The sequence below is a fragment of the Loxodonta africana genome, chromosome 1 (assembly GCF_030014295.1).
Source record: "Loxodonta africana isolate mLoxAfr1 chromosome 1, mLoxAfr1.hap2, whole genome shotgun sequence".
Classification (NCBI taxonomy): domain Eukaryota; kingdom Metazoa; phylum Chordata; class Mammalia; order Proboscidea; family Elephantidae; genus Loxodonta; species Loxodonta africana.
Window position 1 is genome coordinate 233,707,653 of NC_087342.1, and position 288,358 is coordinate 233,996,010.

Consider the following 288,358-nt stretch of genomic DNA (forward strand, 5'->3'; position numbering starts at 1 on the left):
CGGGCGCGGCACGACCAGCGGCGGCGGCGGCTCCCGGCGGCCGAGCGCCCGCGCCCCAGGGCCGACCCCGCCCGCCGGCCTCGCGAGGGGCGCGCCGAGTCCGAGGCGGCGGCGGCGCCGGGACCCGCTGCGAGCGGCCGGGGAAGTGCCCGCGGGAGCGAGCGCCGGCGGCGGCCCCTGCGGCGGCTCGCGGAGGGCGGCCCCGGCCCCGGCCCCGAGCGGCGGCGCCCGCGCTCCCGCCGGCCCTGCTCCTCCTCCCCGGCGGCGGCGGCGGCGGCGGCGGCGGCGAGTGAGCGGCGCAGCCTGGAATATGGTCGGGGAAATGGAAACGAAGGAGAAGCCGAAGCCCACCCCGGATTACCTGATGCAGCTGATGAACGACAAGAAGCTCATGAGCAGCCTGCCCAACTTCTGCGGGATCTTCAACCACCTGGAGCGGCTGCTGGACGAAGGTAACGCGGCGCCGGCCGCTCGGCGCGCGGGTCCGCGGGCGGGGGCGCGGGGGCGGGCGGGTCCCGGCGGGGTCCCGGCGGGGCGCGGGCTCCGGGGCCCGAGTTGGCTGCGCTGCCGGGGCTGCGGGGCCGCCTCTCCGGCCGCCGGGCGCGGGGCGCGCAGAGGCCGGGCCCGGGTACGGGCACGACGGCACCCTTCCTCCCGAGCGCGGACGGCCCGGCGCCCCGCCCGGAGGCCGCGGAGGCCCGGAGCGCCAAGGGCGGGCGGGCGGGCGTGGGGGGAGTCGGCGCCGCGTGCCGCCCGGGGCGGGAGTCCGCGCGGGCTGGCGACCTGGGGACGTTCCGCCGAGCCCCAAAGTGCGGCCGCGGGCGGCGGCGACAGCGCCGGGCGCCCCTTTGTTTGGGGAAGCGAGACCTGCGGCGGAGTTGGACTTCACTTCGGGGGGCGCCGAGGCCGCGGCGGCGCGTCGGGCCGGCGGGCGGGACGCCAGGTCGGACGCCCGGGGCCGCGGGCCCGGGAGCCACGGGAAGACGGACTGGCGGCGCTGGAGTTTGTTGCCCAAGTTGTGGCGGCGGCGACCCGGAGCTCCGATCTCTGGTCGCTGGGGCTTTCTGGGGACACAAGTGCGACCCGCAGAAAGTACGTTTGGAAAACCGGGTGGCGAGGAGTTGCCTTGTTTTTCTAATTGAGAAGCACCACGGGAGGAATGTTGAAAGCAAGCCGAAAAGACTAAATGTTACGGAGACGAACAGTGGATTTTAGGTGGGTCGCAAGCATTTCGAGGTTTTAAAAATAGATCTGGGGAAAAGGAGTCTGCAGCTTAGAGTTGGAATGTCACCAAAGAACAAAAGACCGGAAACGTCTCCGTGACAAGAGATGGTTAAAGAAGGATCCCCGGAGCTTTTGTTGTCATGAACGTCACTACACAGAAGCAGCTCTAAAAGTGCAAGATGGGTATTACTGCTTCCTCGTTGTTTTGCTGATATACGTTGAAACTAGAATGAGCCTAAGTGGAAATGGGCGTTTTGCAGTGAAAGAGCTGGGTGTGAATTTCACATTGCTCCAGAAAAAACTTCAGCTGTCCCTTTAAGGGGTTCTGCTTTTCCTATTTGTGTTGGCATTTGAAAAATGGTGGAGGCAGAAAACTTTCTGGAATGTCAAAAAAAAAAAAAAAATGCTGGAACTCTTGAATTGAGTACATTTCCAAATGTGAGCGCTAAGGGGCGCCAGTTATTTTTTTTTAAACATGAGAAACGTTTGGCGCAAAATGTGCAATAAGTTAATAATCTGATCTGTACGAAATTTAGTGGAAATTTAAATCTTAGTAGATCACTTCAACTGCCATTATTTGTCCATATATGTAAGTATTTACAAACACTGAAAGCGTTTTATTTAAAATTTTTGGAACAATTTTACCGCGTTTCGGAAGTCATAAGCTGTTATTTTTTACTGGGTATGTTTTTCTGAATTTAAGGTTTTAGTATCAGTAAGAATTTCCGCTGAAAGTTTTATTTTCTTAAATGCAGTTGCTTAGAAGGCATCACATAGATATTAGAAATGAAAATAGGTTTTACCAATATTTAGGGTAAACTAAATTTTTTAATAAATTGCAGTCTTTGAACTAAAATGTTTAATTTTATCAAATGGCGTAGGAGGTTATTAAAACAAATTCAGAAGTACTTGTCACTTTACGGGAAAGAACTTCTTATTGAAAAAATTAAATATGAGTTCTTTGATTAGTTTTAAAATGCTTCTCCGTTGTGCTTTTGTGTTGATCTGAAATCTCATTGATAATTTGCAGTTCTGTTAAACGGTTTCTAATCTTTGGATTGAATAATATCTGATCTTCTAAATCTAGAAACTGCAATTATGTCTTAATCTTTAATGAAGGTTTATTTCTCTCTGGTTGGAAATAGTCACCATTTGAGTTTCAGAGGTTGCAGACCACTATTTCAGGGTGGTATATTCTTAACACTTGTTTTCCTTTTTAATATGGTTAGTTTACTCTGTTTCTTTTCTTAGTCTATTTTGAATTTTAGCCTTTTCAATTCAGCCTAGCAGTTGCTTGTGTATGGTAGCAAGGATGTTTAAAATTGACAACATAATGACTAGGGAGTTTGATTTTTCTTTTATCAGACCGGTACAAACACGCAGGAAAAGGGACTATTCCTTAGTGTGGAATGAGCTGCTTCCTGTAATTGTTAGCCATGTTATAAACTGAATTTGACTCAGATATATTGGTTTCTGAAGTGCATCTCTTTTTTTTTTTTTTTTGAGAAATAGTTTTATTCTGAAATTTGGAAAGTTGTGTTACTGCTTTGTGGCCTATCATTGTCCAAAACAAATTAATGACGACTTCTGTTTGTGGTTAGGAATTACATTGTCCTTTGTACATAATGCTTGGTTGAATTTTTCTTTGAAATTTAGGTAAAACTATAAACTTTACTTAAGTGATTATGATTAGCTTAATGACATTAAGATATTATACCTAGTTGCAGTAGGTATAAGGAGCCCTGGTGGCAGTGGTTAAGCCCTCAGCTGCTAACCAAAGGTCAAGGATTCGAAATCACCAGCTGCTCAGCGAGAGAAAGATGTGGCAGTCAGCCTCCTTAAAGATTGTTGTTGTTCTGTGCTGTTCAATTGATTCCAACTCCTAGTGACCGAATAGGACAGAGTAGAATTGCCACATAGGGTTTCCTAGGCTGAAATTTTTACAGGAGCGGATTGCCAGGTCTTTTCTTATGAGGGGCCTGCTGGTGGGTTTCACCTGTTACCTGTTAGTTAGCAGCTGAGCTCTTTAACCGTTGCACCACCAGGGCTCCTTTATGTTCACACGTTGTTACTGTTGTTGGGTGCTGTTGAGTCAGTTTTCGACTAGCACATTTTAATTAGTTAATTGGTGCCATCCTTTCACAAGACTGAGCTCTTTGAGGATATGGAGTGCAAACCCTATGGGGCATTTCTACCCTGTCTTGTAGGGTTGCTATGAGTTGAAATTGACTTGATGGCAGTGGGTTTGGTTTAGTTCTGGCAGTAGATATATTTTCTAATACAGATTTTGAATGAGGCTATGTAACAATATTCAAAAAACTTTTAAACTTTTGTAAAAATTTGTCAGTTTGAGAGTTTCTGTTGAGCTAGTTACAAAACTGGAAATCAGGTGTGCTAAGCTTTCCTAGTTGGTTAATATTTGAATGCTGTAGAATGAGAGTGTTGACTCTGTGCCAAGTTAACCTTTCGCTTGTATCTTGACTACGGACTATCCTCCACCTCTTTTTTTTTTTTGGACTGTCAGTCTTTCCTCTAAGAGTATGAATCTTCGACAGGCCTGCTTTTAAATCGTGAATGCATTATAGGTTGGACCAGTTAAAAAGGAAGTAATTTAAGGTGATAATTTCAGGGCTTTTATTTTTTTTTAAATCTTTTAAGATAAAAATGATTACAGGATTACAGATATAATTTCGATTTTGAAATTTTATCTGTAATCCTGTAATTTTAGAAGGAACTTTTAACTGAACCATGGGACCATCTATGGGAAAAAGCAGTTACCGCAAAAAAGTTTTTTAAAACACTTTTCTTTGTCACGAAAATCTTAAAAAGCAAACAATTGTATTTGAATGTAAATTATGTTTTTAGAAAGCATTGAAATTGCATAAAATCAGTTTGACTTAAAAGCCCAGAACAGGGGAAATGGAGAGGTAGGTATTTTAAAATTGGATGTTTTTATTTTTTAGGTGGGAGGGAGGGTAAAGCTGGAAATAAAAAGTATGAGATAGGGTTTATGAGAAAGGACAACCTAAACCTTTGTGTTGCCTGAAAAATGAGCACGTGGTTCAGAAAGTAAGCAGAACACGTTTGTTTGAATAGATTCTGCATCACTGATTTAAAAAACACATTTTCGTTTCCTGATAGCATTTTTTGGGTAAATTTTCTTTTTGAGCTGAATTTAGATTCTCATTCTCTCAAAATGTAGGCGATTTTTAAAAAATTAAAATTCGCTTTACTGCTAAACATTTTTCCACGTTAATGTTTATTTCCGCTTACATATTCCACTGAACGTATCATACCTTCAGTTTTCTTACACTTTAACATGCGCATGCACACGTATAATTTTTTTTTTTAGAAACTGCCGTTTTAAAAAGTTTCGGTTTAAAAATTATGTGGCTATTTGTTGGTATTGAGAGGACTTACTATTTAGGTTTTTTATGGTTTTAGACGTTCGTTTTGTCTGGAGACGAAATCATAGCTGACAGTAATCAATATCTGTGACAAACAGATCTACTTAAGTTGAGGTAATTAATCTGTTCCTTAGGAGCTAAGATTCTGCTTTTGTACACAAGCCCTTTGAAGTAGTAGTAATAAGAAGGAAGCCAATATTTATAATTGATTTTTCTTTCCATTACCCTTTTTTCTTCTCACCCAGGCGGTGTCACCAGCTATATAAGGTAATAATGAAAACGATAATTCCTATGACATTTTAGGTCATTTATTCAGCATTCGTTGTGTACTTCTGAAATTTCTCTGAAGGCAGACTGTGTATTCAGAATGCACGTGCATGCTGTAAGCCAGAAGGTGATTCCTTTTTCTTACTTCATCCAATTTACGTATATTGTAGTAAAGGTTGTACTCCCAAGGATGTAGCGCAGTTGAGCTAACAGAAACAGGCCTCTTTGCTAATCCCATTTCTAAGTGTGTTTGGTATGAATACCTTTTCTTAAATGGCTTTGACAATATCATATTAAAACAAATTAATTTGACTTTTTCAGTGCTTTATGCGCATTCTGTTTCTCTTGTGGTCACCTCACTAGTACTGTCCTGAGAGTGATTGAAGTGCATCAGTTTTCCATGAGAACAGATGATTTTTGGTTTACTTTTTAAGGATCATAGATTCCTGTGGCAATAATAAAATGTTTAAAAGAAAAAAAAAAAATACTTCAACCTTGCCTCTTCTACAGCATTATTCAGATGTACTTTTTTTTTGAGGTCCGTGTATATGGACAGGTAAAGTTTAAAAAATTCCTATTCATTTGGCACTAAGCTAGGTACAGCTTTCTATAAGCTGATGGAAGTGCAGGCAGTATACTTGAGAAACTCAAGGCAGCTAATACAACTTACGGTGGCCCAGTTACAAGCAAAACTTGCCTTTCTGTGGGAGATGAAAAATGCTGTATGACATTGTTGGGTTTTGTTGGTTGAAAACTTGAAGAGCACTTAATCTCAGATAGAGCCCACAGAGCAGCTCGCTGCCATCGGTATGTCAGCTGCCTTGAGAATACGCTAGAATCTAATTCAGGGTGAGGGACGGGGTGGTGAGGATAGTGAGTGGGCCCACGTCGGGAAGTCAGGATTGTGTACCAGTGTTCCATCCATGTGAGCGACAGGCCTTCATTATGTTCTCCTGACCCCTCCTTTATCTGATATTAGGGTGGTTTCAGTGTGGTTTGTAAGTTTAATAAGATTTTTCCCTTCATAAGAACCTTTAGGGAATGCTTTTATTCCTTTTAAAAATCAGCATTTCAGTATTGGAGCCCAAAATAGCTGGATTATTTGATGTCCAAGTGAGATTTTTACAGTTCTATTTTCCTGTAACAGAAAAGCAAAATTAGTGTTAAACTTTTCACTGTGAGTACCGCTTGTTTTAATAAATTTGACTATATATGACCCCAGTCTGGGTTAGGTACTAGTCTCTGTATATCTGTCAGTATGCTTAACATATTGTAATAATCGCTTTCTGTGCCTGTCTGCCCTGTTAGAATTAGTTCTTTGAAGGTGCCCACCTCAGAGCCTGGCACGTGTATATTCTCCAATGTTTGTTGAATTAATATTCTATTCTAACTTTTAGTTTTTCTAAAATATGTGCTGTGTACATGAATTTTTTTAGTGAAAATACATAAATGATATTAGAAGAATTGTTTTAATACCTTCAGACAATTGTATAAACAATTGTGGAATTGTTTGGTGATAGCTTTTGACAGCTTGAGTAAAAGGTACATGTATTTTTTTCTTTAAAATGACAATTTTTAGAAATCTCATATTTGCAGTACTTGCCCTCAAGGAGCTTAATCTTAGTTTTACTTTCTGCCATTGTTGTCCCATGAGTTAGAATGTACTCAGTAGCAACTAACAACAGCAGCCGTTGTGAATGAGAACTAGAAAGATAATTTTTTTTTACTTTAAGCAGTATAGTTTCTAGCCAGGCCTTACACTAAAGCGTATCAGTTCACAAGTAGAGAAAAGCTGTCAGTGTGCATCTCAGCTCTTGGGAGTTTTGGCATTTGTGGAATTATATAAACTTTTCCCCTTGTCAATTACCTATAAAGGTTAATATTCAATGATTATAGGTAGGTCTTGTAGTAAATAGGAAAGATTTCTTATCCTGAAGTGCTGCTTTGGTGTGTTTAGCATAAACAAGGGCTGTTTGAATGTTTTGAGTTTAGAAGAAAGTAGAGTGTAATCATACGTGGCAGCTGTTGTAATTTAACACAATGTCAATTTTTTAAGCACAGATATCTTTAAACTAATTAGAAACAATGCCATCAGTTAACCGAAATTTAACTTTCATTTTTAAAGGGAGTCTACTTCACTGCTTAAATATTGACAATGTTTTAAAATAAACCTCCGATGAATTTTTCTGAGAGTACCTTGCAGAAGATAAGCTGTTTATTTAGAATTCTTGTCTGTAAGCATATGATTGTACTCAGTGTTTTCCCACATTCCTCAATTTCATGAAATAGAAACCCTAGTTTGAAAATCTATCAATTAATTGATTAATTTTGCCATACTGTCAAGTCTTTAGCAAAGCAAATAGAAATTTTGTTTTTGTCTGTAATGTTGCTTCATGTATTGGTTTCAGCCTATATCTTTATTGAACTAAAATTTGAGGCTTGGTGAAAATCAACAAACTGTAGCTTTTATCGGGCATTATTTATGATAAAGCAGAATTTGTCAGGTTGGGTCATCTTAGATCTTTCTTAAAGGTATTAAAGTGTCAGAAAATTGTCAAAATAATGCAGTTAAATCTGTAAAGTGGTTCCATGTTGTGGCCTTGGTATAAGGAAAACGTGTGTGTGCATGCTTGCACACGTGTGCTTTGTGTTAAATGTGTGGGTGTGTAAAGGAAGGCATTTAGTAGAAATGCGCTGGCCCTGAAGTTCTTCAGAGTAGGTGTTCGGAATGGTGAAGTTCCAGGACAAGGAAGGTTTTGAGGTAATGAAATACCTGGTTGGCCCCAGGAGTGAAAAGATTGTATGCTAACAGTGGACACCAGATCAGGTGTTAACCCCTTGCTTTTAGCTTCAGTGCAGGACAAGTCATCTTAAAGACCATGATCAGCTGCTCAGTTGAAAATTATTGGAGAACTTGTAGACTTTTACGCTAACTTCACAGTTTAAAATACATGGGGGAAATTAAATAACAAAAGATACGCATGTGTATTTATTACATTTTAAGAGTAGAACTAGGACATCATTAAAAAAACTTTATGCAATTTTTATTTGAAATCTTTTTTCTGCATAAATTCCACTTTTATGGGATCTCAATTGTTTTACAAAGAGTTCGAAGAGAGGTGGATATTAAAAAAACAACTAGAAATGCAAAACATTTCCTCTTGAACTTGGTTGAGTATAGGGAAAATTAATACCAGAGACTCATAGAATTTTGTAGCTGGAAGGGACCTGATAGTAAAAGTGTGACATCTTCATAGGTGAGGAAACAGGTGTACAGGGCTTGTGATGATCTGTTTTGTCAGTGTGCCAACCTGTAAGTGTAACCGAAGGAGAAAAATCAAGAGTATTTGCATATGCACTTTATCGTGAACACGAAGAAGGAAAAGCAGGTGGATTTTCTGCTAATTCTGTATGTTAGGCTTGGACAAATGTGGCTCATCAGATTCTTGGAGCCAGAATTGTTATAATTTTTTTTAAAGCGGTAAGTCTTTATCATAGTTAAGAGGTTAAATGTGAGAAAACAAAGGCGTTTTTAGAGGATTTAAACTCATTCACTTAAACTTCTTAGTAAGCAAAGAGTAGGGCCTCAGCTATCTAAATAATGTAGTACAAGTAAATCCGCTATGTATTCTGTAGTGTTATTTTTAATAATTATTCAAGAGAAAACAACATTTCTGACTGGAAGGTTGAATATAGCGGTTTAATATTGCTAAGCAATTCAAGACAGGAACATACACTTGGATCAGTTTTAGATGAGCATAGGATGAACAGCCCAGTACTTTATCAGCTGGGCAGCTCTGAAAAGTGACAGCCAGGAGGTGGATGGTGGTGGATTGAATGGAGATGGCTGCTGCGCTAGGTAGCCTCTACATCGCATTCCTAATGCCAGGATCTCGAGGATTGACTGCTTATTCAAGTATATTCCCTCTAATGACGTATAAACCATTGGTCTTTGCTTGCCAGTGTTAGAGTAATTGTATCCCTCTGATAAAACTTTTGGTGTTATGTGGCAGACAGATAAAAAGTTTTTGTGAAAAAAAAATTTTTAAACCAAGGCCAATATAAATGGCTTTGAAATTAATGTTCTGTTTTGCGTGGAATCACCATGAGTGGGGGCTGGCCCACAGCAGCAGATCCTTTGCTATTTGTTGCTGTTTCCGTCATTGTTGCAGTAATATTTCTTGTTTTTAATTTTTATTGTGCCTTAAGTGAAAGTTTACAAATCAAGTCAGTCTCATACAAAAACTTACAAACACCCTGCTTTGCATTCCTAATTGCTCGCCCCCCAATGAGACAGTATACTCCCTCTCTCCAGCCTCTCTCCTTGTGTCCATTTGGCCAGCTTCTGGCCCCCTCCGCCCTCTCATCTCCCCTCCAGGTAGGAGATGCCAACATAGTCTCATGTGTCTACTTGATCCAAGAAGGTCACTCCTCACCAGTATCATTTTCCACCCCACAGTCCATTCCCATCCCTGTCTGAAGAGTTGGCCTTGGGAATGGTTACTGTCTTGGGCTAACAGAAGGTCTGGGGACCATGACCTCCAGGGTCCTTCTAGTCTCAGTCAGACCATTAAGTCTGGTCTTTTTCCGAGAATTTCGGCTCTGCATCCCACTGCTCTCGTGCTCCCTCAGGTTCTCTGTTGTGTTTCCTGTCAGGGCAGTCAGTGGTTGTGGCTGGGCACCATCTAGTTCTTCTGGTCTCAGGCTGATGTAGTCTCTGGTTTATGTGGTCCTGTCTCTTGGCCTCAAAATTACCTTATGTCTTTGGTGGTCTTCATTTTTCCTTGCTCCAGGTGGTTTGATACCAATTGATGCATCTTAGATGGCCACTTTCTAGCATTTAAGACCCCAGATGCCACTCCCCGAAGTGGGATTGTTGCAGTAATATTTCCATTGTTATAACAAGTATTCAACTCTGTGTGTTCACATATGCACAGGCATGAGCCAGCATAAAAATAAAAATTAGTCCGTTTCTCTGCATATGTTAATGAGACCATATTGTGAAGTGATAAGAGTTCTTGACTGGTAGACCTGGCATCTAATCATGACTGCAGCTAACTAATTAGTTTTGTGATCTTGGATAAGACATCTAACCTCTGAACCTCACCTTCTTCATCTGTAGTGGGAATTACCAACTGCCCTGCCAACCTCAGATACTCTGCGGCTAAAGATTATTATATGCAGACAAGGTTCTCAGGCTACCAGGTGGCATCATCTAATTTCTGTCAGTGTATTTAGGTGGTTTATGATGAGAATGGACAATCAGATATGAGTACAGCTGCTTGTAGAGAATGAGAGATGAAAGGAAAAGGAAAGAAAAATTATTTATCCGTTGTTCTTGTTAGGTGCCGTCGAGTCAGTTCCGACTCATAGTGACCCTGTGCACAACAGAATGAAACACTGCGTGTTCCTGCACCATCCTCACAATTGTTGTTATGCTTGAGCCCATTGTTTTAGCCACTGTGTCAGTCCACCTCGTTGAGGGTCTTCCTCTTTTCCGCTGACCCTGTACTCTGCCGAGCATGATGTCCTTCTCCAGGGACTGATCCCTCTTCACAACATGTCCAAAGTATGTAAGCCACAGTCTCACCATCCTTGCTTCTAGGGAGCATCCTGGCTGTAATTCTTCAAGACAGACTTGTTCGTTCTTTTGGCAGTCCATGGTATGTATATTCATTATTCTTTGCCAACACCACAATTCAAAGGCCTTAGTTCTTCTTTGGTCTTTCTTATTCATTGTCCAGCTTTCATATGCATATGATGCGATCAAAAATACCATGGCTTTGGGTCAGGCGCACCTTAGTCTTCAAGGTGACATCTTTGCGCGTCAACACTTTAAAGAGGTCCTTTGCAGCAGACTTACCCAATGCAACGCGTCTTTTGATTTCTTGACTCCTGCTTCCATGGCTGTTGATTGTGGATCCAAGTCAAATGAAATCCTTGACAACTTAAGTCTTTTCTCCGTTTATCATGATGTTGCTCATTGGTCCACTTGTGAGGATTTTTGTTTTCTTTATGTTGAGGTGCAGTCCATACTGAAGGCTGTGGTCTTTGATCTTCATTAGTGCTTCAAGTCCTCTTCACTTTCAGCAAGCAAGGTTGTGTCATCTGCATAACGCAGGTTGTTAATGAGTCTTCCTCCAATCCTGATGCCCCGCTCTTCATATAGTCCAGCTTCTCGGATTATTTGCTCAGTGTACAGATTGAATAGGTATGGTGAAAGAATATAACCCTGATGCACACCTTTCCTGACTTTAAACCAATCGGTACCCCATTGTTCTGTCTGAACAACTGCCTTTTGATCTATGTGAAGGTTTCTCATGAGCACAGTTAAGGGTTCTGGAATTCCCACTCTTCGCAGTGTTATCCATAATTTCTTATGATCCACATGGTCGAATGCCTTTGCATAGTCAATAAAACACAGGTAAACATCCTTCTGGTATTCTCTGCTTTCAGCTAGGATCCATCAGACATCAGCAATGATATCCCTGGTTCCACGTCCTCTTCTGAAAGCTGGCCTGAATTTCTGGCAGTTCTCTGTTGATACACTGCTGCAGCCGCTTTTGAATGATCTTCAGCAAAATTTTTTGCGTGTGATACTAATGATATTGTTCTATAATTTCCACAGTCGATTGGATCACCTTTCTTGGGAATAGGCATAAAGATGGATCTCTTCCAGTCAGTTGGCCAGGAATGTATGGAATTTATCCATATCGCTGTTAAAAAAAAAAAAAAAAAAAAGGAAAAAACCCATTGTCATGGAGTTGATTCAGACTCTAGTGACCCTGTAGGACAGAGTACAACTGCCCCACAGAGTTTCCAAGGAGCGCCTGGTGTGTTCAAACTGCTGACCTTTCGGTTAGCAGCTGTAGTAGCTGTTAACCACTTCGCCACCAGGGTTTCCACAGGGCTGTTAGCTAGTATTTATGTGCATATGAATCACTCAATTAAGAATCACTCAATACTAGCACTCTGATAGTTCAGGAAAAAAGTCACTTTGAGCTGAAGTATCTCAGAAAGGTTTTTTTGAGAAGTGGGACCTGAGTTGGTATTAAGTCTGGGTAGGATTTAATTAGAGTAATGGGAGAGTGGAGTGTGGAGGGTGTTCTAGGAGAAGGGAAAGTACAGTAACCATCAGAATGGTGGTGATGGCAGACTGCACAGCTTGTTCAGGAAATGGCGTGTGGGTGAAGTTAGCTGAAATGGCACATGCCCATAGAGAAGTTGTGGGAATAAAGACTAGAGAAAGCCAGGTTAGGGATGCGTTGTGGTGGGCCTTGAATGCCAGAATACATATTCTCAAGGTTATAAGGAGCCATCGAGGATTTTGATTGTTTGGGGGTACCATAATGAACTCTGGGGATAAGCTAATAAGAGTATATAGAATAGATAAGTTTAAGGGAGTAGAAGTTGGATGCAGTATGAAGAGTTAAGTTAGCATGCTGTTTGCCTATTAGGCAAATTTTTTAATCGTTTTCATTTTCTCAAAATAGTATTTAATAAAAATATTTTATTTTTATTTTCAGTTTTTTTTTTGTTTGTTTGTTTTAGATTTAAACTCCTTAGAGATTTTTAAATACGTTTTAACCAAAAATATCCTTTTTTTTTTTTCCTTATCTGTTTTCCTTATCCCTTGTTTCAAAGTATTGAGAACATGTAGGGCTCCTTTGTTTAGCTGTGAGCTCAGTTTTTGATTACCGAAGGAGAAGTAGTGGGTTTAAGGAGAAGTGAAGGACCCCTGGTTGGCCAAGGGTTAAAGCTCTCGGCTGCTAACCGAAAGGTTGGTGGTTTGAACTCAGCAGCTGCTCCATAGGAGAAAGATGTGGCAGTCTGCTTCCGTAAAGATTTTAGAGCCCTGGAAAGTATGAGGTAGTTCTACTCCGTCCTATAGGGTCTCTCTGAGTTGGAATCAACTAGATGGCTATGGGTTTGGTGAAAGAGAAGTGAGCTTTCATCCCTGTGTAACTTAAAGAGAATTGAAGGAACTCTTGGTTTGCTAAGCTTTGGGAGGGATTTAGGAATTCTTGAATTAGTTTCATTTAGAGAAAATTTCGTCCCAAGCTGACTGATCTGTTCTTAAATCTGTAAGTGTTACCAAGTACAGTGAAGATTTTCTGAGAACATTAAATTAGTACACTCAAATTTTCGTTTTTACTTACCTATGTTTTTATGTTGATTATTTTAAGTAAATTAGAGATCCTGATCTTCCATTCCTAAATACTTACGTATCTCTTAAAAATTAATGTTTCTGTCTTAGCCAGACTGACATTACACTGAACGGCGTGGATTAATCCTAGACGTAATGAGGTACCCAGTCCATATTCAGAAGCCCCTTCCTGAAGTGTTCTGCCGACTTGTCCGGATCAGAACCTGACTCAGTGTCACTCACTGAACTTGGTTATTATGACTTCAAGTCGTCTTAAATCTAGAATGGTTGGTCTCTCTTTTTTTTAGTGACGTTGAGTTGACCTCCTCGTCCTTGGGCTTGCTCCTTTATCCTGTGTATCCAATACATTGGAGGTTCCAACTAAAGGATGAAGTAGGTTCAGGCATAACGTTTTTGGTTAGGTTACATCACAGGTGATATGGTGTGCTTCATGTTGCATCACGTCAGGAGACACGGTATCTGGTTCCATTGTTAAGGAAGCTAAGACTGTTATCTGCAATAGGTGCGAATAGGCTGATCCTGCCAGTGTAAAGTTTTAGATACTTTTCTCATGGAACCAGAAGTTAAACCCTATAGAATTAGATTTCTGCATCAGCCATTCACCGAATGGTTTTAACCAATTGTGAATCTTTGCCTGAATCAGTAATTTCATGAGAACTTGCACCATGATGATTTTCTAATTCTACCATCTTTTCTGCAACTGTTAGTTGCATTTCTTTGAAAAGCAGAGCTTTCCTTCATCAACTGTTCTGCTATTCTGAAATAAATTTCTAATGAAAAAGCCAGATAGGTTCTTATTCTCATTAATTATTGGTTGGCTCTCAAAGTGTTAAGTTCTGGCTGATTGACTGCCTCAAATGGTGACCAATGGATTTTTTTTTCCTTTCTCTTTCGTAATCATCATTTATGGGCCCATGGATTTTCATAGATTCGGTGTATTTAATTCAACTATAATATTATTTGTGGTGGTCATACTGCCAGAACTTTGGCCAGTGCTACTGCATACTGGCTCCTGTGTCTTTTGAAATCTTTCTTTCTGGGACAATAAGATGTCCCAAGGACACCTTGTACCTTCCATGTTCAAGAACTAGAGTCAGCCATTTCTCTAATGATCCTTTTAGTGGAAATGGTATTAGAGACTTGAATTTAGGATCTCAATGTGTTCGTTGCTGTTGGGATAAGATTACTTCCAGAGCATTGTCTGGGAATATAGACAGGCAAGGTCTGTTTTAAAAAATAATTCACGTTTGTATTTTCATGAGTTCATGTTTGTATGTTCAATTAAATTTTAACATTAAATTTAATATTAAAAATTTTAATTTTATATCTTTGTTGCCGCCAACACCAAAGTAACGTGGTTGCTGACAGCGATGTAATTATTTGCTGTATTTTACAATGTAAAGAAATACTTTACTACTACTAATAAAACTACTGATCGTACTTAAAGGTTTTCATCCGTTTCAGACATGACAAGTTATAGATGCAGCCAGTTGGCTTTTCTTCACGTGGACTGCAATTTTCTTCATTCTTTTTTTGGTGTGGTTGTAGATTTACTAAGTTTTCATTTTTTTAACCAACTCTTGTTTTTGACTCTTGATGCTGTCATTTACTAGCCTTTTGTTGTTGTACTATTTCTCTTAGCTCTTAGCCCACGCCCAGCAGAAATTAGAGGAAAATATGCATGTATCTTAAAAATAAAGTCAGGGGCGTGTGTGTGTGTGTGTTTATTGTATGTGTTTTATGGAGTCAGGACCCAGAAAGAGAGGTAACATATAGGAGACGGTTGCTGTGTTCAGTGCTTCGTATCTTAAACATGAAATGTAGGGAAAGAAAATACAGCTAGTGCTGTGTTTTAATTTAGTGAATTCTTTAGGGAACAGAATGAGTTCCTTAAACTTTTAAAGTTCTATGAGGTAGAGAAAAATCCCTAGGTAGAAAATTAAGTATTACAGTTTCATTTCTAAAATAGTTGCAAGATTTCCGCTGAAAACTTCTTGGCCTTAAGAACTTTGTGTGGTAAGAAACTTATGTTCCAGCAGATGGGGGTATTCGTACACAAAAGACAGCTTTTAGTGATTAAAATGTGTTGGGAAATAACTCTTTTGCCAGAATAGGAAATTAGGATTTTTTTTCTTTTAAATTGTGAGAGAAAAATTGGTGAGGAATAAGACTAATAGCAGTTAGTGAGTTTAATATTTAGGGTGGCACATAAACAAGTATAATATTTCGTTGACTATATTAAATATAACTGGTTTAGGACATCTGATTGACTTAGCGATTTTCTGAGATACAGCTTCTGCCTTCACAGCTTAGTTTGAAGGATTTTTGTTTGACAGGGAGTGGAGGCTGAGTCACACATATTGAGAGGTATTCTGTTTGTAAATTATCTTGGCAGTTATTTAATATGTATATGGTATGTATAGTTTCGCTATAAGTCGGCATAGACTTGACAGCAACAGGGTTTGGTTTGGTATATGGTATGAAGGAAAGATGAGATTTGTCATCTGCAGCTCTGAGTTCTCATCTTTTTGTTAATTAGCTATTTGGCTCTTGGTAAGCTGGTCAGCAGTAAAATGAGGACTGTCTGACTAGATGACTTAAGGACTTTTCTACCTAGTTGTTTTTTTTTTTTTTTTCTATTTAAATGAAAGCATCACGTTTTTTAGCAAAGCTAATTTTAAAGTGAAATGAGTTATTTTGTATATATTGTTACTTCAATATCTGTTTGCACTGGTTAAAGATGGGGGAAAACTGCTATTTTTTCCTAATTTTTGGTTATAATTTTAAAGCCTTTAACCAAGTGATTGATTTCTTTTTATTGAAGTAAGTCCCAAAAATGTGTGTCAGTTTGCTGTTACATGTTACTTGAAGGGGGAGTTCTTTCGAAGGATATAGTTTTATGGTAGTAATAAAAATTATCAGCAGTAAAAAGTAATCTTATCTCACTTTATTACCCTAGTTTATAGCATTTCTTATCAGTTGTTTGAGTTTGGCAAATATATACTTTGCTTTAAATTATATCTTGGAATTGATTTGGAAGTATGTGTTTTTGTTAAATAATTAGTGCATTTAAATTGTATCTTTCTAATTGAGTTACGGAAGCTCCGGCGGTGTAGTGGTTAAGTGCTACGGCAGCTAACCAAAAGGTCTGCAGTTCGAATTCACCAGGAGCTCCTTAGAAACTTATGTGGCAGTTCTACCCTGTTCCTGTAGGGTCACTGTGAGTTGGAATCGACTTGATGGTGATGGATTTGGTTTTGGTAATTGAGTTATTGAGCTTATTTTTAATTGCCAAGTCAATTGTAAAATACCTTTTTTTCCTTCAGTCACTTGGATTTGAACTCAGACATGAGAGAAGTGTATGTCTGCTTGTAGAAGACTAGAGATCTCTTGTGGTAGCTTGTAGAATTGATGGTAACTTGTGTTTTACGCTTTTCCTGTAGACTTTTTTTTCTGTTATTCCTAAGATGTAGAGAATTGAAGAATTAAACATTTTAAATTCATCTTTGGCAGTGGCATGACTTGTAGTCTCTTTGAATCCTGAGAGAGACCACCTGAAGTGGTGGTAAGAGTAGGGAGGTTTCACAGCAGAGTATCTTTGAGCCTGAATGTGAGTTCTTATTTTGCAGGGAAAGTTAGGAATGACCAACTTTGAATATATACTTTTATAATGATTTCTTACAGTTTAGAGGATTTATGAGAAGCTTGAGTTTCTTCTTTCCAGTAATCATTAAAAAATATGATGACTTACGCACATGTATTTCATTGTTATAACAAATATTCTTTATTTTATGGAAAAAACTAAAATGTATCAATTAAAAAATAAAATCACTGATAATTCAGTGATACTCTTTTAACATTTTAGTGAATTTTCTTCTAGTCTCTCCTTCCCTTCATTTATTGATATAACAAAATTGGAATCCTAGTGTAATAAATACTACCCTTGTGGTTTTTAAAAAAATATATAAATTACACCCTGAGCATTTTCCTGTGCCATTTCATATTCTTTGAAAATGTATTCGTATGGTGACATATTTCATCTTATAGGTATATTATGATTTACTTCACTGTTCTTACGGGAGGTGTCATTTTGCTTTCACGAAGTGTGTGTGAGATGATAATATCAAAGGTTTCAGAAGTTTCTTACTTATTGTTTAGAAATCATTGTCATATAACTGGTACCTATGAGTTCCAAGGTATTTTATTTTCCGAGTGAAGTTAATCTGAAATCAACACTATATTCTGCATTGTATTTCAAAGTGGTGGCTATAAAGTGATGTTTAAATTTTTAGTAATATCAGAGTTGCAAATTTCACACATTCTTTTTAATGATTTAGCATTGTGAATCGAAACTTCTTATTCTGTCAGCAAATACTTGAGTTGTGCTCCCTGTAGGATGGTATGAGGGGTACACCAGAGTTTAGAATTCATTCCTTTAAGTTCCCTGAGTGGTTGAGTAGATAATATGAAAAGAAAAGTAGTAAACATTCCAAGAGTGGACTAAAGACTGATGCTAAGGAATTCACTTTAGACCGGGGTGGTTATGGAGTGTTTCAGGAGAAGAGTGAACATTTCACCTGGCCTTTGAAGGATAGACAGGATTTAAATGGAAAAAAGGTGAGGGAGCAGTGCTCTAGAGACAGAGAACACTATCCTTGAATGTAGAGCATGCTCAGTAAAAAGGCTTTAAATGCCTGGTGTATAGAGTCTGTTCTGTTGATAACGGGAGACCCATTTAGGATTTTTTTCTTTCAGTGTTTTTTTTTTTTTCCTTTTCTCTGTCTCCATATTTCTGTTCTTAGTTCAGGTTTTGTAGTCTCTGTAGTCTGTACAGACATTAAATTGTAGCATGGTGTGTTAATGTGAGAGATTGCTGTGCTTGCTGCAGTCTTTCTCTTCCTTTGTTTTTAGATTTTCTTGACGCCCCCCCCACCTTGTTTTTTAAATTTCACAAACAAGTAATAATGGTTTCGTAAATAAGTCATGGTGACTAGCTTTAATGCCATTATTTGGGTAATACTTATTTCCTTTCTGACTTTTGTTTTTTTTTTTACTCTGACATTTATATTGTGGCTTACTAAGAAAGGTAAAGCTGGGTAGAGGCGTTATGTAAACACATATTCATAGTTACCCTTGACCATTGGAGATGATAAAAGTTAAACTATCAAGCAAATCATAATTTTTTAAGAAACAATAAAGGATGGATACTAATTATCCCAGACCTAAAAATTACTTTGTCTTTTTATTGAAATTTGGGAATACTTGGTGTATTTCTCAGAATTTAGTTTCTGTGTGTTACACAATTGTTAAAGGTTTTCCCTGTGAGTGATGGGCCACTCCATCAGGTTGAAGAAGCTAATGTCTGAGTGGATGTGGTCATTGCCTTCGAATGATTTTGCCGTTAGCAGTGAAAAATGTTTTCCTTATAGTTCTTGTGCAGCAGGCTGTGGAGTAAAGCACATTTTTATAATAAAGGTGATGAATTTAATCGCAAACTGGCAGCCAAATGGAAATTGCAGACCTTGATACTGGGAGAAAATTGCCTATGAAGCAACTCTTGAGAGAACAGGCTTTAAATTTATCCACCCCTTTCGACATTGAGGAGAACGAAGGAATCAGGATATTTTGCTTGGCCTGCTTAGTTCAGATGATTGACACTGGAGTGTTCTACTTAAAAGCTAGGGAGATGGTTGGTTTAAAGGTGCTTCAGCTCTATAGATACAGTCTAGCACACACGTATTTTACTGATTATCTAGAATATTGCTGCCTTTTTATATTTTAGTACGTGTTATGTGTAATGAATTGAAATCCGTTTACTTGTGGTCATGTTATGCACTTCCTGTTCCTGCCATTTGTATGAGGGACCAGAGTTTTAAAGGATGCAGAATTCCTTGGCTTTGTATATAATATTCTGTTGATAGAATGTCATATAAACAATCAGTCTTTACCAATTCCATTTATATTATAAAATCTAAACACAGGATGGTAGAATTTCTATTATAAGAAATCTGGACATTGTCATTTTTTATTCTGAGTGACTAATGCTTGTCATTTCTTAGGGATAACGTAACCTCTTGTCCAACATACAGTCTTTAGAGTCTTTAACCCTGAATCCAGGTCAGTTACTTATATTTTGACGTGCACTTTCTCCCCATGGTGCACATACTTGTTACCAGATACCTGTGTCTGTCTAGTTCAGAGAATCATTTGTGGCTGTTAGGAAGTGAGACCTATCTAAGGACAGTAAGTGTTTAAAGTGTAAAAGTGATTGTATTCCTACTGGTATTCATTATACTTATTGAAACTACTTATTAATCAGGATGTAGTGAAGTAAAGCTTTGTTAAGTATAGCATTATAGAATTGCTTAGTTTTAAAGTAAGTGGAGGAGTTTACTATTTCATGGTTGGGAAAACAAGCATAGAATGTAGGAAAAAGTCACGCAAATGTTCTGTATGCAGGAAACAGTTCAGTTTATTGAGGTTGTGGACACGAGACCTAAGGTATGAGAAGCAAGAAGAAATATGAGTAGTACTTTTTCTTGTTAAAATAAGGACGGCTCATTGTGTCTTTATCAATGAAAGTTAGGTGTGTTTAAATTATTCTAAGTTGTAGACGTTTCACAGGTTGTGTTAAAGAGCTTAGCATGCAATGTTGACTACGTGTTTGAGTTTTTAGCTGTCTCTGGAATTTGGATGGAGAGCAAAGTTGAAGATGCCTCAGTCCTTTGTTCCCTGCTTAGTGATAGAGCTGTTCGGGCTCGTGGCTGGTGGAAGTCAGCTCTGGCAAGTTTGTAATTCGGAGACAGCCTAAAGCTTGGTATTTACGCTAAGCCTTTGTGAGAGGACGTAAAGTATAATTAACTCTAATACTCCTGATCCAAGAAATCAATATGTTTGAAAGCCTTCTTTTCACTTTCAGAAAAAATACAATTTTATGCAGTTTGACATATAAGATGAAGCTACTTAGAGTAAGATATATGCAGTGTGTGTAGGTGCACACATGTATACACACATTTGTATGTAATTTTAGTGAAATAGGTCCTATTTGTGCATGTGTGCATAATACTTTATTAAAATTTTACTATCCTGTAGCAGGTTGCAAATTTTTAGTATACTGCTTATCAAAGTATAATTGGCTGAGTATAGTTAATCAGCTGATGCTAAATACAGTTCCCAGAGATACTGGTGGTGGTTTATTTTTTACCAAGGATTTTCTTTGTGATACGCTTCAGTCCACACCTAAAGCACAAAAACCGTTGTGATAAATGTAGCCACAGTTCAGTTCAAAATTGTTTATGCTGGAGTCTGAAACACCTGCAGTGTGTCTGAGAGTTGTTTGGAAGGGATGACATGACTGAGTTATTCAGGATTACCGAATTGTCAGTGTGGTGTGAGGTAAGGAGGATGAATGTAGAAATGTAGCAGTTTTAAGTTGATAGGATGAGGTGGGATGCCTTTCAGTCATCTTGGGTTAGATAACTCTTTTAGTGTTGAGTTACAGTTATGGAGATAAACGTTACAAAGTTATACAAATATGTTAAAAACAAGCCAGAATGATCCTGGAGCAACAAGTTCTGACTTTTTTTTTTTTTTTTGTATGACTATGGGGGCAAAGAGTATGTTGTGGGAAAAGTGCCATCAAGACTATATTTATCTCAAGGACATGAGGATCATTTTTAATAAGCTGAATGTACTGTGGGGTTTGCATTGAGTAGTTCGTAAAGTTTTCTGGATTACATGGTGGACAATTTGAGGAGATGAGTAAAAATGGGTTGGAAAAGTCAGACTTACTTTCTACCTTCATTTTGCTGTTTATGATGAATCTTCATTTGAGAAGTCATTTGCAAATAGCATGCCTTTTTAAAGTGTCTTTTATACCTGTAGAGTGTGGGGAAAAAAGATGAATTACAGATTTGTGGTAATAAACACCATCAGGTCAACAGATACTGCCTTTCAGACCTATCATTTAGGATATATGTAATCTTCATCACAGTCATCACTGATGAAGATGACGATACTGTTGATGACCTGCTGTGAACATACTGTGGGTTTGTGTCAGGCACTTCACACACACACGTGCACACATCTCATTTCATCTTCACAGCAGTCCTGTGAGGTGGGAATAAACTCCATTTACGGATTGAGAAAATGGAGGCACATTGAGACATAACAGTAGTTTTTTTTTAGATTGTACTTTTAGCAGTTTATTCATTTTTCATCACTGATAATTTACAGTAGTGCTATCAGCTATTTTGTAGATTTTATCTAACTCATAAACTGATAGTTTAGTTCTGGATGTAAACCTGGACAGTTTTTGTCTTGGTTGTCCTTGATAAGCATATTGCATTAAATTCTTTAGCTATTGGAACTGAAGCTCTGAGGAAGGGGTGCTCTCCTGACTGTGTAAACACCTTGCTTGACTTGAAGGTGTCATTCTTTTCACAAGAGAAAAACCAGCACACCATATTCAGAATGGAGGAAGTATATTAACATGTTTCTATGAACCTCATTCCATGTACTGCTGACCTTCTTAAAGTAGGTTCACTTTTTGGAAATTTTGGTACTCTGATCACCCCTTACTGCTGGTTACTAATAATGCCATATAGCCAGGTGGCCCCAGGCTCCTGTGGATAGCCTGCTTATGAGAGGTTCTGTGGCCTCTTCCACTTCCTGCTTAAAAAAGAAAATAGTGTATTGGGGGTTCCTCGCATACTCCCTAATCCTTCTGTTGGCTGTGAAATTATCCACCTCAGGATGGTCGTAGCTGTTAGTTGCTGCCCCGCTCTGACTCCTGGCAACCTTGTGTATAACAGAAGGAAACGTTGCCCAGTTGTGACTGTCTTCATGATGGTGGATCTTACTAGACTTGGTCTTCCGAGGAGCGTTTGTTAGGGAGACGTGCATATCTCCAGTGACTGCGTTTCACTGTTTCAGTGTGGTGTGTTGGTGGTAGAGTGCTGTTTGCATTTTTGTCTTTTTAGATCTCCGTTCATGTCAGTGATTTTCCACTTGTGCTTAGCACGGCAGGCGTTGGTGCAGGCAGATCTTTGGTCTTAGGAGTTATGTTCATTATGAATTTTTCTCTGGGAAAAATATGCATCAGCTTCCAGGGACAATTACGTAATATGAATGATAACTTGCATGTCTTTAAACCTCAGTGTGTCTGCTGCTCTGAAATGTGTAACTTCAGTGGTTTCTATCTTTGAGAAGTTTTAGAAGAAATGAAAAAGTACCTTGAGCAAGGGGAAAAAAAAAAAAAGAACCACTTGCTTGGATAATCGTAGACACATAATCTGTCAGTCACCTCTAACCTCTAATCTGTTTGCATAGAAGCCAGTTGTTATTACTGTAAGAATTGTGATGATGGGCTGTGTGCTTCCCAATGAGTTCCCAGCTCCTAGGACAGTTCTGGATACCGTGGGAAGATGGAAGTATTCAGTCAATAATAGCAGCTTCTTGAGCACTTACTATGTGCCAGACGCTCTAAAAATATATGTCGCTCAAATGAAAGAATTCATGCTGACAAAGTCATGTTCATATTTGGAAGTAACCTTAGATCCCTCATACTTGAGTTAATGCCGACTGTGAAAAGGTTAAATGACTTGTTGAAGGACCATCAGCTAGTCCTTGGCAGGGAGCTTGAGTGGGCTTTGCATCTTCTGACTTCTGTTCCAGTTTAATTTGGATGTGTACCATATTTTCTCTACGTCATGGTTACTGTAGTGTCTCCACTTTTCCCTCTTTATCCAGTTTAATTTGGATGTGTACCATATTTTCTCTACGTCATGGTTATTGTAGTGTCTCCACTTTTCCCTCTTTATCCAGTTTCATTTGGATGTGTACCATATTTTCTCTCCTTCTGGTTGCTGTAGTGTCTCCACTTTTCCCTCTTTATCCAGTTTAATTTGGATGTGTACCATATTTTCTCTACGTCATGGTTACTGTAGTGTCTCCACTTTTCCCTCTTTATCCAGTTTAATTTGGATGTGTACCATATTTTCTCTACTTTGTGGTTACTGTATGTCTCCACTTTTACCTCTTTATCCGTATCTCCTATTTCATTTCCCTTCCCCATTGTTTGCCTCTTCTCTATCTGGCTCTTATCATCTTTCATCACTTTTTTTACTGCTAGCAAGACCCCTTGTTCTAGCAGCAGCCAAATTTGATTTTGGAGATAGAGCAGTGTGGCGTAAGTAAAAGAACACTGCTTTTGGAGGCAGACCTGCCTTGAATCCTGATTTCACTTAGGAGTTATGTGATCTTGGGTCAAAGAACTCAGTTTTCTAACTAGAAAAGGGAGTTGAAAATAGTATTTATTTGTAAGGATATCCATCTGTCTGATCACAGCACGATATTAAGGGCAGACTTTGAAGGAGGCTCTCCACGTGGAGAGAAATGACACTGCAGTCCTTTAAGTCCTGGAGTTTGCGAGAGGGCCCTCCTCCTCACTAATTGTGTACTGCCATCACCTTTCAGCTGTTTCATTCCTATGACACCATGCCGTAACACTTAAATAAGCCTCTAGGAATGGCCTGGAAAACAGTGGAAATAGAGATAACAATCATGTTTAGCTGGATAGTCTTGTTTACAAAAAGGAATCCATTTAAAACTGAATCTTCTGTACAGATGCCTCCTTGTGTAGCGTCTCATCCCCTTTCTTTCCCTGGGGCATGGTCAGACATGTTGTCACAAGCAGGAATGTGAAGTTGTCCAGAGGAAGAGGGAGTTGTGTATGAATCTGATCTCTGAGTTCTGGTTTCCAGTCTGAGGATTCGGCTTTTCCCTGGATAATTAATCCTAAGAATGCCTATCTCCTAGCCAGCTGAGCCCAAAACTATGTTTGCTATTTCCCTAAGAGATGGATGTATGGTACAGGGATGTAACTTCCTTGCATAATGTTATAGATTATTATATGTGAGGAATAGAAATTCAATAAGTTAAAATTATCGTGACTTTGCATTCTGAAACATGTTGAGAGATGCTTCAAGAGGCCATACCTGGGTATTCTACTTCAGCTATTATTCTGGCTCACTTAGTTTCTGATAGAGCGGGGGCCATGTCTGTTTTTGTACACTACTCTGTCCCCAGGGCTCTGGCCAGTGCATAATAGGTATGCAGTCCCTATTTATTGAATGCTTAATGTGAAAACCTGTTGTTACTCTATCATTGATTACTAAAGCAGGTTTTTTTTTTTTTTTAACTGAGATTATACTTTATTCAGGTCATTTCCATTTTATTAATAGTTTCTGCTTTGAGGAAGTGGTTTCTGGTTATGACAAAGCTTTTATTATCTCATTAAAATTTTTGCCAACTATGCTTTGAGTAGAGTTGACCAGACCTCTGGGGACTATAAAGATAGATGTTGTGAAACCTTCAAGAGAAATGAGCCATCACACCCCTTTAAGTGTGATGGGACAGCCTTTTCTTTATGCACTAGGGCTTTGTTGTTAGCTGTTGCTTTTAAAGCTGAGACCAATTATATGTTTAGATGGCTGTGCAGCTTAACTTCTCATCTACCTAAGATAGACTTGAGAACTTTAACTGTGATGTGACTCATGTCTGTCATTAGCTAAGTGTTCTAAACCTCACAAATGCAGGGTAAAGAGGACTAGCCCTTTGAGAAGAGCTGTGCCTGTTAAGCGAAGAGGAGTAAGCTAGGGACTGGTCAGGTGATGCTGCAGTGAGTTGTTAGGAATGTTTGTAGCTTTGTATGGGTTTGTATTGATAGCCTTAAGGTTAGTTAATTTGCCCTCATGCACCTTATATTCTAATGTGAGAGACAGGCAACAATTAAGTACTTTATATAGTATGCTAGGCAATATGAGTTACAGGAAACTCCTGAGGCCAGAACCAGCAATTTCTGTATGACTCTGGCTGTGAACGAGGGGAAGCTTGTTAGGAGAGAAGACCAGAAACTGAACGGGGTGAGGTCCAGGGATGTCGTAGGCCCTTGTGGATCTTTGTGGGGACTTGAGGTTTTTCACTAATCGGGGTGGGAAATCACTAGAGCAGTGGTTCTCAGACATGCTCAGGGGACCCTCTGAGGGTGTCTGTGAGGTCAGAATGATCTCAGGATAGTATTGGTGCCTTTTTCATCGTCATTCTTGCATGAGCGTACAATGGAGTTTTTCCGGAGGCTGTGTCCTGTGTGATATTGCAGCAGATTGAATGGAGAAGAAGACGGAGAATCCAGCTCTATTAAGAAAAACATTAGAGAGGTTTACACAAATGGAGATCAGTGCCTCTTATCACTAACATTTTCTTAGTTTTTGGCAACTATTATTTTCCATAATATGTGTTATTCGTGTTAACATGTAATGGGTTTACTGTTATTTTAAAATGAATTAAATATTTTCAGTTTTGATTTCTAGTAATAATTACTGATAGATACAACCCTCATGAACAAAAAAGCTCTTTGTTTTCCTCAAAATATATTTTCAAGCATGGGGCCCTGAGACTGGCAGGCTCCAGAGCAGCTCCAGGAGATGATTTTGAGCAGAGCAGTGAAGTCTCACGTGGGCTTTAATAGGCTCACTCCCTAGTATAGAGAAGAGACTGATTGGAAGCAGGGAGGAAAGGAGGAAGTGGTTGAGGTGGTGAAGAAATGGGGCTCTAGATATTTTGAAAGTTGAGTGAGTATAAGAGCATTTGTCGGTGGATTGGATATGATGAGGAGAGAATAAATTTGCTATTTTCTGAGATTGGAAGAAGCAAATTTTGAATGTGTCAAGGTTCAGGCTTACTAGACAGTCGAGTAGAAGTGTTGAGCAGGCAGTTGAATATAGGAGTTTGGATTTCAACGGAGAGGGTCAGGCTGGAATGTCTTCTACCAGTGTGTGTGTTGGATTGTTCTAATTAAAAAAAAAAAGTGATAGCATTTAGCGTCTATTCCAATAAATTTAACTTTTATGATCTCAAAAAGAGTGCTGTATTCTTCATTTTATAAAATCATTAAAACTGCCTTCCAAGAATGTTATGTGATTGAGAATGTACACTTCAAGCGACAGTAAAAATGTAAATCTCATTCTGCCCGTAGCAGAACAATATCTACAAGTTTTTAAAATCTAGTTCTTTGTAAAGGAAACCAACTTTGGTTTAATTAACGAGGTTCATGTTGCTTACCGTATTAAAAGAATGTTTTCAGTATCAATTACTTTGACATCTGAGGGTCTCTGTAATACGTTGCTCTTACTACAGAATTGGTACTAAGATGTTTTTGCTGAAGTTTTATTTTCCTTTCTAACTCAGTCCTGATGCTTGCAGTAAAGGACCTTTTAGAATGTTGCGTGGACTGTTTACTGTGACTTAAAAGAAAGCCTTCTGAGCTTTTTTGTAGTATGAGGGCTTTTATAAACAGACTGCTGTAACTCCTGTGAATGTCATCTGCCTTTGTTTATAGAATTAAGGTGATGCTCAGGTAAACCTGTGGTGCATATAGGTTCCTGAGGGGTTTCTTCCATCGAACTTGTTGGAATTTGGAATACAGTTGAAAAGCATAATTAAAAATTGAAGAAATTAGTACCCAGGGAAAGGTATTCATTCTTCCCCCAACACAGGCATAAATCCTTCCAAGTTGTCGGGAGGAGTGGTGTGGCCTGTTTTAGTTCTACATTGGTTTACTAAGTTCCTTTTAAAGCCCTGAGGGATTTGGTACTTGAAGAGGATAAAGTACCTAGAGACAGACCACGCTCCCTCTTCCCAAATACAGATGCCTAGGAGCGTGGTTATATGAGGAGTCCAGGCTTCATGAAAATATGATTTAAAGTAAATCTGGTGCCCAATCGAAACAAAAAAACCTATTGCTGTCAAGTAGATTGTGACTCGTAGTGACTCTATGGGACAGAGTAGAACTGCCCCTTAGAGTTTCCAGGGAGTGCCTGGTGGATCTGAACTGCCGACCTCTTGGTTAGCAGCCAAACTCTCAACCACTACGCCACCAGGGTTTCCAGTAGCTTAAGACATTTTGGAATGTTTAATTCCAATAGGGGTAGTTTGTCCCTTCTGTGGTCTCTCTCATTTGGTCACTACACACAGCCCTTTTCTATGGGAATAGAGAGGGGCACAGAATGTGGGTCTCTGCGAGGGGGCAGGAAGATGCCTGGGCTCCTCGTTGGTGGACGTGGCTCTGGAAGGAACCTTGTTCTAACTTGCTCATCTTTAGAAGAGGAAACTGAGACCCAGAGGGTTAAGGCAAATCCTCACAGCTTAATCAGACCAGATATTTTTTTATTTTCGAGAACAGTAACTGATTTAGTAAGCTCTTATGTTCAACACAAAAAGCATATATGTTTTGGAAGATTGATAATGAGTGCTTATTTTAAGAAAAGAGATACATATAATTTAAATTTTCAATTCTGTTTAAACTGTAAATGAGATTATTTTGAATGATTTTGAGGTCTTCCATTTTATTAGTAAGCAGACATTTTTATTTTTTATAGACTAGAAAAATAAGGCATTTTCGTGGCTTTCATTCTCTTCACAACTATCATCCCCTGTTCTCACCCCAGTAAGAATAAATAACTACAAAGGTGAAAGCAAAAACTTCAAATTTTTAATTCTAAATAAATTTACACTTAAAGTAGAAAATAGTACAGAGATTAATATTAATAATTTAAAGACTACAATTTATAGTCCAATAATCAGGCTAGGAGATTAACACTGATGCGGTACTGTTGACTCACGTACAGATTTTACTCAGATTTCACCAGTTTTCCTGCTGATGTCTTCTGTGGTTCAGGCTCCAATCCAGGAGCCCACGTTGCACTTGGTAGTGATGGTTCTTTACTTTCCTCCAGTCTGTGGCGGCTTCTCATTCTTTCATAACCTTGACATTTTGGAAGCATACTGGTCAGTTATTTTGTAGAATATTCTTCAGTTTGAGTTTGTCTCATGTTTTTTCGTGATTTTACTGAGGTTACTCACTTTTAGCAGGAACATCGGGGAAGTGATGGGCTCTTCTCGGTGCATCATACTGTACAGGACCTGTGTCGTCTTATTGGTAGCAGTAACTTTGATTATGTGGTTAAGGTGGTGTTGGCAGAATTTCTCTACTATATAATCTCTTTTTTCCCTTGTTAATTAATAGTCTTATGAGGAGATAGCCTTGATAGTATACCCTGCTTCTCATCCTACTTTTGCCCACTAATTTTAGCATCCATTGGGTGGTTCTTAACCTGCAGTGGCTGTTAGTGTGGTGTTTTCCTTATGGTGATTTTCTAAAAGTCTCCATCTTCCCTTGTACATTCATGAGTTGGCATTCTCCTGTAAGGAAGAGCTGCCTCTTCTCCCCCGTGTGTTATTTATGCAGTTATTTATGTTGGTATGGTCTCACAGGTTGTCATCCATTACAGTATAAATGAGAAAGGTCGCCTACCTCAATTAGATAATTGGTTTTTACTCACTCTATAAAAAACGCTTTTTCCGTCTGCTTTCCTAATGGCCTATTTTAGCTTCTTTGTAAACCAGCAGTGACCGTTTATTCATTCAGGATTGTCATTTTGCTAGGAGTCCAGGCCTAGAGTTTACCCACAGAACTGCCTCCGTCAGCATGGAGTGAAAGAGCTGTGCGAAGACTTTCTCGTAGTCACTGTTAAAATTGGGAGTATTTTGGGCTGCAGTTATAACATGGCCAGCAGTGACGCAAAAGCTGGTTTGTTCCATTTTCTTATTTTCCATCCTCTGATAACCACCTTTTCGAATGGATTTTAAGTGCTTCTGATTCTAGGAAGTGCTTATGAAACCTTAAATAAAGCTGGCAGCACTGTTCTTTAATCTCCTAGCATCAATTTCCACTTTGTAAATTGGACATTATAGTCTATCCTCCTTCAGATTCTGAGGAGGGTAAGAAGATGTTTTGAAGTATGTTAGCATGATGTTCATATGTTAAAAAAATTATGTAGTTTTTGTGGCTTTATTTTTAAAGAGTTGGGAGTCAGTGACTTCATGCTTACTATAATACTGTTTTTATATAGGGAACTCAATATGATTGATATTGCATTTTGTATTAAAGTACGTTCTCCCCTTCTAGTGAGAATATCTTATCTTTTGATAAGTATTTATTGTAGAACAAAATTCTTATCGTGATGAAAGCTTAACAGTCCCTGTAAATCCTTCTGCCAGAGGTGACTACTGTTGATAGCTGTTTTATCTTTTCTGACTTCTAGGTGTCTATATAAAAATACAAACACTGTATAGCTTGTTACATAACCTGTGAAAGAACCGTTCCAGGAAGATACAGCTTACTATTAAATACCTTCCGTGATAGAAAACTGCCGAGGAGAACGATCATGGAAGGGTAGTTAAAATTTTTACAAGGTCTTTGCCATTTCATATTATTAATGTGAAATCTAGCAACAGTTTTCCACAATTGTTCATTTTGGCAATTTAAAAGAAGGTTATAATGTTGACTTCAATTTTGTAGTTTTTCTTTTTTGTACTTACAGTTCTGAAGTACAAAATGCAATTTACTCAGAAATAAGGTCCATCTAGAGAATTACTGAGAGTTAGCTTGATTTTTTTTTTTTTCTTGCCGGTTAAAAGCAGTTGCCTTGAATTAAATCAGATTTAATTTATTCTGTTGTTAGAGTAAGCAAAACATATTCCACTAAATAGTGCATGCTCTCTAGTAACCTTTGAAGTTTATTTGCTTTCTGTACTTTGTAGAGCTGGCTCTTAAAATGAGCACAGTGAAGTTATATTATTCCCTGGGTTTTGCTCCGCACGGAGTACCTAAAACTTTTCTCCTGTGTTTAGTAATCCTGAATTAGAGGCTTTTTTTTTTTTTACAGAGCAGATCTTGGATAACCTAAGTACATGAGGGCACAGAACAGCCACCTCTTTGTACAGTGGCAGTTGTCCTTCAGTTACAGGTAAAACCGAACCAGCTGCGATGGAGTCGGTTCCAACTCAAGGCATCCCCGTATGTGTCAGAGTGGAACTGTACTCTCTAGGGTTTTCAGTGGCTGATTTTTCAGAAGCAGATCTCCAGGACTTTCTTTCAAACCTCCAGGCGTTCTTTCGCAGCTGAGCGCATTAAGCATTTGCATCACCCGGGGACTTCTAATGTACAGATGGTTGTTGTTAGGAGCCGTCTAGCCAGTACCGACTCAGAGTGACCGTGTACAACAGAATGAAACGCTGCCTGGTCCCGTGCCGTCCCTCATGAACGTTGTTATACTTAGGCCCATTGTTGCGGTCACCGTGTCAGTCCAGCTCCTTGAGGGCCTTCCTCTCTTTCCCTGACTCTCTGTTCTACCAAGCATGATGTCTTTTTCCAGGGACTGGAGATAAACACATCCATAGTATATGAGATGAAGTCTCACCGTCCTTGCTTCTAAGGAGCATTCTGGCTGTACTCCCGAGACAGATTTGTTCATTCTTTATTGTTTTAGATTTAATGAGAATTATGTAAATTATTGCTGTTGTGTGCCCAGGAGTTGATGCCAACTCATAGTGGCCCAATATGACAGAGTAGAACTGTCCCATAGGGTTTCCTAGGTTGTGATGCAGTGGTTAAGTGCTCAGCAGCTAACCGAAAGGTCAGTGGTACAAACCTACCAGCTGCTCCCTGGGAGAAAGATGGAGCAGTCTCCTTTCCTAAAGATCACAGCTTGGAAACCCTGTGAGGCAGTTCTGGTCTGTCCTCACAGGGTTATTATGAGTTGGAATTGACTCCACAGGAACTTGTTCATCTTTACAGGAATAGACCACCAGGTCTTTCCTCCCATGGAGCCACTGAGTGGGTTGCAATATATATGCCGTATTATTTATGAAGCATTCTTATGCTTCATAAATGAACACCTGTCAACCCACCACTTAGGAAAGAGCATTGCCCATACCCCGTTGCGTGTTTCTATAATATTGTGGCTATAATTACATCAACTTGGTAGGGTAACATTAACAAAAGCTCTGATGGCTAGGACTTAGGAATAGAAAAGTTTTGGACACAAACTTTTTAAAACATGTGGGAAAATAATGAGGTTCTTGCGTACTAAGGTTGAGTCATTCAATAAACAGCTGTAATTATGTGAGGCACAGGCACAGAGAGGGACAGTTAACTTCTAGAATTGGAATCAGACCTGTTCTGACTTGCCAGTTAAATAAGACATGAGGAAGTGCTAGTGGTTTCCTGGTTAGAAAGGGTTAGTACTCAGCTGGTTAACTCAACAAATGAATGAGAATAAATTCCTTGAAGAGCCTTCTTAGTTGTCTTTTCATTATCATTAGTACTGTCTTGTATATAATGTGTGTTGTGTTATTAAACTGAGTGGTATGTCTTAGAGGCAGTGGAAGAATTATGGTAGGATGACTTACTTTAATTTTAAGAAAAGAAGAATTTATAGTCATATTGTTGGTTCTTTTACCTCACGCATTCCTCCCTGTCATTAGAAAAAAGCTTAAAGTTTCCCTCCTCCATGACTTTTCTTGATGCAGTGCAGGCACCACGGTGGATGAAACCTGCTTTTGTGCAACCACTGTATAATCCATGCCTCTTCTGTTGCCCTCATACCCGGAGTACCTTATTTGTTTCTGTATCTTCCATATTAGACGTAGTTCCTTGAGAGCTGGAATCACAGCTTGTTTAATTTTAATGCCCTAGCACCTAGCTCATTCCTTCCTCCAGTCATCCACCCATTGTCCCTCCAGTTCACCAAGTATTTTATTGAGGACCTACTATGTTCCTAACCAAAGGGTCAGCAGTTCAAATCTGCCAGGCACTCTTTGGAAACTATGGGGCAGTTCTACTCTGTCCTGTAGGGTCGCTATGACTCAGAATCGACTCTATGGCACTGGTTTTTTTTTTCCCCCCCCCCACTGGTACTATGTTCTAGGCACTGTTGTAGGAGCTGAGGATACAATGGGTGATAGAATCTCATGGAACCTTTCATCTGGGTGAGATAAAGATACTAACCAAAGAGTCACAGAACTACTAATAGAAGTACATCTTAAGTGGTAAATATATCTTTTCTTCCATTTTTACCATCTAACTGTATGTATGGAGGTTATTGGTTTCTGTATATTTATATATTTTTAAATCTAGTCATTTTACCTGAATTTTCTTACCATTTATAATTGATTCTTTTGGTTTTTTGAAGTTTGATAAGTTTGTTAACCTGGTAAATCATGGTCTCCCTCCCCCCTTGATCTATTGTATTAGTATGGCTACTTATAATAATAATAAAAAAAATAGATTTTTTAAATATTGAACTAGTCTTGTGTTGTGGTATAAATTCCACTTTGTCTTGGTGTATTTTTCTTTTAATGTGCTGGTGGATTTTATTTATTTAGGATGCTCACATCTATATTTTTAAGCAAATTTTATCTGTAGTTTTTTTTAAGCTGTTGTTAGGTTTTGATGTGTGTTATGCTAACTTTATAACAGGAATCAGGCAATTCCTAAAGAGAAATTTTAAATGATAATAAATTAATACTGAAAGTGCTTTTACATAGAGACCTGGACTAAAAGTGTATGTATCATTTTTCGATAGACTTTATTTTTAGGGCATTTTGAGATTTACAGAAAAATGACGCAGAAAGTACAGAGTTTTGATCTGCTGCCTCTCCCCACGCACAGTTTCTCCTATTATTAACATTTTTCATTCCTGTGGTACATTTGTAACGGTTGACGAACTAACATTCATGTATTATTATTAAGTAAAGTCCACATTTTAGATTAAAACCTGTTGCTGTCGAGTTGCTGTCAAGTCAGTTGGGACTCATGGCGACCGTATAGGGCAGAGTAGAACTGCCCTATAGGGTTTCCAAGGAGCGCCTGGTGGATTCCAACTGCTGACCTTTTGGTTAGCAGCCAAACTCTTAACCACCATGCCACCAGAGCTCCATATTTTATATTAGGGTTCACTTTTTCTATTGTACAGTCCCAGGAGTTTTGACAAGCATCATACAGAATAGTCTCGGTGCCCTAAAAATGCTCTTTGTCTGTTTATCCCTTACAGGTATAGTTTTAATTTTCTAATACCCTGTGGTGAATTACTTGCTGTAATCATGTCAATTATGTAAACAGTGATTTATTTTTAAATTATGACATGGCAGTTGGAAACTTGCTGCCATATGCTAACTTAAGATAAACATTAATTTCATACTGGATATATTAGAAAAGATTTTATTATAAAACTAGAAGTATAAAAAAAGAACTTTAAGAAAGAATGAAGTCTGGCTCCTATAATGTGGTCAAATCTAAGTTACCTTCTTTTGATTTTTGTTGATTTCATTTGCTATTCAGAGATTAGCATTTAGTAAGCTTTGACAAGCAAATTGTTACTTAAGAGAGAAAATTTGTCATAACATGAATATTGTCATCCCTGAAGTAGAAAATGTACTATAGTGCAGTATTTTCGCTGACTAAAACTTCTAACTGGGTAAGAACACCTTTGATAATATGCCTCTTTGCTGTGTTGGATTTCATTTAACTGAAACTGATTTGAATAACTAGTTAGAGTGTGCATTCACATTAAATAATTCTTTAATATCAATAGATTGGAATTTCACATTGGAAGATGTGCAGAACACATTTAAAGAATGAAAGGACACCAGCTGTCCCTCAAGCAGGGTATAATCTCCAGGACGGACGGACGGTTACACAGGCGTTCAGCTGATTTTAATAACAACAACCCTTGTTAGACGTTGTGTTCCAGTGGGCAGGAGTCTTTTCTCTAGCACATAGTAAAAGGATAATAAATAATTCTTGAAAGATTTAATCCATCTCCTTGTATAGAACTTAGTTAACTAAAATAGAATTCCCTGTGTTTCATATCAGAAGTTCATTTATATCGGGCACTGTACCGGAGTTTTGCGTGTGTATGTGTTTAACAGGTACTAACGTTAGGTATCTCTACTTTGTGATAGTTCATTCACTAGCCCTTAGAGTTTTAATCTCTGTTCTTCTCTTTCCCTTGAAACCTCTCTGGTCACCAGTAGCTTAGTGGTCAAATCCAAAGTGCCCTCTTTTGATCTTTCCCTTCCTTTTGTGTAGTGTATGACACTGCTCTCGTCACCTTGTCTTTGGAACTGTCATTTCCTAGTTTCTATTACACCTCTCTTCCCTGGTTTTCCTACCTACCTCCGTTTCTTCTTAGCTGGGGTCGTCTTTTCCTGCTAGGTATCACTTTTCCTAGGATGTATTCAGTCCTCCCTCTTCACCATGTCCTCTCTAAGACCTCTTTTCTGTTCACATAGCTTTAGCCACTAAATTTATGTATCAGACTCAGATTTCTGCTAAACTTGCCGTCTGTCTATTGGCCATCTCTTTTTGGGTATTCCAAAGGCACCTAAAATATAACAAAGTGGTTCAGTTTCAACTCATTCAGACAGACAAATTCTTAGGAGAGTTATTTTACTGAAGCTGTCATTTTGAATGACTGGCTTCATTTAGGCATGGAAAAATTAGGTAAAACAACAGGCCTGTATCGTGGTGGTTAAAAGTGCAGGTAACGAAGTTAGTTGTGATAAGGTATGTTGCTTGATTGGCATATGTTTGATTTCTAGTAGAAATTATTTAAGGCTACTAAAAAAAAAATCCTGTTAAATCTGGGCTTAATCCAGTGAAAGACAGGTCAACGATTTTTTATTGACCTATTTAAAATTAATGATTTTATTTTAGTTTTAACACTTTATTATTGAAATCTTCCCTACCCTCTTTTTTAATATATAATCTTTCCTGGACTAGCAAGAATATTTTTTTGTCTAACACATTTAAAATTTTTACTTTTAACAGAAATTAGCAGAGTACGGAAAGACATGTACAATGACACATTAAATGGCAGTACAGAGAAAAGGAGCGCAGAATTGCCTGACGCGGTGGGACCTATTGTTCAGTTACAAGAGAAACTTTATGTGCCTGTAAAAGAATACCCAGATGTAAGTATATTCTGTTGTTTTATTCAATTTTCTTCTGCTTTACATACTTTGGAAAGAGGTGTATCTGGTGGTAAATACTTAAACGTTGTCAGTTGTTTGTTTTTTTTTTTTTTTTTTTTAATTTCATGGGAGGGGCTGAGGGTGTGACTAATGGCATGGTTAATTAAAAAAAATTCTTTCTAAATGTTCCCATTTGAATGCTGCTGTGTCATTTCTGGACGTGTCCGTGGTGAAGAGTGTTCAGGATTTCACACACTGGGGTTGAGAGTTGTGGGAAGAGCTTTGGCCTAAATGTCCCAGAACATCAAGTACGACGCCTTGCTCTGTCCTTATTCTGACCTCTGAGGAGCCACAGCATCCTTGTGTGTGACGGGAGGGGGTTGGACTGTCTAACAGCCAAGGTTCCTTCCAGCTCTAAACTTTCTATGAGAACCACTGTTTGTGATCTCTAATTTTTTTTTTCTTAGTCCACTGTCCAGCTATTCCCTATAATCATTGTGTTGGGAACAGTCTCCTTACTGTATGCCAGTTAATTTCTAAGTAAACCCAGACTCTGCCCTTTGTTACAAAGCCCTGCATGACATGGCTCGTTTCTGTCGCTCTGACTGCACCTTCAGTGATTTCCCTCTTCCTTGCTACTCTGTGGTCGCGTTGGCCTTCTTTTAGAATGAGTCAAGTCTGTTCTCCGTCTTAGGACCTTTAATGTTAGCTGTGTGCCCCGGTCTCTACTGGTTGGCTGCTTCTTGTCATTACAATTTTAGCTTAAATGTCACTTCAGAGAGGACTCCCCTATTTTATCTAAAAGCCATCTAGTTATACTCATTGTTTCGCATAATTTTTAATTCTCTGCCGTAGCACTTATTATCTGGTGTTCTTATTGTTTATTTGCTTACTTTTCTATTCTAACAAAATGTAAGGTACTTAACAGCAAGAGCCTTGTCTTTGTTATTCATTGCTGTATGCCTCTGTGTGTGTGATACTGGCATGTGATGGGCATTCAGTATTTAATTATTGAATAAATAAAGAGAAAGCGGTAACTGTTTCAAAGGACTCTTCTGAAAGCAAACAGCTGTCATACGTGTCAAAGGTATGATACGTGCTCTAAGATTCATGGATTGTCTGGGCAGTAAACAGTCTAGAGATGGGAAATAAATGTCTTAATGGCTGAGAGCTTTACTATTTCACAAGCTGTATTTTGGGTGAAAGTAAGCACAGCAAAACAGGCTTCCATCCAACACTTTGTGCACGTAACGTTCAGTGACTTCGGCTGCGTTCTCAGGATTTCCGTTTCGGTCACTCCACTCTCGTTAGTTTATCTCCCTGCCCCCCAAACTTCTCATCTGTGCTTTAGAGTAACTGTTGTCCATTGGTCTCATATGGATAATTTCTTTAAAAAGCACAGTTCGCAGGGGTGAAATTCTTTACTTGTTGAGCTAACCTACTCTTTAGTTCAGAGGTGCTTTCAGGAGACAGTTTCTGTTCATGGTTTAAGTAATATCTCAGGGCCGTAGTCTCAGGGATTCATCCTAGTCTTAGTGAGTCCAGTAGTTCTGGATTCTTTGAGAATTTGAGGTTATGTTCTACATTTTTTCCCCTACTTTCTATCAGGTTCCATCCATTGTGACCCTGTGGTAGCCAGGTACTATCTAGCTCTTCTGGTCTCAAGGTAGAGGATGTCATGGTTCATGGAGACAAATAGCTCTATCTGATGTTTTTTGTAAAGAACTGATATATTTATAAATATTTTTGGTTGTAAATATACAAACAGTTCTGAATAATGTAGGCAAAAAAGGGAGTGAGTTGGATGATTGCAGAGTAGTACAGAGGGTTACAGGAATAGCTAGAGAATAGAGACCTTAGGTAAGACAGGAACCAGGGCATCTCTGTGAGCCTCAGCAGCAGGCATTTGTAGAACTTCTCCGTAGAGTGCGTTGCTCATAACATAACGTGACATCAGTGGTTTCCAGGCTTTATCTTCAAATTTCAGATTCTTAGGAGAGAGAATGTGCTTTGGGCCAGTCTGGTGTGCCTGGTTACCAAACATAACATTGACATGACCACTATGGGCCTTTCTTGGTTGTAGGATGAGTCCCAGAGATGGGATATTATTGTGATTTGGGCAGTTGTCCCAATTGGTGACTTCTATTATTTGGTGCAGAAACCCTGGTGGGGTAGTGGTAAAGTGCTATGGCTGCTAACCAAAGGGTCGGCAGTTCGAATCTGCCAGGCGCTCCTTGGAAACTGTGGGGCATTTCTACTCTGTCCTATAAGGTCACTATGAGTCAGAATCGACTCAGCGGCGCTGGGTTTGGTTTTTGGTTTTGGTACTGTTTGGTGTTTGAGTATCCCTTTAAGGGTATGAACCTTCTCAGCTGCCTGATTAAACCCTAAAGGTTCAGCAGTAGTCATTAATGTAGAATATTTAAAACTTTAAGACCTCATTAGAGAATGTAACCTTGATCTGTCTGGTCTCCATCTCTTAAAAAAATTTTAATCCAGGGAAGGGATATTTATACTGCATAATTTATAAGGCATGTGTTTCACACAGTCTTCTAAATGAGAGGGAAGGCCTTTTCCAGCCAGGATCCAGGCGTGCCTTTTCCCTGGATCGCCTTTCTTCTTGTACCAGTTGTGACTCATTGCCGTGATGGGCCATTGTTGCTAATGGATGTGTGGGCGTAGCGCTGTCGAGATTGATGTTCTCCAGATGTGGTCCCTGGACCAGCAGTATCCACACCTCCTGAGAAGCTAACTGGAAATAAGCCCCAACCCAGACTTAGCGAAGTGGAGATTCTGGGGTGAGGCCCAGCAACCTACCTTCCAACAATCCCTTCAGGTGATGTTGATGCATGCCGAAGTCTGAGGATCACTGCCCGTGGTGGGTTTGGTTTTTATCCTCAGAACAAACAGGTGAATAAGTGATCACATACAGGGTTACTGTGCCATTGTCGTAGAGCCCGATAGAGTGGTGAGCTAAACAGTGTCTTTGCTCTCATGGAGTTGGCCTCCAGTGCAGAGACGTACACAGACACATGAGTGTATACTTTGAGGTGGCAGTCGGTGCTATGAAGAACAGTAATGTGGGGTAAGCAGATAAGTGGTGACCTGTGTGGGTGAGAGAGAGCACGCAATCAGGGAAAGACTCTCTTCTGAGAGGATGGGAATGCACAGCCATGATGAGAAGTGGCAAGGAGAGAGGCACAGAAACTGTGGGGAGGGCGTCCAGACAGAGTGAAGGCCAAGTGCAGTGATGAGGCAGCATGTGCTTGGGAACAGGGGGATGCTGGCATGTGTGTGGTGAGGTGTGACGTTAGAGGGTTGCCAGAGGGGCCCTCCCATGGAGGGCCTGCAGACACCTTCAGCATTTTGGATATGATTCTGACTGAAATGGGAAGCGGCTCTGGTGTTTTGAGCAGAGGAGTGACCCGAGGGCTGCTGCGGAGTATAGGCTGTGGGCAGTGTGGAGCAGGGAGCCCTCTAAGGAGGCAGCACTTGGTGACCTGAATAAGGGTTGGAGTCATGGGGGAGTTAAGAAATGATTGCATCCTGTATAGATTTTGAAGTGAGAGCTAATAGGATCCACTGATAGCTTGGATATGGGGTGTGAGAGAAAGCCAAGGGTGGTCCAAGGTGTCTGAGCAGTTGAAATAGTGGAATTGCTCTTTACTGAGAGAGAAGAGACTGAGGGAGGGGAGGAGTAGGTTTTGGGGAGGGGAACTCAGCACATCTGGTTTAGAGGTGCTGAGTCTGAAATACCTGTCAAACATCCAGATGTGGAGATGTGAAGTAGCGGTTGGAAATAGAGTTTTGGATACCTCTTTTGGTGGCCAAAAGGTTATAATTCAGAGGAGGAGAGAAGTAGGTAGAAAACAATTTTGGCCCTCCAGATAATTTAATACCTTGATTTTAAATGTCTTTTAAAAGAATTTGTAAAGCAGAATTGGGATCTGTACATAGTTTTTGAGTTTTTTTGTTTTTTCCTTTTGGGCTATTGATACATATCAGGTGACTCCTGGCTGGCTCTGTTACTTGTTCTGTGACTCTGGCCAAATGGCCATTTCTGGTCCTCAGTTGCTTCATCTCTGCAATGGGGATATCATATCTCTCACAGACCCGGGAAGAGCAAATGAGTTAATATGTGTAAAGCACTTGGAAAAATGTCTTTATGCTGCCTAAGTGTTACTAAGGTATAGCTCCGTGAGGGAAGGGGCTTTTGTCCATTTGGTGCAGTGCTGTATTCCTGGTGTCTACAATTTGTTGTTGTTGTTGTTGTGGTCAAGTCCATTCTTACAGAAACCCCAAGTTACAGAGTAGAACTGCTTCCTAGGGTTTTCTTGGCTGTGATCTGAACAGAAGCAGATTGCCAGGCCTTTCTTCTGCCAACCTGCAGGTTAGCAGTCTAGCACAAACTGTTCGCACCACCCCAGGACTAGTGTCTCCTAAATTGTAGATGTGCAGTCAGTATTCGTTGAGCATATTTATTGGAAAGCCTCACTCTTTCAAATATTGCTAATTTTTTTTAAAAACCTGTTGTCTCTTGTATTTGCAGATAGTTTCTTTTTAGAAGTTATTGTTGAGTTGTAGGCCAAGGTTTGGATTCGGCCTGTCTAGCTGTGGGACTGATGGGAGAAAAGGCCCAAGATTCAGTGTTTGAAACATGGTAGTGCTGTACTGTGACTTCAGACTGTTTTTGAACCATTTGCTTTAATGATGGGGGGTAAAAGATAGTAGGGGCAGCCTGGTTAGGTACAGTGGTTAAGAGCTCGATGGCTGACCAAAAGATTGGCAGTTCAGATGCACCAGCCGCTCCTTGGAAACCCTATGGGGCAGTTCTACTGTGTCCTGTGAGTCAGAATCGACTGACTAGCAACTTTTTTTTTTCTTTGGCTTAGGAGCAGCCTATTGAAAAATTTTACAAAATTCTTACTAATACTTACCTTTCAATAAAACAAACTTTTATTGCATATCCTAGAGGTGGAAATATAAATTTAGTTGAGAAAACTATTTGATACAGTCAAGATAGTGGGTTTTTGAGCCAGATAGGCCTGGGTTTTGAATTCTGGCTTCCCCTCTGACTGGCTGTATTTGTCAACAGTTGCCCCGGTAATGCTCCATAATAAGCCACCCTAAAGCACAGCAGTTTAAAACAATAAGCATTTATTTCAGTGCTCATGGATCTGTATGATATCTGAGCTTCTGCTGATGGAGACTGAGCCTAGGCTGCTCTCCTGGCTTCGTGTGGAGTCCAGATCTCTGTCTGCGTCCTTTCTGGGGCCCAGGCTGAAGCGGCAGCAGCAGCTTGGAGCATGCTCTTCTCATGGCAGATAACTGGAGTGCTGGAGCCCCATCGCATAAGCACGTGTCAGGCGTCAGCTGACATTCCATTAGCCCAGCCCTTCTCAACAGAGGGCGATTTTGCCCACCTGGGATGTTTGGCAATGTCTGGGAATATTTTTGTTTGTCAAAACTGGGGTAGGGGGTTGAGTACTATTGGCATTTAGTATGCAGAGGCCAGGGGTGCTGCTAAATGTCCTATGGTACACAGGACAGCGCCCTCCAAAAAAAAGAATTATCTAGCCCAAAATGTCAGTAGTGCCCATGTTGAGAAACCCTGCCTTTAGCCATATCAAGTTGCACGTCCTTAGTGAGAAAGGAACTGGAATAACTATTTGCCGAAAAGTGATTGAGACTATCACGTTGTTTTGAGCAGATGCTAACTTTCTAGGATCTGTTTCTTCAACTATGAAATTATAATGTCCACCTCATACAGTCGTTGGGAGGAATAAAGATAAATGGGTGGTGCCTGAGGTAGGAGACGCGCAGTAAATGGTAGCTGATGATTCTTGTTATCATGAAGGGGGGAAGAAACCTGTTCTTAAGGGAGCCCACAGCCTTGTATGAAAAATAAAAGATATTGCATTAAATCATTTAGAACTATTTGTCATGTTTTCACAAAATAATAGACATGAATAAGGAGTAAACTTATTTTAGGCCATCAAATGAGTAACATGGCTGGCTTCGTTATTAGAACTTACTTGAATCCTTTGAGATCTTATAAATGGTGTCTGAATGGAGTTGACTCGGGTACAGTTGAAGATGTAATGTTTCACATGTAGTTGTTAGGTGCCATCCAGTCGGTTCCGACTCATAGCATAGCGACCCTACGCACAACAGAACGAAACACTGCCCGGTCCTGCGCCATCCTTACGGTCATTGTTATGCTTGAGCTCATTTTTGCAGCCACTGTGTCAATCCACCTCGTTGAGGGTCTTCCTCTTTTCCGCTGACCCTGTACTCTGCCAAGCATGATGTCCTTCTCCAGGGACTGATCCCTCCTCACAACATGTCCAAAGTATGTAAGACGCAGTCTTGCCATCCTTGCCTCTGAGGAGCATTCTGGTTTTTCTTCTCCCAAGACAGTTCTACGTGAGTCAGTAGTAATTTTGTCATTAATTTTCTCTATTTTACAATTTGGGGGTTGAGAAACTTGCATAGATCTGCCATACTGGTAGGTGGCAGCTCCAGTATTGACAAGGCCTAGCTGTTAGGGACGTCAGTTGTCCTGCGTGTACACGAACAGGTTAGAGTGTTAAACCGTCTGCTCTGGACACGGCGCGATGAGGAAACTGGAGTGAGGCTTTTCAGAGACTTCATATGACCGTAACTCTGACTTTATAATATTTTTAAAATGGGTTTTAATTTTGAATAACAACCTTGAAAGGTATCTGTTGGGTCCAGGCCATCGTAATGACACATTTTGTCAGAGATTTGTAAGATGGAAGAATGCCTCTTGAAGTTTTTTCCCAGCTGGTCGGGTCCCACGCTGGTGACTATAATTAATAGCATAGGTTTATGATGCTCTCCACAGTGCAGTCTTTGGTGTCTCAGGCTGACCTGTATTAACAGTGGAGTGTGAGCTGTAAGTTCTCTTTGTGAGTTTAATTTTCCTGAGTTTGCAGATAAAAGTGAGCTAGTCATAGTTTCAGAATTACAGGATCGTTGGGTGATTTTCTTCTGTTTTTCAAGGTTGTCATTGCAGATCGGCTGCTGAGCTGGTGTTTGTCCCGGGTGGGTTACGAGAAGACAGTGTCAGTCCAGTCAGTTAACCTTCCCTCAGGCCTTTGTTTATTTGACTGGTGTGGCTTTCTTACTACGTTGAAGGAATAAATAAAGCGTCTTCAAGTGTCTTCACGTAAACTACTTTCAGTTTTGTTGTTCTGAATGACAAATGGACCGTAAATCAAAATTTAATGATCTACAAAGTCTCCTTTTTCAATGCCCAGGTTAAGCCATGGGTTCTGCCTGCGCACGAACTCAATTATGGCTGAAAATACAATGTTTTGGGGATGAGATCTGTGTAACTCTCTTTGATCATTAATACAGGAAGTTAATTAGAGATAAGTTAATTTTAGTAAGTGTGAGTATGTATGTGTGTGTATGTATATATATAAGGTGGAATTGTGAAATGTGTCAAGTTACATATTTACAAGTGAAGAGTGTTTCATTTAGCAGTATGATTTGATAGTGTTTAATTCATCTTTATAAGTGGGGGAATTGTTACTGTTGATGTAGAAGTACACACAGCCAAATCAATTTAGTCACAGTCAGTTTCTTGGCTTTCGTTTTTTTTGTTCTTGGTTTTGAAATTTCCTTTTTCTTTACTCTGCAAGGATATATGAGGGCTTGCAGTTTACCAAATATTTAATAGGCTTCATATGGTTTGGATACACTGAATTCCTTAGGATGTTAATAGATATTAATCCAAAAAAAGGTTCCAGGACGGTTTGAAAGCAATACATTTTGTCTAACTCAGGTTTTTTCAGGGTTTAACAACTTTTTAAAATAATAAGACTTCTCAGAGTCTGAAAGATGTGAATGCTTTCTGTGTAAGTAATATATTTTAATATTTAAAAGGAACTAGTGTTCAGAATCAACTCGACGGCACTGGGTTAGTGTTCAGAAGATCAAAGATGGAGTTTTTTTTTGAGAGAAGAATTATTTCTTACAAGCAAATGTTGCCCAGGCTCAATTGAGATAGAAAGTTTTCTCAGTGGTTTATCTTACTCATAAAGAGTTTGTTAGGATCTGCTCTGTTAAAATTGTTGTTATGAAGGACTTATGGATCAGTTGGATATTGAATCACAGATGTCCCACCTCTGTACCTCTGAGATTCTCTGAAATAGACAAAGGAATAGAATATAAAAATTTGGGCTTTAACCTGCTTTTCTAAGGAAAAAACATCTATTTGCCATTGAATTGATTCTTACTCGGAGACCCCACGTGTGTCAGAGTAGAACTGTGTTCCACAGAGTTTTCAATAGCTGATTTTTCAGAAGTAGGTCAACAGACCTTTCTCCTGAGGCACATCTGTGTGGACTTGAACTTCTAACCTTTCGGTTAGGAGCCAGGCTCATAACTGTTCGCACCACCCAGGGGCATCTTTTCTAGGAAAAGCTGCTGTCCATATTCCAGGAACATTAAGATGTTTCTGGTAGACATTAAAAGAAAGCACGAGGTGCTGATCTGCTGTCGGCCTGTCTGAGAGAGTGGCATCTCTTGGCACTGGTTGAAGCAGTCAGTAACACAATCTTCGTATCCTAACCATCTTCCTGCCCCCCATCCCCATTGGCAGATGGAATGGCTGTGAAGCAGTAGTCAAAATTTGTACCGCGTGAACTTAACTTCCCACCTTAGTGACCTAAGTTTGTTTTGTGAGTGAATGGACTCATTTATGCCTTTTCATTTGATTTTGTCTGAGCAGAGAACCCCCTTAGTTTTTAACAAAATGTGACTTAACTGTACCATAAGAACGTTGAAATTGACATAGCTTTTCAACAGGTAGCCTTTGCACTAAATTTTGGGAAAGCATGTTCTGTGTATGAATAAGCCCAGCCCCTTGAAACAGAATGGTTCATAAATTGGGGACTTGCTGGAATCTAGTTTTGACTATCATAGAAAACTGCTTTTCCCAAGTCGAAGATCATCTTTATCAATAACATCCTACCTGTCATGAACTTAGTTATCTCCATGCTTCATATTAGTAGGGTGCTTCTTTGTTTATTATTTGGTAATGGATCCATTAAGCTCAAGATTGTATGTTGTATTCTTTGGGGTTATAGGACAGTGATTGTTTTGATGAGTTTCTTGCCTTTTTATTTATAAGTTTGCCATTTTAAAGACAGTAAAACAAAAGTAAAAGCAAAATTTGAAAAGTAATTAGAAACATGAAGGCTAAAACAAAAATCTGAATACAAAACAGCAGAATTTTTATATCATTTATTTAAAAAATGTGTGTGGCCTGTGCTAGGCAACTGGGCATGGTAGCTGGACGTAGGAATATGAAAAGACAGTCCTTGCTCTCATGGTACTAGTTAAAGAAATAACCCTGGGATGCAACAATGAGGGCCTGCTGAACTAAGATAATGGCAGTTGAAATGAAGAGACAGATTAAAGAAATACTTAAATAATGAATGCCATTAAGATTTCTTGGTCTATTATATGTGTGGGCTAAGAATGCATGTAGGTGAATGGTGGTACCATTTGTTGGGAAGAGAACACACAGAAGTAGGAGAAGATTTTATAATTCAATATTGTAGAAGAACCAAGAGTAAGAGATGGTAAACGTACTGTCTTTTTTAACAGGATGTAATTAATTACTAAAAGCCAGTGTAAGCCGAAGTATTCCTAGTAATATACGAACATTACACCAGGCAGTATAAAGAACAGTTTTCAGAAGATCAAATATGGCTAGAATTTGTGCCAAAAAAGGCAAGTCATTTTCAAGATCCGAATGAATACTTTTGGAACAGTTTATGAGGCTTATTATATTTATACAGCAAAACTTAAGAAATCAGCTCAGTCACCTTAGAAGAGCCCTAGACAGCATTGTGGTCAGAAGTACACATTTTAGCTCCCAGGTGATTCTGGTCAGCACAGTCTTGATTCAAATAATCCTGTTCTTTTCTTTCTCACTTTCTTAAAGTTGCACATATTTGCTCTTGAGAATTATGCTGATGAAGTAATATCACATAATTGTTTTCATTCTTAGGAAAGGTTCAATTAAGGTAAAAGGATGCATGTGATGGTCGTTAAGCAATGATCCTGTCATTAAAAGACAGATGAAAATACTGAGAAGGCAAGATGTGGTTCTCCAAAAAGTGCTATAGTAATGATAGGTCTTGAAATGTAGGTGAGAAAGAAATTATAAAAATACATTTGGATCCATTCTGAAAGTAAACTTAAATGTGAAGAGAGTTTTATGAACTTTATATATACTGAACATTTTGAATGATTAAGAGAATTGAGAAAACTAAACATTTGTTTCCAGTGTGACCAGGCTGTGTCTGAGGCTTGAGAAGAGAGGCAGCATACTGTGTTGGCGAGTGCCTGAGCTCTCCCCTTAACCCGAGCGTTCTAGGATTTGGTCACGTTATGTAACCTCTCACTTACTAAACGCAGGTGAAAATGGTAAGCCTTAACTTACAGTGTTGTTGTGGCAGTTAAGTGATGCATGTATGTGAAGTGCCTAGCACAGAAGCCGGCTCAGACTTGAACACCTAACAAGATGTACTTTAGCATACTTAACACCGCAGAAAGTAACAGCTTTGCACTCGTGATATTTTCACATTGGATGGAAGGTGAAACCAATAATTGCTTTCTGTTTGTGGCATCATTGAGTTGACCATTTGGAAGTTACCCACGAGATCAGTCAGGCTGGCTTACCTTTTGAGAAGTTTCGAATTGTATGAGACTTCCTGTGCTGTGTTGTGCTGAGGAAAAACTTAGTACTTAGTGATTGAACTTTTCACTGTGACAGAGAAAAAACCACCATAGGATTTCCGTGAACGCTTCTAAGCAGTGTTATCCAGCAGTGTGAACAAACACTGGGTTTTCTGTGTGCTGTATAAGATCAGGAGCTGGTTCCTGCCTTCAGGAGATGGCAAGAGATATGCAGCTCCTTGCAGACGTGGTGCTGAGAGCTCTAAGAGGTACGCTCAGAGCCTAGCTGTGAGGAGAAAGCCCCTGTCTCCAGGATCCAGAGACACAGGACTCGCAGACCAGGGGACGGTGGGCGGGGCCCTGTACTGGGATGAGGAGGAATTCGACATGTCTGCTGGGAAGGTGTCACAGGGGAGAAAAACTAAAAGTACATGCCGTCTTTACCCCACTGCACCCCATTGCCGGCGAATGGATTCTGACTCATAGGGACCCTGTAGGACAGAGTAGAACTGCCCCATAGGGTTTCCAAGGATGCCGTCTTTAGGCAGCAGCAAATCGCTTATGTGGCTGGAACACATAAGAGTAAGCTAGAGTAATAGCAAACGTAAAGGCTTCAAAAGCAAGTTAAGTTTTTTTAAAGGGCCTTGTGTGTAAGGGTTTGGACTCTGCGCTATCGTGAATATTGTCATCTGCTTGTGTCATAAAACCCTTGTTGGCTTTCATGTTGTTGTGGTTTTAATTGCTTAAAAATTTATTTTTCTATTTGTTATTTGGAGCCCTGATAGTGTAGTGGTTATTAAAGTGCTCGGTTACTGACCAAAAGATTTTCGGTTCAAACCCAGCAGCTGTGCTTTGTGGAAGATGTGGTAGTCTGCTTCCGTAAAGACTACAGCCTTGGAAACCCAGTGAGGCAGTTCTGCTCTGTCTTACAGGGGTCTCTGAGAGTCGGAATCGACTCGATGGCCGTGGGTTTTAGTTTTCGGTTTTTAGTTGTTATTTAGCTTCTGGCAGTACAGTCATCAATCCTGGTCACCTGAGTTTGTTCTAAATAGTTTCAGTTATATCTACAGAGAGTGGGGATTCGCCATAAGTAGTAGTTGTTGGGCACTGTTGGGCTGATACGGTATGCAAGTTCACATGCCACAGAATTCTTACTTTGGTTATAATTGATAACTAATTTTTCTCCTAGCTGCTTGTGTTAATGCCTTTTGTTACATAATCTTGATGCTATGGCACCAACAAAAGATGTTTATAACGGCTAATCCGTGAAGGCTTTGCCAGATGGTTCCTATGATTGCTATGCAGTGTAAACCAGCTCTTTCTCCAGGAGACTTCTTGGCCACTTATCTAGAATTAACATGAAGGTAGAAGAAGGGATAAGACATTTGCCTCCTCAGACAGCACAAGACATTTTGGTATGCTCATTTTACTTTTTCAATTAAGAAACCTAGTTGTACTGATAAGTAGTCATGCCTCTTCTCTCACGTTACACACTTGCATGAGATAGGCTCTCTGGTGTCCAGGTGGTCCATTGTTTGTCTCCTGCTTAGTGAAGGACTTAATTGACAAGTACACATATACGTAAGGGTGTGTTTTGTACCTACTCTGTGGCAGTTCTGCACTGTCCTGAAAGGTCCTTAAAGAGTTGGAATCAACTTGGTGGCAATGTGTTTGTTTTTGTTTTTGTTTTTTTTTGGTTATGTAATTTAGCATAATTTAGTGGTATAATGTAAAGTTTGTAAGGTATCTAATGAAAACCACCTTAGAAATTCTATATACAGCATTTAAGAACAAATTATCATATCAGCCTTTTGTGTAAACAGCAATCCAAAGAAGTATGTATTCTTTTTAAAATTGTCTTTCCAAAATTTTAAGCAGAGACTGCTCTTTAATACTTTTTAGAAGTGTTTCAGTGGAATGTTTTTGGAAATACAATTTTTTTTATTAGTTATCAGTTTTGATAGTGTGTCACAAGAGGTTTTATATCCAATTATAGAATTCTTAAAAGATTGAAGAAAGGTTTGCCATATTATTTTACATTTGTCATTGGGAGAAATCTATCATTTCTGTTTAAAATGAAGTGAGCATCAACAGATATCATTAGACATGGGTTATTGTTAAACCTCTTCCTTAGAAATTAACATGCCACTTCGCGGAATTATAATTGATTGAGCTGCAGAGAACGTCTGTACTTAACTGTAGGGTTAATGAATTTTTTTTCCCCTTTTTTCTTTTTCTTTTCCTTTCTTTTGGCCTTTAGGGTTGTACTTAGCCCAGGCTATTTGAAATGATTTTCTTTGAAAGTGTCGTGACATTGTTTTAATTGAAGGAGGCTGAAGAACTGGCGTGATAAATCAACACAGAATGAATTTTAATGTAAGGCAAACGATATTAACTTGGAAATTGGTTGCAGTAGACAAAGCAGCTGCCATGATTGATTTTTTTTTCATTCTCCGCTCACAACGTTTTGAGAAGGATGACCTTGACAGTTCCGATTGGGTTGGAACCCCAGCGGTGTGCACTTTAACTTCTTGAGCTGTTGTTTGTGGGTGCTTAGTGTAGTGGAGATTAGTTCATTTTTAAGGTCAGAAAATTGTATGTCAGAGGCCTAATGTTTTTTGCTTTTGACTGGTTTAAAAACTTTATTTAGTAACAATAATTGTGAGGATTAATTAGCTGTAGTGGAAGCCTTTTTGTATATAATCTTGATGCTGTGGCTCCAGCTAAGGAGTTGTAACATGTGGAAAGGATTAAAAAAAAAAAAAAAAGCACTAAAAACCAGTTGCTTTTGGGTCAGTTCTGACTTACAGCAACCTCATGTGTCAAAGTAGACCTGTGCTTCACTGGGTTTTCAGTGGTTGTTTTTTTGGGAAGTAGATTGCCAGGCCTTTATTCCAAGACACTTCTGGGTGGACTCGAACCTCCAGCCTTTCAGTTAGCAGCTGAATGCACTGTTTGTACCACCTAGGGACTCTGTGAAAAGGACAGAATGTACCTGTCCTAGTCACCTAGTGCTGCTATAAGAGAAATACACAAGTTGATGGTTTTAACAAAGAGAAATTTATTTCCTCACGGTAAAGTAGGCTGAAAGTCCCGATTCAGGGCGTCAGCTCCAGGGGAAGGCTTTCTGTGTGGTTCTGGAGGAAGGTCCTTGTCATCAGTCTTCCCCTGGACTAGGAGCATCTCCATGCATGAACCCCAGGTCCAAAAGATGTGCTTTGTTTCTGGCATTCCTTTTTTGGTGGTAAGAGTCCCCCAGTCTCTCTGCTTGCTTCTCTCTTTTACATGCCAAAAGACACAATCCAATTTTATAGATTTGAGTTCTGCCTCATCAACATAACTGCCGCCTAGCCCCCCTCATTAACATCACAAGCAGGATTTACAACACATAGGAAAATCCCATCAGATGACAGAATGGTGGACAGTCACACAGCACTGGGAATCAAGGCCCAGCCAAGTTGATACACGCATCTTTGAGGGACACAGTTCAATCCATGACAGTGCCAGAAAGAGTGTCTTGTGTGTCATGAAGTGTTTGCTAGCCAGCTTTAAAAAGGATGCAGATCAAAAACAGTTTAACCTGTTACTTAATTGAAGTGCTAAAGTTCCTTCATTCTTGACAAAACTTTTTCTAGACATTCTTTTTCATATTTGCAATCTATAACCTATCTCCAGTATGTGAGTTGCTTTGGAAAAGGATTTGTATAGCACACAACTATCACCATGATACAGCTGGGAAGGCTGCTTATTTTAGAAAGTAGACAAGGTGACAGATAAAGGCATTCTCATAGACTTTTTAAGAGCTGGAAGAATTTCGTCTTCTTTTTTTTTTTTAATCCCTAGCATCTCTCTTACCGAAAAATGCCAAGCTAAACAAAATTGGTGAAGAATGAGATGGTGCAATCCTTGTCTCTATTCAGGTGTGTTTTGGGGGGAAATAAAGGACCTTTTATATCATAAATGACTAAATAGGGTAAGTTAGGAATTGGCAGAAAAGTGGGAAGAGCTAGCTGAAAGTAGGGCTAGGCAGGTTGATAGACTTCCAGTGATATTTTTTCTGTTTCCTTTTTTCCCTTCCTTAGACCCATATTCCAATATATTTTTACTTTATAATCTCTGAAATTATTAGTTATAGATGGATATAAGGAAGTCATGTGGCATAAGTGGGCTAAGGGTTCCAATTAAAATGCAAAGATGGCCAGATGGATAGAGAAACAAAACTCATTATTGGATGCTGTTCACAGGATCCCCAATTAAAATATAAGGAAAACAAAAGGCTGGAAGTAATAGGATTAAAAAAGATAAAAAACAAAAGAAGTCGATATATGTGTATTGATATCAGCATAGACTTAATGGTGGCAAAAGGCATTAATAGAGATAAAGAGGAGTACTTTATAATGAGAGAAGGGTATATTTTTAAATTTGTAGACAGCAAAAACACACCTTCTAAACCTACAGAGCAAAAATATATAGAACTAAAAGGAGAAATAGACAAAACTTTATCACAACAGAATATGCATTCTTTTCAACCACACGGGATATTTACGGAAATTGACCAGGCTAGGCTGGAAAGCAAGTCTACACAAGTATCACAAGACTGAAATTATGCATAGTACTTTTTCTGATTACAATGCTGGGAAGTTAGAAATAAGTAACAAAGATCACTTATATGTTTGTAATTAGAAAAGCACATTTAAATATCCAGTAGCTATCAAATTGTTTTGACCTGCCTGATAATGAAAATAACTGCATATCAAAACTGTGGGATACATTGAAAGCCAGTTAGTGGAATACTTAGAACTTTAAATGTATTTATTAGAAAAGAAGAGTGTGATGACCTACACATTCATTTCAGAAACTTGGAAAAAGGTAAATTAAACCCACAGGAAGTAGAAGGAAAGAAAAAAATGAACTTAAGAGTAGAAAATCACTGAAAGAGAAAACAGGAATTGGAGAGAATCTGTGTATGGGCTAGCTATTGCTACATAGTAAACATCCCACAAACTTAGCTTAAAGCAGCCACCATTTATTTAGCTCCTGCTTTTTTTTTTTTTTTTTCTGTAGGCTGGCCCTTCAGGCTGGGGTCAGCAGGGCAGTTCTTCTGTCTGCATCTGCAGTCAGTTTAAGATTAGCCAGGTGGCTCTGCTTTTGGAAGTTGCTTGGTTGTCAGCTGGGGCAGTGATGGTGACTGGGTCACATGGCTTTCATTCCCCAACAGGTTAGTTTGAGCTTGTTTACATGGGAATAATAAGGCTCTACAGGAGCCCTGGTACTGCAGTGGTTAAGTGCTTGGCTGCTAACCAGAGGTTGGCGGGTTTGAACCTGCCAGCTGCTCCAGAGGAGAAAAGACCTGACAATCTCCTTCCTTAAATATTACAGCCTTGGAAACCTTATGGTGCACTTCTGCTCTGTCCTGTAGGGTCCCTCTGAGTCAGAATTGACCCGATGGCACGCAGCAACAACAGTAGGGCCCTAAGAGAGCAGAAGCATGTATGAGACTCTTGAGGCCTAGGCTTTTTTCTTTAAACCATTCTTTCCACCACCGCATTGGCCAGAGCAAATACCAGCGCTATCCCAGATTCAGGAGATTGGAGGAGCTGCAGAATTTACATCATAAATGGCATGGATACTGGGAGGGGTGCGAATTGTGGCCATTTTGGAAAATTAGTCTGCCCCAGTCAAAAAAAATCAAAAGTGGGTTCTTTGAAAAGACTGGAAGACTGAACAAGGAAAAAAAGAAGCTAGATAGATACAGCTGAAAAGGAATGCAAAAGGGAACCTCACTGCAGTTGACAGGCATTAGAAAGAAAATTAGACACAGTTATACAACATTATATCAACACATTTAAAGATTTCAACAACATGAACACATTTCTAGATAAACAGAGCTTATCAAAATTCACATAAGAAGGGAAAGAAGATCTGAGGAGTACCATAAAGAAATGGAACCCATAACTTGAAACCTTCCACAGAGAAAATTCTAGGCTCAGGTGGCTGCACTAATGAATTCTATACTATTTAAGGAAGAGCACACACCAGTCTTAACTTCATTCAGAGAGAAGAAAAAAGAGACAGTGCATCCCAATTCATTTTGAGGCCAGAATAACCTTGATGCCATATCCTGACAAAGATACTATAAGAAAGGAAAATTATAGGCCAGTTCCATTCATGAATGTAAATTGAGAAAAGAAAAATTCTCAACAAAATGTTAGCAAACTTAATCCAGCAGTTTATACAGAGGGTATTCATCACGATCAAGTTGAGTTTATCTTAGGAATGTAAGGTTGGGTTAACATTTGACAACTAGTATAATTTATTATGTTAACAGAATAAAGGAGAAATACTGTGGTTGTCTCAATAGATGCTGAAAAATGTGATGACACATGCATTCATGATAAAAACTTAGGAAATCAGGGATTGAAAGAAATTTTGTTAATTCGGTAAAATACGTCTACAGCTTACTTCATACTTAATCGGGAACTGTTGAAATGTTTATTCTTGAAATCTGGAACAAGTCAGGGATGGTAAACATTTATTTGACTTTGAACTCAAGATGGTAACTGGTGCATTAAAAATGGCAAGAAAAAGAAAAAAACATTAAGAATAGAAAGGGGAAAAATAGATTATTTGCAGGTGATATGATTGCTTACTTAAAGAACCAAAAGGACCTATAGAAAGGTTATGAGAATTGACAATGAAGAAACAAGATTGTTGGGTAAATGATATAAAACAATTATGGGTTCATGTATCAGAACAGAATGCGAAATAAAAAATACCATATGCAATAGCAGAATATATCTAGGAGTAAATCTAACAAAAGATTAGTAAAGGCGCAATAAAAAAAAGCTTTACGTTCTTGAAAGAAAGCAAAGAAGACCTTTATCATATGAAGAACTTATACCATGTTCATGGCTTTGGAAATTCTGTATTATAATATGATCTCAATGAAAATTCCTGAAAGTGTTACTTTAGAAATTGACCATCTGATTGTACAATAATGTGAAAATGCAGAGGGCCTCAACTAGCTAAGGCACTCTTAAAGAAGAACAAAGTCACACTTGGTATACTAGATATCAAGCATTTATTATAAAGTTACAGCAATTAATATAGTGTGATATTGAAGCAAGGATAAACTAGATTAACGGAGTAGAATAGAGAGCCCGGAAATAGACCCACATGTATATAGGTACTTGATTTATGACAATGATGGCCCTGCAGAGTAGTTGGAAAAGGATGGTCTTTTCAATAAAATGCGCCGGGACAATTGGATGGATACCCGTTTGAGAGAAAAAAAGTTGACCGTATACAGACATCAATTTTAAGCACACTGGAGATGTAAATGTGAAAGGTGTAAAACAACAAAGCTTCTGAAAGATACTCAAAAAATACTACAGGAGAATATTGTAGTGATTTTGGGAGTGCGGAAAGAATTCTTTAAAAAACAACACTGACCATGAAGAGAAAATCGATAACCTGAATTACATTAAAATTAAAAAAATTCCCAGTAATCATGTTGTTGTTAGGGGCTTTTGAATTGGTTCCAACTCAGAGTGACCCTGTGTACAACAAAATGAGACACTGCCCGGTCTTGCCACATCCTCACAGTTGTTACGTTCGAGACCGCTGTGCCAGTCTGTCTTGTTGAAGGTCCTCCTCTTCTTGCTGACACCTCTACTTTACCGAGCATGTTCTTCTCCAGGGACCGATCCCTCCTGATAACATGTCCAGAGTACTGAGATGAAGTCTCCCCATCCTCGCTTCTGAGAAACATTCTGGAAGTACTTCTTCCAAGACAGATTTTTTTGTTATTCTTCTGGTAGTCCGTAGTATTTTCAGTATTCTGTGCCAACACCGTAATTCAGATACATGCGTTCTTCTCGGATCTTCCGTGTTCCCTGCCCGGCTGTCACGTGCGTATGAGGAGATTGAAGACACCATGGCTTGGGCCAGGTGCACCTTAGTTTTCAGAATGACATCTTTACTTTTTAACACTTTAAAGAGGCCTTTTGCAGCAGATTTGGCACAAGGCAATACGTCTTTTTATTTCTTCTGCTTCCACGAGTGTTGATTGTGGATCCAAGTAAAATATATGTGGACTTCAATGTCTCGACAACTTCAAAATTTTCTCCTTTTATCATGATGTTGCTTATTGGTTCAGTTGTGAGGATATTTGTTTTCTTTGTTTTGAGGTGTAATCCATATTGAAGGCTGTGGTCTTTGATCTTCATCGGTAAGTGCTTTAAATCCTCCTTGCTTTCACCAAACAAGGTTATGTCATCAGCATATTGCAGGTTGTTAATGAGTCTTCCTCCAGTCTTGATGCCGTGTTCTTCATAGAGTCCAGCTTCTTGGATTATTTGTTCAGCATACAGATTGAATAAGGATGGTGAAAGAATACAACCCTGATGCACACCTTTCCTGATTTTAAACCACATGGTATCCCCTTGTTCTGTTCAAATGACTGTTTTTTGGTCTAAGTATAGGCTCCGCATGAGCACGATTAAATGTTCTGGAATTCCCATCCTTCACAATGTTACTAGGACATCATTAAAAGATGAGAAGGCAGGCCTCTGTATGGGCAAAGATATTTGTTACACATGTAACCACAAAGTAGGAATCAATTAAAAAAAGATACACAGCACAGTGGAAAAAGTCAGGAAACTTGAAATGTGCTTCAAAAAAATATATCCAGATGTCCAATAAACACACTAAAAAGTGTTCAGCTTCATTAGTTGTTGGGGAAATGCCAATCAGAACAGGTTCAGATACTCTAACAAACATGCAGCAGCATGACTAGGAAACAATCATCACAAAACTGGCACCGCCAAATTTTGGAGATGATGTGGGTCAAAACAAATTCGTATACTCTGCTGTTGTGTATTCTTTGGGGCAGCAGTGAGTGCTGGTTTAGTGGTAGAATTCTTACCTTCCATGTAGAAGACCCAGGTTTGATTCCCAGCTAAGGGACCTTGTGTGCAGCCACCACTTGTCTGTCATTGAGGGTTTGCTTGTTGCTGTGTTGCTGAACGGGTTTCAGTAGTGCTTCCAGACTAAGATGGACTAGGTAGATAGGCTGCTCGACCTACTTCTGAAAATCAGCCAGTGAGATCCCTGTGGATCACAATGGTCTGATCATGGGAACGGTGGAAAACTAGGCAACATTTCTTTCTTTCGTGCATGGGGTTGCCATGAGTAGGGGCCGACACAGCAGCTAACAGCATCCACCACCACCACAGAAGTAAATGTGTACTACTGTTTTAGAATATAGCTTCACACTGTCTACTAAAGATACTCTTTTTGGACGTTTTCTTCCTTATCCAGTGTGATCTCTCTTGCATCTCTTTCGTGTTAGGGCCTTCCTGCTAGTGTTTGGGGAACCTAGTTTGTCTATTCATATCTAAGTATGAAGTGCTGAAAATTTGAATTAGGAGCTTGTGTTTATAAACAGGGCTTGTCCGCTGGCTGGCTTCAATTTGAGATGATAACGTAAAGCTCTGACCCTTGCAGTGGGATCCCAGTGCTGGAACGGGGAAATCTTTTCTCTAGGGTGTTTCAGTTCTAGAGAGGAAACTCCAGCCTATTGCCTGAAAGTGAGATGCCCAGCTGTTGGTATTTGGCGGGTAAAGATGGGTGAGTTGTTTCCCCTTCTGTGAACATTTTAGGCTTGAATGTATGTATTGGTGAGTATGAGTGAGGGTCTGACATTTCCCGAAATGAATTTGTAGTGGTGGGCTGTTAATGTCTAACGTGTGCCAGACCTTGTATTGGACATTTTATATATGTATTGTGCTGTGTGTGTGTGCACACACACACACCGTGTACCACACTAAACTCTTCTAGGTGGTTAATATTATCCTCATTGTATAATTGAGGCTTATTTGGTGTGACTTTCAAATTCCTAGTTACTATTTGGCGTTGAAACTAGGATACCTGCCAGGATCTGTGTGCTTTCAGAGTTTGAACACTTCACTATTGTATACTAATAACAGGCATGTGCTGTGTAACATCAGTGGGGCAGCATCCGATGGCATATAAATCCGTGGCCCCATAAGGTTCTAACATGTTAGTTCAGAAATCCCGACTGGAGAAAAGACTAGCGGATGTAACTGGACATAGTGTATGCAACAGATCCCCGCATGCAACGCATGTATCGCGTGTCTCCTGTATGTAGGCAGTCCTCGGGTTATGGACGAGATCTGTGCCCAAGTCTGTCTTAAGTCAAATTTGTATGTAAGATGGAACAGGTACATACGATTCCTTTTTAGCATTAGTTAGCCAGATGTTTGTCTTAGTATACAGTGTGTATTTCACCTGTCTATGCATATAAAACACTTAAGAAACACTTCCAAAACGCACAATGTTTTCATGAGCGTCACAAAGTAGCATGTGCGTTTGTTATTACGAACCATTGTATTTAATTAAAAATTTTAATATAATAGGCTTTACAGTAAGTCTGTTCTTAAGTACAAAACATAAGTTGGACTTCCATAACCCCAGGACTGCCCGTAATACGGTGTCCAAATCATATAACATCCTGTGTTAACAGAACGTATCATGGACGTTGAGCAGTGCATGACTGTAGTTCATTCAGATTGGAAATGTGGGAAGATCAAGTTGACTGGGCATTCTGGGAATCTAGGAAGTTGAGTTCATTGCTAAGACGGATGACAGTGGAATTTTAGGGTGGGTAAAGATGTCAGTAAAGTTCTATCTGCAGAGAGCTGGACAAGTGCGAGGGGCTCTATTTGAATACAAAGAGGTGATGGGTCGGCAGATTTCAGATGGACCTAGATCAAGTGTTTACAGGATCAAAGGCTGTCGGTTTTCCACTTGGGGTGGAAGAAGGTGCGTGAGAACCACAGGGCGAGGTGGTTTCTTCAGCCTATATGCGTGTCCTATCCACGTTTGGTTGGAGAACCCCTTGTCTGAGATGTGGCATGCTGGTGAGTAGCTTAGGGAGACAAAGTGAGACGCCCCTGGAGTGCAGAAGGCAGAAGTGGTGCCCTGGCTCCTTGAGCCCTGACAGCAGTGAATTCGGGTATATTTGGGACCAAGTGCAAGGAAAAAGTAGGGAGCAGTATACGTAAGAGGAAGTGCCAATTTGATTGAATAAATAAGTGAAAATCACTCATGGGGTTTTGTGGAAATGATGGTAAACACTCATGTTTTTTATACAGATAAATTGTGAATGAGGAAAAGTTTTCAGTAGTCTGTTTTTCCCATTGGCCTTTTTTTTTTTTTAATTACCTTTTATATATGGATATTAGAAGTTTCTTTTGAGAGGTGGAATTATTTACATTACTGTCATAGTCATGAAAAGATTTAAAGCATAAGCTAAAGGTAGAAGCAAAAGGAAAATAAGGGTATAGGAATGTGGTTAAAAAAAAAAAAAAGTATACTCCGAAGACTTAACATAGACGTTTAACCTAGGGTAAAACCCAGATTTGGCTGTCTGTGTTCCTTCCGCCATCCCTAGATTGTCAGTTTTTGCACAGTTCTTTTGGATTAGTTGCTTTGGACAAAGTATAACATTTCTTGTTCAATAAATAAGATAAATTTTTCTTAGGAATTGCCATAAAAAGGGCAATCACTATTAAACGTAATGAACAGTTCCCTCAACTCTGTCCTTAAAAGGACAATCAGGAATTTTTTAGAAGGGATTTGTATTTTTTGGTGGCATCTAAGATTTTGTCAAACAACTCTTTATAATACTCTGGTTAGATTTACATGTTGATGGATGGTTCCATGCAGTACCTATTTCAGCTAGATGGCTGTTTGTTGTTTCTAACTCATAATTTGTATTAATACTCACGGAAATTTCATGCCGAGCAATGAGTTACTGACCCCTAAACTGGGTGGGAAATTCATAAAGTCTCCAAGATGTTACTTTAACTTAGTGTAAAAAATATTTAAGTTCCAAAAGTAAATATAGTTTTTAAAAATAATTTTAAGCTGTAAATTTAAGCAGGTGAATAATGTGTGGTGATTTTTTTCCTTCCCCAGTTCAATTTTGTTGGGAGAATCCTCGGACCTAGAGGACTTACAGCTAAACAGCTTGAAGCAGAAACAGGATGCAAAATAATGGTCCGAGGCAAAGGCTCAATGAGGGATAAAAAGAAGGTAAGTCTTGAAAGCGGGGCAAGTCTTTGTGTAGATGATTTATGTGTACTTTTGCATCCTAATAATCCAGATCTTTTGATATTTGATCTTTTCTGCATAAATGTCTATATTTCATGTAAGAAGTCTAACAAAATACATGTTGGGAATGACCTCCTGAAATTGAAATTGTGTGCGTGTGTGTCCTCATGGTTTCCCCTTGTTAAGTATCAGTAACAGGGTATCACTCTGTACATCATATTAGCATACTTTGGTTTTTGGATTTGAGAAGCCGACAATTTGGAATTAGTCAAAGTATAACATATTAGATATAAAAATACCTACCTAAATATTTGAAAAATCTAAAGTATTTCTTTTGATGAGAATTAAGTTAAGTAGACAGAGATCCAGTGAGTAACTTTGGATGTGTGTAGATCGTTGGGAGAGTTGGCTAGGCCGTGATTCCCAGTATTGTGTGGTTGTCCACCATTTTGTGATCTGTCGAAACCTCTTAAAAGAGAAGGCTTTTAAGTAACCATAAGAGTCATTTGGGTTTCACCAACATTTTGTGTTGCTAAAGTTTTCTAGACATTGTATTTTGAAGTACGTTGTTTGTGTTTTCCGGGTTTTTTTCCCCCCCTTTTTTCCTGCCATTTCTTGTCTTGCTAGTTTAACCAGCAAATACCTTACTGTCTCTGTTAAGTGTTGTTGTTAGAAAGGATTCGTTTGCCCAGTGTCCTTTTTCAGTGGTACTGTGAGGGCAGGATACTTTCTGAATTTAGTGTAAAAATGTTTTTTTAAATACCTAGATTTTACTTTCCAAAGATTAAAATTATTGTTAGGAAGGGTGATTTATTTTTTTAATATAGTGCCTTGAAAGGGGCTGTCAAGTGATAGGCCTGGTTTCTCCTTGTGTTGGAGCTTGTGCTGGGAACTGCTTCGTGAAGCTTCTGGAACAAGCATCCCACTTACAGGCTTTCACTTCATTTTGATGTGCTTATATATTCTAGCTTTTCACCTAACTTCAGTGAAGTCCTCCGTAAGCTAACTGGGTCTCAGTCATTTTTGCCGCCCTCAGCCAAATGACTGGATAGCTAAGGAGTTGGGAGGGAGGGGGCGCGATAATACTGATTGTATTTAAACCTTATTTAACCTCTTCTTGTCAGCTGAGGTTTAAAAATATTTCTAGGAGAGTTATGTGAGTTTTTTTTTTTTTGAACACTTTTAGTTTCTTTTGTTTTGATTAGAATCTTTAAAAAACCTGAAGCCTATTGTGAGTGACAGCCTTGTCAGGTGAATATTGCCATCCAGTTTTGGTGCCCGTGTTTGCCCTTAGCATTGCACTGGCACAAAGTAGTACTAGCTTAATTGCCAAGGGATAATGAGATGAAGTCCCGACAACTGAGGGACAAATAAATCTTCATGAGAAGGTTAGTTTCTCCGTCTGTTTAAACAAGGAGACGTGTCAGCTAACAGCATCGGTTTTCCTCTCAGCCTCTGCTGATGCTGTAGCGAGGGCACTGACTCATTCCCCTCATTCCCCCACTACCAGGACATAGGCTCTGCGCTGGGCATCGTGGATTCTGTTTTCTGTTGGGGTCCAGTTTGTATCATAAAGAAAATGTTCTACTGTCTTTGGCTTACTACTAAGAGGTAGAAGAGTGTAGTGGTTGAGAGCGTGAGTTGTTTGACCAGATTGCTTAGGTCTGAATTTTGCTTCTGCCACATACTGCCTTTGTGACCTTGGACGAATTACTGAATCCCTTTGTGCCATGTGAAATGGGGGTAGTCTTAGCACTTATCACTTATGGTAGTTGTGAGGATTAAGTAGGTTGTGTTATGGATTGAATTGTGTCCCCCCAAAATGTGTGTCAACTTGGCTAGGCCGTGATTCCCAGTATTGTGTGGTTGTCCACCATTTTGTGATCTGTCGTGATTTTCCTGTGTGTTGTAAATCTTATCTCTGTGATGCCAATCAGGCAGGATTAGCATTAGTTATGTTAATGAGGCCCAGGACTCAGTTTACAGAATTAGGTTGTGTCTTGAGTCAGTCTCTTTTGAGATATAAAAGAGAGAATCAAGCAGAGAGGGGAGGGACCTCATACCACCAAGAAAGAAGTACCGGAAGTGGAGTGCATCCTTTGGATCTGGGATCCCTATGCTGAGAAACTCCTAGACCAGGAGAAGATTGATGATGAGGACCTTCCCCCAGAGCTGACAGAGAGAGAAAAAGCCCTGGAGCTGGTGCCCTGAATTCAGACTTCCAGCTTCCTAGATTGTTAGAAAATAAATTTCTCTTAATTAAAGCCATCTACTTGTGGTATGTGTGTTAAAGCAGCAGGAAGATAGCTAAGACAGGCTATAAAGCACTTAGGTGTATGGCACAAAGTAAGTGATCAATTAATGTTAATACCAAAAAACCAAACCCAGTGCCGTCGAGTCGATTCCAACTCATAGCGACCCTGTAGGAGAGAGTAGAACTGCCCCATAGAGTTTCCAAGGAGCGCCTGGTGGATTTGAACTGCCAACCCTTTGGTTAACAGCCGTAGCACTTAACCACTATGCCACCAGGGTTTCCATTAATGTTAATGGTTGTTCATAATGAATTTTAACACTGTTGGTTAGTTGTCAACATTTTATTTTTATATGCTGTATCAGTACTACAATTTTTTAAGTTTTGGAGATGATAATACTTTGTTGTTTTGTAACCTTTGAAAATCCCGTACTCTTATGGCTTTCTATTTTTGTCTAGTGGTTACTGTCTTGCCACTTTGCTCTTAACCACAAATAGAAGCAGTTCACACATTTTATTTAATTTGTACTGTTGTCTACTGAAGAAAAAGTTTACAGATTATACTACATAGTTAAAATATATAAAAACATCAAAAAATGAAAAGCTATAGATTATATTTTCAGTTTTTTTTTTTAATATCAGATGAACTTGCTTTAGGTGTACCAAGTTAATTTGAATGGCTTACTGTATGTTTGATATTATGATATTTGTATTTTGTATAGAATTTATCAATTTGTAACACCTGGATTGTCTTCTGTAATCTGAATTTAAATCTGTGGCACGTGAAAAGTTGTTAATAAAATCCTCTTGAGTTAGGCTGTAGTTACTCTAGTCATTGAACTCTTAAAAATTGTTAATAATGTGAGTGAAGTCAAAATAGAAGTATCGATATATGTAATAAGGCTGAGTAAAGAGCATTTCAGGAGTTGTTACAAAGGCAAAGCCAGTTGGCTTTAAGTTTTCCTGCTGAGTTGTTAATTTATGTAACAGCTAAGAAAGCTAGATAATAAATCTTAATTTATTGGTTGGCCAGTTAACTTTTAACAAAAATGTTATGATGGAAATGCTCCTTACTGGGCTGACCCTGTCCTGGCCTGCTCAGCTCTGAGGACAGACTGCATCCACTTTGTGTAGCACTTCCCTGCTGTCTGGTGGCTTACCTGGCCAGAGTAGGCCCTGGAGAATGCACCTGAAAGGAGTGACTGTTGAGTTCAGCTAATAAATGAGTGGAAAGCATGGATAACACCCACCCCACAAAGAAAACCTAATAAATGAGTGGAAAGCATGGATAACACCCACCCCACAAAGAAAACCTAATAAATGAGTGGAAAGCATGGATAACACCCACCCCACAAAGAAAACCTAATAAATGAGTGGAAAGCATGGATAACACCCACCCCACAAAGAAAACCTAATAAATGAGTGGAAAGCATGGATAACACCCACCCCACAAAGAAAACCTAATAAATGAATGGAAAGCATGGATAACACCCACCCCACAAAGAAGACTGGGGCAGCAGGGAGAGTTATGAGTTAGATTCGCTTGTAAGCCTGTGAGGAGTTAGTGCTGTGCACCTCTGGGCTGTGGTTTCAAGCCAGTGAATGTGCCACTTTCATTTTCATTCTCTTGGATCAGAATTGCTTCAGCATTACGGATGGGCTCGGCAGCATTGGTTTTGTACATAAAGTAACGGAATAACACTGGGTGACCTCCTGGAACTCGAGAGCCAGAACCACAGTTAGACTTGGTGAGAGAATGTAGTCGGTCGGGGCTTGGAAAGCTATCAGGAACTCCTCGTCTGTTCATGCAAGGAAGGCAGCTCTGATCTGTAGTGGGCAGACCGTACCCTGTCTCTGTGAAATTAGGTATATGGTGACAGGGCACTGTTAGAATGCATCTTGTAAGTGGAGGTCAGTTTTAATGAGTAGTTCTTCAGGTTTGTAGGTGTGTGCTTTGTATTAAGCATTGTTCTAAGTATTTTGTGTATATTTAATTTATCCAGGTCCTATTGTCCCCACTTTGTAAACGAGGAAACTGAGACTCAGGGCAGTTGAGTAATTTGCCAAAGGTCACACACCAAAAAGTGGCAGTCAGATTTGCACCCAAGTCTGTGCTTTCTGTTCTGTGGTACACTACGTTCTAATTATAAACCATTTCTAAGTGCGATATCAACTGTAGGATATTAGAACATCTTGAATATTCATGCAGATGTATTTTATAGAACACCTGTAAGCTTTTGTTTTTCCCACAGTAATATATTCAAGTTTTGTTTCTGTGTATCATTTCCTTCATCTTCAAGGATTAAATCCTGTTTCCTGACAGATAACTAAATACTTGTGCATATTACATATGATAGAGTAGAAATGTTAGTAAAAGAAACTAATTATAGTTTTTCAACTGAGGTAGCAGAGGGCTGCAGAGGCCACATGGAGGGCTGTGGGGAAAAATCATCATGTTAGAATACAAAGGTGGCAGTCAGCTGGCTCCCAGGGCAACAGGTGAAAAACATGAAGTCATGAAAACATGAAGCAGTGTTTCATATATATTTAGATACCTGGTAAATTATTGAGCAGTGGCACTTATTATTAAAGTAGTAAACCAAGTCTGCCTTTTAGGGCATCTATTTGAATGGTGGAGCCCCGGTGACACAGTGGTTAAGAACTCAGCTGCTAACCAAAAGGTTGGCAGTTCGAGTGCATCAGCCACTCCTTCAAACCCTGTGGGGCAGCTTTACTTTGTCCTGTAGGGTGAACCCACTCAGTGACCACAGGTTTGGGTTTTTTGGGTTTTTTTTCATATGAATGGTCTTTGTAGGGGACACCATTTGAGGAGTTTTCTCATCAGTCCACAATCTCTCAGCCCTTCTCTGAGAACTCCCCTGTCATAAAGGGGTGGGGACTAAGTAGGTCTGCTGTGTGATTCTGCTTTACAGGTAACCCACAAGAGCAAGCCTGCTTCCAGCCAGCCTGCTATCTTGTGGAATACTTAGCTCCCTGACAACCTTTAGTATAGATACAGTTTATTTAAGACAAAACAAAAAAAGAAATTTTCATCATGAAAATTCTAGACAGTTGAAAGATAACTAGTGTAATGAATCTCCTTTCTTGTATACTCCCCCTCGTTCCGCATCCCGCCCCACCCTGCCTTCTCAGCTCCCTGCCAGATTATTTGGGAAGCAAATTCCAGACATAGAATTCCATCTGTAAATATTTTATTAGGTATCTCTAAAATAGAAAGACTCTTTAATGATACTATGTTTGCTTTTTTAACCACCAAAAAGAATTCTTTGTCATCAAATAAAATAACTAGTCAGTGTTTGAGTTCTCCTTTTGACTCGTGAATGTGCTTTCAAAAAGTTAGTTTGAAGGAGCAGCCACGCGAGGGCCATGTCATTGCAGCTGACTGGTTGGTATCTTTCTTAAGCCACCCTCTTCCTCACCTCCAGTTATTTATTCCTCTTACAGTTTATTTGTAAAGAAACTGCCCTGAAGAATTTCCTATGGATTTTGCTAGCTGCATTCTTAGGTACTGCTTAACATTTATCTCTCTCCCCTGTATTTTTTGTAAATTGGTAGTTGGAAAGGTTTAATGAGATTGACCCTCGTACCCACTTCCTTTTGAAAGAACACTTTGTAAGCCATGTCGTATCCTTCCATCGGGTGGTGTACAAAGTCTGGTTTCCTAGCGCTGTAATGTTAGCAGTTGCTGTCGATTGTCGTCTAGATCCTTCATTTCAGTAGGACTTGCAGAATGGCTGTATCCTGTTTCATCATTAATATTAACTAGGTACAGTTTTTATACGACAGGCTGGGTAAATGCTTGACTATTTACTAGTTTTACAGATAGTTGTTCCCACGCATTTTTCGAAGATGGAGAGTGAGCTTTTTGTTTCGTTTTGTATATTACTATAAATACATTTAAATAGTTTTGCTGTGTTTCAGTTCATGGCGGTTAATCTTTTTAACTGATACTCAAATTGTTTGGCCTATTGGGGCCTCTTCACATTGTTTTTTAAGGCCTTTTGACACAGTCCTTAGTAGTCGGTTATAATTACATTGCTTTCTGCTGTGATATGATAGTCCAGGCTCATCTTGTAAAATTTCCTGCCCTGTTTTGGAATTGGCTGTTTCTTTAAGGAATCCTGGTTTCTTTTGATGTGAAATGGTGTTGAGAGACTGCACTCCGGGCTGTAGTAGTACTCATTGTTTGCAGACAGAATGAAGGGGAAAATTTATTTGTGTGTGTTGTGTGTATGTGTATGTGTTTATGTATAATGTCAAGTATTATATATTTGAATATATGAACTTATATATATAAGTACACACGTGTGTGTATGTGTATATATATGTGTGTGTATGTATATATATAGTGTGTGTATGTATATATATGTGTGTGTGTATGTATATATGTGTGTGTGTGTGTGTATCCTTACAAGTTCATTCTCGTTCAGATCCAGGACTACAGTGTGTTTATGTAATCTCATTGATTTTATATCAGTGGCTACTTCTCTTTCCCACCAAAAACCCTAGTTCCTAATAACTCAAAACAATTTTCTTTACCCTAAAATACACAAAGCAGTTTCAGAATAACAATATAAAAACAACTACCAACAATATCATTAGTGGGAACAATTTTTCCTCCAGTTCATATTGTTTTTAGCAAATATGCCACTAGAGATACAAATTAGTATCTTTTAAAAACATTCCAAATAGCTTTTCCAAGTTAACAGTTGTGCCATCATGTGGGTTCCACAGTGAAGTTCACTGGTTTAGTTTTATTTGGTTTTCTAATTTTAGGAATTGCTTAAATTATTTCTCTACTTTGTTGTTAGGTGCCATTGAGTTGGTTCCGACTCGTAGCGATACTGCGTACAACAGAACGAAACGCAGCCTGGTCCTGTGCCATCCTCACAGTGGTTGTTAGGCTTGAGCCCATTGTTGCAGCCACTGTGTCAGTCCATCTCATTGAAGGTCTTCCTCTTTTTCACTCACCCTCTACTTAACAAAGCGTAATGTCTTTCTGCAGGAACTGATGCCTCCTGACAGCGTGTCCAAAATACGTGAGACCGTAGTCTTCCCGTCCTTGTTTCTAAGGAGCGTTCTGGTTGTACTTCTTCCAAGGCAGACTTGTTCCTTCTTTGGCCGTCCGTGATATAGTCAGTATACTTCTCCAGCACACAGTTCAGAGCCATCAGCTCTTGTTCAGTCTTCCCTATTCATCGTCCAGCTTTCACATGCACAGGAGGCGATGGAAGATACCATGGCTTGGGTCAGGCGCACCTTAGTCCTCAGGGTGACATCTTTGCTTTTGAACACTTTGAAGAGATTTCTTGCAGCTAATTTGCCCAGTGCAATGCATCTTTTGACTTTTTGACTGCTGCTTCCATGGGTGTTGATTGTGGATCCAAATAAATTGAAATTCTTGCCAACTTCAGCCTTTTCTCTGTTTATCATGATGGTGTTCATTGGTCCAGTTGTGAGGATTTTTGTTGTATGTTGAGGTGCAATCCACACTGAAGGCTTTGGTCCTCTTTACTTTCAGCAAGCAAGGTTGTGACATCTGCGTAACACAGGTTGTTAGTAAGTCTTCCTCCAATCTTGATGTCCCATTCTTCTTCATATAGTCCAGCTTCTTGGATTATTTGCTCAGCATACAGATTAAATAGGCATGGTGAAAGGATGCAGTCCTGATGCACACCTTTCTTGACTTTAAACCATGCAGTATCCCCTTGTTCTGTTTGGACAACTGCCTCTTGAGCTATGTATAGGTTCCTCATGAGCACAATTAAGTGTTCCAGAATTGCCATTCTTCACAGTGTTACGTATAATTTCTGATCCACACATTTCTTCTCTTCACTTTAGCTACTTGATGTTCAAGAGCAAGTTTCAGAGTCTCTTGTGACACATCAATTTTGGTCTTTTCTGTCTTTTTAATGACCTCTTGTTTTCTTCATATATGAAGTCCTTGATGTCATTCCACAACTTGTCTGGTCTTTGGTCATTAGCGTTCAACACATCAAAAAAAAAATATATACATATATATGTAAATTTTTACTGTGCTTTAAGTGAAACTTCACAAATGAAGTCAGACTCTCATACAAAAATTTATAAATACCTTGCTATATACTCCTAATTGCTCTCCCCCTAATGAGACAGCACACTCCTTCCCTCCGTTCTCTCTTTTTGTGTCCATTGGGCCAGCTGCTGACCCTCTACCCTTTCATCTCCCCTTCAGATAGGAGATGCCAACATAGTCTCATGTGTCTGCTTGATCCAAGAAGCTCATTCTTCACCCAGTATCATTTTCTATCCCATAGTCCAGTCCAATCCCTGTCTGAAGAGTTGGCTTTGGGAATGGTTCCTGTCTTGGGCTAACAGAAGGTCTGGGGACCATGACCTCCAGGGTCCTGCTAGGGTTAGTCAGACCATTAAGTCTGGTCTTTTTCTGAGAATTTGGGGTCTGCATCCCACTGTTCTCCTGCTCCCTCAGGGGTTCTCTGTTTTGTTCCCTGTCAGGGCAGTCATCAGTTATAGCCAGGCACCACCTAGTTCTTCTGGTCTCAGGCTAATGTAATCTCTGGTTTATTTGGCCCCTTCTGCCTCTTGGGCTCATAATTACCTTGTGTCTTTGGTGTTTTTTATTCTCCTTTGCATCAGGTGGGTTGAGACCAATTGATGCATCTTAGATGGCCGCTTGCTACGACTGAGACCAGAAGCCACTCTCCAAAGTGGAATGCAGAATGTTTTCTTAATAGTCAAATCTATTCTTGAGGCAGTTTCTAAATTCAGGTGGGATGTACTCAAGGTTGTACTTTGGCTCTCATTGACTTGTTCTAATTTTCTTCAGTTTTGCTTGAACTTGCTTAAGAGCAATTGATGGTTTCTTCCTCAGTCAGCCCCTGGCCTTGTTCTGACTGATGACATTGAGCTTTTCCATCGTCTCTTCACACAGATGTAGTCGATTTGATTCCTGTCTGTTCCGTCTGTGAGCTCCACGCGTATATAGTTGCCGTTTATGTGGATGAAAAAAGGTATTTGCAGTGAAGAAGTCATTGGTCTTTACTTTATACTTGTGAAATATTTACATGATTCCTAAGTCACATTTACAAAACAGAGCATATTCAGAGAAGTCTGGTTTTCATCCCCGTTCACTCTACCAATTCCCTCCTTGCCATTTATTTGGGTAGACTTATTACTTCAGTTTTTGGTTTATGCTTTCATTTCTGTTTTTTTAGTATAAGTATCGTATGCATGTGTGTATATGTATGTCATTTCTCACTCCCTTCATAGATGGTTGTATACTGTACACTCTTTCCTACACTTTCCTATTTTTTTTCCCCAAACTGAACAGCGTATGGTTGAGATCAGTTAATGGGAGTACATGAAGACAGTTTCATTCTTTTTAATAACTTTATCATATTTCATTTTTGTGTGAATGTACCATAAATTTTTCAAAGTCCCCTGTTAATGAACATTTAGATTGCTTATTTTTTGCTGTTACAAATAGGGATACTGCTATGTTGAATAGCTTTTATATAAAAAGTCTTTACGTGTACTTGCTAGTTTATCTTTGGGGTAGAATTCTGGAAGTGGTATTGTGTCTTTGGTAGCTAATGCAAAGTTTTTCTGGGAATTTTTCTTATTTTGCATTACCACCAGCAACATATGAAAGTGCCAGTTTCCTCGGCTTCATCCACAGAGTTAAAATTTTGTATTTTAAACAAGAGAGTGAGCTTCTGTTAAAAGTGCACATACACACACTTAATATGTGTGTATATATGTATGTGTGTGTTTAAAAGATCACTGCTCTTTTGAGCAATGTAACCATGTCCAGTTTTCCAGTAAGTAATTTGCTTGTAATATGTTTCTTGTTTTCCTAAGAAGCAGTTTATAAATAATGGTTAGACATAGTTGAAATAGTGCATTCTAGCTGGTCTTATGATAGACTTCTGACTGGGCCTAAGGTACCAATGACTATTTAAAATGTCTTCAAGAGGAAATGTGCTGTGATTTTCTGTTAGCTCTACACAGCCTTTCTCAGCCAGCATTCCTCATCTGAACCAGAACGTAGAAATGATGCAGTTTTACCAAGGATGGTTCATGAGGAGGACCATTATTGGACCAATATTGACTAGACTCATTTCTTTTTCCATTTCTGGTCGCATGTTCATTATTCAGATGACTTAGCTTTGTTCTAAGGTGCAAGAGAATAAAGCAGTGCAATAAAAATTAAATGCTTCTTTCAGATTGGATAATATTTCAGTACACTGTAGAGTTGCGGCTTTGGCCGCATTGTTAGGCAAGATTGGGAGGATATGAAATAAAAAATTTTATTTATTGGAAGGCACAATTATTAAAGTTTGTCAGGCACTTTTTGAGAGGTAAAAAGGTGGATCCAATGAGAATAAAGCTTTGTATTCATTAGTAAAGTAACACTTCAAGTAACCTGTAAAACTTAAGCTAATTACTCTGCCATAGATCTAATACTGGGATGAGGTAATTGTCCGTGTCTAATGAGACGAGACATGAGTTTCAGTGAAAAGGGAGAGTCCATTTGATCACTAGATGCTGTTAATGAGCCTTTTAAAATTAAGTCTTGATTGAATTGCAGTCAATTTACTTAAGGAATATTGGAGCACCTTATAGTTGTGTTGTATATAACAAATTTTCTTTTTAAAAGATTCAGTCGTCTGTTGACAGAATTAGTGGGATGCTGCTTATGTGTATATCATTATGCAGCATCAGTTGATTTTCTTTTTCAAAATCCTTTAACAAGGAACTTTGATTGGAAAATGTTTTTTCAGTTAGATTGACGAATCATTTTAGGCAGTTCCAGGAGCCTAGTGGGCCATCCTGTTCTACCTACTAGTTTTCTTTTTCTGTTTACCAATCAGTTAGGAAAGACCACTCTTAGAAGAAAATGTATTGTTGCCTTTTTTTTTTTTTTTTTTAAAGCATACTGTATAATCAAAATGGTTAATTTCTTAAGCATAGGTTGTCATCAGGGCCAGGATGATATTACAGCCTATGAGTCCAAAAAAGAAATTATAACTGAAAATCACGGAGAAATGGCATTTAATGGGATTAAAGTTGGTGGTTGGAACTCACCCAGCAGCTCCACGGGAGAAAGACCTAACGGTGTGCTCCCGTAAAAACTACAGCCTAGGAAACCCTGTAGCCAGCTCTGCTCTGTCACATGGGGTCACTGTGAGTCAGATTTGACTGGATGGCACCTAACAACAGCATTCTGTATTCAGATTTCTTCAGTTACCCGTTTGTTATAAATTCTTTCTGACCCAGTGCGTTGCAGGTCACACATTGCATTTAGTCGCCTGACCCAGTGCATTGCAGGTCACGCATTGCATTTAGTCGCCTGGCCCAGTGCGTTCCATGTCACACAGTGCATTTAGTCGCCTGGCCCAGTGCGTTCCAGGTCACGCAGTGCATTTAGTCGCCTGACCCGGTGCGCTCCAGGTCACGCGTTGCGTTTAGTCGCCTGACCCGGTGCGCTCCAGGTCACGCGTTGCGTTTAGCCACCATGTCTCCTCGGTTTCTCATCTGGAACAGTTCTCAGGCTTTCATTCTCTCAGAATTTAGGTTTGTCTTACCGTTTTCTCAAGATCAGACTCGGTTGTGCATTTTTTGGCGAGAATGCTTTAAAAAAGCCACGTGTGTCCTTCTCAGTGTATTACATTGGGAGTAAAATGATGTTAGTTTATCCCCTTTTTGATGAAGTTTATTTGAATCATTTTGTTAAAGTGATGTCAGCCTGTTTTCTGTCTCTTTCACTGTAGAGATGCTTTATTTCCCTTTTAAATTAATAACTCACCTAAGGGGAAATGTTTCAAAGTACTGTAATACCTTAATCCCAAGAAGCTTGTGTCCAGTGGCTTTAGCATCAGTTAATGATTGTTGGTCCCTTGATTGGTTAATGATCCTTGCCCAAATCAGCTGTTGCTTTAATATCATGTTTGCAAAATTGTTGCCTTTTTAACTCTTATCATTGCCTTTAGCTTTATTAGTTGACACTCAATTGTAATGAAGATACTGCCTGTCATTTCTGGTAGGCTAAGATCTCTTTCCTTATTACATACATTTCCATCCCTTGTCGATTTGAGAAGTTTTGTCTACAGACAGGATCCCTCCCCTGAATTCCAGACTGCTTACTTAATCAAGTAGAAAAAAAAAAAAAAAGGTTAAATGGCGGTGGTGCTGGTGATGGTTTGATGTTGTTCAGGTCTGCAGTGCTCCGGTGCCTTTTGAGCACCTGTGATGATTTCGGCACTACTTCAGCCGCTCCTTGGAAACCTTAGGGGGCAGTTCTACTCTGTCCCGTAGGGTCACTGTGAGTCGGAATCAGCTTGATCACAGCAGGTTTGGTTTTGGTAACCACGCTAATCGTTTACTTAAAAATTTTTTTATTTGACTATGTAAACTTTATAGGTAATTTATGTAGTTTCATCTATCAGCTTTTAGACTTCCAATTTTATTTGTTGATATACGACAGCCTAAAATTTTTACATCAAACCTTTCTTAACCATTTGTTCAAACCTTCTCATCATAACTTAAAACCTCAGTAGGAACTTGTGGCTGTTTAGATTCATCTCATATCACATTGCTTTAGAACTTAAGGATTTTTATTAAATGTTTTTATTGCAGGTTATAATTACCAACAGGAAATGCCTGGTGAAGTCACTGGAGAACAGTAAATGAATTTGTGTTTACAGTGTTAATACGTATATAGAGCCAATGGAGGAGTTTTTAGATAAAAAATGTTTTATATATTTGGCATGATGGCAGAAATCTTTTGGCCAGAAATAATATTGGTTGTTATGTTGTCTAAATCACATCTCTCTGATAGAGATTTTTTCAAAGTGGAGTATTCTGTTGTCATAGCTTAAAAAACCCAGTGCCGTCAAGTCAGTTCTGACTCAAGTCATAGCTTAGGTGCATGTAAAAAAAAAAAAAGTTGCTGTGGAGTTGATTCTGACTCCTGGCAGCCCCATATATGTCAGGGTAGAACTGTGCTCAGCAGGGGTTTCAGTGGCTCATTTTGTGGAAGTAGATGGCCAGGCCTTTCTTCTGAGGAGCCTCTGGGTGAACTAGAATCTCCAGCCGGTTTGTTAGCAGCCAGCGCATTAACCATTTACACCACCCAGAGACTCCCTCACCCTTTGCTGTCGAGTAGATTCTGACTCATAAGGACCCTGTAGGACAGGGTAGAGCCGCCTCATAGGGTTTCCAAGGAGTGGCTAGTGGATTCGAACTGCTGACCGTTTGGTTAGCAGCCTGAACTTTTAACCGCTGCACCACCAAAGCAGAAAAACCAAACCCATTGCCATCAAGTTGATTCCAACTCGTAGTGATCCTATAGGACAGAGTAGAACTACCTTATAGGGTTTTCAAGGAGCAGCTGGTGGGTTCAAACTGCTGATCTTTTGATTAGCACCTGTAGCTCTTAACCACTGTGCCATCCGGACTCCCCAGATGATCTCTTGTGTCCTTTGTCACCATCGTGAGAAGATAGGGGAATCCCTGTGATTCAGGCCAGGACATTTGCCACCTGTAGCCTCCCTTACCCCCACTGGACCCCTGAATGTTGAGCCCAGGGTTTAGTTTGAGGGTGCTGTAAGGAAGACACCGTCCTGGAAGGGCGTTATCATTTGACGTTAAACCAGCCTTCAGCTGGGTGTTACTTGTGCTAGTAAAGTGCCTAGACCTGCACAGCATGCTAAGAGTAGCTGCAAGCCAGATGTGGCCATTTAAATTAAAATTGGGTAAAATTAAATTAATTCCTCAGTTGCACGCACAGCCACATTGGAAGTACTCAGTAGTGATGTGTGGTTAGTGGCTACCCGTTTAGACAGCATAGATACAGACCATTCTCATTGTTGGAATGAGACAGTGCTGGCAGGCGGAGCAAATTCATATAGAAAATGTGGAGAAACGGAAGTTTGGGAACTGATAATTACTGGTTTTAACATTGTATTTTGAAATATTTTTAAACTTATAGGAGAATTATAAGAATAGTACAGAGAATTCCCATATACCTTTAACCCCGATTCACCAATGAGTAACATCTACAACGTTAGACATATTCGAAGCTCCATTTCTGCCCACTCTCTCCCCTCCCTCTTTCATTTGGAATACTTCTCCAGCCTTTCCTTGTCTTTCCTGACATTGATTGATTTGAAGGATATTAGGCTAGTTGTTTTAGAAGAATTTTTTATGATTAAAAAACTACTAATTCTGAATATTTGACAGGTTTATACGTTTAGCTACTATAAGAATATAAAGCAGATTCTAAAGGTGCTCATTTTAGGTCTTTCTTGCCATTGCCATTGATATAATACGTGTTCAGTATATATTCAGTCAGAATCACTAGTTTTCCCTCTTTTTCTCTTGTAACAAAACTCTAAATTCATTTAAGAAGTACTAAAAAATAATCCAGGAATTGTGCTGATGATTGAGCTCTTACTGTAGATGAAGAAGCAAGGCACTTGATCAACCTGGCCTGAAAGCCCAGGGTCCCTGGGACCTGAAGTGGAAGGCTCGGTGAATTGTCTGTGAAGCAGTGATAGTGGCATCACTCTGCTCAGATACGGAGAGTCTAGTTGACACCAGTGTCACCAACAATGTGCATGTAACAGTGTAGCCCATTCCCTGTCTCCTTGCACAGAGTTGTTTTCTAGTATCTTGTGTGTTGTGAACCACATCTTCTTACCTTCTAAAAAATAAGCCATTCTTATTCCTCTCTTTATGCTTTTCTTATGTGCATTTTTCCACCTAAAATATACATTCTTCTACCTTGTAAAATCTATCAAATAAATATTTCTTAGTATTTCTCGATTTCCTACTTTGGGCCACACACAAAACTGGTAGATTCTTACCCTCATGGAGTGTAACTTAAAGAGGAAGACAGAAAACAGACTACTAAATAAATCAGTGAGTAAGGTGATTTCATAAATGATAAGTGCCATGAAAAGAATAACAAAAGGGCTTACGTGTGACCACAGTGGGGTGATTTCACTGAGGTGGTGAGCGAAGCTCTCTGAGGAGGTGCCATCTAAACTGAGATTGAGATGACATGGAGGCCGACATGGGGAAGATCTCAGGCTGCGTGTTTCAGAGTGATCTGAGAGCAAGTGCGAGGGTACCCAGGTGGGACTGAGATTGAACTGTGTAAGGACTAGCAAGGTCAGTGTGGGTGGAAACGGGGGAGGAGGTGAAGTTCATAGTGCCTCCGTCCAGATGCGTGCTTGTAGGTACGGTAAGGAGCTTGAATTTTATCGGAAGAACTGTGGGAAGTCAGTTGAGGACTTTAAGAAGAGAGATGGAAGGGTCTGATTAACATAATGCTCTTTGATAGAGTGAGGTGGTTTTGGTTTTTCCTTTTGCTGAAATTTCTAACATGGGCTGCATTTTCCTTATAGGCTGGGAGGATAGAGAATCAAACTGGCAGTTTGGTCCCCTGCTAACCTTTGTTGATCAATGTAAATATGGCCAGGAGAACTCTGACCTGAATTGGATTCACACATCATGTGAAAGAAGTACTTTTCAATCCGTTTTGTTTGTTTGGGTTTCTCTGTATTACTTTAATCTTATGCAGGTTATTAAAAATGTTAAAATAGCAAGACATTTAATATACTGCGTGCTTGACACAAGATACTAATTTTTACTTGCATGTGTTCACATGAAATTTAATGTCTTCTGGTGCTCACGTTGACAGTGTAGCTTTGGCTCATGTCTTGAAACTGTGGTGTAATGAAGCTCCTGTTCAGAGGCTCTCTGGCACTGTCTAGTAATCAGCCCTGTAGATGGGGTTCAGGATAACCCTGCCTTACATGCAGTTTCTCACTCAAAGAGAGCTGTATGGAGTAAGACTACAGAGTATTTTAAGCTATAATAATAGTAGGTTTTCAAGGATGGGGGCTTATTTTAAAAGTCTTTGGAATGTCCTGGTATAGGATAGACCACTCATCCCACGAAAGGACCTAGGGCTTAGAAATGAGACGGATGTGAGTTGAAGTTACCTCAGTGAGAAAAGTAGAGGTCCTTGCTGTTTAGACACTTTGATAGTGCTGGAAAGAGGCATGGGCCTGCAGTGTTCATGAAGGAGAAGAATGCAGAGGAAGGCGTTCTCACAAAGTAGAGCTGGATTACAAGTTTTAAGAAGAGAAGAATGCCGCAAATTATTGCAACCAAAAGCTGCAATTAGATGTAATTTATAGTGACATAAAAACAGTTACCCATTTTTAGCAGAGACCAGCTGTAAGAAATCCTGCGTGAAGCCCAAAGCAGCCTTGATGCTTTGTGGTGCATTCTAATTGTCTTTTTTATTTTTAAGTTGGAATTGTATTTTTTGTATGTGTGTGTGTGACCAGTATATGGATGACAAGACGTTTGCTATTTCAGCATTTTTTACATATATAGTTCAGTCACATTAATTACGTTCATCAGCTGTCACCCCTGTCTGTTTACACCTTTTTCCATCACCCATAACAGAAACTCAGCGCCCTCTAAGCAGTGACTCCTCCCCCTCCTGCCCACTGCCAAACTGTGGTGTCTGTACCTTCGCCTGTTAGTGGGATGATACAATATTTGTTCTTTTGTGACTGACATTTCACTCAGCATAATTTTTACAAAGTTCATCCGTTTTATAGCATGTATTGGGACTTGATTTTTCTTTATGGCTGAGTAATATTCCATCGTGTGGGGTATTACATTTTGTTTATCCATTCCTCTGTTGATGGACATTTGGGTTGCTTCCACCTTGTGGCTGTTGTGAACATTGGTGTATCTGTTTGTGTTCTTGCTTTCAGTTCTTTGAATATACACCTAGGAGTAGAGTTGCTGGATCATATGGTAATTCCATGTATACAGTTTTTAGAAACTGTCAAACTGAATGATGCTTTTAGAAAGCGTTCTCTGGAAGCAATTGGAGAAAGGATTGTGAACAGTTGCGTGTAGGGAGGGAGCTGAAGAAGATTGAAGCAAGGGCAGCCATTAGGTGGCTGTTGACATTATTGAGGTGAGAAATTGGGGTGACTTGACTAAGAAGGAATTCAAGATTCATTGTATTGCAACACTGTTGGAGCACTTCAGCCATCGCTAATCTGCCTTTGATAAATTTTCAAAGCACCTGTTCTCCAAATACACAATTTTAATATTAATCATTTGCTCTTGTTTCCTTACCTAACTGTATTCTCCAAGAGTAGTAACTTACATTTCTTATTCCTTCAGCGCAATGCAAACGCAGTTGGTGCCCATTAAAAAATAACAATAGTGTTGTCCTTACCACAGAGTTCTAGTTGGCTAATTCTTCATTTTCTGAAGTTGTTAGGAGTATCGAATAGGCAACACAGGTGCAACAATGCCTAAAAAATTTACTTGGCTGTAAACAACTGACACATGACTGAAACTGACGTGTCATAGTACAAAAAAGAACACGAGAAGTAAAGGGAGAGTGAACAAGCGCTTTATAAGACTTGAGGTTAAGAAACAAAGTTGAAATTTAAAATCTAAAAGTAAAATTAATTGCTAAGCTATAGACAACAAGTGAGAATGTTTTGCAAAGAGCATTGGGGCCTGTGTTAGTTTTTCAAGTCACATTGACACATGGAAATGACAATTTTTGATTTTTGTGAAGTACAGATTTAACGTTTTTACTCCGTCCCGTCAAAACGTGCATATGATTTAAGTCCTGTGTTATTTGTTTATATCAGTAAGTTTTTAAGTGTTTGATCTGCATTACCAATTTGATGTACGCTTATCAGTTTACTTATAAAGCTATAAAGTCAGGTGAAAATGATTTCCAGTCAGATGTTTATTTTTTGGTAATATTTTTTGTTAATCTTGTTGTTCGATGCTGTCATTTAATAGAAACTATTTTTAATTGTATATTAAAAAGAATTTTTTTAAAGCAAACTTTGTGGCCATTCTTGAAGACCCTAAATATGTGAATCAGGGTGTCCTTTCCCATGGTCACTTCCCATGCCCCTCCCGCCATGCATGGGCACACTAACCAGCTGCCAAGAGATTTGTCAAAGATATGTTTTGAAGTTTTTGACATAAAAAAAAAAAAAGATAAAGGGGTTTGAGGCAGAGATTTCTTTAGACAATAGTTGTTTAATGAACTGCTTGTATATACAAGAGAAGAGAATGGGTCTGATTGCTCACAATCTGACGTTTGAAAGTCTTTTTCCGGATCTTAGGCATTTGCATATCTAATTGCTGTGTAATCAAAACTAAGTGAACTGTAGCTACTTGAAACTATAAAATGAAAGGCAATCATCTGTACGGAGAGGAGGGAGAGCCTTCTTTACATGTCAGCCAGCCTGAATATTAGCATTATCTTCTTCTTGTGTTTAATTATAGGTGCCTGACTGAACAGTAAATTTATGCTCGTGTAATAAAGAAGTGAATGTGACCCTGAAACATCAGCTCAGCTTCGCTGTAGCAGAGCATTGGCTTTGAGAGAAGTTAGCATTCCTTGTGTACTTTGGTGATAAGGGACTGTGCCAGGATGGCTGCTAATTACCCGCTTTGTTTGCTATGGAAAGCAGTGGGTCTACACTTTTCTTCCCACCAGTGACAGAACTCAATTAAAACTTGTATTAAACAACTATAATGCCCTCGTTTGTCTCTTGGGAAGATGAGAGGTGAAGAAAATGAAGTTTTTTTCCATCTGTTTGTAGGCAGCTTTGTTTTTGGTAAATCCAGGGATAGTAAAAAATTGTTTACAGTAACGTGTCTTTTTCAGTCTTTATACACTTTATTTTGTTATTTCTTGCTGCTTCACAAAAGGGCTGGTAAGAGCAGTATTATTAATATTCTTAAATGGCATTTAGAATTTTTGTAGCCACTGGTTACCAGCTAATGTCAGACTAATTAAAGCTCTGAGCTCTTAACATATTTGAACTTCTAAATCTCACACAAATTTAAAACTCTGTTTTTAGTTCCATTGTTTGCAAATCAGTAAGTTCTCAATTTACTTCCGTAAGTTAGTTCCTTTTATTTAAAACATGCATAGTAAGATAATTTTAACTGCATTTAATTAAAACTTTAGAGAAAGTTCTGCTTGTTTTATTAAGTGTGGAAACCCAAAGAAAAAATTCGGGTTCTGAATAAAATAGGTCTTAATCTCTCCCCAGACCTCTCTAAAACAAATGAAGTTCTCCTAATCAAAAGAAAAGTTTGGGAAGCTTTTTTTTTTTCCTTTTAAGAAAAATATTTTGAAAGAAAAGAATATGCCTTAGAATTGAATCAGATGGTTACAGAACTGGAAGGTATCCAATCAGACCCTCTTGGTTTACAAATGAAGCAAGTAGGTTTAGAGAAACAAAAGATGTGGTAGGAAGGCTTGGGCCTTCCACTGAGATCTAGGTTTAGCCTCTAGATTTCAGCAGCTACGGCATGTACTATTTAGCCTAAGCAAGCCCCTTCACTTCTGTTAGCTTCAGCTTATTAATCTGTGACATTTGGATAATTCATAACCACTAAAGGCTGCTGCGGAGCCCTGGTGGTGCAGTGGTTAAGAGCCCAGCTGCTAACCAAAAGGTTGGCAGTTCGAGTCCACTAACCACTTCTTGGAAACCTAATGGGGCAGTTCTACTCTGTCCTGTAGGGTCACTGTGAGTTGGAATTGCCTCTGCAGCAAACGGTTTTAAAGCCTACTGTAGAGGAATTACGGATAATGTATGTGAAGGGTGTAAAAGCATACTCACCCCCATATACACACCCATTCAGTTCAGTGCTTGATGCTTCTCTACTTGATGCCAGTTCTTTTAATACTGTTTGTCTCTGAAATTTAAAAAAATATATATAAATATAATAAACTGCCAGCATACACTCAGCATTCCTGTGCTCTGAGTGCCATCTTATCTCAGCTAATGAGTGGTAGTACGGAGGAGCTCCCTTCTCTCTCTGAGCATTTGTGCACCACGTCCATGTCGCAGTACCCCCAGCCAGTTGACTGTGTCTGTGTTGTGTGTGGTTGACTCTGCTCTTGTCTCTCGCCATTTGTTTTTTGTTCTTAGAATTAGGTTTTTTTTTTTTTGATGTGTGTTTTAGATGAAGGTTTACAGAGCACATTGGTTTCTCATTAAACAACTCGTACACATACTGTTTTGTGACATTGGTTGCCAGCCCCACGACGTGTCAACACTCTCCTCTTCTCAACCTTGGATTCCCCTTTACCAGCTTTCTTGTCCCCTCCTGCCTTCTTGTCCTTGTCCCTGGGCTGGTATGCCCGTTTAGTTTCATTTTGTTTCGTGGGCCTGTCTAATCTTTGGCTGAAGGATGAACCTCAGGGGTGACTTCAGTACCGAGTTATAAGGTGTCTGGGGCCATGTTCTTGGAATTTTCACTTATAATGGCTGATAAAAGATCTGTAGGTTATAGAGCTGGATACTATGCTAGGTGATGACATGAGTGTTTGAAGGAGAGTTCTGGGTATTTCCAGGAACAAAAGGTAACAGAGGTTGAGGATCAGCAGGGATAAAGTCTGGCCTTAGGAGGATTGACCCAGGACAGCTGGGAGAAACATGGGGTATTTGAAAACTGCTAAGTCATTCTATTAATTACAGTGAAGGAGACAGAAAAAAATAATTTCAATGTTTCTAATAAATGCAATGAATAAATTAAATTTAAAAGCAACATACTTTGCTACCCCCATTAACCTAGATAAAATTTAGGAATCATAGAAGCTCTATTGTATAACAAATTTGAACATCTTAAGTTCTTAAAATTTTGAAGAGAAAAAAACAGTTTTCACTGTCCCTCCCAAAACGTTTGTTAGTTACTGTCAAGATATGAAAGTCGGTGAGATATTTATTATTGGTATATAGCAATTTCTTCTTAAGTTTGATTTTTGAAATACAGGGTAGGTTACCCAAAACCAAACCCCTTGTTGTTGATTCCGACTCATAGCAACCCTAGAGGACAGAGTAGAGCTGCCCTTTAGGGTTTCCAAGGAGCGACTGGTGAAACTCAACTGCCAAACTGCTGACCTTTCAGTTAACAGTCAAGCTGTTCCCCAGCCCACCACCAGGGCTCCACAAGGAGGTTAAGTCAGGCTTAGTCTATGGAATGTTGTATATATATAGTCGTCTTGAAGCTTTAGAAGCATTTGGAAAATGGTTTTGAAACTTACTGAGTTGAGATATGTAAATCTAAAGTTGATAATTTGAACTTTGAGGAGAGAGAGCCAATTCAGGCTGGGACCAAAGCTAAAGTAAAGGATTCAGGGTTGGACAATACAAAATATTAAGCCCTCAAGTGAAACTTTAACTATGATTTCTTAAGAACACCTGAAATTCTTGCACTCCTAAAGTGTATGAAGAAGAATGTATCATCATAATTGGAAGAAGACTCATTAACAACCATAATACGCAGATGACACAACCTTGCTTGCTGAGAGGGAAGAGGACTTGTAGCACTTACTAATGAAGATCAAAGACCACAGCCTTCAGTATGGATTACACCTTGACATAAAGGAAACAACTCAATAAGCAGCATCATGATAAATGGAGAAAAGACTGAAGTTGTCAAGGATTTCATTTTACTTAGTAAGATCCACAATCAACACCCAGAAGCAGCAGACAAGAAGTCAAATGACGTGTATTGTATTGGTTATGTCTGCTGCAAAAAAAACCCTTAAAAGTGATTAAGAAGCAAAGATGTCACTTTGAGAACTAAGGTGCACCTGACCCAAGCCGTGGTTATTTTTAGTCACCTCACAACGCATGCAAAAGCAGGACAGTGAATGAGGAAGACCAGATAAGAATTGATGCCTTTGAATTTTATGGTATTGGTGAAGAATATACCACGCACTGCCAAAAGAAGGAACAAATCTGTCTTGCAAGAAGTACAGGCAGGATGTTCCTTAGAAGCAAGACTTTGTCTTACATACTTCGGACAGGAAGGACCATCCCTGGAGAGAAGGACATCATGCTTGGTAGATGGAGGGTGAGTGAAAAAGAGGAAGATTCTGAAGGAGATGGATCAACACAGTGGCTGCACCAGTGGGCTCAAGCGTAACAGCAATTGTGTAAGGATGGTGTAGGACCGGGCAGTGTTTCCTTCTTTGTACATAGGGTTGCTGTGAGTCGGAACCGACTGGACAGCGCCTAACAACCACCACCAAGTTTTTGCACTTAAAAAACTCTACTGTAGGTTTAATCTAAGAGAAAACTAATGAGTGATTATTCTGTTCAGGGAAAACTTGAAATTGGTGTTCTTTTTGTCGTTTTGAACTTATTTAATAAATATATTCACTAATTATCCCCCCCCTTTTTTTTTAAGTTTATTACTTTTGGATCCAAACACTTACTATTAGGCTTTATTTAAAAAACACTGCTCATTTTTCTTGGCCTTCTGGGAATTCTGTTTCCTAGTACTATTTTGAGAGAAAAGGAGTTTTATATTTTAATGTTTCATTTACTGAAGTAAGTAACTAGAGACATTAAAGTATGTAATTGTGGGATCAGTCGGTAAAATCTGAGTCTGTGGGCGTCTGAGCAGGGCATCTTTTAAGTTTCATTGTACAGATGAGGGAGAATGCCCCTTTACGTCACATGGTTTGTGATCTCTGCAAAGTTTCCATTGCCTATTCTGTTTTCTGAGTCCTACTTAGATTTTTTAAATCCTTTTATAAGTCTTAGTATTTGCCAACAAAGTCAGTTGTTGCCTCTGTTGGTGCCATAACATGTCTAAACCTCCAGCAAAGGATCAGTGTGTGTTCTGTGGTGGAATATAGTGTGTACTTTATGGAAAAGGCACTGTGAACCTTTAAAAGACAAGCCACAGCATGGGAATATACGTGCAGCATATATGATAAAGCATTTGTATTCAGAATATCTAAATAATTCATTCAAAAACAGTAAGAAAAAGGCCATCGATCCAATGAAAAAAGTGGGCAAAATATGCAGACAGGCAATTTTCAGACTAAGAAACCTGAATGAGCAATAAACACGTGAAAAGATGCTTTATCTTATTAATGCTTGGAAGAATGAAAACTATAACGAGTGACATACTATTTGATACCGACTGAGTTGTCAAAATTAACACCTTGGGTCTAGGTTGTGGGAAACATGAGCTCTTATGCAGTGAGATCAGGTGGGTAAGCAGTTAGAGCCACTTTTGGAAGCGACTTGTCCAGTAAACAAAAGGTTGAACCCACCCGATGGTGACACAGAAGAAAGGCCTGGCAATCTCCTTCTGTAAAGATTACAACCAAGAAAGCCCTGTCAAGCAGTTCTACTGTGTAATTGACGGGGTCCCTGTGAGTTGGAATTTACTTGACAGCAAGGGTTTGATTTTGGGTTTTGATGTTAATAGTGAAATTAGGTCCTGTCTCTGGAAGTTTCCCTATTTTTGGATTCCTTATGAGACTGCTGCACGTGAATTCTGGGTGTTTATTATTATTATTCTAAGTATTCTGTTTAGCATCACAAATATATCGGTGTGTTCTTTATGCATAAATCAATTTGAAAAGGAAACCTTAACACATGGTGATATAGTGATGGGCATTCTGTATGTGAGGTCACATTCTAAGAAATTTTATTTCTTATTTATTAGGATTATTAAAAGGCTTTAAATATTGAATACTTGATTTTTTTTTTGCATAGGTACTGTTTTGTCTTAAAAGTAAACAATAACTCCAGCATTTGATAGTTATTAAGCTATCAAAGCTTTTCGCCTTTCTTTTTATCTTTCAAACCTGTCCCCTCATTGCAGTATAATCTAATAGTTTATGTAGGGAATTATTTTCAAAGACTGTGCCCTCTCATGTTGGAATAGTAAGAAACTAAATGCAGCTGTATTCTGGGATGTTCAGGCAAAGTGGGGTTAGCATCTTTTCTTGGGTCCTTTTTATTTAATTTTTTTTATTTATTGTGCTTTAAGTGAAAGTTTACCAAACAAGTCAGTCTCTCATACGGAAGGCTACACACACCTTGCTGTGTACTCCCAGCTGCTCTCCCCCTAATGAAACAGCACACCCCTCCTCTCCATCCTGTGTTCCCCATGTCCATTCAGCCAGCTCCCGTCCCCCCGCTTCTCATCTTGCCCCCAGACGGGAGCTGCCCACATAGCCTCCTGTGTCTACTTGAGCCAAGAAGCTCACTCCTCACCAGCATCTTTTTCTGTCCTATCGTCCAGTCCAATCCCTGTCTGAAGAGTTGGCTGCAGGAATTGTTCCAGTCTTGGGCTAACAAAGGACCTGGAGACCCTGTACCTCTGGGGTCCCTCTATTCTCAGTCAGACCGTTAAGTCTGGTCTTTTTATGGGCATTTGAGGTCTACATCCCATGGTTCTCTGGCTCCATCAGGGATTCTCTGTGGTTTTCCCTGTCAGGGCAGTCTTCTGTAGTAGCTGGGTACCATCTAGTTCTTCCAGTCTCAGGCTGATGTAGTCTCTGGTTTGTGTGGCCCTTTCTGTCTCTTGGGCTCATCTTTACCTTATGTCTTTGGTGTTCTTCATTCTACTTTGTTGTTCCAGGTGGGTTGAGCCATGGGTCCTTTTTTAATGGCTTTTCTTAAGGGAGCAAGCTATTTGTAGAAAGGTAAAATTATGTATGCACATATACAGCACGCACACATACCTATACATTCTACACAGTGCCTTGCCTGTTTGGATAAAGTGCAGTTTTTAAAATTCATCTTAGTTATTGTAACTAGTTAAATTTGTGTCTTTTCAAGTATGGTCTTTTCAGTATGCCTTTAATGCCTTAATTCAAGAATATTTTTCGTTTTCCCTGTCTTAACTGATACCATGTTTATTGAACAAAGATTAATCAAATATTTTTATTGAAGAAGTAATTTTTCACACCAAAATGCGTGTGTGTTACTTTCTTAGCAATGTGAATTTGGTCCAAATTGTCATTCTGTAATTTTGTTTGGAATATTCCTAAACATAATTTGACTGTTTTGAGACGCTATCAATTATAGTTCATGTCTTGTGTTCATGCGGTGATTTCAGTGGTTTAGTGGGATACTTTTCATTTTATTTTAGAATTTTAATGAGGGTGAAACTTGGACCACGAAGTATACACGCACAGGTTTGTGCATGCTGGTGTATTTGAAAGACTTGACTTAGACAGTTGTGAGTGCTGGCTAGCCCAAAGCCCACAGAGCAGCAGGCAGTCGGGAAGGGAAGGTGACGAGCTGGCTGGAACTCTGCAGGTGTGGGCATGGGTGAAGCTTGTGGTCCGCAGGCAGGCAGGGGGGAAGATCTAGAGGGAAGGGAGAAGCAAATGCAGACCCAGTTGCTCTTTGAGGTCTCTGAGCTTAGAGCAGGTGTAAGGCTGCTTTTAAAGGCTTCCAACTGATCATCAGGCCTGCCCAAGTCATCTCCCTTTTAATAAATTTAGAATGAACTGGTTAATGACTTTAATCTCACCTGCAAAATCCCTTCACCGCACCAGCTAGATTCATGCTCGATTAAAAACTCTGAGAAGGTGTGTGTGTGCTACAAAGTGACCCTGCCTCCCTTCTGGCCTCTGTCTTCTGGGAAATAACCTGTAACCCACCGTAACTGGAAACGTACTAGAAACGGAATTCTCGCAACTGCATCTCAGCTTAGTTGGCCCATCAAAAGCCATCATGCCAGGCTACTGACTTTACTTCCTAAATAGTGTTGTTAGCTGCCATCTTGTTGGCTCCAGCTCACAGCGACTTATGTATAATAACGAAACATCGCCATCTCCCTGATCGTTGGTACGTTTGAGCCCATTGTTGAAGCTACTATATCAGTTTATCTCGTGGAAGCTTTTCTTCATTTTCACGGACCCTCTATCAAGCATGACTGACTACTTAAATAGTACCCAGATACATAGTTTCCTATATTTTGGTTATTAAAAGATAATTGTATTGATGAGCAAGAGATGTAAATTTAGGTGTAATTAAAAGATCTGCAGCTATTTCTAGAAGATTAAGATCAGTCACGGGTCACCTGGTTCTTTTGGGGGTTATATTTAGTTTTATGTTTAATAGGTGGTTTTACCTGCCACAGCCTAATTTATCCTTTGTTTCCCTCCTAATTTTATGTGTTTAATGTGAAAACTCCTTTTAATATTTAATGCAAAGGAAAGTGGTAATTCAGAAGATTTTATCCAGGCAAGATTCCAGTTTAGTAGAATTCAAGTGATCTAGAGAGATGTCTTGTTCTTAACTTAGATGGAGAAGAAGCTGGCTGGGGAATTCCTTTTCTCCAGGAACACAAGCCACATCACTTGAAGATTGATCAGTCCGTTTCTTGATCCTTCATTCAGCTGACATTTAAAGCATTTCCTTTGTGGTAGGCTCATGCAAAGTGCTAAAGATACAGTCAGATGTAAAATATGGTGTCTGCCCTTTTGTAGGCAAGATGGACAAGTATAGATTTTAATTAGAAGGGGCTCTGATAAGCAGGGTTGGAAAATAATATGTTCTACATAGAAGTAATTTTTTATTGGTCACGTGTTCTCAGTATTTTTTCCAGTATTGGGCACGACTGGGGAGAGTCACAGGCTCGTTTCTAGAGCAGTTGTCGAGGTTTTCTGGATATATTTTTCAAAATGATGACAAACCATTGGAATATTTTAAGGAAGAGGGTGTTCTGCATCTTATTGGGATAGAAACTTTTATTTTGGTTATTGATATTAAGGGATTCATTAAGGAGCAAGGAATATAGATTTAGATGTTATTAACATTAAGGTTAAATTTCTACATGTAGACAAATGGTGATTTATGAACTGCAAACTTTGAGGTTTGGGCTTCCATTTATTGTCTAGTAGTTTCTAGTAAATACTTGAGGTAAACGTGGGATAATTAGAGCAAAACGCTGTATATTTTTCAACGGAAGCCACATTTGTTCAATATATAAATTCATTTTTCTGAATAAAATGTCAGTGTTCTGTTCTGACCACGATACCTAGTAAGGTAGATAGGCATAGGAAGACACTTAACAGTTCTACCGTTCCCGCTTCTTCCTAGGATTAAATGGATGTTTTAAGAGGTTTGCATCTTTTATCGCTGTGTGAACTTATTTATTAAAAATGATAATATTTATTATTAATGACAAAAGTAGCCATTGGAATTTTCGTTCACTGCTTGTTCTGCTCTACTGGTAAAATTGGAGACTTGAATGTAAGTATAAATTCATGTTCAGTGGACATGGCGTTTTTCTCCCCCATTTCCCAGCCACATTCTTTTCATGCCACTAGATAACTGTGTCTGAAGAATAGTCTGAGAAGTGCCAGATGGGAATCTGAACCTTAAGTAGCCCACAGTAGACATGAAACGATAAGCTAAGTAGACATCTGCAGTTGCCTTAGGAAAGTGTGTCTTTAATAAGAATCAGATGACTAGGACTGCTAGAGAAAGTGTGGACGAAAACTCTCAGGACAGCTTGACTTCAAAGATAATGCCGAGTTTCACGTGGGCCTTAAACAGAGTGGGCCGGCCAGTATGACAGGATGGAGAGAAGAGGGCACGAGAGGAGCTGTGAAACCTGGGGTCACGTCCTGAGGCCCTTGCTTGTTGGTTGGATGGCTTCAAGACAAGTCACCCTTCTCTAAGTGTAAATTTCCTCATCTGTAAAATAAGGTTGGTAATACCTACCATTCGGTGTTGCTGAAGATTCCTTGTTTAGTAGTTGGCACTGTTTAAGTGATACTTTCTATTATGGTTACCTAGGAAGGAGCAGACACTGTTTTAGAATACATGCAGTTAGCAGTTAATAAGTATTTAGATACCTTATGGTCCTGTTCAACGATTACTACCGTTATATAAATTGGACATTGTTCTCAAAATTAACCATGCTAATTGTTAACGGTAATTTAATTCATAAGCATTACAAAGATTTCATATGGCTGTTACAATACCTCAAAAAATGTTTTGCATTATGTTCATATTTCAGTTACATGGTGAATGAAAAAAAACAGAACCCACGGCTGACCAGTGGATTCTTACTCATAGAAACCCTATAGGACAGAGTAGAACAGCCCCATAGGGTCTCCAAGGAGCGACTGGTGGATTTGAACTGCTGACCTTTTGGTTAGCAGCCAGGCTCTTAACCAATGTGATGGTGAACAGCATGTGGTTAATCTGTTCCTTAATTAAGAGGAAGGGGAACAAAGATATTCTCAAAAGAGTGGACTTCTGTGTTCCTGTCCAAGCAAGCCTTTTTGTCTTCGGTCAGATAGGTTATTAACTGTTAGTGGACAAGCAATGCTGCACCCTTTCTTGGTCACTTAAAATATTTGAACATCTGATGGCAAATATTTTAAAGATACTATCAAGACTTTGAAGCAAATAACTTTTTGATTATACAATTAACATGGATGTCAGTTGATAATAGGGAGAAGAATTTAAGAATTTTGCTTTAATTCCATATCGCTGAAGTGTGAACATACTTGAAATGGCTTCTAATAAAGAAAAAAAAAGACAAAATGAAACCTGGATTCTCTGAACCGTTATTGTTTATTCTGCTTAGAGATTCCTTCCTTAGCTGATTTGGTTAGATTCTCATGTAATTACAGTAAAGTATAAAAATGGTGATAAAATGGCTGCCATTTAACTTAAGAATTAATCATTATAACATTGGATAACCTTGAGAATATATAGTGACATTTCGTAGGAATAAAAAGTCCTGATGAAAGAGGCCAGGTTTTAGTTAAAAATAGTTCAGTAATTTTTAAGAAACAGTTTTCAGGAAAAAAAAAAATGTTGGATGCGTAATTGTAGTTCGTGAAGGAAGAAGTTCATAAAGCCTTTTTTTTTTTTTTTTAACCTATTACAACATCACAGAATGAAAAAGAAAAACTATTCTAAATACTCCCTGTCTTAGCTTGACCGTGTGCTCTCAGATCCCAGCCTTTAGAGTGCTGCTGTTACATTGTGTGCCTGCTTGTATCTGGACACTGTTGAAGCTTATTCGTGTCATGCCAACAGTGTCATTGAACAGTAATGTTTAATGCTTTAATTTATCAACATGTTTGAATGTATGTATCAGTCTTACTCTGAGTAGGTTATGTTTCAAAATTATGCATCTGAAAATAATTCAGGATCTTCAAGAGAAAGGGAAAATTACATTACTTGGTATATATTGCTACATTAATTATATCACTCTTTATGGTTATATTTTGTTAGCCAAATTTTAAAAAGAAGCAGAAGGAAAGTCTTGGATTTTTACATAGGTTTTGGACCATAAAGGCAGTGTATGTAGGAGAAAAACAAGCGTAGAGAAATCTAGTCACCTCGTTTTTCCAGTTAAGTATGTTGTCATTGCGTTTTATCCACTGAGAAGTATGGCTGTGTGCAGTGTATGTTAACATGCTGAAATTACAAGGGGAAAAGATTCAGCTCATATTACACTAGCCATTTGGACAATCAGGTATTATATTTTTGATCATCAGACATTGTGTCGTCCAAATTCTTAGCCACGAAGTATGAAAAAAAAAAAAAAAAAACTTGCCATCGAGTTGACCCCAACTTAGAGTAGAACTGCCCCATACAGTTTCCAAGGAGCACCTGGTGAATTTGAATGGCTGACTTTTTGGTTGGCAGCCATAGCTCTTAATCACTGCACCACCAGGGTTCCCGTCAGGAAGTATAGAGGCAGGCTGTTCACAGTGATTATACCTGCTGCTGCCTCGTTGTGCAGTAAAAACAGCTCTGTAGACTTACCCTGTGGTGATCTCTGGGGTGTGTTGCAGGTACCTATATGTGTTTTTTGTTTTCAATTAAAATCAGAAGGATAACTTTACTAGATGCTTTAATACGCCAGATAATCTTAAATACTGCGAGTATTTTAGATAATAAGCACACATAGACTGTTAACCATGGGTTTGATTTGCTTTCTCATCCTTATCTTAATTCTGAAACTATTAACAAGGTGGAAAATCACCACCAAGAAAGGAGCTGTGACGTTCTAGGTAATTTGGGGTGGTGGTTTGTATTTTTTCATCCAAGGGATTCATTGACTAGCCCCCCCGCCCCCTGTGATAACAGTTTTGAGGCTGGGACTTTCCTGACACTTGTTAACATAACGACAGCAAGTCTGACAGTGGAATTAATAGAACTCCCTGTTAGCTGGAAAGTTACCTTTTAAGAAAGACTAGAAGGCAGTGGTAGTTCAGTGGAGGAGATCTCACCTTCTGTCCGGGTCATCTAGTGCTGCTGTAACAGAAACACCACAGGTGGATGGCTTTAACAAAGACGTTTGTTCCCTCACAGCCCAGTAGGCTAAACGTCCGAATTCAGGGCATCAGCTCCAGGGGAAGGCTTTCTCTTTCTGTAGGCTCTGAAGGAAGGTCCTTGGTCTGGGAGCATCTCAGTGCGGGAACCTCAGGTCCAAAGGACGAATTGTGCTCAGGAAGCTGGCTTTCTGGGTGGTCTGAGGTCCCCGTTCTCTCCTTGCTTCCCTTTCCTTTTATCTCTTGAGAGAGAAAAGGTGGTACAGGCCACACCCCAGGGAAACTCCCTTTGCAGTGGATCAGGGATGTGACCTGGGTAAAGGTCCTGTTCCAATCCCACCCTAATCCTCTTTAACATAAAATTACGATCACAAAATGGAGGACGACCACTCACTACTGGAAATTGTGGCCTAACTAAGTTGACACATATTTTGGGGGGGACACAGTTCAATCCATGTCACCTTCCATGAGGAAGACCTGGGTTTGATTCCCGGCCAGTGCATCTCAGGTACAGGCACCGCTTGTCCCTCAGTTGCTGTGATGCTGAACAGGTTTCAGTGGAGCTTCCAGAATAAGACTAGGAAGAAAGGCCTGGTGATCTGTTTCCAAAAATCAGCCCATGAAAACCCTGTGGATCACAATGGTCTGATCCTTTTGTGCATGGGATGACCCTGTGGCAGCTAACAACAACAGGAAAGGGAACAGGGATAAGTGATACATAGTAAAAGTATTAGGTACTAGGGACTAAGCACTGTTTTAAACTTTCTTTCATTTAAGCCTTACAACCCTATAACTTTTTCAAAGAGGAAATAAGATTTCAAGAGGTAGTTATTTTGTCATACATCCCTCAAGACTCTCTACCCTGCTGTGCGCTTTTTTAGCACAGTGATCTTTGGTATCTCTCATCTCAATTGCGAGTACTTTGTGATTGCTTCTGTAATGTTGGTCTTCCTCACTAGCCTGTAAGCTCCCCAAGGGCTTGTCCGTCTTTCTAGTTAACTATCTAAATCTTACCCACTAGCAAAGTGTCTTCTGTGTAATAGAAAGTGAATAAATGGTTATGAAATAGATAAATGAATGAGTTGCTTGAAGTTACAGAGGGGTTGAAATAAGGCTGGTGTTTAAGTCTGTGTTCTGTGCAGTTTATTATGCCCCCTGTCCACTCATTTTGGGGAGGGGTGTGGGGAGAGACCTTGTGAGTTTCTTCCTACTTAATCAGTGCTCTCTATTTTACTACAACAAATGATAATTCAGCATTTGGAGCAAACTTAATAATACTCCAGTTATCAGTCAGTAAATGTGAATACTTGATAGGTGCTTAGCGCTGTGCAAGGCCCCGTGAAATACAAAACAATGATAAATTACTGCCTTTTTCCTGCCAGGTAGCTCAGTCATGACAGTTGTGGGCATGCACGCACACATGTGAACACATTCCTAAATGAACATTCATAATCTGGAATCATTTTTCCACACAGTTGTGTTTCTGATGCTGTCTCTCTCGTGGTAGAGTTCAGGGTTCCGTGAAGGCAGCTGTGAATGAACATGTGGGCAGCATCTACACTGTAGATATCCGCCACAGTGGCTTTTTAGGTTGAACAGGATACTTCAGAGTAAGGATGCAAATAGTGGAGCTTCTCCTTATCTTCTATCTCACAGTTCCCAAGGAAGAGCTGCCCTTTATAGCATAACGAACCCTGTGATGTTGCTGTCTTAAAAGTTTCAGAAACACTAACAATAGAACATTGGAAACCCTGGTGGCTTAGTAGTTAAGAGCTACGGCTGCTAACCAAGAGGTCAGAGGTTCAAATCCACCAGGCAATCCTTGGAAACCGTACGGGGCGGTTCTCCCCTGTCCTGTAGGGTTGCTATGAGTCGGGGATCGACTTGATGACAACAGGTTTTTTCTTAATACTAGAACATTAGGCGAAGAGCTTTTGCTGGAAGAGGAAGTAAGGCAGGCTCCGCGTGGGTCCTGGCAGAGAAGGCCTTACCTTGCTTGTGGTTGCAGGTCAGCGCACTCTGGTTCGTCATCTCTTTATTTTGCATATGTTTTGTATTTTTTAGTTTCACAGAAGGCAGGTAAAACACTCTGTTTTAATACTGGCTGATTGATGTTTCCTTTATAGATCTTGAGTTGAATTCTTCGGTTATTTATTCATTTCCCTTAATCCCACATAGAAAAGTACACATGTAAAACACACAAGAAAACATCATATGGCTTAGAGACTTAGTACTTAACCAGTATATTTTACAACTTGATGGCACCTAACAACAGCAGCAACTTGCTATTTTCAGATTATATTATCATAGAAATTTAATTCTAGATGTTTCTCATGTACTTACTATATGTAAAACATTTTGCTGGCTGTTTTAGAGAAGTAGTTTCTAATGTATACAGACAGTAGCTTGATGTGTCGAGTAGAGAAAATGCAATAATGATAAGAAAACTGAATTCAGCAATGCTTTCTAAATGAGTTTGTATTGATATCATGCACATATGTTGAAAACTAGCAATCGTTTGTATGTGGTTTATTATTTATTGGATATAGAACTCAAAATACAGTGAAACCTGTGAGAGCCAGAACTTGATGGGACTGCCCTATATTTCCAGATCTTGCAAGTTTTCTGCCTTTGACAGAGGGCATTCTTACACTTTTCTGTCGCTAGGTTTAGTGGAAAATATTTGAACTTTCCTTCTCTGACAGGTTTCAGCTTTTGCTGGTTTTACCATAATACGTGATATGGTACAATAACAATCAAAAAACCCATTCCCACGGGTTGATTATGACTCATAGTGACGTTATAGGACAGAGTAGAACTGCCTCAGTTTCCAAGGAGGGGCTGGTGGATTTGAACTCGTGACTTTTTAAGCAGCTGCACCACCAGAGCTCCATAATAATATAATACAGATAGACAAATAAATACCATTCAGAAAAAAATTGATGAAAATATCATAAAAGAAGTGCAGGCCCAGAGCTGCAAGGGCAAAGAGAAGAGAACCATTGGTTATGCACTAGTCTCTTGGTTCCAGAACCCAACCCGTCTCTTGGTTAGGCATCTGTAAATGCCCTGTGAGTAATACAGAAATGGAAGAAACTTTGGGTTCTCCAGAGGCTTACTGCTCTGTATGAGAGATGCAGAAGACTACAGTGTCATGTATCATCATGGATCCATAAAATTCTATAGGGTAGGGTGGGGAGTGAGTGCTGATAGGGTGGGGTCACTCGGGAAGACATGGAAGAGTTGTTATCTGAGCGCATCCCTCAGTTTCAGTCAGCTTTTATGATTTCCATTTATAAAAAAGTTTTAGTGCGTTTTATGTGAGTTTGTGAAATAATCACAGTTTTATTCCTCTTTCCAGAAAACTGTAGCCGTGCTGTCCCTTTCCTTTCAACCCTTCATGTGGAGGGCAGTCAGGTGCTTTTGTCACCCAAGCTCCCCTTAAGCCAGAAACCCCAAACATCCCAGTCAGTGGTGGCCCTAAGTTATCTTTATAAATTTTATTATTCCCATTAATTTTATATGTATAAACATGAAATGATTTTGTTTTTACTTAATACGTTAAATAGTGCTTTTTATGGACCTGAGTTAACTGGAAAAAAAAAAAATAGATCATCTTAAACTAGTATCTTTCATCCACACAGTGCATTTCCAGGTGCATTTGTTTCACTTATCACCTGTAGTCATGTTGGGTTATTTGTTGGTGTTCAGCCCTTGCCTTCCCCTGCTTATGTCGTTTCCTACAGTCATCTGTACCTCTTTGCTTTTAGCTTGCAGCCTATCCAAACCCTGATTGCACAGTTGCACAGCTCTTGTGAGACCCTGGAGACTCTTGTGTGCTGTGCAGACATTAACACCTGCGCAGCTCCTACCTGTCCCTTGATGAAAGTGCTATACTCAGCTGTTTTCCACATGGGGACACTGAGGCACAGAAAGATTCAAACACTTTGCCCAAGACTAAACAGCTAGTAAGTGTAGTATTGTAAATTCTTTAGGATACCAACAAATAGATATTCGAAATTCAATTTTCAAAATCATATTCTAAAACAAATACTGATTTTGTTTTGAATTTTTGTGGAATTTACTGTTTGAGTGGAAGGCTCCTGGAAAAAGTATCTTTGTAACAGTAAACTATGTGCTGCAACTCTGTCTCCTTAAAACTCTGATTACATAAACCTGCTAACCGTCTTTTGCTTGAGGGAGTACAAGGCTACATGTGGGTTATTCAAAATAATCGTCTGTTTCTTGTTAATTGTTTTCAGTGAAACATTTGTAATCTTTTTTGATTATTTTGGTTTTTGAATATGTATATTTTTTAATTTCAGTGTCAAAGAAACTAGTATCATGACTCAGTTTTGGTAACATGAACTCTGTGTTTTTACTGTTTAACCTTCCTTTTTAGAGTTTCCCAACTTAGTAGTTGTACGACCTTCAAGGCAGATGCATTTAGTCTGAAGTCAGCTTCTGGCAGAGTGGCGTTAAGTCAGTCAGGTTTCTGCCTATCACTGTGTCTGCCTTTAAAATGGGAGAGAGGTGATGATGATGATACCTGTCTCCAGGGTTGTCGAAAGGATTGAATGACTGTAGGCACAAAGTGCTGAGTGCACAGGCACATCTGTATGTCTTAATACCACCAACTGTGGCTTCCAGTCAGTATCTGGTGCTGCGCTCTGGTAAATAGCAGTTACTGGGCACTTCTGTGGTCGGTGCTGAGGGGCGTGGAGACGAGTCTGAGTCCAGACTTCTCGGCTCTTTTTAGATACTAGTACGAGTCACACCAACACTGTCAGAAGAACAAAGGCTGGGCATACAGGGAACATTCTGTCTGGGAGGACTTGGTGGGGGGGCGGTAAGATTTCATTGAAAGATGGTTTTTTGAAATATGGCTTTTGATGTTTTGGGGAAGAAAATGAGTGAGGATAGAAAAGTTATTCTTTTACTTTTTTGGTAATCTTTCCTTGGTCAACCCTGGTGGCATAGTGGTTAAGAACTACAGCTGGTAACCAAAAGGTCGGCAGTTCAAGTCCACCAGGTGCTCCTTGGAAACTGTGGGGCAGTCCTGCTTTGTCCTATAGAGTCGTTATGAGTCGGAATCGACTCAACGGCAGTAGGTTTGGTTTGGTTTTTTCCTTGGTCAAGCCTTAGTGTGTTATCATGAATTTCTTAGAATATCAGCAAGTGAGTATTCTAATTGAGTATTTTAAAACATCGCATTCTAAAACAAAATATTGCTTTGTTTTTCTAGTCCTTTAATAACCTTTTCTTGTGTCCCCTAGGTGGTGAAGAGAATAAGAGCCAATATACAAAATTTCACATAAAAATCAATGAAAGGATTCTATTCGTGCTTCCGTGGGCAGTGACTACCTTTGTATAGATGATTGTTGGCAACAGAAACTCAGCCCAGTGTTTCCGAAAGGATTTCCTGCTAGTTATTTCTATCCTCACTCTCTTTTTGTTAAACATTCTTCATCCATCAGTCTTTAAACTTGCTGGGTAATAATTAAAAACCACTTGATCATTGTTGTCTTTTTATGGGAAACACCTTTCACCTCTTTAGTTCAGTCTTCTTAGCCTGAATGATGGCATCATCACCATCATACTCAGCTTCCCAAATGGTGTCATTCAAATTTGTTTTTGCATAGTAGAGGCAGCTCAGACCTAGACAAGTGTTACTAACAGGTCATCATTGGAGCAGATCAGTATTATTTGGCCTAGACTAGGATTACATAATTTTAGTTTACTTGCAGTTAGTGGGATTAATATTTGCAAACTGGAAAGAGGACATCCCTGGCAGTCTTAGTATTGTGTCGGTAGGAAATAGATACTCTTATGAAGGAAGAGCATTGGGAATAGCTGTAGCTAAAGGTTTCTTTTGTTTTTAACTTGGAAAATATTTGGCATAAGATACTGAATTTAGCAAATTGTTTCATTGTGCTAATAAGCCTTTGTTGAATGCCACATACCTAAGACTTTCCTAGGTGATAGTTTCAACAACTGGATACGCAATTATTGTAATCTTCATATATTATTAGAAAATAATTAGCTCTAAAAACATGATTGTTGTTGGGACTGAGGTTCAAGTTAAAAAAGTGTTCTCAAGGTCAGCTTTTTAGCTGGAGTCAGAGATTATATGAAATCTGCTTTGTGCCAGTTTTTCAGCGAGCATTTCTTAAACTAATTTGAGATTGGGTGTACAGCTGGAGATAGTTATATGACTAAGCTTTGTCACTTGGCTTAAGTGTGTTGTTGGAACCGTGGTTTGCTTAAATATGTAATAATCTCGAATTTCTTTCTTGTGGAGGTTCTAGCATGTGAACTGTCACATTTAGAGCGCAGTAGGACCAGGAGTCTTGGACTCCTTTGCCTGACTACAAATGCTTAATTAAAAGAGGCTCTCAGCAGGGGCGGGACAGTCAGTGTGTTCCCATGCTTCATGTTATAGAACTGTAATTAGAGCATAATTTTAAGGCTAGTGCAGTGACTTGAGTTTATCAAAAACCAATCTAAAACAAAAATAGTGTCTCAAATGTTGAGACTTTTTTCTCTTAGTATTTTTATGTCATCTGTATACAGTAGCTTTAAAAATGAAATGGATACTTTTTATTGAAAAGAGATAGTGATTTAAATTAGCCCTAACTTAGTAATATTGTTGAAAATAGCATGGTGTATGAAGGGCAAATTCTAGTTTTCAGGCTTCACACCTAATGAAAATTTTAAAGACTGTGAGAAGAATTTTGTGTGTTAAATAGTCACGGGTTTATACCTTCTGTATATTTGTGTTATTAAAATTTGATGGGTGATTTTCACATTTAGGAAAAAAGCATTCTATTTTCATAGGTACGGGAGTTCTGTTTTACTACGTGCCTCTCTCCCAGTTTTTTGTATTGATCTTCATGTGACTTATTCAGGAATTTATTTATGGGGAAAGAGCACTTGGAATTAGTAGAGAGGACCAATTTAAAAAAACCCACCAAATCTACTACATAATCTCAATTAATCGGTATATGTGCATCTAAAGTCTTTTGAGGACTGGAGATGCATGGAATTCCATGTAAAATTGTTTAAAGGTAAAATGGCAAACTGGAAAGAATTGTAAAGGTTCAGGAAATCTGTTTTTGACTCCTTCCCTGGTTTATGATGTTAGAGTGGCAGCTTGCTTAATTGTAGGAATCCCTTAATTGTAGGTAATACCTTCTGGTAGAAGTTAATTGTTGAGAGCACGAGTCCATAGGGTGATTCTGCGTTGGTGCAGTATCTTGGCTCTGCAGCCCTCACTGTCTGTACTGCTGAGGCAAGTCATGTTTGCCTCCACTTGCTCTTTAAAATGATGGTAATAGTAATGTTGTTGTTAGGTGCCACTGAGTTGGTTCTAACTCGTAGCGACCCTCTGTACAACAGAAGGAAACACTGCCTGGTCCTGCGCCGTGCTCGCCATTGTGGTTATGCTTGAGCCCATTGTTGGAGCCACTGTGAAAAACCATCTTGTAGAGGTCTTTGTCTTTTTCACCGACCCTTCACTTTACCAAGCATGATGTCCTTCTCCAGGGACTAATCCCTCCCAGTAACATGTCCAAAGAATATGAGACAAAGTCTCACCATCCTGCTTCCAAGCAGCATTCTGGCTGTGCTTCTACCAAGATAGACTTGTTCATTCTTCTGGCCGTCCACAGTATATTCAATATTCTTCGCCGGCACCACAATTCAAAGGCATCAAATAGTACTTCATTAACTTGGGCATTATGAGGATTAAATGAGATGACGTATTTATATTGCTTAGCATAGTACTTGGCAAGCACTGTGTGTTTATTAATAAAAGCTTAGTTGCTGTCATCATCGTTACCATCATCATCATCATCTTCACTTCTGAATTTCTTTATCATCACCTGAGAGGATAACAGTTATTTGAAATGTGTTACATCTCTATAATATTGCTGTTAATTATGTAAACCTTAATACAGGGTGGCGATGAGTTGGAATCGACTCGATGGCACACAACAAAAAGTATTGTTGGTAATTTTTTCTGTCTGCGCTATGATCAGGTAGGGATGGTATTATGAAGTTGTCTAATATGATAGCCTCAATTTACTGTACAAATAAAACTATTTCCCATTTTCATATCTTTTCTTGTCACTTCACTGTCCCATGAAAGATTCAAGGTCAGTGGTTTTGAGCTTTGGATGTATTTTATGCACATAGTAATCATTTATATGTAATTTATGTTCGCCGTCACTTCGTTAATGAGATACATCTTTAGTGTTGCAGTTTTGAACCAGCTTTTGACCCTTAGCGTGCCTCATTCTTCTGGTGCCTTGAGGCAAGGCCATATTGAGGTGTTAACATAAAGGGAAAAGCTCTCTTTGGTGGGATATCCAAATCAGACGTTGTGAACGTTAGAAAACGTGAGAGGATTGACTAGCAGAGAAGAAATAAGAGAACAAGAATAAAAAGATCGGGTGAAGATCATCAGAAGTTACTGGCAACTTAAATAAGTCAAAAAGAAGCATCCCAGAGGCCAGGATACATGAGCAAGGGGAAGAGATGGGTGACTGTGTGGAAAGACAGAGAGTGACAGTGCAGCAGTGATCTCCTCACTGATGAAAGTTTAATCATTCAATTCATTTAAATGTTTGTCTATGGCCAGATGGGTGTAAAATCAGTGTATTATATATTTCCAAGAGTATAAAGATCAGGCATGATTCTGGCTTTCACCTGGGGAGCAAACTTCTAATGGCTAAAACAACATGATGCACAGATAGCTGAGTGGGCCCTTCTGATTGGACTTAGAGCAACAGAGAAGTAAAAGTCCATATTAAGGAAGATGAGGCATTGTGGGCCTAGGTGGTGACTTGTATACAGTTACGGGTATTAGGATCCGGGTTTGAGGAACAGGCTAATTTATTTGCAGCATGGAGTAAATTTAAATGGATCATGCATGAGACAATGACCAAGTATTGGACCTGAAGTTAGTGTGGATTGAAGTGAATGGATGAAAGTACAGTAACCTGTCTTTATCAAGGCACAAATATGCTTATGAGTACATTTTGGAGATTTTTCTACAAAACCAATTAGTTCTTGTCCTCCAGTGTTAAAAACCCTCTTATTCACAGAAACTCTTGAGGAACATAATAGCTGAGACGTCATTGTGGATGGGTTTGGAGAAGGGAGATAATGAGCTCCGGTTGGGACGTCTTTTAGAGACACTGCTTTGCAGACGTCGAAGTGCGGGTGTGAAGCTGGCAGGTAGATTTGGAGGTCTAGAAATCAGAGGGGAAGATATTGGAAGAGGAAATTCAGGAACACATAGATGCAGAAAAGCCGTTCTTTTGCATTAACAAATTTGATGGCACATGTCTTCCTTGGTCGTCTAGTACTGCTACAACAGAAATACCACAAGTAGATGGCTTTAACAAAGAGAAATTTATTTCTTCACGGTAAAGTAGGCTAAAAGTTCAAATTCAGGGCGTCAGCTCCAGGGGAAGGCTTTCTTTCTCTGTCGGCCTTCTTGTCAGTGTTCCCTGGACTAGGAGCTTCTCTGCACAGGGATCCCAGGTCCAAAGGATGCTCTCTGGTCCCAGCACTGCTTTCTTGGTGGTTTGAGGTCCCCTGTCTCTCTGCTGGCTTCTCTCTCTTATACCTTAAGAGATTGCCTCAGGACACAATCCAGTCTTGTAGGTTGAGTCCTGCCTCACTAACACAACTGCGACCCATCCTCTCTCATTAACATCATAGAGGCAGAATTTACCGGGAATCCGGGGCCCAGTCCAATTGATAAACACATTTTTTGGCGGGACGTAATTCAATCCATGACAGCACATAACATGAGATGACATTGCTTCAGGTGACTATAAAATAGGCATTATAATATTTAGTAATAATGAGCTTTTTTCCCATACCCAGAAAATATTATTTACCCCAGAAATATTATTTAAAAGATAACCATAAGAAGAAATCAGTGACTCATGGACAGCAGTTTCTCACAGGTACACCAGTTTGCCATTCCTCCTCTCTGTTTTATTGCAACCTGTTCTTTGACTCAGATTATTTATAGAAATGAGAAATTTGAAGAATTGATTTCTTAGTGTGGCTATTTTTGAGTTTAGAAGTAAACATTCTATAATCCTGTTTTCTGTTTATTTACTTAAGACTAAGAGAGAACCCTTATGGAAAAGTTTTATTGACTTGTGTATAGTAAATCTGCCAGTCCCACATTATTTTCTGTTTAAGAAGCCAAAAGAAAACATAGGGAGAAATTACATTTGCATTGTAACTTTTTTCTTGGGTTAGAATGGACAAAAGGATAAATGTGATTTCTGGGTAGAATGACCTCTCTCTCTCTCTCTCTCTATATATATGTATTTAAATATAGAATTAGGTATGCACATAGATAAAAGATACTTAATTCTCTGGGGCTTGTTTGGGAAACATGGGTCCCTCTTTCCTCCCTCTTTGCTGTTCCCACCCCACCCCCACCCCCTCAGTCACTTCCAGCTCATTAAGGGATTATATTTGGTTTACTTTCTGTTGACAAGGTGTGCACAGTTGTCCAAGGTTCCCGTGGATACCAAAATTGGCAGATGCTTAAGCCCCTTCTATGAAGTGGTGTAGTGTTTTGCATATCATCTACGCACATCCTCCCGTCTGCTTTAAACCATCTCTAGATGACTTATAATACCCAATACAGTGTAAATGCTCTGTAAATAGTTGTGACACTGTATCACTTAGGGAATAATGACAAAAACATCTGTACATGTTTAGTACAGACCCAACCACCGTAGACCTAACTGCATAGTACCTGTCAGCAACTACATAACTTTTTCCTCCCCGATACTTGATATTTTCCATCCACAGTTGGTTGATGTGGAACCCGCACGTGAGGAGGGCAACTGACTGTATACTTACATTGCTATGACTTGATTTTTTTTTTTTTTTTTAAAGTTTTCATTGCATTCATTCACAGTAGTGAGTACTCAGTGGTACCTTTCCATATGGAAACTCATATCCTTTGGTTTTGTTTAATAAGCATTATGTTGATTTTTCTGCCTTCTGTTTCTCTTTCTTGCTGGAGTGTTGTACTCGGCTGCTGAGCCTCCTGGACTAGTCCTCTAATTTTTACATTGTTCTCTATACTTTCCTATCTCCGTGTTGTTCTGCTTGCAGGGAGGATTCCTGAATTTTTATCTTCCAACCTTTCTATTAAGTTTTCATTTTTGCTCTATTTTTAGTTTTCAACACTCCTTTTTGTGTTTTGAATTATTTTTTAATGACTTTTTTTTTTTTTAAACACCTGTTCCTGTGTTGCAGTATCTTCTCTTAACTCTCTGAGGAATTTTCAGTTTTTCTTCTCCGCCTCGGTGATTGATACGTTCAGGTTGTTTGTTTCTGTCCAGTTGGGTAGGCTCCCACAGCAGGGTCTTCTCTCCTGTCTGCAGTGGTGGGCCTGGCTGCCATCACTGGGAAGTGGGTGGGGAGCCTGGAGATCTTAGCCTTCAGGGTGTCAACAGTTTCCCTCCCCTACCCCTTTGCTTTCAACTTTCTTAAGAAAATTAATTTCTTGTCTTTTGCTGGGACCAGGGAATGCTAGGTACCCAGCTATTTAGGAAAAAGGGATGTGGAAATTGAACTGTTTGTTGTGAGAACTCAACCAGCCCTCCAGTCTTAGCTTTTCCCGTATCCCCACCTCCAGTGCTGCTGATTTCCTCAGCTTTTTGGGTGTTCTGCAGTGTAATTTGGGTTCCCTCTTGGCTTTTTTCACTCTGTGGTCTCAGGATTTTACTTTCTGGGGTCTGCTAAGTCATTTATCACTAAGTCATCTGCTTTCTGGTTTTTAATTTTTTTTTTTACTGTTTCCTGTTGCATTTTTTTCTTACGAACTTATACATTTCAAACTCTATATTGCTTTAGAAGAATTTTAGGAGGAAGTTAAAGTACATGATTGCATTGATCTCACCCACCATCTTTGGGAAATTCTTGTTTCTTCAGTGGTTTTTTTAACTGCAAGCAAAACTTTATTTTGAAACATTTAGGTAGGTGTAATTTTCTTTTTGTATTTTTAATTGGCATATGTTGTTGAATTAAGACTGTATGTTTACCAAGATGTTTTACAACTGAAAAATTTTATTTCTTCAGTAAGCACAGGAGCAAATTACAGTGCAGCTTTGTTCTCTGTTCCTGTCGTACAAATAGTCACCCTTCTCCCCATTTTTTTTTTTTAATCCCTGGCTTTTGTCATCCCAAAGAGGAAAATTTCTGTGGCAGGTAAGTTTTGATTATAGTTTAGCGTTCTTCGGCTTTTCTAAAATCCTTTGGACTGTAAGTGTTCTCAGATCGTCCGTGCACTGGTGTCTGTTTGCATTAATGTGTGTCACAAGCACACGATAGCTTTAATGTTTTTGCTGATTCTGACATTTGTCAGTTCTAGGTCGGTGTCAGTTGATTGGTTTAGCTTGTTGCCTGGATGTTCTGTATTCTACAGGTATTCTTGAGCTTTGTTCTGGGACACAGTTAAGTTAGTTGGAAACTATATGATCTTTTAGGTCTTGCTTTCTTTTTTTTTTTTTGAAGGATTTTCTTTTGAGGCGGGTGGTACTGTCACAGGGCTTAGTCCAGCTTTAATTGTTCCCACGACTGAGGCAAGGCTCCTCAGTGTCCTCTCCCCAGTGCTGGGAACGTGAGGTGTTCATCCTGGCCTTGGGTGAGCACCAGGTACCTGCTCGTGGACCCTTCCTCCGGTGTGCACTGGTCAGGGTCAGCTGATGAGGACAGGAGGCCCTCTGTAGTTCCCCGGAGGGCCAGGACATCCGCCTCCCTGGGCTCTGGGGGCCCCAGGCTCCACCGGCCTGCCCTCCCTGGGCCATAGCCTGGAAATGCTCAGCTGGTGAGCTGGGTATCGTACTGCTCACCTTCCTTGTTTCTCACTCCGAGGGGTTACTGTCCTTAGTTGCCTTCTGTCTAGTGTCTTTTGAAAGCTGGTGTTTCGTATATTTTAATCGTTCCTTGGTTGGTTCAGGAGAGAGTGTAAATCTGGTTCCTGTTACTCATCTTGGCCAGGAGCAAAAGTCCTTTATACATACATACGTACATACGTATGTACGTACGTACATGTTTAGGTTCACCAAATAATACAAGTAACTTTATAATGTGTACCTACAAACAAATTAGTCAATGAATAAAAATAGAAACTTTGGAGGGAAAATTTGGCAACACTTCTCAGCATAAAAATTAAAATATGGATTTTTCTTGCTACTTCAAAGGTATGGGTACAGATTTACATATTTTATGTTCTTTGGGAGCCTTGATTCATTATATCCTTGGTTTTTTGTGGTGCACCAGGAGAAATACCCAGCAGTTCCATTTATTAATCAGTTACTTCCAAACACCTTAATTACTATTTGTATTATAATAGCTTAGTATTCATTTAAAAAAAAAAATAAGCACACATAAATTGAAAGAAAAAATGTTATGATTTTAGTCTTAAATAGTCACAGGTATTTATTAATGTAATCTGTGGACAACACACCCTCATGTCCTGTTCCACATTGATTTTTGCCTGGATTTGCTTTTTATCAAAACCCTGGGTAGTGCAGATGGTTAACGTGCTTGACTCCCAGCAGAAAGGCTGGAGATTCGAGTCCATCCAGAGGCACCTGGGAAGTAAGGCCTAGCGACCTACTTCTGAAAAATCAGCCATCGAGCACAGTTCTACTCTGACACACGTAGGGTCATCACGAGTTGGAATCGACTGAACAGCATCTGGTTAATTTTGAAATGGTCAGATATTTTGAACTAGTGGTTTGCGTGGCGTCTGACAGACAGTGACTGTTGCTGTACTTCACATAACATTAAAATACCCCACTGCACCCTCGTGAGTTCACCATGCTAACTGTGAATCCATGTTTGGCAACACCTACATAGCCCATGGTAGGATTGCAGAAAGTGTATTTTATCTAATTTCCAGTTTCCTCTTAAAACATTTGGGTACGTTTTTATACTAAAGGAGAATAAAGGCAGAAGCATGTGTACATCACTGTTAGAACTTACTCCTACCCTCACCGGTTAAGCGCCATAGATCTTTTGTCGTATTGCTGCTGTAAACATGTGAGTTGTAGTAGAAAGCAACTAGTGCTCTTGCACTAAGACTTTATTATACATAAATTCTTCTATTTTCTGTGATTGGCTTCACAATTTGGTATACAGTGTCATTTAAGATAGAGATTGGACAACAGCTCCTATTTATTACTTTTTTACCTTGCTCTGAGCAAGGTGCATTCATATCTCTGAAACTAAAAACAAGAAGCAAAGAATAGTCTTAAGCGTCAGGGAAATGTGACTCGCTGTGCTGCTAAAGCACCCTGTCTGTCACTTGACGAGGTTTCCAACATAGGGACGTCCCTTACTAGGTGATTTCAAGAGATGAAATGTAGGTATTTAATGTTTATGCCTTGATATAATTATAAAGAGTGATCTTAGCGTTAGTTCAGTGTTTAAAAGTAAGGTCTGATGGAAATAACAGCTAAGGCTATTCTTACCTTTAGTCCTTGTTGTGACTGTGAGGAAATATTTCTGTAATTACTACTTGAAATACTTAGTACAAATGACATTTCTCTTACACAGCAATTCCTGTGTGTAAAATACAGTTCCTAACCTTGAAGACAACCAGTGTACTAAAAGCAGTTAAGTGGAAAGGTCACTGAACTTGAGAATGAAAAATTTGGTTCAGCTCTTAAATTAGCAGTTTATTCACTGTGATCTTGACAAGTGACTTGTTTAACCTTGATGAGTTTCTGATTACTCATAAGTAAAAGAAATGATAACATGCTTCTTAAAGTATTTCCATGATCATTGATGGGTGAACCATACGTACATCTCTGGGTGCGTTGCAGGACTGCAGGGGTTGTGATTGTCTTGCTCAGTGGTGTGTAAGCGTCTGGTTCCCTGTCAGGTACATAGTAGTAGTAGATGCTCAACAGATGGTCCTCGTTGAAGTAACTGTCATTCGACCTAGTACTGTCACAGCCCCAGACCTTTTGCCAGGAAAATCATTCAAAAGGTTTACATTGTCATCACAGCAAAATAATACAAATGCAGCTTAAATAATCGGCAACAAGTTACTGTTATGCTGGATGCACCCTGTCTTTGGAGAGAGCAACTTGTAATAGTGTACTTTGTCATTTTTTTAGGAGGAGCAAAATAGAGGCAAGCCCAACTGGGAACATCTAAACGAAGATTTACATGTACTAATCACTGTGGAAGATGCTCAGAACAGAGCAGAAATCAAACTCAAGAGAGCAGTTGAAGAAGTGAAGAAATTACTGGTACCTGCAGTAAGTAATAATTTCCAAATCTTAGATTTGGCTTCCAACCCCCTTTTCAGTTTGATTTTAAACTATTGTAATATTTATGCTAATAAAGTATAGGTAATTATTTGTTAGCAATTTTATTTAACCACAAAATGTCTAATTTATAACTCATTGAATGTAGTATAATAAACAAGCTTAGACATTGCTCAGACCCTCAGCTGGGAAAGCCTGTTTATTTTTTATGAAAGAAGTCTTGTGTGGGGCACAGACTCAACGGCTCACTTTTCAAAAGCAGTACTGAACTTTGACACTTTTGAATCACTCCGTCATTATAGGGGAAGATAAGAGCACGTTACTATCAGTATGAGTGATGAAATGCGCTTTTTTTTGAGGAGCAATATCCTTATAAGCAAGTCATGAATGTGCAGAAGTCTCTACATCCAATATGCTGGATGAGCTGTGTTGCTAGGAAGATGTTCTGTGACTTGCGTGTGTGTGCCAGTCACTCTCCTGGCGCAACCTGTGTCCCACAGAAAGATTAGTGTCCCAAAGTGAACTTTCCCGTAGGATAAAATGTACTTTTAATAAAAATAAAAGCTCACTTTTACTAATGTACCAGGCACCATTCTGAGAACTTCTCATACTTTAGCTCTGTTAATGTTCATTTCTAACATATTAAGAACAATTGAAGTTCATATTAGGGGCCTTAGGTAAGGCATTACAAGTAATTTTGGAGGGTGACAACTCAAGAGAAATGCGCCCAGACACCTTTAGATTTTCATCATCCCTCCTTCTTCCGCTCCCTCCTTCTCTCTCTTTCCCTTCTCCCCCCACCCCCACCCCCACAATCTAGAAATGATGGTTGAACTACTATCAGATTATAATCTTTTTCAGTGGGGAATGAAAATAAATTATTGGTTTTCTAAGTCTTCAAAATATTTTTCTTATATTAGTAAAAATACGTGGAGATGCAAACCCTAACTAGCTATAGAAAAAACTAGGACAGTTATTAGTATTCTGTCCAAAAAAATTTATTGGCATTTACATAAAATGGGTATTGTATCTGGTGTTCTTTATTGTCCAGATAGTCTATTGTACAAATAAACTCACAAAGTCATAAACATTTCTCCTTTCCTTGACAAAATCAGCTCGTTGGAAGAAAAGAATTTCATATAAATTCTGTTTAATAGGGCTTATCAGAAATATAAATTGAAATCTGTATTTGTATACTATTAAGCTATATAATCTTCCTCCTCCTTTTCCTCCATAATTGTTGTAATTTAAAAACTATAGAAAAGGGGGTTTTTGTCAGCATATGGGGCTGTTAGTCCTATGCTCAGAAAAAGTTATTTAACATTTAGCATTTTATTGCTATGTGTAACCAAAAAATATTCAGCTCATATTATGCTAGGCAAATGAGTTCACCAGTGGGTTTTTGTTTTAATATAGCAAGTAGAGCTGTGTGTAATAATTAAAACTCTTACTATTATTCTAATTCTGTAAACTAGTTCTAAAAGATATTAACCTGGGCAAGAGCGTTGAATTAGGAGCTGTGATACTAACTAGCTATGTGTCTTTCAAAAAATCAGTTAACTCGTTTGTGTCTGTTTCCTCTTCCTTTCACACTTTCGCGCTCACACCACACACATACAGACACGCACAGTTTTCTCCACACCATGCCCACAGATTTAGTCATTCTGTGTTCATTTTAATTTCTCAAAATTTCATACTTTTTAACCCGTGATGCATTGTAGTTCATTCAACAAGTGTTTATTGCATGCCTACTGTAACGGTAAACAGTAGTCTAGGCACTGTTTACCGTTGAGGAGGTAGAGAGTATAAAGCCGACTGATGGAGTTCCTTTCTCATGGAGTTTATGTTCTGTTTGTGGTGCGGGGGGGATTGGATCACTGACAAGCAAAACAAATATAAGCTAGGTTGTCATAAAGTGCTGTGAAGAAAAAATAAAGCAGGGTAACGGAATGGAGAATGGTGGATTAGGGAAATAGTATTTTATGTAGAATGAGTAGAGAAGGTCTCCGAGAAGGTCACATTTGAGAGTAAGCCCTACTGAAATGTGGTGCAGCCATGTGGATATAAGTGAGGAGTGTTCTAAACAAAGAGGGTGGTAAGTGCAATGGCCCTGAGGGACATTCGAAGAATACCTATGAGTCCATTGTAGAGCCTGGTGAGCAGAGTAGGAGAAAGAGGTAAGAGGAGGGAATGGCAGATGATGCAGGCTTTTAGGCCGTGGTAAGTGTCTTAGTTACCTAGTGCTGCTATAACAGAAATAACCACAAGTGGATGGCTTTAACAAAGAGAAATTTATTTCCTCACAGTAAAGTAGGCTGCAAGTCCAAACTCAGGGCGTCAGCTCCAGGTGAAGGCTTTCTCTCTCCGTCAGCCTTCTCATCAATCTTACCCTGACTGGAAGCTCCTCCGTGCCGAGACCTCAAGTCTAAAGGACACACTCTGCTCCCAGCACTGCTTTCTTGGTGGTGTGAGGTCCCCCCTCTCTGCTCTGCTTACTTCCCTTTCCTTTTTACCTCTTGAGAGAGAGGGAAGGTGGTGCAGGCTATACCCCAGGGAAACTCCCTTTACGTTGGATCGGGGATGTGACCTGGGTAAGGGTGTTATAATCCCACCCGAATCCTCTCTAACCTAAATTTACAATGACAGAATGGAGGACAGCCACATAATACTGGAAATCGTGGCCTAACCAAATTGACACATACTTTTGGGGGATACAGTTTAATCCATGACAATAAGGATATTGAATTTTAGTTTGAGATGAGGAGCTATTGGGGAATTTCAAGGAGAGAAATAAGAAAATGTAATTTATATTTGAAAGGATCATTCTAGCTGCTACTCTGAGAATAAATTTTGAGGGTGACAGTGAGAGCAGGAATGCCAAATAGGAAGCATCTGTACTTCATGAAGAAATGAAAGTGACTTGGGCTAGCGTTGAATGCGGTGAGAAGTGTTCAGATTGTGGATTTATTTTGAAGGTGAGGCTGATAGGAATTTTGATGGGTTGGGTGCGGTATGATATGTGGTGACTTCAAGGTTCTTAACCCTGAGCAACTGAAGTTGTCTTTTATTTACACTGTTGGGGGAGCAGACTTAAAAGGGAAGTCAGGAAATTGAGTTTGGAAGTGTAGAAGTTGAGATGCTTATTAGATACCAAATGTTGGATATGCATTTTAGTTTTAACAGTCAGAAGTTAGGCTAGAAAATGACACAAGAATATGTCAGTTTTGGAGTCATCATCATACTAAAAGTGTTGAGGTCCATAGAAATGGGATATGGATGGAGAAGGCCCAGGGGAATGTCAGCATAATAGGGAGGTCAGGACCAAGAAGAAGATCCAAAGGAGACTTGACAGGGAGGAAAACCAGGACAGCAAGGAGCGCTGGAAGCCAAGTGAAGACATTCTCAAGAAGTGAATGATCCGTTTTGTTAAATTAAAATGCTAGTGGAGAACCATCCAGTGGATTTGGCAAGTGATGGTCGTTGGTGACCTTGCCATTCAGGTTTTTTGGGAATGTGAGTGTTAGACATCTGATGGTGGTGGGTTTAGGACAGAATGGGACAAGAGAAAGGAACTGGAATTTTTTTTTCTGCCAAGATTTCATTATTAGGTAAATGATCCTGAGCTTCCCCTCCAGGGATCTTATCCTCTACTCCACCTCAGCTACCCCCTCCCAGGGTGGTCGCCTGAGGCCTTCTCATCAGGAATAAAAGCACCCTCCAGACATAGAGTAGCAGAGAGTCCAGCAGTGGGCGTTTCCCTCATTTCAATGAGGAGATAGATGCTGAGTTATGTACTCGTGGGTTAAGTCTCTTGAAGTAGAGTTACTGGGTTAAAGGATTAGGTGTATTTTAAAATTTACTACCTTACTAACACTGAAATTTCTAAGTTGCCTTCCAGAGGATTTGTACTAGTTTATAGTCCTGCTAATATCGTATGAAAATGTCTGTTCGGGGCAGCCTCAATCCTTGGCTGTGAACAGAATTCTCATCTTTGCTTTCCTAATGGGGTTTTTTTTTTTTTTTCTAAAAGACTTTTTATTTTCAAAAATTTGAATAAAGTAATTTTTATTATTTGTTATTTTAGGTCACTTCCTATATTAAAGAGATATTTGATATTGTGGATATTTTTGTAACTTAAAAACTGTATTTTTTATCCTCGCATCTATATCTTGATCAGGAACACCAGCACTAATTTCATATTGTTTCTGTGGGGAATATGATTTCCTTTACGTTATCATTCACAGAAAGAATTTGTAGGTAAAGTTGGAGTTGTCTCTGTATTATTCCAGTATAAAATGTTTCTTACCTTACTGTGTCGAATAGGGTCTTTTTTGGGAGATGTAGAAAGAGAGTTGATTGTATTTTAATGGCTTTCTGCTTGTTTTGTTCAATGTTACATAGCCAGAGATCTAGTTGTGGCCTGAGGGGCCTGAGAGTAAGCAGTGGAGAGGTGGTAGACTTTTTCCTTGTTGTAAAACTTGATAACTCAATATAGTAAATATTCCATTTTGTGTTTTTGCATCTAGTGATATTGAAGGTTTAGAAATCTGGGTAAAGATTGTACCTATACTCCTTGTGACAAGTTTAATATTTCTGATAATTTGGTGATTTGAATGTATACCCCTTAATTCACATCACCCTGCATATAAACTTGCATATAAACTAAAAGTGTGGTAAACAGTTCATATCCTTTAAATTCACCTTCAGGTTTCAAAACAACCTTATGAAGTAGTGACACCCCTCCCCACCAACAAGCAAACTGGCTCAGCATTGTTAGAGCACTTGGTAATTAGTTTGTGTGTGTGTTCAGTGTTCAGATTCCATTGTAAAAGTACTAAGGATTTTGAGGTGATCACATTTCATTCAACATACTTCATTCATTAGTAGAGTTTAACAAATAATATTTTGTCTAGAAAACCTGTTTTGTTGGTGGCGCGAGTTGTCAAGTTGATTCCAGTTCATGGCGACCCCGCGTGTGCAGAATTCCATGGGGTTTTCAAGGCTGTGATCTTTCAGAAGCAGATCACCGGTCCTGTCCTCCAAGACACCTCTGGGTGGACCTGAACCGCACACGCTTCAGCCAGTAGTCAAGCACTTAACCGTTTGCATCACCCAGGGACTCCAGAGAACTTTATCTGAAAATCACCATTTTTTTTGTTTTAGAAATTTCTTTGACTTATTTTAATGCCTTTTGTTTTTGTTTTAATCCCTTTTGTCTCTACTTCCTAAATCACAAAATAATTTTTAAAAACTGCAAAGCTAGGCAAGAGTCATTTCTCAGTCTGTTGTTTTCGAATATCTACTAAAAATACCCACTTCAGGATAAGTATAATCAGTCCAGTAGTTACAATCTCAGTTCCATAAACTTGAACTATACCTGCTTCAGATTCCCAGAGCCTTCTGTATGCTGCTGTAATCACAGTGTGACATCCTTGGTGGAAAATTAAGCTCATTGATAGAAAAGGACTCTAGAGCAGTGTTGTCCTTGCTGATATTTAGTGACTGTGGTCTTGTTGGGCAGACCTAAGCTGTTAAGTCTACCTCCACAGTAGGATAAATTTATTTTTGCCTCCCTGGATGAAGCCAGACTATGGGCTGCTTACGCTGTTTAGTGATCTTTCTTCTGTTCATTGTCAGTCTTATTCCTTACAGTTCATTGTCCCTTAAGTTAGTTAAGTATAGATCAAGTTAAACACTGCCAGTGGCTTGCCATTTTACTTAGAATAAGATTCGAACACCATACTTTAAAAGTGGGGATAGCAAGCGAGCGTTTTGTTGTGTGGTGAAAAAGTGGCTCATAACTGTAAACAAAGTATAGACAATCATGAGAAATGTGTAAAGTCAGAGAGGGGAAATGTTAATGAGATAATTATAGAATTTTGGGTAGCTTTTTTTTTTTTTTTATGTTACTACAATCATTCCCCATGGAAGCAGGAGACAAGAAATCAAATGACATATTGTGTTGAGCAAATTTGCACAGGATCTCTTTAAAGTTTTAAAAAGCAAAGATGTCACTTTGATGACTAAAGTGTGCCTGACCCAAGCGTACCACAGACTGCCAGAAGAATGAACAAATCTGTCTTAGAAGAAGTACACCCAGAATGCTCCTTAGAAGTGAGGATAGAGAGACTTTGTCTCACGTATTTTGGGCATGTTTTCAAGAGAGAGCTGAAGAAGGACATCATGGTTGGTAGAGAAAAAGAGGAAGGACCTCGGTGAAATGGATTGACATGGTGTCTGCAACAATGGGCTCAAACATGGCAGTGGTTGTGAAGATGGCACAGGACCAGGCAGTGTTTCGTTCTGTTGTACATAGGGTCTCTATGAGTAGAACTGACTCAATGGCACCTAACAACAACAACATGTATGTTTAATTTGTTTATTAGAAAACTTTTTTCAGAAAGACATTTGACATCACAATTCTCACACTTTCTCTGTAAGCCCTTCAGAATAAACTGGTATGTTAGCTTCTTGGCCGAAAATTCTGCTTACAGTCTTCGCTTAGTGTTTTACCTAATAAGTTTACAAGTATAACTTCATTTCTGCTGTGAACTATGAAATAATACTTTCTTTTATGTGGTACTTTTCAAATTGCTTTAACATGTATTTGATCCTCACAGAATGTGTGTAATTTACATATTTCATTAATAAGTAAATTATTTTTTATCATTAGGTGATTAGATGTTTTTATTTCCTTTATTCGTTCTATACTAACACTGTAATGTGTTACAAACGTCCAGTGTATTTTGCTTTGTATAACCTGCTTGTAATTAACTTGCCTTGATATGCTCGTGTATTTATTAGGGCAATTGGTTGTGGTGGAGGTCCTTCTTGACTATTTTAAGGACTTTGGCTTTTATGCTCATAAGTTGAAGCCATTTGGAGGATTTTGAGCAGAGGAGTGATATGAGCTGGTCAGTATTTTACAAGAATTACTCAGCACGCTCTGTTTAAAACAGACAACATAGCACAAGAATGCAAGTGAGGAGATTGGTTAAGAGGCTCTGGCAGGGGTCAGCAAGCTACGGCCCGAGGGTTAAATTCAGCTTACCACCTATTTTTGTACAATCCAGGAGTGAAGTTTTTTTTTTTTTCTTTTTAACATTTTTTAATGGTAGGGGAAAATCAAAAGAAAAATGTTCCATGAAATATAAAAATTACATGGAATTCACATTTCACCATCCACATAAAAGTTTCTTTGGAACACAGCCATTCTTATTCATGTACACGTTGTCTGTTACTGCTTTTGCATTTAATGGCAGAGTTAGCTGCCACAGAGACCACATGCACAACAAAACCACTCACTGTCCAGCTCGTTACAGAAGAAGCGTGGAGCTCCTGGACTGTTGCATTCGTCTAGATGGGAGATGATGATAGTTTGGGCCAAGACAGAGGTGAGCGAGGTGGTAAAACATGGTCTGATTCTGGACATATTTTGAAAGTGAAGCTGTTGGGTTTTACCAGTGGATTGTCCTTGGGGTGCTGGAAGCAAGGAGTCAAGGACAGCGCCAAGGTTTTTAGCCTGAGCAGCTGGCAGGATAGAATTACCATACCCTTGATGGGGAAGATGTTACCAGGAACACACTTTGAGTAGCTTAATTTTTGACTTAGTTAAGTTCAAGAGATGCCTGTTGTCCATCCAAGTGTAGCTGTCAAGCAGGCAGTTGGTTATGAGTCTGGAATTCAAGGGACAGAGGCTCATTGTTAACTGTTACTATGTGACATCAGTTCCAACTCTGAGCAACCCTGTATGACAGAATAGAACTGCCCCGTAGGATTTCCTAGACTTTGTTACAGAAGCAGATTGCCAGGTCTTTCTCTTGGGAGCTGCTGGTGGGTTGAAACCACCAACCTTTTGGTTAACAGCCAAGCAGTTAACAGTTGTACCACCAGGTCTCTATTGCTAACCAGTGGGATTAAAAGCCACATACCCTGTATGAAATGACTGGAAGGAGCGAATGAGACAGAGAAATATTCCAAGAATTGAGCCCTGGGACACTCCAAAGTAAAGACGTCAGAGAGATGAAGAAAAAAAGGAGCAAGATGAAAACAAAGTCAGGAGAGTATGATATCTTGAAAGCCACACAAAGAAGGGAATGACCCTGTGTTCTAGATATCACACTCAGCTCTGAATGGGAAGGCCGTTTTAGACGTCACACTCAGCTCCGGACGGGAAGGCCGCTCTGGATGTCACGCTCAGCTCCGAGTGGGAAGGCCGCTGTGGACGTCACGCTCAGCTCTGAGTGGGAAGGCCATTCTGGATGTCACGCTCGGCTCCGGACGGGAAGGCCATTCTGGACGTCACGCTCGGCTCTCAGTGGGAAGGCCGCTCTCAACGTCACGCTCGGCTCTCAGTGGGAAGGCCCTTCTGGACGTCACACTCGGCTCCGAGCGGAAAGGGCATTGTGGACGTCGCGCTCGGCTCCGAGCGGGAAGGCCGCTCTGGACGTCACGCTCGGCTCCGGGCGGGAAGGCCGCTCTGGACGTCACGCTCGGCTCCGGGCGGGAAGGCCGCTCTGGACGTCACGCTCGGCTCCGGGCGGGAAGGCCGCTCTGGACGTCACGCTCGGCTCCGGGCGGGAAGGCCGCTCTGGACGTCACGCTCGGCTCCGGGCGGGAAGGCCGCTCTGGACGTCACGCTCGGCTCCGGGCGGGAAGGCCGTTCTGGACGTCACGCTCGGCTCCGGGCGGGAAGGCCGTTCTGGACGTCACGCTCGGCTCTGAGTGCGAAGGCCATTCTGGACGTCACGCTCGGCTCCGGACGGGAAGGCCGTTCTGGACGTCACGCTCGGCTCTGAGTGGGAAGGCCGTTCTGGACGTCACGCTCGGCTCCGGGCGGGAAGGCCGCTCTGGAGGTCATGCTCGGCTCTGAATGGGAAGGCTGCTGTTACTGTTGTTTTTGTTAGGTTCCGACTCATAGCAACACTGTGTGTAACAGAAGATGCTGTTGTCAAATGCTCTGGTGTCAAATCCAACTCCTGTAGCGACCTGGGTAATAGAGTATAATTTATTCACTTATTAAGTATTGTATCAGAGCATCATTTCTATTCAGATCAACAGATACTTAAACTGTAAGTTTACTGTATGCTAGGCGCTAGGGGTACAGGAAATTGTTTAAGGCAAGATCCTTCCATTTATAGTAGAGTGTCATTTCCATAACTATTTCATGAGACACTTTTCATGAGTATCCTGGGTAAAGGAAGCCTTCAATATGATGATATAAGCATTGTAAACCTCTGGGAGGAACCATTTTGAAATTCAGTTGACCATTCAGAAAAGGGGGGGGGAGGGTATATTCACATGTAACGTTCTAGAGATACCCATTTGAGCAGTGGAAAGTTATAAGTCTAATTTAAATATAGTTGAGCCAAGCTGTTTTAATGCTAAAGAATGGTCACTCTGAAGACAAGAGAAGAAAACTCTTTAGCACCCCCCCTTAACACATGCAATAAAAATGTACCCATTTTAAGTGTACAGTTTGATGACTTAAAACCACTACAATTTTAAGATTCTGTCACTACAAAAATTTCTTCGTGTCCCTTAGACATCAATTTACCACTTCCCCTAGGCAATCACTAGGGTTAGTTTTGCCTTTTCCAGAATTTCATGTATATGAAATAAGTTTAACTTATTTTCATTCGGCATGTTTATCTCTTTGAGATTCACCTACCTTGTTTCGTGGGTGTTTCAGTGGGTTGTTCCTTTTTGTTGATAATTAGTATTATATCTGAATAGCTAGGCCACAGCTTGTTATCCATTTACTTGTGGTTTTGATTTTCATTTCCCTGAAGACAAATGATGTTGAAAATTTTTCATGGGCTTCTCGACCACTGATCTTGTTTGGTGAAGTGTCTATTCAAATCTTTCCATCTTTTTTTTTTTTTTTTTTAATTGGGTTGTTTGTCTTCTTAAGCAGTTATAAAAGTTGTTATATATTTAGGGTATAAGTCCTTTATCAGACAGATACTTTCTCCCAATCTGTTGCTTGCTGTTTTGGTTTTGTTTACTTGCTTTGTGTGTGTGTTTCTTTGTGTTTTGTGGGAAGGTTTTTAATTACAAATATAGTTTCTTCAGCCAATAAAGGGCTATTCAGATTTTCTGTTTTCTTATTTTTCAAACAATTTGTCTCTGTAATCTAAATTGTCAAATCTGTTAGAATAAAGTAGTTCATAATACTTTTTATTTTTTTAATTTCTGTTGGATCTGTAGTAATGTCCTTTCTCATTTGTATTTGTGGCTTCTCTTTTTTTTCTTGATCAGTCTAGTTGAGCTTTATATATTTTATCGATCGTTTAGAGGCACCAGCTTTGTGGGCTTAATGATTTCCTCTGCTCTTTTTCTATTTCATTGCTAACTGCTCTTACACCTTCCTTCTGCTTTATTTGGGTTTAATTTTATTTTCAAGACTCTTTAAGTGGAAGCTAAGATTAGTAATTTGAGACCTTTCTTTCTACTTTTGAGACCTTTCTATTGAAGCTATAAAGTCCCCTCTGAGTAATATTTTAGCTGCATTCCACAGATATTCTTATGTTGTATTTTTAATCATCATTCAGTTGAAAATATTTTCTAATTTCCTTTGTTATTTCTTCTTTAATTCTGGGTTATATTCAAATATTTGAGGTTTTCCTATTTACCATATTGTTACCGATTTCTAATTTAATTCTGTTATATGTAGAGAATGTAATCTATAAGGTTTCAGTCTTTTTTAACCTAAGTGACATTTTTATAGCCCAACATGTGGTGTTTGGATGAACGCTCATGTACACTTGAAAATGTGTTTTCTAGAGTAATTGGGTGGGTATGTGTTCTACTAATGGCATTTAGATAAAGGTGGTTGAAAATGTTGGTCAGGTCTCTGATCCTTACTCATTTTGTTCTAATCTTGTCAATTACTAGAAAAGGTATGTAAAGATCTCCAGCCAGAGTAGTACAGTTTTGTTTTATTTATCCTGTAGTTCTTATATTAGATGTGTATACATTTATTATTTTTACATCCACTTGGGTTTGAATCTTGATTCTATTTATTAACTGAATTACCTTAAAACCGTTGTGCATCAGTTTACGTTTATGTAGTCAGAGTAATAGCCCCACTTTGTAGTTTTGTTCTAAGGATTAAATGAGTTAATAGAAAAAAAAAAAAAAAAAAAGCCCGTGGATAGAAAGTGCTAGCTATTGGTCTTAACTATTTCTGTGCTTGGTTGAATATTTTTGCAGGAAACGTGTCTGGAAAGTGACTCACTGAGATTTGATCTGTGATTTCACAATGAAATGGAAATGTTTCATTCTCTGCCTTGGCAGTTTGTGTATCTTTTTATCAAATTGGTAATTAATTATCCCTATTAAAATTTATGCAGAGATAAAGTAATCTCTTAATTCTGTTCTGGATAGGAAATCAACTTTTAGGAGGGTCATTCTGAGGTCATCAGTGATTACTAAAGAAGGCTTAAATTTCCAGTTAGGGAGTTATTTCCTCTCACCTAAAAGCAAAGTAAAATCTTGGATAAAAACTGTGTGTCCCATTAGTAAAAAAAGTGCCTTTTAGATTGTGTGTTAGGCTAATCTTTGAATTATCTGATAAACGTGTTGATTTAGAAGAATAATTGCGCTCTGTAGGAATGTACTTCATGAAATAATTGGCATTTGAATATAAAAAAAAAAAAAACCCAGAGCCATCGAGTACATGTATATAAAAATAGTTGTTCCTATCTGAAACAAAGAGTGAAGTTTTCTAACGATGCCAAGCCCTGTTTATGTAGGTGAAGCACGTCTGTACAGAGATACGATATTAGTGTGCTCTTACGGAGCCATCGAGGAGCACACACTAGTCTTAAGATAATGGCAACTGTTAAGAACTGGTTACCTCTACTACAGCATTGCGAGGTCAGTTGCAAGTTCAGTTCCTGGTCTCAGGGTACCACATGAAAGAAAGTCATTCTTCCTTATCCACAAAATGTACCTTTATTGCTAGTCCACGATCTCATCAAGGCAGACTTTTGTTCACAGTGGGAGAGTAACCAAGAAGCATTATGAAATCATCTGTTAACCTCACTAAAAAATGACATCCTGTGTAAAAAAAAAAAGTCTCTTCTGTCTCGTGTGTATGCACACATGCACACACACACATTATGGGATGGCTCTGCTGTCCCAGGTCTCAGATATCCCTCTTTCCATTAATCCTCATTCCATTTGGCTGTAAAGTATTAAATAATATTTTTCCTCATCAAACTCAAGACTTGACTCGGGCATATGCCCTATGATCTTTTCTAGTATTCTCACGAGAGACCTAAAAAACACTAGAATTTGAAATCGGGGGGCTGCTCTGAACGAAGCTAGTATGAAGACTGAGAAAGTAGAAGTGAGAGAGATATATACCCAGATCTTTTTTATATACCCACGTATATACTCATGTTTCCTTTTCTCACTGTGGTTTCTCCTCCTGTTTAAATTGGAATGGAGGCCAGAAGTTTTTGTAGGGGAGATGGAATACTAAACTGGAAAGGCTAAACTAATTGAGTAGCATTAACCCGTATTAGAGAAAATAAGCGATGCAGCTTCTGAAGTTTACTTTATATCCTGATAATTCAAGACACATTTTGGCACACAAAATGTACCAGTTCCAGTCAGTCAGTAAAGTGTTTATCGTCAAGCTTTTTGACTTTATATGGTGGTTAGTGGATATAATGGTGTCTTGAGGGGTGGGGTTCTGTGAGTTTACTTATAGGTATTTGAGAACTTGAATATAAATCAATTTTTAACATAACTGATCTCTTTATGAAGCTGCATAACCAAATATATATACATAGCTGAAACCCTGTTGCCATCAAGTCATTCCGACTCATGGCAACCCAGTGGAACAGAGTAAAACTGCGCCCAGAGGGTTTCCAAAGCTGTAATCTTTATGGAAATAGACTGCCACATCTTTCTCCTGCAGAGCAGCTGGTGGGTTTGAACTGCTGACCTTTCAGTTAGCAGCCAAGTGCTTTAACCACTGTTCCACCAGGGCTCCTTCTTTCAGTGTGTACATAGAATTCAGCAATATTAAACTAAATTGCTCTAATGACACATTTCCAGTTGAGGATTGTGAAATGTAAAGTTGCTGTCAGTTACTTCAAGGAACATTGGGAAATTTAATAATATTTATCAAAACAAAATCAGTTTTAAGTCACTTTTTAAAAAGCTACAAATGTCAGTATCATCAAAATCTGGGAGAGTAGTAAAGAGAAAAGAATGTCAGGAAATATTTTTTAATAGTTTGTCTTTTATATTTCTCAAATATTCTGTTGTATCTGTTGCCATCTGCATTTGACTTGGAGTTAACTGTATTGCTTATCACCTGAGAGTAAGTTAAAAGGTTTAATGAGTAAGATAGTGAAAGAGATACTGACTGTAAAGATAGAGGGAGTTGTAAGTTTCTAAGGGAATTGTTAATAAACTGATGGCAGTACCTTAGTTCCTGACCAAAAGTGTCAAAAATTGAAGTGGATTGTATTGTTGGCCACATTGTCATTTTATTGGGAAAGAAGGCAAGACATCAAAAGGTACATCCAAAGGCAGCCAGCTGTAGTGCACTGGCTCCTTGATAGAGCTGTAACATGAGAGAGCATCTCTCTCCGGTAAAGAAAGGTGTTGCCGCTTGCAAAGCCATCTTAATCTGAATGGGAGATCTGTCTAGGGACCCGCAGCACAGTAATTAGCGGTCTCTTCAGAGTGTCAGAGCAGAATTACCATTGTAATGGTTTAGCTGCAGGATGAAAGGATTGAATTTGGGCCTGCCTGTCTGCCAACCTAAATGAGTTGCAATGGGAATTTTCGAATGTGAGAGGCGTTTACTTAAAGCAATTTGGCGGGTTTGAATAAACTCATAAATTACAGGTTTGAAAGGAGCCAGTCCTTGCTTTCTCTCATACAGGCAGGACTGTATAGAAGGCTGATAGCTTCTTAAATTCTTAATGAGAAGGAGTTGATCCAGCTCCCATGCAGACGATCGGCTTATTAAGGTTTGTTTTGTACTAAATACAGTATGATAAGCTCATTCAAGGAAAGACAGTTTGTTCCACATCTCTGGTAAGAAAAAGTGACAACTCTGGACAAAATCGAATTTCCCTTCTTAATGTACCTTCAAATAATGCTCCTAAAATGACTCTGTATTGTTTTAATCACCATTAACCTGATCCTGACATTAATTCTGTTCAGACACTTGTCATATCTGTCTCATGAAGTAAGGTGAACATTGAAAGCTTTTTTGGAAGCAGGTAAGGTACTCAAGCTCATAAACTGGATTATTTGGATTGTATGTAAATACTTTCAGAGCTTCGGCTCTCTTCTATCTCTGAAAAGAATTAGGCTTTAGTTTAATGACTTGCTAGTGAGAAAATGGTCTCAATGCTTCCTTAAATGCCTAAAGTGATGAACATCACTTAGGCTTGTATAACCACCCATCCTCAAGAGGACCAGTGGTAATAATAGTTCTTGCATTGACGGTCTGAGGAAAACCGCTCAGACTGAAAAAGTAAATATTTTTAGGTTTTGAGACTATAAAGCACTCTCACACGATAAAGTCTTTTGGAAGGTTCATTGACATTTTCAAGCTACCTAGCTTACAGTTTCATAAGGAAAGTACTAAGTTGATCGTTGCTACCCTAGTGGCCTGAAAAGTAGGTGTGTCTTTCAAAAACGTTTCACCGGGGAGGAGTGAGCCTCTTGGCTGAAGTAGACACGTGAGACTATGTGGGCAGCTCCTGTCTGGAAGAAAGATGAGAAGGCAGAGGGGGACAGGAGCTGGTTGAGTGGACACAGGGAATACAGGGTGGAGACCGGAGGTGTGCGGTGTCTCATTAGGGGAAGAGCAGCTAGGAGTACATAGCAAGGTGTGTATAAGTATTTGTATGAGACTGACTTGATTTGTAAACTTTCACTTAAAGCATAATTTAAAAAAAAAGTTTCACTGGGGAGATGCTGACATATTGAGAGAGTATGGTTGCTTATTTTAGACAACAAGTAAATGTAATCTTTTTACAGGTACAATACACATTTTTTGTTTATACATTAATCACCACTGCTTAAAGTATAATTACATGTCAAAATAGTGTGATTAGAATCCTGTAGTTCTAAGATAAGTTTGGAACCATTAATAAAACTTGCTTCAGTGACAGATAAAACTTAATCATAAAAACAGTAAAATCTCATTTTTAACTGGTGAATTTAGTTATTATCTACACATCTATTTAAGTTTGGGATACAAAGACCATGAGAGAAGTCTTTACCTGAGAGAGACGCTCTATAGTTTGTGTAGGACTCCTTGGAACCAAAATGGCGTCAGACATAGTGCACTGTTTGTCAGATGCCCTGATAGGGTGTGCCCTGCTTAGGAAGCGAGGCGGGTGAGAGAGACACTGGAGAGAGACATTGAAATGTGCTGATCATCCTTATTTTGCAAAAGAGGAACAGTTCTAACTAGTTTAATCTGATTCTGCATGCAGTGTCTTTTTACACCCCATCTCCATATTTCAGCTGTATTGTTTTTTCTGCATCAGGGCAACAACAGGAACATTGTTCCAATGAGAATTTTTATAAATAATAACAAGTACTGTTTCTTTGGATAGCAATCAATACATGCAGATAAGTTAGGTGTGACAAGCTTTGGGTCTTCAAACTGTAGTCTCTGTCCTCCTGAAACCATGTAAGTCACTGGGCAGTTGTTGAGCAGTGTTAAGTGTCTGTTCAACCATAATATTCTCAGGCAGGGAGTCAGCCTTTTAAAACCCACAGAGGAGCATTCCCCAGACCTGGAGCTGTAGTTTGAAGAAAGAAGCTCCTTGGTGATGACAATAAAGTATGTGAAGAGGGCTCACAAATATGATTGACATCCTTCTTTTGGTTCTTATAATATTGGTTGTTTTCCCTGTAGATTTACTTTGAAGTAAGGATTCATTGAGGAATAGCCTCTCCAAACACAAGGTGTTGTTTGGGTTGACAAACAAGACAACTCACCGCAGTGAATTTGAGGTGTTGCGAATATAAAACAAGGGACCTGGGCAGAGAATATGTTGTTTTTTTTACTTATTGAAGAATTAAAATACGTTCAATACAAGAAAAATAGGTGGGTGATTGCTCAGTGTATCTTTAGTTCAGTTATTTTCATACACCCCTTTAATTTATTTGTATGGCCTTCCGATGGCTGCTAAGTAGCATCATGTTCCTCTTATATAGGCAACACGTTTATAACCCATTCACTTCATATTACGATATGCTGAAATCGATTGGGCAAAAAAAGTTAAGAGGAACAAATGCCCCTGCTTTATTTATATTTGCTTATATTTTTAAGTTCTTATATACAACTTTTCTCAGCATTTAAATTGTTTTAGTTACGCTATTTATAAGTAAAATTGTTTTACTTGTGACATTTTAATATTTTACTAAGATTGCTCCAGGTAAGCTTATTTGGTAGCTCATATTATGCCTTGATTTTCTTCTGTATTTTTGTTAACTGGATTTTGAAAATTTGATTTCAAAACGACTGTTAGATTATCCTGCTTATTGATAACAATATTCATTTGTAAGAATTACTCTGAAACCTTACTGCTGAACTATGTAAGTGGATTTGTTTTATTTTTTATTAATCTTTTCTGTGGAAAAACAATTTAAACTTTAATATATAAATTAAATATAAAATATATATTGAATATTTTTTTAAGTTATGCCTTTAAACTAACATGTTGGGTGCTGTCAAGTCGATTCCGACTCATGAGGACCCTATAAACAACAGAACGAAACACTGCCCAGCCCTTGCAGCATCCTCACATTCGTTGCCATGTTTGAGCCCATTACTGCAGTAAATGTGTTAATCCATCTCGTTGAAGCTTTTCCTCTTTTTTGCCCACCCTCTATTTTACCAAGCATAATGTCCTTCTCCAGGGACTGGTCCTTCCTGATAACGTGTCCGAAGCATGTGAGACAAAGTCTCGTCTTCCTTGCTTCTCAGCAGCATTCTGGCTGTACTTCTTCCAAGATGGATTTGTTCGTTCTTCTGGCAGTCCGTGGTATATTAAGTACTCTTCACCAGCGCCATAATTGAAAGGCATTAATTCTTCCATCTTCGTTATTCACTGTCCAGCTTTCAGATGCCTATGAGGCGGCTGAAAACACATGGCGCTTGAGTCAGGCAAACCCTAGTCCTTAAAACTCACATGTCATCAGCTTATTTTTTGGTAGCTTTTCTCTTTTTAGTGTTTAATATCCCTGAACAAGTTAGCAGATTCATGAGCTAGCTTACTTCATGATACTTTACTTTATGAATTCTCCTGTGAAGGATGTGATAATATGCTTATTTTAAATAAAATATTTTGGTTATGGAATTTAGCATCTGTAGAATTAGAACATACCTGTGGAAATTAAAAGAATCATTTAATGACTGTCAATAACAATTCACTTCACAAACTTCTTTGAGAATCTGCTGTTTTCCAGGCTAGAAGAGTAGGCTTAGTACATACAAAGCCTTAGGCTTAGTAATGTAATTGAGGATAACCAAAAAACCAAACCAAACCCAGTGCTGTTGAGTCGATTCTGACTCATAGCGACCCTGTAGGACAGAGTAGAGCTGCCCCATAGAGTTTCCAAGGAGCACTTGGCGGATTCAAACTGCCGACCCTTTGGTTAGCAGCTATAGCACTTAACCACTACGCCGCTAGGGTTTCCTATAATTGAGAATAGGGCAAAGTTAATGAACTTCCTAATTACTTATTTGATGAATTGACATTTCCTCTTTAGAATTGTTACATTCTCACTAAAGGTAGATATTTTCCACAGTGATCTTTTCTCTCATTTGATCTTCTGGGCAGTCGCATCCATTACTGCATCTCCAGTTAAGACTGCAGTGCTGATAGTTCTTAAATACGCTTCCAGTCATGGACTCCAGATCACTGAACACCTCCACCTGGGTGCCAGGTAGGCATCTCAGACAGCATTTCCCAAACTGAAAACATGTTCTTCCTGCCCTCCTCATATATCTGTTCTTGTTTTGTCTGTGTGAATGGCATAGATTGCCTAGGTGTCAGCTACTACTGATTTTTTTTCACCTTCTGTTTCTTTCCTGCCTCACTCCTTCCCATGTACTACATCACCAACATCTACCTGATTCGGCCGCCTAATATCCCATGACTGTTTTCTTTCTTCTCTGTTCTCACTGTTGGACAAGTTCTGCTATGGCATTCTCTCTCATCCATTTTCTACTTGCTGCCAGAGCCATCTTCTTAATATAATATCGTCACAATCCCTCTTTCAAGTTTTCACAAGCTTTCTGTCACCACATGGTAAACATTCAACTCATTGGCACGGCATTCAGACCTTTCCTATCATTTTTCCCGTACCCACTTAAGCCCTACTCATATGAAATAACGTGCCATTCCAGGAGCACCGGTATTTACTTAGTGTATTATAGTCGCCTCTGCCAGAAACACCTCTCTCCTATTGGCTAATTTGTTTTAGAAATTTAGAGCTTGAGATACTAATGGAGCATCCAGCTGTTGTTGTTAGATGCCGTTGAGTCGGTTCCGACTCATAGCGACCCTATGCACAACAGAACGAAACGCTGCCCGGTCCCGAGCCATCCTTACAGTCGTTGTTATGCTTGAGCTCATCGTTGGAACTATTGTGTCAGTCCACCTCGCAAAGGGTCTTCTTCATTTCCCCCCAACCCTGTACTCTGCCAAGCATGATGTCCTTTTCCAGGGACTGATCTCTCCTCACAACATGCCCTTGCCTTTAAGGAGCATTCTGGTTGTACTTCTTCTAAGACAGATTTATTCGTTCTTCTGGCAGTCCATGGTATATTCAGTGTTCTTCACCAGCACCACAATTCAAAGGCATCAGTTCTTCTTCGATCTTCCTTATTCATTGTCCAGCTTTCACATGCGTATGATGTGATTGAAAATACCATGGCTTGGGTCAGGCTCACCTTAGTCTTCAGGGTGACATCTTTGCTCTTCAACACTTTGAAGAGGTCCTTTGCAGCAGATTTGCCCAATGCAGTGCGTCTTTTGGTTTCTTGACTGATGCTTCCATGGCTGTTGATTGTGGATCCAAGTAAAATGAAATTCTTGACAACTTCAGTCTTTTCTCCGTTTATCATGATGCTGCTCACTGGACCAGTTGTGAGGATTTTTGTTTTCTTTATGTTGAGGTGTAATCCATACTGAAGGCTGTGGTCTTTGATCTTTATTAGTAAGTGCTTCAAGTCCTCTTCACTTTCAGCAAGCAAGGTTGTGTCATTTGCATAACACAGGTTGTAATGAGTCTTCCTCCAGTCCTGATGACCAACAGAACGTCTTCCTCTTTTCTCCTCTTAGGTTAGACATTATCTCGTCTGTAAAACTCTCCTAACAACCCCAACATAGAGGCATTTCTCCCCAGTTCCCATGACAGTATCTTGTACTAGTATTACAGTAGTATGCATTGCTTATTATAGTTACAATAATTAAGTGATTTTTCTTTGTTTATTTACTCCCTTTCCCTGACTGTGGGTGTTTCAGAGGCATGCGTGGGATCTACTTCATCTTTGTATCCATCCCTCACTGGCTAGCAGCAACTTGCACATACATAGTAATTGTTTGAATTAATGAATGAATGTTTATTCTGTAACAGAATATCCAATGCTTGCTTTTTGCAGTAATTGTAGACTCTAGAAAAACAGTAATGGAAACCTTGGGTTGGCAAGTCACTTACGCTCTTTGTGCCTCAACTTTTTCATCTATAAAATAAAAGGATAATAACTGTGTCTGTCTGATGGGTTGTTCTGCCGGTTACATTAGTTAATGCATGTATAAGCTTAATATGCTCTGATGGTTGCACAACTGTGTAAATGCGTTAAAAAAGCATTGGATTTAAACTTTAAATAGGTGAACTTTAATGGCATGTAAGTTACACATCAGTAAAGCTGTTTGACATAGAGTGTGCTCTTGAACTTAGAGTAGCTAAAGCAAATGGAACAAAATGATCATGTAAAAGAGCTGAACAGAAAGTTTCAAAGGGAAGCCCGAGAAGACATAGTAAGGTATTATAATGAATGGTGCGAAGACTTGGAGTTAGAAGACCGAAAGGAAAGAACACGCCTGGTATTTCTCAAATTGAAAAACCTGAAGAAAAACATTCAGGCCTCTAGTTGCAATATTGAAGGATTCAAAGGGGAAAATATTAAACGACCAGGAAGCATTAAAAGAAGATGGAAGGAATACATAGAGTCACAGTACCAAAAAGAATTGATTGATGTTCAGCCATTTCAGGAGGTAGCATATGATCAAGAACTGATGGTACTGAAGGTAGGAGTCCAAGCTACACTGAAGACATTGGTGAAAAACAAGGCTCTAGGAAATGACAGAATACCAGTTGAGAAGTTTCAGCAAACGAATACAGTGTTGGAGGTGCTCACTTGTTGTGTATGGCAAGAAATTTGGAAGACAGCTACCTGGCCAGCTGACTGGAAAGAGATCCATATTTGTACCCATTCCAAAGAAAGGTGATCCAACAGAATGAGGAAATTATCTAACAATATTATTAATGTCACATGCAAGTAAATTTTTGCTGAAGATAATTAAAAACTTGTCGAAGCAGTACATCAACAGGGAACTGTCAGGAATTCAAGCTGATTCAGAAGAGGATGTGGAAAAAGGGATATTGCTGATGGCAGATGGATCATGGCGAAGGCAGAGAATACCAGAAAGATGTTAACTGTGCAGACTCATTTGACTGCATGGATTATAATAAGTTATGGGTAATATTGCAAAGAATAGGAATTCTGGAACACTTAATTGTGCTCATGAGGAACCTGTATATAGACCAGAGGCAGTTGAACAGAACAAGGGGAATACTGAGTGGTTTAAAGTCAGGAAAGGTATGCATCAGAGTTGTATCTTTTCGTTGTACTTATTCAGTCTGTATGCTGAGCACATAATCGGAGAAGTAGGGCTGTATGAAGAAGAATGCAGTGTCGAGACTTGAGGAAGACTCATTAACAACCTACGTACCGTATGCTGATGACACAACCTTGTTTGCTGAAAGTGAAGAGGACTTGAAGCACTTACTGATAAAGATCAAAGATTACAGCCATCAGTATGGGTTACACCTCAACATAAAACAAAAATTCTCACAGTTAGACCTGTAAGCAACATCATGATAAATGGAGAAAAGATTGACATTGTCACGGATTTCATTTTAGTTGGATCCACAATTAGTGCCCATGGAAGCAGCACCCAAGAAAGCAAACCATATATTGCATTGGGCAAATCTACCACAAAAGACCTCTTTTAAAGTGTTAAAAAGCAAAGATTTTACCTTGAGGACTGAGGTGTGCCTGAACCAGGCCATGGTATCCTCAGTGGCCTCGTGTGTGCAACAGCTGGACAGTGAGTAAGGAAGGCCTAGTAAGAATTCACTTCTTTGAATTATGGTGTTGGTGAAGAATCTTGAGTATTTCATGGACTGCCAGAAGAACAAATAAATCTGTCTAGGAAAACGTAACAGCCAGAATGCTCCTTAGAAGCAAGAATGGCGAGCCCTCGTCTCACGTACTTTATAGACATATTATGAGGAAGGACCAGTCCCTAGAGAAGGCATCGTGCTTGGTAAAGTAGAGGGCCAGCAAAAAAAAAAAGGAGGACCCTCAATTAGATGAGTTGACACAGTGGCTGCAACAGGGCTCAAACGTATCAATGAGCGTGAGGATGGTGTAGCACCGGGCGGTGTTCTGTTATGTTGTACACAGGGTCGCTATGAGTCGGAACTGACTAGACAGCATGTAACAACATCAGCAGAGCTGTTTACAAAAAGGTGGTAGGGCACATAACCGACTCAAAGAACTGTAAGATTGTGTGGCTGAAGTGCATAAATGAGAGATTGAGCTGAGACTGGAGGAGTCCTCAAGGAGCTGACCCAGCAGGGTATTTTTTTAGTATGATGATATTGCCTGCAGAGCAGTAGGCACTACTGAGTGTTCTAAGGAGCGGGATCCACTCATGTTTTCGTGTCGTGTAGATCCCTCTGGCAACAGGGTGAGAGAAGAGATTGGAGGTAATCTCAGCCTGTAGGTAGCTTGGACTGAGGGAATGGATTTTGAAGGAACTGGGTAGGGTGGGGTGATATTTAGGCATAAACTACTCAGGGATTGGTGATATATTAGAGGGAACTGTGAAGGGTGATGTAGAAAGAGGTGTTGTGTATAACTTGAGAATTCTGACTTGAGTAATTGGATGGATCATGCTACTATCGCCAAGATGGGGAACATGGAAGATGACTCAGTCTTTGCAGCAGAAGTTATGGGTTCCGTCTTGAACTTATTTAATACGAGATGCCGTTGAGATGTGCAGGTCTACTTAGAGGAGAGGTCTAGGTTAAAGATGTATAGTTGCGTTATTTGTCTGTGGTTAGTAACTGAAGATACAGCCTTTGAGCTTGCTGAGGGAGAGGAGAACTCCCTAGTGCTGGTTTTGAGGCATTCTAGCCTGGTAGCTGGGTGAGGGAGAGTTCACATTTCCACCCCATATATACTAAATCAGAATCTACATTTTAAGAAAATCCCCAGGTGATTCCTACATTTAATAAATTTTGAGAACCACTGATCGTCTAGTGGTTCTAGAATTGGTCCCTAAGCAGCAGCTTTAGTATCTCCTGGGAACTTGTTAGAATTGCAAATTCTTGGCAGGGGTTTGAACCTAAAGGAACTTGTCTGAAGCCCAGAATGTGAAGTGCAGAGGAGAACTAGGAGAGTGAGGTGGAAGAGGTGGGGAGTAAGTAAGTTTAGATGTGAGAGTTGATCAACAGTGTCAGGTGCTTTTCAGGGTCAAGAAAAACAATGTCTCTAAGCTGCCAATTCGATTTGGTGTTGTAGAGATTTTTAATAGCATAAATGAGAACTGCTTTGGAGGAGTGATATATGATGGGGGTGAGGGCCAGTTTGGAGTAAACTGAAGAAGAAATTTACGGAGAAGAAGTAAATGGAGATAGTAAGGTTTTGTGGAGTTGAGGCAAATGTTAAAGAAGTGGGTTAAAGGGGATGGAAGATGTAGTCCGAAATTATTTTTTAAGAATGCGAAAGTTTGAGTAAGTTTCATTGTCAACAAAAGGATGTAGTTCATGAGACATCATAATTGCCAATGTAAAATTTCTGAGTAGGTAATCAGGAGTGGAGAGGTGAGCCTTAAGAAGGTGGGAAACTACCTCTAGCCTAACAGGAACAGAGAGGACAGGCGAGGAGGAAGTTCCATTTGGTTATGTTGGTAAATTGAGAGAGGGCTGGTGAGGTTATCTGCTGAGGGTGAGGTTTAGAGAGGCAAGCACAGCTGAGGGCCCATTTGAGGTTGGCAATATGTAATGAAGTTTGAGTGCTCAGTTCTGTGACGTGTGACTTTGTGCTGTAGTGCTGGAGCAGATGCGGAGGAAGTGGAAATTAAGATAGGAAAAAGCTCAAGAAAAACAAGGACGATTTCTCCTAGCGATCCAGTGCTTTGAGCGACGAGACTTCCTGTAAAAGATCAGCTCATAGAAAACTTATTTCCTAAAAACAATACACAGTATTTAGTTTTATGTAGTTTTTAAATGGTGCACACAACAGTAACAACATATTAATGTGCAAGACTTGTAGTGTTTCACTTTATTTACTTTTTAAAGAATGTTACATTCTTTTTTAATCTAACACTCTACAGTTTAAACAGGTGTGTTAAGCATTCATTTCTGTTCATGGAGCAAATGTTTAGTGTTTTATGTACCACAAACTTAATAGTGTGTTGCTTTTCAAAATTAAAGTGTCCAGTCTGTTTGGCAGTAAATCCATAGATACGCTTCTAGTAGTATGCAACCAAAACTTTAGTTAAGAAAAGTTTTTACAGGAGGTTGGAGAGTTTCATATTCTGAATAACAAAGTTACTTTGTCCTATAAGAATTTTGGTAATCTCAGGTTTTTTAAAAATAACGATACCCTAAAACCAAATGATCACAGGGCAAATCCAGAGTCGAGTTACCTTTAGCTTTAAAACTAGAGCAGTTGCCTTTCTTTTATTCACCACCAGCAAATTGTGTCTTAAATATTCACACCAGATACTCAAAGCACAGCCACTCCAACTAAAGCAACTTACCTGTAGAGCATCAGTCCAGGTCTGAACTAATGGTGCCAGCAAGTGGAGCGTTTCTCTCAAATTCATTGCTTCCTAACTCCATTTCTTACCATGAGAACTCCATCTGTTAGAAAGATACCAGTATTTATTACAGCTGGTAGGAATTGTGCCCAAAAAACCCACTGCTGTCAAGTCAATTCTGACGCGTAGTGACCCTGTAGGACAGAGTAGAACTGCACCATAGAGTTTCCAAGGAGTGCCTGGCGGTTTCGAACTGCTGACCTATTGGTTAGGAGCTGTAGCACTTAACCACTACGCCACCAGGGTTTCCTGGAATTGTCCCACTGCTTGGAATAACCATACGTTAGAGCTTGTTGAAATGAAGAAATGCTACTACTCTGGTTTTGAAACCAAGGAAATAAATGATTTTTAGATTTGATTAGGATTATAGTTGTGAGCCAATTAAAATGCTCTTGATATTCAAGTTAATCTGTTGTGGGTATTCCTAAATTAAAGAACTATATTTCAAGAGATTGTTCTAAAGCATTTTTTTCTGTTACACGAAACTATTGTATCCACTGATTTTTATAAATTATAAATGTTTTGAGAATAAAATTTGAAATGTAACATTTTAAAAGTATACTAATTTTATGTAGTCTGGAATTTTCATGATAAAGAAAAAAAACTTCTAAAAAGTACAGGTAACTTTTAGAAACTGTGTATCTAATAGAAAAGTAGTAACAACGAAAGCTGGGTGAAAATACAAATAATACTTGTGCTCTGTAGCGTCTTCTCTGCACTTAACTCAGCTAGCGTGTCAGATGAATACCCCCAGGTACAGGGAAATGGTCAAGTTCACTATGTGTGTATCCTTTATAGTGAACAAGCATATTTTAATGTAATCTTAACAGATAGTCAGTTTTCATGGGGAAAAACACAGCGTAGTCAAAACTGTCCAAGAAGAAGTCCAATTTTAACCTCTGTTAGAGAAACTCAGTGGTATTTTCCCAAAAAGGTTAGCAGTTATTTTGTTCAGATTTTTTTTTTTTTTAGTAAAACAGTTATTGAGTGGGTGATAAAATGAGCCCTCACGTGTCTGTCAGTTTGTTGTACTGTGGGGGATTGTGTGTTGCTGTGATGCTGGAAGCTATGCCACCGGTATTCAGATACCAGAAGGGTCACCCATGGAGGACAGGTTTCAGCTGAGCTTCCAGACTAAGACAGACTAGGAAGAAGGACCCAGCAGTCTACTTCTGAAAAGCATTAGCCAGTGAAAACCTTATGAATAGCAGCAGAATATTGCCTGATATAGTGCTGGAAGATGAGCCACCCAGGTTGGAAGGCACTCAAAAGATGACTGGGGAAGAGCTGCCTCCTCAAAGGAGAGTCGACCTTACTGACGTGGATGGAGTAAAGCTTTCGGGACCTTCATTTGCTGATGTGGCATGACTCAAAATGAGCAGAAACAGCTACAAACATCCATTAATAATCATAACCTGGAATGTATGAAGTCTAAATCTAGGAAAATTGAAATCGTCAAAAATGAAATGGAATGCATAAACATCAATATCCTAGGCATTAGTGAGCTGAAATGAACTGGTATTGGCCATTTTGAATTGGACAATCATACAGTCTACTATGCTGGGAATAACAACTCGAAGAGAAATGGTGTTGCATTCGTCGTCAAAAAGAATGTTTCAAGATCTATCCTGAAGTAGAACGCTGTCAGTGATAGGATAATATCCATACACCTACAAGGAAGACCAGTTAATCCAAGTATTATTCAAATTTACGCACCAACCACTAGGGCCAAAGATGAAGAAATAGAAGATTTTTATCAGCTGCTGCAGTCTGAAATTGATCGAACGTGCAATCAAGATACATTGATAATTATTGCCGATTGGAATGCGAAAGTTGAAAATAAAGAAGAAGGATCAGCAGTTGGAAGATAATGGCCTTGGTGATAGAAACAATGACAGAGATCGAATGATAGAATTTGGCAAGACCGACGACTTCTTCATTGCAAATACCTGCTTTCACCAGCATAAACGGTGACTGTACACGTGGACCTCACCAGATGGAACACACAGAAATCAAATTCACTACATCTGTGGAAAGAGATGAGGGAAAAGCTCAATATCATCAGTCAGAACAAGCCCGGGGCCAGCTGTGGAACAGACCATCAATTGTTCATATGCAAGTTCAAGCTCAAACTGCAAAAATCAGAGCAAGCCCATGAGAGCCAAAACATAACCTTGAGTATATCCCACCTGAATTTAGAGACCATCTGAAGAACAGATTTGACGCACTGAACACTGGTGACGTAAGACCGGACGAGTTGTGGAATGACATCGGGGACATCGTCCATGAAGAAAGGAAGAGGTCACTGAAAAGACAGGAAAGAAAGAAAAGACCAAGATGGATGTCAGAGGAGGCTCTGAAACTTGCTCTTGAGCGTTGAGCAGCTAAAGCAAAAGGAAGAATTGATGAAGTAAAAGAACTGAACAGAAGATTTCAAAGGGCCTCTCGAGAAGACAAAGTATTATCATGACGTGCCGGACAGTGAATAAGGAAGACCGAAGAAAAGTTGAGGCCTTTGAATTGTTGGTGTTGGCAAAGAATATTGAATATACCATGGACTGCCTAAAGAACGAACAAATCTGTCTTAGAAGAAGTACAACCAGAATGCTCCTTAGAAGCAAGGATGGCAAGACTGTGTCTTACATACTTTGGACATGTTGTCAGGAGGGATGAGTCCCTGGAAAAGGACATCATGCCTGGCAGAGTACAGGGTCAGCAGAAAAGAGGAAGACCCTCAACGAGGTGGCTTGACAGAGTGGCTGCAACAATGAGCTCAAGCAAAGCAGCGGTTGTAAGGATGGCGCAAGATCAGGCAGTGTTTCGTTCGGTTGTGCACAGGGTCGCTATGAGTCAGAACCAACTTGACGGCACCTAACAACAACAGTGACGTGCAAAGAGCTGGAGATGGAAAACCAAAAGGGAAGAACATGCTCGGTGTTTCTCAAGCTGAAAGAACTGAAGAAAAAATTCAAGCCTCGAGTTGCAATAGTGAAGGATTCCATGGGGAAAATATTAAATGATGTAGGAAGTATCAAAAGAAGATGGAAGGAATACACAGAATCATTATATCGGAAAGAATTAGTCAATATTCAATCATTTCAAGAGGTATGGCATATGATCAGGAACCGCGATGGTACTGAAGGAAGAAGTCCAAGCTGCTCTGACGGCATTGGCGAAAAACAAGGCTCCAGGAAATGCTGGAATATTAATTGAGATGTTTCAACAAACAGATGCAGCACTGGAGGTGCTCACTCATCTATGCCAAGAAATACGGAAGACAGCTTCTTGGCCAACTGATTGGAAGAGATCTGTATTTATGCTTATTCCCAAGAAAGGTGATCCAACCAAATGTGGAAATTATAGAACAATATCATTAATATCGCACGCAAGCAAAATTTTGCTGAAGATCATTTGAAAACAGCTGCAGCAGTGTATGGAGAGGGAACTGCCAGAAATTCAGGCCAGTTTCAGAAGAGGATGTGGAACCAGGGATATCATTGCTGATGTCAGATGGATCCTGGCTGAAATAAGATAATACCAGAAGGAGGTTTACCTGTGTTTTATTGATTATGCAAAGGCATTTGACTGTGTGGATCATAACACACTATGGATAACACTGCAAAGAATGAGAATTCCAGAACACTTGTGCTCATGAGGAACCTTTACATAGATCAAGAGGCAGTTGTTTGGGCAGAACAAGGGGATACTGATTGGTTTAAAGTCAGGAAAGGTGTGCATCAGGGTTGTATTCTTTCACTATACCTATTTAATCTGTATGCTGAACAAATAATATGAGAAGCTGGACTCTATGAAGAAGAATGGGGCATCAAGATTGGAGGAAGACTCATTAACAACCTGTGTTATGCAAATGACACAACCTTGCTTGCTGAAAGTGAAGAGGACTTGAAGCACTTGCTAATGAAGATCAAAGACCACAGCCTTCAGTATGGATTACACCTTAATATAAAGAAAACAAAAATCCTTACAACTGGTCCAGTGAGCAGTATCATGATAAACGGAGAAAAGATTGAAATTGTCAAGGATTTTCTTTTACTTGGATCCACAATCAACAGCCATGGAAGCATCAGTCAAGAAATCAAAAGACGCATTTCATTCGGCAAATCTGCTGCAGAGGACCTCTTCAAAGTGTTAAAGAGCAAAGATGTCACCCTGAAGACTAAGGTGAGCCTGACCCAAGCCATGGTATTTTCAATCACATCATATGCATGTGAAAGCTGGACGATGAATAAGGAAGACCAAAGAAGAGTTGATGCCTTTGAGTTGTGGTGGTGGTGAAGAATATTGAATATACCATGGACTGCCAAGAGAATGAACAAATCTGTCTTAGAAGAAGTACAACCAGAATGCCCCTTAGAAGCAAGGATGGCGAGACTGAGTCTTACATACTTTGGACATGTTGTCAGGAGGGATCAGCCCCTGGAGAAGGACATCATGCTTGGCAGAGTATAGGGCCAGCGGAAAAGAGGAAGATGCTCAACGAGGTGGATTGACACATTGGCTGCAACAATGGGCTCAAGCTAACAACGATTGTAAGGATGGCTCAGGACCGGGCAGTGTTTCGTTCTGTTGTGCATAGGGTCGCTATGAGTCGGAACCGACTCGACAGCACCTAACAATGACAACAACGTAAAATGAACACCTGTACTTTTGTGTAGTCATATAAGGTGGAAAACCCTTGTCAGGACACTGTGTGATACCGTGTGCACTAGTTCAGGATCTCATCTGTGCTGCCTGAGTTGGGGACCTATCATCGCATTTTTGTCTGATCTTGGATTTCCTGGTGTTCTCCATACTGGAACTAAAGGGCTGCTTCTAAAATGCAGGTCTAGCCATCACCTTCCCTAAGTTAAAACACTTGGATGAGTGACTTCTCATTATTCCTACAAGTGAGTCCAGTTGCTTGAACACGGCTTGCAAATGACTGTTACCTTACCAGCTTCATTGTACGTCGTCTTGATTCTGGGTATTTGAAGATGTTCTTCCTTCTTCTTAGAACTACCTGCACTCTTTCTCCACTTTTGCTTTAAGTTCCTTTAACTCTTTCTTATCCTTTGAGTCCCAAGTTATATGTAGAAAACCCCAAAGCCTTCCTTGCCCCGCTCACCACCAGCCCACATTTAGGATGTACTCTTGTACGTTCCTGGAAAGTCCCGATTGTCATATTTGTTGTAATTGCTTAATCATCTCTTAACCTGCTCCATCTCCACACCCCACACGAGTTTCCAGGAGGGCAGACTTTTATCTGTTAGTTAATACTTCTCTTGTAGAATAGTTCTCAAAAGTATTTTTTAAGAATACAATCATGTTTTTAAAGTTCCAAGGACTACACAGTCATGTGCTGTGTAACGTCCTTTTGGGCAACATCCAACCACATACACACCTGTAGTCCCATAGGGTTGTAATAGAGTTCAGAAATCCCCATCAGAGAATGGGATGTAGCAGATGTAACTGGACACAGCGAATGCACACACTTCCTGCGCGCAGCGTGCATATCTTATGTCTCTTGTGTGCAAAGCGATTGTGCCACCAGGCATACGATGGTACTATACATACATAAAGTATAATGCAGATGTCTTGATAATCAAATGCCAATGTTACCGGCTTAGGTATGTACCGTCCTGCATTTTGTATTATTATTTTTAATTGAACTTTCCCTGGTTACAAGTTAGAAGTTTACAGAATAACAGTGTATGCTTCAACTCGTAGGCAGCAGCATCCAATCTCATGTATCACATGTCTCTTTAGTGTTGTAGTGTTCTCTCTCAGCTTAATTTTCTTTCAAAAATATTACCTCGAAGTGGATCGTTGCTCCCAAACACAGCAAAACCCAGTGCTAATGATAGCAGCAAGAGGCAAAGGGGAAGGAAGTATTGACTCGAAGTGAAACAAAAGATTATTAAACAACGTGAAGGTGGAAAATCTGTGATGCTGTTGCTCTCAATTTAGGCATGTGGAGACAACGTCCAAATCACGTAATGCCTTATTTCACAGAACGTATTGTGGATGTTAAGCAGCATCACATGACTGTAATGTATTTAAAAAAAAAAAAAAAAAAAAGTTGATAGAGTATTTTATGAAAAAAGTAAGATATAAAGTTATATTTGTAGCAACTATTAAAGGGAAAAAGCCTGTTCATAATAAAAATCTAGAAGGAAATAAAAATGTTTTTCTAGAGTAGTAGATTATGGATAAATTTTAAAATACAATTTTAAGGGAATGTAGACACTCTCCTAGACTCAGATAGTACCTATATTCATTTGTTTATCAGTCCAGACTAATTAAGAGTTTTCTGCTTTCAGTCCTTGTGTATATTTCTCCCAAATAGAAATATGATGCCATCCTTTGTAGCGTAAGAATTTTCACTGTATTCTCCCATCTTGGTAGTGTATCATCGATAACCTTTTTCAAAATGGATCAGACTTGTATATATGGACGGGGTTGAGGGGAATCTGTTGAGGCAGGCAACTCTCTTCCTTAGTGATCTTATCAAATAGGATAGGGAGTTCCTTGGCAGCCAAAGTATGCCCGCTTCCTGTTGCTCATTTTGACATCATGTACAGTTTGCGCACTTCTGCAAGCCTTGATTCATGGACAATCATCCATGGCTTGGACGCGCTTCATCTCCTCTTGGACCATGCTTAACCCTCGGATTCTTAAAGTGATTTCCAGTACGTGGTTTTTCCTCACCACTTTTCAGTTTTTGTTTCTGTTGATAATTGTATCTTACTAAAAGTTACAGGCTCACTGTTGTTACTTTTATTAGCTATGATGTGATTCTTAATGTTCATACCAAAAAAAACCCAACCCATTGCCATCAAGTCAATTCCAGCTCATAGCGACCCTGCAGAACTGCCCCATGGGATTTCGAAGGAGCACCTGTTGGATTCCAACTGCCAGCCTTTTGGTTAGCAGCCAGGTTCTTAATCACTGCCCCATCAGGACTTCTATGTTCATAAAACACCTCAAAATATGTCGCAAATATAGCCAGCACCAAGAATCAACAACCATGCATAGTCAGTAGTACCATCACTGACCGCAAGCAAAGCTGCTGGGCACTGTTACTAACGTTGAAGGTCTTAAGTAGTGGAATTTCTTAAAGTGATTTCCTCAGAAATAATATATGCTGCACTCCAGCACAAGAGTGCTTTTAGTCATAATTGGTCCTACTGTAGAGGAAAAAGTTCCTAACCTCTTAGTTCTAGAATTGACTCCAGTACCTAACACTCAATCCCTGTAACTTAACTCTCACTGATGTATTTTATGCCTGCTTAAAAATGCGTTATTTAGATTGGTATATAGAGTGTTTCCCAAGAAATAGGGGAGTATTTGCAATTTACTTCAGAAGTAGAATATTCTTCATCCCTAAAAGGGACGTGGTGTTTACATTTCACGTTTTATTTATTGTCATATGATTCTTCAAGTGTTACTCCATAGCCCTTGTTAGATAGCCAAGCATAACAAGTATTCAAGTGTTTTGTTTACAAAGTGGCACAAATTCCTAATTTCTGTTTAATTTTACTCTAAAGTGCAGCTGATGGGAGACATAGGACCTTGTTACATACCTTACAGAGTTAAGAGGATCAGATGAGATAAGAAAGATTAAATACTTTATAAACTATAAGGCACTGTTAAAATACGGACTTTTATTTGCATCTGAGAAAAAGGCCTTTTATAAAAAGATAGATTTAATTACCCTTTTTTTTTTTTTTTTTCTAAACAAGGAAAAGTGAATCAAAGTTCTTAACTGTCTGGAACGAAATGGTGCAGAAGATTTAATCTTATTTGACTCCACGGTAGTTTCGTTGTTGTTGTTAATCATATCAAAAAAAAACTAAGCCAAACCTGTTGCTGTTGAGTGGATTCCAACTCGTAGTGACCCTGTAGGACAGAGTAGAACTGCTCCGTAGGGCTTCTAAGGAGCAGCCGGTGGGTTCGAACTGCCAACCTTTTGGTTAGCAGCCAAGCTCTTCATCATGCGTGGTAGAGGTCGAATATTCTTGGATGACATTTGAAGAAATTATCAGCCTTTTTTCCCGTTTACTTTGTTCTCTTTTGGCCGTAACTTGAGGTTCACAGTTTAAGTACGATATTTACTACAACAAGGGCCTGCCTTTGGATATCTTGTGGCACAACAAAGAGAAGGTGGGAAGCAACTAAAATCACTTATCTTGGATGTCACCATGGTGCCCACATCCAAAAATAGCTTGGGTGACTTGTCACATGGCTCTGAGCGCCAGGCATCTCTCTGCTCCTGGTCTTCTCTGAAATCAGCAGAAGTCTCACGAATGTCTCCTTGTGGGCAGTGAGGTATTAGAAGGGTTCTCGGACAAATGGGCATTAGACAGTAGTCTTGCCTGGACATCGTGCAGGATCATTTGGGGTAAGCTTAGCTCTGCAGTTACCCCCTAAAATGATGTGTAATAGTTTCATCTGTATTCTTTCTAGAGATGTCTATAGTCAGATACTTAGAAGCGCTTTGTGGTCTTCTTCCTAAATTTTCTCATTTGTTCTTCTACTGACAGCGTGTATAAACTTCATATTAATACCATGTTTAAACCAAATCCATTGCTGTCGAGTCGATTCCGACTCACAGTGACCCTAAAGGACAGAACTGTCTCACAGGGTTTCCAAGGAGCAGCTGGTAGATTCGAACTACAGATCTCCTGGTTAGCAGTCACAGGTACTGCACCACCAGGGCTCCAGTACCATTTGTACTGTCACTGAATTTGCTTTGTCTTTCTGCAAAGACTGTAAATCTCAAGGACAAGGACTGTCTCATTCTTTATATCACTGGGACAGTAACAGGCCTTTGATACGTAATCAGAATCAGATAAATTTCTTTTCCTTCCTGTACACTCAGTGTTCACTCTAAATGTTGTGCTGTCTGAGTCAGTTACCAACTCATAGCACCCCTGTGTACAACAGAACGAAACACTGCTTGGTCCTGCGCCATCCTCACAATCGTTGCTATGTTTTAGCTGATTGTTCTAGCCACTGTGTCAGTCCATCTCATTGAGGATCTTTCTGTTTTCACTGACCCTTTACCAAGCATGATGTCCTTCTCCAGGGACTGGTCCCTCCTGATAACACGTACAAAGTACATGGTAGTATAGTTTAACATAGTCCTACTGTTAGAATTTTTTGTCAGTTATTCATTGTAACATCCTACAGGATCTGTCTCTTACTTCCCTTCAGACTACCACTACCACATGCATACACTTTTTAGAATTTTTCTGCCTATCCCTGACAGACATCTCTCGCAACTGATAGTTTCTTAGGTCATCATTACCTTCAGATTCCTCCTTTTCTCTTCATCTTCCACTGTAGAGCAAGGGTCTGGTTTGTATTTATATATCATGGGGCTGCTCTGAGCTGGAATTGACTGGACAACAATGGATTTGTTCTATTGCTGTGACCATATAATCTGATAATACCTATCTAAAATATAATAAAAGTTTAGAGATCTTTTTTCTCTACAAAACAATGATCTGAACCCAGTAATGCTGATATTTTAGCCTGAATTGTGGACATACAGATCTTTCAAAGGTTTGTCATTCTTATTATAGCTTAGTGTAAAATATAAAATGTCAGATTGTACATACTGTGTTTAACATAGAAAGAAAAAAGAGCTTATTAGAGACGTGATTTTTTTCATTCTGAGGTCATTACTGGGGCCTTGGTGGTGCAGTGGTTAAGAGCTATGGCTGCTAACCAAAAGGTTGGCAGTTCTAATCCACCAGCCACTCCTTGGAAACCCTATGGGGCAGTTCTACCCTGTCTATAGGGTCGCTATGCATCAGACTCGACCTGATGGTACCAAGGTGTGGAGATCATTACTACTTTAGAATACATATATTTGTACCTTACTGAAGAAAGGCAGAACGTACCATCCTAATGTAAAACTCTTTATTAGTTTTATTTAGTTTAAATGAAGGTAACACTGGTGAAGAGCGAGCTTCTTGGATCAAGTGGACACATGAGACTATGTTGACATCTCCTGTCTGGAGGGAGGATGAGAGGGCAGAGGGGGCTAGAAGCTACTGGAATGGATACAAGGAGAGAGAGTGGAGGGGGAGAACTGTGCTCTCTCATTGGAGGGAGAGCAATTAGGAGTGTATGGCAAGGTGTATGTAAATTTTTTGTATGAGAGACTGACCTGATTTGTAAACTTTTCACTTAAAGCACAATAAAAATTAAAAAGAAAAAAAAAATGAAGGTAACACTATGTGTCTGTATTTTGAATGTTTTAAGCTTTTCTACTTAAATAATATGCTTCATTCTTTACCTTGTTCTGTCTGTTGTGGAGTTGTTGCTACTAAGCTAGGTGTTATGATTAAACGGGAGGATGTCAGTGTAATGGACAGCACAGAAAGATAAGGCGAGCCTCCCCTTGGTGTGTCTCTAACGTTTCGGCCAGCACATTTCTCAGTCAAACAGTAGGGTCTTCTTGGCATGTCATTTGAACTAAGGGCTTGCTTTGAAAAAGATAAGCCAGCTTTATTGCCCAGATGAAGTAATGATGCTAATTTATCTTTGCCTGTCCAGCTAAGCACAGCACTGTTGAAAGGGATAGTGAGAAATAACTGAGCCTTCTGATACAGCTACACAGTGTTGCATTTCTGTAAAGATTCTAGGTGTTTCACGTGGTTACATTTGTAAGCATCACTGTTTTTGTATTGAAATCAGCATCATATCTACATCATGGTTTGGTTTTTAGGTGCCGTCCAGTGGGTTCTGACTCATAGCGACCTATGTATGACAGAAGGAAACACTGCCCAGTCCTGCGCCATCCTTACTATGTTTTTGAGCCCATCATTGCAGCCACTGTGTCAGTCCATCTTATTGAGCGTCTTCTTTCTTGCTGACCTTCTACCTTAGCAAGCATGATGTACTCCTCCAGGGACTAGTCCCTCCTCCTAACATGTCCCAGGTACAAAAGACAGTCTTGCACCCCTCCCTTCTAAGGAGCATTCTGGCTGTACTTCATCTAAGACACATTGGTTCATTCTTCTGGCAGTCCATGGTATAGTCAGGATTCTTCACCAGCACCACAGTTCATTCTTCACCAGCACCACAGTTCAAGTGCATCAATTCTTCTTTGGTCTTCCTTATTTACAGTCCCGCTTTCACATGCGTATGAGGCGATTGAAGATACCATGGCTTAGATCAGGTGTACTTTAGTCCTCAAGGTGACATCTTTGCTTTTTAACACTTTAAAGAGGTCTTTTGCAGCAGATTTACCCCCATGCAATATGTCGTTTGATTTCTCAACGGCTGCTTCCATGGACGTTGACTTTGGATCCAAGTAAATGAAATCCTCGACAACTCCAGTGTTTTCATAATTTGTCATGATGTTGCTTATTGGGCTAGTTGTGACAATTTTTGGTATTTTTATGTTGAGGTGCAATCCATACTGAAGGCTGTAGTGTTTGATCTTCATCAGTAAGCGCTTCCTCTTCTCTAGGCAAGCAAAGTTGTGTTACTTGCATATCACAGGTTATTAATGAGTCGTCCTCTGATTCTGATACCGTATTTTTCTTCATATAGTTCAGCTTCTCAGATTATTTGCTTAGCATACAGATTGTCTAAGTATCGTGAAAGAATTCACCCCTGTTGCACACCTTTCCTGGTGTTAGATCACTGGGTATTCCCCTTGTTCTGTTCAAACAACTGTCTCTTGGTCTGTGCAAAGGTGTTCCACATAAGCACAATTAAGTGTTCTGCAATTTCTGTCCTTTGCAATATTATCCATAATTTAATTTGTTATAATCCACACAGCCCAATGCCTTTGCATAGTCAGTAACACACAGATAAACATCTTTGTGGTGTTCTCTGCTTTCAGCCAGGATCCCTCTGACATCAGCAATGATACCACTCTTTCCACATCCTCTTCTGAATCAGCTCGGATATCTGACAGTTCCCGTTCTACGTTCTACTGCAACCACTTTTGATTTGTCTTCAGCAGAATTGTGCTTGTTTGTAATATTAATAATTGATAATTTCCACATTCTGTTGGATCACTTTTCTTTGGAATGGGCACAAATATGGATGTCTTCTAGTTTTTTTGGCTAGATAGCTGTCTTCCAAATTTCTTGACATAGACCGGTGAGCACCTCTAACACTGCATCGTTTGTTTAAACCTCTCACTTGGGGAGGGCTAGGAGAGAGCGCAAAGAAGTGTTCAAGATGGAGACAATGGTTGTACGCGCATAGATGAAAAGGCATAGATCTCTCAGTGACTGGGCATGGCCTCTGTACGTATGTAGGATGTATGTTTAAAATAGAAGATCATGTGGGGCCAGATCATAGATAGCTTTAGATACTGAATCATTTATATATTTTTAGAGAACAAGAAACTTGAAAAGTTTTGAGACATGGGAATATTAAGAAATGTTAAGATGAAAGCTGTATTTTGGAAATTCAGTCTTGCCATTAGTATAGATTTATTGGTGGATGGGTGCTATTAATAGAATCTTGCAGTAGTTTTGGTAGTAAATCAACAACTAGGACAAGATCAACAACAGTAGATGGAAAGGGTAGGGCCAAATCCAAGGTAAATGGAGTGGCAAACATTATCAGGACTGGGAACAATCCTGGTTTATACCTGCTGTTGAAGCACAATATTAATAGTGCTTTTGAAAGTTTCTTGGTTTTAACAATAGATCACATGGTGACCCTGAAGATAGATTGCCATGAAGTTGATAAGCCGTTGCTGTTGAGCAATTCCAACTGTTAGTGACCCTGTAGGACAGAGTAAAACTGCCCCATAGGGTCTCCAAGATTGTAATCCTTATGGAAGCAGACTGCCACATCTTTCTCCTGTGAAACACCTGGGGGATTCTAACCACCAACCTAGAAGTTGGCAGCCGAGCACTTTTACCGCTGTGCCACCAGGACCCCTTATAGAATTGATAGCACTTGATAGTGATTAGATCAAGAAAGGGGAATGATGATGGCATAAGAAAGCAGAAAATATGTGCAGTCTTTTGAAATTCTTACGATCATTATAATTTCAATGAATTTTCCTTTTTGGGGAAATAAATGTAAAATTCTTGTTCCTGAATACCACAATCAAATCTTGTATGTTTAAAATCCCAGGTTTTTTTTTCCTACTAATGAACACATCTGAGCTTTGAAATATTTGCAAAGTGATAGATACTGAAGAAAATATACTGTATATTTAATCTTATCTAAGATTTTCATTCATTCCAACTAAGAGCAAGGCTTTTTATTTATTTATTTATTTATGAAAATATGCACAGCAGAACATACATACAGTTTCTACATGCACAGCTCAGTGTCACTGGTTAGTTTCTTTACATCATATCACCGTTCTCATTAATCTGTACCCATAATGTTACACCACCGTTGCCTTAGATGTAATACCCCCTAAACTTCTCATCTATGCTTTAGAGTTACTTTTGTCAATTTGATCTCATGTAGATAATTCTTTGATACAGTACAGCGCTCAAGGCTGACGTTCTTTACTAATGTAGCTAAGCTGTTGTTTAATTTGGAAACCCTGGTGGCGTAGTGGTTAAGTGCTACGGCTGCTAACCAAGAGGTCTGCAGTTCAAATGCACCAGGTGCTCTTTGGAAACTCTGTGGGGCAGTTCTGCTCTGTCCTATAGGGTCGCTATGAGTCGGAATCGACTCGACAGCAGTGGGTTTGGGTTTTTTTGGTTTGTTGTTTAATTTAAAGTTGACTTCAGAGGATAGTTTTGGTTTAAGGCTTAAAGATTTATTCAGAGCAGTAGATTCAGGGTGTGCTCCAGCCTCCAAGGATCTAGTAAGTCTGGATTCTGTAAGAATTTGAGATTCTGTTCCTTACTTTTCTCCCTTTTGATCAGAATCCAGCTTTGAGTCCATAGTGAAAGCGTTTGGTAACAGCAGCCAGGTACCATTCGGTTCTGGTGTCATGGCGTTGGAGGCATTAGTTCATGGAGGCAGTTAGACCTGCAGACCATTGCCTTCTCCAATTCCTGGGTTGCCGTCTTCCTCTGTTGCTTCCGGTGATGAGACCAATTGTCTTGTCTTGAATGGCTGCTGGCAAACTTTTAAGACCGAACCAGGGAAACAGAACAGAAACTTTTAAATGATACTAAGCCGGTTGACAACAGTCCCACAACCATGCCCTGAAACATTCAAAGAAAGCCAATCCCATGAGGTGTGTGGTTGTACCTAAGAAGTATCAGCAACTGCAGCCTCTTGTTTTTCTTTTTGGTTGCTGTTGTTGGTATAAAGTTATAGTTAAAACATTTGCCATTTCTCCCTTTTTCTGGTGGACCACTTACTCTGGTATCAGTTACGTTAGTCAGATTGTGTAGCCACTGCTCTTAATCAGTGCCAATTTTCTCATCACCCTTAGACCTAAACTCACCACTTTCCTGAGAATTTTAAGAGAAGTCTAATAAATTTGATATAGCTTACCTGGAATTTTTTCAAGTAGAAATGCAGCTAGTTGAGACCATCTTGTATGTTGGCACACTGTGGCCGTTACATCTCTGATAGGATGAGCTTCAGTGGGCCGCATCTCTCTGTTTCCTGGAGTTTTTCCCCTGATGTAAACAGGTGACCATTGTCACCTAGTATCTATTTTAAGACTGCATAGATGCAGCAGTGATGTATATGGACTGTCTGCAAATGCTTAATGTTCTTCTGTTTTCTGTATGTAGGCGGAAGGAGAAGACAGCCTTAAGAAGATGCAGCTGATGGAACTTGCGATTCTGAATGGCACTTACCGAGACGCCAACATTAAATCACGTAAGAACAAGACTGAGGCCCAGTGTTGCTGGCGTGCCAGCTCTCGTCTGCAGACCCTTCTCCTTTTCGCAGCACAGCTCGTGAACAGTTAAACCCGTAGGAAGAGTTGAAGTAATTGTGTCCCTTGATAACCAAGCACACTCTTATCAATTTTATTATATGCCAGCATATCTAAGCTTTGGGTTTTGTAACTTGAATACTTTCAGTGAAATTTCAACTGTAAATTCAAGAGTTGCCAGAAATTTTGTGTTCTGTTATCTACTGAATATTTAAGACTCTCAGCTTATTTTGTTAAATTTATGCACAAGACGGAAAATTTTGAAAGCTTTTCTTAAAAAAAAAAAAAAAACCTAATTTGGAACATACAGTCAAATTTATCTGAATGAAATTGTCTTTTTGTTAAATTCTGTCTTTTCACCTTGCTTGGCATGTTTTCTCAACAGTATTTTTTCCCTGTTGATTTCATGTATGAGTTCACAGAGATTACAGATTCCTGTTTTTACACATTTGAGTATGTTTTCAGAAGCTGTAAGAGCATTAGTTTTTTTTTAGTTTAAAATAGAATAACATGAAATGTATATTTTGAGACAATGTAAACTATAACATGTCATTTATATAAACATATTATCATTATATTAAAATTAACTAATGTTTTAGAGAAATAGAATTTTAAAGTCCCAGCCAACTTTCCAAACTGAAGGCAACGCAGTAGGTTTAGGAGTGGTTGCTTTATAAATGGTTGATTTTAATTTCCTCATGAGAATTGAGCATGTCATTAAAAGTCATGTATTTAGGAGGGTAATATTTTTTGTCTTTTCGTTTTCTTTGAAGAATTCCTAAATATGCCCGAAATTTACATATACTTTTAGTGATTACTTGACTAACTTAATACAATGAAATTTTTTTTCTCTGATTTGAAACTGAGGCTTCTGTTTAGAATTATGCCAGAACTGTGTTTCTGTGGACTCCGATTACAAATTTTTTTTTTAACAACTTTCAGTGCAAGTGTTTTCTTGCTTCTGCATGCATCTTAGTCTCATGAAATCTTAAAAACATAGATGTATCCAATATGTGGACTAAATGCAATCTATTTTAATGATCTCGTTCATTTTCTTACAATGGCTTTTTAAGTTGTGCACATTTATTCTTTAATCACACTGGGAGAGGGAAGCCATTTGCATTTGGTGTGCTTTGGCATTTTTGTGTGATCAGCGCATGTACTAATGATTTCCTTTTGTTTTTCTTCCTTCCTGCTTTTCCCTTTCTTTTTTCCTACTGCCCTCTCATTTTTCCGTGTTTACACTGCTATCTCTGTACTTCCTTCTAAATTTCTTTGCTTACTGTAGCAGCCCTTGCCTTTTCTCTTGCAGCAACAGCCCAGGCTGCTCCAAGGATTATTACTGGCCCTGCGCCTGTCCTCCCACCAGCTGCCCTGCGTACCCCGACGCCAGCTGGCCCTACCATAATGCCTTTGATCAGACAAATACAGACCGCTGTCATGCCAAACGGAACTCCTCACCCAACTGCTGCAATCGTCCCTCCAGGACCTGAAGCTGGTTTAATTTACACGCCCTACGAGTACCCCTACACGTTGGCACCAGCTACATCGATTCTTGAGTATCCTATTGAACCTAGTGGTGTGTTAGGTAAGTTATTCTCCCTACATGGTTAAGAGACATCCCTTCATAGTTTTTGCTGCCCTAGACATTGAAATGATCATATCACATATAAAGAGGCAAGACAAATTTCCATGAGGAAAGACTGACACTTGAATTTTGCTTTTTCTCAAACTCCCAAAGAGTTTACTCTTTTTAATAATTGTACCTTAAATTTGTTCAAATTCACGTTGTTTTATGTCTGGGTAAATTTTCTCATTTGCCATTACTAAGGTCATTCTGAGTTTTAGGTCTTCCCCACATCCCCATCACCCTATCACTGAAAAAAGCAAACCAAACCCACTGCCGTTGAGTCAGTTCTGACTCATAATGTCCCTATAAGATAGAGTTGCCCCATAGGGTTTCTGAGGCTGTAATCTTAACAGAAGCAGACTGCCACATCTTTCTCCTGAGGAGCCACTGGTGGGTTCGAACCGCCAACCAAAACAAAAAGAACAAGAGAACTTGGCGGCTGAGCGCTTTAATTACTGCATCACCAGGGCTCCTTTGCCCATCACCACCACTACCCAAATTTAGATTTCTTTGTTTTTGAGATTTATTTAGTTGCTGGCTAAATTCTAAAATTCTGTGTGAAAGCATTTTGAAGTCTTTATAAAACTTAAATTACTGTGAACATTTCTTCACTTTTTCTCTTCTGAAACTCTAGTTAGTACTAGACTTAGACGCTCTGAATGTCGATAGTACAGTCCATGATTGATGAGTCAACCCAAGATGCTGGATGCAGAGTCACACTTTAGGCAGAAATGAAGGTCATACTGTAAACGCTTAGTTAAGAATTGCAATACATGAACAAAAAGTGGTGTGCTCGAAGACATTACTAATGCCTTTTTTTTATAGAGTGGATTGAAATGCCAGTCATGCCTGATATTTCAGCCCATTGACTTGCGGGATGAAGGACTAGAATACAGCAGCCGTAAAACACGACCAGTCAATGTGGAACACACTGTTCAGTGCAGCCCCTTTGTTTCACCAGACAGAATCCGAATAATTGTTTTTTTCTGAATTGTATATGACCTTGGTGCTGCATGCATGCTGTTTACTTTTAGGACGTTGATTTTTTTTTTTTTTCCAGCATTAATACTGATTTATAAAATATTTGAAAGTCTTTAATGAACGTGGACACTAAGATATAAACTCAAAAATCCATTGTCGAATTCAATAAAGCCACGATGCTCTGTATGTTATCTGTGTGTATGCATGCACTCAGGAGCCTTTTGTTTTATGAACAAATACGTTTTATTGTACATGTTTTCCGTTCACCACTAAATCATTGTATGAAGTGATGACAGGTCAGAGTTATACCACAGAACTGTCTAGGAGAGGCTTGTTTCTGTTGCACATTCTTGAAGCATTTTTTTTTTTTAAATAACATGTAACATATAACCTTTGTAAGTGTTTCTTTCCTATTAATACTCTGTCCTGTGACCCCCGCATGCTCCTTCCCCCCGAGAACTCCTCTCTGCTGCACCCACAGCATCTGTTGCTGAGGAGTTTCAGGACTGGGCCACCCTGCGGGTTGTGGCCTCTGTGGGCCAGATCTCCCTGGTGACAGTGTAGGACAGTGAAAAGGGGCGCGGGGAGTTTCCTGCTTAGAGACAGAGACAGGCACTGCAGCAAAATGTCTCATTTTAAAGCAATGTGGTTTTTGTTTTGTTGAGAAGTTTTTTTTTTTTTTTTTTTTTTAATAAAAGCCTAATTATTAGACTGACAAAATTAAAAGCAAAATGTGTGGATACCAAATTGGCACGCATAAGGTGGATAATAATGAGCACTAAATGAAAACAGAAAATGATGATTTGATTTAAATTCTCGCTTTGCCACCTAAGCAGTCAACTGTGACATTGACCACTTGGAAAACTGAGAAAATTATTTTAAACTGCTAAGTTATAATAAACTTGCACACAGATAACATGCATGCTCTATGTCAATTCTCACATTAAATCACATTAAAACAAGCAGTGCCCTTGAAGACAGCCGCAGACATGTGTGTTGGTAGTAGTGAGGAGATTGGTATCAGCGTCAAGTCTTCACTGGTGACTAATTTTTAATTCCCTTCCTTTTATCTTTAGGTATGGCTTTCCCAACGAAAGGCTAAGAATTCAAGAACGGTCTTAACTGAACCCTCATCAGATCTGAATTTAACAAATGCTTAGTCTCAGCAGCCTCCGGGGGAAAAAAAAGCTTAGCCTAGCAGTCAGTGACTTACTTGCACTTTTTGCACATAGATATAAAGTAAAATTATGTGATTAATTTGGTTTAGTCTGCAACATGACACAGTAACTGTAATTTATAAAGGAGTGTATAGTAGTATACTGACTGCTAAGTGTACTACACTGTTTGCTTTACTAATCACCTAATTCATTGCAGTTCATGCTCATTGACGCAGAGTGTAAAACCATGATCTGTAGGCTTTAAGAATTGCTTTTAAACCTTTGTAAGTGATGAACTCTGGAAGTGGTCTTAAGGTTAGCAAACAATTGTCAGTATTGAACGTGGCATCATTCAAGTAGGCCTGCTGCAAGAAAGGCACTTCAGTGAATATGTGACTAGTAAAGCTTAAATGGGTCTGTAGAGGTCACGGCACCCTGTAACCTGGGATTGTAAATGAGTGGACGAAATGGGTTAAGGCCAGGATGTTTGAAATGAATGCAATATTAATAGATGCATATATACGCGACATAGTATGGTTAAGTTTAAAACTACTGTGCCTTAACGTGTTTCTTAAAACAAACTTTTGTAGTAAATGAACATTTGAAATCCATTTTGATAAACCTGCTGTTAATGTTTTTTGTTTTGTTTTTTCCCTTGTGAATGTTTCTAACTTTGTCTTGGTAATTGCGGTTTAACTAGGTGCGGTGGCTACTAAAGTTCGGAGGCACGATATGCGCGTCCATCCTTACCAAAGGATTGTGACCGCAGACCGAGGTCAGTGTAGTTCTGCAGTTCTCGTTTGTAAGACATGCGCTGGGGGTCCGTCAAATTTGCAACACCACACCTGATGGAAACATGCAATAACTGCTTACCTGCACACCGTCTCTTTTCTTTTTCTAAATTCATTTGTTAGGATTGAGAGATTTAAGGGTTGGGTGTTCGTTTCCAATTTTTGGTTTTGCTTACTTCATATTTTAACTGAATAAATTCTGTGTTAGGACATACTATGGTTTATTCCCACTAAAACATACATTAGTCAGTTTGGGGAGCTGAGAAAATGTGATGTTGCCCCAGTTATTTTTCAGTAATGACATTTGCTAAAATTTACCTTTTAATTGTTGTAAAACTTCTGGTTGGTTTTGCAAAACAAATTGAGCGGATGGTGCTTTAATGAGAGAAGTAAAGGAATGTATGCCTCCTGTGTACTTTTGGAGAAAACTGAAGATTTGGCTTCATTTTCCTGTACAATACTTAGGCCGCAGTATGCGCCTGAGGGTGTGCATGTCAGGTACTCAGCTGACGTCAGCAAAGCCAGGCCTGTGAAGATAACTGGGATTGGTTGGGTTTTTTTATAAATCAGAAAATCAAGTCCCTTCTATTAACGTTTCTCTTGCCAAAATGGATCCTCCGATGTTTGTCATTTGCTGCTAAACTATATTATCTGAAGGTAAATTATCTCTTGAAGTTCTGTGGTGGTATGAGATCCAGCTGTTACCGTATATCTTTTTGGACTAACCTGTGACTGGAAAATAAGTCTTCATTTTTCTCCTTTTTACCGTTTATAATTTGTGTCCTATATATACCCTTGGACTCTTTTATAAATTATTAAGTTTTTTGAGGAGTGATATTTTCGGTTTATTGACATTGAATTGCTTTCTAAGTTTTTTCATGGCAAGATAGGAATCCCAAGCAAGGTAGAAAAGAGCTCTTTATAAGCTTCTATCATACTGCACATTTTACTAATTACATTGATGAAGGTCTCTCATGTTGGTAGGAAAGAAGTGGTAGGATTCACACTCCGATCGTATCATCTTCTCTGAACTTTGTGCCTGCTTTACATTGTAACCTTAAAAACTGGTGGTAAATATCGGGCACAGCTGTTGTCCACATCAGACATATAAGGCCTTCCCAAAGGCAGCATTTACACACCATGCATCAAACGTAATTAAAGAGCCTTGGAGACTTCCAACTAATACGTACCTTACTTGCAGTGATTATTCAAAGAACAAAATAAACCTCAAGATACAATTACTCCTTTTAAGTGTGTTATATGCCATCCTTGCAGCAGCAGAGCAAGTTCCCTAGGGAAGAGAGAAATTAAAAAAAAAAAAAAGTCTCATTAGGCTTAAACTGGATAATTTCATGAATAATTTGAAGCTTTATTCATATTGCAAATGTCTAAAATAGTTTTAAAGAGTGTTTTACGGTGATTTTTATTCTGTTAACCTTTCCCTGTATGTCCCCTACACCCCCCCCCCACCCTTTTAGGCAATTTCTCATAATTTTACCTTTACATAGTAATTACTGGCCTACTGAGTACCCCTGTGCCTTGAAATGGTTGAGAATATTGGAGGAAGATTTTACTGTATTTGGAAAATGATAACACATTCCATGCTTGGCTCTTTTGTACTTCCGTGTTCTCATTAGTCTGTCACTGTTTTTATTCAAAATGCAATGTCAGCAAACCGAAATGGTGTTGTTGTTGTTGTTGTTGTTTTTTAAATAACAGAATACTTGTACTGCTGTTAGTCTCACTGTATGTACCCATTGGGTCTAAGGGAGATGTCTGAAGTCCTTCACTTAAATTATTTTATTATGATACTACTGTGTTCTCTATTTTTTGAGGGTTTTTTTTTTCTTTTGCTTTGTTTTTAATCTTTTGAAGAAAAAATTAATATAAACATTCATTTACAGCAAGGAAACTCAGCCCTTGAACATATAACCATGTGACTTTATATGAGCATTTAGACTATGGCGCATGGTTGACATATACCTAGCTCTTTACTAAACATAAAAGCACCTCTACACGTATTTCAGAGCTCAATTGGAAGTTTATAAACAACCAGCGGACTTTTTAGCTGTAACAAGCTGCACGGTTTTGCACGGCTGACACGTGTGTCCTGTAGGGGCCAGGGCTTGGCAGAGGATGTGTTCTTGGTGTCGTGGGATGTATAAATGGTGGTTGGCATTGTTTATATATTCCACACGCCCATAAAATCAGTTCCTGAATAACAACTTTACAAAAACCATTGCTTACATAATTTGTCTAAGAAATATAATACCATTTTAATCAAAATTTAAAATAATTTCAAAAATGCTTTAAGGTTCTGTATTTCTGGAGTACCTGTGAAGTGGCATGGTTATACCATGTTAAATATTTATTTGCTTTTTTGATTTTGAAACAGCAGTTTTTATTTTAAATAAAAGTCCACTGATTTTTAAGAAATTCAGGGAAGATTTGGTTACATTGAAGATGCCGTATTTTTGTAGTATTTATAGAGTATCCTAAATGATAGACTGTAGAGAGCCGTTTTATTCTGTGAAGGCTAATCAGTCCATTATAGAGATCATGTGAACTCTGCAAACGTGACCCCGCCTGGGTGTTGCTGTGTAGAGTGGCACAGAATCTAACTTTGCCCTGAGCACCCTTTCATTCACATCTCCTCTGCCTTAGTCACAGTGGCAACAGTACAAGAAATCTATGAAACCTCAGAATATAGTAGAAATAATTAAGCTGTTGAATGAGTCTTAAAAATCATACTACTGTTAAGTGGACCAAGGTTGGTGGAGCAGAAGGTGGTAGAGGCGGAATAAGGAAGGAACGACACAAAGACTTTGGGGATGGTGACTTTTCCACTTGAGAACTACTTTATGTTTTACTGTAATTTTTTTATTTTATTTTATTTTTGTTCTGTTGTTTTGCAAAAGAAAATAGTATTTACAGGTGGCTTCTTTTAAAATATAAAATGATAAAGCAGGAATGTATATGAAGTGTCAGATTTTATTGTATTTGCAGAGTATTAGCTTTGAGATTGAATAAAGAAAGCTGTTTGTAGTTTCCAAATGCCTTATTGGTCTCAATTAGAAATTTCTTCTATTTTTTGATGTACTTAGAGCTTTTTGAGTATAGAATTTTAAATGGCAGGATTTTACAGTGTTTACATGCAAGTGCATTTTATAAGTGTTCTATATGTGTAAAATAGTATTTCAACTGGAAAGTGTTGGCTAGAGCAGAAGGCCTGGCCTTTTTCTGGTTCCCATGATGTTGCTACACTGCTAGACCACAGTTGAGTGTGCTCTGTATCATGAGGCCAAGAAGTTCCATGTTGTTTGTAAATAGAATAATTGAAAAAGCAATAAACGTTTATTGAACAAAAGAAACCTTGTTCGGCCCAGAGTCTGTGTTGAACCAGAGTGCTGATAGAAATTTAAATTTCCTTAGACTCATGTCTGTTAGTCATCAGTTATTAATAACCACACCATCATTAATAGTTGCTTCAGTGCTTGCATCGGAGAGAATACTAATGCTTAATAGCAGTCAGACACCAGTAACCGCGCTGACTGTTTCAGGGGTCTGTACCCCAGACCTACTCATTGTTGTTGTTTCCAGTTTCTTCCATTGACTGCTACTAACTATTAGTTGTTAGTTATATTTTATTTCTATTTTTCCTGTTAACCAGTTTTTTGTTTTGTTTTATTTATTTTGGAGGGGGGGGAGTGGGCTCTCCTTCATTTGTTCAAATCATGATATGAAATTGTCATGATTTTCATTGTATTCTGTAGATGGTGTCAAATCAGTTTGTCAGAATTAAACATGCTTTTTTTTATTAGTTGTGATTAGTTTTTCATGTTGTCATTAAGCCGTCACTAGCTGAAACTAATCTCTTCTCTATCTTTTCTTTCTTTTTTTGTTTTGTTTTTTGTTTCTAACCACCCAGCCGCCACCGGCAACTAACCTATGACCTTCTGACCTCTGAACTCTTCACCCAATGATGACCTGACCATGCCTGCCTGCTGATCAGTTAACTGGTAATCGCCTTTGCTTGCCTGTCGTCAGCGCAGCGAGCTGAGGCACTTGTCCGTTCGTCTCACCATCTAACCAAACAAAAGACAAAGAAATTGTTGTCCTCCAAATCAGCTTTTTTTTCCTGTTTGGGTGAAAGCGGTTCTAGAACCTGCACTGAATAGTAGTAAAGCAATAAGGCCCAACTCATCCCACAGCACTGGTCACCTTCCATACCCCACCCCAAGCGAACGGTAAGAGGCCTCACTTAGAGGGGAGACAGATGGTCTTCAGCCACTCAGTGACAGGCAGTTACTGTGAGAGACTTCCGGAGCCTTCCTTCTCTAGTGGAGTCCCAGCTCTCTCTGAATGTACTGTGTGGTGACGCATCATGCATGCTCCTTTGGTCAGGGATGTCATTGGTGAAGCAATCTCAAAAGTATTCAAAATTTGACATGCTCTTAGTCACTACAGTGCCCTCAGAGGGCAGACGTTGCCGCCTTTTTTACATTGCCTGCCAAAATTTGAAGTGTTAGAGGAAAGTGTGCCATGAGAGAACAGTTCACGAGGAATTTTAAAAAGTAATACAAAGAACAAAACTGCAACACTATTTTTTAAAAAAAGTAACTGAGTTAAAATTACTGACCCCTTCTTCTACACCTCCTTAAAAAGTGTGTGAGAACAAGGTACATGCATAATGTGTCACAGTCCTGGGCAGACCCTTGCGATGTTTTTTGAACCTCCCTGTACAGAAAAGCTCGTTGAGGATGTAAAGCCATGCTTGCCTACTTGCTGTATACATGTAATGAGGTTGTAGATAAAGTGTAGTGCATTGAAACAAATGAACAAAAGTAGATACTTTTACTATACAAGGGTGCTGGTGCAGAAAAAATATATATATTTTTGGAAATGTAGCATTTTATACTTTCAAGTGTTATAAAAAAAGAAAAAAGAACAAAGAAACCCTTTATTTCATTAAATGATTTTTTCTGGTGGTTGTCAAGAAACAAAAGACCAAAAGAGCCTTTTTGTCTTTCTTTTTTATTTTTTAAGTATTGGAATAAGTCTAAAGAAAAGAAAGTGCCTTATTTTCCTTCATGGTCATTCAGTCAGTGTCTCGTGAGAGCAGCTCCTCCCTTGGAATGCAGTCAGTGCCCGTGGCTCAGTCGCCCAGAGTGTGAGGACAAGGTGGGAGGGAGGGAGGGAGGCAGGAGTTGATGGCTTGAATTGGACGATTCGGGCCACATTACCTTGATGCAAATTTGCCAAATCTGATACTGTGAAAATATTTGATAACTTTTCTAATGCTTGACTAGTAAGTTTTAAAACATCATTCTTGTGAAATCATAACTGAGTACTTTTGGTTATTACAGTCTTCACTGTAAGCCCAAAGGATGCTGAGATAAAAATTACGTGTGATTTTTTTTGTTTAAACTGAACATCAGTTTACAGACAAAATTAGAGCTTTATTTTATTTGGAAAAGGGGGGTACGTTGGATTTTTTTATTAGTTGGAGATAATAGTATACTGTGGCCAACCTCTTCACAAAAATGAATCTTTGTGACCATCATTCTGAAAAAGAATGTTTTTGAATGACCCAAATTTAATCAGACTTCTTTGTACCATACCAGATGACTGGTATAGTCCATCTCTTTGCTGGTCTTAACCAACACACACCCCCTTTTTTTTTCCTTTTCTTTTTTAACTTAAAAGGATGTGAAAAACTAGCATCATTTTGCATGTAAAGGATCAACTACATTTCCGTTTAAGCGTCCACTTTCTCATGAAGTTGAAAGAGTCGGTATTGTAGTTGAAGCCATTTAATGTGCGTAACGCCTACACCTAAATACTTGAGTTGATGATCATTAACTGCTCAGTACCAGACATGGCAAATCTCAAGTGACAGTGGCTGCCTAGCTTATCAACTCGGTCCCTCTTCCATACCTTCACAGCTTCAAGGTCAAAGGTCGGCAGTCAGCTCAGTGAGCACCTCCGTGCGTGGTGACCTCAGCCATCTTGTCTCACTTGGAAACCGTTTTCAGTTTATTTACTATGCAATAGACATTCATGGTGTTGTACTCAGCTAGCTTTGGTTTAGCGTGCCACTGCTTTGTCTTCCTGTTACACATACAGTTGTTTTGATTTATTACAATATATGCTGTGCCATTTTGATTTTTGTTTGGTTGGTTGAATAAATTCGCGACACTCAAAACACTTGAGGTGATAGTTGTTAAAGAGGATATACCAGTATTTGATCCAGTTTCATCTCAACTATGTTATACCTGGGTATTTTAGATGTTTGTCAAAGGTCTTTTATTGGGAAGAAAGTAAATGTATGAAATAAATGTTTGACATTTATGAGTAATGTTGGCTCTGAACAAACTTTTGAAAACTTAGTTGACAAACTTTTGGATCAACTGAAAAAAAAAAAAGCATGACTTTTGAATGCCTTGGTTCTCAGTATTATCATTCTTTATTGAATTTATTTCTTATTAAAATATGTAGTTTTTAAGATTTTTTTTCTGACAGTATTATGTAATTTTTTTAGAGTGGGTAGGTGGGAGTGTCGCTTGTATGTTACCGTACAGCTGACATGTATTTCGTCTATTCTTTATTATCTTAGTAGTTTCATGCTCTGTATGTACCATAACCAACCTATTGCCTATGAGAAACATGTAAGATAATGTATTTACAGCCATTGTTACAAGTTTATAATGTATTTTTCTATCTTGTTTTATATGTATGTTATATAACATTCAAAAAAATTTTTTTCTTGATTGAGAAAAGGATACAAAATGCAAAATCCACAATTTTGATAACTGAAAATTGCCCATTGTTTTGCAGTACTTTATTATATTGGGTGTCTTGTCTTTCCTGGGCTTTTAGTTAGCTAATGAATGAATACATTAGACACTTTTGGGTTTTAGTTGGGATTTTACATAGCTTGCATTTTAATTCTTTGGTTCTTTGCTGTTTCTATTAACCCATAGCATTATTTTAATAAATGTTATAATACCAACCTACTAACTCTGGACTGTGTCTGTTTATTAACCTTTACATGTTTAATTAAAATAAACAAATAAAGACAAAATAAAGTCTTGAGTTACTGGACTAACCCTGAAGAACGTGACCACAGATAACCTAGCGTGACTTGTTTCTGTGTTGTTTGTCAGCTGACAGTTCCGCACACTACTGTTAAAATGGCTTCGGTTATTCTGGCCTTTGACCTTGCGGGGTAGGTGCCAGCAGGGATGGGAGCAGAGTAGCCTTCGTTTGAGGAAGCCGTCTTCTGGTCTTGCACTTGCCTTTCAGCGTCTGCGTTACTAATGCCACACTTTCTTATTGTTTTCTTCTCCGAAATAATCACTGTCTGCTCGCAGCAGAGAAAGAGACTCACTGTCACGACACACCTGGAGAAAACCAGTTTGATTCTTTGTTGAACCATTTCTTTTAACTTCCACAAATAGGTGTAATCTTGTGGTCACCTTAGGAAGCCAAGATTCTGATTTTGTCTCATCAGTATTACGGAGTTTTGTTTTAATTTGACATTTTTCTTTTGTAAAGTGCTGGACTTTAGCCAGCTGCTCCTGTCGCAGGAGCACCACATAGGTAAAGTCAGAGGCCAAAAGGGCTCTGTCTCTCCTGATGGTTCACAGCAAGCCCTTGGTCAGAGCACCGCAGCCTGTCTGTCCCCAGGAGGCCAGACAGCAGCACTGGGTTTTCTTCCAGTGCATTTCCTCTCACTTCCAAAGCACAGTCCAGAAAGAGCATGAAGGCAGGAAAAGGCAGTGGGGGAGAACCCAGGGCTCCTGTGGTTACATACGGGTGACATCCTGTATGCAAATCAGTTTTGAGAAGATTTCTTAAATATCTTCATGGTTTTCTTGGCTGCAGCCTGGGTAAATTGACCTCTGTTTATGAATTCTTTATCTCTTGAGGTGTATTTTTATTTCACAGATACTGTTAGTACTTTCCTTTTCTGCGAAACAGTTATCCTGCTAGTAAAAGTTCTCAGGATGAATCTTTGCATTTGTAAATAATGGTTTATTTTTGGAAATCACGTTCTATTTATTCTAAAGTTCTTGCGGGGGGCGGTGCTTAAGTAAGTCACATGTTACAGAAGATACAACTGTACCAGTGTACTCCATCCCAACAAATCAAAGACTGTCAGTGTTGCTCTATTTCATACATGTTTATATGCATATATGAAATAGAATAGTGCCAACAGCTGGTTTACTCATGACTAAGATGGCCGTTTGGATGATGGAGGTAAACACGGTCGTTTCTTGGATGGAGAGCAGTGTTCTCGCTAGGCACACAGGGCGTTGATACGCTGCTCCTAGTCAGAGTTACCGTTGCAGTAACAGTGCAGAGTACTCTTCTGTGAACATTTGAAGAAGTCTGTCAAGCTGCTGATACTCCAGCCGCCATGGTGCCACATCACTTAAACTGATGACGAGTTTCTGTGCAGTTACTCTGCCTTCTGTATGAAGTCTATAAATGCAGTCTCATCTCATTTTCAGTTAATGGTACTTTATGTATAATTAGGTTGTATTGTCACCTTTTATGTTGGAAAAGTTGTAAAAGCCAGTTTTTTTAAAGGTGAAAATAACATAACAAATCCCAGTTTTTACAGGGTGTAGTGGTATTAAACTTGAAACTACCGAATTCTTATAATGATAGAATTCTAGAGTCCATTTATTGCTTTATCCTGTTATTTGACTAAATAAATGGAAGTTAAGCTTTCAGTCAGGAAGTTGGTGAAATTAATGTACTTAGTAGCTGATTTTTTTTTTTCTCACTTAGGCAAAATGTCAGGGAAAAACTGTAGGATGACAGCAGGTATTCACGGAAGGTTTGGTGCCGTAATTACAAGCGCAGCCGAGTCCACTTAGGAGGTTACATGAGCACCCTGTCTGTGAAATCAGAATGTGTGGATATATTCACAGAGTATGTATTTGGGTAAAGTTAGTGACTACTACATGACCATAGAGGGTCTGGACTGTTTTATTTTCTAGTGCACTAAGAGCAGACACTAGGTTTAAGTGAAGTTCTCTTCTACCAAATCACAAACCTTTTTAACAGCACAATCTAACACCTTCATATGGGACATTCAGACGTTTCTCTAGATGTTCTGATTTCTTTATTTGGCCGGGGTGGGTGCGTCTCTTTACCCCTAATAACAATTAGCTGTTACAGCATTTCCAACAAGTAATTTTTCGGTGGAATGGAACAAATTGCCAAACTACAAGTCACTGTTCAGCAAAAGTTAATCAGAAAACTTTTGGAACCACAAACTTTCTAAGAAGTACATAGAGTAATTTTTTCAGTGTTGTAGAGTCTTTTATTTAAAATGGAAAAATAATTTTACTCATTTATGAACAATAATAAATGCTTTTTGGAAATACGTGGTACACATTGGTCATTTTACCTGGGGTTTCTTTAAATGTATCTAAATTGAAATATTACTATTATGAAGAGACTGAACAAAATTATATACGTACCTGGTACTCAATGCTGAATCAAACTGGTTCCCCTGAGCACAGTCCTTTCTGTGTTTCTGCTGCACTACTAATTGCCCGGGAAGGGGAGAGGGCCACTGAGAGTGGAGGTGGGTGGTAGGTGCAGCAGGTAGCTACACACACAAGTGACTTCACGCTGCCTACGAGTGTGATGTCCCTTCTTGGCAAAGAACACCACTCTGTGGAAAAAATCTCAGCTTCCAGGGCAAAAATTTATCTTTTTAGAAATGCTATTCTTAAAAAGTTTTGATTACCAAATACATCTTTTATGGCTTATATTGTAGTAGTGTGTATAAGACATTTAAGATTTTATTTGTGGACATTGTATATATTTATATAGAAGTCGGAATAGGTCTTCCCAGGTCACATGTGAACGGAGAACCACCTATGACTGTACGTGAAATGCAATAAACCAACTGGAAAAAATGCACGTTCTTTCTCCTCTCAGCCAACTGCAGTCAAAATGCCGCTCATTCCCCCCCCTCCCCGGAAAGTATATGTATAAATATCAGAATAAAGAATGCACATTTTCATTTTTAATTTCCTCTGATGCTTTTAACACTATTGAAGAGAAACGGTGAGAATCGGGCATTCTGGAGTTCTAGTGTCACTAGCTAAAAGGGAATCGCCTGTTTCCTCTGATTTCAGTGATGTTAGTTAGCAGACTTCTGCAGGGTTCCTGCCAATGGAGGTGATTAGTTTGTAAGGAACTCAGGCTCAAGTTATGTGTAGGTATTTAGATGTAAGAGCGAAGAAAGGAATGTTTGTTCTCATCAGCTGTATGCCAAGGACTGTGGCATCTCTCATGCACGGTGGAAGAACTGGTTGCATGATTCCATTTTTTCTCTGTGGTCCCAGCCTGACCTCTAAGCGTTAGACCCCTCTCAGGAGCTCTGGCGCTCTGCATTCTCTTGCTCCCGCAGGTGTCTCCCAGGGCCTTTTTCTTCTGAATGCTCTCCAGGAGCTGTGTTTTCCTTGGCACACTCAGCCGAAGGATCCACGTCACAGGTCACAAACTAGCAACTCACAGATGCACGTGGTTTGGCCTACCCAGAGTTGTTTGGTTTTGTTTCTGCCTTTTTTTTTTTTTTTTAATTGCCAACATTCAAAGTCCAAAGATAAGACATTTTTAAAAAAAGGTTTCAAACTCTGCCCTTCTTCAAAGATAAAAATACCTAGAAATATCAAGCTTGTGTTCTCACATGGTAACTGCCAGCTGAAACTGAATAGCTGCCCCCTTTAAACCAGTTAAGCACTCTTTTGTAAGATTTTCTCCTTCCTGGGGTATAGGCACACCATCAAAGAAATACTTGTTTTTACGTGTTATCCAGCATTTCCATTTTTAGAGAACATCTCAAGATTAGGATGAAGATTTACTGTAGTCCTAGTTTTCTTAATGCACGCTCTGTTATAGTCACTGGTTACTTAACTGAATGTTAATGAAAGTTGTTAGGGGACAAATGAGTAAAATGACAAATACATGTTTGTAAATTAATCCACAGATACAAAAACAAGTTGAAAACAAATGGCTTGTTAATGTTTTTTGCCCATTGTTTCCTCATTGAGGTAAAAGAGCATGGAAAATGTCAAAGTTTAGACAGCTAGGTTTCTCAACAGTGGGGATACCTAAAACAGGGAAGTCAGTGGGTGAAGCGCTGTACGAGTGAAAATACAGGCTGAAATCCGATTTGGTACCTCAGGAAAGAAAACTAGCCAGCAAATCAACCAAATGCCCCACCCGAAACTATTAATTCAGACATCGGCTTTGGGGCAGGGGAAAACTGAATGCATTATTGCAGGAAACTTGGTTTTTAAGTCAAAGGAAAAAAGTAACTAAGAGTTTGATATCACATCTAAAAGTGAGCAGCAATTGCTGGAGGTATTGATGTTCATTCCAAAATGAATTCGAGCCGTCCGGCTCTTGTAAGTTTGTGATAAAAGCAGCCAACGTGGACAGAGACAAAAGGAAAAGTGTAGCATAAATTTTTACATGTTCCAAAGAGCGTTACATTTCTGATGATTCTGTTAGAAGATTTTGTACTATTCAGAGAAAGCTTCACCGATGTGGACAACACGGATACCCCTGAGGTGACAGACTCCAAGGTGGCCTATAAATACCTTGAATCTGTTGAGGGAGAATTAACCCCAAGTCTTCACAACGAAACCATGGACCACATGAACCACAGCCTACACACCCCCGAGACCAGAACTAGATGGTAACCAGATACCACTACCAACTGCTCTGACTGGGGTCCCAAGAGAGGGTTCCAGACAGTGGGAGAAAAATGTAGAACAAAAGGTCAAATTCACATAAAAAGAGTAGACTTACTGGTCTGGCGAGACTAGCCAAACCCCGAAGACTGTGGCCCCAATACACCCTTCTGACCTGGAACTGAAGCCATTTGCAGAGACCACTCTTCAGCCAAACGATAGGCCTATAAAATAACACCCACTCGAGAGGAACGCATCCCTTAGAACAACCAATGATAAGATCAAAAAGAACATTTGCCCAAAAGGCAGGAAGGGTTAGTAAAAAAAATCCAGGTGAAATGGGAAACCCAGGGCAGAAATGGGGAAAGTGCTGACACGTGGGGAATGCAGCCAACGTCATAGAACACTGCACACAAATGATCGAATGGGAAACTAGTTCACTCTGCAAGCTTTAGCCAAAAAAATAAACCCATTGCTGTGAGTTTATTCAGACTCAAAAGCGACCCTGTAGGACAGAGTAGAACTGCCCCATAGGATTTCCAAGGAGGAGCTGGCGGATTTGAGCTGCCGAGCTTCTAGTTAGCAGACAAGCTCTTAAACCACTGACGTCACCAGGGCTCCAGGCTTTCACCTAAAACACAGTAGAGTTTAAGAAATAAGAATAAACCAAACCTGTTGCCATTGAGTCAATTCTAACTCGTGACAATCCCATGTATTACAGAGTAGAACTGCTCCATAGAGTTTTCTTGGCTATAATTATAATCTCTATGGAAGCAGATCACCAGGCCTGTCTTCCACGGTGCCATGGGGTAGGTTCAAAGTGCTTGTTACATTCTACTCAAGATTCCCCACTTCCATCCTAGCCCAAAACCAAACCCACTGCTGTAGAGTCCATCCCAACTCATAGCAGCCCTATAGGACAGAGTAGAACTGTCTCATAGGATTGCCAAGGAGCGCCTGGTGGATTCAAACTGCTGAACTTTTGGTTAGCAGCAGTAACTCTTAACTTCTACACCGCCAGGGTTTCCAGCCTGGAGAAATTATTCAAAACAAAAAATACCTTGCCATCGAGTCGATTCTGACTCATAGTGACCCTATAGGACAGAGTAGAACTGCCTCAGGGTTTCCAAGGAGCAGATGGTGGATTTGAACTGCTGACCTATTGGTTAGCAGTTGAGCTCTTTAACAACTGTGCCACAGGGCTCCAGAGAGAGAGAGAATATAGCAAGGAAAATTTACTGACTCAGAAAGCATATTTTGCATCTGATCCAAAACTAATAATTGCTGGAAGGTATAACCAAAAAGCCCAAGCCCATTGCCGTCGAGTCAATTCCGACTCATAGTGACCCCATTGGACAGAGTAGAACTGCCCCGTAGGGTTTCCAAGGACCAGCTGGTGGATTAGAACTGCTGACATTTTCATTAGCCAGACACTTAATCCGCTGTGCCACCAAGTAAAGCTGGTTTTAATTACTGAAACGCACATGGAACAGTTTTATCTATAGAACGCCACACTTGAGTGAGTGCGCAGTGAACTGTGGTCAGAAAGAACGAGTATTATTAAGGGAAACGTTGGAAACCTCATTCTCTCCTTACTGCTGTGTCCCCTAAATTCAAGGCCGAGACCTACTTTTTTCATGACTTCGCAGAGCTAACTGAAAGGAAAAATAGAAAAGCGTGTACGATGAGTCTAAATAATATGAACTTGAAAAATGTAGTTGGGTACCATGCCAACTCCCATTTCTGTAGTATTTTTTAACATCGCTCTACTGGGCCCAAAGGAAGGCACTCGGCGAGCTCCGTGTCTGCGCAGGCTGCTGCTCTGAGAATCTGGTGATGAGTCAGAAGGAGCCTTCTACCTGAGTTCCTCAGCAGGGTGAGAGGAAGGCCTGCAGACTGAATGCTCGGAGACCCTCCCCGTGCCATCCCTGGGAGTGACTACCTGGTCCTCAGACACTGTAATGGAAGTAGAATGGAGAAGTGTTAGGGGGAAAAGCTGTTGGACCATGTATTAGAAAAGGGAGTATCATATACCAATGGCTTAAAAAAAGAAAAGATATTAGGCCATCAGAACTCCTGTGTGCCATGTCACCAGTGTTACTAGTACTAATAAATGCCAGCACCACAGTCTTTTTTTTGAGCGCTTAGTTGCTCATCAAAATTTGGTGGTCAAAACTCACCCAGCGGCTCCTTGGGGGAAAGATGTGGCAAGCTACTCCCGTACAGATTAGAAGGCCCTGTAGAGCAGTTCTACTCTGTCACATGAGTCAAAGATAGACTCCAGCTAACAACCGTGGGATGTATGGTGTTAATTAGATATGGCTATTGGTGTGCAATTCAATAAAGACAGCACCCGACTAAAAAAACCATTTCTCTCTACTTCAAAATGCATTAAATAAAACCAAACTGTTGTGCATCAGATTTATGGTATCCAAACACGGTAAAACCCACCTAATAGTATAATTAATCCTTGTGCATTTGCTATTTAAAACCAGAAACAAGGAAATTCGCATACCTTGGCTATCCGGGTCCTTTCAAAAATACTCATTTGGGGACCGGTTTGGGAGGTTTTGTCATTGATGAAGTTGTTACTGGTAGATCCCAAATCAGTGGCCCGGGTACCCAGCAGAAATAGGAACTGTTCATTGGAGGTGTCTTCTATGTTACAAGTTGCTCCTAGGCTCTTTTAAAGCAGAATTTGTGAATGTTTTACTGCCACCCTTCTTTAAATTAACCCCTTCAACAGTTACAAGAAATTTAAAAGCAAAATATTTGTGAAAGAACACAAATTAAAAGCCACAGAGATAAATAAGCATTGTGCTGTGCATTTTTTAATTTTTTTCAGAGCAATTTAAGCTTGTTTTCCATGGTTGCACATGGACACCAAAAACACATAAGTGTCCGAAAGCTTGGTAACGCACAACAAACTGGAAAACATATCCCCTTTGGTGTTCGTGTGCTTTGTCAACAGGGACATACAAGCTTGATGTTTGTTGTCCAAATAAAGATTTCAATTCTACATTTACATTATAATAGACCAACCTGGACTGGAATATGTGTGTCTATAGAGATGAGAAGAAGTCAGAGTCTTCAGAGAGGATGCTGGCTCATGTCAGTTATTTTTCTATGTGCCTTTCATGTCACTAACAGAGAGGCATTCTTAACATTTAATGTGCTGGTGACTATAGTGAAGTGGGTGTGCTTAGTTTTTCATTCTATCTCTATTCCCGCTCTTTGAACACAGAAATAAGTTCACTTGTGCTAAATTTATTTCACATCTAGGAGATGTAATGGGAGGTGACGATTAAGGAGCTAGCTAAGGTACCCACAGGACTGGAGACTGAGCTGCCAGTTGCATTGTTTCTATAGACAAATGCAGTTTTGGAAACTCATGCTGATTTATTCAAATCCCAAATATGAATGAAAGAAAAACTCCAAAAACAGCCAAGCCATTTTATTCATTCCAGAAGTATTTATGTGCTGAGGTGGTTACGCTGAGTACCACGCCGGCCTCTGGGCAGACAACACTGAAGGCAGACCCTGCTTCAAACAGTTCACGTCTAGCATTGGGCACGACAAACATAAAATAAAAATATAATGATAATTATCCAACGTGCATCACAAAAGCGTGCCAAAGCCCAACTTTATGCAGAGAACCTAGTAAATTTCTGATTCTCTTTTGTGAACAAAGGAGCAAAGTGTTTTGCAGTATATTCACATTTCACGACGCTATTTATCTTGTCTGTTTATGGTAAAGATGCTTAAAGTTTAGTAGAAAGTTTTGCTTCTTAATATAGCCTATATGAAATAACTCATCCCCTAAAATCATATGCTGCTGAATTGCTATTTAACAAAATACTTCGAAAAGCCACTGTGTTCCAGCTGATCAGTCTTAGGGGCAAGTACCAGTCCACCCTCATCCCCCTGGCTGCTTTTTCAGAAGGGCACTCCTCAGGTGCTGCACAGAGGGGCAGGTCTGTGGCCCCTCCGTGCCCTCCTAGGGCTTTCCTTTTCACCTGAAAGGATGTGCCTGGACCCAGCCAAGCCCAGTGTGATGTCCCCCTACCAGGGTAGGTTGCTTGCGTTCCTAGTACTCTTAACTGCTACCAGTTTCAGAAGCATTCTTTCCTGTCCACCTGGGATACAACTTTATCATAACATTGAAATTACCTTTTTTTTTATTTTGTTGTTGAGAATATACAGAGCACAACATACACCAATTCAACAGTTTCTGCATGTGCAATTCAGTGACATTGATTACTTTCTTTGAATTGTCTAACCGTTCTCACCCTCCTTTTCTGAGTTGTTCCTCCTCCATTAACATAAACGCAGTGCCCCCTAAGGCTCCGATCTGATCTTTCAAGTTGCTGTTGCCAATTGAATACCATACACATAGTTCTTAAAAGTATAATGCTCAAGGCAGATATTTTTTACTAGTTAAGCTAAACATAAAACAAAAATCCTCACAACTGGACCAATAAGCTACATCATGATACACAGAGAAAAGATTAAAGTTGTCAAGGATTTCATTTTACTTGTCCATGAAAGCAGCAATCAAGAAATCAAATGACATTTTGTGCTGGGCAAATCTACTGCAAAAGACTTCTTTACAGTGTTAAAAAGAAAAGATGTCATTTAGAGGGTCAAGGTGTGCCTGATCCAAGCTATGGTGTTTTCAATCACCTCATATGCATGTGAAAGCTGGACAATGAATAAGGAAGATCAAAGAAGCATTGATGCCTTTGCATTGTGGTGTTGGCGAAGAATATTGAATACACCATGGACTGCCAAAAGAACGAACAAATCTGTCTTGGAAGAAGTACAGCCAGAATGCTTCTTAGAAGTGAGACTTTGTCTCACGTACTTTGGACATGTTATCAGGAGGGACCGGTCACTGGAGAAGGACATCATCCTTGGTGAAGTAGAAGGTCAGTGAAGAAGAGGAAGACCCTCAACGAGACGGATTGACACAGTGGCTGCAACAATGGGCTCAAACATAACAAGGATTGCAAGGATGGTGCAGGACCAGGCAGTGTTTGGTTCTGTTGTGCATAGGTTTGCTATGAGTTGGAATCGACTGGACGGCACCAACTATCCTTTAATCCTTCTACTATGGTTGTGGTCTGAGGAGTTCTATTAATCTTAGTAGTCTACATACTTTTAGATCAAGATTACTCTTTCTTGAAGTTGTTAGTCCTTTCGTTAGCTCTGTCCTGTGAAACTGGCTATAGATGTGAGTGGAAATATATCTATAGTGGTCTTAAATGTAGGAGTACTGAGTATGTTTTGCTTTCGTTTTAAATGTATTACCATTTAATTGTGAATTGTTGGTAGGGGGTTGTCTTAGTCATCTTAGTGCTGCTATAACAGAAATACCACAAGTAGATGGCTTTAGCACACAGCAGCTTTTTCTCTCACAGTCTAGGAGGCTAGAAGTCCAAATTCAGGGTGTCAGCTCCAGGGGAAGGCTTTCTGTCAGCTGTGGAGGAAGGTCCTTGTCATCAACCTTCCCCCAGACTAGGAGCTTCTCCACGCAGGAACCCTGGGTCCAAAGGACATGCTCTGCTTCCAGTACTGCTTTCTTGGTGGTATGACGTCCCCCACTCTCTGCTCACTTCCCTTTCCTTTTATTTCTTTTAAGATAAAGGGTGATGCAGGCCACACCCCAGGGAAACTCCCTTTACATTGGATCAGGGACATAACCTGAGCAAGGGTGCTACATCCCACCCTAATCTAATCTTGCCTCATTAACCAAAGGCAGAGATTAGGATTTATAACACATAGGAGAATTATATCAATCATAAAATGGCAGACAACCACACAATACTGGGAATCACGGCCTAACCAGGCTGACACGTATTTTGGGGGGACATAATTCAATCCATGACGGGGGTCAGATATCCCCGCACAGTGATGAGAATGCATGTGCTCAGTACACATTTGTTGAGTGAATAAATACCAGTACACACCCTGTTCCCAAAGCTGTCCCTAGAGAATTATAAATTCAAGTGATACGTGCAGACCTTGTCACTGCATGTGGAAACCAGGTGACCAACTGGCTGGAGCTCAGGGAAAGAGGTTTAGTGGACTAGTGGGCTCTAAAGTGAACCAGAGCCTATGTATGTAGGCTCGCCTGGGCCACTGACATCCCTCCCATACCCAAACCCAAAGTGTACTCTTTACCCATATGTTAACCTTCTAGACTGGCTTTGCCATCCATTCTACACTTACAGCTATATTACATTATTGAGGCAGAGGCAGGGTAAAGAGACTAGTTTATCCCGGTTTCCTTGCCTGAGAGATAGCCCAGCATCTTCTGCATCATAAGTAAAAAGATTCAGGGGGAAAAATTGATCAAAGGCCCTTCTAAGCAAAAGAAAGGTTGACCATTAGGACTGATACCCCTATTCATTACAGGTGAGGAAGCATACCTGGAGACACACACCCAGAAGTGGCATTCCTGAGTCCATGCCCTTGGCATGGGGATGTAATCTCTTGCTGTATTGAACCTTTACAACCTGCTAAAAGGGCTGGCCCTTCAGAGCAGAACAAGCTGGACCCAGATTTAAAGGCATGCTTTTTTCATGGGACTTTGGCTTCTTCAATGTAAAGACGTCTCTTGTAATTACACCCCCACACTTCAGTCTCGTTTGTTTACTTTTTCAGGTGGTATTTCCTGAAAGAAAAAAAAAACGCACATTTTCAGAACACCTGTCTTAAGGAACTCTACAATAAGATGTAGTCATTACAGAGGACCTGAGTAGGTACATATGTAGAAAATATATAAGTAGGTACGTATATAGAAAATTCAATCCACTAGTTCTTCTCTTTTCCCAAATGTGCTTGGTACTTCAGAGGTGCTTGATAAGCAGTGTCTGAGCAGTGATTTCTCCGGTCTGAGCCTCCGTTGCTTCGTGTTTCAGTTACTGTGGCAGCCTCTTCACGCAGATCCCTGCCTGCGTTTCTCTCCTGACCCCTCTGCCAAAGGAATCCACAGCCTATGGCATCCCCACCCCCACCCCGCTTCCCAGCCTGTATGGCCCATCCTCATTGTCCTCCTTTTACTCTGTCTTCTCTGTGCAGGTGAGGGATAAGAGGAGAAGGTGATGTTTTAGGAGGCCTTGCTCCTTCCCCAAGACTCTGGGCCCCAAGGAGGGCTTCTCAAACTTTCAGGTCCTGGTACCCTTAGAAAATAATACTTTGAATGGGAGACTGGGAGCAACTGGTGAGGTTTTTCATGGTGACAGTCACAAGTCCAGGGGTCCAAGCTGAGCAAACTGTACTTTGAATGCAACTGTGATCTGTTCCCTTCACACTGGGGTGGGGAGTGCTGGAAAGCCACACTCCCCGTTACTTTGCAGATGGGTAATGTCAAGTGTGGCAGCCCACACAAAGTCGAAAGAGTTAGACGTAACTGGAAAACTAGGAGCATTAACTTACCCATTTATGTTCTACTTAGGAAACGGTAAATACCATGTGCTTCACTACTTAAAATTCATAATGAATTTTTGGTAATAGAATGTCAACCGAACCTGTTTTTCCTATCAAGACGTAAGTGACGACCTACAACACATGATTTTTGGTCTTCCTGGCATCCCGTGTTTAAGTTCTATCCATGAGTCATGATTCACCTACTAGAGCCTGAGCCAGGGCACATTTTACCAAGAGTTGATCTTGGGGACATCCTTTCATAGCACTGTACACACAGATAAGAAAACTCTAGAATACTCTGAGTGTAATAAAGCTAGCTTTTTTCTCACCTCCGCTCACAAGGTTTGTGTATCACGTGTGTGATCTGCTCACATCATCAGGAATTTAGGGGCTATTTGGATCAACCAGTTACTTGGTCCCTAGATACTCTGAACCTCCATTTGAAGAGCGATTGCTGATGGAAGATATTCCTTTGGTTTCAATGATTCTGAGTCAACTACGTAAGACTTTTTTTTTTTTCCTTTTTATCCTAGTAAAGTAATTCAGATGCGCTATTTCTTTTTATGGGATTTCAGTTTGTTGAAAACTAGCACCATTTGATTTTCTTCCCAGGGAATTTAGTTCTTGGTGGATTATATGATCCGGCATAGTGGTGAGTAGGTTCATCCACTATACTGAATGTTTGCAAACTGCAACAGTTTATTTCTAGAAGAGGCATTCACACTCAACCTTCGATGAAAAAACTTACCTCATTGAGTGTGTGCACTTAAAAAGTTCTTATATTTATTTGTGGGTTTTTCCAAACAATGTGGTTTACCATTTAAATATAACTGAAATACCTACTATTAAAATAGTATACTCATTTAACAACAATGACTAAAAAAAAGAGAGAGAGAGAGTAGCTGCTGAGGCTGCCCATGTACAACCAAACACCTCATGGGATTTGGTCCCTTGGTTTGGAGGTATAGGGTCATGTTTTCATGGAACATGCCAGTTAATTGCCCTAATAACATGTTTAGTTCTTCTGTTCTCTCTCCTGGTTTGTTGGGTAGTGCCCGGGGTCTTAAAACCTTGCAAGTGGCCATCCAAGGCACAACAATTGGTCTCTATTTGCCTGGGGCAACAGAGGAAGAAGAGTCAGGAATAAGAGGAGGATAAGGGATGTGTGGGTAATTGCCTCCGTGAACAACTGCCTCCCTTGCCACGAGACCAGAAGAATGACTATTACTACTTGAAGAACTATCATTACTCAACATTTTGATTAAAGATTCCATAGAATAATCCTGATCAAAAGGGGTAAAATGCAGAACAGAATTTCGAATTCTAATGAGAGCCATGGAGGCTGGATGAACCTCTGGAACTATTGCCCTGAGATAATTTTTAAACCTTAAACCAAAAATATCCCCTGAAGTCTTCTTTAATCAAAGAATAGCTTAGATTAACTAGTAAAAAATGTCTGCCTTGAGCATTATTCTTTCTTAAGAATTATCTATATAAGATCAAATTGGCAACAGCAACTCGAAACATTAGATAGGAAGCTTAGGCAGCAGTGTGTTTATGTTATTGAGGGAGGAACAGCTTGGAAAAAGGAGGGTGAGAATGGCTGCACAACTCCAAGAAAGTAATCGGTGTCACCGAATTGTGCATGTAGATACTTTCGAATTGGTGTATGTTTTGCTGTGTAGATTCTCAACAACAACAAAATAAATAAAATTTAGAAAAAAATATTATACACATTTAAATGACCCTTAGAATACAAACTCTGTTTGTTTTTAACCTAAACATTATTTATAGAAGTAATTACATGGGAATACAAACGCCTCATTCTTTAAAATTAAAAAAATTCCAAAAAACCTGTACTGCTAATATTTGAAACAGTACATAGAACACTAAAAAGTATACTACCTAATATGTGTCTGATTGATATAGATTGCCTTAAAATATGAGCATTTGGGCTTCTAATAGGAACCCTGCAATTATTTTAACAACAATAAAAATCAATTAACTTTGAATTGTCTTCACTAATTCTTAAAAATATCCAAAAAAAACCATTGCCATCAAGTCAATTCCAACTCACAGTGACCCCACAAGCCAGAGTAGGACTGCTCCATAGGGTTTTCAAGGAGCAACTGGTGCATTTGAACTGCTGACCTTTGGTTAACAGCCAAGCTCTTAACCACTGCGCCATTAGTGCTCTGAGGGAACTGAAATATCCTAATTTTAAGCACTTTTCAGTGATCGAGAAGTGGAGGGTGTAGTTGAAGTTCGTAAACACAGCACAGGAAAGCACCAATAATGCAGACAGCACTGAGCAGCTATGGTCTTAGGGCAATACCACCTTTGTAATCACTCAGGAACACTAGGAAGTGGGAATAATGAGAGTTTTGAAGGAACATTTGTTCTTCTACTTCCTTTTCCGAGGTTTTGTATGTACATATGTGTGAAACTGTCCTTGTACATATGTAAGAAAGAAATGTTTAAGGAGAAAAAAATGTTTGAAATAAAATCATAAAAGAAGAAGGGGAGTAAGAGGGGAAAAAAAAAAAAAGAGGAGGGAAAGGAGGAATGAAACTCATTTTCGAGGAAAAATTTCAGTCCATACAGCCATTCATGCCTCTGAGCAGGAAAGGGTATTTCATAAGAAAGCATTTCAAAATTAGATTTCCTTTCTCATCGCTTGAGTTTCCGTTCCCTCGTAAGTAACAGAAATGCAAGTGAGGGCCTGGATGGGGATTTTCATTTTTAAAAAGTTCCCAAGTTGCTGCCTACCCAGAACAGAAACCTGCTACCCTCTTCATTATAGACTCTTTTTTTCTTTCTCCTGAGCTGGTGTTCATTGAACAGCCTGTTGGCTTGACAGCCAGCTTCAAACCGCCCTTGCGTATTGATAGGTGCCAGAAGGATCTTTAAGAAAGCCAGATGTCTTTTAAAGATGATACTGAGAAAAGAGGACCATCTAAAGTAAAATAAAATTCTTAGAGAGAGAATCCTCTGGAAAGAAAATGAGTTGAGATTAGATACATAATACCTGTTTTTACTTCCTTTTTTCTTGGAAAATACATATTTTCTGGAATCAAGAGCAAGGCTACTGTGTGAGCTTTTTTCTTTATTTAATTCCTAAAAGGTTTTGAGAATAATCATTTTCTTTTATCTTCTTCTCACAGTTGAGACTGAACCTGTTCTCACTAAGGTCACCAAAGAACTAATTCTAGTTAATAAATATCTAGATAATGAAGAAAAACCAGTTGCCATTGAGCCAGTTCTGACTTGTGGCGATCCCGTGTTTGTCGGAGTAGAACTGTGCTCCATAAAATTTTCAGTGGCTTATTTTTTGGAAGTAGATTGCCAGGCCTTTCTTCTGAGGTGTCTCTGGGTAGACTCGAACCTCCAACCTTCTGGTTATCAGCTGAACCTGTTAACCATAGGAGCCACCCAGGAACTCCAATTATGGAACGGCAGGGATATAATGTGCGATGGCATCTTTCCCAGGGAGTTCTAGGACAACTTCAGAAGCCTTTCCTTACCACGATCCGGTTGGAGCTGTCTTTGCCATCCTGACATAGGAAGTTCACCTGCAGTGGAATGGGGTCACAATGGCCAGCAGAAAAGAAACAGGACGACAGCAGGTGGACGAATGGCGAAGACAGCATGGAACGCTGTAAGATAGGGGTAAATAGACAAGTAAATTGAAGAACCAGGCCTGCCTTTGGGCAGTGCTCACAGGGTCAGAAAGGGGAGGCTTGGTAGGAACCACAAGGGCGAATACTCAGAATGAAACTCTCGGGTCAAATTGCTCCAGTGCTTGTTTAAGGTGAGGTTCCGGGTATTGGTCAGAGGTCTAACTTTATTCCACTTGAAGATTTAATTTAGGGTCCCAAATAGAACTCTGATGAAATTGTGTTATGTGTGTGTGTCCTGTTATTGCTCTTGAACTCTTACTATCCTGGTGGAATTGACAGAAGCTTCCATTTCTTTCAAGCTTTTTTTTTTTGGTCTAATCCATTCAACTGATTCTGATGGATTCAGTAGAGAGGTACAGTAGGAACCCCTAGATACATGCAGGGGGAACTGTGGCCAGTGACTATATACAAAATGATGTTAGCCTAATGGGTGAGTGCCACAGAACTGGAGAAAACTTTAGGGTCATCTCCAGTCTAACTTCCCAACCAGCGTAGACGCATACAAGTGTTTGGACCCACTACTGAAGCACTGCGACCATGCCGGTTCCCTTTTCTCTGAAACCCTTGTAGTGATATGGAGCTGACTTCCTCACCAATCAATACATTTTTCACGTACTGAATTATGAATGAAATGTTCTTCATGTTGGTTGAAACTCGTCTGTCTGCTCTCCACCCTGCTGGTTCTGGGTCTAGTCATGGAAGCTGTACACACCATGTCTCTTTCCTCCCAGTGCAAGCCCTTCAAAGAACTAAACATTCCCAGTCCCTTAACCACTTTCCACACGCTAAAAACCATTGCAGCCACGTCTTTAAATCATGAAAAGATTTCCAAACTTCAGTCAGTAATATTTTTATTCCCAGCAATCTTTGGTGCAAGAATATTACATACAGCACAATAAAAACACCAAAATAGCTACTTGGATGGAAGGACTCAGGCGATTTTTGGCTACTAGATTTTTCTATTATTGGAAAATGAGAAATAGAAAAGGGATAGATCAAAACTGAGGAATATTTTTAGGCATATCCATTTGTCAGCTGCTGAGAAATGCTAAATTAAGTTACCAACAAGGCTATGTATGAATCAAGGGTTACCAGAGAGGGGAAGCAATACAGTGAGAATGGGCTAAATGTTTTTGCACTATGGGAAAAGAGACTAATAATAAATCTAGCCCACGCTTGAAAATACTGCCATTTAATAGCATACAGCATATGTGCGAATAGGTTTCACTTTTTCTTTTACACTTCCAATAAGAAAAAAGGTCACGTAAGTATTAATAATGCTGCTTGTTGTTATCTGGTGCTGTTGGGTCAATGCTGACTCATAGTGATCCCAGGCAATAGAGTAGAACTGCCCTATAGGGTTTTCTTGGCTGTAAACTTTACGGAAGCAGATAGCCAGATCTTTCTCCCTTGCAGCAGCTGGGTAGGTTTGAACGACCAGCCTTTCAGTTAGCAGCCAAGTGCTTAACTGTTTGCACTATCGGGTGCTGCTCATGATACTTTAATGTAAGTTCAGATCACCTTCCAAGTGCTCTTAATGATTATTGTTGTTAGTTGCTGTTGACTCGGTTCAACCCAGGGCAACCTTACGCACAACAGAATGAAATATTGCCCAGTCCTGCGCCATCTTCACGATCGTTGGTACCTCTGAACGCATGGTTGTGTCTGTGTTCTTAATTAGATACACTGAAAACAGGATAAAGGCTTAGAAAGTTTTTGCTACTCTATTTTAAAAAAAGTGTAACTCTAAAAAAAAAAGTGAACATGGGAAGGGCTCTAAATGGCAGCTAGTTTACTAAGTTGGCTCCGTAATGTATATGTCTTCCTTGTCATTATTATTCTAAAAGTGACAATTAACTAAATTCAAACATCCAACATATGAACATTGCAAACTTTCATGTTAAAGTTACATAAAAAGATTTGATATACTGAGGAGCTAAATATTCAGCAACAAAGAGCAAGAAAGGAATATTATTTTTTGCTAAAAATATTTCATAAAGTATCCATAGCACATATTCAGAGAAATTATAAAAATTTATTAAAGATCAGTTTTCTGATGCTGTTTTCAAATATTCAACCCAAAATATTGCAGAGTGCTTGCACCATGCTAATGTTCTAGTTGCTGAGGTTGGGGCTGAAGGGAACCTAGTCTTTGCCTTCTAGAAACCCAAGGGATAGGGGAGGAAGAGTCATCAGACATGGTGGTTAGCGCAGTAAAGGAGATTTGCCCAGGGTAAAATGGGAATAAAAGAAAGAGGGTGAGAATAGGAGCGGGGGAGGAGAGGAGGGAGAGGATCATGGAAGGCTTTCTAAAAAGGAGGCTCCTCATCCTGAAATGGAGCCCTGGTGGTGCAGTTGTTAAAGAGCTCGGCTGCTAACCCAAAGGGTGGCAAGTCAAATCCATCAACCACTCCTTGGAAACCCTACCAGGCAGTTCTACTCTGTCCTGTAGGGTCGCTATGAGTTAGGATCGACTAGACGGCAAATGGTTATGAGTTGGGTCCTAAAAAGTTTCGGATCTCATGGACCAGTAAAGTTCCACCCCTGCTGTGATGGTTAATTTTATGCGTCAATTTGGCTAGGCTGTAATTCTCAGTGGTTTGGCCAGATACTTAACTGGCTCTTGTTTCATAATGTAATGCAATTAATGTAATGTGATCACCTTCACTGATGTGATTTGAGGTGATGAACCAATCAGTTGAAAGGAGAGTTTCCTTGGAGGTGTGACCTGCCTCCAGAATATAAATGAATGTTCTGGCAAAGTTCACTCTCTCTCTTGACTTTGCACTCTTCCGGTCACCTGAACTCCAATTCCTGGGACATGAGCCAGCAGAGATCTCTAGCCTGCCACTTGGCCTATGGATTTGTGACCTTCCAGTCATCGCAATTGCATGAGCCATTTCCTAGAAGTAAATCTCTGTCTCTATATGTATATGTACATATACATACATACATATATATGTTGTTGTTAGGTGCCATTGAGTTGGTTCTAACTCGTAGCGACCCTATGTACAAAAGAAAGAAACACTGCCCAGTCCTGTGCCATCCTCAGAATTGTTGCTATGTTTGAACCCATTGTTGCAGCCACTGTGCCAATCCATCTCGTTGAGTCAACTTTGACTCGCAGCAACCCTATAGCGACCCTATAGGACAGAGTAGAACTGCCCCTATATGGTTTCCAAGGAGTAGCTGGTGGATTCAAACTGCTGACCTTTTGGTTAGCAGCTGAGCTGTTAATCACTGTGCCACCACGGCTCTAATGATTGAGTGGGACTATGCAAATAAGGTATATGGAACCTGTGATTTTGGGGTTATGTATCAACTAGGCTATGATTCCTAGTGGTTGTCCCCCATTTTACATGTTGTGGATCCTGACCTCTACTTGTTGATGAGGCAGGATTGGTGTAAGGTGTGTCTTGGGTCAGAGCCTTGCAGTGGGGCGTGACTTCAGTCCCACCCTTACTCCAGTTAAGCCCTTCCTTGGGGTGTGGCCTGCATCTAAGGTATATATGTGTAGATGATCTGGTGGGGCTCTCTCTCTCTGGATCTGGATCCCGTGCCTGGTTCGTGATCAACTGACTTCCAGTTCTTGGGACTTAAGCCAGAGCCCTGCTGTCTGACTTACTGATTCCGGGATTCCCCGGCCTCCCCAGGCCTGTGGGCCAGCTGCCTATTTGACCAGGTTCACCAGCTTCTGCAGCACTTTGAGCCAGCAGCCTGTGGTCTGAACTGCTGGCTTGGGTTCGTTAGCCCCTGAAGCCACATGGGTTGGGAGGAGCCTATGCTCGATCCACTTATCTGGAACTTGCAAGTCTCTACAACCACGTGAGCCGTTTTGTTTATACAGTTTGATGTGGCAGCAAATTAGGGAACCCAAAGATAGGAGGGAGAGTACTGAGGCGAGAGAGAGTAGTTGATGTTAGAGATGATGGAGTGGTACAGCAACTTGGAAAAGTTGGACATTTGGGACATCTTTAACCTCCATCCATAGAAACAGCTTTGTGCTGGTTCTTATAAAATAAATTATTCTTTTATTTACTGGTCCTAATCCAAAAAAACAGAAAATAACAAATGTTGGAGAGGTTACAGGGAGATTGGAACTTTTATGCACTGCTGGTGAGAATGTAAAATGGTACAACCCCTATGGAAAATGATATGGCACATCCTTAAAAAGCTAGAAATAGAAATACCATAAGATCCAAAATCTCACTCCAGGAAATATATCCTACAGAAATAAGAGCTGTCACACAAATATGCACACCCATGTTCATTACAGCATTATTCACAATACCAAAAAGATGCAAACAACCTAAGTGCCCATCAACAGATGAATGAATAAATTATATTACATACACACAGTGGAATATTAAGCAGTGATAAAGAAAAAAGTTGAATCTGCGAAACATCTCACAACATGGATGAAACTGGAGGGCATTATGCTGAGTGAAATAAATCAATCACAAAAGGACAAATATTGTATGAGATGACTTTTATAAAAACTCAACAAAAGATTTGTTGATGTTGTTGTTAGGTGCCCTTGAGTTGATTATAACTCATAGTGACCCTATGTAAAATAACGGAACACTGCCCAGTCCTGCACCATACTCATAACCTTTGTTATGCTTGAGCCCATTGTTGCAGCCACTGTGTCATTCCATCTCATTGAGGGTCTTCCTCTTTTTCCCTGACTCTATTTTACCAAGCATGATATCCTTCCCCAGGGACTGTTCCCTCCTAATAACCTGTCCAAATATGTGAAGACGAAGTTTCACCATCCTTGTTTCTAATGAGCATTCTGGCTGTTCTTCTTCCAAGACAAATTTTTTTGTTCTTCTGACAGTCCATGTTATAGCTAATATTCTTCACCAACACTGTAATTCAAAGGCACCAATTCTTCTTCAGTCTTCCTTATTCATTGTCCAGCTTTCAAATGCATATGAGGTGATTGAAAACATCATGACTTGGGTCGGGCACATTAACCTCAGACTTTAATGTGACCTCTTTGCTTTTCAACCCTTTAAAGAGACCTCTTGCAACAGATTTGTCCGGTAGAATGTGTCCTCTGATTTCTTAACTGTTACTTCCATGGGTGTTGATTGTGGATCCAAGTAAAACGAAATCCTTCACATCTTCAATCTTTTCTCTGTTTATCATGATGTTGCTTATTGGTCGAGTTGTGAGGACTTTTGTTTTCTTTATGTTGAGGTGTAATCCATACTGAAGGCTGTGGTCTTTGATCTTCATCAGTAAGTGCTTCTAGTCCTCTTCACTTTCAGCAAGCAAGGTTGTGTCATCTGCATATCGCAGGTTGTTAGTGAGTTTTCCTCCAATTCTGATGCCTCATTCTTCTTCATATAGCCCAGCTTCTCAGATTATTTTCTTAGCATACAGATTGAATAAGACACCACACAGTATCCCCTTGTCCTGTTCGAACAACTGCCTCTTGATCTATGCACAGATTCTCATGAGCACAATTATGTGTTCTGGAATTCCCATTCTTTGCAATGTTATCCATAATCTGTTATGATCCACCCAGTTGAATGCCTTTACATAGTCAATAAAACACAGGTAAACATCTTTCCGGTATTCTCTGCTTTCAGCCAGGATCCATCTGACATCAGCAATGCTATATCCTTTGTTCCATGTTCTCTTCTGAATCCAGCTTGAATTTCTGCAAGCTTCCTGTTGATGTATGGTTGCAGGTGTTTTTGAATGATCTTCAGCAAAATTTTACTTGTATGTGATCTTAATGATCTTTTTTGATAATTACTGCATTCTGTTGGATGTCCTTTCTTTGGAATGGGTACATACATGGGATCTCTTCCACTCAGCTGGCCAAATAGCTGCCTTTTGAAAATGAAAGGTTGACACATAGGAAAAAAAACAAAAAAACAATCTTTGATGGTTACGAGGGAGGAAGGGGGTGGGGAAGGGAAATCACTAAGACAGGGTTAACTTTGGTTAAGGGAAAGACAACGCATAACACTGGGGAAGTCAGCACAACTTGACCAAGGCAAAACCAATAGAAGCTTCCTAGACACATCCAAACACCTTAAGGGGCTGAGTTACTGGGGCTGAGAGATAGGAACTATGGTCTAAGGACATAGCTTGGTCAATTGGCATAACATAGTTCATAAAGAAAATGTTCTACATCCTACTTTGGTGAGTAGTGTCTGGGGTCTTAAAAGCTTGCAAACAGCCATCTAAGATACATCTATTGGTCCCACCATGTTCAGAGCAAAGGAGAGTGGAGAAAACCAAAGACACAAGGAAAAGATCAGTCCAAAGGACTAACGGACCACATGAACAACAGCCTCCACCAACCTGAGCCCAGAAGAACTAGATGGAGCCTGGCTACCACCACTGACTGCTCTGACAGGGATCACAATAGAGGGTCCTGGACAGGGTGGGAGAAAAAAGTAGAACAGCATTCAAATTCACAAAACAAGGCCAGACTTACTTGTCTAACAGAGACTAGAAGAATCCCTGAGACTATGGCCCAGGACACGTTGCTAATTCAGAACTGAAGCCACTCCTGAAGCCCACCTTTCAGCTGAAGATTAGGCATGTCTGTAAAACCAACAATAACACACGTGAGAAACAGCTTCTTAGTTCAATCAAGAATACGAGACTAAATGGGCAACACCAGCCCAAAAGCAAAGATGAGAAAGTAGCAAGGGACAGAAAACCTGGATGAATGGACACGGGGAGCCCAGGGTGTAAAGAAAAAAGCTGAGAGGGCTGATATAGTGCAGAGACTGCAACCAATGTCACAGAACAATTTGTGTATACATTTTTGAATGAGAAACTAATTTTTGCTGTAAACTTTCGCCTTAAGCACAATAAAGTAAAAAAAAAAAAAATTATTTTTAATGAGGAGCCTGGGGGCACAGGTGGTGTGTGATCAGCTACTAACATAAAGCTTGGCAGCTCGGACCTACCCAATGGCTCCATGGAAGAAAAGTCTGGTGAACTGCTTCCATAAAGATTACAGCCATGAAAACCCTGCCCTGTAACACATGGGTCACCATGAATCAGGGCCTGCTCAATAGCGGCTAAGAACATTTTTTATATATCTTATTTATTTTGTTGTTGTTGAGAATATACACAGCAAAAAGTACACCAATTCCACAGTTTCTACGTGTACTATTTAGTGACACTGAGAAGATTCTTTGAATTGTGTAACCATCTTCATCTTCCTTTTCTGAGTTGTTCCTCCCCCATTAACATAAATTCACTGCCTCCCTAAGGTTCCTATTTAATATTTCTAGTTGCTGTTGTCAATTTGATCCTATATAGATAATTCTTAAAGGGGTGTAATGCCGAAGGCAGTTTTTTTTTTTTTTTTTTTTTTTTTACCAGTTAAGCTAAAACGGTTGTTTGGTTTTAAGAAGACTTCAGGGGATAGTTTTGGTTTAAGATTTAAAGAGTTTCTCATGGCAATAGTTTTAGAAGTTCATCAAACCTTCATGACTCCAGGAAGTCTGGAGTCCCTGAGAATTTGAAATTCTGGTCTACATTTCTCCTCTTTTAATCAGGGTTCTTCTATGGAATCTTTGATCAAAATGTTCAGTAATGACAGCCGGGCACCATCCAGTTCTTCTGGTCTTGTGGCAAAGGAGGCAGTTGTTCATGGAGGTCATTAGCCACACATTCCATATAGTGACGCTCATACTCCCCAGGATGTTTTCACCTTTTCAAAATGGGCTACTGAGTGCTTGACATAACTAATGCCATGATGAACTTATAAGTTTTTCTCCTTCCTCTGCCTGTCTCTTCCTTCGCATACCTCTGTTAATGACTTTGTTTTGACCTAATGTTAATGACTGTGTTCTTTGTTTTAATCTGATGCAAATAACTTTGTTTGGTTTTGTCCCAGACCGAGACCGCCTGTGACTTTCAACCCTCCATATAGAGATTAGAGCCCAGGTGTCTGATATGTATATCTTTAGCCTGGCAAAGAGATGTCTGGCATGTATCTCTTTAGTCTGATAGAGTCTTTTGTCACTATCTTGTGATGAATAGCTCCTCCACCAGACCATCTGTGGACTACAAAGACTCTTCTAACCCTGTGAGATTCTATATAGGCGCTAATGTAAAATTGCTCTTTGGGACTCCATAGAGACAGCCTGTGATGCTGCTGGGTCCCCGGGGATGATGTATACATCTCCTTAATAAACTTTCTCACTTTTTCTGACCTGGGGTACCTTTCATTGTCATGACTGCTCCAGGGCATGGACCCTAATCGGAAAACACATCTCCTCCTCCCATTTATTCCTGACTCCTTCTTCCTCTGTTGCTCCAGGCAAATAAAGCCCAGCTGTTATGCCTGGGATGGCTGCTTGCAAACCTTTAAGATCCCAGGCGCTATGCATGGACAAGGAGGTAGAACAGAGGTGGTAACCACATTATTAGGCCAACTAACTGGGATGTCTCAAGAAATCATGACCCTGAACCTCCAAACCAAGGAACCAATCCCATGAGGTTTTTGGCTGAACACAAGCAGCCTCAGCAGTTACTCTTTGTGTGTGTGTGTGTGTGTGTGAGAGAGTATTGTTGTAAATATATCCATCACACAACCTTTACCAGTTCAGTCCTTACAAGTGTCCAACTTACTGACAGCAATTAAAATAATTGGCCGTGCAGCCTACCCTTGACCGACAGGACATTGCCATCCCCGTTAAGCCCTTTCCCTGCTCCCACCCCGTTACCACTAATAAGCTTTGTTCTCTGTACCTTTGCCTTTTGTTGTCTCTTTCTAGAACATTTTCACTGAGTTCTTCAACACCGCACACCTGTCCCCTCTCCCACAACCAACAGGCTGTAAACATGGTTAACGTTGCCGTGGAGCAGCTAAGAACTGATGGTTGCTGTGTGCGGATGAATCCATTCGGACTCATAGTGGCCCCGTGTGGAAGAGTGTAACTGCCCCATAGGGTTTCCCTGGCTGTAATCTTCACGAGAGCAGATTGCCAGGTCTTTTCTCCCGCAGACTGGCTCGTGGGTTCAAACTGCCGATCTTTCGGTTGGCAGCCAAGCACTTAATTTCTGTGCCACCAGGTCTCCTTGAGAACTGATTAGTTTACTCTAAAAAGAGAACTGAATGTTCTCTCCCTCCCTATCCCCTTGAACCAATGCATTGAAATTAAACTCGTGTGACTCTGCAGAAAATGTATGTTCCTGGAATCCGCCTCCTCCTCCTTCTCCACAGCCAGCACACTCCCACCTCCACCAGTAGACACACACAAATGCTCATTTTGGAAAGGGACAAGAGTTAAGAATAGCCTCTTGTGCAGACAAATACATTTTTATTTTATATCCAATGGATGCCAGCCAATTATTAGTTCTGTATATCTTTTCTCTGTTTAAAATAAACAGAAATATATATTGTACTTGATTTTGACCTTCAAAATAGTATTATTAATAATAATCTACTGGTGTATTTCTGAAAGTGACGTGATAATATTTTTCATGTTTTAAATGTGAGAATAATCTGTGACACTTGGCTTAAGCTTTACTATTCATTTAATGGAGTCCCTGGGTGATGCAAACAATTGACACACTCGCCTGCTAGCCAAAATGTTGGAGGTTTTAGCCCACCCAGAGTTGCCTCAGAAGAAAGCCCTGGTGATCTGTTTCCAAAACCTCAGCCACTGAAAACTCCATGGAGCACAGGTCTACTCTGACATGCGTTCGGTCACCATGAGTGGTGACCAACCAGATGGCAACTGGTTAGTTGGTTGGATTTATTTAATGAATGTTTCTGGAGTGCTTATCATCAACGTCATATTTTTCTCAGCCCTTGGAAGAGGTTGAACAATACTACGTTGCACTCTAAAACAGAGGATCTCAAAGTATGGTCCAGATGATGGGCAAGTTGGCGTCTTCTCCTGTGGTCACTTATAATATGACAATGTCTGTATCTAATTCCTGGAGCTATGGATTGTTCACTTACAATACATTTTATTATGGTATCATCAACCTGGAACCACTCTTTCTGTAATTTTGGATATTTAAGATTTGGGTATCAGGAGTGAGTGTAGCAAATGGAAACCCACAAATGGATAACAATAGTGAAAATGTCCCTTACGTTTTATAGCACTTTACAGTTTACCAGTCATCATTGTTTTACTGTTGCCTTTTGACTTTCAAAATAACACATAAGAAATAGTCCTTTTTTCCCCTCATTTTCACATAGAGAAAATAAAGATTCAGAGGTTGACTAGCCTGAAGTTGTAATGCAAGTCTGTGAATCCAAGTCCCAGACTCTCTCCAGCACAGGCTGTTGGGGAGTGAGTGATTCACAGGGTTGGAACTACAGCTCTGAAGTTTGCCATTTTCTGAAACAACTGCAGCCACACACTAGAACAGATACACCCTCCATGAGAGCGAAGCACGTTGGGGGAAGTTACTTTATAATAGCAATACGAAGATTGTGCGGACGGCACAGGACTGGGCTGTGTTTCATTCTGGCATACATAGGGTGGCTATTACTGAGAACAGGCTCAACAGCACCTAACAACAGCAACAATATTCTAGAAACACCGTGGGTCTATGATGATGTCTTTGATCCTTTTGGAAACCCTGGTGGCATAGTGGTTAAGAGTTTGGCTGCTAACCAAAAGGTTGGCAGTTCTAATCCACCAGCTGCTCCTTGGAAATCCTATGGGGCAGTTCCACTTTGCCCTATAGGGTCTCTCTGAGTTGGAATCCACTTGTCAGCATTGGGTGTATATATATACACACATACACACGCACAAACACAAACACACACACACACACAATCATGCACTGCTTAATGTCCAGGATAAAAAGAAAAAACATTCTGTGAAATAGGATGTTATAAGATTTGGACTTTGTGTGAACCCTGTATTAAATACCGTATAGAGGCGTGGCTGACAGAAGCAATCTTCAGTCTGGGCGTACAGTGCATCCCGCAAGTCAAGTTTGTGTCACAGATCATTTTCCACATGAGCCAGTTGGGCCCCAAAGGCAAGGTTGAGGTCCTGATATTTGGGCTACAGAAGGACATAACCAAAATGATCATGAACCTGGCTGACTATTGCTGCTAGCACCAGGCAGAGAGAAGGGCCCTGCCCCCGAGGCTGGCACCCAGCGGGCTCTGAATACTGCACAGGGTTGCCAGATTTTGAAGGTAGCTCACACCTCGAGGTGGGAACCATGCCGAGGCTAAAGTGGAAGCCCTGTCTTGAACCTTGCTCTTACAGGTCCTGCTTCTACCCACTGGGTTAAAAATGATGGGGTGGGGTTTGTTTCTTTTCCTGTGTTAAACGTTTACAAACATGAATTTAAAGAGTTCTAATAAAGAGTTAATACAACCACAGACGTATATGTGATCAGATGTTGCTCGAACGAACGTTAGTGGCGCATGACTGTACATATACGTCTCACTGGTAACACTCCTCTAGAGAACCCAAGCTCAGACACCTGCCAACACACCCACCTTGTTGTTGTTTTGCTAAGTTTTAGCTTTTCAAAATACATCTTTAAAAGCCACTGCCTAATATCATAAAAGAAAATTTAACACTTAAAAGACAGTTTTATAATGAAAAGCAATCTTTTAAATAGAATAAACTTAGTTTTATGAAAAACTCACTATATTGTCCTATTTATCTAATGTCTCCACGGACTGAAGAAAAACTTTATCCTGGGCCAGTAGCAAACCTCCGAGTAATGTAGATGATCAATGTTTTAGAGGAAGTGTTATTTATATAGGGAAACCAGGTAAAATGTGGAGATTAAGGAAGAGGTTATTGATCTTTGACAAAGGACCAAAGTCCATTAAATGGGGAAAAGACAGTCTTTTTAACAAATGGTGCTGGCAAAACTGGTTGTCCATCTGTAAGAAAATGAAATGGGACCCATACCTCACACCATACACAAAAACTAACTCAAATGGATCAAAGACCTAACTGTAAAACCTAAAATGATAAAGATCATGGAAGAAAAAACAGGGATAATGCTGGGAGCTCTAATACGTGCCATAAATACATTACAAACCATAACTAACAACGCACAAATGCCGGAAGATAAGCTATGTAACTGGGAGCTCCTAAAAATTAAACACTTAGGTTCATCAAAAGACTTCACCAAAAAACAAAAACAGAACTCAAAGACTGGGAAAAAAATTTTGGCTACAACATATCCGACAAGTGTCTAAAATCTAAAATCTATAGGCTATTTCAATACCTCAACAACAAAAAGATAAATAATCCAATTAAAAAATGGGCAAAGGATGTGAACAGACACTTCACCAAATGAGACACTTAGGCAACTAACAGACTCATGAGGAAATACAGTCATTAGCCATTACCCTCCTTCGACCAAAAAAAAAGGAAAAACACCTCACGGCCTTCAAGTCGACTCCGACTCATGCGGACCCTGTAGGACAGAGTAGAACTGCCCCACAGGGTTTCCAAAGAGTGCCTGTTGGATTTGAGAAATGCAAATCAAAACTACAATGAGATACGTCTGCAGTGTACTGAATTACATCTAGCCGTGGTCTCTGTGACTCATACACAATGTTCGAGTAAAAAAAAAACAAACCAAGTCCGTTGCCATCGAGTCAATTCTGACTCGTACGTAGCAACCTTATAGCGACCCTATAGGACAGAGTAGAACTGCCCCTATACGGTTTCCAAGGAGTGGCTGGTGAACTCAAACCGTTGACCTTTTGGTTAGCAGCTGAGCAATTTATCACTGCACCACCAGGGCTCCAGCGATTGAGTGGGACTATGCAAATAAGGTATATGGAACCTGTGATGTTTGGGGTTATATATCAACTTGGCTAGGACATGATTCCCAGTGGTTATCCTCCATTTTACATACTGTGTGGATCCTGACAGCTACACGTTGATGAGGCAGGATTGGTGTAAGGTGTGTCTTGGGTCAGAGCCTTGCAGGGGGTGTGACTTTAAGTCCCACCCTTATTACAGTTATGCCCTTCCCTGGAGGTATGGCCTGTATCTAAGTTATGTATGTGTAGATGATCTGGTAGGCTCTCTCTCTCTGCAGCAGGCATCTCACTTTGTATCAGCTTCTCTTAGAAGCTGTTTGATTCTCCTCCTAAACCTTCTCTCTCCTTGGCATCATGGCTTCCTCACAAGCCCAAATTGAGTTCTCTTCATTTCAGTTTGTTTACGACCTCTCATCTACCTCATTGCCTCTACATTTCAGCTTCAGCCTCCATTGTGAACTCCCTGGTTCTGTATCTACTGGGTCAGATTTCTTCATCTGAGCATCTGATTAGCACAGCTTAGCCCTGCTTGAGCATAGATTTTGTTCCCAGTCCATCTAGCAGATTACTGCTAAGCCTAAGGATTAGCTACTCTTGGCTCAAGTGAAGAGCCCACTCCTTGGTCCTGGCTTCAAAGGAGGGAATGGTGTCCTGTTGGACAAAACATGGCTGTCCTGTTAGGAGGGGCTGTGGGTAAGGCCAGCACCACAATGGACATGCCTAGGGACGTGTGACTCATTATAAGCAATGCAGAAGATTGAGGTCCTGTGGCCCATACAGGTCTGCAGTCTCCAAGAAGTCTACATTCACTCCCAAGAAAGGTCTTCTCTAATATCTTACTAGGAGTCCCTGGGTGGTGCAAATGGTTAAGTGCTTGATTACAAACCAAAAGGTTGGTGGTTCAAATCCACCCAGAGAGGCAGCTAGGAAGAAAGGCCTGGGATCTACTTCCAAAAGGTCACAGTCTTGAAAACCCTATGGAGCAGTTAGAATCAACTCCATGGCAACTGGGCTTGGATTTCAAACTTTCTGCCTGGTTCAGTCATGGCCAAAGAAGTGAGACCCAAACGAACCTGGATTTTTAAAATGTGGGTGAATCAGAGTGATAACCAGAACAGGAAGAATTACATGCTGAAGTCCTGCTGGAAACTTAATTTCCCTCTTAGAAAACAAGGGCAGTGTGCACATTGGAGAGCCACCAAATCTCTTGACTGGCAGAGTTGGAAACAACTGTGCCCCGCTCAAAGATGGTGGCTCACTGCACCCCTTTGAATGTGTGTGGCTGTCCACAGTCCCAGCAATAATCCAATCTCCTGCATCAGGGCTCCTAAAAGGACCCACTACACCTCTTCCCTGTCTACCTTTCCAGGGCTCCCACCCGTAATTTTTCCCATTCTGCTTGTCATTCCGCTTCACTCACATTTTAGAAATTTGAGTCTGTTCTGATTTCACTTTGTCAGCCATGACTGATATGGTTCCAACCAGTTCAAAGCTCTGTTTTTAACATCATGATGTCGGTCCCTTGAAGTTGTCCCCTGTGATCAAATCAGCAGCAAAATCCAGAGTCTCTTGCTTTTCTTCAGCTTGCCAGTCAGTGCTGCCCACCCCCTCTGTAAGTACCTGCAGCTGAGACCCCCAGGAACAGTGTTAGCGTCCTCGCTTTCCCAGCCCACACCTGCGGGGAGCTGTCAGGTGTGTACTCTGTGATGATTTGTTCAGCCTATTGCTACAGCAGCTCTATTTGTTTAGAAAGAGACGGATAAATCCCATACTGCCACGTTTCCTGCAGTAAGTTACTATTACCCATGAGCCTTTAAAAACATGGCTTGCTCAAGAAGGCATTAGAGCTAAGTTATCGTTTATGTTTGTCACAGGGGCTGTGAACGCGTAATGAGATTCTAGAGTTAATGTGTTGGGCAAAGCACTCAGGAAAGCCAGGGCAGAATTCATTCAGAATTCTGATGTGGTGTTTTAATTAAAGATAGTTTCTCAACATGAGAGGAGCAAAGAAAGGCTGCTTAGAAAATGAGAGTTGGTTGTCTGATGCACTGTTGTGACAAGGGCCCTGCTGTCTGTGTTGTGTCACTGATGCCAAGAGAATGACAGCACCCAAGGAAATGCACCTAGAGAGCGCCCATGAGACTTGCTGGCCTGGGGTGCTGCTGGACAACTAGGCCCAGCACCAGGTCTCCTGTGCCCTGCACACCCAGCCATGTGGCCGTGCTCTGCACCCCAATTCCAGTGGGCTCAGGTCACCAGCACTGGACGCCAACTGCATGCAAATCGCTGAGGCTGGGACACACCTCTGCCTCTGCACAAGGTCCCCTGGAGGGGCCCCCTCAAAATCACTCTGCCAAAAGAGCAAGAGCACGGGCTCCCCATTCATGGTCTCTTGGTGCCTGTGGCTTTCATACCTGCCAGGTCTCTCAGAATCCTTGCTCTGAACAAGCTGTCCCGGTAGCAAAGACACTGTTGGAAGAGACTAGCCTCACATGGCAATATAGGGATATAAGGAGACTCTATAGATCTGATGTCAAAGCCATGCTTTTGGACTTTTGATGAGTAAGAACTGTTTTGTATTAGTTTTCTAGGGCTGCCACAAGACAGTAGCACTAACTAGTGACTTAGAAGAACACAAACTTATTGTCTCACAGTTCTGGAGGCTAGAAGTCAGAATTCTGGGTGTCAGCAGGGCTGTGCTCTCTCTGAAGGCTCAAGGCGAAGATCCTTCCTTGTGTCTTTCAGCTTCTGGTGGCCCCAGGCATTGCTTGGTTCGTAGATGCGTCTTCATATGGCCGTCTTCCATCTGTGTATGTCTGTGAGTCTTCTCTTCTATAGCACACCAGTCATATTGGATTAGGACCCGCCCTATTGCAGCATAACCTCATGTCAACTTAACTGATAATATCTGCACAGACCCTACAGTAGCCCCCCCTTATCTGCGTTTTCTCTTTCCGAGGTTTCAGTTACCCATGGTCAACCACAGTCTGAAAGGGTTAAATGAGTAAAATGATGAAGTCTCTTGTCTTCCCGTTCCATCCTGCTCGGGGAGCACACTGACCTAACTTTTATTGAAGTATATTGTTATAATTGTTCTATTTTATTATTAGTTATTATTGTTAATCTCTTACTGTACATAATTTATAAATTAAACTTTATTATAGGTGTGTTTTTTATGTATAGGACAAAACAGTATATTTAGTGTTCAGTACTCTCTGAGGTTTCAGGCATCCACGCATGTCTTGGAACATATCCCCTGTGAATAAGAGGGACTACTGTATTCCCAAACAATTTTTCATGCTTCATTTTTGTGAGTCACACAGAGAACAGAGATGGTCTCTGAGCTCTCTTCTAGTTGTTAACCTTTCTGGGTTCAAGGTGAGAAAGGAAAGAGAGGGCTTGTGTCTCGGTGAAGAATGCTTCTGCAGAACTCGATGGTTGCTCCTTTTCTCTTGTTGCCATTACTCTTCCCTCCTTACCCCCAAAACGACTCTGCCTACTTACACATTTTCTAACCTACAACTGTCTTCTTGGCTCTGGGTATTTGGGGGCAGATTATAACTCTGCGTCAAAGAACTAAATCTCAGATATGTTAAGTTTTGAACTGCACGTAAACGTATGAAATCTCCTATCCTCTGAGACAGGGAGCCTAGTGGCTGTTGGGAAGGTGGGGTCCTGGGTAGGTTTCTGGTCTAGTTGTTCCTTACCTCTAACCCTGCTCCCTGCTTTCACATTCATGCAACACAGCTAGAACGAACCAAACCACACCAAATTACCCTCCTGCTTTAAAACCTCTAATGGATTTCTATGACACCAGGAATCATAAGGATAAGAGGATCCTTTCCTGACCATCCTGACCACCTTTCTGACCCCACATGGGACACTCCCCCTCTCACTCACAGTCTCCACATCCCCTGGCCCCACTGTGATGCCACCATGCCACGTTCACCCCCATCACCTTGTCACTTGGTCTCTGCCTGGTGTCACCTCCTCCTGACAGCCCTGCCTAAAGTGGCCTGGGCGGCAACCCCCCAAGCATCTCAGAGTACGTCCTTCGGGGTGAAGTCATCTTATTCATTCATTCCCTTCTCTTCCACCTGCCTCCTTCCGCTAGAATATCAGCTGTAGGAGAGCAGGGACCTCGTCTGCCTTTGTCACAGCACCCTCAACATTGTGGACTCAATAAATCCCCAATAAGTGACGCAGAGAGTGGTGGGCAAGATCTCCATTTCCATGACCTCAGTCCTCTTATTTGTAATGTGGGAATCATGACACAGACCTTCCTGTCTGCTAAGCTTGTTGGGAGAGAGTCACCCATGAGAGTCTGAGAGCGGCAAGGCCTTTATTGCTGTGTGACATTATCCTTAGCTGCTTCCCGAGTTAGCTTAAATGCATTTGCCGTTTCCAATAAGCATCTTATTAATCCTCATGGTAGAACAGTAAGACCACCTTATACAAGAGCCATGTTTCACCGAGTTGCATTATATTGAGGGGGGTGCTATGGGTCTCATTTTACAGGCTAGGAGGGAGGGGCGGGAGGTGGGCAGACACAGTGTGACCTACAGTTGTTGCCATTGCAATGGAGCCGACTTTGGCTCATGTGTCAGAGTAGAGCTGCACTCCATAGGGTTTTCTTCTCCAGTGCTTTAAACGACTCAATTTTTTAAAAATTGTACTTTAGATGAAGGTTTACAAAGCAAATTAGTTTCTCATTGACCAATTAATTCATATATGTTTTGTGACATTGGTTGCCACCCCCACGACATGTCAACACTCTCCCCTTCTTGACCTTGGGTTCTGCATTACCAGCTTTCCTGTCCCCGTCTGCCTTCTCGTCCTTGTCCCTGGGCTGGTGTGCCCATTTAGTCTCATTTTGTTTTATGGGCCTGTCTAATCTTCGGCTGCAGGGTGAACTTCAGGAGTGACTTCAGTGCTGAGTTAAAAGGATGTCCGGGACCATACTCTCAGCGTTTCTCCAGTCTCCGTCAGGCCAGTAAGTCTGGTCTTTTTTTTTTTGTGAGTTAGAATTTTGTTTTACATTTTTTCTCCAGCTCTGTCTGGGACCCGTTATTGTGATCCCTGTGAGAGCGGTCGGTGGTGGCAGCTGGGCACCATCTAGTTGTGCTAGACTCAGTCTGGTGGAGGCTGTGGTGATTATTGGCCATTAGTCCTTTGGACTAATCTTTCCCTTGTGTCTTTGGTTCATAGGGTTTTCAATGGCTGATTTTTTGGAAGTAGATCTATTGCCAGGCTTTTCTTCTGAGACACCTCTGGGTGGATTTGGACCTCCATCCTTCTGGTTAGCAGCCCAGCATGTTAACAAATCCTTTGCACCACTGTTGTTGTTGATGATAGGTGCACCACTAAATCTACCTAAGTCAGGTAACAGGGGATGTAGAAGGGCAGGCCCTCTGTGTACTGTGGGCAGTGCACACCACACTTCTGCTTTGTCCCACTGCACAGGAGCCATGAGCGTACTCACTAACTCTGCTGGGCACTGCCTGGCAGCTCACTTACTCTTCAAGGGTTTGTGTGCAGAGCAAGCAGCCAGCTCCCAGCAACCTCACGCCAGCATTACTGAAAGCAACAACTTTAATGGGGACTCTGCATCAGTGTTTGAAGAGGGACCCACCTCTGAAAGGTCTGATGCAAGACTGCAGTCCAGGTGGGAAGCAGCGATGGACAGTCTGCTGGGCTCCATTCCATTAGTGCCGTTGCTCTGAAACCAGAAGTAAGCTTGTGAAGAGGACAATCCTGGGAAATAGGCATCTTATATTGAGGTCACGGTGACCGGTGGGTCTTGTGGTCACTAATGCATGCATCTGATGAAAATGATGTCTGAGGACTTCCTTGAATGTTTGTCATTGTTGTTAGGCGCCATCACATGAGTCCAGATCATGATGACCCTATGTACAATGGAACAAAACACTGTCCAGTCCTGCGCCACCCTCACAATCGTTGCTATGCTTGAGCCCATTGTTGCAGCCACTGCGTCAGTCCATCTCGTTGAGGTTCTTCCTATTTTTCGCTGGCTCTCTACCAAGGATGATGTCCTTCTCCAGGGACAGGTCCCTCCTGACAACTTGTGCAAAGTACGTGAGACATAGTCTCGCCGTCCTTGCTTCTAATGAGCATTCTGGCTGTACCTCTTCCAAGACAGATTTGTTCGTTCTTCTGGCAGTCCACGGTGTATTCAATGGTCTTTGCCAGCACCGTAATTGAAAGGCACCAGCTCTTCTTCGGCCTTCTTGTTCATTGTCCAGCTTTCACATGCATATGAGGCGACTGAAAACACCTTGGCTTGGGTCAGGAGCATCTTAGTCTTCAAAGTGACATCTTTACTTTTTAACACTTTAAAGACGTCTTTTGCATTTATGTATTTTTATATATACTTTAAGGTTTAGATAGCCTTCTGGTAGTTTTGGGGCTGTCCTAACCAAAAAAACCAAATGCGTTGCTCTCATGTCAATACAGGCCACAATATATCCTGGTAAGATTGTTCTTCAATTGCGGTAAACGTATATAACAGAAAGTTTGCCGTTTTAATTACTTTTAGGTGTAGAATTCCGTGACTTTAGTTACATTCACCATGTGGTGCAGCCATGAGCACTATCCATTTCCAAATGTTTTGTATCGCCCCAGACAGAAACTCAGCATCCCGGGGCAATACCTCCTGTTTCCTCCTCCCCCAGCCCCTGGTAATCTCTAATGAGCTTTTTAGTGTGTGTGTGTGTGTGTGTGTGTGACGAAAATATACACAACAAAACATTTGCCAATTCAACAATTTCCACTTGTATGTTTCAGAGATACTGATCACGTTCTTCGTGTTGTACAACCATTATCGCCGTCTTTTTTCCAAATTATTCCACCACCAGTAACATAAATTCAATGCTCCCGAAGCCAAACCCCCCCCCCCCCCGCCTTTAGCCCTCCCTACCGCTACACTGGTAGCCACTAATAATCTTTGGTTTCTGCATATTTGCTTATTTCATTTAAGTGAGATCATACAGTATTTGTCCTTTTGTGTCTGACTTATTTCACTCAGTGTGATGTTTCGAGGTTCAGCCAGGTTGCAGCATGTATCAAAACTTCATTTCTCTTTATGGCTAAATAATACTCCATTATGTTTGTACCACGTTTTGTTTATCCATTCATACTGATGGATCCTCGGGTTGTTTCTACCTTTTGGCAACTGTGAATAACGCTGTAATGGACATTGACGTACACATATGCTGACAAGCGTTAACACACTTTGTGTGTGTGTGTGTATCACAGAGTAATAAAATCAGTTAGTGTTCTTTTTTTTTTTTGATCCGGGTCTCAGGCCTTCCGTTTCTTTATATGACGGTCCTTTTACTGTTAATTTGCATTAACGGCAGCTGGGGCAAAACTTTTTGTGTGAGTTGAACCTATAAATAAAAAGGTGGTTGAAATTTTACTGAATAGACACTTTCTCTCCTCCCGAATCCAGGGAGAGCAGTGAATAACGGAATGGCCTGGAAGGAAGCAGAAATCCTGGACAGTTCACTCAGGAGAAGGTGCTCACATGGCCCCCCTGCCTTGATTTACGTTTACTGTCCACTTGGAACTTGGTTTTCTGCTTCCTGAAATTCTCTTGTTTATACGATGCATCCTCGGGGAGGGAATTTTTGTCTTTCACTAAAATGCAAATGTCCCTTGGAGAGGGCGAATTTTAACTCTTATTGCTCATTATATTCTTGGGGTGAACAGGTTGAGCTCCTTTTCCTACAAGCAGAGTTCTGAAAGGAGAGGCTGGGGTCCACGCCTTGCTCAGCTGACCCCCTGCCAAGCTGTGCCTTCAACCGAGCACATCCATGTGACTGTTTTCCCTCCACGTTTGTTTGCATGTTCAGATTTTAAACTTGTCACTTTGAAGTTTCAGTCACAGGATAACATCACTGTGAACTGACATCTTATATTTCAATGTGCTGATTTAAATCACCTTTTAATCATTTGAGGTCATTTGTATTGTTTAAAAATAAAAAGCCAAATCACTTTTCCATTTTCATGCATGATAGTCGCTAAGGTTATTTCACTGCCTGAGTTAATAACAGTCTGCCAGCCGAAAACTAGTTTGCATTTCATTTGGGGAAAAGATTTTAATAATTATATATAATCAATAGTGGAATTGTCATTCTAGCAAATATCTGAATCTGAGAAAGATGTTGCCAATTTGTGCTTGTTGCCAGGGCTATTTATTCCATTAACGGCTCTTATTTTAACACGCTTAATCATCCTGATATGTGCCTCTCCTGTTCTATCTTCTTTCCCTTTTTCATTGCTTTGCTCATATAAATGCTTCCTCAATTTAGTTAATTGGGTAGGAAGGAGGTGAAGCCCTGGCGGTGAAGTGTTTAAGAGCTTGGCTGCCCACCAACCGCTCCTTGGAAACCCTACGGGGCAGTTCTTCTCCGTCCGTTAGGGTCACTGTGGGTCGGAATCCCCTCGATGGCAACGGGAGTTGGGGAGATGCCTGTTCTCTTCACTCGATTTTAACATTAGGAAATCTCCTTTGGGGGCCTCTTGATCATTCATAGAGCGAGTGGGCTATAGGTGGTTTTCAAAAAGCACATTGTCATTGTTGCAGAACAGCCTGGAGTGGCCCCCTGACTCATGCGGACCCCATGCACAATGAAGGACACCCTGCTCGGACCTATGCCATCCCCATGATCTGTTGTTGATGTGACCATTGCGACCTATAGAAATTTCATTGGCTGATTTGGAAGTAGATCATCAGGCCTTTCTTCCCAGTTCGTCTTAGTCTGGAAATTTTGCTGAAACCTGTTCAGCATAACAGCAACACGCAAGCCTCCACTAGCAGATGGGTGGTGGCTGCACATGAAACGCATTGATTGGGAACTGAACCTTCCCGCATGTTGTTGTCGTTAGGTGCCATCGAGTTGGTTTGACTCATAGAGACCCTGTGTACAACAGAACAAAATGCTGCCCTGTCCTGCGCCATCCTTACAATCGTTGTTATGCTAAAGTCCCTTGTTGCAGCTACTGTGTCAATCCACCTGTTGAGGGTCTTCCTCTTTTCTGCTGAATCTCTACTTTACCAGGCATGATGTGCTTCTCCAGGGACTGATCTCTCCTGATAACATGTCCAAAGTATGTGAGACAAAGCCTCACCATCCTTGCATCTAAGGAGCACTCTGGTTGTACTTCTTCCAAGACAGATTTGTTCATTCTTTTGGCAGTCCAACATTCTTCTCCAACACCACAAGTCTAAGGTGTCAATTCTTTGGTCTTCCTTATTCATTGTCCAGCTTTCATATGCACAGAAGGCGACTGAAAACACCTTGGCTTGGGTCAGGCGCACCTTAGTTTTCAAGGTAACATCTTTGCTTTTAAACTCTTTAAAGAGGTCCTTTGCAGCAGATTTGCCCAATGCAATGAGTCTTTTGATTTCTTGACTGCTGCTTCCATGGCTGTTGATTGTGGATCCAAGTAAAACGAAATACTTGACTTCGATCTTTTCTCCATCTATCATGATGTTGCTTATTGGTCCAATTGTGAAGACTTCTGTTTTTTTTTATGTTGAGGTATAATCCATACTGAAGCCTGTGGTCTTTGATCTTCATCAGTAAGTGCTTCAAGTCCCCTTCACTTACAGCAAGCAAGGTTGTGTCATCTGCATATCAAAGGTTGTTAATGAATCTTCCTCTAATCCTGATGCCCTGTTCTTCTTCATACAGTCCAGCTTCTCGGATTATTTGCTCAGCATACAGAGTGAATAGGTATGGTGAAAGGATACAACCCTGACTCACAACTTTCCTGACTTTAAACCAAGCAGTATCCCCTTGTGTTCGAATGACTGCCTCTTGATCTATGTACAGGTTCCTCATGAGCACAATTAAGTGTTCTGGAATTCCCATTCTTTGCAACGTTATCCATAATTTATTATGATCCACCCAGTTGAATGCCTTTGCATAGTCAATAAAACACAGGTAAACATGTTTCTGGTATTCTGTGCTTTCAGCCAGGATCCATCTGACATCAGCAATGATATCCCTGGTTCCACACCCTCTTCTGAATCTGGCTTGAATTTCTAGCAGTTCCGTGTAGATATACTGCTGTAGTTGCTTTTGAATGATCCTCAGCAAAATTTTACTTGCATGTGATATTAACGATATGGTTGGATAATTTCCACATCCAGAGGGATCACCTTCTTGGGAATAGGCATAAATATAGATTTCTTTCAGTCAGTTGGCCAGGTAGCTGTCTTCCAAATTTCTTGGCATAGACGAGTGAGCACTTCCAGTGCTGCATCTGTTTGCTGAAACATCTCAATTGCTATTCTATCAATTCCTGGAGCCTTGTTTTTCATCAATGCCTTCAGTGCAGCTTGGACTTCTTCCTTCAGTACTGTTGGTTCCTGCTCATATAGTACCTCCTGAAATGGTTGAATGTTGACCAATTCTTTTTGGTGTAGTGACTCTGTGTATTCTTTTCAACTTCTTTTGATGGTTCCTGAGTCATTTAATATTTTCCCCATTGAATCCTTCAATATTGCAACTAGAGGCTTGAATTTTTTCTTCAGTTCTTTCAGCTTGAGAAATGCAGAGTGTGTTCTTCCGTTTTGGTTTTCTATCTCCAGGTCTTTGCACAGGTCATTATAACACTTTATATTGTCTTCTTGAGCCGCCCTTTTGCATGGAATGGGAAAATTCTACTACTGAACAATCAATGCCCCCTGAAAAACAAACACACACACAGAATAGATGAAAGAAAAGGGTAAACCTCATGTCCCTAACTTCAGGACTCAAAGGAACTGTGCTGAGTTCATTTCTAGCTAAGCGCTCACTTGCTTTGGGGTTGTTTGACAACACTAGGAAGGAAGCATGTTGGAAGGAAAGGTGATCGGCAAACTCACTAAGGCCAATCTTCCGTAAAATATCGCCCTATATAAACGACTCTAAGAGCTACCTTACTTGTTGAGTGTTTATCAATATAAAAATATGGCAGAGTTCCTGCAGGACTATTGCATACTAGTAAGTGTGTCTCTAATTCTTACAACCTCCACTTGAGACACGGTTGGGTGAAAGGTGACTCCGGTTCTCCCCAGGCCTTGCTCTTTTTTCCCTCTGCAAATGCCACTTCTATTAGTAACAGGCATGGGAATTATAGGTGCGGGCCGAGGGGGCACGTCCCAAGGGGATCAGTTCCCCAGGACACATTTCCACACACTGCTTCCCTATCCCGACAGACCGGACAAGGTCAGGGCTCGCCTGCTCCTATTTTACCAGGAAGATCTGTGCAGGGACAGGCTGAGGACTGAGTGGCAGGGAGCTGAGCGGTGTGATGGGGACAGCGGTGCCGGCCCTGGCGGTGCTCCGCCGCGTAGCCCGCCCCCAGGAGCAGCCCTGGCCCTGGAGAGCCTCCTGGGGGCCGGAGTTGGCCCTTGGTCCGGTGGAGGCTGGAGATGGGGCTGCACGCTGGGATGTTCCACAGGCGCCCGGCCCTGGAGACCCCCTGGGTCGTGCGCTCCGTACGCTGAGGGAGCACCCTTGGACCTGCTGGCGCCTCCAGTCCTCACCTGTGCCTGTGCGGGGGGCGACGCCGTATCCCTCGGTTACTGTTACCTCTGTTTATAACAAACTTAAAACTCTGTTGGTTAGAGCCTCCGACCTCACCTCTGCAGAGCGTGGTGTGTCGGGTGGAGATGAGACTTCCCAGCGGCGATGTCCGGCTTCTAGCAGCCCATGGCCCTCTGGACCTTCACCTCTGGCTCCAGCCAGCTTTCACCCTGCCCGCCCCTGCATCCTTGCCTTGCACCCCAGCCCTGCACCCCACACCCCAGCCCCGCATCCGGCACTCAGCCCCGCACCTCACACCCCACCCCGCACCCCCGCCCCACACCCATGCACCCCGCCCTGCAGCCCACAACCCCGTCCTGCATCTCACACCCTTGCTCCGCACCCTGCATCCAGCCCTGCACCTCACACCCCACCCCGCACCCTCGAGTACTGGCATCTCCGCACTCAGCGCCCCTCGCGCACCGCATCCTCTCACCCCCATGCCCTTGCGCCCAGCCTGGCTCTGGCCTCTGCGTCTAGCGCCCGGGGAAACCCGGTGGGAGGCGGTGGGCGCAGCACTGGGCTCAGAGCATCTCACCTGGGGTGGACCCCGCCCAGCGGCCTGTGCCCACTCGTGAACAGCAGTGCAGTTCGCGCACCCTGACATGCAAATCATCAAGTCACAGGACATCCTGTGGGGACCGAGCTGGCAGCACGCCTCTTCACAACTGGTTTCCTTCCCTTGACGCTCTCGGGCCTCTGCCCTACCCGGGTGCTGACGAGGAGCAGGCCTCAGGGACCTTTGGAGGGACGCCCAGGGGCTGGCAGGAGCTTCGTGTGAAGTCTCACGGCCACCCGACAGACAGCGAGGCTCAGAGGGGTTCATCTCAGCCCGGAAGCCGGAGGAGGGGTCTTGTGCAGACGGGTCTGTGCTTTGAGGCCTCTGCAGCCCCAAAGATCTGCTCCTGGGGGTGGGGAGGAGGGTAAACGAGAGAAAAGGGGCATCCTCCTTTCCTTCCTGTGAATCAAGAGAGGGGTGCTCTCTCCCTTCACTGGGAAAAGCCAGGCTGAGTGATGGAGTGAGGTGAATTTTAGCTTTGAAATTGTCCAGGAGGAGCAGTTTTAACAGTCAGCTGCGGCCCTTCTTTATGCTTCATTTATTGTATGATGCAGGCTCTGGGTGGCACAAACCGGTAAGCGCTGGGCTACTGACTAAAAGGTTGGTGGGTTGAACCTACCCAGAGGCACCTCAGAAGAAAGGCCTGGTGATCTGCTTCCAAAGTGTCACAGCCATGAAAACCCTGTGAAGCAGTTACTCTTTACACAGGGTGTGGTCATGAGTCAGAATGAACTTCATGGCCAACTGGTCGCTTCATGCCATGTGTGAGAATAACAACAATAAATATAATGTTTAATAATAACAAATATGGTAAAAACTGTGAAGACAGATTCAATAGTGCTAAGTGCAGAGCTCTGTGTTTTCTGTGCACCGGTGTCTCAGGGTGAAGCTGCCTCAGAGTCACCTGGAGGGATCATTAAAACCCAAACTGCACCCTGCCCCCAGAGGTCCTGACTCCGTAGGTGTGGAGTGGGGCCGGAGACTTTGCATTTTTAATCAGTTCCCAGGTGTTGCTGATATTGCTGGCTCACTTTGAGAACCACTGATCTATATTCACTGATTTAATCTTTATAACAAGCCTACGAGATAACAACCCTTAATGATCTCCATTTTACAGTTGAGAAAACTCAAATGTAGAGCCACTTGCTAATATTCAGACTGAAGTCTGACTCTGAAGCTTGTGATTCTAACCACTCCATTCCTTTGTCACATGGGATACGAAGACCACATAAGTCAGTCAGTAAAGGTGGCAGTATACTGCAGCACCATCTTAATCAGAGCCCTCAAACACGAGGGGTTTAGAGAATCCACTAGAAGCTAGCAATTGGTGCCTCCTTTGCCATGAGACCAGAAGAACTGGATAGTGCCCGGCTACCATTACTGAACGTTTCAATCAAAGATTCTGTAGAAGAATCCTGATAAAAAGGACAGAACAGAATTTCAAATTTGCAGTGGAATCCAGGCTTTCTGGAGCCATCAAAGCTGGATGACCCCCCAAAACTGTTGCCCTGAGACAGTCTTTCAACTTTAAACCAAAACTACCCCTTGAGGTCTTCTTTGAACCAAAAAATAGCTTATCTTAACTAGTAAAGTACATCTGCTTTGGGGACTGTGCTCTCAAAGAATTACCTCTGTGAGATAAAACTGACAGCATCATCTCGAAAGCTGTAGGGGAAGTTTAGGGGGCAGTGAATTTAAGGTCACGGTGGTGGAATAATTTGGAAAAGGAGAACAGTAGAGATAGTGAGAATGGCAGCATGACTTGCAGAGTGTCATCAATGTCACTGACTTGTACATGCAGAAATTGTTGAAATGGTATATCTTTGGCTGGGTATACTGTTACTAAGTTAAAAATTAGGGAGAAAAAAAAAGCTAGCTGTTGTTCTTGGACTTCGAAATTTGCCTTTTGATTTCCCATCATCTTCCTTATTTTCTCATCCTGAGCGTGATCAGGCACTGAGTGAACGAATGATGGTAACGGACTTGCAGCTGTACTTTGTGACCCAATAATAGACACTGAGTCCTGCTAGCAAAACCTGCTTAAGCGGGTGAGGCTGCTCTTCCTAGCAACAGGGCTCTGATAGTTCCCTTTGCTGAAATTGAAGAAAGGCACCAGGTTTTATCGCTAGTCTGTTTTTTCCTGAGAGCAAATCCCTCCACCTCCATATTCTCACAAAAAAAGCAAGTTTTAAAGGCACAATAACAAACTATTGTTAATGAATTTTAAATATTGCTCTTTTCTATCTGTATTTAATTTTCATTCTCAGCATCTTATATTTTCATTTTAAAAACCTTGAAGGACAGGACACATTTAATCTCAACATCAGCCCTAAAACACCTGGAAGGGGATTCAAACTTTAAAAGCCAGTGGACTGGTAGGCTCTTTAGAATTGGAATGTTCTAGAACTTGTCAGAGTGCCCAAAGTTTCCTTCATCAATTATAAATCTGTACTTGGTGTTTACAAAGGTTTCTTGTTTACCATTAAACATTTATTTCCAGACTTTACATCTGCTCTCCAGACAGATGACAGTCTCTTCTGTTTTCTTTGAAGGAATGAAACTCGGAAATTACCCAAGTGACATAGCCCAGGCTCTTTATGTGGCCCATCTTGGAAGCAGAGACGTTCTTTTAGCTAGGCTGACTTGTCTGATTTGCAAAAGAAACACATACAAGAATGTACTTACATGACACTGAGATTATTTAATTAGTTACCACTATTATGATAATGAGCACTATGATAATGAGGCCTGATGTGCCTCCTGGAGCTCAGTTGCTTACAACAGCAAGAATGCATTCTCACACGCAAGAGTCTGCAAGTCACCTGAGATTCAGCTGATCTGGGCTGCGCTGGGCAGGGCTGCGCTGGACTGGGCAGGGCTGCGCTGGGCTGGGCAGGGCTGCGCTGGGCTGGGCTGGGCTGCGCTGGGCTGGGCAGGGCTGGGCAGGGCTGCGCTGGGCTGGGCTGGGCTGGGCTGGGCTGGGCTGGCAGGGCTGCGCTGGGCTGGGCTGGGCTGGGCTGGGCAGGGCTGCGCTGGACTGGGCTGGGCAGGGCTGGGCAGGGCTGGGCAGGGCTGGTTGAATTGGAGCCCAGCAGATAGAGCAGCAGCGACCAGAGACTTGCTGTTCTCATGGTGGACCTGGAGTACAAGAGGCAATTAGTTATTCCAACAAGTCTTATAGATGGCAAAATGAAGGAATTTTGAAAAGCTTTAGCTTTTTTATGGAAACCAGATTTACTAGGAGGTCTGCGTGAGTACCAGCAGACACCACTACCAGATCTTCAAACCAGTTCATTCTGGTTCTAACCTCTGATGAGAATTTGCATTTCTGCTCCAGATATACTGAGTCAGAATCTACAGTTTGACAAGATCCTCAGGTGATTCTTATGTGTAATAAAATTTGAGAATCACTGTTCTACTAATGGAAACCCTGGTGGCGTAGTGGTTAAGAGCTACAGCTGTTAACCAAAAGGTCAGCTGTTCAAATCCACCAGGAGCTCCTTGGAAACCCTATGGGGCAGTTCTACTATGTCCTGTAGGGTCCCTGTGAGTCAAAATGGACTTGACCGCAACAGGTTTGGATTTTTTGGTTTTTGGTTCTCCTAGTGGTTCTTAGAATTGGCCCCTAACCAGCAGCATTAGCATCTCCTGGGAACTTGTTAGAAATACAAATTCTCAGCACGGGTTTGAACCGGAACTGAGCTGTTTGAAGCCACCCCCCTCCCCCATTACTACTGAGACTTCCTCATGGACTTTTACCAACAGCTTTCACCTAACATCTAACACAATCTGCAAAGTCTTGTGACAGAAATGTAGAACCAGCAAACCAGGCCTTTGGTTGATGCGTTAAGCTGTACCCTTAAGAAGGAGAAAGAGCCAAGTTTTGGAGATGTATCTTAGGAGATCATCCAAACAGATAAAGATTTAAATCTTTAACATATTGGAATTCTGAAACAAATTTTATAATGCTGAAAACAACAATAGAAGAATGGGTAAAGGGCAAAAACAACAAATCACAAAACAAGAAATATAAAAGATCGATGTACCTTAAACATTTTCAAACCCTGTTTTTTTTTAAAGAAGTGTAATTGAAACAATGAAATAATTTTTTTTTCTACCAAAGTAACAAAGGTTTTAAAAAATACAAATTGCTAGTGCTGCTGATGGAAAAAGGAACAGAGCAACTTCATGTTCTACAGAAGATCACAGTGAAGTCTTTCTGGACGCCAATTTGATTACACTTGCCAAATGCCTTAATAATTTCCTTTGTCTGAGTTATTCCACTTTTCTGTTAAGTTGGAACAAATGAAATAACCAGTATTTTATCAGTTTGACCTACAAAAATGACAAACATTCCCCTAATTGTTGAACCTATTAATTTATTCTGAGAAAATTATCTAAGGGGGTCGTGACAAAGATTTAAGAGCAAGGATGTAACCAGTAGTATTACTTACAGTGACATGAACATGTGTCTGTCAGTTTGTTGTGCTGTGGTGGCTTGTGTGTTGCTCTGGGAGCTATGCCACCAGTCTTTCAAATATCTGCAGGATCACCCAGGGTGGACAAGTTTCGGTGGAGCTTCCAAACTAAGGCAGACTGGGATGAAAGACCTGGCAATCTACTTCTAAAAAAATTGACCAGTGAAAATCTTATAAACAGTAGTGGAACATTGTCTGATATAGAGCCGGAAGATGAGCCCTTCAGGTTGGAAGGCACTCAAAAGCCCGGGGAAGAACTGCCTCCTCAAAGTAGAGTTGACCTTAATAATATGGATGGAGTCAAGATTTCTGGACCCTCATTTGCTGAGGTAGCATGGCTCAAAATGAGAAGAAACAGCTGCAAATATTCATTAACAATCAGAACATAACCACTGCCCCCCCCAAAAAAACCCAAACACATTGCTGTAGAGTTGATTCTGACTCATAGAGACCCTATATGGAATGCACAAAGTGTGAATCTGGGAAAATTGCAAATCGTCAAAAATGAAATGCATAAAGATCAATATCCTAAGCATTAGTGAACTGAAATGGACTGGTATTAACCATTTTGAATCGGAAAATCATATGAGCTACTATGCTGGGCATGACAAAGAGGAATGGTATCAAATTTATCGTCAAAGAGAACATTTCAAGCTCTATCCTGAAGTACAATACTGTCAGTGACAGGATAGTATCCATATGCCTACAGAACATCAGGATTGGTGGCAGACTTATTAACAACCTGTGATATACAGTTGACACAGCCTTGCTTGTTGAAAGCAAAGAGGACTTGAAGCATTTAGTGATGAAGATCAAAGACCACAGCCTTCAGTATGGATTACACCTCAACATAAAGAAAATAAAATGCTCACAACTGGACCAATGAGCAACATCATGAAGTATTTGGGAATTAAAGACATGACTGCAATGTACTCTCAAAGGGTTTGGGAAAAATAGTCCACATAACGTAAAGAGAGAGAGTGTGCCAATGATAAAGCAAATGGGGCAAAATGTTAACAATTGTTGAAACTGGTAAAGGAGTTCTTCGAAATCTTCTTGTGATTTTCCCCTAAGCTTGAAATTTTGTCAGAATAAAAAGTTACCAAAAATTTCTACAGAACAGAAATCATGTTCTCGATGTAAAAATATGGAAAAATTCTCACTCTATAGTTTTAAGTGGAAAGAGTAATTTACAAAGCTCTCAGTCTATCTAGCTATGACTCTCTCTGGATATCTAGCTAGCCTTATATGCATGAAGACTTTTACCTTTGTAAATACCATAGGAAGGATATTCGCCACCATGTTAGTGATGTGATACAAGTACCATTGGAAGGATATTCACCAACACGTTAGTGATGTGGTATAAACACCATTGGAAGGATATTCACCACCATGTCAGTGATGTGATATGAATACCCTCAGAAGGATATTCACCACCCTGTTAGTGATGTGATATAAACACCATTGGAAGGATATTAACTACCATGTTAGTGATGTGATATAAACACCTTTGGAAGGATATTCAACAACATGTTAGTGATGTGATATAAACACCTTTGGAAGGATATTCAACAACATGTTAGTGATGTGATATAAACACCTTTGGAAGGATATTCAACAACATGTTAGTGATGTGATATAAATACCATTGGAAGGATATTCGCCACCATGTTAGTGATGTGATATAAATACCATTGGAAGGATATTCACCACCATGTTAGTGATGTGACATAAACAACACTGGGAGGATATTCACCACCATGTTAGTGATGTGACATAAATACCACTGGGAGGATATTCACCACCATGTTAGTGATGTGATATAAACACCATTGGGAGGATATTCACCACCATGTTAGTGATGTGATATAAACACCATTGGAAGGATATTCACCACCATGTTAGTGATGTGATATAAACACCATTGGAAGGATATTCACCACCATGTCAGTGATGTGATATAAATACCATCGGAAGGATATTCACCACCATGTTAGTGATGTGATATAAATACCATCGGAAGGATATTCGCCACCATGTTAGCGATGTGATATAAATACCATTGTAAGGATATTCACCACCATGTTAGCGATGTGATATAAATACCACTGGAAGGATATTGACCACCACGTTAGTGATGTGATATAAATACCATTGGAAGGATATTCACCACCATGTTAGTGATGTGATATAAACAACTTTGGAAGGATATTCACCACCATGTTAGTGATGTGAGTTTTTTTCTCCCTGGATGATGGAAGCACATGAGAATTTATTTTCCTGGTTTTCCACATTTTCTATCTTTCCAAGAGTGGGAAAGCACAGAGATAATTTTTCATCTCAGAAATGGAGAAAAAATCCCTTCCTTTTGGAATTTGTTCATCTTCTGTCTTTAACCCACCCTCTACTCAATATTTTAAACCTGGTTTTCTCATACATGAGAAGTAAAAGTCATAAACTACGTTGACCATGGGATTTTGAGAGATGCTTTCAAACTGCAAGATACTGAGACCCTGTCTTAGGATTCTCTAGAGAAGTGGAAACAGTGATCTACCCAACTAGAAATCATAGTACTAACAAAGCTTACCAAATTCATGCTCTCAATTGTTTGACTAGAGCTGGGTGAACCCCAATTATTTTTTAAAATATTTTATTTTATTTTTTGTTATTGTTGACAATGTAGTAAAAAAAACAAAAACACACACAAAAAAAACAGTGCCATCACATCAATTTAACAATTCCTACATGTACAATTCAGTGACACTGATTACGTTCTTCAGGTTGTGCTACCATTCTCAGTATCCTTTCCCAGATTATTCCACCACCATTAACATTGTCCCCTAACCTCCCCATACAATCTTTTGACTTTACTCTCTGCCCCTTAAGTCTCTTCTCTAACCTTTCCCTAGTTGCTGTTGTCAGTTTGATCCCATAGAGATAGTACTTTAAAAGAGCACAATGCTCAAAACAGACATTCTTTACTAGTTGAGGGAAACTATTTGTTTTAAAGAAGACTTTGGGGGATATTTTTGGTGTAGGGTTTAAAGATTATTACAGGGCAATGACTTTAAGGACTCATCCAGCCTCAATGATTCCATAAAGTCTGGATTCCATGAAAATTTGAAATTTTGTTTCACATTTTTCCCCTTTTTGATCAGAATTCTTCTACAGAATCTTCAATTAAAGCTTTCAGTAATGGTAGCTGGGCACCATCTAGTTCTTCTGGTCTCATGGTAAAAAAGGCAGTTTGAACCCTAATTCTTAATCTCTGGCCCCTCTTTTCTCACGACTCCCTGAGGAGCAGCTTCCTTCTGTTGCTACCTGCTTTCTTTTTTACTTTTCATGTTTTTACTCTTTTTATTTGAAGTCATTACAAGCTGTTAAAACACACACACACACACATACACACAAAAACCACAGAAACTATCTAGGTGGGAGCCTTAGGTTTTCTGAATGTGTTGAAAAACAAGCTTTGGTGTTTTTTCTTTTACACTATCATATGGAGTTCATTCCTAGGGGAATGTATCGGTATCAGTTTTGCTAGGTCTGGAAGTCATTCTGGAAGTGCCCGTTTCGTCATTCATTTCCGGATCCCACACTCTCCTCTGTGGTCAGAACACTGAGGACAAGAAAAGATGATATAGCTGTATGCTGTCTTTTCTCTTCATCTATTCCCAAATCCTCTTCAACAAGGGACAAACATCCTACCCCTGCCAGTTATAGATTAAATTAGAGGCAAAGAGGAACATTAGCAATAAGATTTATAAGTTGTCCCAGGCTGAAACCCGAAATTATAAAGTATGTATTTATCTCCGGGATAAGGAAACTACCTCCTTTCTTCAGTTGTATTAGAACAAATGGCAAGACTTTAGTATTCCTTAGCATTCAGTACTATCTTCCTGGATGCCTTTGAACCTCCAGCCTTTTAGTGAATGGCTGACTGCTTAACTCTATGTGCCACCCAGGGACCCCATGAGCCATCCAGCTTGCGGCAATTTGTTAAGGCAGCCACAGCAAACTAATACAACCTGGCTGACAGATCAGCTTTAAGTGGGCCTTTAAATGACCAGAACTGAGCCTGTCACATTGTCCTCCCTCCACCCCAAGAAGCCTGGCTCTCCTCTGGGGCTGAGCTGGCATAGGCTCCAAACCTCAGCCACAGGGCTCAGCCTGCCTTCCTATTTGGAAAACTCTTCCAATCCATCTGTGCACGGCCTGGTATTTCTGGTGAACTGCCTTCCTCTAGACATCCCTGTAGATGTTAGAGGTTTTGGAGACACGTATTCTCAGACCTCACGTGTTGGGGCTTTTGGTCATATCTTCAGTGATGCATCTGCAGGAAGAAGATAGGAACTGATCAAAAAAGAAAAAGAAAGTTGCAAACTCTGTGGCCTTATTATTCCGAGGAGATTTTCTGGTAGAGTTATGTTGAAATTTTTTCAATAAATTATTTTTACAGGCTTTTAAGGGATAGCTTTTAGATGAATGGAAATATTACTTGAATTTAAATTCAGCCCATTAAGCCATCAATTATATCGTTGTTGCAACATCATGTGTGTAATGTTAATGCTACACACACAAAAAAGAAACTACTCAAGAAGCTGTTTGCTTTACTGCTTTGAGTGACTGGAGCCAAATGCTTAATGAGATTTACCCTTAGAAGCTAAGCAGAAGGAGGGCCGCAGGGAAGGAAAAGTAGAGGCAAGATCTACAATATCAGGAAGTATTCTGGGATGAGTCAGAAGATGCACCCATACCCACCAAACGGTGAAAAAATAAAGCTTCCTACATGCATCTCTCTTCTACCTTCCTCCGTTCTGTTTTTCTTCAGGTTCCCTAATATAGTCATTAGTCTCCTGGTTCCTCTCTCAAAAGTTCCTGGGTAGCGCAAATTCTTTGCGCTTGACTACTTACCTAAAGGTTGGTGGTTTGAACTCACCCAGTGGTGCTGTGGAAGAAAGTCCTAGCAATCTGCTACCCTTATGATTACAGCCAAGAAAACCCTGTGGAGCGGTCCCACTCTGTAACGTGTGGGGTCTCCACGAGTCAGAGTCAACTTGACGGTAACAGGTTTGATTTCTTGACTTTTCCCTCTCTGATTCCATTTCTCCTAACTTTACTTTCTTCCCTGATTTCTCCTTCAAATATCCTCCCATTGCGTTCAATTTGAGAGCGATGAGAAGCTACGTTCTTACTCCATTTTTAGTTCTTTTGCGCGAATTAGAAAAAGGTGTCCTCTTTTTGGACAGACGGATTGGAAAACAGTTTCCCCTCTGGGTAGTCCCAGACCCTCATGCTTGGGGCTTGATCAGGGAGTGCAGAGTAGTGTTCACCCCACACAGCCCCTTTGCTGAGCTCCTGGGCACAGTGCAAAAGTGACGTGGTCATCTCTGCTTTCCCCTTCCTCGCTCCATCAACCTCCACTGACCCTCACCGGCATGTCCACTGCTAGACCCTTTGGTCAACCTTTCAAAGATGCTCTCAGTGGTAATCTTGGGCTCCTTTTCCTCCTTGTCCTCATCTTGCTAGACCTGACTCTGAGAGAGCAGAGAAGGTGTCTGTCTGAGGAACCACTGGGTCCCCAGCCTGGCCCATGTGGCTGCTAGAATGGCACCACCACTCAGGATTCTCTCTCTAAGAGCTCAGCGGTGTGTGTTGCACGGAAGAATGCACTGTCTCCTACCAGCCAATCACCCTCACATCTATTGCTTTCTCTGTTGCTGAGTGTTGCTGAGGAAGTTATGTATCTAGGCAGACTGGTATAGATTCAAATTCATGCAGTAGAACTTGGTCACCTCTCAGTGTTGCTTGGTGATCCTTTTACTCATTTCTAAATGGCTTCTTCTCATAGGGTCGCTATGAGTCGGAATCGACTCAACGGCAATGGGTTTATATACATTTCCAGTACTCCCAAACAAAAAAAAAAAAAAAAAAAAAAATCTGTTGCTGTCAATCTGACTCAGGGTAGAACTGTCCCATAGGGTTTCCAAGGCTGTAAATCTTTACGGAAATAGACTGCCACATCTGTCTCCCGTGGGCAGCTGGTGGGTTCAAACCACCAACCTTTTGGTAAGCAGCCAAGTGCTTAACCACTGTACCACTAGGGCTCCTCCAAATCTCCCACCCTTCTCAAATACCCAATTTATTTATTTATTTATTTATGTTACTTCTTTTTTAAACTTTAATTTTTTTTTTAATTGAACTTTAGATGAAGGTTTACAGAATTAGTTTCTCATCAAACAGTTAGTACACACATTGTTGTATGACATTGGTTAACAACCCCATGATGTATCAACACTCTCCCTTCTCAACCCTGGGTTCCCTATTACCAGCTTTCCTGTTCCCTCCTACTTTCCAGTACCTGCCCCAGGGTTGGTGTGCCTTTTTAGTCTAGTTTTGTTCCATGGGCCTGTTCAACCTTTGGTTAAAGGGTGAACCTCAGGAGTAGCCTTATTACTGAGCTGAAAGGGTGTCCAGGGTCCATACTCTTAGGGTTTCTCCAGTCTCTGTGAGGCCAGCTAGTCTGGTCTTTCTTTTTGAGTTAGAATTTTGCTCTACGTTTTTCTCCAGCTCTGTCTGGGACCCTCTGTTATGATCCCTGTTCAGAGCAGTCAGTGGTGGTAGCCGGGCACCATCTTGTTCTGAACTCAGTCTGGTGGAGACCATGGTAGATGTGGTCCATTAGTCCTTTGGCCTAATCTTTTCCTTGTGTCTTTAGTTTTCTTTGTTCTTCCTTGCTCCGAAGTGGGTGAGACCAGTGGAGTGTCCTAGATGTCAAATGCCCACTTTAGTGTCCATTTTCGAAAGGAAATGTCTTGCCTTCTACCTTACTAAATTTTCGAGGCCATCTGAGTTTTCCCAACTTCTATATTGTCCGTATCTTTATATCTTCATATACACTATACACTCAAATCCTCCCTCACACCCCCAAAAGTGGTGTGTCCTTCCTTCTTTTCCAGGCTAACCCCTCTGTTCACACCATTAATCAAAGCCCTGACCGTTCATCTCTTCTGCAAACTCGCTTTACCAATTTTTGCCTTTCCTCTCTTGGCTCTTCAATCTTTCTTTCTACTGGACCCATCCTGTCAACTGACAAGTATTCCATGCATTTTGTATTCAATGAAAAAGTATATATTTTTTAAAAATTGAAAAAACAGTTGGAGACTATTTTTAACCATAAAACTTCCCTCACTATCGTTGCTTCTCAAGCTTTCTCTTATTCCTTCCCACCTGCCTTCTTCCGAAAGTCCTCTATGACTTGTGCAAGTTTCCTTTGTAATTCCTTGTAATATGGCCCCTGGTCCTGCCACTTGGGAAACCCTGGTGGCATAGTATGTTAAGTGCTACAGCTGCTAACCAAAAGGTCAGTAGTTTGAATCCACCAGTAAAAGCCAGGCATATAATGGGCTTGATAAAATAAATGTAAAGGTGGAAAACACATAGAGGAAAAAGTGGACAAGAGACAAGAACAGACAGTTTGCACACACGTAAAGATATTGAGTTGGCCAAAGACATAGGAAAAACTTCCTACCTCACTAGTAATCTAAGAAATAAAACTAAGACAGCAACAAGTTACTGTTTTTCAACTATCATATTGGCAACCAGTAGAAGAAAAACAATAACTCCTAGCAGTGAAGAGGGTACAGGATACAGACACTTTTATGCTCCACTCTTGGTGTTTACACGTATTGTAAACTTTTTGCAGGCTACTTTGTCAATACGCTTTTTTTTTTAAACCTAAATATTGTATATATAACAATTTTATTTCTAAGAGATTATTCTATGGAAGTATTTGTTGATGAACACAAAGATTTAGGTAACACTATTTTTATACATGAGTCCCTGGGTGATGCGAATGGTTAAGGTGCTCGGCTGCTAACCAAAAGGTTGGAGATTCGAGTCCACCCAGAGGTGCCTCAGAACAAAGGCCTGGCAATATACTTCTGAAAAATCAGCCATTGAAAACCCTATGGCGCACAGTTCTACTCTGACAATCACGGGGTTGCCAGGAGTCTGACTTGACTCGACAGCAATGGTTTTTAAAATTTTTTCTTATCAAATCAAAACCACTGTGTTTACATAGGTAACTATTTCCCTTAAAGAATACCCGCCAACCTAGGGTTTGGTACAACTGTCAGTTTGGCCTAATGACTAATATTTCATGGTGTCAACACCCTCCAGCCAGACTACTGCGAGTATGCCTGTAGTTGAACAAGTTTACTACTTGCTGAAGCGAGACAGAATACACCCACTGGGAACTGTGATGTCTCTGGAAGAAGGTGTCAGAAAGGACTTAATAGAGGTTTTTAGTTTTTGGTGGGGACTTTGGAGAGAGTTTAAGGAAGCAGGGCTTTGCTCTGGCTTAGATGTTGGGAGGAAGTAGGGCCAGGAGAGGTTATCTTAACCAGTCTTGTCTAGAAGGAGGGAAGATTAGACCAAGGCTGAAGCCGTGGTTCATAAAGCAGCAGTGGATACTTCTATTAGGGGTGTCTGGTATTCTGTGTCTTGGACAATGTTACAGATTTAATTGTGTTTCCCAAAAATAAGTATTAAAATCCTGGCCCCTGTACCTGTAAATACGATCCTGTTTGGAAATAGTGTTCTTCGGTGTGTTAATTAGGTCAACCTGAGTAGGATGGGTTCTAAACCCAATCACTCTGAGTTATAGAAAGAGCAGAATGGACACAGAGGTGCAAACAGGGAGAAGAGGAATGCAGGTGACAGAGACAGGTGATCTACAAGAATTGCTGGCAGGTATTACAAGGTATTCAAATGGAGAAAAGATTGACGTTGTCGAGGATTTCATTTTACGTGGATCCACAATCAGTGCCCATGGAAGCAGCAGTCAAGAAATCAAATATGTATTGTTTTGGCTAAATCTGTTGCAAAAGACCTCTTTAAAGCACTAAAAAGCAAAGATGCCACTTTAAGGGCTAAGGTAGACCTGACCCAAGCCATGATATTTTCAATTGCCTCATATGTATGTGAAAACTGGATGATGAATAAGGAAGAATGAAGAAGAATTGATGGCTTTAAATTATGGTGTTGGCAAAGAATATTGGGTATACCATGGGCTGCCAGAAGAACAAACAAATCTGTCTTGGAGAAGTACAGCCAGAATGCTCCTTAGAAGCAAGAATGGTGAGACTTCGTCTCACATACTTTGGACATGTTATCAGGAGGGCTCAGTCCCTGGAGGGCATCATGCTAGGTAAAGTAGACGGTCAGTGAAAAAGAGGAAGACCCTCAAGGAAATGGATTGACACAGTGGCTGCAAAAATGGGCTCAAGCATAGCAATGACTGTGAGGATGGCACAGGGCCAGGAAGTTTCTTTCTGTTGCACACAGGGTTGCTATGAGTCAGAACCAACTCAATGGCACCTAATAACATTACAAGTTGAAATAAACAAAGAAGGACCTGTCCTATAGCTGGTAACCTGAATTTGGCCAAGGAACGCTGGAGCTAGAGAAGCTGAGACAAAGATCTTACCCCAAAGCGGACAGAGAGAGAGCCTTCCCCTAGAACCAGTGCCCTGAATTCAAACTCTTAGCTTCCAAAACTTGAGAAAACAAGTCTCTGTTTGTTTAAGCCCATCACTTGAGGGTATTTCTATTACAGCGGCACTAGCTACCTAAGACACTGGGAATACTTGGAGTTTACTGAAGGAATCAGCCTTTTCCACCAGAGAAACAACTTCAAAATAAATCTTCTCTCCAGGACCCCCAGCAGCTCCCAGCCTGCACCACACCTCAAGCCTTCTCCACGTTCAAAGTGTTTGTCAGGCAACTGGAATGAGTTTCCAGGGCAACGGGAGCAGATCCAACAAAACCAGTATTTAAAAAAAAAAAAAAGAATCAAATCTTTGTATGGTTTCCATTTAAGTTCCTCCAAGAACTAAACAAACTATAATTTCTGCCTCTTTGTCTACACTAGACAGTGGTGTTCCCTTCCTTAGTCTAAGGCCTTGGCCATTTGGCCATTGTAGGTAAAGTTAATTATCAGGTCACATTCTGAGCTTGGCAGGAAGTTACCAATCTTCCCCTTTGGAAGTGATGCAGAAACGGGCATTATTTTGGATGAAAAGTTATTTACTGATTTGATGCTCATTAAGCAGTTAACTGTTGAGCACTCTGGCTGGCAGGAAGATGGCCCCAGGGACGTTCTTGTCTGAATCTCCAGAACCTGTGACCATGTTGCCTTACATGGCGAAGGGGAATGAAGGCTCCAGATGGAATTAAGGTTACTAACCAGCTGACCCTACACTAGGAAGATTGTTTTGGATCATCCAGGTGGGCCCAATGTAGTCACAGGGTCCTTAAGCGTGAGAAGAGGAGGAGGGTGAAGAATCAGTGTCAGAGAGATGCTAAGTGAGAAAGACCTGACTGGTCATTGCTGGCTTGGAAGACTAAGGAGACCATGAGCCAAGGAATGTGGTCGGCCTCTAGAAGCTGGAAAAGGCAAGAAATAGGTTCTCCCAGAGGGAAGCTGCTCTACTGACACCTTGATTTTAGACCAGTGAGACCCACACTGGACTTTTGACCTCTGTGAGATGATACATTTGTGTTGTTAAGCCACTGTAGTTGTGAGAATTTGTGACAGTGGCAACAGGAAACAACACGGCACCTTCCACCTGATGAGAGGAGCCTGCGAGGGGACTGTGATCTATGATAATGGTGCCCAGTGTGAGGCCTGGGGACAGTCCACATCCTCCCCTTCTCTTCATCCCACCCACACAGTGTGAGACACCCTGTCACCCCAGCGGGACTCCGTGGAAAAGAAATGGCTGTTTGAGTCTTTATCTAAACCTCCTTCACTACAGTGAACTGCATTACAAATTAAAGAAATTTTTTTTCCAGCTGGTTATTTTGACATTGTATAGCCACAGTTGAACTTCACAGTGAATTCTTTTCTTCTGGCTTTCCATTAGTTACTCAGGTGTGAGGTTATCCTAAGCCTCTGTGTTGAGGGCTCAGGTGCCCAGGTCAGGGTCATGGGTTTCTGAACCTGGCATTTGGAGGGGGCCTCCCAGAGGGGGAGGGAGCAGTTGGCATTAGCAGGACTTGCCCTCGTCCAAGGCCCAGAGCCCCTTCTCATGGGTTACAGGGTGCTGCCCTTGGTTCAAACTATTTGGAATTTGTTTTGTCATCGAGATGTCAATGGGCGGAGGAGGAGGCAGGGGCAATTTGGGATCTGGAGAAGGGGCTGAGAAGCAAATGCGGACATTCAGGAAATGGAGGAGGAACAGGTCTGTGCAAAGAGCCTGGAATCACCTGAGCGGAAAGCAGCGGAATCTTGGGCTTAGCTGAGCTTGGACTCAGGTGAGCAGAGCTGGGCCAGAGCCGGGAGTGGAGCAGAACGTCCTCACCGCACCGCAGGGACTTGGCTCTGAAGAGAGAACAGGACAAGGCGTCACTGTTAGACCAAGCCAGGGTCCAGGCCAGTCCCAAGGCGGCGTGTCCGTCTGCTGTGCCGGCTGTCGGGCCGCCGGTGTGCAGGCCGCGGGTACTTGGCTGTTAAGGGACGCGGAGCTGGCAGTGGGTCCTGAGCGCAGCCATTTCCCCGCTATGGCCACTTAGGACAGTGACAGTCGCGGCTTCTCATTATCCCTGTTACCTGTCGTCCCCACTGGTGGCACACGGCTTGCTCTAGGTTTAAAAAGCCCAGATAGTCCATGCAGAGGAAATATCTCCAGCTCGTGTTCTTTTTGTCTTTTGCTTTAAGAATTAAAAAATATAAAAACTAAACTGTGGTATGAATGTTTTAAGGTCCTGTTATAAGCAGGGTGGAAAATGGAAAGGTGATTTAAACGGTAGTGGCTAGATTTGGCTTTTTTTTATGAGCAGCTCATAAAATTTCTTACTGAGTTAAAATTAGATGAATAAATAAAAGGCAACTTGTCTGCAGCTTAGGGAAAATTTAAAATTCTATTTTTAAGGAAAATAGTATATAGGCAGTGTCTTGGTTATCTGTTGCTGCAGAACAAATCACCCCACACTTCACGGCTTTAAATAACAAGCATTATTTTTTTTTATCTCACAGCTCCTGCAGGCAGGGGACTGGGTGCAGCTGAGTCGGCACTGCTGCTCTCAGTCTTGATCAAGGCAAAGCCGGGCTCCGCCTCACCTGGAAGATCAGCTGAGGAGGAGCTGGTTGCTGGCAGGGCTCTGCTCCTCACTCTTTGTTCCTCCAACCTGAGGTTTTCAGCTTTAGGGCCATACTTTTGACATTCAGTTCAAAGGCAAAGGAGTTTCTGCTCTCTCTGCTTCCCAGAGCCCAGACCTCCCTACCTTCTGCCTCGCTGGTGGCACGGCTCATGGTGGTGGAGTGTTCTGGGGGCTTAAATAAGTGTGTCTCTGTGCATGTGTCTCCCTGTGTGTGCGTCTGTGTGTGTCTCTGTGTGTACATTGGGTAATATCCAATAGGCATTATCTGGTCACAAAAACAAGGAAATCAAGAAGTCTCTGGTCCTAACTGGAGTTCCATGAAAGTGATTGGGGCAGGGACTCTTCAGGTGTTTGGAATGTCAAAGAGCTGGAGGCTACAAATAGGGAGAAGGGTGGGAAGTTTGGAAGAATTCCCCTTTGACAGAGAGAGTACAGAAAGCAACCTTCCCCCCACCCCCATGTGAAGTTATTAGGCCATAGACTGGGAGATGTATCTGAGGAGTGAGAGGGGGGACCCAGAGGCTGGGAAGGCCAGGGCCAGGGCATTTGAAGGTCTCTGTGCCATTTTACAAGATCATTGATTGAGGAAGCAGAGGACTTCTTACTCTTCATTCAACAGCTGATGTTTGAAGTCGGCTGTGAGCCACGTGCTTCATTTGCAAATATTCTGAAAGGCTTTGGGCTGAAAGAGTCTACCTCTTTATAATTATACATAAAGAGAAATTTCTATTTAAGATTTACAAATAAAATAATATAGCCAGATTTGCCTATTAGAATCCAAATCCAATATTAGAATGCAAATTTGTCTTTTGATGCTGAAGAAGATTTAAATAATACAATTGCGTGGAGAGTTATTTACCATTTTTAGATTGTGTACGTTTTATGACCACTACGTGTCTGTCAGTCAGTTTGTCATGCTGTGGTGCTGTGAGCGCTGCTATGATACTGGAAACTATATCATCAATATTTCAAATACAAGCAGGGACACCTACGGTGGCCAGGTTTCAATAGAGCTTCTAGACTAAGACAGACTAGGAACAAAGGCCTGGTGATCTACTTCTGAAAATTAGCCAATGAAAACCTTATGGATCATAACAGAACATTATCTCTCTTGCTTTGGACATGTCAGCAGGAAGGTTCAATTCAAGCCTAGAGTTGCAATATTGAAGGATTCTATGGGGAAAATATTAAATGGCACAGGAAGCATCAAAAGAAGATGAAAGGGATACACAGAGTGACTGTACCAGAAAGAATTGGTCAACATCCAGCCATTTCAGGAGGTGGCACATGATCAAGAACCGATGGTACTGAAGGAAGAGGTTCAAGCTGCACTGAAGGCATTGGTGCAAAACAAGGCTCCAGGAATTCGTGGAATATCAAGAAATTTGGAAGACAGCTACCTGGCCAACCAGCTGGAAGAGATCCACATTTGTACCCATTCCAAAGAAAGGTGAGCCAACAAAGCAAGAAATTATTGAACAATATCATTAATATCACACATAGGCAAAATCGATGCTTCTGAGTTATGGTGTTGGCAAAGAATATTGAATATACCATGGCCTACCGGAAGAATGAACAAATCTGTCTTGGAAGAAGTACAGCTGGAATGTTCCTTAGAAGCAAGGATGGCAAGACTTCGTTTCATATACTTTGAACACGTTGTCAAGAGGGACCAGTCCCTGGAGAAGGACATCATGCTTGGCAGAGTACAGGGTCAGAGGAAAAGAGAAAGCCCCTCAACGAGATGTATTGACACAGTGGCTGCAACAATGGGCTCAAACACATGTGAGAATGGCACAGGACTAGCAGTGCTTTGTTCTGTTGTGTGCAGTGTCCATAGGAGTTGCAGCCAACTCAACAGCACCTAACAACAACCTAACACTATATGGACTTTGTTGGGTTGGTCATGTGAGTACATTTTCACACTCAGCCCTGACTAGAGTCTATCCTGCATGGCAAGTGTTCTTAAGAACACTTTGCAGACCAGGAGACTAAAGCTGGAGTGATTAAACAATTTGCCAATTTTACCAGCAAGAAAAGTGGAGAGCTGGGATTGGACAACCCAGTTTGTCTGATTTGAAAACCCCGCCTCTCCCCACTGGAACGATCTGCCTGTCTTGTGATACTTATGTTACTAAAAAAAGTATTAGCTTTTTGAAGGTAGAAACCTTGAACACAGTAGACAATCAATACATAATTATCAAAATGATTAAATATTAAACATAAAGGAATTAGCTATGTAGGTAATTAAGGTAAAATAAAAAAAGTGGTTTTACAAAGTGGCTGAAAGTTCTTTTTAAATTTTTTTCTTTTCTTTTTGGCAGGTAGGTGTGTTCCCTTATACCCTCTCACACCTCTTGGCATAGCTATCTACCTACGTATCCATTCGTAAGTTAGTGTTTGGTAATACTATTGTTGTAGGATTGTCTATGCTGTAGTGATTGCCATTGTTGCTCTTTGTTCTTTTGTTCCTCTCAGTGTCCTCCCATGCTGTGGTTATGTTTTGCTGACTTTGTTAATACTGGTGAAAGGAAAGGCAATTACACAATATGGAGGAAAATTCTTTTTATAAATATAATGTTCTGTAAGAACTTGATATTTGTAAAGAGATCGTACGCAGCTCGGTTACCAAGAATGCAAATCCGTGACTGACTGAAGACAGTACTGTACTCCTGACAAGTAATATTTGTTCAGACAACAGTGGTTTAGTGTTGTGAATTATTTAATTTCTTCTTCAACATGGAAAATAATTCAGATCTGATTTCATCTTTTTAAAATGTCAAGTGTGATGTTGAACCATTTTCTTAGACTCTTTGCTGGTGGCAAGCAGGGGTCACTGGATAAATACTTACTGATAGTCCATTCCAAATCAGCACACAGGGTCTAATGATGCTTCAAAATGAGCTCACAAGGGTCCTGGGAAGTAACTAAGAGATGAAGTGGAGACAGAGTGATGCCTGGAAACATCATCAATGGTTTGTTGATTAGAGACGTGTTTTCAGTATTGCCAGGTGCAGTAAGAGAGCTATGGCAGACGTAGAGAATCTGGTGTCCATCCTCAGAGGACTTACAGTAGAGCCAAGGGGATGGAACTCTGTATGTGAGACACTGGGACAAATCTCACAGTTTCCTAGGATAGTCATGACAAAGTACCACAAAGTGGGGGGCTTAAAACAACAGAAACTCATTCTCTCACAGTTCTAGAGACTGGAAGTCAGAACTCAGGGTATAGGCAGGGCCAAGCTCCCTCTAAAGACTCTAGGAGAAGATCCTTTCTTGTCTCTCCAGCTTCTGGTAGCCCCAGATGTTCTTTGTTTTGTGGTGGCATTGCTCCAATCTCTGCCTCTCTGATCACATGACTGTCTTCCCTCTGTGTACCTTCTTTTATAGGACATCACTCAGATAACATTGGAACCCTTCCCACACCAGTATGCAGGGCTTTGAACTGGTTTGGAATATTTCAGTAATTGCTGAGGTAAACGAGGGCAGCACACGCATTGCATAGCAACCAGATTTGTTGCCCATGGAATTTTGACCCAAGTAGGAAACAAACAGCATTGCCCCGCTCAAAGATGGCAGCCGACTGCACCACTTTGAATGTATGTCGCTCTCCACAGTCCTACCAATTATCCAGTCTCCCACATCGGGCTCCTGAAACTCTCAGAATTCACGTGGGAGATTAGATTTTTGGCAGGACTGTGGAGAATGACACACACTCTAAGTGGTTCAGTCAGCCACCATCTTTGAGCAGGGCGCGGCTGTTTGTTTCCTACTCTGGTCAAAATCCGACAGGCAACAGATTTGGTTGCTATGCAATACATACGCTACCCCTGTTTACCTCTGCAGTTAGTGAACCTTTCCCAACTGGTTCGAAGCCCTGCCAGTATGATCTCATGCTAATTTAACTGATAATATCTGCAAAGATCCTATTTCTAAATAAGGTCACAGTCGTAGGTACTGGGGGTTAGGACTTCAGCATACCTTTTTGTGGGACAAAATTCAATCCATAAAATGCCCCATTTTATGAACTAGCTGCCTAAGTCTCAGAGAGGTAATGTAACACCCTCAAAGCTTTACAGGTTGGTTAGAGTTTGCACCTTGATATTCTAACTTTTGGACATCTGCTCCTACCACAACATGATGCTGTCTTTCTCTGGAGTCTGGTGATTGGTCCAAAACATTATGTAAATTCTGCATTCCACTCTGTAGTATATGTGCATCTTAAACAGTATAAGTGTGCTGTTCATTGGTCTTCAGAACCTTGACATAAAATTGGTGCTCCAGAGAGAAGCTCCTTGTTTATTAGGCTGCTGCACACAGTCCTGGCCACTCATTCACTGTCTTGGGAGGGCTCGGGTCTAGAAACATGGGCCTGAGGGATGTGCTGATCCTCCAGGCTCTATCCTCATGACACTGAGCGGAGAACAATGTCCTTGGTCCACATCAGCTGGATTCTCCATGGAGATGATTATCCTGAACCAGAGTCAATATTAAATCCTGGGATTATTCTGGCAATTAATCTGTGCTTTCAATAGCACCTCTGCTAAAGATGCTGTCCCCATATAACTTAATGTCCTTTATTTCAGTGTGCTGGTCAATTTTATATGTCAACTTGGCTCAGTTGTGATTCTCAGTGGTTTGGCAGAATCTGGACTGGTTGCTGGGTTTCATAATGTAATGTAATGTAAAGTGATATGATGTGATGTAATGTAATCACCTTCCATGATATGATATGAGGTGATCAAGCAATCAGTTGAAAGGGGACTTTCCTTGGGGGTGTGGTCTGCCTTCGGTATATAAATGGATGTTCAGGCAGAGCCCACTCTGTCTCTTGATTCTGCACTCTTCTTGTTGCCTGGCCTCCAGCTCCTGGGACGTAAGCCTGCAGACTTTGGATTCTTCAGGCCCTGCAATCCCATGAACCAGCGGAGGTCTCCAGCCTGCTGCCTGTCCTAAACACCCCAGTAGACATTCTTTCACTGGACACGTGCCCGAGAAGAGCCAAGTTAACTTAGCAGCTTTACGTGCCCCTTAGAGTGGTTGAGTCAAGAGTAATCATGTGAGTGAATTTCTCTATAAAGTGCCATTTTATAGGAAGTATGGTTTCAGAGTTATGGTGACCCCTGGACTATGACATTTTTCAATAGCAGTTTTTCCAGGGACCCATTTACACTAATCGCTCACCACCAACTTCTCCATTCTACTCTTATTTAAATTTTGGGAGAAGTTTGTTAAATTATGTATTTATATAATTTTTAAATCCACTGTCATGGATTGAATTAAATGTCCCCCAAAATGTGTATATCAACTTGGTTAGGCCATGATTCCCAGTATTGTATGGTAGTCCTCCACTTCGTGATTGTAATTTTATGCTGAGAGGATTGGGGGGATTGTAACACCACCCTCGCTCAGGTCACCTCCCTGATCATAGGTAAAGGGAGTTTCCCTGGGGTGTAGCCTGTACCACCTTTTTTATCTCTTACGAGATAAAAGGAAAGGGAAGCAAGCAGAGAGTGGGGGACCTCATACCGCCAAGAAAGCAGCACCAGGAGCAGAGCACGTCCTTTGGACACGGGGTCTCTGGACCTGAGAAGCTCCTCGACCAGGGGGAGATTGAGGACAAGGACCTTCCTCCAGAGCTGACAGAGAGAAAGCCTTCCCCTGGAGCCAGTGCCCTGAATTTGGACTTGTAACCTACTAGACTGTGAGAAAATAAATTTTTCTTTGTTAAAGCCATCCATTTGTGGTATTCCTGTTATGGCAGCACTAGATGGCTAAGACATCCATATTGTGAGTATGGGAGAGAATCACAAGCCATTCATTCTGAAACTTGACAGATGTGAGTTGCTACATAGATACTGAATCCGCAAATGGAAAAAATCGTGAAAATAGAAGCAATAATATGTATAATTAGGGCAAAGCTATTTTTAAAATACTTGAGTTAGCCAAGTAATCTTCTTCCTTCCCATTTTGTCCATGTAAACATAGCCTTAGTTAGCTAAACTCATGAAAAGTCACTGAGATGAGAACAATCTGTATTAGAATAACATTTAAATGAATTTTCAGTATGGACTGAATGCAAGAGCCCATAAAAATGTATTGTTATTATTTCAAACGTCATTGAAATTAGACTTAATTATCTGTGCAATTTGCTAGAAATAACATTTTAGCATTTTTGATCAAGTGTATGTCATTAATTTTAAAATAGAAATGTACCAAGCTGCTTCGAAAAAATATCCTCAAAAAACATAATCTCTAAATCTGCCTTTTGGAAAAAGCCTCTCTCCTCTTCCCTGGCCTCATTCCTGAGTATTTTGCCACCACCTTTACTTCTTACAATGGTGAATCGAGCCTTTTTCTTAGTTGGCTTACGTCTTCGTTTTCAGACCATGACGTTTGCCGTGGCCAGCTGGGTTCATAAGAACGCAGATTTTCACTTTAGAGCCAGAAAAGAAACGGCTTCACTCTCCTGTAAGTTTCCGACTTTGAGAGGACACAGGTTAATGGCTTTTTATTACTGGGCTTTTCCTTGGGGAAAAGTCATCTTATATTTTCTCAGGCCATGCCTAGGTCTACGTGGGAAAAGCTGAAATTTATCAAGTTAATTAACTTGGCTATTTCAATGAAACCATCAGGCTCCACAGTATATCTTTTTAATGGCTCATTTTCTATCAAGGCGACCATGTTAAATGTATGTTACCAAGGCACTTGAGGCTACGATTTGTTTTTTCATCATTTCTTTCTTCATGAAAATCTGTAACACAGGTTAACGAAACGCCTTAGCCTTCAAGCAAGCCGCGTGTACAGAGGAACTTTTTCTTCATGAATTACTTGTTTCTACCTTAGTTGTCCTGTCAGGTCTAACTTTTTACTGTTTGTTCCAGAATCATCTTCAAGGCTCCTCGCTGAAACCCACTTTGATAGAGAGCTTCCAATCTGCCTGTTGACCTGCCCTCCGGGCCCTAACTTCTGATTTGTTCTTTTCCATGTCCACCCAGGAAAGCCTGCTTTCTGGTTGGTTCTGGTTGTCCATCTGGCCAGCTCCATTCCTCACCACTGTTACTGTTCCTGCCCCTGCCTTTAGCAACCTGCCTTGTTCCCTGTCTCTCCCTGATCTCTGTATTCTGGATGTCCTTCTGTAGAAGTGCTGCCTGCACATACAGTCCCTGGGGAATCAGGGTTCCAGGAGATCATAGACCCAGCCTTAGTTCTTAATGACCCGTCCACGGGTAGTGGTGAGGATTCCCTAGATGATGTGAGTGTGGAGGTGGCCATGTTGGAGACAACACTGCGCCCAGGCTTGGATGAAGGGCATGTCCAATCTGGTCAGCTTGGGGGCGGAGGGCCCCTTGGAATCAGTGTGTTTGAGGGGCTGAGTAATCTTTTTGAGGGGAGCTTATCCTAAAGAGAGTCAGGCAGACAAGCTTGGGCCAATATCAAGGGGAAGAAAGAGACACTGAGTACATCACTGTTCATGTCACTTGGGCTTGTCTCTGGGTCCAGTGTCCTATGGGCTCGTGTCTGATTTTTAAGTGTTAAGTGTGTGTGTGTGTGTGAGAGAGAGAGAGAGAGAGGACAGGAGAGGGAGAAAGACAGCTCACACGAGCATGAGTGAGAGAGAATGGAGTAAAAATAATAAAAAGAGCTTTGTGATAGAATGCAAAACACAGTTTCAAATTACTTTCCCCAAGGTGTAGCAGCCCCTTTGCAGTGTGACTTTGTTGCTCTTCCCATCAAGAACTAAAGCCCACCCCCCCACCTTGAGTCTGGGGTGGCGTCCTGCTTTGACCCATAGGACATGGTGGAAGTGACCCTTTGTGACTTCTGAGACTCGAAAGCTGCCCTGAGCCCACCAAGTACAGAAACCAGTCTAACCAATGGGGGAGGAGAGGCCACATGGAGGGAAGCGGCTGCATGGAGGGGAGCAGCCACATGGAGGGGAGCAGCCACATGGAGGGGAGCTGAGGTGGCCAGTGACAGCCGGAACCACTTATGAGATGTTTACATGAAGCCAGCTTGGGCCTCAGGCTGGCTGACTGTCCAGTTCCGTGCAGCTGCAAGTGAGCCCAGGGGAACTAGCAGAGAAACCTAGTTAGCCCACAGAAACATGAAAAATAATGAACCACAGTGTTCTAAGTGTCTGAGTTCTGGGCTGGTTTGTCACACATTAAAGGCTAACCGAATCAAACTGCTTTACTACAATTCCTCAAAGATATTTTGGATTCTATCTTCCACTTCTTTGGAGACTGTAATATGTCTCCAGAGAGATGAGAGAACTTATTATCTAAGCAGGTGGCAGTGAATTCCTCTGAAGGAGAGAATATTCTTTGTGGGTGTGTGTTGGTGGCGGGCATAGAGGCTGCTTGGAGAGTTGCTTTGGGCAGAGAGACCTGGGGGGCCAAGGCAACCAAATTTATTTCTCATATAGGGATTTGGGGGCTGGGGAGAGAGGAGGAGAGGATGCAACTGAACAATGCTTTAGTAGGTGGGAGCCAGTTTGTGAAAAAGTCCAGGGGACTTGTATGAAGAGGCTATAGTTGATTTGCTGCAATGTAAATGTAAGTCCCTCAGTTATTTCCTTTATAGTGAAATGCCTTTTGTGGATTTTATGTGTCTGGGCCCCCGGGGATCTCTGGGTAATGCATAGTGTCAGGACATGGAGGACTCCAGAGCTTCCAACATGTTGTAGGTGTTGGTGATGTTGGTGGGAAAGAGATGTTAAGAGGGTTCCCAGAGACCAACTGATCAGATACATGCCAATCTTTCATGGCAGTGAGCTTCCTGGAGAGATTAATATGGAGCTTGTTATGGACTGAATTGTGCCCCCCCCCATGTATGTCAACTTAGTCCATGATTCCCAGTATTGTGTGATCGTCCACTATTTTGTCACCTGCTGTGATGTTCCTGTGTGTTATAACCCTGATGGCATAATGGTTAAGAGTGACGGCTGCTAACCAAAAGGTTGGCAGTTCAAATCCACCAGGTGCTCTTTGGAAAGCGTATGGGGCAGTTCTACTCTGCCCTATAGGGTTGCTATGAGTCAGAATCTGCTTGACGGCAATGGGTTTGGTTTTTTTTCCTATGCTGTTAATGAGGTGAGATTAGTGGCAGTTATGTTAATCAGGCAGGACTCAATCTACAGGATTAGGTTGTGTCTTAAGTCAATCTCTTTTGAGATATAAAAGAGAGAAGCGAGCAGAGAGACCTGGGGACCTCATACTACCGAGAAACAAGAACCAAGAAAAGACTGCGTCTTTTGGATCCGGGGTTATGCATTGAGAAGTTCCTAGAACAGAGTAAGATTGATGACAAGGACCTTCCCTGTCAGAGAGAGAAAGCCTTCCCCTAGAGCTGGCAACCTGAATTTGGACTTGTAGCCTCCTAGATTGTGTGAGAATAAATTCCTGTTTGCTAAAGCCATCCACTTGTGGTATTTCTGTTATAGCAGCACTAGATAACTAAAACAGTGCTGATTTCAACCCTAGTGGGGCAATCTTAGTACGCCCAACTGGAAACTAAGCGCCGGTGCGTTCATGCCTTGTTAGACTTTCCTGAGGTCTCTAGATGACAGCTCTAGTCATCTTTTCTCTGCTCTTCAGTGTGCACTGCTCATTCCAAAGCAGCCTCTGCTGTGTTTCTGCAGCCGGTGTTGGAGTGCTGAGGTGATTCAATGAGGTAATTAACGCCCAACACGAAACATCAGCATGCGTGGGTGATCAAGTCTAAATAACTCAAGAAGAAATACTTGACGCGTTTGGCATGTTTAGATACAGACGTTCACCTCATTTGCCTTCGGAATAGGCTTGTGGATTCCAGGTTGGTTTGTAGATTATGAATAACGAGAATATTACTCATGGCCTAAAAGCAAGACATTTGCAAATCACATTATCGTTGCCTTCTTCAGGAAATACCACGTTATTCTATTTTGACATATTTTATTTTCTGGAAAGAGAGTGGTTATCTATACAGGCTCACCTCAAAGCGCCTACAACCGGTGGTGCATTATCACATTACACAAATAATTTAGGCACGAGTGTCATTACAGATAGAAATCAAAAGGACATCTTATGCTTCCTGATTTGCCTGTTTGTAAAATTTATATTGAGTTTAGTAAGGAAGTAAGTAACCTGCAGAACCACTCACAGATTGAAACCTCACCAGCTGTTGGGAGCCAGCCAGCAAAAGCAAGAAGCTGTAACTTCATTGGCTGGTGTTAAAAAGAACGGATGTTTACTGGGGAGATGGGAGGGGATATTTTTTGAAAACTGGATGGAGAGTGAACTTGCTGTAGAGCAGCTGCTCTCTACCTGGAGCTTGTGTCAATCACCTGGTGGACTTGTTAAAACCGAGACCGCTGGGCTCTATCCCCAGAGTTTCTGATTCGAGTGGGGTCCAAGAATTTGCTTTTTTCTGGTTCCCAGGGGATGCTGAAGCTGCTCATCAGGGGACCACAGACTGAGAACCTCTGCTCTAGAAGAACAAAGAATTTTTTGAGATTGGGAAGGGCAATGAAGCTCCAGAAACAGTGGAGTCTGATGTTCAATTTGAAGTTTTCCTGAACTATGCTGATACTCTCCCATCTGACATTATCCCAACATTTGCTAAAAATCTTTTGTGATGGCTAGTTTTATGGGTCAATGTGGCTAGATTATGGTGCTCAAGTGTTGGGTCATACATTAGATTCTGTTATGAAATAATTGTTAGTTGCCCTCTGGTCGATTCTGACTCATGGTGACCCCACATGCAGAAAGCAGACTCTTCCATGTTGTTTTCAAGCCTGTGATCTTTCAGAAGCAGATCACCAGGCCTGTCTTTTGAGGCACCTCTGGGTTACCCTCTGTAATGTGGGGGGGCCTCATCTAATCCATTTGAAGGTCTTCAGAGCAAAAAGGGAGTTTATCCGAGGGAGAATTCCACCTCCAGACTAGAAATATACATTTTGCCAGAACGCCGCCTTTTTCCTGTTGCTTAACCTACGGATTTTGGGACACAAGACTGCAGGAGTCTCCAGTCTGTCACCTGACCTATGGATTTTGGACTTGCCAGACCCCACAATCATGTAAGTCAATTTCTTAAAATATGTCTCTCTTTCTCTATATGTCTCACTGGTTCTGTTTCTCTGGAGAACACTGACTAGGACAATCTGATGCATTTAGTAGCCTTGTTTGGCTCTTTAGGATGTGGTTTGTGGACCTATAGCTTTGGAAACCCTGAGAGGTTCTTAGAAATGCAGAGTCTCAGGCTCCACCAAGACCTTCTGACTTGAAACCTACAGTTTAATAAGATCCCCAAGAGACTTGTTTGCACACTGACGTTTGAGAAGCACCGCCAACCTTTAAAACATGAGCTTCATCTGGGATGCTTTTTAAGCCCATAGATTCTAGGGCTCAACCCCAGCCCTCTGAGCCAGGTGTCTGGGAGAGGGGTCTGAGAATCTGTGCTTGACAAGAGGATCAGACGATTCTTATGACCAGGCACATTTGGGGAGAAAACTTCTTTAAGGGAATAAAAGGAGTCATTTCCATGCTTGGAGTACATCAAGGCAGGGTGCGGGTAACAACACGGGACAGCAGGGGTAAAAAGGGAACAGAAGGTAGGGATGTGGAATGAGAGATGATGGAAGAATGTAAGCCTGCGCCCCAAGAACCCTAACACAGACCTGGCGATATCAGAAAAGACTGTTTTTTTCCTCTAGACCAGTGGTTGTCAATGGTAGGAGAGGGGAGGATATTGCCCCTAGGGGACGTTTGGTAATGTCTGGAGATATTTTTAGTTGTCACAACTGGGGGTAGGGTGCTATTGGTATCTAGTGGGTAGAGGCCAGGGATACCGGTCAACATGCTACAATGCATAGGGCAGCCCCCACCACAAAGAATTATGGGGCCCAAACTGCCAATAGTGCTGAGGTGGAGAGACCCCAGTCCAGCCCAGCGGCTCTCAAAGTGCGGTCCAGCAGCATCAGCATCACCTGGGAACTTGTTAGAAATGCACATTGCTATGCTCCTTCTCAGACTTACTGGATCAGACTCACTAGGGCTAGGGCGTAGCCATTTGTGTTGTAGAGTGTTCCGGGTGATTCTGATGCATGTACTGCCTGAGAACCATTGCTGTAGTAGGTAGTGTGGGAGATCACGGTATTTTATATACAAAGTGAACATATGAAATGAAAGGGTAGCCCTAGAAGGCTTGAATACTTGGGGATATCTGCTTTCAACCCATATTACCAGCCACCCAACCATCATTCCAGTGATTCTCAGAATGGTCCAAGCAGGGCCATCTGCATGTTCTGGGAGGCGCCATCAAAAAATAGATTCTTGCCCCCACTCTGGGCCTAAGGACTACAAGCCAATCAGGTGAGTTGTATATACTTTAAAAGTTTTGGGAAGCACTGCCTGACCTTTACCAAAATGAAGGTCACTGTTTCCTCTATTGCCTGCTCTGACTACAAATGGTTGTTTTCTTTCTTTCCATTTTAAAGCTATACTTGGTATTTAATTTAACCTGATTTCATGGGTATATAATGGTGGGTATACATACCCTCAAGGCCATAGTTTTTTCATTTTTCTGCAGAGCCCTCAGCATCTGGAGAGGGGCCATAGGGTCTTGCCAGGTGGGGTGGGCACATTTGCTATTGAGTTGGGCTGGTTCTTGCTCCGCTCTTCACCCAAGCACAGAGGCACCATTTGTAACTGTTTTCTGAGCTGGGCTGCTAGGGAAGAAAGTTGTGTGCTGCTGACAAAAGGACAACGCCTCCTAACGTCTTTCACATCCCTGCACTCAGAGAACGGTGCACTTTACACAGCACAGGGATAAATGGAAAGGGGCTTTGGAGCTCTTGCCCAGGCTGCTTAGAGGTGAGAAGGTACCACGTGGGGCTGCATTGGCCCTCACCCACCCAGCCATCCCATAGGCCCACTGGATCAGCGTATCCTGCATGACCACATGCTACCGCACACTGGTTAGGAAGCCGCTATCTGGGAATGAGCACCAGCTGCTGCCTTTAGATGCTGGTTTGACCCAGTCCCCACCAGCCTCCTCTGTTTACAACTGGTCCTCTTTCATTAGGTCTCTTGTTGGCCTTTATACATTTACATTTTCAACTCTTGGATTATGCTTTATGTAAGAAGGAGATCATGCTTGGTAGAGTAGAGGGTCAGTGAAAAAGAAGACCTTCAAAGACATGGATTGACACAGTGGCTGCAACAATGGGCTCAAATATAGCAACGATTGTGATGATGGTGCAGGACCGGGCAGTGTTTCATTCTGTTGAACACAGGGTCACTATGGGTCAGAACTGACTTGGCGGCACCTAATAACAACAACAATAACATGCCTTTATTATTAATAATCACCACTGCTGTCGAGTCGATTCCAACTCATAGCGAACCTATAGTACAGAGTAGAACTGCCCCATAGAGTTTCCAAGGAGCGCCTGGCGGATTCGAATTGCCGACCCTTTGGTTAGCAGCCATAGCACTTAACCACTACACCACCAGGGTTTCCTATTTTTAATACAGTAGCTTAGAATTTATAAATAATACCACATTAAAAAAATAAGAGCAATATATTCAGCATCTGGGGCCACTAATTGAGCTCAGTAATATCTACCATGTTATGTTATGAACTGATAGTTGGACATCTCTCAGCTACAGCCAAAATGAGGGGAGAAGATTTGGATTCATACTGGCAAGGAGGCTAAGAGGGAGGTCCTCAATTAGTTGGCATTCTTTGGCTCTGGGCTTTTGGCTTCAGGGAGCTTGGATGACCTAAGCCTGCCATCGTGGGCCTTAGCTCCATTGGAGAGAATATAATCTTACTTAATCCTTGGGAAGTTGAGACACATGTTTAGGTAGCCTGTTCCATTCTTTTCCTCTGAACTGTAGTGCTATATAACTTCTGCAAGGCTGAAGAACAAGGAGTCGTCACCGACATCCTCAGTACATACTATGTTTAGATGAAGACTGGCAAAAACCACATTCTTAGGTCTTCTAATAAGGTCAGCCCACAGGAGGTGCCCATTATCCCAGTAAGAACACCCTCCAGGAAAATTCAGTAGAGAGGTAGGGACCAGGGATAGCAATCCCTCCCCTGAAAGTGTTAATATACCTTCCTAAGAACAAAACTTACATCAAGGACAGACTCTGGCAGTACAGTAGGGGAAAATATCTTGCAAAGCAGTTAAAAGCCTGAGAGCCAGGAGAAGAAAATTTGAGAAAAGGATCACCGAGAACAAGCTATGTTTAATTCAGAGAGGAGCCAGAACTGCTGTGGTACTGCGTTACTGAAGCTGAAAAAATTGTGCTTGCCACTTGGAATATAGTTAGAAGTTTGATTTTGTGAAAATGAAGACTTTTCCTATGCAAAAAAAGAAAATAAGATGGAAACATTTGTGTATGGGGAGTGAACGAATGGATTCCAAGCCATTTATTTCAATTCCATTCAATTCAAGAGATCAGTAGTCGTTTATTATTCTACCTTGTTTTGAAATAGTGTGAGTTTCTTATTTTTCATCATGGCTATGAATAAGTCCCTCAGTAGTAAAATATAAAAAAATTCATCGCAGTGCATGAAAACATTTAGGAGTTGTTTGCAAGTGTTGTTCTTGGGATTCATGCACAAGATGGACAAGGGCATTGTGTGGAAAAGATCCAAGGGTCATGCTAGATGAAAACTGACCGTGAATCATCAACATAGGCCCACAGGAAAGCAGGCGAAGCAGGAAGAGATACTCACAGAAGGCTGACACAGCACAACTGTGTAGTAATCCTTGTTTTATGCTCTGAGCTGGGTAGTCTGTGGAAAACATGCTTTGCAAATAGGGGCTTTTCATTGAAGAATCCATGGTAGAGGTCAGAAGAGGGTCACAAAGGTGGTTTAAATTTGGAAGATTGGAATCCTGAGGAAAGAGTAAGTCAGTTCTCCTTAAAGTGAGGTCCTCAGACATTCCGAGGCATCAGCTTCACCCAGGAACTTGCTAGAAATCCAGATTCTAAGGGCCCATCTCATACCCACTGTCTTAGCCATCTAGTGCTGCTATAACAAATACCACAAGTGAATGGCTTTAACAAAGACAAATTTATTTTCTCATGGTCTAGAAGGCTAGAGGAAACCCTGGTGGCATAGTGGTTAAGAGCTATGGCTGCTAACCAAAAAGTTGGCAGTTCAAATCCACCAGGCACTCCTTGGAAACCCTATGGGGCAGTTCTACTCTGTCCTATAGGGTCGCTATGAGTCAGAATTGACTCCACGGCAACGGGTTTGGTTGTTTTTTGGTTAGTAGGCTAGAAGTCCGAATATAGGGCGTCAGCTCCAGGGGAAGGCTTTCTTTCTCTGTTGGCTCTGGAGGAAGGTCTTTGTCATCTATCTTTCTCTGGACTAGGAGCTTCTCTGGGAAGGAACCACGAGTCTAAAGGACACTCTGTGCTCCCAGCACTGCTTTCTTGGTGGTATGAGGTCCCCTACTCTCTGCTTGCTTCTCTTTCCTTTTATCTCTTATAAATAAAAGGTAGCACAGGCCACACTCCAGGGAAACTCCTTTTACATTAGATCAGGGATGTGGCTTGAGCAAGGGTGTTAAATCCCACTCTAATCCTTTTAACCACAGGCAGAGATTATGGTTTGTAACACATAGGAAAATCACAAAATGGACGACAACCACACAATACTGGGAATCATGGCCTAACCAAGTTGGCACATATTTTGGGGGACAGAATTCAATCTATGATACCCACTGAATCAGAAACTCCCAGACAGGGCCCAACAGTCTGTGTTTTAATAAACTCTCTGGATGATTATGATGCACGTTAAAGTATGAGAGGGCTAGGTCAAGGGGACTGGGTGCATTAACACAGAAAAGAGAGGGCGGAAGGAATTCTTGAGACATCTTTAACTCAAGCTCACAATCGGCAACTTGCTTCCCCCCATTTCCAACTCATTCCTCCTGAGGACAAAGCAATGGAGTAGAGAAAGGTAAGCTTGGGGAATTCCAACCCTGGTCATTGATTAGAATCACCCAGGGAATGTTCATAATAGCATGCACACTTGTGTATTCTGATTTAATTGTTATTCTTATATATTTTTAAAGCTCCCCAAGTAAACCTACTGTGAGCCAGGGTTGAGAACCAAAAGCACCCATAGGACCTCCTAATGATGGCAGTAAGTGGATGGGAGACGTGTGCTCCTGACCTATTTGAGACTCCCAGAGACCTGGGAGGATATGTTCCCAAGGAAGCCAAGCTGTTGAAGGCCCTTTCGGGATCACCGATGCCACTGGTCCCAGAAGTGGTTCCCAGCTGTTTCAGGACTCTCCTGAGAAGGTTCAGACACCCCAAACTCCTCCCCTTGCCCGTGGCCCTTGCTTGATGTGAAGACCACCTTGTCATTTATCTTTCCTAAAGTGATATTGTCCTGGGTATAGTTCCTGCCTTCTCCTCCATCTTTCCTCCCTGCCCCAAGGAAAACAGCTGTGTTTTCTTTCCCACCATATGCAAGACTGGGCGGTGTTTCGTCCTGTTGCATGTGGGGCTGCTATGAGTCGGAACTGACTCAGTGGCACCCAGCAGTAACAACAACATGCTACGCACTCAGCCCAACATCACTTCTAACCTGACAATATCGGGCTTCAGTGAAATATCAGTTCAGTCTTGTGGCTGAAGAGTAGTGCTTTCTTCTGGATGTTCATCAGCTTGGCTTTAGGTGCAAGGAATTTATTCATTTTCAATATTGCTCTAGGTTTTAGCAAAAAGAAACAAATCTTTAAAAATTATTCATTTCTTCATTTTCTCAACTGTCAGCAAACAATAGATAATATGGTAGAAAATTCTTTTTCAGAGGTGAAATGAAATCTGTTCAGAAGTAAAATGGAATGAACATGTTCTAGAATTTAAGGCTCTGACGGTCTCTACTTTCCTTTATAAATAAGTCCTACCTTTATTGTAAGCCTGCCTTTGAAGTGGATGAGGGAATGGCATACCTGGTTTACGTGGCACTGTTTTTTGTACCTTTTCCCCTAGTGTTGTAGCTAGTCTTTTTGTGCCTAGGGTTATGATAGCTTAATTTGTTCCCAGACCTTTCCTCTACCCTGTCCAGGGTTTCCTTCAAGGAACTCTTTCAGTGATGGTAAGTGGGGCTGAAGATAATTCAGTAACGGTTATAGCAGTACATTGACAGGGAACTGCCAGAAATTCAAGCCGGATTCAGAAGAGGACGTGGAACCAGGGCTATTATTGCTGATGTCAGATGGATCCTGTCTGAAAGCAGGGAATGCCAGAAAGATGTTTACCTGTGTTTTATTGACTATGCAAAGGCATTTGACTATGTGGATCATAACAGGCTACCGTGACATTGCAAAAAAAAAAAAAAAAACCAAACCCAGTGCCGTCAGGTTGATTCTGACTCATAGTGACCCTATAGCAACCCTATACGACAGAGTAGAACTACCCCGTAGAGCTTCCAAGGAGCACCTTGCAGATCTGAACTGCCAACCCTTTAGTTAGCAGCCATAGCTCTTAACCACTACACCACCAGGGTTTCCAACGTTGCAAAGAACGGAAATTCCAGTATACTTAATTGTGCTCATGTAGAACCTATACATAGACCAAGAGGCAGTTGTTCAAACAAAACAAGGGGATAGTGTGTGGTTTAAAGTCAGGAAAGGTGTGCATCAGGCTTGCATCCTTTCACCATACTTATTCAGTCTATTTGCTGAGCAAATAATGCAAGAAGCTGGATTATATGAAGAAGAACGGGTCATCAGGATTAGGAGACTTATTAACAACGTGTGATATGCAGATGACACAACCGTTCTTGTTGAAAGCGAAGAGGACTTGAAGCACTTACTTATGAAGATAAAAGTCTACAGCCTTCAGTATGGATTACACCTCAACATAAAGAAAAGCAAAAATGCTCACAATCGAAAAATAAGCAACATCCTGGTAAATGGAGAAAAGATTGAAGTTGTAAAAGATTTCATTTTACTTGGATTCACAATCAATGCCCATGGAAGCAGCAGTCAAAAAATCAAATGGCACATTAAATTAAAAAACAACGATGTCACTTTGGGGACTAAGGTGCACCTGACCCAAGCCATGGTATTTTCAATTGCCTCCTACGCATGTGAAAGCTGGGCAGTGAATAAGGAAGGCCAAAGAATTGATGGCTTTGAATTGTGGTGTTGGAGAAGAATATGGAATATACCATGGGCCGCCAAATAATGAACTTCCTCTGTTTCAGAAGAAGTACAGCCAGAATGCTCCTTAGAAACGAGGATGATGAGACTTCATCTCACAAAGGGTTTCAAGGGAGCAACTGGTGGATTCAAACTGCTGACCTTTTGGTTAGCAGCCAAGCTCTTAACCACTGTACTACCAGGGCTCCAGTTCAAAGAATAAGTAATTGGTAGTCTGTGATAGTATTTCAGAGCATAGAATTAGATGAAAAAGTTTCCAGTTTATTTTATGAGGGGAGTAAAACCTCGATACTAAAATCTACCAAAGGTGGCACATCAAAAACATCGGCAACAAGAAAACAATATATACAGATGAATCTTGTTTACAAATATGAATTGAAATATTGAGTAATTTCATAGGGCCTCTTTAAACTATAATCATGACCAAATTGGGTTTGTTCAAAGAATACAAAACAGTTTGACAGTAGGAGACCTAACAATATAATAATTTTATTAATAAGCCAAAAGGAATAACCATATTATAACATCACTATATTCCATAGGAAACCCTGGTGGTGTAGTGGTTAAGTGCTATGGTTGCTAACCAAAAGGATGGCAGTTCGACTTTACCAGGTGCTCCTTGGAAACTATGGGGCAGTTCTACTCTGTCCTATAGGGTTGCTATGAGTTGGAATTGGCTCGACGGCAATGGGTTTATTTATTTTGGCTTACATTCCATAAGAATATTTTATAACATTCAAAAGACATTCTTGACGATTGCCTTCAAATACTCTTACTATTGTTGTTGTTGTTGTTTTGAGTTGACTCTGACTTGTGGAAACCCCTTGTACAACATAAAAAAACATTGCCCTCTCCAGTACCATCTTCACAATCATAAATACGCTTACTAAACTAGGAATAAGTATTTAATTTTTAAAAATCTTTATTGGGGAATGGTTGACGTAAAATACAATTTACCAAATTTAAGTGGACGTGATGATGATTTTCCTCCCATTTTTCCTTCCCCTCATCCCCTTAGAAATTTAATTATAAACCTGAATTCAGGGTCTATTCAATCATTTCCTATGATAACATTGCCACTAAAGTAATTATAGACTTTGTCACTGCCTATGCCATTGTGAGCACCTGACATAGATGGAGCAAAGCATTTTTTATTTGTATCATTAAGTGTCATTGCCCGCTCCACAGCCATCGAACAGTAAGGGGATACATGATTGACAGCCCAGGAAATCCAGTAGATGGCTATCCACCCCTTGTTAGGTGGCCTTCCTTGCTGTTCCTACTGGCACAGTCAGCCCTGACAGATTGCCTTCACTACAGTGAGTTACTACTCTTAATTACATGCCAGGGCTGGAATGCGGAGTGTGTTAAAAAGAACACATAATTTCAAGAATTACTGGCTGTCATCTATACAAATGTGTAATTCTTAGAGAAAAAAAAAAACCTCACTGATTCTTTGCCTTATTTATTCCAGATATTTCCTTTCAACACTTGTTATGTCTCAGGGTTCTTCAGTCACCACAGAAGATAGTCGAACTGTAGCTTCCTCACTTAAAAATAAATGAAATTCATTAAATACAAATAACTGTTATAAAACAGATGCTACTGTAAAGGATGGAATTTCTGGTAATTCACTTTTGAATGCATGTAAGGAATCCTCAACCATTTTTGAACATTTTGTTGTTGTAGTTAGGAGCCGTCTAGTCAGTTCTGACTCATACTGACACTATGTACAACAGTATAAAATACTACCAGGTCCTGTGCCATCCTCACAATCATTGTTATGTTTGAGCCCATTGTTGCACCCACTGCGTCAGTCCATCTGGTTGAGGGTCTTCCTCTTTTGTTCAGACCCTCTACTTTACCAAGCATGATGTCCTCCAGGGACTGGTCCCTCCTGATAACATGTCCAAAGTACGTTAGAATCCTCACTTCTAAGAGCATTCTGGCTTCCAAGACAGATTTGTTTGTTCTTCCGGCAGTCCATGGTATGTTCAATAGTCTTCATCAACACTAACAATTTAAAGGCGTCAATTCTTCTTCAGTCTTCCTTATCGTCTAGCTGTCACATGCATATGAGACAACTGAAAACACCAAGGCTTGGGTCAGGTGCACCTTAGTCTTCAAGGTGACATCTTTGCTTTCAACACTTTTAAGAGGTCCTTTGCAGCAGATTTGCCCAATGCAATGCACAGTTGGATTTCTTAACTCCTGCTTCCATGGATGTTGATCATGGACCCAAGTAAAGTGAACTCCTTGACAACTTTAGTATTTTCTCCATTTATCACAATGTTGCTTATTGGTCCAGTTGTGAGAATTTTATTTTCTTTATGTTGAGGTGTAATCCGTACTGAAGGCTGTGGCCTTTGACCTTCATCCGTAAGTGCTTTAAGTCCTTTTCACTTGCAGCAAGCAAGGTTGTGTCATTTGCATATTGTAGCTTCTTAATGAGTCTTCCTCCAATCCTAATGCCCTGTTCTTCTTCCTATAATCTAGTTTCTCAGATTATTTGCTCAGCATATAGACTGAATAAGTATGGTGAAAAGGTACAACCTGACACACACCTTTCCTGACTTAAACCACACAGTATTCCCTTGTTCTCTTTGAATGATTGCCCCTTGGTCTATGTACGTGTTCTGCATGAGCACAATTAAGTGTTCTGGAATTCCCATTCTTCAAAATGTTATCCATATTTTGTTATGATCCACGCAGTTGAATGCCTTTGTGTAGTCAATAAAACACAGGTAAACATCTTTCTGGTATTCTCTGCTTTCAGCCAGGATCCATCTGACATCAGCAATGATATCTCTTGTTCCTTGTCCTCTTCTGAATCTGACTTGAATTTCGGTCAGTTCCCTGTCGATGTATTGCTACAACTGCTTTTGACGGATCTTCAGCACAGTTTTACTTGCATGTGATATTAATGACACTGTTCAATAATTTCTGCATTCTTTTGGATCACCTCTCTTTAGAATGGATACAAACATGAGTCTCTTCCAATTGGTTGGCCAGGTAGCTGTCTTCCAAATTTTTTGGCATAGATGAATGAGCACTTCCAGTGCTGCGTCCGTTTATTGAAACATCTCAATTGGTATTCTGGCAATTCCTGGAGCCTTGTTTTTTGCCAATGCTTTCAGTTCAGCTTGCATTTCTTCCTTCAGGACTATCCGTTCTTGATCATATGCCACCTCCTGAAATGGTTGAATGTTTACTGATTCTTTTTGGTACAGACACTCTGTGTATTCCTTCCATCTTCTTTTGATGCTTCCTGTGTCGTTTAGTATTTTCTCTGTAGAATCCTTCAATATTGCTACTCAAGGCTTGAATTTTCTCTTCAGTTCTTTCAGTTTGAGAAATGCTGAGTGCATTCTTCTTTCTTGGTTTTCAAACTCCAGGTCCCTTTACATATCATTGCAATACTTTACTTCATCTTCTGGAATTGCCTTTTGAAATCTTCTGTTCAGGTCTTTGATTTCATCGTTTCTTCCTTTCACTTTAGCTACTATACATTCAAGATCAATTTTCAGAGTCTCTTCTGACATCCATTTTGGTCTTTTCTTTCTTTCCTGTCTTTTTAATGACCTTTTGCTTTTCTTCATGTGTGATGTCCTTCCACAACTCATCTGGTCTTTGGTCATTAGTGTTCAGTGCATCAAATCTATTCTTGAGTTGGTCTCGAAATTCAGATGGGATATACTGAAGGCAGTATTTTGGCTCTCTTGGACTTGTTCTAATTTTCTTCAGTTTGAACTTGCATATGAGCAATTGATGGTCTATTTCACAGTCGGCCCCTGGCCTTTTTCTGACTGATGATATCGAGCTTTTCCATCGTCTTTATCCACAGATGTTGTCAGTTTGATTCCTGTGTATCCCATCTGGTGAACTCTAAGTGTATAGTTGCCATTGATGTTGTTGAAAAAAGTATTTGCCGCGAAGAAGTTCTTAGTCTTGGAAAATTCTATCGTGTGATCTCTGTCTTCGTTTCTATCACCAAGGCCATATTTTCCAGTTACCAAACCTTTGTTTCCAACTTTTGCAATCCAATCGCCAGTAATTATCAATGCATCTTGATTGCATGTTTGATCAATTTCAGATTGCAGAAGTTGGTAAAAATCTTTAATTTCTTCGTCTTTGGTCTTAGTGGTTGGTGCATGAATTTGAATAAGAGTTGTATTAGCTGGTCTTTCTTGTAGGGATATGAATATTATCCTATCACTGACAACATCATAGTTCTTGAAATTGTTCTTTTTGACGATGAAAGTGAAGCATTCTTCTTCAATATGTTATTCTTGGCATAGTAGACCTTATGATTGTCTGATTCAAAATGGCTAATACCAGTCCGTTTCAGCTCACTAATGCCCAGGATATCGATGTTTATGTGTTCCATTTCATTTTTGATGCTTTCCAATTTTCCTGGATTCTTACTGCATACATTTCATGTTCCGATTATTAACAGATGTTTGCAGCTGTTTTTTTCCCATTTTGAGTCGTGCCACATCAGCAAATAAAGGTCCCAAAAGCTTGACTGCATCCATGTCATTAAGGTCGACTCTACTTTGAGAAGGAAGCTCTACCCCAGTCATGTTTTGAGTGCCTTCCAACCTGAGGGGTTCATCTACCAGCACTATATCAGACAGTGTTTTGCTGCTATTCATTAGCTTTTCAGAAGCAGACAACCAGGTCCTTTTTCCTAGTCTGTCTTAGTCTGGAATCTCAGCTGAAAGCTGTCCACCATGGATGACCCTGCTTGTATTTGAATACCGGTGGCATAGCTTCCAGCATCACAGGAACATGCAAACCTCCACTTTACAACAAACTGGCAATCATGTGGGTAGAACATTTAGAATGTTGTTAGTTAAAATCCTGATACACTAGCTGGTAGCATACTTTCAAACTCAGAAAAATTTTCATTCTTATTCCCCTAAAGGAATTATTTTATACCATCATTTTGAAGGCTTTGCTCCATTGCCTTCTAACTTACAGTATTGCTATTGCAAAGTTTGATGACATTTTGATCTGCCATATGATACCTGATTTTTCTTCTTGGAAGGATATAGGAGTTTTCTTTGTCCCTACTGACATAATTTCATGTTGGTGTGCCTTGCAGTGGGTCTGTTTTCACCATTGTGCTGGGCATTCAATGGCTCCCTCCAAATTGGAAACACTTGCCCTTCATTTTATGTAAAAATTTTCTTGAATTATTTTTTTGATGATTTCTTCTTTTCCATTTTCTCTGTTCTGTCCTTATGAGACCCTTATGATTTGAATGTTGTATTTGGATGTCATAGCCTGTGTGATAGTTAAGATTGTGTGTCAACTCGGGTAGGCCAGGTAGTATTCGAGCACTTAACTATTTGCACCATCCAGGGACAGGCTGTCTTAGGCTGAGATTTCTAGAGAAGCAAAACCAGTAAAGATTATAAATATATACAGAGAGATTTATATCGAGGAAACCGCTCACTTGACTGTAGAGGTTGGAATGTCCCAAGCCCTTGGATCAGGATAGAGGCCTTTCCCAATTCACCAAGCCACAGAAGCCAGTGAACCCAAGATCAGCAGGTTGGGGAGCAGGGCTCCCCTTCACAGGCTCTGAAAGTTGAGAAATTCCCAAGGTTGGCAGGCAAGGCTGCAAGGTTGCTCCTGATTCACGTAGCTGCAGAGGCTAGCAAACCCAAGATTGGCAGGTCAGGGAGCAGGACTCTTGTTCACAGGCTGTGAAAATCAACGAATCCCAAGATGGCTAGGTAAGCTGCTAGCTTAAGTACCAAGAACTGGAGGTCAGGCAAGAGACAACTGCTGGATCCAGAACAAGCCAGCAAACTTGACAAGGCAAGAAGGAAGGAAATAGGTGGCTGAAGGTGGAGAGATGAAGGCTGAGGGGGCAGTGAGCCGGCTCAAGCCCCACCCCCACCGGTACCACTCAGCAGATTCCATCATGGGGGTGATCACATATCAAATTTCAACAAGCACTCCCTAAGCCGCCATCCATTTGTGCCACCTCTTGGTTACAACAAGAGTCTGGGGTAAGTCACCTCAAGAGGAAGCCGGGAATTGCACAGACCTGAGGACCAGCCTCATGGTTTTGCCCAGTCTCAGCTATTTGTTTCTAACTGGGCATAGGCAAAGAGAAGCTAAGTGCAATTCTGCTTTGTCCTTGAGAGTGAGAGGAGCTTAGCAGGAAAATCAGTTGCTTTCCATATCTATGAATCTTTCCCCCATTGCTAATGCCTGTTGTAACTGGAGTAGGCCAGCCAGACCAGGCGATTCATGATTTTATGGTGAATGAAGTAGAACAGACCTGGCCTTGCTGGCAGGAATTCAAAGCTCATATAACTTCCTCAGACCTCTGACTTCAGTAATGAAAATTCAGCTGCTAAATCCAATTGGGATCCAGGTAAACAAGAGAGGGAAAGGTGAATAGGAGAGGGTAAATTAAATTATGAAGCAAATGTCAAGTAGGGGTCAACCTACAAGTCAGCCACAAGGGCAGGGGACTATTGGGTACACAGTCAGATTTCCTGCTACTCTTCTGATGGGATCAAATTAAATTTGGTAAATGGAGGCAGCTACAGAATAAGGATTTGTAGAATTGACTGCAGAATGAAACTCTCTAAGCCCACCTACTGAGACGGGAGTCGTGTCTTCAGTGTGGACTTGCAGATGGTATGTCCTTTCTGTCCTTGGCTTGTGTCTAACGCATTTACGATCCCCAGAATTCACTTCTACCCATCGCATTCTGTGCAAATGACTGCAGCCTAGCTTGCTTGGTTTTGCTCAAGAAGATGTCTCGGCACAAATCCGCCATCTGCCAGCACTGCATCCTCTGGAGACCTGGGAGCACAGCTCTTCGATTTGTTCACCTCTTGCTTTTTTTTTTGCTTTGGCTCTAACCAGTGGGCTCTGGAATGAGTTGAGCTTTATTCATGTGCAGACTGATTTTTCTCTCAATATAACCATGTCTCTAGCTCCCAACCTGAGAAGTTCTCTCCTCTGCTCAGTAAAAAGCCTGACTCCCAGGAGGGATATATGTGTGGAAAGAGTCAGAGATCCCCTGCCCAGCTTGATACATGCAGCCATTCTCTAGTAACAAAGATGCAGATTGAATGAAAGGAAGCCAAGTGTACTAAGCCTGTTCGCTGTGGGTGCGTGGACTTGAGGGGTGTATTTGAGGGACCCCGAAGTGAAATATTTTTTAACTCTGTGGATTGAAAGCAGAACAGAGAGTTGCTTGACCAAGGTCCTCAGAATAGTCCCAGGAGGGGGACACCCACTCCTGGGCCCTCCTTGACACATGCCAGCTTCCTTTTGAGAAGTGTGGGTCTGGTCCTGGCCTCATTGAACTTGTTATCTGCTTGGAAGAATGTCAACCCCCCCCCGAAAACCAAACCTATTGCCTTAGAGTTGATTCCAACTCATAGAGACCCTATAGGGCAGAGTAGAACTGCCCCATTGGATTTCCAAGGAGCAACTGGTGTAGTTGAACTGCCAGCCTTTTGGTTAGCAGCCTGAGCTTTTAACCACTGCACCACCAGGGATAGATGACAAGGGCACATAAAACAACAAAACCTTGGGCTGTACCTCAAACTGTCAGATGAAACAGTACCAGGAGAGCTGCCTCAGAGCCCGTGGTGGTTCCAAATACCAACTCTGGGCCAGATTGCCGGGCATTGTGTCCCTGCTCAGCAGCTTGTTAGCGTGATCTTAGGCCCATTAATGGTCCTTTTTGTGTCTTGGTTTCCTCAGCCATGGATAAAATTTGACCCACAAAGAAGATTAAACTAGTTATACATGTGTCTTAGTTATCTAGTGCAGCTATAATAAAAATACCACAAGTGGATGGCTTTAGCAAACAAGTTTATTCTCTCACAGCCTAGTAGGATGGAACTCCTAATTTAGAGCACCAGCGTCAGGGGATGGCTTTCTCTCTGTCGGCTCTGGAGGAAGGTCCTTGTCATCAATTTTCCCCTTGTCTAGGAGCTTCTCAGCACAGGAACCTTGGGTTCAAATGACACACTCTGCTCCCGGCGTTGCTTTCTTGGTGGTGTGAGGTCCCCGTGTCTTTCTGTTCACTTCTTTCTTTTATATCTCAAAAGACATTGACTTAAGACAAAATCTAATCTTGTAGATTGAGTCTTGCCTCATTAACATAACTGGCACTATTCCCACCTTATTAACAGCATAGAGGTAACGTTTACAGCATTTAGGAAAATCACATCAGATGACAAAATGGTGGACAGTCACACAATACTGGGAATCATGGCCTAGCCCACTTGGCACACATTTCTGGGGGACACAATTCAATCCATAACAGCATGTAAGCTCTTACAAGAGCACCTGGCATGGTGCTCCGATTTTATGAGCTGAGTTGAAGGTTCTCTTTCTTGATGAATAAGTCTTGTAGGAAGTCATGGGAACAAGCCATCCCATCTGGTTGGGTCAGGTTGAGCAGAGGGGTCTTCGTGGAGGAGGCAGGAGTTGAACTGGGCCTTGGGAGATGTGGAAGATTTTGTTAGGTGGAGAAGACAGGAGACGGTGTTCCTGCTAGGGAAACTGCTAAAACACAGGTGTGGAGGCAGGAAAGATGGAGGACAAGGAGCCTTCTTGTTTTGAGGTGGGGGCAGGGTATAGGATGCAAGTACTGTAATCACCCACCCCTGGCAGTCAGTCTTGTTGGATGAGGAGCTGGATGACTCCTGAGGATGAGTCACAAAAGTCTGCAGCAGCTTATTGTGCCAACCTGCTGACCTGTAGGCACAAGGACTGGATTCACCTTTTGAATGGGGCAGTTGGTTCCAGCTGGAACACAGGGTTTAGTCTGAAGAGAAGTGAGGGACATTGAGAGCAAGATTGAAGCAAGAAGTGGTTGGAGGAAAGGAAGGAGGGTGCTATCAAAGTGTTATCATGGGGGTAGATGACAGCTGAATATTAGTTGAGTTCACATCAGCACTGGGGTATTTTAAGTCATCCTGAAAAAATTCTCAAGGGTCTTTCTCATAAGACATTTCCCTTTCAGCTTCCCTTACTCTTTTCACCTTGTTCTGTTTGCTGAACCATTATACGAGCCCATCTTAATCCCATGGTGATGTGAGATCCCAACTACAGGTTTGGGGCAGCTCCTTCTTTCTCCTATTTTAGGAGTCTTCCCTCTGCAACAGAGACAGACATTGTCGTCCATACGCATGGCCTCCACACGCTAGTCTAGTACCCTTGTTCTTGGGGCCCTCCACTGTTATTTAGATCTGTATCCCTTCTCAGTAATGTTGTGGCTCCTTTCCAACAATAGGAAGAATGCTGGAGCCCCTGGTGATATGGTCTGCGTACAGTTTGTGTTTCATGGACCCCAGGTTAATTTCTGGTAGAAGTCACTTTAAGTATGTCTCTGGGCTGCCATAATACAACACCACAAAGTGGGTGGCTTTGAAGGACAGGAATTTATTTTCTTACAGATCTGGTGGCTAGGAGTCCAAATCAGGGCATCAACAGGGCTAGATTCTCTGTGTGGCTCTAGGGGAAGATCCTTTTCTTCACCCCTTCAGCTTCTGTACCCCAGACGTTTCTTGGTGTTCCTTGGCTTGTAGACAGATCTTCACAGGCTGTTTTCCTTCTGTGTGTGTGCGTGTGTGAATCTGTTTCCATGTCTGTCCTTCCCTTTTATAAAATGCCACTCAGAAGGGATCAGGATTAAGACCTACTCTACTCCAGTATGACTTCCTTAAGTAATAATATCTGCAAAGAAAAAACAAGTTGCAGGGGCTCACTGGTACAGGGGTTAGAACTTCAACATAACCTTTTGGAGGACACAACTCAAACCATAAGAGTGCAAAACTCTGGAGTGGTTCTCCAGACCTTGTTGGTCACAGATATCTGGGAACCCCAGAAGGTTCCTGTAAATTCTAAGGAGAAGACAGGCAACTTATCATGGCATCCTGGGAGCAGATTTGAATCTTTGGTAGAAGAGAATCAGGTTTGGTGGAGAGAATTCTCCCAATGACAGCCAATGTACACATTCTAGAACAGCCATGGAACATTCCGGCCCACACATAAAGCACTGTGTGTTATTCTGGCTCCTGTGCGGTGACCATTTTCTGTTGAAGTGGTGGGGCTGCCCCTTAGGTAGTCAAAATTATTCTTGGATGAAATGCATTTCTTTATAAACCATAAGTACAAGAAATTACAGATTGACAAGCTCAGTTAGAATTGCCTTAAATAAGCAGACTGGATCCCTTGTCCAAGACTCCAATACCCACAGCATTCGTATGCAAAGTAGAGCCTGACCCATGGGGGCCAATTGTTTCAGGATATCAAAGTTTTATCAGTCTTGGTTTTTCTCAAAATTAGAAATAAATTAGGCAGTAGATTTTGAGTACATGGCCTCTAATGCCCTGACTAATTTATCTTGAAGGGATAGAAACTATGGAAATTGACAAGGGCTGAATTGAATCAATCAGTTAATCAACAGGGATACATTGACAAGGTGGTTAACTTCTACTTGGAGAGTGTGGCTCTGGTCAATCCTATTTTAAATCCAAGTAAGGATGATAGAAAATATGTATTTTCCAGTTTGGCCTAAGATTATACATACATATTTTTAAGCAAATTATGCACACCTTCTAAATTTGTTGCCAATTGTGCCCTCCCCCTTACGTCATTTTATAAGCGCGCTATGCTAATTTTTTGCAGCAACATGTAAAAAAACACTGATGTAGTGCTGCTCATGAAACTGCTTCCCGCGGGGAGGGCGTGGCTGGCAAGCAAATGCAGAAGGCACACATTATTTGCATAAGAATGTGGTACCCACATTTCATAGATTGGTGTAAAAATAAGTGTCTGGGGAGGGGGAGGACTTGCGTCATTTATTAATTCTTCAAAAAATTATGTGTCTGCTATGTTCAAGCCACAATTTTTAGCATTTTGAAACACGCATTCTAGACACACAGGCATGCACACACACACACCTCACACACATTCACATTCTGCCCTTGTGAAACTTTACATAGAAGTTTCTGATCTTTCGAACTGATATATAACATCAATTTAAAGCATTTTAGCTGTAGGGGCAGGGAAGTGATCCACCTGTGCTTTGGAGAAATGGGATAGGCAAGAAGAAAACTGGTACAAAGACCATCTGCTAACATCTGTCTATTCTCGTGTTTGATACTCAAGTTAATAACCACCACTCTTCCCTACCAACCTCCCCATGGTACTATAGGATTGTATAATAGATCTCAATAACTCTAAATGAGCTATTGTACTCTACCATATAATTACATATTTAGGACACATGTATGGTTAAAAAAAGAAATTAACATGAAAACCCTGAAACAAATTGCAGAGCAATTTCAATGACTAATTATATTTAAGCTGCAGGGTATCAGCTGTCCTGTTTTTTTTTTTTTTTTTTTTTTCCAGAGATCCCAAATCTATTATATGATATTCTGGAGCTATGAAATATTGGTCTTTATTTTGGAAATCGAAGTCATTTTAGAGATGTGAAAACCCCACTTCTCTGATCTTTTCTTTTTGAGAATAAAAAATACATAAGTGGCATCTCATTGATTTGTCCTACTCAAATAATAATAATACTAACAAAAAAATTTTTTCCTTTTACTGAGCTTTTAACTTTGTGCTGAGTGCTGTGGTATATGTATTTTATCTCATCTTAGTCTTCACAACAAACTTGTGAGTGAACTGTGAGTTGTGCAAAGACCCTGAGATTGAGGGAATTAAGGACACATGGCTCTTATTAGTGACGTCATGATTAGAACTGGTTAGCCCATTCTTGTTTTTCTTATCCCTTTAATCATCGTTGGGACATACGGTTGCCCACCCACGTTTTTCACCTCTCAGGTTTCTTGGGAGGCTACTTGTCCTACTAAAAGTATTTGCAGCCCTCCAATGGGGACTTATGATGAAAAATGAAAGAAACATTAGTTGGTGCAAAATAGCTGGGGTAGAAGTTTATGTACGAGGCAGTGCCTCCAAGAAGTGTGATTGGGCTAAGTTTTTGTCTCTTTTGGCTTTTGTATGGCTAGATAAGCCTTGTAAGGATATTTATAGTTTCCTGTGTGATAGTTAAGGAGCCCTGGTGGGCTTGAATTTTATTGTTTTGTGTCCTATTTGGAAAACATAAGGTGTCTGGTGTAACAAAATGGAAGGGGCCTCCAATGAATCTATCATGCTTCCCAGGATTGTTGGGACAGATTTCATCCCAAGAATCATGGTACCAAAGTGCTGCCAGTGACTGATGAGAATGTGGATTCCCACATAATATTTGTCAAAATCCATATTACCAACCAAAAATTTAAACACAGTCCATTAATCTGCATGCATTCCACTACTGAAAACACACGCCATCAACAAAAAATTCAAAACATAAAAAAATTCAGGTATAAAAGGGTTAATAGCAATAACAACAACTAATATTTTGCTAATGTATTTCCATTTTGTAACACATTTTCACATATGTCATCTCAGTGATCCTTACAAAAATCCTGTGGGTATAAACTTTAGTATTATCCCAATTTTACAGATGGGAAAACCAAGGACAAGAGAGATTGTGATTTGCCCAAACACAGCTCACACTGGTGGCCCGGTGAAAATAAAGCAAACCTGGCATCCACATTGGGTCACTTGACTCCAAGTTTAGTGCCCAATCACAATCCTACACTGAAAAAACAACACAACACAGCAAAACAAATGAACAATATACACAAAAAACATACAACAAAACACACACACACAAAACCCCCAATTTATGGTATCAGTATAGCCTGTCCCCCCAAGCATTAACAAGGCCGGAATAGGATTCTCTGCTAAAATCAACCAGATGATACTCATTTAGCAATGACTCTCACAGGCAAGAAATTTGGAAGACAGTTACCTGGCCAACCGACTGGAAGAGATCCACATTTATGCCTATTCCAAAGAAAGGTGATCCAACGGAATGTGAAAACTATCGAACAATATCGTTAATATCACAAGCAAGCAAAATTTTGCTGAAGATCATTCAAAAGCAGCTGCAGCAGTATATCGACAGGGAACTGCCAGAAACTCAGAAGAGGGCGTGGAACCAGAGATATCATTGCTTTTGTCAGAGGGACCCTGGCTGAAAGCACAGAATACCGGAAAGATGTTTACCTGTGTTTTATTGACTATGCTAAGGCATTTGACTGTGTGGATCATAACAAATTATGAATAACATTGGGGAGAATGGGAATTCCAGAACACTTAATTGTGCTCGTGAGGAATCTGTACATGGATCAAGAGGCAGTAGTTCGAACCATACCTATTCAATCTGTATGCTGAACAAATAATCCGAGAAACTGGACTATATGAAGAAGAACGGGGCATCAGGATTGGAGGAAGTCTCAATAATAATCTGCATTATGCAGATGACATAACCTTGCTTGCTAAAAGTGAGGAGGACTTGAAGCACTTAGTGATGAGGAACAAAGACCACAGCCTTCAGTATGGATTACACCTCAACTTAAAGAAAACAAAAATCTTCAGAACTGAACCGGTGAGCAACATCATAAACAGAGAAAAGATTGAGGTTGACATGGATTTCATTTTACTTAGATCTACAATTAACACCCATGGAAGCAGCAGTCGAGAAATCAAAAGACTCATTGCATTGGGTAGATGGGCTGCAAAAAAACTCTTTAAAATATTGAAAAGCAAAGATGTGACCTTGAGGACTAAGGTGCTCCTGACCCAAGCCATGGTGTTTCCAATCGCCTCATATGCCTGAGAGAGCCGGACAATGAATAAGAAAGACCCAAGAAGAACTGACGCCTTGGAATTGCAGTGTTGGTGAAGAATATCGGGTATACCACAGACTGCCAAAAGAAGGAACAAATGTATCTTGGAAGAAGTACAACAAGAACGCTCCTTAGAAGCAAGGATGGCGAGACTATGTCTCACATACTTTGCATGTGTTATCAGAAGGATTCAGTCCCTGGAGAAGGACATCATGCTTGGTACGGTAGAGGGTAAGCGAAAAAAAGGAAGACCCTCAACAAGATGGATTGACACATTAGCTGCAACAGTGGGCTCAAGCATAGCAGCAGTTGTGAGGGTGGCACAGGACTGGGCAGTGTTTCTTTCTGTTGTGCAGAGGGTCATCATGAGTCAGACCTGACTCAACGGCAGGTAATAATAAGAACAACTCACATGCAAAGTATTTAGTACACCCCTTTCTTTGCCCTGGGCAGGAAGCTGCAGGACAAAGGGTTTGGTTATGATTCAGACCCTGACCGCCATTGGCCTAGCTGGCTGGCTGGCTTTACTGGAGCGATGGGGTTTGGGTTTGCTAGGCACTGGGTGCTGCAGCCACCATCCAGCCTCAGCACCACGTGGACGGTGAGTTGGGGCAAAATTAGAGTCATGGGTTGAATTCACATTGACTCTTCTTCCAAGCAAGGGCAGAAGGCTGGAGGAACTGAGCCAGCCAAGAGCTAGGGAAGAGTGTGAGGGTGGGGGTATGATGTGCCTGGCTTGGAGGCTGGAGGAGGGTGAGGAGAAGGGCATGCTGGAGATGTTGGTGAACCCTGCCACCATGCACCCTGTTATCTGGGAGAACACTAAAGGAAGTCATTTTAATCTTCAGAATGAACTCAGATGTACAGAGGGTGGATCTATAGCCTCTATTCATTCACTTAATATATGATTAGATGTCAGTGTTGTTAGAGTTAAATTTTAGGAAATGACTATTCATAATGGAAGTCCTGGCAAGGTTTCTTTATAATCAGCGAAACAGGGGGTGGAGGTTCAGTCCTGGCACCCTTGCAGGAGGCTCTTAATTTACCAGTGATGTTAAATTATGCTGGCGGCTGAGAGTCAGATACGGGAAGTAATACAATAAGTCATTGGGGATACGCTAGTTTTTCTTTTTTCATTTGACAACCACAGGAAGTGGCCATTAGCCAAACAATCTGAGGAGAAACATCTGATTGCTGTGCTACGTGCATGATTTCTTGAATAGCTCCAAAGGCCCAACGCGAAAGGCTGCTGGAGTGGGAGTGGGACACCGAATCAGGAGGACAGAGAGCTGGAGTATTTAGCGTTATATACTCAGGCTCATCAGAAACAGGCCTCTGAAGGGCTCAGGGGATCTGTTTTGGTTCAAGCTCCCCTGGGATTATTCCTGGTTGGGCTGACTATACTAAGATATGTCATAAGCCTTACAAAAAATATTCTGGGGGGATTTGGGGAAAAATTATGTATGAAGACCCTAATATATCTAGTTTCTTAAGTTGTCCTTTTGTAGAATGGGAATCCAATATTTTCAGCCTGCCATTTTTTTTTTTTATTTCACATGGGGGTGGAGGCAAATTGTGGGCTGAAACAGGACTTTGTAGCCAGGACTAGTTACTGACTGTGACGGGTAGCCTGCTTCTCTCTTTTCTAAGCCCTAGACTGAGATTCGGGACTGGGGAAATTACGAGTTATAATCGGGTTATAACCTGAGCCTAACCCTCTGGGGAAAACAGTGGATTTGCACGTTAGAGAGATTTGCAGTTTTTAAAAGAAATTGCAAGGCTCATAGGTAATACATGAATTCTTGAGAAAGATACTGCCATACTTTGCTGAAAAGTGACCCTTTGAGATGATGTCAGGGAACCAGGGTGACAGAGCGTGGGGTCCCTTTAAAGACGTACTAAGGTGACGCTGCAGTAGTGTTTGGAAAGATTCCTTCCCTTTTTCTCTCTGGACTGTATATGGGACACTGTACTTAAGGGCAAACTTGATTTGCTCTTTGGCTTGGTAGCTTCCTTTTCTGGCATGGCCATCCTTGCTCTTTGACTTTTTTGAAATAAATATTTTTCTGTTCATCATGAAAGTGGTACTTTTTAATTAAGAGAAAAGGCTTTAATGGAATGGTTTCCAAACTTTCTTGCACATTGGAATCACATGGGGAACTTTATAACATTCTAATGCTTGGCTCCCAGCCCCAGACATTCTGAGTAATTTCTATTGAGTGTTGACCTGAGCAGCAGGCTATTTAGACGGTCCCCAAGTGATTCTGATGTGCAACAAAGTTTGGGAACTACTACTCTTGTTCTTCACTCTTCCATAACATTCCTGGCGTAGCTGCTTAAAATTACTTAGCAAGATTCTCAGGCTTTTCATAGGTTCTATTCTTTGCCAACACCACAATTCAAAGGCGTCAATTCTTCTTTGGTCTTCTATAGGGTTGCTGTGAGTCGGAATCAACTCGATGGCAATGGGTTTTTTTTTTTTTAATTCTCCAATTACTGGAGTGCTGGTGGCACAGTGGTTAAGAGGATGGCTGTTAATCAAAAGGTTGGCAGTTTGAATCCACCAGCTGCTCCTTTGAAACCCTAAGGGGCAGTTCTACTCTGCCCTGTAGGGTCCCTGTGAGTCAGAATCAACTTGACGGCAAAGGGTTTGATTTTTTTCTTATTTATTTATTTTGGTATTCTCCAACTACTTTCACTCGAGAGCAAGTTTCAGAGTCTCTTCTGACACCCATTTTGGTCTTTTATTTATTTCCTGTCCTTTTAATGACCTCTTATGTTCTTCACGTATGATGTCCTTGATGTTATTCCACAACTCATCTGGTCTTCTGTCATTAGGGTTCAATGCATCTAATATATTCTTGAGATGACCTCTAAATTCAGGTGGAATATATTCAAGGTCATACTTTGGCTCTCATGGACTTAATCTAATTTTCTTTAACTTCAACTCGAACTTCCATACGAGCAATTGATGGTCTGTTCCAGTCGGCCCCTGGCCTTGTTCTGACTGATGATATCGAGCTTTTCCATGGTCACTTCCCACAGATGTAGTCGATTTGATACCTGTGTATCCCATCTGGCAAGGTCCGTGTGTATAGTCACTATTTATGTTGTTGAAGATAGGTCTCTGCAATGAAGTAGTTGGTCTTGCAAGATTCTATAATGTGACCTCTGGCATTGTTTCCATCACCAAGGCCATATGTTCAAACTTCCTTTCCCTCTTCTTTGTTTCCAACCTTCACATTTCAATTGCCAGTAATTATCAATGCATCCTGATTACATGTTCAAGATGCAGCTCAAGACAAAAAAAGTATTATAAAATATTATAGTGACATGTGCACACTAAAGTATTTTAATGAGATGTGCAAAGACCTGGAGTTAGAGAACCAAAAGGGAAGAATGCTTAGCATATCTCAACCTAAAAGAACTGAAGAAAAAATTCAAGTTGCGATAGTGAAGGGTTCTATGGGTAAAATATTCATGATGGAGGAAGCATCAAAAGAAGATGAAAAGAATACATATGGTCACTGTACTAAAAAGAATTGGTCAACATTCAATCATTTCAGGAGGTAGCATATGATCAAGAACCAATAGTATTGAAGGAAAAAGTCCAAGCTGCACTGAAGACATTGGCGAAAAACAAGGCTCCAGGAACTGATGGAATACCAATTGAGATGTTTCAACAAATGGATATAGTGCTGGAAGTGCTCACTCATCTATGCCAAGATATTTGGAAGACAGCTAATTGTCCAACCAAATGGAAGAGATCCATATTTATACCAATTCAAAGAAAGGTGACCCAACAGAATGTGGAAATTATCAAACAATATCATCAATCATCAATATCACACGCAGTTAAAATTTTGCTGGAGATCATTCAAAAGCAGTTGCAGCAGTGCATTGACAGGGAACTGCCAGAAATTCAAGCCAGATTCAGAAGAGGAAGTGGAACCAGGAATGTCATTGCTGATGTCAGTTGGATCCTGGGTGAAAGCAGAGAATACCAGAAACATGTTTACTTGTGTTTTATTGACTATGGAAAGGCATTCCACTGTGTGGATCATAATAAATTATGAATAACATAGTGAAGAATGAGAATTCCAGAACACTTAACTGTGCTCTGGAGGAAACTTTACATAGATCAAGAGGCAGTTGTTCAGATAGAACAAGGGGATACTGCCTGGTTTACAGTGAGGACAGGTGTGAGTCAGGGCTATATCCTTTGACCATACCTGTTCAATCTGTATGCTGAGCAAATAATCTGAGAAACTGGACTATATGAGGAAGAACGAGGTATCAGAATTGGAGGAAGACTCAATAACAACCTATGTTATACAGATGACACAACCTTGCTTGCTGAAAATGTAGAGGACTTGAAGCACTTACTCTTGAAGATCAAAGACTACAGCCTTCAGTATGGGTTACAGCTCAACACAAAGCAAAAACGCTTACAACTGAACCATCAACATCATAAGCAACAACATGATAAAAGGAGAAAAGATTGATGTTGTCAAGGATTTCATTTTACTTGGATCTACCATCAACATTCATGGAAAGAGAGGTCAAGAAATAAATGATGCATCCTTGTTGTTTTGTTGTCAGGTGCCGTCGAGTCAGTTCCGATTCAGCGACCCTATGCACAACAGAATAAAACACTGCCGGCTCCTGAGCCATCCTTAAAATCGTTGTTATGCTTGAGCTCATTGTTGCAGCCACTGTGTCAATCTGCCTCATTGAGGGTCTTCCTCTTTTCTGCTAACCCTGTACTCTGCCAAGCATGATGTCCTTCTCCAGGGACGATCAGAGATCACCTCCTGGCAACATGTCCAAAGTATGTAAGACACATCCTTGCCTCTAAGGAGCATTCTGGCTGTACTTCTTCTAAGACAGATTTGTTTGTTCTTTTGGCAGTCCATGGTATATTCAATATTCTTTGCCAACACCACAATTCGAAGGCGTCAATTCTTCTTTGGTCTTCTTTATCCGTTGTCCAGCTTTCACATGCATATGATGCGATTGAAAATAACATGGCTTGGGTCAGGCCCACCTTAGTCTTCAAGGTGACATTTTTGCTCCTCAACACTTTAAAGAGGCCCTTTGCAGCAGATTTACCCAATGCAATGCATCTTGTTGATTTCTTGACTGCTGCTTCCATGGCTGTTGGTTGTGGATCCAAGTAAAGTGAAATCCTTGACAACTTCAATCTTTTCTCCATTTATCATGATGTTGCTCATTGGTCCAGTTGTGAGGATTTTTGTTTTCTTTATGTTGAGGTGCAATCCATACTGAAGGCTGTGGTCTTTGTTCTTCATACGTGCTTCAAGTCCTCTTCACTTTCAGCACGCAAGGTTGTGTCATGTGCGTAACGCAGGTCGTTAATGAGCATTCCTCCAATCTTGATGCCCCGTTCTTCATATAGTCCAGCTTTTCGTATTATCTGCTCAGTATACAGATTGAATAGGTATGATGAAAGAATACAACCCTGATGTACACCTTACCTGACTTTAAACCAGTCAGTATCCCCTTGTTCTGTCCGAACAACTGCCTCTTGATCTATGTAAAGGTTCCTCATGAGCACAGTTAAGTATTCTGGAATTCCCATTCTTCACAATGTTATCCATAACTTGTTATGATCCACACAGTGGAATGCCTTTGCATAGTCAATAAACACAGGTAAACATCCTTCTGGTATTCTCTGCTTTCAGCCAGGATCCATCTGACATCAGCAATGATATCCCTGGTTCCACATCCTCTTCTGAAACTGGCCTAAATTTCTGGCAGTTCCCTTTCGATATACTGCTGTGGCCATTTTTGAATGATCTTCAGCAAAATTTTGCTTGTGTGTGATATTAATGATATTGTTCTATAATTTCCACATTTGTTTGGATCACCTTTCTTTGGAATAGGCATAAATATGGATCTCTTCCAGTCGGTTGGCCAGAACGCTGTCTTCCATATTTCTTGGCATAGCTGAGTGAGGACCTCCAGCGCTGCATCTCTTTGTTGAAACATCTCAACTGATATTCCATTAATTCCTGGAGCCTTGTTTTTCGCCAATGCCTTCAGAGCAGCTTGGACCTCTTCCTTCAATGCCATTGGTTCCTGATCATATGCCACCTCTTGAAATGGTTGAACATCGACTAATTCTTTTTGGTATAATAACTCTGTGTATTCCTTCCATCTTCTTTTGATGCTTCCTGCATCGTTGAATATTTTCCCAATACAAACTTTCACTATTGCAACTCGAGGCTTGAATTTTTTCTTCAGTTCTTTCAGCTTGAGAAATGCCAAGTTCGTTCTTCACTTTTGGTTTTCTGTCTCCAACTCTTTGCACATGTCAGTATAATACTTCACTTTGTTCTCTCAAGACGCCCTCTGAAACCTTCTGTTCAGTTCTTTTACTTCATCAACTCTTCCTTTTGCTTTAGCTGCTTGACATTCGAGAGCAAGTTTCAAAGTCTCCTCTGACATCCATCTTGGTCTTTTCTTTCTTTCCTGTCTTTTCAGTGATCTCTTGCTTTCTTCATGTATGATGTCCTTGATGTCATTCCACAACTCCTCTGGTCATTCATGTATGATGTATTTTTCATGTATGATGTCTTTGATGTCATCCCACAACTCGTCTGTCAGTTTGTTGTACTGTGGAGTCTTGAGTGTTGCTGTGATGCTAGAAGCTATGCCACTGGTATTCAGATACCAGCAGGGTCACCCATGGAGGACAGGTTTCAGCTGAGCTTCCAGACTAAGACAGGCTAGGAAGAAGGACCTGGCAGTCTACTTATGAAAGGAGTTAGCCAGTGAAAACCTTATGAATAGCAGCGGAACATTGCCTGAAATAGTGCTGGAAGATGAGCCCCCCAGGTTGGAAGGCATTCAAAAGATGACTGGGGAAGAGTTGCCTTCTCAAAGTAGAGCCGACCTTAACGACGTGGATGCAGTAAAGCTTTCTAGACCTTCATTTGCTGATGTGGTGCGATTCGAAATGAGAAGAAACAGCTGCAAACATCCATTAATAATCGGAATCTGGAATGTACGAAGTATGAATCTAGGAAAATTGGAAATCGTCAAAAATGAAATGGAACATATAAATATGGGTATCCTAGGCATTAGTGAGCTGAAATGGACTGGTATTGGCCATTTCGAATTGGAAAATCATATAGTCTACTATGCTGGGAATGACAACTTGAAGAGGAATGGTGCTGCATTCATTGTCAAAAAGAACATTTCAAGATCTATCCTGAGGTAGTGTCAGTGATAGGATAATATCCACACTCCTACAGGGAAGACCAGTTAATATGACTGTTAGTCAAGTTTACACACCAATGACTAAGGCCAAAGATGAAGAAATAGATTTTTATCAGCTGGTGCAATCTGAAATCGATCGAACATGCAATCAAGATGCATTGATAATTACTGGCGATTGGAATGTGAAAGTTGGAAACAAAGAAGGACCGGTAGTTGGAAAATATGGCCTTGGTGATAGAAACAATGCTGGAGATCACATGACAGAATTTCAGAAGACCAACGACTTCTTCATTGCAAATACTTTCTTTCACCAACATAAACGGCGACTGTACACATGGACCTCGCCAGAGGGAACACACAGAAATCAAATTGACTACATCTGTGGAAGGAGATGATGGCAAAGCTCAATATCATCAGTCAGAACAAGGCCAGGGGCCGACTGTGGAACAGACCATCAATTGCTCATATGCAAGTTCAAGCTGAAACTGAAGAAAATCAGAGCAAGTCCATGAGAGCCAAAATATGACCTTGAGTACATCCCACCTGAGTTTAGAGACCATCTGAAGAATAGATTGAATGATGCATTGCATTGGGCAGATCAGCTGCAAAATACCTCTTTAAAGTGTTAAAAAGCAAAGGTATCACTTTCAGAACTAAAATGCACCTGACCCAAGCCATGACTTTTTTCAGTTGCCTCGTATAAGTTTGACAGCTGGGCAGTGAATAAGGAAGACTGAAGAAGAATCGATGCTTTTGAATTATGGCGTTGGTGAAGAATTTTGAATATATCATGGACTGCCAAAAGAATGAACAAATCTGTCTTAGAAGAAGTACAGCTAGAATGCTCTTTGGAAGCAAGGATGGCGATAGTTTGTCTCACTTACTTTGGACAGGTTATTGGGAGGAATCAATCCCTGGAGAAGAACATCATGCTCGGTAATGTAGAGGGTCAGTGAAAAAGAGGAAGACTCCCAATGAGATGGATTGACACAGTGGCTGCAACAATGGGCTCAAGCATAACAACGATTGTGAGGATGGTGCAGGACTGACTGGGCTGTGTTTCGTTACATGGTACATAGGGTCGCTATGAATCAGAACCCACTGGGCAGCACCTGATGACAAAAACAACAACATACTACAACTAAGGAGCTCTGGTGGCACAGTGGTTAAAGTTCTTGGCTGCTAACCAAAAGGTTGGTAGTTTGAACCCCCAAGCTGCTCTGTGGGAGAAAGATGTGGCAATCTGCTTCTGTAAATATTTACAGCCTTGGAAGTCCAATGGGGGCAGTTAGACTCTGTCCTACAGGGTCACTGTGAGTTGGAGTTGACAGCAATAGATTTTTTTTTTTTCAATTATTCTCCACCTTGATAATCCTGCATTTTCTAGAGCATGCATGCTAACTTCGTGGATCAATGTGATAGGATAGGTTTTGTTGCTGTAACAAACGAGTCCAATGTCTCAGTGACTTAATACAATAAAGGGTTATTTTTGACTCAGGTTGCATGTTCAGTTTGGTCAACAGGGGGCTTTATTCCTAGTAGATCTTCAGAGACTCAGGTTGACCACATGTTCCATCTCAACCTGTGCTTCCCTATAATTACTTTGTTGTTATTAGGTGTCATTGAGTCAAATTTTGATTCCTAGTGACTCCATGTGACAGTAGTACTGCCTCATAGGGTTTTCTAGTCTGTTATAGTTATGAGAGTAGAATGCCAGGTCTTTTTCCCATAGAACTGCTGGTTGGGTTTGAACCATCCTTTCAGTTAGCAGCCAAGCGCTTAACCACTGGCAATGCACACATTGGTTTTTCAAGCTTAGGCTAAGGAATGACACTTCATTTGGCTTCTCATATCTTAGGCTAAAGCAAGTCATATGGCTTTGCCTCATGTAAAAGAGGCAGGGAAGCACAATCCTACCATGTTCTTGGAAAAGCGAAAGTCAGAAATACTTGGAGAATAGCAACGACTATTACACACGGACTTCCAATTTTGCATTCAAGATTCTTCTAGCTTGGCTAATTCCTCCAAGACTTCTTTTCTTACACTTATGAGAATTGAGGGATTAATTTTTCTGCTTCAAAAATGGAGATATTTTATTGGTCTAGAACCAGGAGCATAGGCTCCTCTGGCTTTCTCGGTCTCTTTGTGACCATTTTTTTGGTCTTATTACTCTATCAGTTAGGAATGTATTTTTTTGTTTTTAGTAAATTCTACTGGCAGATCCGAAACAGACCATGAATTAGATTATGTCTCACATATCAAAAGTCTGCGTGGCAATAGTCCAAGGCTGATCCCACTCCATTCAGGACTCAAGTTACTTCTGAATTTCTGCTCTGCCATCTGTAGTACTCAGGTCTTTGTCTTCATGTGTACCGACCCATGATTACAAGATGGCAGCTGCTCATTCAGACTCCTAATCTAAGACACAGGCAGAAAGAAAACAAGGGCAAAGGAATCAAAAGAAGCAAAAGCCTTTTTTTTTTTTAAGGCTTTGCTTTTTATTGGAAAAGGTATCTGACTTAGGCTGGGCTCTCCAGAGAAGCAAAACCAGTAAAGCATATGTGTACGTAAAGAGAGATTTATAACAAGGAAATGGTCCACGTGGTATTTAGAGGCTGTAATTTCCAAGCCTGTGAGGCAGGAAAGAGAATTCTCCTGATTCACTAGCCACAGGGGCTGGGAACCCAAGATCAGCAGGCCAGAGAACAGTGCTGCCACAGGCTGTGAAGATTGATGATTGGCAGGCAAGACCACCAGCAAGCTGCTAGCCCAAGTCCCAATAACCAGAAGTGATGAACGAAAGACAGCTGCAGGGTCTGGAAAAAGCAAAAGCCCTGGTGAGGCGAGCAGGAAGGAAGTAGGCGGGGTGGGGGGGGCAGGGACATGAAGGCTGGGGGGGTGGTGAGCCACCAACAGGTCGTGCCCCCACTGGTACCACTCAGCAGATCCCATGATGGGGGTGATCATGTATTAGATTTCAACAGGGAAGTGATTACAACATTATACAACTGCCGAAACACCAAGAATCATGGCCCAGCCTAGTTGACACACAATCATAACCATCACAGTATCCCTCCGCTGGGACTTGCAGCTCCATCTTGTTGACTGGAGCTGTGTTCTATGGCCACCTGGAGCTCCAAAAGAGCCTCACTAGCAGCAGAAGGAGAGAAGGGAGTTATGTGAGTAGTTTTTGTGGAGCCAATTCAGTATAAACCACCAGAAGCGAGTTAAACTTTTGCTGGAGCCTCTAAGTCTGATAGGCCAATAATGTACCACATTCATTTCCAATAACTTAGGGGCCTAGAAAATAGACTCCAAGCTCTAAGACAGAAAAATGATAAAAAACAAATGAAAAAAGAACACCTTATATCACATTATGAGTTTCCATTAGGCCACCCATGTATCTCTTTACAGTTTGCCCATATCTAGGCTTTGGGTCATGATGAGCTAAACAGAGCTTGCTTGATATTGTCAAAAATGGAAACTGTCTCCACCAAAGTGATACACCTGATGAAACTGTAGTTCACAGATGTTTTATAATGGAGCTGGAGAGTGCTGAGGCTGCGTGGGAAAAGCAAAATGGAGAAGCTAAAGTCGAGCATCCTTCTTTGAAGTGAAGCAGAGACTCAAGACACTCATCTAGTCATTCAGGCAAAGAGAGGAAGCGCTTGTCTTTCTGAGTGCTGACCGTCTTGAGTTCTACAGCTTTCCCCAGGCCACCAAAGATATGTGTGGCTATTCCCATCTTTCCCTGGACGGCTGCGCTTTTTCATTTTGGAGGAAAGTGGTTCTCGGGAGTAAACGGCATTAAGATGTGGCCTGGGTTTTTGGCTGGTAGCTCTTCAGTGAAAGCAGATGGCCACAATGGTATTAAAAACTAAAGACTGCAGTAAAGCTTTTAATTGAAAACAATTGGACCCTGCCGGATGATAATTACCTTGGCTGCTTGCAAATAATCTCCTGCCCTGAATGCTGTCAAAGAAAAGCTGGAAGCGAGTGAACGGGATCTTCTTGATCTGCATCTAATAAGGATGGAGCCCCCCAAAGTACTTTCTCTAGGGGACCTCCAGTAAAAAGGGTTAGAAATGAAGAGGAGAATTGGCCATAGCATGAATTGTAAAAACAAAGCATTCATTTATAAGACATCTAACAAGTTCATGTTTACTTGGAGAAGATTGAAATTCCAGCTACTTTCAGGCAAAAGAAAAAAAATACTTTAAATACTTCTATATTTTCTCAGTTAACGATAAACACTAATAAGGGTGACGTCTCATTTGGATGATTTCCTTTAAGATCTTTGCACTGTGAACAGCTACCGTGCCTGAGAAGTCACAGGGGTCTAGAAGCTGAGGCTGAATTATAAAGGTATTTTCCTCTTTAACCTCTCAAAGCAACCCTTGGCTGAGATAACATTTAAATGTGGACTATGAATATTCAGGAGGCAGTGATATGACAATGCTTAGAATGACTCAGCCTGGGAGTTCGATGCCATTGCAAATTTTGGCCATAGGCATTTCCTTTCTAAATCCAAGGAATGGAGTCAGTCTTAGAAGACAGGATTTGTAGGGAAGAGGGGTAGGAAAGGATCTTAGGAGGCCATCAGCTCAGTGGTTCCCAAACCTGGCCAATCTTTAGAATTATCTGAGGAGTTAAACAAATACAGATTTTCAGAAACCACACCCAGAGACTCTGATTCAGTGGGATTGCAGGGGCCATGGAATCTGCATTCTTTAAATGGTTTCCAAGTCTAGAAGAACTGGAAGGTACCCTGCTACCAATACTGACCATTTTAATCAAAGATTCTATAGAAGAATTCTATAGAAGAATCTTTGATCAAAAGGGGGAAAATGAAGAACAGAATTTCAAATTCTCATGGAATCCAGACTTTCTGGAGCCATTAAGGTTAGATGAACCCCTGAAACTATTGCCCTGAGATAATCTGTAAACCTTAAACCAAAAATATCCCTTGAAGTCTTAAAATCAAATAACAGTTTAATTTAACTTGTAAAAAATGTCTGCCTTGAACACTGTGCTCTTTTAAAGAACTATCTGTGAGGTCAAATCGACAACAGAAACTCAAAAGGTTAGATAAGAAGTGTAGGAGGCAGTGGGTTTGTGTTAGTGATGGTGAAACAATTCAGAAAAGGATATCAAGAAAGGTGACACAACTTGAAGAATGTGAACAATGTCCCTGGACTATACATGTAGAAATTGTTGAATTGGCCTCTAGTCTGCTGTGTGTATTTTCAACATTAATAAAAAATAAAATAGTTTTATTGAAGGGGAAAAAAATAGAAAAAGATCTCCAGGTAATTTTGTTGACCAGCCAAGGTTGAAAGGCCCTGATCTGACCACTTCCGGGGATTTTACCTTCCTGGTGGTTCTATACAAAAAGGAAGGAACTGCATATTATGGGTTGAACTGTGTCCCCGAATCCTAGCCATCCTAACACCTGTACCTGTGAACATGACCATGTTTGGATAGAGTCTTCGCAGGTGTAATTAGCTAACATGAGGTCATACTGGAGAAGGGTGGGTTCTAACCCGGCATGAGTGGTGTTCTTACAAGAAAAGCAGAAGAAACACAGACAGACAGACAGAGAGGACAAAGGCCGTGCAAAGATGGAGGCAGAGACTGGAGCTCTGCTGCCACAAGTAGAGGAACGCCTGAGGCCACCAGAAGCTGGAAGAGGCGAGGAAAGATCTTCCTTCCGCTAGAGTGGACAGAAAGAGCAAGGCTTTGCAAACCAAAACCAAAAACAAAAACAAAAAACCTGTTGCCACCAAGAGTCAATTCCGACTCATAGTGACCCTCGATGACAGAGTAAAACTGGCCCATAGGGTTTCCAAGGAGCGCATCGTGGATTCAAACTGCTGACCTTTTAGTTACCAGCCAAGCTCTTAACCACTGTGCCACTAGGGCACTCTGCTGCTTTTTAACAGTCACAGCGTTGATTCAATTATGTCCAAGAAGTCAGGACTTAGAAGGAGCCATAGAAGTCACTGATTTCTACCCCCTGCAAAGGCCAGAATGCTCCTTTGCTCATCGACGGAGATCTGGTTTTGGTTGTCTTCAGTGACAGGAGCTCACTGGGTTGCCCCTTCCTAGACGGGGGCCCTCATTTTTCAGAAATCCTTCCCTATATTGAAATAGAATTTCCCCCAACAGCTCCCAATTTTCAGGCTGTGGGTCCTTGGAGAACCAGCCTCATCGTGATTAAGTGACAGCTGTTTCAGTATTTGAAGGTGGTAGTCCTGTTCCTCTGTGAGTTATCTCCTTCAGGGTAAACTTTCCCACTTTTTCCATCTGTCCATTCATACAGTGGAGCATGTAGCCCATCTATAATCATTTATTCGTGATTACCTTTGGCCATGGTCCTTTTAAAGATATGGTCTTCAGAACTTGAGCCTCAGAGGCCTTCTTATCAGTACAAAGTTGTTAGCTGCCATCGAGTTGGGCCCGACTTATACTGGTCCCATGCCCATGCTCAATGGAACTAAACACTCCCCAGTTCTGTGCCATTACCATGATTGGTTGTGGATTGGAGCACGGTGGTCCACAGGGGTTTCCTCGGCTGGTTTTTGGAAGTAGATGGCCAGGCCTTTCTTCCTAGTCCATCATAGTCTGGAAGCTCCGCTGAAACCTATTCAGCATCATAGCAACATGCAAGCCTGCACTGAGAGACAGGTGGTGGCTATGCATGAGGTGTATTGGCTGGGAATCAAACCTGGGGCCTCCTGCATGGGAGGCGAGAATTCTACCACTGAACTCGTATCAGAACAAAGCACTGGCCTTAGGAACACTTTTATTAATGTAGTCCAGAAAACCTAATACAGATTAAAATGATTTTCAAACTATTGGATCATATTTCATCTCTTCTCTCTTCTAGCTTTTCCTTCCGTCATTTCTTCTCTTCCCTTCCTTCCCACTCCTTTTCTGTCCCCTAGGCTTTGGGCTGTATGAACTGTTGTTAAGGCATGGGTAATATGCTTGTTGCTGCTGCTGGTGGAGGACCCTCACCGGTGCTGAGGGACAGCTGGGCTATATTGTGAGCCAGAAATTCTGGAGTCTAAAGAAGTCACAGGGTCAATGGCACAGATGTCTGGCTGTAGTGAAACAGCGCCTCCCACTCATATATACTGGGGCAGGGACAACGCAGAGTCACAGGGACCCGCGAAAGCGTCCGAATGTGTGGGCCAAGGATGCAGGTGCTCCGAGCCTGGAGATGTGGCCTTGGTGCAGCCTCAGGCCCTCTCCCGCCTGAGAGCACAGGGAGCTCACGCTCTCTATACAACTTTTGAATGAATCCGTTGGTCCTGTTTAGCACTGAACATTGCAATTTTGGTGACAATGCCCGAGTGTGTGAATTAAGGACTATAAACATACCTCCTGATACAGGATTTTGTTTGAGAAAAATGTAATAGGAAGCAAGTCAGCTTGAAGCATCCTATAATTTTTCATGGGCAGTTAAGATAAGTACTTGCTGTTGGTACCATGCACATAATTGCACAGTGTAATTGCTACTTGTGGTCTCACAGTATTTGTTCTATAGCATCCTATTTTACCGACATTTTTAAGGTGCATTGTTATTGATTTGGCATACACACAGCAATAAACTGGGGTTGGATCGATTAGATGCTAGAATGAGGCTGAAACATTTAGTGTGTTGATTTTTAATCTGTAAAGATGTTTATTTGCAGTTCTATATCTGTTTATTACTATGGGGTAAGCAACATTAATGTTAAAAGATTTTTTTTTTAATGATGATAAATTAAAAATTCCTTGGTTAGCTCTCTCATGATACTGCCCCACATAAGTCTAGGTCAATGGTAGAAAACCTAAAGCCTGGCCAATGAACCACCTTGTAGGAGTGTGCAAGTTTGTGTCTTTTCCATGCCTCACACAGTGCTTGGCACCTTGTAGGAACTTGATTAATGTTGTTTTTTTGAATAGCTCTAGGGAGGTTATGAGTTGGAATTGACTTGACGGCACTGGGTTAGGGAGGTTATAGTTGAATTCTCCAGAAACTAACATGGTGAAATGATGAGTTTCCTCCACCTTTACATTTCATGAGCAAAAATGGAATGGTTCTGTGGACTCAAAATACCAATGACCATGAAGACAGCACAGGACTGGGCAACATTTTGTTCTATTGGACATGGGGTCACCATGAATTGGAGCTGAGTCAATGGCAGCTAACAACAATAACAACTGGGTTATTGATAGAAGGCTGCTGCAGGGGTTCTTTTCTCTTTGTAGTGTTTTACTGATGTTTTTCTCCTGGCAGCTACAATTTGTATACTTCAATATTGTCTGACTTTAGACATTATTTTCTTTTGAGTAGTTCTATTATCTTCTTTCCATTTCACTTCCATTGGTGACCAATGGTAGCTTGCAGGTTACAAGACTGAGTGTAATTTTATGTGTTGAGTGGCAAGAGAAGGTAGATAAGATGGAATGAAGACTTGTTCTTTGCAATGACATTAACCTTTCAGAGTAACGGGGTCATTTAGTGTATTGATTCTTAGGTTTGTGGAATGTCCTCATTTTCTCTTTCCACATTTCCACTTGGTAAGTAGAAATCAGAGTGATGAGGAGAAAGATGGTATGTGATTGGAGATAGGAAAGATGGATAGAGAGAGGACATGGAGAGAGCAGGTCTGATCTCCCTGGGCCCTGGAAAGCCTACAGATGGATGTTAGCCTGTAAACTTTGGAGGAGCTGGGTTTGGTTTATCACTGTTAGAGGTAGTTGGCTGACGGAGCCAGGAAACGTTATTCACAGCTCTCTGTAAAGTGAATAATTTACTCCCTTCCCTCTGATAGAATGAAATCTGTAAAACCTTTGGGACTCTTTGGATACAGTGCTCTACAAACATGTCAGATGAGTTTTGGTTTTATTACTGAGGAGCCGGGTTAGGATGGAAAATGGGAGTTAAATTAAATGTAAGGATTTATTGCCTGGGGGAACCTCTTTTAAACATAATTATTTTAAGAAAACAAATAAATGATAAGGAGTTGGAATCATCTGTGTGTTATAAATTTCGTTTGATATAGTTACATTTGGACTGCAGGTGCAACTCATTTTTTTAGTAAATAATTAATACTATATCTTTAGACTTGCAAAATCCCTGTGTTATCACTGGAATGTAGTGACTTCTATAAATGATCTTGTTGCTAAGCTTCTAGTTACTAGGTGTTACAGGTGTGCATAGCAAGCACACTGCACCAGTCACTGACTTCTACTGAAAATGGAAAAAGTGAATGGTGTGCTTAATGTTGTATGTGAGTGTGTGCATGTATGTGTATGTGCATGTGTGTGATCAACTACTACTGTGGGGGAAGGGGAAAGGGCAGTGATGGGAAGTGAGTGAAGTGAAGATGGTTAGAGCGGAGAGTCTTGAACCTGGTTTCCAAATCCTCCATTTTGTTTCCAAGTCCTCCATTTCTTCCTTAAGTGCTCAAACTGATCATGGGCTTAAGAGGCCTACTCTTGTTTTAAGCAACAGTGAGTCACAGTGAAGTGCCCCTTGTGTTGCTGGATGGGACGGGAATATGATGATGAGCTGACAAAGCACTTTGTACTCCTTGGAGAACGGTGGAGTTTACATTAATGTCGACCAAAATAGAAGTGGTTTTCGGAAGAAGAAAATGAGAAAAAGGCAAAATGAAATTTAGTAACAGGAGATTTCTTTGAATGAGTTTCTTATTGTGTTCTGGTAGCATAATTTCAAGCAGATAAGTAAGAATTATTTCCTTTAAAAAAATTTTTTTTTTTCATGACTGCTGTAATGGATTTTCAATGTAATTGATCAGAATGTATTCTTGGGCTCCAGATTAAAGTCATAACTGTGGACGTCAGGTCTGAACAAGGAAAGGAAACATTCTGGTCCAAAGACCAGGGCATTGGGGTTATTTAAATAGGCTGGAGAACTTTATCTTGTAGCTTTCTGCTCCTCTGAGCTTATTCGTAACTAAAGTGGGTTTTGATTTACTACACTATATCCAGGGAGGAGTTACAAGATATGGCATAAAACGTGAGAACAGCTTCAAATCAGTCATCTGCCTGGAACCTTAGATCGGTGACTGTTTGCCACTTCCCTAGGGTCGTGGAACACTTGGACAAAATACAAACAACTCTCTTTTGAAGCAGTGCTTATTTTAAAGCATTTTATTTACTCATAATGCACGCAAAGTTGAGAGGCACCAAAGGAATTAAAAAAAAAAAAAAGAACAAGTTCTGCAGTCCCAGAGTCCCTCACTGGGGATGTCTCACATGACAGCCAGGCTCTGGACTACTGATCTGTCTCTGCTCCATGAGAAAATATGTCTGGATACTTGAGATTCAAGTTCAGTTAAATTCATTGAGAATTAATGGACGAATGGTCATCCACCGAAACCCAGATGGTTAACTCGGCAGTTAACTGGAAGTGCCCACTGGAAGCTCTACTATGGACGGCTAATCCACAGTGCTGATTTATTAGCTTTGCTTCATAGCTTTGGTTTTAACATTGGGTGAGAAAACTCATAGTGTGTCCTGACATGCTAAAAAAAAAAATTTGTTGTTCGAAGTTTTCCTCCTTTGCTTGATGATTTTCAGAAGAGAAAGGCTGTAAATCTCTGCTTTGGTAGCTGGTTTGAAACAGGTCATTATTCTTTTCACTAAACACAGCAGGTAAGAAAGGTTTCCTGAAACATCTGGTTTGGGATATTGGCCTCAGGCTCCAACCTCATGTCCATAATAAAATTAGGCTTAGCAGCCACCTCTGTCAGCCAAAAAGAAAAAAAGCCAAACCCACTGCAGTCCAGTGAATTCTGAGGAAGGTTTTTGTGGAAAAACATCAAACATTGCAGCAAAATGGTTGAGTAATAGAGTAATGTAGAGAAACCTGGATCACTGGTGTGCAGCTGGTGGGATAAGCAATGGTTGCAATTTCCTCACGCACAAGAATTGTGGCTTATTTGTTTTCATACATCCAGCACTTAGCACAGTACTTGGTATACTGCAGCCAATAGGTAGATGTTTGTTGAATGAATAACTGAAAAAGTTAGAAGGTAGAACAAACAACAACCACAACTACCACCAAAAAAAATATTCTGTGAGTGGCTAGTTGCTCATTTCACTATTATATTGTAACATTAGCCATGGCCCAGTTTGGAAATATGCACAGAACCCTCCTTGCTGTTTTGCCACACAAAGGAAATGGCAAGCAGAATTCTATGATGACCCCTAATGACCTATGCCCTTGTATAATATCCTCCTCTTGAGTGTATGTGGGACCTGCAACTTTCTTCTAACCAATAGAATATGGCAAAGGTGAAGAATTTTACAGAAGTAATTGAGGCCCCTAATCAGTTGACTTTAAATGACTCAGAAGGTAGATTATCCTGTGTGGGCCTGACCTAATCAGACCAGCCTTTTAAAAGAAAATCTAGAAATTTAGAGACTAGAAAGTCAGAGACACTCTCTTGCTGGCTGTCAAGAAGCGAGTCACCATTAGTTCTAAAGCTGCAATGAAATGAATTCTTCCAACAACCATGTGAACTTGGAAAAGAACCTGAGCCTCAGTGAGGCTGATGCCTTCGCTGACATTTTGATTACAGCCTTGTGAGATCCTGAGTAGAGGACCCAGCTAAGCCATGCCTGAACTCCTGGCCCAGAGAAACTATGAGATAATAAATGTATATTGTTTTAAGCCACTAAACTTGTGGTAATTTTTTACATGGGAATAGAAAACTAACACAAAGGACAACTATAGATACCTATACTGTGTTATGTTGTATTTCAGAGCCCTGGTGGCATAGTGGTTAATTGTTTTGCTGCTAACCAAAGGGCTGGTGGTTTGAATCCATCAGCTGCTCCTTGGAAACTCTGTGGAAGAGTTCTGCTCTGTTGTATAGGGTTGCTGTGAGTTGGAATTGATGCGACAGCAACAGATTTTTGGTTTGGTGCTATATGTCAGTACTGTAATCTAGTGTATATGACAGAGAGCAGTTAATTCTATTTATGACCTGCAGTCTGTTTCCTTTCATGTTAAAACATCTTCTTGTGTATGTAGAATCTTTAACCAAATGAAAGTTTTAGAAAGAAATTTTGCTTTCTGTTTCTTGAATTATATGTCTTAGTCATCTAGTGCTGCTATAACAGAAGTACCACGAGTGGATGGCTTTAACAAAGAGAAATTTATTCTGTCACAGTTTAGGAGGCTAGAAGTCCAAATTCAGACTGCCAGCTCCAGGGGAAGGCTTTCTCTCCCTGTTGGCTCTGGAAGAAAGTCCTTGTCATCAATCTTCCCCTGGTCTAGGAGTTTCTCAGTACAAGGACCCTAGGTCCAAAGGACACACTCTGCTCCTGGCATTACTTTTTTGTGACAGTTTGCTTCCATAAAGATTTATAGCCTTGGAAACCCTGTGGGGCAGCTCTGCTGGGTCCTGCAGGGTCACTATGAGCCAGAATCAGCTCAGTGGCAACAAATTCGGTTTTTGGTTTGGTTTATAAGAATTTCACAATTCTTCGTATGTGTCATCTGTATTTTCAGTATTCTTTTTTTTTCAGTTGATAATAATGAAGATCACTAGTTTAAATGAGCACAATTCAGTGTCATGGGTTACTACCAACTTAAGTATTTGCATTTAGCTTGAAATTTCTTCTTGGATTGTTGTGTTTTCTATTTTAGATCCAAGCTTTATGACACAGCTGTCTTGTGGCTTCTTTTAGATCCTCATATGTAATGTGAAAGGAACTAGGAAAATTATTTGATTTATTGGAAAAGAAAATGTGGTTTGTATAATAACAATTTTTAGAGATGTGTTGAATCTTGTCTTATGGCAGTATATGGTCATTTTTTAATAAATACTCACGGATGCTTGAAAAAATACATGTTTTATGGTCTTGGGAAGCAAGTCAACCTAGCTAATTTTAATGTTTAAATATTCTCTATTTTTCTGTGACTTTTTTGATTCCTTGGTCTATCAATTATTTAGAGAGGCATGTTAAAATTTTCTCTATATGGGTATATATGTCAACTTCCCTTGCAGTGTTGCTATTTAAACAAATATGTATTTGAGGTTATATTGACAGGTACATAGAAGTTTAGGATATTTGTATCCTCCTAAATGATTGATCATTTTGTTATGATCTAGGCACCTCCACAAATGCTTGTTTTAAAGACTATTTTGCCTGTTATTAATGCCAACTCTCTTCTTTGTCATGTATATTTTTTATTTTGAACTTTTCTGAGTCTTTTGGCTGTAGGTGTGTCTACAGTATACTATATATATCATTAAAAAAAAAAATCCAGTCTGACAATCTATGCCTTTTAAATGATGAGTGTAGTCCATTTATATTTACAGTTATTATTGATTTATTTACATCATCTTATTTTTGTGCCTTCTATATATGTTCTGTTTTTCTTGTGTTATATGTTCTGTTTTTCTTAGTACTTTTCTTCCTTTTTTTTTTTAATGTTGGATTGTCTGGGCTTTTATTCCTCCCCCTCTAGCCCTCCCCATTGTCATAATTTTTCCTTCTATTTGTTTGAAGTAATGTGTTATCTTTTAGTGGTTTCTGCCTAAAATTAAAAAAATATAGTTAACAAAATCTGAAATCAAAGCATATCTTTACTTCCTCCTAAAGAGTGTGAGATCCTTAAAATGTCTTAATTGTGATCACACCTCTCCCAACTCTTATGCATCTTTCTCCAATATTTTAGTATTCATTTTCCTGCTTGGGATTAGTTGGGCTTCTTGAATCTGAAGACTTATGTCTGTTATCAATTTGGAAAAAATTCTCAACCATTATCTCTTCAAATATTTCTTCCTCACCAGTCTATTATCCCCTTCTGATACTTCAATTAGATGTATAGTAGACCGTCTCACTCTATTGCCATATTCCTTAAGTCCTTGTTAATATTTTTTTTCTTTATGTATCTGTGATTTGTTATGGCACATTTCTTCAAATCTGTCTCCCAATTTACTAAATCTCTCTTCATAGGCGTCTAATCTTCTGTTTAATCCATCCTTTGCATTTCTAAATTTTGTTATTATATTTTTCAATTTTATAAGATTTGTTTTTTCAAATATCCACGATTTTTAATACTTTTGCATCATAAGTTTAATATTCTTTTACATTTTTAAAACATATTACACATACCCATACCAAACCACACCCATTGCTATTGAGTGGAGTACAACTCAGAGTAGAGCTGCCCCATAGGATTTCCTAGGCTATAATCTTTATGGGCCCCCATTGTCGTACTGTGGGGGCTTGTGTGTTGCTGTGATGTTGGAAGATATGCCACCAGTATTTGGATACCAACATGGTCATCCATGGCATACAGGTTTCAGCTGAGCTTCCAGACTAAGACAGACTAGGAAGAAGCACCCAGTAGTCTACTTCTGAAAAGGATTAGGCACTGGAAACCTTATGAATAGCAGTGGAACATTGTCCGATATAGTGCCAGAAGATGAGCACCCCAGATTGGAAGGACACTCAAAAGATGACTGGGGAAGAGCTGCCTCTTCAAAGTAGAGTCAACCTTAATGACATGGACAGAGCCAAGATTTTGGGACCTTCATTTGCTGATGTGGCATGACTCAAAATGAGAAGAAACAGCTGCAAACATCCATTAATAATTGGAACCTGGAATGTATGAAGTGTGAATCTAGGAAAATTGAAAATCATCAAAAGTGAAATGAAACACATAGACACGGATATCTTAGGCATTAGAGAGCTGAAGTGGACTGGTATTGGTCATTTTGAATCGGACAGTCATATGGCCTTCTATGCCAGGAATGACAGCTTGACAAGGAATGGTGTTGCATTCATCGTCAAAAAGAACATTTCAAGATCTATCCTCAAGTACAATGCTGTTGGTGATAGGATAATATCCATACACCTACAAGGAAGACCAGTTAATACAACTATTATTTAAATTTACCCATCAACCACTAAGGCCTAAGATGAAGAAACTGAAGATTTTTATCAGCTTCTGCAGTCTGAAATTAATTGAACTTGCAGCCAGTATGCATTGATAATTACTGGTGATTGGAATGCAAAAGTTGGAAACAAAGAAGGATAGATAGTTTGAAAATATGGCCTTGGTGATAGAAATGGTGCCAGAGATTGCGTGATAGAATTTTGCAAGACCAACAACTTCTTCAATACTAAGACATTTTTTCACTGACATAAATGGTGACTATACATGTGGACCACGCCAGATGGAATACACAGGAAGCAAATCGACTACATCTGTGGAAAGAGATGATGGAAAAGTTCAATATCATCAGTCAGAACAAGGTCAGGGGCCAACTGTGGAACAGACCATCAATTGCTCATAGGCAAGTTCAAGCTGAAGCTGAAGATAATTAGAATCGGTCCACAAGAGCCAAAGTATGACCTTAAGTATATCTCACCTGAATTTAGAGACCATCTCAGGAATAGGTTTGACGCGTTGAATATGAATGACGAAAGACCAGAGGAGTTGTGGAATAACATCATACATGAAGAAAGCAAGAGGTCATTAAGAAGACAGGAAAGAAAGAAAAGACCAAAGTGGATGTCAGAAGAGACTCTGAAACTTGCTCTTGAACATCGAGTAGCTAAAGCAAAAGGAAGAAATGACAAAGTAAAAAAGCTAAGCAGAAGATTTCAAAGGGTGGCTCCAGAAGACAAAGTATTATAATGACATGTAAAAAGACCTGGAGATAGAAATCCAAAAGGGAAGAACATGCTCAGCATTTCTCAAGCTGGAAGATCTGAAGAAAAAAATGCAAGCCTGGAGTTGCAGTTTTGAAGGATTCTACAGAGAAAATATTAAACGATGCAGGAAGCATCAAAAGAAGATGGAAGGAATAGTCACTAGACCAAAAAAGAACTGGCTGATGTTCAGCCATTTCAAGAGGTAGCATATAATCAGAAACTGGTGGTACTGAAGGAAGAAGTCTGAGCTGCACTGAAAAAAAAAAGGCATTGACAAAAAACAAGGCTCCAGGAATTGAATGAATACCAACTGATATATTTCAACAAGCAGATGCAGGGCTGAAACTGCTCACTCATCTATGCCAAGAAATTTGGAAGACAGCTTCCTGGCTAACTGACTGGAAGAGATCCATATTTATGCCTGTTCCAAAGAAAGGTGATGCAACCGAATGCAGAAATTTTCGAACAATATCATTAATATCACATGCAAGCAAAATTTTGCTGAGGATCATTCAAAAATGGCTGCAGCAGAGAATATCAGGAAGATGTTCACCTGTGTTTTATTGACTATACAAAGGCTTTCGACAGTGTGACCCATAACAAATTATGCATAACATTGCAAAGAATAGGAATTCCAGAACACTTAATTGTGCTTATGAGGAACCTGTACACAGATCAAGAGGGAGTTGTTTGAACAGAACAAGGGGAAACCGTGTGGTTTAAAGTCAGGAAAGGTGTGTGTCAGGGTTGTATCCTTTTATATTTATTCGATGTGTACGCTGAACAAATAGTCCTAGAAGCTGGACTGTATGAAGAAACATGGAGCATCGGGTATGGAGGAAGACTCGTTTAACAGCCTGTGTTATGCAGATGACATAAAGTTGCTGGTTGAAAGTGAAGAGGACTTGAAGTACTTACTGATGAAGATCAAAGACCACAGCCTTCAGTATGAGTTACACCTCAACATAAAGAAAACAAAATCCTTACAAGTGGACCATTAAGCAACATCATGATAAATGGAGAAAATACTGAAGTTGGTAAGGATTTCATTTTACTTGGATCCACAATCAACACCCATGGACGCAGTGATCAAGAAATTAAATGACGCATTTCATCGGGCAAATCTGCTGCAAAAGACCTCTTTAAAGTATTGAAAAGCAAAGATGTCACTTTCAGGACTAAGGTGTGCCTAACCCAAGCCATGGTGTTTTCAATCGCCTCATATGCATGTGAAAGCTGGACAAGGAATAAGGAAGACCAGAGAAGAATTGATGCCTTTGAATTGTGGTGTTGGGGAAGAATATTGAATATACCATGGACTGCCAAAAGAACAAACAAATCTGTCTTGGAAGAAGAAGAACCTGAATGTTGCTTAGAAGCAAGGATGATGAGACTGCATCCCACATACTCTGGACATGTTATCAAGAGGGGTCATCCCCTGGAGGACATCGTTCTTGGTGTAGTAGAGGGTCAGTGAGGAAGCAGAAGACCCTCAATGAGATGGATTGATACAGTGGCTGCAACAGTGGGCTCAAGCAAAACGGTATTTGTGAGGATTGCACTGGACTGGGCAGTGTTTTATGCTCTTGTCTGTAGGTTACTATGAGTCGGAACTGACTCCGCAGCACCTAGCAACAACAACGATCTTTATGGGAGCAGATCGCCAGGTCTTTTCTCCTCCGGAATGTCTAGGCTGATGGGTTGGAACTACTGACCTTTTGGTTAGCAGCTGAACTGGTTAACCACTATGTCACTAAAACCCCCCAAAACTCCATATTTGTTGCTGTTGGTTCTGACTCATGGTGACTGTATAGGAATGATATGTATTTTATATTTTGTATATTGGTGGCTCAGTCATTAAAAGCTCAGTTGCTAACCAAAAAGTCAGCAGTTCGAATCCACCAGCCATTCCCTGGAAACTCTACGGGACAGTTCTACTCTGTCCTGTGAGTCACTATGGGTTGGAATTGACTCAATGGCAACGGGTTTTATATGGTAACTGTAAATTCTTCTGTGGGTTTGCTTTTGGTGTTTATTGCTTCCTTTGATTCTTAGTCATGGTGACTTGTATCCATGATTGTATTGTCTGATTTTGAATTGTGAAACATAGTACTAGGAAATTTACGTATAGGGATTCTTTGAGGCCTGTTTTTAAGGTTCTTGCTCTTTGCCTGTGAGCACAAACACCAGAGATTATGTGGGCTACACAGGTGGTGTGAATTCTGGACCCAAGCTGAGTGAGGACCAGACTGTAGTTAGAGATTTTCAGGGTGGAATATTTCCCCCTGCACTCAGAACAAAAGCTGAAGGAGCCTTTTCCTACTTTCTTCTTCTTGTGCGTGTTGTTTTTTTAAGGATCCTGACATTTATTATGTGGTGTTTCTGATCTGATTTAATGCCTTGCACAGACCCTGTCTTAGTTTCTTAGTGTTGCTGTAACAGAAATACCACAAGTGGGTGGCTTTAAAAACAAATTTGTTTTCTCACAGTTTAGGAGGCTAGAAGTCCAGTTTAGGGTGCCTGCTCTAGGAGAAGGCTCGTCCTGTCAGCTGTGGGGGAAATCTTTGTCTCAGCTTCTCTAGTGTTTTTGGAGATCTCCATGCGGTATCTACCTTTCCTCCATTTTTTCTTGCTTGTTTCTGTGCCTAATCTGCTCTATTGTTTCTCAAAAGTGATTGACTTAAGGCATGCCCTACACTGATATGGCCCTATTACTATAACAAGGAAAACCCCATTCCTAAATGGGATTACATCCACAGGTATAGGGGTTAGGACTACAGCACATAATTTTGAGGGACATAGATCTATCCATAACAGACCCTAAGCTTGCTTTCCTATTCTGCCTTTCCAGCCCATAAAACAAAATTTCTCTGACGCCAGATATTATCAGATATCTGCACCTTCCAGCCTTAGCCCTTGCTTATCTCTTTCTAGCCACGTTTCTTTATCATTTTTGTTATGTGAGAATTTTCTTTAAATTCTTGCCAGGTGTGTTAGTTACCTAGCGATGCTGTACCCAAAACTACCACACAGGGGTGGCTTTAAATAACAGAAATTAATTTTCTCGGCTTAGGAGGCTAGAAGTCCAAATTCAGGGCATGGGTCCAGTGAAAGTCCTTCTTTGTAGGTATCCCTGGGAGTTCCTTGGAGTTCCTTGTGTTCTTGGCATCTGTCTTCCCTGAAGTGCATCTCTTATGTCTCTTCTGCTCTTCTTATGACTCAGAAACGATTAGGTTTAGAGCTGATCTGACTCAGGCATGACCTATTTAACATAAAAAAGAAAACCCTATTTCTAAACAGAATCACATCCACAGATCTAGAGGCCAGAATTTTAATATATATTTTTTAGGGAAACAATTCTATCCATAGCACCAGGTTATCTGTGTATTTCAAAAGATTAAACATAAATATTTTATGTATCAGCTTTGACAGTTTTGTATTTGGAGACTTTTGTGTTAACGTAGTTGGTTATTATAACAAAAATGGAAGGTACTAGAGTGCTACTGGAAGCTAGGTTCAGCTGACCCAGCTAATTAGGCTCTAACTCCCCTAGAGCTTTTTTAACACAGGACCTCCTGATGAAAAGAAAAAGGTGTGGAGTTTGAACTCAAGCTATGGAATGCAGAGGTTTCAGTTACTTAACAGTTTCTTAACAATAGGATGTCCTTGTTGTCTTTTTTTTTTTTTTTAACTTGGTCTCCTCAGTTAAAAATTTGCTTAGAGAAAATAAAAGTCATCATAACATAAAAATAATCACTAATAAACCTTAGAATGACCAGTCATCACGGAAAACCTTTTTCTTATCGTCGTTGTTACATCACCCATTGCCATGCAAAGCATGCAGAACATTTACAAAGTAAAGTTGGAAGTCTCACAATAGAGGCAGGATTATATGAGGTTGATGAAAGTGATGTTGGAGAACTGTTCAAATCTTGTGCAAAGCCTTTGAAAAGTGAGCATGTGTGGGAGTTATGCCAGCTAATGATCGGAGAGTAGATCGACAAGGATGATGGCACGATAAGTGTTTCGAAAGATCAAAAGGAACACTTGAAAAAACTGATGATGCTCTCTGGTATTTGAAAAACTGAGCTACTCTTTGATGGTGCTGAGAAAGTTGAATATAAAATGTAGGAAGCCATGTCATGCCAGCTCCCCCCATCCCCATCACTATTTGATTTATTGTTTATCTCAATAATCATGTAAAATGATGTTAAATATAAACAGTTTTGTTTTTATGGTTTTCAGTTTGAGGTTAAACCCCAGTCAAATGGTTTCTTACACTGTGAAAAACGGTTTCTGATTCATTTTAGCTGACTTTTCTTCCTGTAGCTAGCAATTTAATGAGAATGTGGCCTCCTGTATAACAAATCACGTGTAGCATAAGTCTGGTGGAAACTCCCAATTCCTTCATATCAAAGAATTGATGAAAGGCCATAGCCAGGCTGGGTAAGAACTCTATCCCGGCCTGCATTCCTCTCCTTATTCTTGTGTAGTCTGGATTTTGCTGACCCTTTTCTTTGTGTTCCATGCAGATCTGTATTTGGAAAGTCATTTTCTTGGACGAGGACCTTTATATGTTTTAGAAAAACTCAGAGTCCACATTGGTAAATAAGAAACTTTTATTTGGACTATTAAATGTTTCTCAATAGTGTTCTTCAGCTTTGTTACAAATTGAATTGTGCCCCACAAAAAGATGTATTGAAGTCCTAACCCCTGTACCTATGAATGTAACCTTGTTTGGAAATAGGATCTTTAAAGATGTTATCAGTTACCATGAAGTCACACTGGAGTAGTGGTTGTTGTCAGGTGCCATCGAGTCAGATTCAACTCATAGCCACCCTACGTACAAGAGAGTGAAACACAGCATGGTCCTGTGCCATCCTCACAATTGTTGTTATGCTCCAGCCCATTGTTGCAGCCACTGTGTCAATCCATCTTGAGGGTTTTACTCTTCGTTGCTGACCCTTTACTATACCAAACATTATGTACTTCTCCAGGGACTGATCCCTCCTGATAACATGTCCAAAGACTATGTGAGACATAGTCTTGCCATCCTTGCTTCTAAGGAGCATTCTGATTCTACTTCTTCCAAGACAGATTTGTTCATTCTTTTGGCAGTCCATGGAATATTCAGTATTCTTTGCCAACACCACAATTCAAAGGCTTGAACTCTTCTTTGGTCTTTCTTATTCATTCTCCAGCTTTCACATACATATGAGGCGATTGAATACACGAAAACTTCAGTCAGGCGCACCACACCTTTGTCTTCAAGGTGACATCTTTGCTTTTCAACACTTTAAAGAGGCCTTTTGCAGCCGATTTGCCTAATGCAATACATCTTTTACTTTCTTGACTGCTGCTTTCATGGGTGTTGATTGTGGATCCAAGTAAAACGAAATCCTTGACAACCTCAATCTTTTCTTCATTTATCAAGATGTTGTTTATCGGTCCATTTGTGAGGATTTTTGTTTTCTTTATGTTGAGATGTAAACCGTACTGAAGGCTGTAGTCTTTGATCTTCATTAGTAAGTGCTTCAAATCCTCTTCACTTTCAGCAAGCAAGGTTGTGTCATCTGCATAATGCAGGTGGTTAATGAGTCTTCCTGCAAACCTGATGCCTTGTTTTTCTTCATATAGCCCAGTTTCTTGGATTATATGCTGAGCATACAGATTGAATAGGTATGGTAAGAGGGCACAACCCTGATGCACACCTTTCCTGACTTTAAACTGTGCAGTATTCCCTTGTTCTGTTTGAATGACTATCTCTTGATCCAAGTACGGATTCTTCATGAGCACAATTAAGTGTTCTGGAATTCACATTCTCTGCAATGTTATCTACAACTTGCTAACGATCCTCATAGTTGAATGCCTATCATAGTCAAAAAAACACAGGTAAACATCTTTCTGGCATTCTCTGCTTTCAGCCAGGACCCATCTGACATCAACAATGATATCCCTGATTCCACATCCTTTCCTAAATTTGGCTTGAATTTCTGGCAGTTCCCTGTTGATCTATTGCTACAGCTGCTTTTGTGTGATCTTCAGTCTAATTTTGCTTGCATGTGATATTAATGATATTGTGCGATAATTTCCACATTCAGTTGGATTACCTTTCTTGGGACTAGGCATAAATATGGATTTCTTCCAGTGGGTTGGCCAGGCAGCTATCTTCCAAATTTCTTGGCATTGGCATAGACGAGTGAGCACTTTCAATGTTGCATCAGTTTGTTGAAACATTTCAATTGGATTCCATCAATTCCTGGAGCCTTGTTTTTTGCTAGTACCTTCAGGGAACCTTGGACTTCTTCCTTCAGTACTATCTGTTCCTGATCATATGCTACCTCCTGAAATGGTTGGACATCGACCAATTCTTTTTGGTATGGTGACTCTGTGTATTCTTTCCATCTTCTTTTGATACTTCCTGCGTTGTTTAATATTTTCCCCATAGAATACTTCAGTATTGCAACTTGAGGCTTGCATTTTTTCTTCAGTTTTTCAGCTTGAGACATGCTGAGCCTTCTCTTCCCTTTCGGTTTTCTATCTCCAGGTCTTTGCACATGTCATCATAATACTTTACTTTGTTATCTCAAGCCGCCCTTTGAAATCTTCTGTTCAGCTCTTTTACTTCATCATTTTTTCTGTTTGCTTTAGCTATTCAAAGTTCAAAAGCAAGTTTCAGAGTCTCTTCTGACATCCATTTTGGCCTTTTCTTTCTCTCTTGTCTTTTTAATGACCTTGCTAGGCATTAATAAGCTGAAATTGGCCATTTTGAATTGGACAGCTATACGGTCTACTATGCCAGGAATGAGAAATTGAAAAGGAATGGCATTGCATTCATCCTCGAAAAGAACATGTCAAGGTCTATCCTGAAGTACGATGTTGTCAGTGATAAGATAATATCCATATGCATACAAGGAAGAGCAGTTAATACGATTATTATTCAAATTTACACACTAACCACTGAGACCAAAGATGAAGGAATTGGAGATTTTTACCAGCTTCTGCAGTCTGAAATTGATCAAACATGCAATCAGGATGCGTTGATAATTACTGGAGATTGGAATGTGAAAGCTGGAAACAAAGAAGAAGGATTGGTAGTTGGAAAATATGGCCTTTGTGACAAAAATGATGCCAGAGGTGGCATGATAGAATTTTGCAAGAGCAATGACTTCTTCATTGCAAATACCTTTTTTCACCAACATAAATGGTGACTATACATGTGGACCAGTTGGAATACACAGGAACCAAATCTACTACATCTGTGGAAAGAGATGATGGAAAAGCTGAAAAGCTCAGTTTCATCAGTCGCAACAAAGCCAGGGTTTGACTGTGGAACAGACCATTTAATGCTCATATGGAAGTTCAAGTTGAAACTGAAGAAAATTAGAACAAATCCATGAGAGCCAAAGTATGGCCTTGAGCATATCCCACCTGAATTTAGAGACCATCTCAAGAGTAGATTTGATGTGTTGAATACATCACTGGAGTTGAGTGGGTCCTAATCCCGTCTGAGTGGTGTCTTTACAAAAGAAGAGAAGAAGCACAGAGGCAAAGAGACAGGAAAGACACTATGTGATGGTGCAGCTGCAAGCCAAAGAACCCATGGAGCTACCAGAAGATAGGAGAGAGGCGTGGAACAGATTCTCCCTTAGAGCCCTCAGAAGGAATCAACACAGCCAACACGCTGATTCAGTTCTGTAGCCTCCAGAATTGAGAGACAATATGTTTTTGTTCTAATATGTCACCCACTTTATGATATTTTGTTATCAGATTCATGAAATGAATACAAGATCATTCCCTCAACACGGGCTATAAATTGTCCCACTAACTCCTTTTAGCCCTGAGAATACCTTTTGTTCTGCCTGGGGACATAGATCTAACTAGATACTTGCAATGTTTCTTTTGTTGTCTCTTTGTATCCTGTTGTCAACATACCATGCTAATGGAAAACATTTACTCTTGCTCACAGGTTGATGGGAGGAATAACTGCTAGCTGAGAATGGATTCTCCAAATTGGGCAGAGACACCCCTCTCCCCAATGTCTTGACCCTTCCTGAGTATACAGGCAGAAGGCTATAGCAGGCCTTGGATGTCACTATTCATCTCTTTATGATCAACATGTTGTTGTTGTTGGTTGCTGTTGACTCTGAATCATGGCGACCAGGTGTAGAGGCAGCATAAAGGTTGAAAGTACAACTTAGGAGTGCTTGCCTTTAGATATCCTGTGTATGAGCCCCCGTTCTGTCTCCTACTAGCTGTGTAGTTTGGAGAAGTTGTGTAACCTCCCTGTGATTTTGTTAACTCATCCTCCAAAGGAGCATTCATGTTTCCTACCAAATAGGGTTGTTATGAGGACAAAGATGGGTTGATATTCGGGATGTGCTTTGACTTGTTGACATCAAGGCAATTCCAGCTCTTAGTGACCCTATAGGACAGAGTAGAACTGCCCCATAGGGTCTTCAAGGCTGTAATCTTTACAGGAGCAGACTGCCATATTTTAGTCCCACCGAGTGGCTGGTGGGTTCCCACTGTTGACCTTTCAGTTAGCAGCTGAGTGCTTAATGACTGCACCACCGGGGCTCCTTGGGATAGCAATTAAGTGTTTGGTAAATAAAATAAATCACATAAACCACAAAAGCCCCATCATATTAAGAATGATTTAATTCTGAGATTTTAGACATAAAATGATACAAAACAGCTAACAGGAATGTGTGTGTGGATGAGGGTGCATGCGTGTGTGTGTGCACGTGTGGTTGGCGATGATCCTGAGTTAAGGAGGCCTCAGCACCATTAAACCTTCTTCAAATGTCAGAGCCCAATATTGGCACATAGAAAGTAAAGCGAATATTTGCTGGGAGTAGAGGATCCTAAATTATTCATGAAGGCTTTGCAATCTGGAATCCTTTAATTCCTTTACATCTCCAGTACAAAAGGCAAAGCCAATGTTCTTTGGTTACAGATCTTGTAAAATAAAATCCTTCAACTGTGCCAACCTGGCGAAGCTATTTTTTAAATACCAGGTATCAGCTGCTGTAGCTGTTCTTTTAGTAAAAGCCTACCACTGGAGAAAAACCAGGAAAGGCCTAACCCCGTGGAAAAATTCATGTAAGGAGATGTTTTTAATCTCTGGGTGTAGTGTTAATCTTGTGGGACTGTGCTTGGGGATTTATATACAAAGACAAAGGCTTGAGATGGCAAAGTAATTCTTTCCTAAGTGAAGCAATATTGTCTAGTACCTAGTGTTGAAGACTTAAATTCCTGGTGTTCTCTTACTCAACGAAGCACCATTGTTCTGTTCATGGTTTTATGCCTTTTTTGCTCATGCAGACACCCCTTGCCTGCCAGCCTGCTTTGTTCTCTTCTCCACATCTCCAATCCTACCATTCCTCAAATCCCAGAACAGATTTCACCTATTTGCAGGGAGTCCCCAGACTGACCTAGGTGGACGTGACCTCTCCCCATGGAAACTCCAAAAATACTTGGGTTCTCTACCCTTCATGTGACGTGTAGACTGCATTGTCGACCACTAACTACCTGTTCATATATCCAGCTAGACTGTAACGTCAACAAGGGTAAGAATTTTATTTACACTTCTTTAAATGCCCACACACCAAGCACAGCGGATGTTAAATAAATAGCTACTGAATAATAGGATTCTGGAACCCTTGATTCCAATCCTGGCTTTGCCCTCGACTTGCTAAGGTAGCTTTTGGTGTGTTGGCTACTTACACTGCCATACATAAATGTCGTAGAGAATATGATGACAGTAATAATAGATAACACTTAGCGAGGGCCTATTTTTCTAAGCGTTTTACAAGTTAGCTATTTTAATCATTTTCAAAAATAGGTACTGTTTATCATCATCATTTTATAGAGGGGAAACTGAGGCCCTGAAAATTTGAGTAACTTGTCCAAAGACACAGAAATGGTAGACAGTGACAGAATGAGAATTCTGACCTAAGCAGACTGGCAGAACAATTTATTGACTCCAGCAACAATTGAAGTAAATCGATACATCCAAGAAGTTGCTGCATCAACTTGTCTAGGCCACAGTCTCCAGTTATTCAGTCAAACACTAGTCTGGGTGTTGGTGTGAAAGGATTTTGCAGGTATGAAAATGTCCCTTACCAGCTGACTTTATGTAAGGGTGAGTATGCTGGATAATCTGGGTGGGCCTGACTTAATCAGTTGGTTTTAAAGCTGCGGCTTCCCCAGAGAAAGCAGACATTCTGCCTGTGGACAGCCACTTCGTCTGTGTCCCTGGAGTTCCATCCCACCCACAAACTTCTCTGTTTGCCTTATGGATTTCAGACTTGCTTAACCAGCCCCACTCTCTCGTAGCCAGTTCTTTTTCACCCATCTCTTCACGTGTGTGTCTTGTACGGATTCTGCTTCTCTGGTTGAACCCTGACTGACACACACCATGAACGTGATCTCAGGATTAGAATGTGCTGAGAGCTGCCTTGGGCTCCTTTTTCAGACCATTCCGTTCCCTTAGAGGCTCTCTGGCATCTCTCATGTCTGTCCCTGAAAATCCTACCTCCCCTGTAGGCCCAGCTCAGCTGCCACACCAAACAGGATGAGCGCTTTCTCTGGGGCTCCAGCAGCGTTTGCTAGAAGCCTGTGTGTCTGTGACACTGAAGTTCTTCTTTGCATCACAGGTAGTTCTGCCCCCTCCCTGCAGTGGACGGGGCAGTTGGAAGGCAGGGCCAAGTTCTTGCATTGATAATCTGAGCCAGGCACGACGAGGTCTCGTAATGGGTGTGTCATGTTTGTGGGCATGAAAGGGTTAACATTTTCTGATCAAGCCTTCCTGCTTTTGTGATCAGGAGATGTGGTTTTCTTACTGGGGTGTTACTAAGTGCTTTTAAACCTAGGAGACAGTGTAGCTGGAAACATTCCGAGTGGTGCAACTAACTGGTGATATTCACACTCATGATTCACGGCTTACAAATATTACCTCTTTAATTACAACACTTAACCCTTTTCATTTTGATCTACAACCTGCTACTCATCTCCCAAGTTTCCGAGAGAGAGAGAGTGTGTGTATATTTGTGTTTTTCCTCACCTGATCATGTGTATTCATTAGTAATGACCTTGCACGAGTCGGTGTCCATTCACAGTTACCAGAAATGACTGTGAACTTGTAGAATAATCGAATAGAAAGAATCTTTCTCCAGCCTATCCAGGTCCTGCGTTAACTGAAATATCACCGGGGTGATGTTTTAATTCCCTCTTTTGGTTCTGTCCCTTTTCTGTGCAGCAGACAAGAATGGTCCCCTGCAAGTGGCTGGAATAAAACTCAGAGTATGTTAATGTGTGGTCAGGTGTGGGGATTCTGTTCTCTGACATAGCAGGGGCAGCATGAGGGTGCTGAGAAGGCAGAGAGCTCAAACAGGAGAGGCCCAGCCTGGAGAAGAGTTTTTGTTTGATTGGGGTCCAGTACAGCGCTCCTTGGTTTTCTCTGTCCTGGCTCAGGACGCAGAAGGCGTATATACTTGGGTGGGGCCGAGCTGGTCTTTGTGTGTATACAATGTACTACTGCCATGCAGGGCGTGACGATCTTATCAGGAAAACGTTGCTGCAGACGGACGTCATTGAGCTGAGCCTCTGCTGTACAGCAAGGCTGACCTGGATGCCACATAGTATTGCTGCGATACCTATGTCCGCTGTGAATGTTTGAAGAAAACGCAGCTCCCAGCCGATCAGCTGGTGTTTAATATGACTTGTGCATTCAGCGTGTGGACAACTCACCAGGTCCTTCTAGAGTGAATGGTCTCTAACGAAAGTGCTTAATTAATGGGGTTAAAAGCGAATTAGTTCGGGGTGCGAAGGACAAGCAGGTGGTGGAGAAATTTGATTTTAAGTTCAATTCAAATGTTTTCTTGTAAAGTCGAAGAAGTGCAATCTTTATCCTTTTGTTTACTCTGCACTTATGTAGTTCACGTAGGATTGTGTGTGCGCATGTGTGCAAGTTAAATAGCCAGAGATCAAATAGTTTGATTTTGAATTCAATTCATGTCGTTCCTAAGGCATAATTCATTTTCATTGTTCTTTGGAGAAAGAAATGATCTTCCTTAATAACGCTCTGTTAATGTTCTAAAAACAGTAGATGTAGCAAAAAGAGGAATTTATAAATACGCTCTTCCCACTCTTCCGTGCTCACGTAAAAATTTTCGGTATAGCCGATGACATGCAAAAATGCCCTGACCCGGTGTGAGGACCAACTGGTGTTTTAGAGATTGATCAAGCTTGATGTTTAGCAACCCTGGGCTCTCAAAGAGCAACAAAACTGTGAGAAAGAAGGAGTTGCTTATTTTCCTTTTGACGTGGGTAGCACAACCTGGTGAGGCTGAAGAACATTGGAGTGAAATCTAACATGGTTCTATTTCTTTGTGTTAGAACACTTCCCCATGCTACAGATGGGGAAACTGAGTCCTGAAAAGCTTTAAGGGACCCATCAAAAGTAAGCATTTCCTCCTGGTGAGGGTGAATACCTCTGATATCTAAGCCAAAAACCGGGGCTTCCTTCCTGTTGTGAGTGGTTTTTTCGAGTTCTCACACCCAGCCCTACCTTAAAAAAGAATCTGTTGTTGGTTTCTGGATGGGAACAAAGTGAAGGCCTCAGAAGTATGTTCTTGGCAGGCTCGGAGGAGGAGAGGAAATGGATCATGCCCCTATCTGACTCTTTTGTTAGAGGTGAGGCCATAGTCGGTCCCAGGCAGGGCTGTTGTGGAACAAAGTCCATAAGAATTCGCAAAGCACTTGGAAAGTGCCAGATGAAAGGCCCTGGGAAAGAGCAAAGTATCAGAATATGATTGAAGCTAAGAACGGAGAAATGAAATAATTGTGATTTTTTTTTTTTAAGTTTTTTAATCTGTTAGCAAGGTCAATCTGGTACCCATCTGTAGAACTGAATCTCACATGGAGAGACTTTAGATGTATGGAGACCATTTCTCAAGGATGTTTATGTCTCGCTTGAAGGAGGGCAGTGAGAAGGTGGTGTGTAGTGAGCGGTGGTAGGAGCCAGGGTTCCAGTTGGTCAGACCTGCAATGAAATCCCAGCTCCTCAGCAGCTCTGTACAGCTGGCCAAATTCCTGAGCCTCTTAGTACCACAATTTTCTCAATGAAAATGTGGGTAAATCCCAATGTTATGGATTGAATTGTGTCCCCAAAAGTATACATTGAGGCCCTAGTTTCTGCACTTATGAATGTGACCCTGTTTGGAAATAAAGTCTTTTGTTATATTGATGAGGTCATACCAGAACAGGGTGGGTCCTAAGCCTTATCACTTCAGAGCGACATCTTACAGAAAACCAGAACAGGCACAGACACACACAGGGAAGATGCCTCGTGAAGACAGATGCACACAGGGCAGACACCTACAAGCTCAGGAGCCCCAAGGATTGTGGCAGCTACTAGACGCTGAAATAGACATGCCCTGAATTTGCACTCCTAGCCTCCTGAAATATGAGAAAATAAGTTTCTGTCCTTTAAAGCCATCCACTTGTGATATTTCTGTTATAGCAGCACTAGATAACTGAGACCTCTAGTAACTTGCTAGGTTTTGATTGTCCACCACAGTCCGTGACCTGTAGCAGGCATTTAATTAAAATTATGACCATTTCCTGTGATGAGCCATGGAAGCCAGTCTATGGGACAGTCACACATCTGGTCACATGTCAACTGCTCACGCCAAGGCATGTCATTCTGATGGACAGTGGCTATTTCCACACGTGGGTGCTTCTGCTGTGGAAAGTGGAAACTTGTTCAAAAGGCTTGAAGGATTTTACTGGAAGAAAAGTAATAGTTGAACCAGTATCATGTTGGTCTGTGCCTTAAAATGGAAAGCTGTATTCAATTCCATGAAATGCCAATCAAATCATCCACTATAAACCCTATTGAGTGAGTCCGTGAAATGCTCTCAGTGTTGTGGGAAATGCTCAGGCAAGAATAATTACAATGTTGCTTGGTAGGCTGGACCAAGTGACTGTGCACTGGTGATGGAGGAGGGAGCTGGGAGAGACTTCAGCGGTCAGGCTGCTTCTGAGCTGAGTTTTGAACGATGTGTAGGAGCTGGTGTTAGGAGGGTGTTATGGATTGAATCATGTTCTTCTGAAGTGTGTGTCAACTTGGCTAGGCTATGATTCCCAGTATTGTATGATTGGCCACCATTTTGTCATCTGATGTTATTTTCCTATGTGTTTATAAATCCTACCTCTATGATGTTAATGAGGCAGGATTATAGGCAGTTATATTAGTGAGGCAGGATTCAATCTACAAGATTAGGTTGTGTCTTGGGTCAGTCTGTTTTGAGATATAAAAGAGAGAAGAGAATAAAGAGATGGGAACCTCATGCCACCAGAAAGTACACCCAGGAGAATATTATGTCTTTTGAACCCAGGGTTTCTGTGCTGAAATATTCCTTGACTGGGGAAGATTGATGATGAGGACCTTCCTCCAGAGCCAACAAAGGAATAAAGCCTTCCCCTGGAGCTAGTACCCTGAATTTGGACTTCCTGCCTCCTAAACTGTGAAAGAATAAACTGCTGTTTGCTAAAGCCACCCACTTACGGTATTTCTGTTATAGCAGCACTAGATGACTAAGACAGGGGGAGAATACTCTCACACGCTGAAGTGGTGACCACTGATTCTGGCCACCTGGCCTGGTGGTTCTTCTTAAGTTGTAATGACCAGAATGTCAGATGCTTGTCCTGCAGTTTGGTGACTGAATCAGTGCTCCATGCTGGAAAGCCAGGGTGCTAAGACTGAACTGAGTTCTTTTCTTCTGGTCAAAGTGGCACTTTTGGTGAAAAAATGGTCCAAGAGGCCCTAGAAGCTCAGGTGCGCAGTGGACTCACGACTCCTACTTGTAAGTGCACAGGCTGGTTAACCCAGCTGGTAGGCTGGGCTTTCACATGCATATGAGGTGATTGAAAATACCATGGCTTGGGTGAGGCGCACCTTGGTCCTCAAAGTGACATCTTTGCTTGTTAACAATTTAAAGAGGTCTTTTGCAGCAGATTTGCCCAATGCAATGTGTCATTTGATTTCTTGACCGCTGCTTCCGTGGATGTTGATTGTGGATCCAAGTAAAATGAAATCCTGGACCACTTTAGTATTTTCTCTGTTTATCATAATGTTGCTTATTGGTCCCAGGATTTTTTTCATGTGTGCTATGCTTTCTCCCAAGAGGATAAAATCCTCTGCAGGTCACAGATATTCTCTAGAAAAATAAGCCACACAATGAAACTGTATCTCATACTGTATATTTAACAATAGGGTATTGATGGGGGAAATATGCCTCTCCCTACCTCCCCATCAACCCACAAAATAAGAACTTCCACCAATGCTTCCACCCTCTCAGGAGTATTAGGGAAGAAGCAGCTGCCTTCTCTCCATTTCTTCTGGTTCTTCCCTGAGGAAGTAAAAGAAATATGTGTCAGTAGTGAGACACTGAGAGTCTGACCACCACAGGTCCTCGTTTCTCCGAGAGTTGAGGTTGAAGAATTGAAGAAAGCTCCTCAGAAGTGAAGTTGTCCTGCTTGTCTTGGTTTTCTTCTGGAGCTGCCTGTCCCCTCAGACCATCAGGTCACCATAGCAGGCCCTGTCCACTGCTGGGCCAACAGACTCAGCCAGCAAGTTCAATTTAGGGGAAAAGAGGCAGGAGCTCATTTTAGCCACACTCAGAATCCCATCCTATCCAGTTTTCCCCGTAAAGAACAAATTTGACTCCTATCTGAATTCTGTATATCTTTCTCCATTAATTCAGAATTCAGAGGGGGTAAATATCACTGACTCCCTCAAAACTCTCTCATACCGTCATCCTGAAAGTCAGAACAAGAAAAGCAGAACTTCAAGCGAAGCATCAGCCCATTTAACTGAGAGTACAGAAATGACAGCTGGTGCCAACAGTTACTCATGTGGAATTCCCTAACTTCCTCTAAATAAGACTCTGAATATATAGCACTGCCCCAGGTAAATAAAGCTCCGTGCTGTCATTTGTCAACTTGTTTCAAAATGTTCTGGAGCCTCATGCCTGTCCTCCTCCTTCTTTTCTCCACTTCTTCTCTCTTTGTGCAGGGGAGGTGGCTTCCTACGGAGCCTCCCAGGGGTGTGCCTATTGTTAGCAGCACTGATACCAGCCTGGAAATGGTGTTGACTGCTTAATCACGGGCTTCTGAGATGTGCCGGAGAGCCTCAGTGTCTTTGAGGGCCAGATGGTGGTAATATGTTTTCATGGTTACCTTTAAAAAGAAAAGGACAATGAAGCAGCTCTAGACCCACAGAGAAGGGAAGAAAGCAACTCTTAAGTCACTACAGCCTGACCAGTTCCATCTGCTTCTCAGCCTGAATCCTAAAGCCACCCCTAGGGCTGACGTCTCTATCCAGGGTGCTGATCCTCCTCCTTCCAAGTTTGTTGCTGTGGAGTCCATTCTAACTCATGGTGACCCCATGTGTGCAGAGTAGAACTGCTCCATAGAGTTTTTAGGCCTGTGAACTTTTGGAAGCAGATTGCCAGCTTGCTACCCAAAGTCCCTCTGGGTGGGTTCAAATTACCAACCTTTTGGCTAGTAGTTGAGTGCTTAACCATCTGCACCACCTAGGGACTCCCTCGGAAACCCTGGTGGTATAGTGGTTAAGTGCTACAACTGCTAACCAAAAGGTCGACAGTTCAGATCCACCAGGCACTCCTTGGAAATTGTATGGGGCTGTTTTACTCTGTCCTGTATGGTTGCTATGAGTTAGAATTTAGCTGATGGCTATGGGTTTGGTTTTTGCTTTAGGGACTCCCTCCTCCAAAGTTAATCCTGCCAATTGTGAGCCAGGTCCCATAGCTTTCCAAATTGTGCCTTCTCACTCTCAGATCTTTCCCTGTTGACTGGTTCCCTTCCTCAACCTATATACTTGCCCAAGTTTCTCCATCCAAAGGGAAATAGAAAAAACCTTGACCTTACTCATCCTCAAGCTCTGCCACGCAATGCAATCTGGATAACCCATATCACTTCATTGAAACTTCTCTCTGACAATCTCTAAATATGGCCTCTTTCCATTCCTGATCCTCTCCACTTCTTTGCAGAACTTGGCACTCTTTATATCTCTGTCCTTCTTGAAATTCTCTTCATCCGAGGTTTTAATAAGGTAACTCTCTCTGGCTCCCCTCCTAACTCTCTTGTTGTTCCTTGATTTTTTTCCTCCAGAGTTCTGTCCTTATCCTTTTTTCTTATTTAATGTTTCTTTCCAAGGTGAGCTCATTCACCTTCTGTACACAATGACTCCAAAATGTACACACTCTCTCTCTGATACCTAAACCTGCATTTCCAAACACTTACCAGGCATTTTCACCACATATACCTCGTACACATATACCCTCTGCAGAACTAAACTCATTATTTGCTACCTTCATTTCTCTGAAACAGTATATGGTACCCCACCTCCAAATAACCATATCTCATTGTCCCACCACCACCCTGTCCAAACCTGTTCCTTTTTTAGTATAACCTATCAGTTAAGGTCATAAATATCCAACAAATCTTTCCCATTCTTTATTTAAAATTCTCTCATTCTCTCCTCTTTTCTCCATCCCCGTTGCCTGGTAGCATGTATTCATCCTCTCTTAAAGAGACTAATCATACTCTCTTTTACATTTTCCACTTCTACTTAACAAACCATCCCAAACTTAGTGGTGTAAAAGAGCAACCATGTTATCACGATCACGGATTCCACAGGGCCTCATCTAGGAAGAGTCAAAGGCTGAGGTGACTCATTGGTTGGGGGCTGCAATTGTCTCATTGCTCCCTGACTCATTCTCTGAGAGTTGATCCTGGCTGTCAGTTGGGGCTGTCAGCTGGAACACCTACACATGGTCTTTTCTGTGGCTACTTGGGCTTCTTCACAGCATGGCAGCTGGGTTCTGAAAGGGAGTAGCTTAAAGAGCACTAGGCAGAAGGCATACAGCCTTCCATTTCCTAGTCTCATAAGCCACATTGTGTCATTTCTGCTATAGTCACAAGCCCACTCAATTCAAGGAGAGGCAGTGTAGGAGCCTTTCAATTGGAGATGTGGCAAAGTCACATTGGAAGAAGTGTTTGCAGAATGAGAACTATTCTGTGTGTTGGAAAATGCCATCTGCCAGAGCTTCCTAACCAGTCTCCCGAACTTAGGTTCTCATCCCTCACCCAAATTGACTTCCACATCTATGTCAAGATTCTGTCTCACCTTTGTTTAAGGGCCTTTGATGCATCCCATTTCCTACAAGATACATTTCCCAAGTTTTTCTATAGCCTGTGGGCTGATGACTTAGCTATTGGCCCTCCATTCCAAATCTAGCCTTTTATGCTCCTCTGTGAATGGGTGGTTGTGACTCTTGTCAGCTGGCACCTGTTAGGTTCTACCAACAGCAGACACTAGAAATAAACTGAAAGACAGAGGGGGCGGGTGAGAATGAACTCCCTTCTCCCATTTGTTCCCAACAGCATCAGTCCAGAAATGGCACTTTGGCCAATGGTGACAGTTGGTTCCAGCCTTCAACTTCTTCCTGTGCTCCCAAAAACAGCCTAATTGTGCCCCTCAAAGGCCCTAAAAGCAGCTGAGTCATGACCCGTCCTCAAAAGCCTGAGTCCCACCTCTGTAGAGCACTTCCTCCTAGCTTCTGATACCCCATATCTTCCCTGGCCTGCCCAGCTACGAGGGTGGCCCCTGCTTTGTACAGCTGTTATGTTGGTGTTACCTCAGTGCTTCCTTTCGGCCCTTCAACTTCTTCAACAACTTACAACTTTGAGATCAATTCTCTATATTAAACTTCCTTTTCTGAAATACCTATTGTTCTTTCTGTTTTCCTGAGTAGACCTTGACTGATAAGACATGCAAACCCTCTGCATTCTATCCACAAGTACAACCTTAGGTTTTTCTCCAAACAATAATTCTTTTATGCCCGTATGTACAAGGAGACTTTTTGGTGCAACGGTTAAGTGGCTGGCTGCTAACCAAAGGGTTGGAGGTTTAAACCCACTCAGCAGCTCTGCAGGAGAAAGACCTGGCTATCTGCTTCCATAAAGATTGTTGTTATTGTTGTTGTGTGCTATTGAGTGATTCTGACTCATAGCAACCCCAAAGGAGCACAGAGTAGAACTTCCCCATAGGGAAGTTTATGGAAACTTCCTTTATGGAAAGGATCCTGGTGGCACAGTGGTTAAGTGCTCAGCTGCTAACCAAAAGGTTGGCAGTTCCAACTCATCAGTGGCTCCACAGGAGAAAAAACCTAGTGATCTGCTCCCATAAAGATTACAGCCTAGGAAGCCATATGGAGGCAGTTTCACTCTGTCACATGAGGTTGCTGTGAGTTGAAAATAGACTTGATGGCATCTAACAACAACAAGGAGCCCTGGTGGCATAGTGGTTAAGAACTCTGTTGCTAACCAAAAGGTTGGTGTTTTGAATCCACCAGCTGCTCCTTGAAAACCCTATGAGGCAGTTCTATTCTGTCCTATAGGGTTGCTATGATTCAGAATTTACTCAACGACAATGGGTTTGTGTTTTTTTTTTTTTTAACAACAACAACGTGACTCTGTACATACCTCAAGAGGGAAGGAACTCTTTGCCTTATTTATTTTAGTCTCTGTCTTCCACACGTCCACCTCTTCCCTACCAGTGCCCAGTGTCTGACACAACATAAAGGTTAGTTGAATGAGTGCATAAACTTGTAAGTCTACTTCTTATATGCTAATTTAATGATTTATTGATTTGATGCATTAAAGTGGTGGTGTTGGTGAAGAATTTTGAATATATCACGGACTACCATAAACACAAACAAATCAGTCTCAGAAGAAATACAACCAGAATGCTCCTTAGAAATGAGTATGGGGAGACTTCGGCTTGTTTACTTTGGACACATCATCAGGAAAGACTAATCAATACAAAAAGACACCGTGGTTGGCAAAGTGGAGGTGGGCAAAGGTGAGGGAGGCCCTCAGTGAGATGGATTGACCCAGTGGCTGAAACAATGGACTCAAACATACCAAGGATCATAAAGATGGCGTAGGACCAGGCAACGTTTCATTCTGTTGTACATAAGGTTGCTATGAATCTGAACTGACTTGATGTTGATTAATGACAAAGATTTACTGATGATGATTTATTGAATAGGTTTCTGGTACTGGCAACAGACATGTAAAATAGACATTCAGGGATAGGGTCTTACCCAGGCCTCACACACCGCACTGCAAACCTGCTTCTCACTTTTCCCACAGGTTAAGAGAGGGGCAAATAAGCCCTTGCAGTATTTTACACATAACTAGGGGAGCCTGCAGGTCTAGGCATATATCTGAACCACAAGTACTTTGAAATGCTAATAGTACATTGACATCTGACAATGTCTTACATATGCTCAACCACAGCTCAACTTTAAGTCTAAGAGGTGAAATTGCTATGAACAGTGTAATGGGCTGTTTAAACTACAGCATGAAGATAGCACTCAGAATTAATCTTGTCCCTTTTGCTAAGGAACCCAGGTGCCTCGTTACATTTAGTGTAATAACCCTGTAACTCTGGTCCGTAATCATCAGACATAAGGTTGGAGGACAGTAAGCTTTCGTGAGTCTCCCAGCACATTAGGAGCCTACCTGAGGTCCCAGGAATGCCGTGCGCCTTGGGTAGAGATGAACAATGGGAGAAGGTTCCTAAACACTTGGCATAGAAAATGAGTCATCTTTCAAACCCAACTCCCCCTTTCTTACCAAAAACAAACAAGCAAACAAAAACCAAAACTAATTCTATCTCAGGAGTTAATTTGTTTTCCATCCCTTCCATTTATTTAGCATGTTCTAGTTTAGCCTCGGAAACCCTGGTGGCGTAGTGGTTAAGTGTTACGGCTGCTAACCAAAGGGTCGGCAGTTCAAATCCGCCAGGCTTTCCTTGGAAACTCTATGAGGGCAGTTCTACTCTGTCCTATAGGGTCGCTATGAGTCGGAATTGACTCAGCGGCACTTGGTTTGTTTTTTTTTTTTGGTTTAGTTTAGCCTCATTATGTTGCAGGGAACAAGACTCCAGGCGAGATGGAGCTAGTAAGGAGGAGTTTGAATGGGGAACGAGCAGAGACACCACACGAGCTCTCAGAATGAATGCCATCCTTGTCAGGATGGCACTCTGCCCACGTAAGCACATCTGCAAACTCCCACAGTGGGGGTTGGTGGGTCTTCACTCCCATGATTCACCATTGACAGTCACAGCCATACCCCCTGAATGATAATTTTCTACTAGTCCTGGGGGCAGCACAAGCGTTGTGAAGTGCTCAGCTACTAACTCAAAGTTTGGCAGTTCAAACCCATCCAGAGGCTCTGGGGGAGAAAGACCTTGTGATCTGCTCCCATAAATACTACGGCCTGGGAAATCCTGTGGGAAAGTTCTACTCTGTCACGTGGGGTTGCTATGAGTCAGAATTGACTCGATGGCACCCCAAAACAACAACGCATTCTTTGCTTCCAGTTCAAGTTCTTTGGAAAGAGGGAATTTGATCAGGCCAGCCAGTTATGCATCCTGGCTGTCCTGACATGTTAAGGACTCTCATATGGCTAGCAGATGTGTGTGTACGATATGTGTGCACTGGAGAGTAGGACATGGTTAATTAGACGGAAGAAGCTATAGGTGTGTGCCTAAAAAGCATATGTGTATTGGGAAAAAACAAGACAAACAAACAAACCTTTGTAGCTGGAATCCACATTTTCTAAGTTTAGATTAACTTACTAATATGTACCTTTCCAAATTCAAATTCCATTGTGTCACTTTATCTTATGACTATATAAGGCATGCCTTGTATATCATCACTTAAAAGTTATGGAGGCAACAAGTCACCTTGATGCTTACTTTGATATTATTTGGGAAATTGCCTAGTTATCTAAGCACAAGGCCATTGCACTGGATGGCCTTTTATGCCCTAG

The 288,358-nt window shown here is 40.8% G+C and overlaps 1 protein-coding gene across 7 annotated transcripts; it reads left to right on the top strand.

Moving 5' to 3' along the window:
* Positions 1–251: 251 nt before the first annotated feature.
* Positions 252–156,528, top strand: QKI (QKI, KH domain containing RNA binding). Of its 7 annotated transcripts, none has more exons than XR_010323259.1 (8): positions 256–452; positions 34,799–34,941; positions 57,664–57,780; positions 103,403–103,546; positions 142,431–142,518; positions 143,865–144,164; positions 146,264–147,119; positions 151,064–156,528. XR_010323259.1 is itself a non-coding variant. In XM_064293122.1 (8 exons), the coding sequence occupies exons 1-8, from the start codon at positions 311–313 to the stop codon at positions 151,078–151,080; spliced, it is 1,026 nt and encodes a 341-aa protein (XP_064149192.1). In that variant the 5' UTR covers positions 256–310; the 3' UTR covers positions 151,081–156,528. The 7 variants fall into 7 exon arrangements, 6 of the variants coding, with proteins under 6 accessions (XP_064149190.1, XP_064149191.1, XP_064149204.1 ...); XM_064293122.1 differs by having other exon boundaries at positions 147,045–147,119; XM_064293120.1 differs by lacking the exon at positions 151,064–156,528 and having other exon boundaries at positions 252–452; positions 143,868–144,164; positions 147,045–150,189.
* Positions 156,529–288,358: the final 131,830 nt, after the last annotated feature.

Coding starts and splice junctions, on each gene's coding strand:
- QKI (XM_064293119.1), top strand. CDS start 311: ATGGTCGGGGAAATGGAAACGAAGGAGAAGCCGAAGCCCACCCCGGAT. Junction 103,547..142,430: donor AGAAATTACTGGTACCTGCA/GTAAGTAATAAT, acceptor TTCTGTATGTAG/GCGGAAGGAGAAGACAGCCT. Junction 144,165..147,044: donor TGAACCTAGTGGTGTGTTAG/GTAAGTTATTCT, acceptor CGGTTTAACTAG/GTGCGGTGGCTACTAAAGTT.